We start from the raw sequence: 288,358 nt of genomic DNA, 5'->3' as shown, positions 1-288,358 counted from the left end.
GGTTCATTTGTGTGAAAACAAGGTCCAATCAGGCTGAAACGTTACAGGAAGGTAGAATCTATTGAGTTGTAAGTGATCTGAACGTTTCATGATGATAGCACTTTCCTAAGGGGGTCAAACCATGTCCCAAATGTCACCGGATCTGGTGTCAATTTAAAGAAGTAGTCCAGTTACACATTTGTGGGCTTATAACTTGGCTTCTGAATGTCCTAGAGAGATCAGGTTTGTTTTAGTGTACTCCAATCAACAGCCCCTACAACCACAAAAAGAAATGGAGTCATTAGCACTTATGGTTTGTAAATGGCACCCAGAATTATGTTGCACAAAGCACAATTTCACATCATTCTGGGTCCATTTGTGTGAAAACAAGGTCCAATCAGGCTGAAATGTTACAGGAAGGTAGAATCTATTGAGTGGTAAGTGATCTGAACGTTTCATGATGATAGCACTTTCCTAAGGGGGTCAAACCATGTCCCAAATGTCACCGGATCTGGTGTAAATTTAAAGAAGTTGTCCAGTTACACATTTGTGGGCTTATAACTTGGCTTCTGAATGTCCTGGAGCGATCAGGTTTGTTTTAGTGTACTCCAATCAACAGCCCCTACAACCACAAAAAGGAATGGAGTCATTAGCACTTATGGTTTTTAAATGGCACCCAGAATTATGTTGCCCGAAGCACAATTTCACATCATTCTGGGTTCATTTGTGTGAAAACAAGGTCCAATCATGCTGAAACGTTACAGGAAGGTAGAATCTATTGAGTTGTAAGTGATCTGAACGTTTCATGATGATAGCACTTTCCTAAGGGGGTCAAACCATGTCCCAAATGTCACCGGATCTGGTGTCAATTTAAAGAAGTAGTCCAGTTACACATTTGTGGGCTTATAACTTGGCTTCTGAATGTCCCAGAGAGGTCAGGTTTGTTTTAGTGTACTCCAATCAACAGCCCCTAAAACCACAAAAAGGAATGGAGACATTAGCACTTATGGTTTTTAAATGGCACCCAGAATTATGTTGCACGAAGCACAATTTCACATCATTCTGGGTTCATTTGTGTGAAAACAAGGTCCAATCAGGCTGAAACGTTACAGGAAGGTAGAATCTATTGAGTTGTAAGTGATCTGAACGTTTCATGATGATAGCACTTCTCTAAGGGGGTCAAACCATGTCCCAAAAGTCACCGGATCTGGTGTCAATTTAAAGAAGTAGTCCAGTTACACATTTGTGGGCTTATAACTTGGCTTCTGAATGTCCTAGAGAGATCAGGTTTGTTTTAGTGTACTCCAATCAACAGCCCCTACAACCACAAAAAGGAATGTAGTCATTAGCACTTATGGTTTGTAAATGGCACCCAGAATTATGTTGCACGAAGCGCTATTTCACATCATTCTGGGTCCATTTGTGTGAAAACAAGGTCCAATCAGGCTGAAATGTTAGAGGAAGGTAGAATCTATTGAGTTGTAAGTGATCTGAACGTTTCATGATGATAGCACTTTCCTAAGGGGGTCAAACCATGTCCCAAAGGTCACCGGATCTGGTGTAAATTTAAAGAAGTTGTCCAGTTACACATTTGTGGGCTTATAACTTGGCTTCTGAATGTCCTGGAGCGATCAGGTTTCTTTTATTGTACAATCAACAGCCCCTACAACCACAAAAAGGAATGGAGTCATTAGCACTTATGGTTTTTAAATGGCACCCAGAATTATGTTGCACGAAGCACAATTTCACATCATTCTGGGTTCATTTGTGTGAAAACAAGGTCCAAACAGGCTGAAACGTTACAGGAAGGTAGAATATATTGAGTTGTAAGTGATCTGAACGTTTCATGATGATAGCACTTTCCTAAGGGGATCAAACCATGTCCCAAAAGTCATCGGATCTGGTGTCACTTTAAAGAAGTAGTCCAGTTACACATTTGTGGGCTTATAACTTGGCTTCTGAATGTCCTAGAGAGGTCAGGTTTGTTTTAGTGTACTCCAATAAACAGCCCCTACAACCACAAAAAGGAATTGAGTCATTAGCACTTATGGTTTGTAAATGGCACCCAGAATTATGTTGCACGAAGCACAATTTCAAATCATTCTGGGTCCATTTGTGTGAAAACAAGGTCCAATCAGGCTGAAACGTTACAAGAAGGTAGAATCTATTGAGTTGTAAGTGATCTGAACGTTTCATGATGATCGCTCATTCCTATTGGGGGTCAAACCATGTCCCAAATGTCACCAGGCCTGGTGTCACTTTAAAGAAGTAGTCCAGTTACACCTTTGTGGGCTTATAACTTGGCTTCTGAATGTCCTAGAGAGGTCAGGTTTGTTTTCGTGTACTCCAATCAACAGCCCCTACAACCACAAAAAGGAATGGAGTCATTAGCACTTATGGTTTGTAAATGGCACCCAGAATTATGTTGCATGAAGCACAATTTCACATCATTCTGGGTTCATTTGTGTGAAAACAAGGTCCAATCATGCTGAAACGTTACAGGAAGGTAGAATCTATTGAGTTGTAAGTGATCTGAACGTTTCATGATGATAGCACTTTCCTAAGGGGGTCAAACCATGTCCCAAATGTCACCGGATCTGGTGTCAATTTAAAGAAGTAGTCCAGTTACACATTTGTGGGCTTATAACTTGGCTTCTGAATGTCCTAGAGAGGTCAGGTTTGTTTTAGTGTACTCCAATCAACAGCCCCTAAAACCACAAAAAGGAATGGAGACATTAGCACTTATGGTTTTTAAATGGCACCCAGAATTATGTTGCACGAAGCACAATTTCACATCATTCTGGGTTCATTTGTGTGAAAACAAGGTCCAATCAGGCTGAAACGTTACAGGAAGGTAGAATCTATTGAGTTGTAAGTGATCTGAACGTTTCATGATGATAGCACTTCTCTAAGGGGGTCAAACCATGTCCCAAAAGTCACCGGATCTGGTGTCAATTTAAAGAAGTAGTCCAGTTACACATTTGTGGGCTTATAACTTGGCTTCTGAATGTCCTAGAGAGATCAGGTTTGTTTTAGTGTACTCCAATCAACAGCCCCTACAACCACAAAAAGGAATGTAGTCATTAGCACTTATGGTTTGTAAATGGCACCCAGAATTATGTTGCACGAAGCGCTATTTCACATCATTCTGGGTCCATTTGTGTGAAAACAAGGTCCAATCAGGCTGAAATGTTAGAGGAAGGTAGAATCTATTGAGTTGTAAGTGATCTGAACGTTTCATGATGATAGCACTTTCCTAAGGGGGTCAAACCATGTCCCAAAGGTCACCGGATCTGGTGTAAATTTAAAGAAGTTGTCCAGTTACACATTTGTGGGCTTATAACTTGGCTTCTGAATGTCCTGGAGCGATCAGGTTTCTTTTATTGTACAATCAACAGCCCCTACAACCACAAAAAGGAATGGAGTCATTAGCACTTATGGTTTTTAAATGGCACCCAGAATTATGTTGCACGAAGCACAATTTCACATCATTCTGGGTTCATTTGTGTGAAAACAAGGTCCAAACAGGCTGAAACGTTACAGGAAGGTAGAATCTATTGAGTTGTAAGTGATCTGAACGTTTCATGATGATAGCACTTTCCTAAGGGGATCAAACCATGTCCCAAAAGTCACCGGATCTGGTGTCACTTTAAAGAAGTAGTCCAGTTACACATTTGTGGGCTTATAACTTGGCTTCTGAATGTCCTAGAGAGGTCAGGTTTGTTTTAGTGTACTCCAATAAACAGCTCCTACAACCAAAAAAAGGAATTGAGTCATTAGCACTTATGGTTTGTAAATGGCACCCAGAAATATGTTGCACGAAGCACAATTTCAAATCATTCTGGGTCCATTTGTGTGAAAACAAGGTCCAATCAGGCTGAAACGTTACAAGAAGGTAGAATCTATTGAGTTGTAAGTGATCTGAACGTTTCATGATGATCGCTCATTCCTATTGGGGGTCAAACCATGTCCCAAATGTCACCAGGCCTGGTGTCACTTTAAAGAAGTAGTCCAGTTACACCTTTGTGGGCTTATAACTTGGCTTCTGAATGTCCTAGAGAGGTCAGGTTTGTTTTCGTGTACTCCAATCAACAGCCCCTACAACCACAAAAAGGAATGGAGTCATTAGCACTTATGGTTTGTAAATGGCACCCAGAATTATGTTGCACGAAGCACAATTTCACATCATTCTGGGTCAATTTGTGTGAAAACAAGGTCCAATCAGGCTGAAACGTTACAGGAAGGTAGAATCTATTGAGTTGTAAGTGATCTGAACGTTTCATGATGATATCACTTTCCTAAGGGGGTCAAACCATGTCCCAAAGGTCACCGGATCTGGTGTCAATTTAAAGAAGTAGTCCAGTTACACATTTGTGGGCTTATAACTTGGCTTCTGAATAACCCTGAGAGATCAGGTTTGTTTTAGTATACTCCAATCAACAGCCCCTAAAACCACAAAAAGGAATGGAGTCATTAGCACTTATGGTTTTAAATGGCACCCAGAATTATGTTGCACGAAGCACAATTTCACATCATTCTGGGTTCATTTGTGTGAAAACAAGGTCCAATCAGGCTGAAACGTTACAGGAAGGTAGAGTCTATTGAGTTGTAAGTGATCTGAACGTTTCATGATGATAGCGCTTTCCTAAGGGGGTCAAACCATGTCCCAAAGGTCACTGGATCTCGTGTCAATTTAAAGAAGTAGTCCAGTTACACATTTGTGGGCTTATAACTTGGCTTCTGAATGTCCTAGAGAGGTCAGGTTTGTTTTAGTGTACTCCAATCAACAGCCCCTAAAACCACAAAAAGGAATGGAGACATTAGCACTTATGGTTTTTAAATGGCACCCAGAATTATGTTGCACGAAGCACAATTTCACATCATTCTGGGTTCATTTGTGTGAAAACAAGGTCCAATCAGGGTGAAACGTTAAACGAAGGTAGAATCTATTGAGTTGTAAGTGATCTGAACGTTTCATGATGATAGCACTTTCCTAAGGGGGTCAAACCATGTCCCAAAAGTCACCGGATCTGGTGTCACTTTAAAGAAGTAGTCCAGTTACACCTTTGTGGGCTTATAACTTGGCTTCTGAATGTCCTAGAGAGGTCAGGTTTGTTTTAGTGTACTCCAATAAACAGCCCCTACAACCACAAAAAGGAATGGAGTCATTAGCACTTATGGTTTGTAAATGGCACCCAGAATTATGTTGCACGAAGCACAATTTCACATCATTCTGGGTTCATTTGTGTGAAAACAAGGTCCAATCAGGCTGAAACGTTACAGGAAGGTAGAATCTATTGAGTTGTAAGTGATCTGAACGTTTAATGATGATAGCACTTTCCTAAGGGGGTCAAACCATGTCCCAAAAGTCACCGGATCTGGTGTCACTTTAAAGAAGTAGTCCAGTTACACATTTGTGGGCTTATAACTTGGCTTCTGAATGTCCTAGAGAGGTCAGGTTTGTTTTAGTGTACTCCAATAAACAGCCCCTACAACCACAAAAAGGAATGGAGTCATTAGCACTTATGGTTTGTAATTGGCACCCAGAATTATGTTGCACGAAGCACAATTTCACATCATTCTGGGTTCATTTGTGTGAAAACAAGGTCCAATCAGGCTGAAACGTTACAGGAAGGTAGAATCTATTGAGTTGTAAGTGATCTGAACGTTTCATGATGATAGCACTTTCCTAAGGGGGTCAAACCATGACCCAAATGTCACCGGATCTGGTGTCAATTTAAAGAAGTAGTCCAGTTACACATTTGTGGGCTTATAACTTGGCTTCTGAATGTCCTAGAGAGATCAGGTTTGTTTTAGTGTACTCCAATCAACAGCCCCTACAACCACAAAAAGGAATGGAGTCATTAGCACTTATGGTTTGTAAATGGCACCCAGAATTATGTTGCACGAAGCACAATTTCACATCATTCTGGGTCCATTTGTGTGAAAACAAGGTCCAATCAGGCTGAAATGTTACAGGAAGGTAGAATCTATTGAGTTGTAAGTGATCTGAACGTTTCATGATGATAGCACTTTCCTAAGGGGGTCAAACCATGTCCCAAATGTCACCGGATCTGGTGTAAATTTAAAGAAGTTGTCCAGTTACACATTTGTGGGCTTATAACTTGGCTTCTGAATGTCCTAGAGAGGTCAGGTTTGTTTTAGTGTACTCCAATCAACAGCCCCTAAAACCACAAAAAGGAATGGAGACATTAGCACTTATGGTTTTTAAATGGCACCCAGAATTATGTTGCACGAAGCACAATTTCACATCATTCTGGGTTCATTTGTGTGAAAACAAGGTCCAATCAGGCTGAAACGTCATAGGAAGGTAGAATCTATTGAGTTGTAAGTGATCTGAACGTTTCATGATGATAGCACTTTCCTAAGGGGGTCAAACCATGTCCCAAAAGTCACCGGATCTGGTGTCACTTTAAAGAAGTAGTCCAGTTACACCTTTGTGGGCTTATAACTTGGCTTCTGAATGTCCTAGAGAGGTCAGGTTTGTTTTAGTGTACTCCAATAAACAGCCCCTACAACCACAAAAAGGAATGGAGTCATTAGCACTTATGGTTTGTAAATGGCACCCAGAATTATGTTGCACGAAGCACAATTTCACATCATTCTGGGTTCATTTGTGTGAAAACAAGGTCCAATCAGGCTGAAACGTTACAGGAAGGTAGAATCTATTGAGTTGTAAGTGATCTGAACGTTTCATGATGATAGCACTTTCCTAAGGGGGTCAAACCATGTCCCAAAGGTCACCGGATCTGGTGTCAATTTAAAGAAGTAGTCCAGTTACACATTTGTGGGCTTATAACTTGGCTTCTGAATGTCCTAGAGAGATCAGGTTTGTTTTAGTGTACTCCAATCAACAGCCCCTACAACCACAAAAAGGAATGTAGTCATTAGCACTTATGGTTTGTAAATGGCACCCAGAATTATGTTGCACGAAGCGCTATTTCACATCATTCTTGGTCCATTTGTGTGAAAACAAGGTCCAATATGGCTGAAATGTTAGAGGAAGGTAGAATCTATTGAGTTGTAAGTGATCTGAACGTTTCATGATGATAGCACTTTCCTAAGGGGGTCAAACCATGTCCCAAAGGTCACCGGATCTGGTGTCACTTTAAAGAAGTAGTCCAGTTACACCTTTGTGGGCTTATAACTTGGCTTCTGAATGTCCTAGAGAGGTCAGGTTTGTTTTAGTGTACTCCAATAAACAGCCCCTACAACCACAAAAAGGAATGGAGTCATTAGCACTTATGGTTTGTAAATGGCACCCAGAATTATGTTGCACGAAGCACAATTTCACATCATTCTGGGTTCATTTGTGTGAAAACAAGGTCCAATCAGGCTGAAACGTTACAGGAAGGTAGAATCTATTGAGTTGTAAGTGATCTGAACGTTTCATGATGATAGCACTTTCCTAAGGGGGTCAAACCATGTCCCAAAGGTCACCGGATCTGGTGTCAATTTAAAGAAGTAGTCCAGTTACACATTTGTGGGCTTATAACTTGGCTTCTGAATGTCCTAGAGAGATCAGGTTTGTTTTAGTGTACTCCAATCAACAGCCCCTACAACCACAAAAAGGAATGTAGTCATTAGCACTTATGGTTTGTAAATGGCACCCAGAATTATGTTGCACGAAGCGCTATTTCACATCATTCTGGGTCCATTTGTGTGAAAACAAGGTCCAATATGGCTGAAATGTTAGAGGAAGGTAGAATCTATTGAGTTGTAAGTGATCTGAACGTTTCATGATGATAGCACTTTCCTAAGGGGGTCAAACCATGTCCCAAAGGTCACCGGATCTGGTGTAAATTTAAAGAAGTTGTCCAGTTACACATTTGTGGGCTTATAACTTGGCTTCTGAATGTCCTGGAGCGATCAGGTTTGTTTTATTGTACAATCAACAGCCCCTACAACCACAAAAAGGAATGGAGTCATTAGCACTTATGGTTTTTAAATGGCACCCAGAATTATGTTGCACGAAGCACAATTTCACATCATTCTGGGTTCATTTGTGTGAAAACAAGGTCCAAACAGGCTGAAACGTTACAGGAAGGTAGAATCTATTGAGTTGTAAGTGATCTGAACGTTTCATGATGATAGCACTTTCCTAAGGGGGTCAAACCATGTCCAAAAGGTCACCGGATCAGGTGACAATTTAAAGAAGTAGTCAAGTTACACATTTGTGGGCTTATAACTTGGCTTCTGAATGTCCTAGAGAGATCAGGTTTGTTTTAGTGTACTCCAATCAACAGCCCCTACAACCACAAAAAGGAATGGAGACATTAGCACTTATGGTTTTTAAATGGCACCCAGAATTATGTTGCACGAAGCACAATTTCACATCATTCTGGGTTCATTTGTGTGAAAACAAGGTCCAATCAGCCTGAAACGTTACAGGAAGGTAGAATCTATTGAGTTGTAAGTGATCTGAACGTTTCAAGATGATTGCACTTTCCTAAGGGGGTCAAACCATGTCCCAAATGTCACCGGATCTAGTGTCAATTTAAAGAAGTAGTCCAGTTACACATTTGTGGGCTTATAACTTGGCTTCTGAATGTCCTAGATTGATCAGGTTTGTTTTAGGGTACTCCAATCAACAGCCCCTACAACCACAAAAAGGAATGGAGTCATTAGCACTTATGGTTTTTAATTGGCACCCAGAATTATGTTGCACGAAGCACAATTTCACATCATTCTGGGTTCATTTGTGTGAAAACAAGGTCCAATCAGGCTGAAACGTTACAGGAAGGTAGAATCTATTGAGTTGTAAGTTATCTGAACGTTTCATGATGATAGCACTTTCCTAAGGGGGTCAAACCATGTCCCAAAGGTCACCGGATCTGGTGTCAATTTAAAGAAGTAGTCCAGTTACACATTTGTGGGCTTATAACTTGGCTTCTGAATATCCTAGAGAGATCAGGTTTGTTTTAATGTACTCCAATCAACAGCCCCTACAACCTCAAAAAGGAATGGAGTCATTAGCACTTATGGTTTGTAAATGGCACCCAGAATTATGTTGCACGAAGCACAATTTCACATCATTCTGGGTTCATTTGTGTGAAAACAAGGTCCAATCAGGCTGAAACGAATCTATTGAGTTGTAAGTGATCTGAACGTTTCATGATGATAGCACTTTCCTAAGGGGGTCAAACCATGTCCCAAAAGTCACCGGATCTGGTGTCACTTTAAAGAAGTAGTCCAGTTACACCTTTGTGGGCTTATAACTTGGCTTCTGAATGTCCTAGAGAGGTCAGGTTTGTTTTAGTGTACTCCAATAAACAGCCCCTACAACCACAAAAAGGAATGGAGTCATTAGCACTTATGGTTTGTAAATGGCACCCAGAATTATGTTGCACGAAGCACAATTTCACATCATTCTGGGTTCATTTGTGTGAAAACAAGGTCCAATCAGGCTGAAACGTTACAGGAAGGTAGAATCTATTGAGTTGTAAGTGATCTGAACGTTTCATGATGATAGCACTTTCCTAAGGGGGTCAAACCATGTCCCAAAGGTCACCGGATCTGGTGTCAATTTAAAGAAGTAGTCCAGTTACACATTTGTGGGCTTATAACTTGGCTTCTGAATGTCCCTGAGAGATCAGGTTTGTTTTAGTATACTCCAATCAACAGCCCCTAAAACCACAAAAAGGAATGGAGTCATTAGCACTTATGGTTTTTAAATGGCACCCAGAATTATGTTGCACGAAGCACAATTTCACATCATTCTGGGTTCATTTGTGTGAAAACAAGGTCCAATCAGGCTGAAACGTTACAGGAAGGTAGAGTCTATTGAGTTGTAAGTGATCTGAACGTTTCATGATGATAGCGCTTTCCTAAGGGGATCAAACCATGTCCCAAAGGTCACCGGATCTCGTGTCAATTTAAAGAAGTAGTCCAGTTACACATTTGTGGGCTTATAACTTGGCTTCTGAATGTCCTAGAGAGGTCAGGTTTGTTTTAGTGTACTCCAATCAACAGCCCCTAAAACCACAAAAAGGAATGGAGACATTAGCACTTATGGTTTTTAAATGGCACCCAGAATTATGTTGCACGAAGCACAATTTCACATCATTCTGGGTTCATTTGTGTGAAAACAAGGTCCAATCAGGGTGAAACGTTACAGGAAGGTAGAATCTATTGAGTTGTAAGTGATCTGAACGTTTCATGATGATAGCACTTTCCTAAGGGGGTCAAACCATGTCCCAAAAGTCACCGGATCTGGTGTCACTTTAAAGAAGTAGTCCAGTTACACCTTTGTGGGCTTATAACTTGGCTTCTGAATGTCCTAGAGAGGTCAGGTTTGTTTTAGTGTACTCCAATAAACAGCCCCTACAACCACAAAAAGGAATGGAGTCATTAGCACTTATGGTTTGTAAATGGCACCCAGAATTATGTTGCACGAAGCACAATTTCACATCATTCTGGGTTCATTTGTGTGAAAACAAGGTCCAATCAGGCTGAAACGTTACAGGAAGGTAGAATCTATTGAGTTGTAAGTGATCTGAACGTTTAATGATGATAGCACTTTCCTAAGGGGGTCAAACCATGTCCCAAAAGTCACCGGATCTGGTGTCACTTTAAAGAAGTAGTCCAGTTACACATTTGTGGGCTTATAACTTGGCTTCTGAATGTCCTAGAGAGGTCAGGTTTGTTTTAGTGTACTCCAATAAACAGCCCCTACAACCACAAAAAGGAATGGAGTCATTAGCACTTATGGTTTGTAATTGGCACCCAGAATTATGTTGCACGAAGCACAATTTCACATCATTCTGGGTTCATTTGTGTGAAAACAAGGTCCAATCAGGCTGAAACGTTACAGGAAGGTAGAATCTATTGAGTTGTAAGTGATCTGAACGTTTCATGATGATAGCACTTTCCTAAGGGGGTCAAACCATGACCCAAATGTCACCGGATCTGGTGTCAATTTAAAGAAGTATTCCAGTTACACATTTGTGGGCTTATAACTTGGCTTCTGAATGTCCTAGAGAGATCAGGTTTGTTTTAGTGTACTCCAATCAACAGCCCCTACAACCACAAAAAGGAATGGAGTCATTAGCACTTATGGTTTGTAAATGGCACCCAGAATTATGTTGCACGAAGCACAATTTCAAATCATTCTGGGTCCATTTGTGTGAAAACAAGGTCCAATCAGGCTGAAATGTTACAGGAAGGTAGAATCTATTGAGTTGTAAGTGATCTGAACGTTTCATGATGATAGCACTTTCCTAAGGGGGTCAAACCATGTCCCAAATGTCACCGGATCTGGTGTAAATTTAAAGAAGTTGTCCAGTTACACATTTGTTGGCTTATAACTTGGCTTCTGAATGTCCTAGAGAGGTTAGGTTTGTTTTAGTGTACTCCAATCAACAGCCCCTAAAACCACAAAAAGGAATGGAGACATTAGCACTTATGGTTTTTAAATGGCACCCAGAATTATGTTGCACGAAGCACAATTTCACATCATTCTGGGTTCATTTGTGTGAAAACAAGGTCCAATCAGGCTGAAACGTCACAGGAAGGTAGAATCTATTGAGTTGTAAGTGATCTGAACGTTTCATGATGATAGCACTTTCCTAAGGGGGTCAAACCATGTCCCAAAAGTCACCGGATCTGGTGTCACTTTAAAGAAGTAGTCCAGTTACACCTTTGTGGGCTTATAACTTGGCTTCTGAATGTCCTAGAGAGGTCAGGTTTGTTTTAGTGTACTCCAATAAACAGCCCCTACAACCACAAAAAAGGAATGGAGTCATTAGCACTTATGGTTTGTAAATGGCACCCAGAATTATGTTGCACGAAGCACAATTTCACATCATTCTGGGTTCATTTGTGTGAAAACAAGGTCCAATCAGGCTGAAACGTTACAGGAAGGTAGAATCTATTGAGTTGTAAGTGATCTGAACGTTTCATGATGATAGCACTTTCCTAAGGGGGTCAAACCATGTCCCAAAGGTCACCGGATCTGGTGTCAATTTAAAGAAGTAGTCCAGTTACACATTTGTGGGCTTATAACTTGGCTTCTGAATGTCCTAGAGAGATCAGGTTTGTTTTAGTGTACTCCAATCAACAGCCCCTACAACCACAAAAAGGAATGTAGTCATTAGCACTTATGGTTTGTAAATGGCACCCAGAATTATGTTGCACGAAGCGCTATTTCACATCATTCTGGGTCCATTTGTGTGAAAACAAGGTCCAATATGGCTGAAATGTTAGAGGAAGGTAGAATCTATTGAGTTGTAAGTGATCTGAACGTTTCATGATGATAGCACTTTCCTAAGGGGATCAAACCATGTCCCAAAGGTCACCGGATCTCGTGTCAATTTAAAGAAGTAGTCCAGTTACACATTTGTGGGCTTATAACTTGGCTTCTGAATGTCCTAGAGAGGTCAGGTTTGTTTTAGTGTACTCCAATCAACAGCCCCTAAAACCACAAAAAGGAATGGAGACATTAGCACTTATGGTTTTTAAATGGCACCCAGAATTATGTTGCACGAAGCACAATTTCACATCATTCTGGGTTCATTTGTGTGAAAACAAGGTCCAATCAGGGTGAAACGTTACAGGAAGGTAGAATCTATTGAGTTGTAAGTGATCTGAACGTTTCATGATGATAGCACTTTCCTAAGGGGGTCAAACCATGTCCCAAAAGTCACCGGATCTGGTGTCACTTTAAAGAAGTAGTCCAGTTACACCTTTGTGGGCTTATAACTTGGCTTCTGAATGTCCTAGAGAGGTCAGGTTTGTTTTAGTGTACTCCAATAAACAGCCCCTACAACCACAAAAAGGAATGGAGTCATTAGCACTTATGGTTTGTAAATGGCACCCAGAATTATGTTGCACGAAGCACAATTTCACATCATTCTGGGTTCATTTGTGTGAAAACAAGGTCCAATCAGGCTGAAACGTTACAGGAAGGTAGAATCTATTGAGTTGTAAGTGATCTGAACGTTTAATGATGATAGCACTTTCCTAAGGGGGTCAAACCATGTCCCAAAAGTCACCGGATCTGGTGTCACTTTAAAGAAGTAGTCCAGTTACACATTTGTGGGCTTATAACTTGGCTTCTGAATGTCCTAGAGAGGTCAGGTTTGTTTTAGTGTACTCCAATAAACAGCCCCTACAACCACAAAAAGGAATGGAGTCATTAGCACTTATGGTTTGTAATTGGCACCCAGAATTATGTTGCACGAAGCACAATTTCACATCATTCTGGGTTCATTTGTGTGAAAACAAGGTCCAATCAGGCTGAAACGTTACAGGAAGGTAGAATCTATTGAGTTGTAAGTGATCTGAACGTTTCATGATGATAGCACTTTCCTAAGGGGGTCAAACCATGACCCAAATGTCACCGGATCTGGTGTCAATTTAAAGAAGTATTCCAGTTACACATTTGTGGGCTTATAACTTGGCTTCTGAATGTCCTAGAGAGATCAGGTTTGTTTTAGTGTACTCCAATCAACAGCCCCTACAACCACAAAAAGGAATGGAGTCATTAGCACTTATGGTTTGTAAATGGCACCCAGAATTATGTTGCACGAAGCACAATTTCAAATCATTCTGGGTCCATTTGTGTGAAAACAAGGTCCAATCAGGCTGAAATGTTACAGGAAGGTAGAATCTATTGAGTTGTAAGTGATCTGAACGTTTCATGATGATAGCACTTTCCTAAGGGGGTCAAACCATGTCCCAAATGTCACCGGATCTGGTGTAAATTTAAAGAAGTTGTCCAGTTACACATTTGTTGGCTTATAACTTGGCTTCTGAATGTCCTAGAGAGGTTAGGTTTGTTTTAGTGTACTCCAATCAACAGCCCCTAAAACCACAAAAAGGAATGGAGACATTAGCACTTATGGTTTTTAAATGGCACCCAGAATTATGTTGCACGAAGCACAATTTCACATCATTCTGGGTTCATTTGTGTGAAAACAAGGTCCAATCAGGCTGAAACGTCACAGGAAGGTAGAATCTATTGAGTTGTAAGTGATCTGAACGTTTCATGATGATAGCACTTTCCTAAGGGGGTCAAACCATGTCCCAAAAGTCACCGGATCTGGTGTCACTTTAAAGAAGTAGTCCAGTTACACCTTTGTGGGCTTATAACTTGGCTTCTGAATGTCCTAGAGAGGTCAGGTTTGTTTTAGTGTACTCCAATAAACAGCCCCTACAACCACAAAAAAGGAATGGAGTCATTAGCACTTATGGTTTGTAAATGGCACCCAGAATTATGTTGCACGAAGCACAATTTCACATCATTCTGGGTTCATTTGTGTGAAAACAAGGTCCAATCAGGCTGAAACGTTACAGGAAGGTAGAATCTATTGAGTTGTAAGTGATCTGAACGTTTCATGATGATAGCACTTTCCTAAGGGGGTCAAACCATGTCCCAAAGGTCACCGGATCTGGTGTCAATTTAAAGAAGTAGTCCAGTTACACATTTGTGGGCTTATAACTTGGCTTCTGAATGTCCTAGAGAGATCAGGTTTGTTTTAGTGTACTCCAATCAACAGCCCCTACAACCACAAAAAGGAATGTAGTCATTAGCACTTATGGTTTGTAAATGGCACCCAGAATTATGTTGCACGAAGCGCTATTTCACATCATTCTGGGTCCATTTGTGTGAAAACAAGGTCCAATATGGCTGAAATGTTAGAGGAAGGTAGAATCTATTGAGTTGTAAGTGATCTGAACGTTTCATGATGATAGCACTTTCCTAAGGGGGTCAAACCATGTCCCAAAGGTCACCGGATCTGGTGTAAATTTAAAGAAGTTGTCCAGTTACACATTTGTGGGCTTATAACTTGGCTTCTGAATGTCCTGGAGCGATCAGGTTTGTTTTATTGTACAATCAACAGCCCCTACAACCACAAAAAGGAATGGAGTCATTAGCACTTATGGTTTTTAAATGGCACCCAGAATTATGTTGCACGAAGCACAATTTCACATCATTCTGGGTTCATTTGTGTGAAAACAAGGTCCAAACAGGCTGAAACGTTACAGGAAGGTAGAATCTATTGAGTTGTAAGTGATCTGAACGTTTCATGATGATAGCACTTTCCTAAGGGGGTCAAACCATGTCCAAAAGGTCACCGGATCAGGTGACAATTTAAAGAAGTAGTCAAGTTACACATTTGTGGGCTTATAACTTGGCTTCTGAATGTCCTAGAGAGATCAGGTTTGTTTTAGTGTACTCCAATCAACAGCCCCTACAACCACAAAAAGGAATGGAGACATTAGCACTTATGGTTTTTAAATGGCACCCAGAATTATGTTGCACGAAGCACAATTTCACATCATTCTGGGTTCATTTGTGTGAAAACAAGGTCCAATCAGCCTGAAACGTTACAGGAAGGTAGAATCTATTGAGTTGTAAGTGATCTGAACGTTTCAAGATGATTGCACTTTCCTAAGGGGGTCAAACCATGTCCCAAATGTCACCGGATCTAGTGTCAATTTAAAGAAGTAGTCCAGTTACACATTTGTGGGCTTATAACTTGGCTTCTGAATGTCCTAGATTGATCAGGTTTGTTTTAGGGTACTCCAATCAACAGCCCCTACAACCACAAAAAGGAATGGAGTCTTTAGCACTTATGGTTTTTAATTGGCACCCAGAATTATGTTGCACGAAGCACAATTTCACATCATTCTGGGTTCATTTGTGTGAAAACAAGGTCCAATCAGGCTGAAACGTTACAGGAAGGTAGAATCTATTGAGTTGTAAGTTATCTGAACGTTTCATGATGATAGCACTTTCCTAAGGGGGTCAAACCATGTCCCAAAGGTCACCGGATCTGGTGTCAATTTAAAGAAGTAGTCCAGTTACACATTTGTGGGCTTATAACTTGGCTTCTGAATATCCTAGAGAGATCAGGTTTGTTTTAATGTACTCCAATCAACAGCCCCTACAACCTCAAAAAGGAATGGAGTCATTAGCACTTATGGTTTGTAAATGGCACCCAGAATTATGTTGCACGAAGCACAATTTCACATCATTCTGGGTTCATTTGTGTGAAAACAAGGTCCAATCAGGCTGAAACGAATCTATTGAGTTGTAAGTGATCTGAACGTTTCATGATGATAGCACTTTCCTAAGGGGGTCAAACCATGTCCCAAAAGTCACCAGATCTGGTGTCACTTTAAAGAAGTAGTCCAGTTACACCTTTGTGGGCTTATAACTTGGCTTCTGAATGTCCTAGAGAGGTCAGGTTTGTTTTAGTGTACTCCAATAAACAGCCCCTACAACCACAAAAAGGAATGGAGTCATTAGCACTTATGGTTTGTAAATGGCACCCAGAATTATGTTGCACGAAGCACAATTTCACATCATTCTGGGTTCATTTGTGTGAAAACAAGGTCCAATCAGGCTGAAACGTTACAGGAAGGTAGAATCTATTGAGTTGTAAGTGATCTGAACGTTTCATGATGATAGCACTTTCCTAAGGGGGTCAAACCATGTCCCAAAAGTCACCGGATCTGGTGTCACTTTAAAGAAGTAGTCCAGTTACACATTTGTGGGCTTATAACTTGGCTTCTGAATGTCCTAGAGAGGTCAGGTTTGTTTTTGTGTACTCCAATAAACAGCCCCTACAACCACAAAAAGGAATGGAGTCATTAGCACTTATGGTTTGTAATTGGCACCCAGAATTATGTTGCACGAAGCACAATTTCACATCATTCTGGGTTCATTTGTGTGAAAACAAGGTCCAATCAGGCTGAAACGTTACAGGAAGGTAGAATCTATTGAGTTGTAAGTGATCTGAACGTTTCATGATGATAGCACTTTCCTAAGGGGGTCAAACCATGACCCAAATGTCACCGGATCTGGTGTCAATTTAAAGAAGTAGTCCAGTTACACATTTGTGGGCTTATAACTTGGCTTCTGAATGTCCTAGAGAGATCAGGTTTGTTTTAGTGTACTCCAATCAACAGCCCCTACAACCACAAAAAGGAATGGAGTCATTAGCACTTATGGTTTGTAAATGGCACCCAGAATTATGTTGCACGAAGAACAATTTCACATCATTCTGGGTCCATTTGTGTGAAAACAAGGTCCAATCAGGCTGAAATGTTACAGGAAGGTAGAATCTATTGAGTTGTAAGTGATCTGAACGTTTCATGATGATAGCACTTTCCTAAGGGGGTCAAACCATGTCCCAAAGGTCACCGGATCTGGTGTCAATTTAAAGAAGTAGTCCAGTTACACATTTGTGGGCTTATAACTTGGCTTCTGAATGTCCTAGAGAGGTCAGGTTTGTTTTAGTGTACTCCAATCAACAGCCCCTAAAACCACAAAAAGGAATGGAGACATTAGCACTTATGGTTTTTAAATGGCACCCAGAATTATGTTGCACGAAGCACAATTTCACATCATTCTGGGTTCATTTGTGTGAAAACAAGGTCCAATCAGGCTGAAACGTTACAGGAAGGTAGAATCTATTGAGTTGTAAGTGATCTGAACGTTTCATGATGATAGCACTTTCCTAAGGGGGTCAAACCATGTCCCAAAAGTCACCGGATCTGGTGTCACTTTAAAGAAGTAGTCCAGTTACACCTTTGTGGGCTTATAACTTGGCTTCTGAATGTCCTAGAGAGGTCAGGTTTGTTTTAGTGTACTCCAATAAATAGCCCCTACAACCACAAAAAGGAATGGAGTCATTAGCACTTATGGTTTGTAAATGGCACCCAGAATTATGTTGCACGAAGCACAATTTCACATCATTCTGGGTTCATTTGTGTGAAAACAAGGTCCAATCAGGCTGAAACGTTACAGGAAGGTAGAATCTATTGAGTTGTAAGTGATCTGAACGTTTCATGATGATAGCACTTTCCTAAGGGGGTCAAACCATGTCCCAAAGGTCACCGGATCTGGTGTCAATTTAAAGAAGTAGTCCAGTTACACATTTGTGGGCTTATAACTTGGCTTCTGAATGTCCTAGAGAGATCAGGTTTGTTTTAGTGTACTCCAATCAACAGCCCCTACAACCACAAAAAGGAATGTAGTCATTAGCACTTATGGTTTGTAAATGGCACCCAGAATTATGTTGCACGAAGCGCTATTTCACATCATTCTGGGTCCATTTGTGTGAAAACAAGGTCCAATATGGCTGAAATGTTAGAGGAAGGTAGAATCTATTGAGTTGTAAGTGATCTGAACGTTTCATGATGATAGCACTTTCCTAAGGGGGTCAAACCATGTCCCAAAGGTCACCGGATCTGGTGTAAATTTAAAGAAGTTGTCCAGTTACACATTTGTGGGCTTATAACTTGGCTTCTGAATGTCCTGGAGCGATCAGGTTTGTTTTATTGTACAATCAACAGCCCCTACAACCACAAAAAGGAATGGAGTCATTAGCACTTATGGTTTTTAATTGGCACCCAGAATTATGTTGCACGAAGCACAATTTCACATCATTCTGGGTTCATTTGTGTGAAAACAAGGTCCAATCAGGCTGAAACGTTACAGGAAGGTAGAATCTATTGAGTTGTAAGTGATCTGAACGTTTCATGATGATAGCACTTTCCTAAGGGGGTCAAACCATGTCCCAAAGGTCACCGGATCTGGTGTCAATTTAAAGAAGTAGTCCAGTTACACATTTGTGGGCTTATAACTTGGCTTCTGAATATCCTAGAGAGATCAGGTTTGTTTTAATGTACTCCAATCAACAGCCCCTACAACCACAAAAAGGAATGGAGTCATTAGCACTTATGGTTTGTAAATGGCACCCAGAATTATGTTGCACGAAGCACAATTTCACATCATTCTGGGTTCATTTGTGTGAAAACAAGGTCCAATCAGGCTGAAACGTTACAGGAAGGTAGAATCTACTGAGTTGTAAGTGATCTGAACGTTTTATGATGATAGCACTTTCCTAAGGGGGTCAAACCATGTCCCAAAGGTCACCGGATCTGGTGTCAATTTAAAGAAGTAGTCCAGTTACACCTTTGTGGGCTTATAACTTAACTTCTGAATGTCCTAGAGAGATCAGGTTTGTTTTAGTGTACTCCAATCAACAGCCCCTACAACCACAAAAAGGAATGGAGTCATTAGCACTTATGGTTTGTAAATGGCACCCAGAATTATGTTGCACGAAGCACAATTTCACATCATTCTGGGTTCATTTGTGTGAAAACAAGGTCCAATCAGGCTGAAACGTTACAGGAAGGTAGGATCTATTGAGTTGTAAGTGATCTGAACGTTTCATGATGATAGCACTTTCCTAAGGGGGTCAAACCATGTCCCAAAGGTCACCGGATCTGGTGTCACTTTAAAGAAGTAGTCCAGTTACACATTTGTGGGCTTATAACTTGGCTTCTGAATGTCCTAGAGAGATCAGGTTTGTTTTAGTATACTCCAATCAACAGCCCCTAAAACCACAAAAAGGAATGGAGTCATTAGCACTTATGGTTTTTAAATGGCACCCAGAATTATGTTGCACGAAGCACAATTTCACATCATTCTGGGTTCATTTGTGTGAAAACAAGGTCCAATCAGGCTGAAACGTTACAGGAAGGTAGAGTCTATTGAGTTGTAAGGGATCTGAACGTTTCATGATGATAGCGCTTTCCTAAGGGGGTCAAACCATGTCCCAAAGGTCACCGGATCTCGTGTCAATTTAAAGACGTAGTCCAGTTACACATTTGTGGGCTTATAACTTGGCTTCTGAATGTCCTAGAGAGGTCAGGTTTGTTTTAGTGTACTCCAATCAACAGCCCCTAAAACCACAAAAAGGAATGGAGACATTAGCACTTATGGTTTTTAAATGGCACCCAGAATTATGTTGCACGAAGCACAATTTCACATCATTCTGGGTTCATTTGTGTGAAAACAAGGTCCAATCAGGCTGAAACGTTACAGGAAGGTAGAATCTATTGAGTTGTAAGTGATCTGAACGTTTCATGATGATAGCACTTTCCTAAGGGGGTCAAACCATGTCCAAAAAGTCACCGGATCTGGTCTCACTTTAAAGAAGTAGTCCAGTTACACCTTTGTGGGCTTATAACTTGGCTTCTGAATGTCCTAGAGAGGTCAGGTTTGTTTTAGTGTACTCCAATAAACAGCCCCTACAACCACAAAAAGGAATGGAGTCATTAGCACTTATGGTTTGTAAATGGCACCCAGAATTATGTTGCACGAAGCACAATTTCACATCATTCTGGGTTCATTTGTGTGAAAACAAGGTCCAATCAGGCTGAAACGTTACAGGAAGGTAGAATCTACTGAGTTGTAAGTGATCTGAACGTTTTATGATGATAGCACTTTCCTAAGGGGGTCAAACCATGTCCCAAAGGTCACCGGATCTGGTGTCAATTTAAAGAAGTAGTCCAGTTACACCTTTGTGGGCTTATAACTTAACTTCTGAATGTCCTAGAGAGATCAGGTTTGTTTTAGTGTACTCCAATCAACAGCCCCTACAACCACAAAAAGGAATGGAGTCATTAGCACTTATGGTTTGTAAATGGCACCCAGAATTATGTTGCACGAAGCACAATTTCACATCATTCTGGGTTCATTTGTGTGAAAACAAGGTCCAATCAGGCTGAAACGTTACAGGAAGGTAGGATCTATTGAGTTGTAAGTGATCTGAACGTTTCATGATGATAGCACTTTCCTAAGGGGGTCAAACCATGTCCCAAAGGTCACCGGATCTGGTGTCACTTTAAAGAAGTAGTCCAGTTACACATTTGTGGGCTTATAACTTGGCTTCTGAATGTCCTAGAGAGATCAGGTTTGTTTTAGTATACTCCAATCAACAGCCCCTAAAACCACAAAAAGGAATGGAGTCATTAGCACTTATGGTTTTTAAATGGCACCCAGAATTATGTTGCACGAAGCACAATTTCACATCATTCTGGGTTCATTTGTGTGAAAACAAGGTCCAATCAGGCTGAAACGTTACAGGAAGGTAGAGTCTATTGAGTTGTAAGGGATCTGAACGTTTCATGATGATAGCGCTTTCCTAAGGGGGTCAAACCATGTCCCAAAGGTCACCGGATCTCGTGTCAATTTAAAGACGTAGTCCAGTTACACATTTGTGGGCTTATAACTTGGCTTCTGAATGTCCTAGAGAGGTCAGGTTTGTTTTAGTGTACTCCAATCAACAGCCCCTAAAACCACAAAAAGGAATGGAGACATTAGCACTTATGGTTTTTAAATGGCACCCAGAATTATGTTGCACGAAGCACAATTTCACAACATTCTGGGTTCATTTGTGTGAAAACAAGGTCCAATCAGGCTGAAACGTTACAGGAAGGTAGAATCTATTGAGTTGTAAGTGATCTGAACGTTTCATGATGATAGCACTTTCCTAAGGGGGTCAAACCATGTCCAAAAAGTCACCGGATCTGGTCTCACTTTAAAGAAGTAGTCCAGTTACACCTTTGTGGGCTTATAACTTGGCTTCTGAATGTCCTAGAGAGGTCAGGTTTGTTTTAGTGTACTCCAATAAACAGCCCCTACAACCACAAAAAGGAATGGAGTCATTAGCACTTATGGTTTGTAAATGGCACCCAGAATTATGTTGCACGAAGCACAATTTCACATCATTCTGGGTTCATTTGTGTGAAAACAAGGTCCAATCAGGCTGAAACGTTACAGGAAGGTAGAATCTATTGAGTTGTAAGTGATCAGAACGTTTCATGATGATAGCACTTTCCTAAGGGGGTCAAACCATGTCCCAAAAGTCACCGGATCTGGTGTCACTTTAAAGAAGTAGTCCAGTTACACATTTGTGGGCTTATAACTTGGTTTCTGAATGTCCTAGAGAGGTCAGGTTTGTTTTAGTGTACTCCAATAAACAGCCCCTACAACCACAAAAAGGAATGGAGTCATTAGCACTTATGGTTTGTAATTGGCACCCAGAATTATGTTGCACGAAGCACAATTTCACATCATTCTGGGTTCATTTGTGTGAAAACAAGGTCCAATCAGGCTGAAACGTTACAGGAAGGTAGAATCTATTGAGTTGTAAGTGATCTGAACGTTTCATGATGATAGCACTTTCCTAAGGGGGTCAAACCATGTCCCAAATGTCACCGGATCTGGTGTCAATTTAAAGAAGTAGTCCAGTTACACATTTGTGGGCTTATAACTTGGCTTCTGAATGTCCTAGAGAGGTCAGGTTTGTTTTAGTGTACTCCAATCAACAGCCCCTACAACCACAAAAAGGAATGGAGTCATTAGCACTTATGGTTTGTAAATGGCACCCAGAATTATGTTGCACGAAGCACAATTTCACATCATTCTGGGTTCATTTGTGTGAAAACAAGGTCCAATCAGGCTGAAACGTTACAGGAAGGTAGAATCTATTGAGTTGTAAGTGATCAGAACGTTTCATGATGATAGCACTTTCCTAAGGGGGTCAAACCATGTCCCAAAAGTCACCGGATCTGGTGTCACTTTAAAGAAGTAGTCCAGTTACACATTTGTGGGCTTATAACTTGGTTTCTGAATGTCCTAGAGAGGTCAGGTTTGTTTTAGTGTACTCCAATAAACAGCCCCTACAACCACAAAAAGGAATGGAGTCATTAGCACTTATGGTTTGTAATTGGCACCCAGAATTATGTTGCACGAAGCACAATTTCACATCATTCTGGGTTCATTTGTGTGAAAACAAGGTCCAATCAGGCTGAAACGTTACAGGAAGGTAGAATCTATTGAGTTGTAAGTGATCTGAACGTTTCATGATGATAGCACTTTCCTAAGGGGGTCAAACCATGTCCCAAATGTCACCGGATCTGGTGTCAATTTAAAGAAGTAGTCCAGTTACACATTTGTGGGCTTATAACTTGGCTTCTGAATGTCCTAGAGAGGTCAGGTTTGTTTTAGTGTACTCCAATCAACAGCCCCTACAACCACAAAAAGGAATGGAGTCATTAGCACTTATGGTTTGTAAATGGCACCCAGAATTATGTTGCACGAAGCACAATTTCACATCATTCTGGGTCCATTTGTGTGAAAACAAGGTCCAATCAGGCTGAAATGTTACAGGAAGGTAGAATCTATTGAGTTGTAAGTGATCTGAACGTTTCATGATGATAGCACTTTCCTAAGGGGGTCAAACCATGTCCCAAATGTCACCGGATCTGGTGTAAATTTAAAGAAGTTGTCCAGTTACACATTTGTGGGCTTATAACTTGGCTTCTGAATGTCCTGGAGCGATCAGGTTTGTTTTAGTGTACTCCAATCAACAGCCCCTACAACCACAAAAAGGAATGGAGTCATTAGCACTTATTGTTTTTAAATGGCACCCAGAATTATGTTGCCCGAAGCACAATTTCACATCATTCTGGGTTCATTTGTGTGAAAACAAGGTCCAGTCAGGCTGAAACGTTACAGGAAGGTAGAATCTATTGAGTTGTAAGTGATCTGAACGTTTCATGATGATAGCACTTCTCTAAGGGGGTCAAACCATGTCCCAAAAGTCACCGGATCTGGTGTCACTTTAAAGAAGTAGTCCAGTTACACCTTTGTGGGCTTATAACTTGGCTTCTGAATGTCCTAGAGAGGTCAGGTTTGTTTTAGTGTACTCCAATAAACAGCCCCTACAACCACAAAAATGAATGGAGTCATTAGCACTTGTGGTTTGTAAATGGCACCCAGAATTATGTTGCACGAAGCACAATTTCACATCATTCTGGGTTCATTTGTGTGAAAACAAGGTCCAATCAGGCTGAAACGTTACAGGAAGGTAGAATCTATTGAGTTGCAAGTGATCTGAACGTTTCATGATGATAGCACTTTCCTAAGGGGGTCAAACCATGTCCCAAAGGTCACCGGATCTGTTGTCAATTTAAAGAAGTAGTCCAGTTACACATTTGTGGGCTTATAACTTGGCTTCTGAATGTCCTAGAGAGATCAGGTTTGTTTTAGTGTACTCCAATCAACAGCCCCTACATCCACAAAAAGGAATGTAGTCATTAGCACTTATGGTTTGTAAATGGCACCCAGAATTATGTTGCACGAAGCGCTATTTCACATCATTCTGGGTCCATTTGTGTGAAAACAAGGTCCAATCAGGCTGAAATGTTAGAGGAAGGTAGAATCTATTGAGTTGTAAGTGATCTGAACGTTTCATGATGATAGCACTTTCCTAAGGGGGTCAAACCATGTTCCAAATGTCACCGGATCTGGTGTAAATTTAAAGAAGTTGTCCAGTTACACATTTGTGGGCTTATAACTTGCCTTCTGAATGTCCTGGAGCGATCAGGTTTGTTTTATTGTACAATCAACAGCCCCTAAAACCACAAAAAGGAATGGAGTCATTAGCACTTATGGTTTGTAAATGGCACCCAGAATTATGTTGCACGAAGCACAATTTCAAATCATTCTGGGTCCATTTGTGTGAAAACAAGGTCCAATCAGGCTGAAACGTTACAAGAAGGTAGAATCTATTGAGTTGTAAGTGATCTGAACGTTTCATGATGATCGCTCATTCCTATAGGGGGTCAAACCATGTCCCAAATGTCACCAGGCCTGGTGTCACTTTAAAGAAGTAGTCCAGTTACACATTTGTGGGCTTATAACTTGGCTTCTGAATGTCCTAGAGAGGTCAGGTTTGTTTTAGTGTACTCCAATAAACAGCCCCTACAACCACAATAAGGAATGGAGTCATTAGCACTTATGGTTTGTAAATGGCACCCAGAATTATGTTGCACGAAGCACAATTTCAAATCATTCTGGGTCCATTTGTGTGAAAACAAGGTCCAATCAGGCTGAAACGTTACAAGAAGGTAGAATCTATTGAGTTGTAAGTGATCTGAACGTTTCATGATGATCGCTCATTCCTATAGGGGGTCAAACCATGTCCCAAATGTCACCAGGCCTGGTGTCACTTTAAAGAAGTAGTCCAGTTACACCTTTGTGGGCTTATAACTTGGCTTCTGAATGTCCTAGAGAGGTCAGGTTTGTTTTCGTGTACTCCAATCAACAGCCCCTACAACCACAAAAAGGAATGGAGTCATTAGCACTTATGGTTTGTAAATGGCACCCAGAATTATGTTGCACGAAGCACAATTTCACATCATTCTGGGTCAATTTGTGTGAAAACAAGGTCCAATCAGGCTGAAACGTTACAGGAAGGTAGAATCTATTGAGTTGTAAGTGATCTGAACGTTTCATGATGATAGCACTTTCCTAAGGGGGTCAAACCATGTCCCAAAGGTCACCGGATCTGGTGTCAATTTAAAGAAGTAGTCCAGTTACACATTTGTGGGCTTATAACTTGGCTTCTGAATGTCCCTGAGAGATCAGGTTTGTTTTAGTATACTCCAATCAACAGCCCCTAAAACCACAAAAAGGAATGGAGTCATTAGCACTTATGGTTTTTAAATGGCACCCAGAATTATGTTGCACGAAGCACAATTTCACATCATTCTGGGTTCATTTGTGTGAAAACAAGGTCCAATCAGGCTGAAACGTTACAGGAAGGTAGAGTCTATTGAGTTGTAAGTGATCTGAATGTTTCATGATGATAGCGCTTTCCTAAGGGGGTCAAACCATGTCCCAAAGGTCACCGGATCTCGTGTCAATTTAAAGAAGTAGTCCAGTTACACATTTGTGGGCTTATAACTTGGCTTCTGAATGTCCTAGAGAGGTCAGGTTTGTTTTAGTGTACTCCAATCAACAGCCCCTAAAACCACAAAAAGGAATGGAGACATTAGCACTTATGGTTTTTAAATGGCACCCAGAATTATGTTGCACGAAGCACAATTTCACATCATTCAGGGTTCATTTGTGTGAAAACAAGGTCCAATCAGGGTGAAACGTTACAGGAAGGTAGAATCTATTGAGTTGTAAGTGATCTGAACGTTTCATGATGATAGCACTTTCCTAAGGGGGTCAAACCATGTCCCAAAAGTCACCGGATCTGGTGTCACTTTAAAGAAGTAGTCCAGTTACACCTTTGTGGGCTCATAACTTGGCTTCTGAATGTCCTAGAGAGATCAGGTTTGTTTTAGGGTACTCCAATCAACAGCCCCTACAACCACAAAAACGAATGGAGTCATTAGCACTTATGGTTTTTAATTGGCACCCAGAATTATGTTGCACGAAGCACAATTTCACATCATTCTGGGTTCATTTGTGTGAAAACAAGGTCCAATCAGGCTGAAACGTTACAGGAAGGTAGAATCTATTGAGTTGTAAGTGATCTGAACGTTTCATGATGATAGCACTTTCCTAAGGGGGTCAAACCATGTCCCAAAGGTCACCGGATCTGGTGTCAATTTAAAGAAGTAGTCCAGTTACACATTTGTGGGCTTATAACTTGGCTTCTGAATATCCTAGAGAGATCAGGTTTGTTTTAATGTACTCCAATCAACAGCCCCTACAACCACAAAAAGGAATGGAGTCATTAGCACTTATGGTTTGTAAATGGCACCCAGAATTATGTTGCACGAAGCACAATTTCACATCATTCTGGGTTCATTTGTGTGAAAACAAGGTCCAATCAGGCTGAAACGTTACAGGAAGGTAGAATCTACTGAGTTGTAAGTGATCTGAACGTTTTATGATGATAGCACTTTCCTAAGGGGGTCAAACCATGTCCCAAAGGTCACCGGATCTGGTGTCAATTTAAAGAAGTAGTCCAGTTACACCTTTGTGGGCTTATAACTTAACTTCTGAATGTCCTAGAGAGATCAGGTTTGTTTTAGTGTACTCCAATCAACAGCCCCTACAACCACAAAAAGGAATGGAGTCATTAGCACTTATGGTTTGTAAATGGCACCCAGAATTATGTTGCACGAAGCACAATTTCACATCATTCTGGGTTCATTTGTGTGAAAACAAGGTCCAATCAGGCTGAAACGTTACAGGAAGGTAGGATCTATTGAGTTGTAAGTGATCTGAACGTTTCATGATGATAGCACTTTCCTAAGGGGGTCAAACCATGTCCCAAATGTCACCGGATCTGGTGTCAATTTAAAGAAGTAGTCCAGTTACACATTTGTGGGCTTATAACTTGGCTTCTGAATGTCCTAGAGAGGTCAGGTTTGTTTTAGTGTACTCCAATCAACAGCCCCTACAACCACAAAAAGGAATGGAGTCATTAGCACTTATGGTTTGTAAATGGCACCCAGAATTATGTTGCACGAAGCACAATTTCACATCATTCTGGGTCCATTTGTGTGAAAACAAGGTCCAATCAGGCTGAAATGTTACAGGAAGGTAGAATCTATTGAGTTGTAAGTGATCTGAACGTTTCATGATGATAGCACTTTCCTAAGGGGGTCAAACCATGTCCCAAATGTCACCGGATCTGGTGTAAATTTAAAGAAATTGTCCAGTTACACATTTGTGGGCTTATAACTTGGCTTCTGAATGTCCTGGAGCGATCAGGTTTGTTTTAGTGTACTCCAATCAACAGCCCCTACAACCACAAAAAGGAATGGAGTCATTAGCACTTATTGTTTTTAAATGGCACCCAGAATTATGTTGCCCGAAGCACAATTTCACATCATTCTGGGTTCATTTGTGTGAAAACAAGGTCCAATCATGCTGAAACGTTACAGGAAGGTAGAATCTATTGAGTTGTAAGTGATCTGAACGTTTCATGATGATAGCACTTTCCTAAGGGGGTCAAACCATGTCCCAAATGTCACCGGATCTGGTGTCAATTTAAAGAAGTAGTCCAGTTACACATTTGTGGGCTTATAACTTGGCTTCTGAATGTCCTAGAGAGGTCAGGTTTGTTTTAGTGTACTCCAATCAACAGCCCCTAAAACCACAAAAAGGAATGGAGACATTAGCACTTATGGTTTTTAAATGGCACCCAGAATTATGTTGCACGAAGCACAATTTCACATCATTCTGGGTTCATTTGTGTGAAAACAAGGTCCAGTCAGGCTGAAACGTTACAGGAAGGTAGAATCTATTGAGTTGTAAGTGATCTGAACGTTTCATGATGATAGCACTTCTCTAAGGGGGTCAAACCATGTCCCAAAAGTCACCGGATCTGGTGTCATTTTAAAGAAGTAGTCCAGTTACACCTTTGTGGGCTTATAACTTGGCTTCTGAATGTCCTAGAGAGGTCAGGTTTGTTTTAGTGTACTCCAATAAACAGCCCCTACAACCACAAAAATGAATGGAGTCATTAGCACTTGTGGTTTGTAAATGGAACCCAGAATTATGTTGCACGAAGCACAATTTCACATCATTCTGGGTTCATTTGTGTGAAAACAAGGTCCAATCAGGCTGAAACGTTACAGGAAGGTAGAATCTATTGAGTTGCAAGTGATCTGAACGTTTCATGATGATAGCACTTTCCTAAGGGGGTCAAACCATGTCCCAAAGGTCACCGGATCTGGTGTCAATTTAAAGAAGTAGTCCAGTTACACATTTGTGGGCTTATAACTTGGCTTCTGAATGTCCTAGAGAGGTCAGGTTTGTTTTAGTGTACTCCAATAAACAGCCCCTACAACCACAATAAGGAATGGAGTCATTAGCACTTATGGTTTGTAAATGGCACCCAGAATTATGTTGCACGAAGCACAATTTCAAATCATTCTGGGTCCATTTGTGTGAAAACAAGGTCCAATCAGGCTGAAACGTTACAAGAAGGTAGAATCTATTGAGTTGTAAGTGATCTGAACGTTTCATGATGATCGCTCATTCCTATAGGGGGTCAAACCATGTCCCAAATGTCACCAGGCCTGGTGTCACTTTAAAGAAGTAGTCCAGTTACACCTTTGTGGGCTTATAACTTGGCTTCTGAATGTCCTAGAGAGGTCAGGTTTGTTTTCGTGTACTCCAATCAACAGCCCCTACAACCACAAAAAGGAATGGAGTCATTAGCACTTATGGTTTGTAAATGGCACCCAGAATTATGTTGCACGAAGCACAATTTCACATCATTCTGGGTCAATTTGTGTGAAAACAAGGTCCAATCAGGCTGAAACGTTACAGGAAGGTAGAATCTATTGAGTTGTAAGTGATCTGAACGTTTCATGATGATAGCACTTTCCTAAGGGGGTCAAACCATGTCCCAAAGGTCACCGGATCTGGTGTCAATTTAAAGAAGTAGTCCAGTTACACATTTGTGGGCTTATAACTTGGCTTCTGAATGTCCCTGAGAGATCAGGTTTGTTTTAGTATACTCCAATCAACAGCCCCTAAAACCACAAAAAGGAATGGAGTCATTAGCACTTATGGTTTTTAAATGGCACCCAGAATTATGTTGCACGAAGCACAATTTCACATCATTCTGGGTTCATTTGTGTGAAAACAAGGTCCAATCAGGCTGAAACGTTACAGGAAGGTAGAGTCTATTGAGTTGTAAGTGATCTGAACGTTTCATGATGATAGCGCTTTCCTAAGGGGGTCAAACCATGTCCCAAAGGTCACCGGATCTCGTGTCAATTTAAAGAAGTAGTCCAGTTACACATTTGTGGGCTTATAACTTGGCTTCTGAATGTCCTAGAGAGGTCAGGTTTGTTTTAGTGTACTCCAATCAACAGCCCCTAAAACCACAAAAAGGAATGGAGACATTAGCACTTATGGTTTTTAAATGGCACCCAGAATTATGTTGCACGAAGCACAATTTCACATCATTCAGGGTTCATTTGTGTGAAAACAAGGTCCAATCAGGGTGAAACGTTACAGGAAGGTAGAATCTATTGAGTTGTAAGTGATCTGAACGTTTCATGATGATAGCACTTTCCTAAGGGGGTCAAACCATGTCCCAAAAGTCACCGGATCTGGTGTCACTTTAAAGAAGTAGTCCAGTTACACCTTTGTGGGCTCATAACTTGGCTTCTGAATGTCCTAGAGAGGTCAGGTTTGTTTTAGTGTACTCCAATAAACAGCCCCTACAACCACAAAAAGGAATGGAGTCATTAGCACTTATGGTTTGTAAATGGCACCCAGAATTATGTTGCACGAAGCACAATTTCACATCATTCTGGGTTCATTTGTGTGAAAACAAGGTCCAATCAGGCTGAAACGTTACAGGAAGGTAGAATCTATTGAGTTGTAAGTGATCTGAACGTTTCATGATGATAGCACTTTCCTAAGGGGGTCAAACCATGTCCCAAAAGTCACCGGATCTGGTGTCACTTTAAAGTAGTCCAGTTACACATTTGTGGGCTTATAACTTGGCTTCTGAATGTCCTAGAGAGGTCAGGTTTGTTTTAGTGTACTCCAATAAACAGCCCCTACAACCACAAAAAGGAATGGAGTCATTAGCACTTATGGTTTGTAATGGGCACCCAGAATTATGTTGCACGAAGCACAATTTCACATCATTCTGGGTTCATTTGTGTGAAAACAAGGTCCAATCAGGCTGAAACGTTACAGGAAGGTAGAATCTATTGAGTTGTAAGTGATCTGAACGTTTCATGATGATAGCACTTTCCTAAGGGGGTCAAACCATGTCCCAAATGTCACCGGATCTGGTGTCAATTTAAAGTAGTCCAGTTACACATTTGTGGGCTTATAACTTGGCTTCTGAATGTCCTAGAGAGATCAGGTTTGTTTTAGTGTACTCCAATCAACAGCCCCTACAACCACAAAAAGGAATGGAGTCATTAGCACTTATGGTTTGTAAATGGCACCCAGAATTATGTTGCACGAAGCACAATTTCACATCATTCTGGATCCATTTGTGTGAAAACAAGGTCCAATCAGGCTGAAATGTTACAGGAAGGTAGAATCTATTGAGTTGTACGTGATCTGAACGTTTCATGATGATAGCACTTTCCTAAGGGGGTCAAACCATGTCCCAAATGTCACCGGATCTGGTGTAAATTTAAAGAAGTTGTCCAGTTACACATTTGTGGGCTTATAACTTGGCTTCTGAATGTCCTAGAGAGGTCAGGTTTGTTTTCGTGTACTCCAATCAACAGCCCCTACAACCACAAAAAGGAATGGAGTCATTAGCACTTATGGTTTGTAAATGGCACCCAGAATTATGTTGCACGAAGCACAATTTCACATCATTCTGGGTCAATTTGTGTGAAAACAAGGTCCAATCAGGCTGAAACGTTACAGGAAGGTAGAATCTATTGAGTTGTAAGTGATCTGAACGTTTCATGATGATAGCACTTTCCTAAGGGGGTCAAACCATGTCCCAAAGGTCACCGGATCTGGTGTCAATTTAAAGAAGTAGTCCAGTTACACATTTGTGGGCTTATAACTTGGCTTCTGAATGTCCCTGAGAGATCAGGTTTGTTTTAGTATACTCCAATCAACAGCCCCTAAAACCACAAAAAGGAATGGAGTCATTAGCACTTATGGTTTTTAAATGGCACCCAGAATTATGTTGCACGAAGCACAATTTCACATCATTCTGGGTTCATTTGTGTGAAAACAAGGTCCAATCAGGCTGAAACGTTACAGGAAGGTAGAGTCTATTGAGTTGTAAGTGATCTGAACGTTTCATGATGATAGCGCTTTCCTAAGGGGGTCAAACCATGTACCAAAGGTCACCGGATCTCGTGTCAATTTAAAGAAGTAGTCCAGTTACACATTTGTGGGCTTATAACTTGGCTTCTGAATGTCCTAGAGAGGTCAGGTTTGTTTTAGTGTACTCCAATCAACAGCCCCTAAAACCACAAAAAGGAATGGAGACATTAGCACTTATGGTTTTTAAATGGCACCCAGAATTATGTTGCACGAAGCACAATTTCACATCATTCAGGGTTCATTTGTGTGAAAACAAGGTCCAATCAGGGTGAAACGTTACAGGAAGGTAGAATCTATTGAGTTGTAAGTGATCTGAACGTTTCATGATGATAGCACTTTCCTAAGGGGGTCAAACCATGTCCCAAAAGTCACCGGATCTGGTGTCACTTTAAAGAAGTAGTCCAGTTACACCTTTGTGGGCTCATAACTTGGCTTCTGAATGTCCTAGAGAGGTCAGGTTTGTTTTAGTGTACTCCAATAAACAGCCCCTACAACCACAAAAAGGAATGGAGTCATTAGCACTTATGGTTTGTAAATGGCACCCAGAATTATGTTGCACGAAGCACAATTTCACATCATTCTGGGTTCATTTGTGTGAAAACAAGGTCCAATCAGGCTGAAACGTTACAGGAAGGTAGAATCTATTGAGTTGTAAGTGATCTGAACGTTTCATGATGATAGCACTTTCCTAAGGGGGTCAAACCATGTCCCAAAAGTCACCGGATCTGGTGTCACTTTAAAGTAGTCCAGTTACACATTTGTGGGCTTATAACTTGGCTTCTGAATGTCCTAGAGAGGTCAGGTTTGTTTTAGTGTACTCCAATAAACAGCCCCTACAACCACAAAAAGGAATGGAGTCATTAGCACTTATGGTTTGTAATGGGCACCCAGAATTATGTTGCACGAAGCACAATTTCACATCATTCTGGGTTCATTTGTGTGAAAACAAGGTCCAATCAGGCTGAAACGTTACAGGAAGGTAGAATCTATTGAGTTGTAAGTGATCTGAACGTTTCATGATGATAGCACTTTCCTAAGGGGGTCAAACCATGTCCCAAATGTCACCGGATCTGGTGTCAATTTAAAGTAGTCCAGTTACACATTTGTGGGCTTATAACTTGGCTTCTGAATGTCCTAGAGAGATCAGGTTTGTTTTAGTGTACTCCAATCAACAGCCCCTACAACCACAAAAAGGAATGGAGTCATTAGCACTTATGGTTTGTAAATGGCACCCAGAATTATGTTGCACGAAGCACAATTTCACATCATTCTGGATCCATTTGTGTGAAAACAAGGTCCAATCAGGCTGAAATGTTACAGGAAGGTAGAATCTATTGAGTTGTACGTGATCTGAACGTTTCATGATGATAGCACTTTCCTAAGGGGGTCAAACCATGTCCCAAATGTCACCGGATCTGGTGTAAATTTAAAGAAGTTGTCCAGTTACACATTTGTGGGCTTATAACTTGGCTTCTGAATGTCCTAGAGAGGTCAGGTTTGTTTTAGTGTACTCCAATCAACAGCCCCTAAAACCACAAAAAGGAATGGAGACATTAACACTTATGGTTTTTAAATGGCACCCAGAATTATGTTGCACGAAGCACAATTTCACATCATTCTGGGTTCATTTGTGTGAAAACAAGGTCCAATCAGGCTGAAACGTTACAGGAAGGTAGAATCTATTGAGTTGTAAGTGATCTGAACGTTTCATGATGATAGCACTTTCCTAAGGGGGTCAAACCATGTCCCAAAAGTCACCGGATTTGGTGTCACTTTAAAGAAGGTGTCCAGTTACACCTTTGTGGGCTTATAACTTGGCTTCTGAATGTCCTAGAGAGGTCAGGTTTGTTTTAGTGTACTCCAATAAACAGCCCCTACAACCACAAAAAGGAATGGAGTCATTAGCACTTATGGTTTGTAAATGGCACCCAGAATTATGTTGCACGAAGCACAATTTCACATCATTCTGGGTTCATTTGTGTGAAAACAAGGTCCAATCAGGCTGAAACGTTACAGGAAGGTAGAATCTATTGAGTTGTAAGTGATCTTAACGTTTCATGATGATAGCACTTTCCTAAGGGGGTCAACCATGTCCCAAAGGTCACCGGATCTGGTGTCAATTTAAAGAAGTAGTCCAGTTACACATTTGTGGGCTTATAACTTGGCTTCTGAATGTCCTAGAGAGATCAGGTTTGTTTTAGTGTACTCCAATCAACAGCCCCTACAACCACAAAAAGGAATGGAGTCATTAGCACTTATGGTTTTTAAATGGCACCCAGAATTATGTTGCACGAAGCACAATTTCACATCATTCTGGGTTCATTTGTGTGAAAACAAGGTCCAATCAGGCTGAAACGTTACAGGAAGGTAGAGTCTATTGAGTTGTAAGTGATCTGAACGTTTCATGATGATAGCGCTTTCCTAAGGGGGTCAAACCATGTCCCAAAGGTCACCGGATCTCATGTCAATTTAAAGAAGTAGTCCAGTTACACATTTGTGGGCTTATAACTTGGCTTCTGAATGTCCTAGAGAGGTCAGGTTTGTTTTAGTGTACTCCAATCAACAGCCCCTAAAACCACAAAAAGGAATGGAGACATTAGCACTTATGGTTTTTAAATGGCACCCAGAATTATGTTGCACGAAGCACAATTTCACATCATTCTGGGTTCATTTGTGTGAAAACAAGGTCCAAACAGGGTGAAACGTTACAGGAAGGTAGAATCTATTGAGTTGTAAGTGATCTGAACGTTTCATGATGATAGCACTTTCCTAAGGGGGTCAAACCATGTCCCAAAAGTCACCGGATCTGGTGTCACTTTAAAGAAGTAGTCCAGTTACACCTTTGTGGGCTTATAACTTGGCTTCTGAATGTCCTAGAGAGGTCAGGTTTGTTTTAGTGTACTCCAATAAACAGCCCCTACAACCACAAAAAGGGATGGAGTCATTAGCACTTATGGTTTGTAAATGGCACCCAGAATTATGTTGCACGAAGCACAATTTCACATCATTCTGGGTTCATTTGTGTGAAAACAAGGTCCAATCAGGCTGAAACGTTACAGGAAGGTAGAATCTATTGAGTTGTAAGTGATCTGAATGTTTCATGATGATAGCACTTTCCTAAGGGGGTCAAACCATGTCCCAAAAGTCACCGGATCTGGTGTCACTTTAAAGAAGTAGTCCAGTTACACATTTGTGGGCTTATAACTTGGCTTCTGAATGTCCTAGAGAGGTCAGGTTTGTTTTAGTTTACTCCAATAAACAGCCCCTACAACCACAAAAAGGAATGGAGTCATTAGCACTTATGGTTTGTAATTGGCACCCAGAATTATATTGCACGAAGCACAATTTCACATCATTCTGGGTTCATTTGTGTGAAAACAAGGTCCAATCAGGCTGAAACGTTACAGGAAGGTAGAATCTATTGAGTTGTAAGTGATCTGAACGATTCATGATGATAGCACTTTCCTAAGGGGGTCAAACCATGTCCCAAATGTCACCGGATCTGGTGTCAATTTAAAGAAGTAGTCCAGTTACACATTTGTGGGCTTATAACTTGGCTTCTGAATGTCCTAGAATGATCAGGTTTGTTTTAGTGTACTCCAATCAACAGCCCCTACAACCACAAAAAGGAATGGAGTCATTAGCACTTATGGTTTGTAAATGGCACCCAGAATTATGTTGCACGAAGCACAATTTCACATCATTCTGGGTCCATTTGTGTGAAAACAAGGTCCAATCAGGCTGAAATGTTACAGGAAGGTAGAATCTATTGAGTTGTAAGTGATCTGAACGTTTCATGATGATAGTACTTTCCTAAGGGGGTCAAACCATGTCCCAAATGTCACCGGATCTGGTGTAAATTTAAAGAAGTTGTCCAGTTACACATTTGTGGGCTTATAACTTGGCTTCTGAATGTCCTGGAGCGATCAGGTTTGTTTTAGTGTACTCCAATCAACAACCCCTACAACCACAAAAAGGAATGGAGTCATTAGCACTTATAGTTTTTAAATGGCACCCAGAATTATGTTGCCCGAAGCACAATTTCACATCATTCTGGGTTCATTTGTGTGAAAACAAGGTCCAATCATGCTGAAACGTTACAGGAAGGTAGAATCTATTGAGTTGTAAGTGATCTGAACGTTTCATGATGATAGCACTTTCCTAAGGGGGTCAAACCATGTCCCAAATGTCACCGGATCTGGTGTCAATTTAAAGAAGTAGTCCAGTTACACATTTGTGGGCTTATAACTTGGCTTCTGAATGTCCTAGAGAGGTCAGGTTTGTTTTAGTGTACTCCAATCAACAGCCCCTAAAACCACCAAAAAGGAATGGAGACATTAGCACTTATGGTTTTTAAATGGCACCCAGAATTATGTTGCACGAAGCACAATTTCACATCATTCTGGGTTCATTTGTGTGAAAACAAGGTCCAATCAGGCTGAAACGTTACAGGAAGGTAGAATCTATTGAGTTGTAAGTGATCTGAACGTTTCATGATGATAGCACTTTCCTAAGGGGGTCAAACCATGTCCCAAAAGTCACCGGATCTGGTGTCACTTTAAAGAAGTAGTCCAGTTACACCTTTGTGGGCTTATAACTTGGCTTCTGAATGTCCTAGAGAGGTCAGGTTTGTTTTAGTGTACTCCAATAAACAGCCCCTACAACCACAAAAAGGAATGGAGTCATTAGCACTTATGGTTTGTAAATGGCACCCAGAATTATGTTGCACGAAGCACAATTTCACATCATTCTGGGTTCATTTGTGTGAAAACAAGGTCCAATCAGGCTGAAACGTTACAGGAAGGTAGAATCTATTGAGTTGTAAGTGATCTGAACGTTTCATGATGATAGCACTTTCCTAAGGGGGTCAAACCATGTCCCAAAGGTCACCGGATCTGGTGTCAATTTAAAGAAGTAGTCCAGTTACACATTTGTGGGCTTATAACTTGGCTTCTGAATGTCCTAGAGAGATCAGGTTTGTTTTAGTGTACTCCAATCAACAGCCCCTACAACCACAAAAAGGAATGTAGTCATTAGCACTTATGGTTTGTAAATGGCACCCAGAATTATGTTGCACGAAGCGCTATTTCACATCATTCTGGGTCCATTTGTGTGAAAACAAGGTCCAATCAGGCTGAAATGTTAGAGGAAGGTAGAATCTATTGAGTTGTAAGTGATCTGAACGTTTCATGATGATAGCACTTTCCTATGGGGGTCAAACCATGTCCCAAAGGTCACCGGATCTGGTGTAAATTTAAAGAAGTTGTCCAGTTACACATTTGTGGGCTTATAACTTGGCTTCTGAATGTCCTGGAGCGATCAGGTTTGTTTTATTGTACAATCAACAGCCCCTACAACCACAAAAAGGAATGGAGTCATTAGCACTTATGGTTTTTAAATGGCACCCAGAATTATGTTGCACGAAGCACAATTTCACATCATTCTGGGTTCATTTGTGTGAAAACAAGGTCCAAACAGACTGAAACGTTACAGGAAGGTAGAATCTATTGAGTTGTAAGTGATCTGAACGTTTCATGATGATAGCACTTTCCTAAGGGGGTCAAACCATGTCCCAAAGGTCACCGGATCTGGTGACAATTTAAAGAAGTAGTCAAGTTACACATTTGTGGGCTTATAACTTGGCTTCTGAATGTCCTAGAGAGATCAGGTTTGTTTTAGTGTACTCCAATCAACAGCCCCTACAACCACAAAAAGGAATGGAGACATTAGCACTTATGGTTTTTAAATGGCACCCAGAATTATGTTGCACGAAGCACAATTTCACATCATTCTGGGTTCATTTGTGTGAAAACAAGGTCCAATCAGCCTGAAACGTTACAGGAAGGTAGAATCTATTGAGTTGTAAGTGATCTGAACGTTTCAAGATGATAGCACTTTCCTAAGGGGGTCAAACCATGTCCCAAAGGTCACCGGATCTAGTGTCAATTTAAAGAAGTAGTCCAGTTACACATTTGTGGGCTTATAACTTGGCTTCTGAATGTCCTAGATTGATCAGGTTTGTTTTAGGGTACTCCAATCAACAGCCCCTACAACCACAAAAAGGAATGGAGTCATTAGCACTTATGGTTTTTAATTGGCACCCAGAATTATGTTGCACGAAGCACAGTTTCACATCATTCTGGGTTCATTTGTGTGAAAACAAGGTCCAATCAGGCTGAAACGTTACAGGAAGGTATGATCTATTGAGTTGTAAGTGATCTGAACGTTTCATGATGATAGCAACTTTCCTAAGGGGGTCAAACCATGTCCCAAAGGTCACCGGATCTGGTGTCACTTTAAAGAAGTAGTCCAGTTACACATTTGTGGGCTTATAACTTGGCTTCTGAATGTCCTAGAGAGATCAGGTTTGTTTTAATGTACTCCAATCAACAGCCCCTACAACCACAAAAAGGAATGGAGTCATTAGCACTTATGGTTTGTAAATGGCACCCAGAATTATGTTGCATGAAGCACAATTTCACATCATTCTGGGTTCATTTGTGTGAAAACAAGGTCCAATCAGGCTGAAACGTTACAGGAAGGTAGAATCTATTGAGTTGTAAGTGATCTGAACGTTTCATGATGATAGCACTTTCCTAAGGGGGTCAAACCATGTTCCAAAGGTCACCAGATCTGGTGTCAATTTAAAGAAGTAGTCCAGTTACACATTTGTGGGCTTATAACTTGGCTTCTGAATGCCCTAGAGAGATCAGGTTTTTTTAAGTGTACTCCAATCAAAAGCCCCTACAACCACAAAAAGGAATGGAGTCATTAGCACTTATGGTTTGTAAATGGCACCCAGAATTATGTTGCACGAAGCACAATTTCACATCATTCTGGGTCCATTTGTGTGAAAACAAGGTCCAATCAGGCTGAAAGGTTACAGGAAGGTAGAATCTATTGAGTTGTAAGAGATCTGAACTTTTCATGATGATAGCACTTTCCTAAGGGGGTCAAACCATGTCCCAAAGGTCACCGGATCTGGTGTCAATTTAAAGAAGTAGTCCAGTTACACATTTGTGGGCTTATAACTTGGCTTCTGAATGTCCTAGAGAGGTCAGGTTTGTTTTCGTGTACTCCAATCAACAGCCCCTACAACCACAAAAAGGAATGGAGTCATTAGCACTTATGGTTTGAAAACGGCACCCAGAATTATGTTGCACGAAGCACAATTTCACATCATTCTGGGTCCATTTGTGTGAAAACAAGGTCCAATCAGGCTGAAACGTTACAGGAAGGTAAAATCTATTGAGTTGTAAGTGATCTGAAATTTTCATGATGATAGCACTTTCCTAAGGGGGTCAAACCATGTCCCAAAGGTCACCGGATCTGGTGTCAATTTAAAGACGTAGTCCAGTTACACATTTGTGGGCTTATAACTTGGCTTCTGAACGTCCTAGAGAGATCAGGTTTGTTTTAGAATACTCCAATCCACAGCCCCTACAACCACAAAAAGGAATGGAGTCATTAGCACTTATGGTTTTTAAATGGCACCCAGAATTATGTTGAACGAAGCACAATTTCACATCATTCTGGGTTCATTTGTGTGAAAACAAGGACCAATCAGGCTGAAACGTTACAGGAAGGTAGAATCTATTGAGTTGTAAGTGATCTGAACGTTTCATGATGATAGCACTTTCCTAAGGGGGTCAAACCATGTCCCAAAGGTCACCGGATCTGGTGTCAATTTAAAGTAGTCCAGTTACACATTTGTGGGCTTATAACATGGCTTCTGAATGTCCTAGAGAGATCAGGTTTGTTTTAATGTACTCCAATCAAAAGCCCATACAACCACAAAAAGGAATGGAGTCATTAGCACTTATGGATTGTAAATGGCACCCAGAATTATGTTGCACGAAGCACAATTTCACATCATTCTGGGTCCATTTGTGTGAAAACAAGGTCCCATCAGGCTGAAACGTTACAAGAAGGTAGAATCTATTGAGTTGTAAGTGATCTGAACGTTTCATGATGATAGCACTTTCCTAAGGGGGTCAAACCATGTCCCAAAAGTCACCGGATCTGGTGTCACTTTAAAGAAGTAGTCCAGTTACACCTTTGTGGGCTTATAACTTGGCTTCTGAATGTCCTAGAGAGGTCAGGTTTGTTTTAGTGTACTCCAATAAACAGCCCCTACAACCACAAAAAGGGATGGAGTCATTAGCACTTATGGTTTGTAAATGGCACCCAGAATTATGTTGCACGAAGCACAATTTCACATCATTCTGGGTTCATTTGTGTGAAAACAAGGTCCAATCAGGCTGAAACGTTACAGGAAGGTAGAATCTATTGAGTTGTAAGTGATCTGAATGTTTCATGATGATAGCACTTTCCTAAGGGGGTCAAACCATGTCCCAAAAGTCACCGGATCTGGTGTCACTTTAAAGAAGTAGTCCAGTTACACATTTGTGGGCTTATAACTTGGCTTCTGAATGTCCTAGAGAGGTCAGGTTTGTTTTAGTTTACTCCAATAAACAGCCCCTACAACCACAAAAAGGAATGGAGTCATTAGCACTTATGGTTTGTAATTGGCACCCAGAATTATATTGCACGAAGCACAATTTCACATCATTCTGGGTTCATTTGTGTGAAAACAAGGTCCAATCAGGCTGAAACGTTACAGGAAGGTAGAATCTATTGAGTTGTAAGTGATCTGAACGATTCATGATGATAGCACTTTCCTAAGGGGGTCAAACCATGTCCCAAATGTCACCGGATCTGGTGTCAATTTAAAGAAGTAGTCCAGTTACACATTTGTGGGCTTATAACTTGGCTTCTGAATGTCCTAGAATGATCAGGTTTGTTTTAGTGTACTCCAATCAACAGCCCCTACAACCACAAAAAGGAATGGAGTCATTAGCACTTATGGTTTGTAAATGGCACCCAGAATTATGTTGCACGAAGCACAATTTCACATCATTCTGGGTCCATTTGTGTGAAAACAAGGTCCAATCAGGCTGAAATGTTACAGGAAGGTAGAATCTATTGAGTTGTAAGTGATCTGAACGTTTCATGATGATAGCACTTTCCTAAGGGGGTCAAACCATGTCCCAAATGTCACCGGATCTGGTGTAAATTTAAAGAAGTTGTCCAGTTACACATTTGTGGGCTTATAACTTGGCTTCTGAATGTCCTGGAGCGATCAGGTTTGTTTTAGTGTACTCCAATCAACAACCCCTACAACCACAAAAAGGAATGGAGTCATTAGCACTTATAGTTTTTAAATGGCACCCAGAATTATGTTGCCCGAAGCACAATTTCACATCATTCTGGGTTCATTTGTGTGAAAACAAGGTCCAATCATGCTGAAACGTTACAGGAAGGTAGAATCTATTGAGTTGTAAGTGATCTGAACGTTTCATGATGATAGCACTTTCCTAAGGGGGTCAAACCATGTCCCAAATGTCACCGGATCTGGTGTCAATTTAAAGAAGTAGTCCAGTTACACATTTGTGGGCTTATAACTTGGCTTCTGAATGTCCTAGAGAGGTCAGGTTTGTTTTAGTGTACTCCAATCAACAGCCCCTAAAACCACCAAAAAGGAATGGAGACATTAGCACTTATGGTTTTTAAATGGCACCCAGAATTATGTTGCACGAAGCACAATTTCACATCATTCTGGGTTCATTTGTGTGAAAACAAGGTCCAATCAGGCTGAAACGTTACAGGAAGGTAGAATCTATTGAGTTGTAAGTGATCTGAACGTTTCATGATGATAGCACTTTCCTAAGGGGGTCAAACCATGTCCCAAAAGTCACCGGATCTGGTGTCACTTTAAAGAAGTAGTCCAGTTACACCTTTGTGGGCTTATAACTTGGCTTCTGAATGTCCTAGAGAGGTCAGGTTTGTTTTAGTGTACTCCAATAAAAAGCCCCTACAACCACAAAAAGGAATGGAGTCATTAGCACTTATGGTTTGTAAATGGCACCCAGAATTATGTTGCACGAAGCACAATTTCACATCATTCTGGGTTCATTTGTGTGAAAACAAGGTCCAATCAGGCTGAAACGTTACAGGAAGGTAGAATCTATTGAGTTGTAAGTGATCTGAACGTTTCATGATGATAGCACTTTCCTAAGGGGGTCAAACCATGTCCCAAAGGTCACCGGATCTGGTGTCAATTTAAAGAAGTAGTCCAGTTACACATTTGTGGGCTTATAACTTGGCTTCTGAATGTCCTAGAGAGATCAGGTTTGTTTTAGTGTACTCCAATCAACAGCCCCTACAACCACAAAAAGGAATGTAGTCATTAGCACTTATGGTTTGTAAATGGCACCCAGAATTATGTTGCACGAAGCGCTATTTCACATCATTCTGGGTCCATTTGTGTGAAAACAAGGTCCAATCAGGCTGAAATGTTAGAGGAAGGTAGAATCTATTGAGTTGTAAGTGATCTGAACGTTTCATGATGATAGCACTTTCCTATGGGGGTCAAACCATGTCCCAAAGGTCACCGGATCTGGTGTAAATTTAAAGAAGTTGTCCAGTTACACATTTGTGGGCTTATAACTTGGCTTCTGAATGTCCTGGAGCGATCAGGTTTGTTTTATTGTACAATCAACAGCCCCTACAACCACAAAAAGGAATGGAGTCATTAGCACTTATGGTTTTTAAATGGCACCCAGAATTATGTTGCACGAAGCACAATTTCACATCATTCTGGGTTCATTTGTGTGAAAACAAGGTCCAAACAGACTGAAACGTTACCGGAAGGTAGAATCTATTGAGTTGTAAGTGATCTGAACGTTTCATGATGATAGCACTTTCCTAAGGGGGTCAAACCATGTCCCAAAGGTCACCGGATCTGGTGACAATTTAAAGAAGTAGTCAAGTTACACATTTGTGGGCTTATAACTTGGCTTCTGAATGTCCTAGAGAGATCAGGTTTGTTTTAGTGTACTCCAATCAACAGCCCCTACAACCACAAAAAGGAATGGAGACATTAGCACTTATGGTTTTTAAATGGCACCCAGAATTATGTTGCACGAAGCACAATTTCACATCATTCTGGGTTCATTTGTGTGAAAACAAGGTCCAATCAGCCTGAAACGTTACAGGAAGGTAGAATCTATTGAGTTGTAAGTGATCTGAACGTTTCAAGATGATAGCACTTTCCTAAGGGGGTCAAACCATGTCCCAAAGGTCACCGGATCTAGTGTCAATTTAAAGAAGTAGTCCAGTTACACATTTGTGGGCTTATAACTTGGCTTCTGAATGTCCTAGATTGATCAGGTTTGTTTTAGGGTACTCCAATCAACAGCCCCTACAACCACAAAAAGGAATGGAGTCATTAGCACTTATGGTTTTTAATTGGCACCCAGAATTATGTTGCACGAAGCACAATTTCACATCATTCTGGGTTCATTTGTGTGAAAACAAGGTCCAATCAGGCTGAAACGTTACAGGAAGGTATGATCTATTGAGTTGTAAGTGATCTGAACGTTTCATGATGATAGCAACTTTCCTAAGGGGGTCAAACCATGTCCCAAAGGTCACCGGATCTGGTGTCACTTTAAAGAAGTAGTCCAGTTACACATTTGTGGGCTTATAACTTGGCTTCTGAATGTCCTAGAGAGGTCAGGTTTGTTTTAGTGTACTCCAATAAACAGCCCCTACAACCACAAAAAGGAATGGAGTCATTAGCACTTATGGTTTGTAAATGGCACCCAGAATTATGTTGCACGAAGCACAATTTCAAATCATTCTGGGTCCATTTGTGTGAAAACAAGGTCCAATCAGGCTGAAACGTTACAAGAAGGTAGAATCTATTGAGTTGTAAGTGATCTGAACGTTTCATGATGATCGGTCATTCCTATAGGGGGTCAAACCATGTCCCAAATGTCACCATGCCTGGTGTCACTTTAAAGAAGTAGTCCAGTTACACCTTTGTGGGCTTATAACTTGGCTTCTGAATGTCCTAGAGAGGTCAGGTTTGTTTTCGTGTACTCCAATCAACAGCCCCTACAACCACAAAAAGGAATGGAGTCATTAGCACTTATGGTTTGTAAATGGCACCCAGAATTATGTTGCACGAAGCACAATTTCACATCATTCTGGGTCCATTTGTGTGAAGACAAGGTCCAATCAGGCTGAAACGTTACAGGAAGGTAGAATCTATTGAGTTGTAAGTGATCTGAACGTTTCATGATGATAGCACTTTCCTAAGGGGGTCAAACCATGTCCCAAAGGTCACCGGATCTGGTGTCAATTTAAAGAAGTAGTCCAGTTACACATTTGTGGGCTCATAACTTGGCTTCTGAATGTCCCTGAGAGATCAGGTTTGTTTTAGTATACTCCAATCAACAGCCCCTACAACCACAAAAATGAATGGAGTCATTAGCACTTATGGTTTTTAAATGGCACCCAGAATTATGTTGCACGAAGCACAATTTCACATCATTCTGGGTTCATTTGTGTGAAAACAAGGTCCAATCAGGCTGAAACGTTACAGGAAGGTAGAGTCTATTGAGTTGTAAGTGATCTGAACGTTTCATGATGATAGCGCTTTCCTAAGGGGGTCAAACCATGTCCCAAAGGTCACCGGATCTCGTGTCAATTTAAAGAAGTAGTCCAGTTACACATTTGTGGGCTTATAACTTGGCTTCTGAATGTCCTAGAGTGATCAGGTTTGTTTTAGTGTACTCCAATCAAAAGCCCCTACAACCACAAAAAGGAATGGAGTCATTAGCACTTATGGTTTGTAAATGGCACCCAGAATTATGTTGCACGAAGCACAATTTCACATCATTCTGGGTCCATTTGTGTGAAAACAAGGTCCAATGAGGCTGAAACGTTACAGGAAGGTAGAATCTATTGATTTGTCTAGATCTGAACGTTTCATGATGATAGCACTTTCCTAAGGGGGTCAAACCATGTCCCAAAGGTCACCGGATCTGGTGTCAATTTAAAGAAGTAGTCCAGTTACACATTTGTGGGCTTATAACTTGGCTTCTGAATGTCCTAGAGAGATCAGGTTTGTTTTAATGTACTCCAATCAACAGCCCCTACAACCACAAAAAGGAATGGAGTCATTAGCACTTATGGTTTGTAAATGGCACCCAGAATTATGTTGCATGAAGCACAATTTCACATCATTCTGGGTCCATTTGTGTGAAAACAAGGTCCAATCAGGCTGAAACGTTACAGGAAGGTAGAATCTATTGAGTTGTAAGTGATCTGAACGTTTCATGATGATAGCACTTTCCTAAGGGGGTCAAACCATGTTCCAAAGGTCACCAGATCTGGTGTCAATTTAAAGAAGTAGTCCAGTTACACATTTGTGGGCTTATAACTTGGCTTCTGAATGCCCTAGAGAGATCAGGTTTTTTTAAGTGTACTCCAATCAAAAGCCCCTACAACCACAAAAAGGAATGGAGTCATTAGCACTTATGGTTTGTAAATGGCACCCAGAATTATGTTGCACGAAGCACAATTTCACATCATTCTGGGTCCATTTGTGTGAAAACAAGGTCCAATCAGGCTGAAAGGTTACAGGAAGGTAGAATCTATTGAGTTGTAAGAGATCTGAACTTTTCATGATTATAGCACTTTCCTAAGGGGGTCAAACCATGTCCCAAAGGTCACCGGATCTGGTGTCAATTTAAAGAAGTAGTCCAGTTACACATTTGTGGGCTTATAACTTGGCTTCTGAATGTCCTAGAGAGGTCAGGTTTGTTTTCGTGTACTCCAATCAACAGCCCCTACAACCACAAAAAGGAATGGAGTCATTAGCACTTATGGTTTGAAAACGGCACCCAGAATTATGTTGCACGAAGCACAATTTCACATCATTCTGGGTCCATTTGTGTGAAAACAAGGTCCAATCAGGCTGAAACGTTACAGGAAGGTAAAATCTATTGAGTTGTAAGTGATCTGAAATTTTCATGATGATAGCACTTTCCTAAGGGGGTCAAACCATGTCCCAAAGGTCACCGGATCTGGTGTCAATTTAAAGACGTAGTCCAGTTACACATTTGTGGGCTTATAACTTGGCTTCTGAACGTCCTAGAGAGATCAGGTTTGTTTAAGAATACTCCAATCCACAGCCCCTACAACCACAAAAAGGAATGGAGTCATTAGCACTTATGGTTTTTAAATGGCACCCAGAATTATGTTGAACGAAGCACAATTTCACATCATTCTGGGTTCATTTGTGTGAAAACAAGGACCAATCAGGCTGAAACGTTACAGGAAGGTAGAATCTATTGAGTTGTAAGTGATCTGAACGTTTCATGATGATAGCACTTTCCTAAGGGGGTCAAACCATGTCCCAAAGGTCACCGGATCTGGTGTCAATTTAAAGTAGTCCAGTTACACATTTGTGGGCTTATAACATGGCTTCTGAATGTCCTAGAGAGATCAGGTTTGTTTTAATGTACTCCAATCAAAAGCCCATACAACCACAAAAAGGAATGGAGTCATTAGCACTTATGGTTTGTAAATGGCACCCAGAATTATGTTGCACGAAGCACAATTTCACATCATTCTGGGTCCATTTGTGTGAAAACAAGGTCCCATCAGGCTGAAACGTTACAAGAAGGTAGAATCTATTGAGTTGTAAGAGATCTGAACTTTTCATGATGATCGCACATTCCTATAGGGGGTCAAACCATGTCCCAAAGGTCACCGGGCCTGGTGTCACTTTAAAGAAGTAGTCCAGTTACACCTTTGTGGGCTTATAACTTGGCTTCTGAATGTCCTAGAGAGGTCAGGTTTGTTTTAGTGTACTCCAATCAACAGCCCCTACAACCACAAAAAGGAATGGAGTCATTAGCACATATGGTTTGTAAATGGCACCCAGAATTATGTTGCACGAAGCACAATTTCACATCATTCTGGGTCCATTTGTGTGAAAACAAGGTCCAATCAGGCTGAAACGTTACAGGAAAGTAGAATCTATTGAGTTGTAAGTGATCTGAACGTTCCATGATGATAGCACTTTCCTAAGGGGGTCAAACCATGTCCCAAAGGTCACCGGATCTGGTGTCAATTTAAAGAAGTAGTCCAGTTACACATTTGTGGGCTTATAACTTGGCTTCTGAATGTCCTAGAGAGATCAGGTTTGTTTTAGTATACTCCAATCAACAGCCCCTACAACCACAAAAAGGAATGGAGTCATTAGCACTTATGGTTTGTAAATGGCACCCAGAATTTTGTTGCACGAAGCACAATTTCACATCATTCTGGGTCCATTTGTGTGAAAACAAGGTCCAATCAGGCTGAAACGTTACAAGAAGGTAGAATCTATTGAGTTGTAAGTGATCTGAATGTTTCATGATGATCGCACATTCCTATAGGGGGTCAAACCATGTCCCAAAGGTCACCGGGCCTGGTGTCACTTTAAAGAAGTAGTCCAGTTACACCTTTGTGGGCTTATAACTTGGCTTCTGAATGTCCTAGAGAGGTCAGGTTTGTTTTCGTGTACTCCAATCAACAGCCCCTACAACCACAAAAAGGAATGGAGTCATTAGCACTTATGGTTTGTAAATGGCACCCAGAATTATGTTGCACGAAGCACAATTTCACATCATTCTGGGTCCATTTGTGTGAAAACAAGGTCCAATCAGGCTGAAACGTTACAGGAAGGTAGAATCTATTGAGTTGTAAGTGATCTGAACGTTTCATGATGATAGCACTTTCCTAAGGGGGTCAAACCATGTCCCAAAGGTCACCGGATCTGGTGTCAATTTAAAGAAGTAGTCCAGTTACACCTTTGTGGGCTTATAACTTGGCTTCTGAATGTCCTAGAGAGGTCAGGTTTGTTTCCGTGTACTCCAATCAACAGCCCCTACAACCACAAAAAGGAATGGAGTCATTAGCACTTATGGTTTGTAAATGGCACCCAGAATTATGTTGCACGAAGCACAATTTCACATCATTCTGGGTCCATTTGTGTGAAAACAAGGTCCAATCAGGCTGAAACGTTACAGGAAGGTAGAATCTATTGAGTTGTAAGTGATCTGAACGTTTCATGATGATAGCACTTTCCTAAGGGGGTCAAACCATGTCCCAAAGGTCACCGGATCTGGTGTCAATTTAAAGAAGTAGTCCAGTTACACATTTGTGGGCTTATAACTTGGCTTCTGAACGTCCTAGAGAGATCAGGTTTGTTTTAGTATACTCCAATCAACAGCCCCTACCACCACAAAAAGGAATGGAGTCATTAGCACTTATGGTTTGTAAATGGCACCCAGAATTATGTTGCACGAAGCACAATTTCACATCATTCTGGGTTCATTTGTGTGAAAACAAGGTCCAATCAGGCTGAAACTTTACAGGAAGGTAGAATCTATTGAGTTGTAAGTGATCTGAACGTTTCATGATGATAGCACTTTCCTAAGGGGGTCAAACCATGTCCCAAATGTCACCATGCCTGGTGTCACTTCAAAGAAGTAGTCCAGTTACACCTTTGTGGGCTTATAACTTGGCTTCTGAATGTCCTAGAGAGGTCAGGTTTGTTTTCGTGTACTCCAATCAACAGCCCCTACAACCACAAAAAGGAATGGAGTCATTAGCACTTATGGTTTGTAAATGGCACCCAGAATTATGTTGCACGAAGCACAATTTCACATCATTCTGGGTCCATTTGTGTGAAGACAAGGTCCAATCAGGCTGAAACGTTACAGGAAGGTAGAATCTATTGAGTTGTAAGTGATCTGAACGTTTCATGATGATAGCACTTTCCTAAGGGGGTCAAACCATGTCCCAAAGGTCACCGGATCTGGTGTCAATTTAAAGAAGTAGTCCAGTTACACATTTGTGGGCTTATAACTTGGCTTCTGAATGTCCCTGAGAGATCAGGTTTGTTTTAGTATACTCCAATCAACAGCCCCTACAACCACAAAAAGGAATGGAGTCATTAGCACTTATGGTTTTTAAATGGCACCCAGAATTATGTTGCACGAAGCACAATTTCACATCATTCTGGGTTCATTTGTGTGAAAACAAGGTCCAATCAGGCTGAAACGTTACAGGAAGGTAGAGTCTATTGAGTTGTAAGTGATCTGAACGTTTCATGATGATAGCGCTTTCCTAAGGGGGTCAAACCATGTCCCAAAGGTCACCGGATCTCGTGTCAATTTAAAGAAGTAGTCCAGTTACACATTTGTGGGCTTATAACTTGGCTTCTGAATGTCCTAGAGTGATCAGGTTTGTTTTAGTGTACTCCAATCAAAAGCCCCTACAACCACAAAAAAGAATGGAGTCATTAGCACTTATGGTTTGTAAATGGCACCCAGAATTATGTTGCACGAAGCACAATTTCACATCATTCTGGGTCCATTTGTGTGAAAACAAGGTCCAATCAGGCTGAAACGTTACAGGAAGGTAGAATCTATTGATTTGTCTAGATCTGAACGTTTCATGATGATAGCACTTTCCTAAGGGGGTCAAACCATGTCCCAAAGGTCACCGGATCTGGTGTCAATTTAAAGAAGTAGTCCAGTTACACATTTGTGGGCTTATAACTTGGCTTCTGAATGTCCTAGAGAGATCAGGTTTGTTTTAATGTACTCCAATCAACAGCCCCTACAACCACAAAAAGGAATGGAGTCATTAGCACTTATGGTTTGTAAATGGCACCCAGAATTATGTTGCATGAAGCACAATTTCACATCATTCTGGGTTCATTTGTGTGAAAACAAGGTCCAATCAGGCTGAAACGTTACAGGAAGGTAGAATCTATTGAGTTGTAAGTGATCTGAACGTTTCATGATGATAGCACTTTCCTAAGGGGGTCAAACCATGTTCCAAAGGTCACCAGATCTGGTGTCAATTTAAAGAAGTAGTCCAGTTACACATTTGTGGGCTTATAACTTGGCTTCTGAATGCCCTAGAGAGATCAGGTTTTTTTTAGTGTACTCCAATCAAAAGCCCCTACAACCACAAAAAGGAATGGAGTCATTAGCACTTATGGTTTGTAAATGGCACCCAGAATTATGTTGCACGAAGCACAATTTCACATCATTCAGGGTTCATTTGTGTGAAAACAAGGTCCAATCAGGGTGAAACGTTACAGGAAGGTAGAATCTATTGAGTTGTAAGTGATCTGAACGTTTCATGATGATAGCACTTTCCTAAGGGGGTCAAACCATGTCCCAAAAGTCACCGGATCTGGTGTCACTTTAAAGAAGTAGTCCAGTTACACCTTTGTGGGCTCATAACTTGGCTTCTGAATGTCCTAGAGAGGTCAGGTTTGTTTTAGTGTACTCCAATAAACAGCCCCTACAACCACAAAAAGGAATGGAGTCATTAGCACTTATGGTTTGTAAATGGCACCCAGAATTATGTTGCACGAAGCACAATTTCACATCATTCTGGGTTCATTTGTGTGAAAACAAGGTCCAATCAGGCTGAAACGTTACAGGAAGGTAGAATCTATTGAGTTGTAAGTGATCTGAACGTTTCATGATGATAGCACTTTCCTAAGGGGGTCAAACCATGTCCCAAAAGTCACCGGATCTGGTGTCACTTTAAAGTAGTCCAGTTACACATTTGTGGGCTTATAACTTGGCTTCTGAATGTCCTAGAGAGGTCAGGTTTGTTTTAGTGTACTCCAATAAACAGCCCCTACAACCACAAAAAGGAATGGAGTCATTAGCACTTATGGTTTGTAATGGGCACCCAGAATTATGTTGCACGAAGCACAATTTCACATCATTCTGGGTTCATTTGTGTGAAAACAAGGTCCAATCAGGCTGAAACGTTACAGGAAGGTAGAATCTATTGAGTTGTAAGTGATCTGAACGTTTCATGATGATAGCACTTTCCTAAGGGGGTCAAACCATGTCCCAAATGTCACCGGATCTGGTGTCAATTTAAAATAGTCCAGTTACACATTTGTGGGCTTATAACTTGGCTTCTGAATGTCCTAGAGAGATCAGGTTTGTTTTAGTGTACTCCAATCAACAGCCCCTACAACCACAAAAAGGAATGGAGTCATTAGCACTTATGGTTTGTAAATGGCACCCAGAATTATGTTGCACGAAGCACAATTTCACATCATTCTGGGTTCATTTGTGTGAAAACAAGGTCCAATCAGGCTGAAACGTTACAGGAAGGTAGAATCTATTGAGTTGTAAGTGATCTTAACGTTTCATGATGATAGCACTTTCCTAAGGGGGTCAAACCATGTCCCAAAGGTCACCGGATCTGGTGTCAATTTAAAGAAGTAGTCCAGTTACACATTTGTGGGCTTATAACTTGGCTTCTGAATGTCCTAGAGAGATCAGGTTTGTTTTAGTGTACTCCAATCAACAGCCCCTACAACCACAAAAAGGAATGGAGTCATTAGCACTTATGGTTTTTAAATGGCACCCAGAATTATGTTGCACGAAGCACAATTTCACATCATTCTGGGTTCATTTGTGTGAAAACAAGGTCCAATCAGGCTGAAACGTTACAGGAAGGTAGAGTCTATTGAGTTGTAAGTGATCTGAATGTTTCATGATGATAGTGCTTTCCTAAGGGGGTCAAACCATGTCCCAAAGGTCACCGGATCTCGTGTCAATTTAAAGAAGTAGTCCAGTTACACATTTGTGGGCTTATAACTTGGCTTCTGAATGTCCTAGAGAGGTCAGGTTTGTTTTAGTGTACTCCAATCAACAGCCCCTAAAACCACAAAAAGGAATGGAGACATTAGCACTTATGGTTTTTAAATGGCACCCAGAATTATGTTGCACGAAGCACAATTTCACATCATTCTGGGTTCATTTGTGTGAAAACAAGGTCCAAACAGGGTGAAACGTTACAGGAAGGTAGAATCTATTGAGTTGTAAGTGATCTGAACGTTTCATGATGATAGCACTTTCCTAAGGGGGTCAAACCATGTCCCAAAAGTCACCGGATCTGGTGTCACTTTAAAGAAGTAGTCCAGTTACACCTTTGTGGGCTTATAACTTGGCTTCTGAATGTCCTAGAGAGGTCAGGTTTGTTTTAGTGTACTCCAATAAACAGCCCCTACAACCACAAAAAGGGATGGAGTCATTAGCACTTATGGTTTGTAAATGGCACCCAGAATTATGTTGCACGAAGCACAATTTCACATCATTCTGGGTTCATTTGTGTGAAAACAAGGTCCAATCAGGCTGAAACGTTACAGGAAGGTAGAATCTATTGAGTTGTAAGTGATCTGAATGTTTCATGATGATAGCACTTTCCTAAGGGGGTCAAACCATGTCCCAAAAGTCACCGGATCTGGTGTCACTTTAAAGAAGTAGTCCAGTTACACATTTGTGGGCTTATAACTTGGCTTCTGAATGTCCTAGAGAGGTCAGGTTTGTTTTAGTTTACTCCAATAAACAGCCCCTACAACCACAAAAAGGAATGGAGTCATTAGCACTTATGGTTTGTAATTGGCACCCAGAATTATGTTGCACGAAGCACAATTTCACATCATTCTGGGTTCATTTGTGTGAAAACAAGGTCCAATCAGGCTGAAACTTTACAGGAATGTAGAATCTATTGAGTTGTAAGTGATCTGAACGATTCATGATGATAGCACTTTCCTAAGGGGGTCAAACCATGTCCCAAATGTCACCGGATCTGGTGTCAATTTAAAGAAGTAGTCCAGTTACACATTTGTGGGCTTATAACTTGGCTTCTGAATGTCCTAGAATGATCAGGTTTGTTTTAGTGTACTCCAATCAACAGCCCCTACAACCACAAAAAGGAATGGAGTCATTAGCACTTATGGTTTGTAAATGGCACCCAGAATTATGTTGCACGAAGCACAATTTCACATCATTCTGGGTCCATTTGTGTGAAAACAAGGTCCAATCAGGCTGAAATGTTACAGGAAGGTAGAATCTATTGAGTTGTAAGTGATCTGAACGTTTCATGATGATAGCACTTTCCTAAGGGGGTCAAACCATGTCCCAAATGTCACCGGATCTGGTGTAAATTTAAAGAAGTTGTCCAGTTACACATTTGTGGGCTTATAACTTGGCTTCTGAATGTCCTGGAGCGATCAGGTTTGTTTTAGTGTACTCCAATCAACAACCCCTACAACCACAAAAAGGAATGGAGTCATTAGCACTTATAGTTTTTAAATGGCACCCAGAATTATGTTGCCCGAAGCACAATTTCACATCATTCTGGGTTCATTTGTGTGAAAACAAGGTCCAATCATGCTGAAACGTTACAGGAAGGTAGAATCTATTGAGTTGTAAGTGATCTGAACGTTTCATGATGATAGCACTTTCCTAAGGGGGTCAAACCATGTCCCAAATGTCACCGGATCTGGTGTCAATTTAAAGAAGTAGTCCAGTTACACATTTGCGGGCTTATAACTTGGCTTCTGAATGTCCTAGAGAGGTCAGGTTTGTTTTAGTGTACTCCAATCAACAGCCCCTAAAACCACCAAAAAGGAATGGAGACATTAGCACTTATGGTTTTTAAATGGCACCCAGAATTATGTTGCACGAAGCACAATTTCACATCTTTCTGGGTTCATTTGTGTGAAAACAAGGTCCAATCAGGCTGAAACGTTACAGGAAGGTAGAATCTATTGAGTTGTAAGTGATCTGAACGTTTCATGATGATAGCACTTTCCTAAGGGGGTCAAACCATGTCCCAAAAGTCACCGGATCTGGTGTCACTTTAAAGAAGTAGTCCAGTTACACCTTTGTGGGCTTATAACTTGGCTTCTGAATGTCCTAGAGAGGTCAGGTTTGTTTTAGTGTACTCCAATAAACAGCCCCTACAACCACAAAAAGGAATGGAGTCATTAGCACTTATGGTTTGTAAATGGCACCCAGAATTATGTTGCACGAAGCACAATTTCACATCATTCTGGGTTCATTTGTGTGAAAACAAGGTCCAATCAGGCTGAAACGTTACAGGAAGGTAGAATCTATTGAGTTGTAAGTGATCTGAACGTTTCATGATGATAGCACTTTCCTAAGGGGGTCAAACCATGTCCCAAAGGTCACCGGATCTGGTGTCAATTTAAAGAAGTAGTCCAGTTACACATTTGTGGGCTTATAACTTGGCTTCTGAATGTCCTAGAGGGATCAGGTTTGTTTTAGTGTACTCCAATCAACAGCCCCTACAACCACAAAAAGGAATGTAGTCATTAGCACTTATGGTTTGTAAATGGCACCCAGAATTATGTTGCACGAAGCGCTATTTCACATCATTCTGGGTCCATTTGTGTGAAAACAAGGTCCAATCAGGCTGAAATGTTAGAGGAAGGTAGAATCTATTGAGTTGTAAGTGATCTGAACGTTTCATGATGATAGCACTTTCCTATGGGGGTCAAACCATGTCCCAAAGGTCACCGGATCTGGTGTAAATTTAAAGAAGTTGTCCAGTTACACATTTGTGGGCTTATAACTTGGCTTCTGAATGTCCTGGAGCGATCAGGTTTGTTTTATTGTACAATCAACAGCCCCTACAACCACAAAAAGGAATGGAGTCATTAGCACTTATGGTTTTTAAATGGCACCCAGAATTATGTTGCACGAAGCACAATTTCACATCATTCTGGGTTCATTTGTGTGAAAACAAGGTCCAAACAGACTGAAACGTTACAGGAAGGTAGAATCTATTGAGTTGTAAGTGATCTGAACGTTTCATGATGATAGCACTTTCCTAAGGGGGTCAAACCATGTCCCAAAGGTCACCGGATCTGGTGACAATTTAAAGAAGTAGTCAAGTTACACATTTGTGGGCTTATAACTTGGCTTCTGAATGTCCTAGAGAGATCAGGTTTGTTTTAGTGTACTCCAATCAACAGCCCCTACAACCACAAAAAGGAATGGAGACATTAGCACTTATGGTTTTTAAATGGCACCCAGAATTATGTTGCACGAAGCACAATTTCACATCATTCTGGGTTCATTTGTGTGAAAACAAGGTCCAATCAGCCTGAAACGTTACAGGAAGGTAGAATCTATTGAGTTGTAAGTGATCTGAACGTTTCAAGATGATAGCACTTTCCTAAGGGGGTCAAACCATGTCCCAAAGGTCACCGGATCTAGTGTCAATTTAAAGAAGTAGTCCAGTTACACATTTGTGGGCTTATAACTTGGCTTCTGAATGTCCTAGATTGATCAGGTTTGTTTTAGGGTACTCCAATCAACAGCCCCTACAACCACAAAAAGGAATGGAGTCATTAGCACTTATGGTTTTTAATTGGCACCCAGAATTATGTTGCACGAAGCACAATTTCACATCATTCTGGGTTCATTTGTGTGAAAACAAGGTCCAATCAGGCTGAAACGTTACAGGAAGGTATGATCTATTGAGTTGTAAGTGATCTGAACGTTTCATGATGATAGCACTTTCCTAAGGGGGTCAAACCATGTCCCAAAGGTCACCGGATCTGGTGTCACTTTAAAGAAGTAGTCCAGTTACACATTTGTGGGCTTATAACTTGGCTTCTGAATGTCCTAGAGAGGTCAGGTTTGTTTTAGTGTACTCCAATAAACAGCCCCTACAACCACAAAAAGGAATGGAGTCATTAGCACTTATGGTTTGTAAATGGCACCCAGAATTATGTTGCACGAAGCACAATTTCAAATCATTCTGGGTCCATTTGTGTGAAAACAAGGTCCAATCAGGCTGAAACGTTACAAGAAGGTAGAATCTATTGAGTTGTAAGTGATCTGAACGTTTCATGATGATCGCTCATTCCTATAGGGGGTCAAACCATGTCCCAAATGTCACCATGCCTGGTGTCACTTTAAAGAAGTAGTCCAGTTACACCTTTGTGGGCTTATAACTTGGCTTCTGAATGTCCCAGAGAGGTCAGGTTTGTTTTCGTGTACTCCAATCAACAGCCCCTACAACCACAAAAAGGAATGGAGTCATTAGCACTTATGGTTTGTAAATGGCACCCAGAATTATGTTGCACGAAGCACAATTTCACATCATTCTGGGTCCATTTGTGTGAAGACAAGGTCCAATCAGGCTGAAACGTTACAGGAAGGTAGAATCTATTGAGTTGTAAGTGATCTGAACGTTTCATGATGATAGCACTTTCCTAAGGGGGTCAAACCATGTCCCAAAGGTCACCGGATCTGGTGTCAATTTAAAGAAGTAGTCCAGTTACACATTTGTGGGCTTATAACTTGGCTTCTGAATGTCCCTGAGAGATCAGGTTTGTTTTAGTATACTCCAATCAACAGCCCCTACAACCACAAAAAGGAATGGAGTCATTAGCACTTATGGTTTTTAAATGGCACCCAGAATTATGTTGCACGAAGCACAATTTCACATCATTCTGGGTTCATTTGTGTGAAAACAAGGTCCAATCAGGCTGAAACGTTACAGGAAGGTAGAGTCTATTGAGTTGTAAGTGATCTGAACGTTTCATGATGATAGCGCTTTCCTAAGGGGGTCAAACCATGTCCCAAAGGTCACCGGATCTCGTGTCAATTTAAAGAAGTAGTCCAGTTACACATTTGAGGGCTTATAACTTGGCTTCTGAATGTCCTAGAGTGATCAGGTTTGTTTTAGTGTACTCCAATCAAAAGCCCCTACAACCACAAAAAGGAATGGAGTCATTAGCACTTATGGTTTGTAAATGGCACCCAGAATTATGTTGCACGAAGCACAATTTCACATCATTCTGGGTCCATTTGTGTGAAAACAAGGTCCAATCAGGCTGAAACGTTACAGGAAGGTAGAATCTATTGATTTGTCTAGATCTGAACGTTTCATGATGATAGCACTTTCCTAAGGGGGTCAAACCATGTCCCAAAGGTCACCGGATCTGGTGTCAATTTAAAGAAGTAGTCCAGTTACACATTTGTGGGCTTATAACTTGGCTTCTGAATGTCCTAGAGAGATCAGGTTTGTTTTAGTGTACTCCAATCAACAGCCCCTACAACCACAAAAAGGAATGGAGTCATTAGCACTTATGGTTTGTAAATGGCACCCAGAATTATGTTGCATGAAGCACAATTTCACATCATTCTGGGTTCATTTGTGTGAAAACAAGGTCCAATCAGGCTGAAACGTTACAGGAAGGTAGAATCTATTGAGTTGTAAGTGATCTGAACGTTTCATGATGATAGCACTTTCCTAAGGGGGTCAAACCATGTTCCAAAGGTCACCAGATCTGGTGTCAATTTAAAGAAGTAGTCCAGTTACACATTTGTGGGCTTATAACTTGGCTTCTGAATGCCCTAGAGAGATCAGGTTTTTTTAAGTGTACTCCAATCAAAAGCCCCTACAACCACAAAAAGGAATGGAGTCATTAGCACTTATGGTTTGTAAATGGCACCCAGAATTATGTTGCACGAAGCACAATTTCACATCATTCTGGGTCCATTTGTGTGAAAACAAGGTCCAATCAGGCTGAAAGGTTACAGGAAGGTAGAATCTATTGAGTTGTAAGAGATCTGAACTTTTCATGATGATAGCACTTTCCTAAGGGGGTCAAACCATGTCCCAAAGGTCACCGGATCTGGTGTCAATTTAAAGAAGTAGTCCAGTTACACATTTGTGGGCTTATAACTTGGCTTCTGAATGTCCTAGAGAGGTCAGGTTTGTTTTCGTGTACTCCAATCAACAGCCCCTACAACCACAAAAAGGAATGGAGTCATTAGCACTTATGGTTTGAAAACGGCACCCAGAATTATGTTGCACGAAGCACAATTTCACATCATTCTGGGTCCATTTGTGTGAAAACAAGGTCCAATCAGGCTGAAACGTTACAGGAAGGTAAAATCTATTGAGTTGTAAGTGATCTGAACGTTTCATGATGATAGCACTTTCCTAAGGGGGTCAAACCATGTCCCAAAGGTCACCGGATCTGGTGTCAATTTAAAGACGTAGTCCAGTTACACATTTGTGGGCTTATAACTTGGCTTCTGAACGTCCTAGAGAGATCAGGTTTGTTTTAGAATACTCCAATCCACAGCCCCTACAACCACAAAAAGGAATGGAGTCATTAGCACTTATGGTTTTTAAATGGCACCCAGAATTATGTTGAACGAAGCACAATTTCACATCATTCTGGGTTCATTTGTGTGAAAACAAGGACCAATCAGGCTGAAACGTTACAGGAAGGTAGAATCTATTGAGTTGTAAGTGATCTGAACGTTTCATGATGATAGCACTTTCCTAAGGGGGTCAAACCATGTCCCAAAGGTCACCGGATCTGGTGTCAATTTAAAGTAGTCCAGTTACACATTTGTGGGCTTATAACATGGCTTCTGAATGTCCTAGAGAGATCAGGTTTGTTTTAATGTACTCCAATCAAAAGCCCATACAACCACAAAAAGGAATGGAGTCATTAGCACTTATGGTTTGTAAATGGCACCCAGAATTATGTTGCACGAAGCACAATTTCACATCATTCTGGGTCCATTTGTGTGAAAACAAGGTCCCATCAGGCTGAAACGTTACAAGAAGGTAGAATCTATTGAGTTGTAAGAGATCTGAACTTTTCATGATGATCGCACATTCCTATAGGGGGTCAAACCATGTCCCAAAGGTCACCGGGCCTGGTGTCACTTTAAAGAAGTAGTCCAGTTACACCTTTGTGGGCTTATAACTTGGCTTCTGAATGTCCTAGAGAGGTCAGGTTTGTTTTAGTGTACTCCAATCAACAGCCCCTACAACCACAAAAAGGAATGGGGTCATTAGCACTTATGGTTTGTAAATGGCACCCAGAATTATGTTGCACGAAGCACAATTTCACATCATTCTGGGTCCATTTGTGTGAAAACAAGGTCCAATCAGGCTGAAACGTTACAGGAAAGTAGAATCTATTGAGTTGTAAGTGATCTGAACGTTCCATGATGATAGCACTTTCCTAAGGGGGTCAAACCATGTCCCAAAGGTCACCGGATCTGGTGTCAATTTAAAGAAGTAGTCCAGTTACACATTTGTGGGCTTATAACTTGGCTTCTGAATGTCCTAGAGAGATCAGGTTTGTTTTAGTATACTCCAATCAACAGCCCCTACAACCACAAAAAGGAATGGAGTCATTAGCACTTATGGTTTGTAAATGGCACCCAGAATTTTGTTGCACGAAGCACAATTTCACATCATTCTGGGTCCATTTGTGTGAAAACAAGGTCCAATCAGGCTGAAACGTTACAAGAAGGTAGAATCTATTGAGTTGTAAGTGATCTGAATGTTTCATGATGATCGCACATTCCTATAGGGGGTCAAACCATGTCCCAAAGGTCACCGGGCCTGGTGTCACTTTAAAGAAGTAGTCCAGTTACACCTTTGTGGGCTTATAACTTGGCTTCTGAATGTCCTAGAGAGGTCAGGTTTGTTTTCGTGTACTCCAATCAACAGCCCCTACAACCACAAAAAGGAATGGAGTCATTAGCACTTATGGTTTGTAAATGGCACCCAGAATTATGTTGCACGAAGCACAATTTCACATCATTCTGGGTCCATTTGTGTGAAAACAAGGTCCAATCAGGCTGAAACGTTACAGGAAGGTAGAATCTATTGAGTTGTAAGTGATCTGAACGTTTCATGATGATAGCACTTTCCTAAGGGGGTCAAACCATGTCCCAAAGGTCACCGGATCTGGTGTCAATTTAAAGAAGTAGTCCAGTTACACCTTTGTGGGCTTATAACTTGGCTTCTGAATGTCCTAGAGAGGTCAGGTTTGTTTTCGTGTACTCCAATCAACAGCCCCTACAACCACAAAAAGGAATGGAGTCATTAGCACTTATGGTTTGTAAATGGCACCCAGAATTATGTTGCACGAAGCACAATTTCACATCATTCTGGGTCCATTTGTGTGAAAACAAGGTCCAATCAGGCTGAAACGTTACAGGAAGGTAGAATCTATTGAGTTGTAAGTGATCTGAACGTTTCATGATGATAGCACTTTCCTAAGGGGGTCAAACCATGTCCCAAAGGTCACCAGATCTGGTGTCAATTTAAAGAAGTAGTCCAGTTACACATTTGTGGGCTTATAACTTGGCTTCTGAACGTCCTAGAGAGATCAGGTTTGTTTTAGTATACTCCAATCAACAGCCCCTACCACCACAAAAAGGAATGGAGTCATTAGCACTTATGGTTTGTAAATGGCACCCAGAATTATGTTGCACGAAGCACAATTTCACATCATTCTGGGTTCATTTGTGTGAAAACAAGGTCCAATCAGGCTGAAACTTAACAGGAAGGTAGAATCTATTGAGTTGTAAGTGATCTGAACGTTTCATGATGATAGCACTTTCCTAAGGGGGTCAAACCATGTCCCAAATGTCACCATGCCTGGTGTCACTTTAAAGAAGTAGTCCAGTTACACCTTTGTGGGCTTATAACTTGGCTTCTGAATGTCCTAGAGAGGTCAGGTTTGTTTTCGTGTACTCCAATCAACAGCCCCTACAACCACAAAAAGGAATGGAGTCATTAGCACTTATGGTTTGTAAATGGCACCCAGAATTATGTTGCACGAAGCACAATTTCACATCATTCTGGGTCCATTTGTGTGAAGACAAGGTCCAATCAGGCTGAAACGTTACAGGAAGGTAGAATCTATTGAGTTGTAAGTGATCTGAACGTTTCATGATGATAGCACTTTCCTAAGGGGGTCAAACCATGTCCCAAAGGTCACCGGATCTGGTGTCAATTTAAAGAAGTAGTCCAGTTACACATTTGTGGGCTTATAACTTGGCTTCTGAATGTCCCTGAGAGATCAGGTTTGTTTTAGTATACTCCAATCAACAGCCCCTACAACCACAAAAAGGAATGGAGTCATTAGCACTTATGGTTTTTAAATGGCACCCAGAATTATGTTGCACGAAGCACAATTTCACATCATTCTGGGTTCATTTGTGTGAAAACAAGGTCCAATCAGGCTGAAACGTTACAGGAAGGTAGAGTCTATTGAGTTGTAAGTGATCTGAACGTTTCATGATGATAGCGCTTTCCTAAGGGGGTCAAACCATGTCCCAAAGGTCACCGGATCTCGTGTCATTTTAAAGAAGTAGTCCAGTTACACATTTGTGGGCTTATAACTTGGCTTCTGAATGTCCTAGAGTGATCAGGTTTGTTTTAGTGTACTCCAATCAAAAGCCCCTACAACCACAAAAAGGAATGGAGTCATTAGCACTTATGGTTTGTAAATGGCACCCAGAATTATGTTGCACGAAGCACAATTTCACATCATTCTGGGTCCATTTGTGTGAAAACAAGGTCCAATCAGGCTGAAACGTTACAGGAAGGTAGAATCTATTGATTTGTCTAGATCTGAACGTTTCATGATGATAGCACTTTCCTAAGGGGGTCAAACCATGTCCCAAAGGTCACCGGATCTGGTGTCAATTTAAAGAAGTAGTCCAGTTACACATTTGTGGGCTTATAACTTGGCTTCTGAATGTCCTAGAGAGATCAGGTTTGTTTTAATGTACTCCAATCAACAGGCCCTACAACCACAAAAAGGAATGGAGTCATTAGCACTTATGGTTTGTAAATGGCACCCAGAATTATGTTGCATGAAGCACAATTTCACATCATTCTGGGTTCATTTGTGTGAAAACAAGGTCCAATCAGGCTGAAACGTTACAGGAAGGTAGAATCTATTGAGTTGTAAGTGATCTGAACGTTTCATGATGATAGCACTTTCCTAAGGGGGTCAAACCATGTTCCAAAGGTCACCAGATCTGGTGTCAATTTAAAGAAGTAGTCCAGTTACACATTTGTGGGCTTATAACTTGGCTTCTGAATGCCCTAGAGAGATCAGGTTTTTTTTAGTGTACTCCAATCAAAAGCCCCTACAACCACAAAAAGGAATGGAGTCATTAGCACTTATGGTTTGTAAATGGCACCCAGAATTATGTTGCACGAAGCACAATTTCACATCATTCTGGGTCCATTTGTGTGAAAACAAGGTCCAATCAGGCTGAAAGGTTACAGGAAGGTAGAATCTATTGAGTTGTAAGAGATCTGAACTTTTCATGATGATAGCACTTTCCTAAGGGGGTCAAACCATGTCCCAAAGGTCACCGGATCTGGTGTCAATTTAAAGAAGTAGTCCAGTTACACATTTGTGGGCTTATAACTTGGCTTCTGAATGTCCTAGAGAGGTCAGGTTTGTTTTCGTGTACTCCAATCAACAGCCCCTACAACCACAAAAAGGAATGGAGTCATTAGCACTTATGGTTTGAAAATGGCACCCAGAATTATGTTGCACGAAGCACAATTTCACATCATTCTGGGTCCATTTGTGTGAAAACAAGGTCCAATCAGGCTGAAACGTTACAGGAAGGTAAAATCTATTGGGTTGTAAGTGATCTGAACGTTTCATGATGATAGCACTTTCCTAAGGGGGTCAAACCATGTCCCAAAGGTCACCGGATCTGGTGTCAATTTAAAGACGTAGTCCAGTTACACATTTGTGGGCTTATAACTTGGCTTCTGAACGTCCTAGAGAGATCAGGTTTGTTTTAGAATACTCCAATCCACAGCCCCTACAACCACAAAAAGGAATGGAGTCATTAGCACTTATGGTTTTTAAATGGCACCCAGAATTATGTTGAACGAAGCACAATTTCACATCATTCTGGGTTCATTTGTGTGAAAACAAGGACCAATCAGGCTGAAACGTTACAGGAAGGTAGAATCTATTGAGTTGTAAGTGATCTGAACGTTTCATGATGATAGCACTTTCCTAAGGGGGTCAAACCATGTCCCAAAGGTCACCGGATCTGGTGTCAATTTAAAGTAGTCCAGTTACACATTTGTGGGCTTATAACATGGCTTCTGAATGTCCTAGAGAGATCAGGTTTGTTTTAATGTACTCCAATCAAAAGCCCATACAACCACAAAAAGGAATGGAGTCATTAGCACTTATGGTTTGTAAATGGCACCCAGAATTATGTTGCACGAAGCACAATTTCACATCATTCTGGGTCCATTTGTGTGAAAACAAGGTCCAATCAGGCTGAAACGTTACAAGAAGGTAGAATCTATTGAGTTGTAAGAGATCTGAACTTTTCATGATGATCGCACATTCCTATAGGGGGTCAAACCATGTCCCAAAGGTCACCGGGCCTGGTGTCACTTTAAAGAAGTAGTCCAGTTACACCTTTGTGGGCTTATAACTTGGCTTCTGAATGTCCTAGAGAGGTCAGGTTTGTTTAGTGTACTCCAATCAACAGCCCCTACAACCACAAAAAGGAATGGAGTCATTAGCACTTATGGTTTGTAAATGGCACCCAGAATTATGTTGCACGAAGCACAATTTCACATCATTCTGGGTCCATTTGTGTGAAAACAAGGTCCAATCAGGCTGAAACGTTACAGGAAAGTAGAATCTATTGAGTTGTAAGTGATCTGAACGTTCCATGATGATAGCACTTTCCTAAGGGGGTCAAACCATGTCCCAAAGGTCACCGGATCTGGTGTCAATTTAAAGAAGTAGTCCAGTTACACATTTGTGGGCTTATAACTTGGCTTCTGAATGTCCTAGAGAGATCAGGTTTGTTTTAGTATACTCCAATCAACAGCCCCTACAACCACAAAAAGGAATGGAGTCATTAGCACTTATGGTTTGTAAATGGCACCCAGAATTTTGTTGCACGAAGCACAATTTCACATCATTCTGGGTCCATTTGTGTGAAAACAAGGTCCAATCAGGCTGAAACGTTACAAGAAGGTAGAATCTATTGAGTTGTAAGTGATCTGAATGTTTCATGATGATCGCACATTCCTATAGGGGGTCAAACCATGTCCCAAAGGTCACCGGGCCTGGTGTCACTTTAAAGAAGTAGTCCAGTTACACCTTTGTGGGCTTATAACTTGGCTTCTGAATGTCCTAGAGAGGTCAGGTTTGTTTTCGTGTACTCCAATCAACAGCCCCTACAACCACAAAAAGGAATGGAGTCATTAGCACTTATGGTTTGTAAATGGCACCCAGAATTATGTTGCACGAAGCACAATTTCACATCATTCTGGGTCCATTTGTGTGAAAACAAGGTCCAATCAGGCTGAAACGTTACAGGAAGGTAGAATCTATTGAGTTGTAAGTGATCTGAACGTTTCATGATGATAGCACTTTCCTAAGGGGGTCAAACCATGTCCCAAAGGTCACCGGATCTGGTGTCAATTTAAAGAAGTAGTCCAGTTACACCTTTGTGGGCGTATAACTTGGCTTCTGAATGTCCTAGAGAGGTCAGGTTTGTTTTCGTGTACTCCAATCAACAGCCCCTACAACCACAAAAAGGAATGGAGTCATTAGCACTTATGGTTTGTAAATGGCACCCAGAATTATGTTGCACGAAGCACAATTTCACATCATTCTGGGTCCATTTGTGTGAAAACAAGGTCCAATCAGGCTGAAACGTTACAGGAAGGTAGAATCTATTGAGTTGTAAGTGATCTGAACGTTTCATGATGATAGCACTTTCCTAAGGGGGTCAAACCATGTCCCAAAGGTCACCGGATCTGGTGTCAATTTAAAGAAGTAGTCCAGTTACACATTTGTGGGCTTATAACTTGGCTTCTGAACGTCCTAGAGAGATCAGGTTTGTTTTAGTATACTCCAATCAACAGCCCCTACCAGCACAAAAAGGAATGGAGTCATTAGCACTTATGGTTTGTAAATGGCACCCAGAATTATGTTGCACGAAGCACAATTTCACATCATTCTGGGTTCATTTGTGTGAAAACAAGGTCCAATCAGGCTGAAACTTTACAGGAAGGTAGAATCTATTGAGTTGTAAGTGATCTGAACGTTTCATGATGATAGCACTTTCCTAAGGGGGTCAAACCATGTCCCAAATGTCACCATGCCTGGTGTCACTTTAAAGAAGTAGTCCAGTTACACCTTTGTGGGCTTATAACTTGGCTTCTGAATGTCCTAGAGAGGTCAGGTTTGTTTTCGTGTACTCCAATCAACAGCCCCTACAACCACAAAAAGGAATGGAGTCATTAGCACTTATGGTTTGTAAATGGCACCCAGAATTATGTTGCACGAAGCACAATTTCACATCATTCTGGGTCCATTTGTGTGAAGACAAGGTCCAATCAGGCTGAAACGTTACAGGAAGGTAGAATCTATTGAGTTGTAAGTGATCTGAACGTTTCATGATGATAGCACTTTCCTAAGGGGGTCAAACCATGTCCCAAAGGTCACCGGATCTGGTGTCAATTTAAAGAAGTAGTCCAGTTACACATTTGTGGGCTTATAACTTGGCTTCTGAATGTCCCTGAGAGATCAGGTTTGTTTTAGTATACTCCAATCAACAGCCCCTACAACCACAAAAAGAAATGGAGTCATTAGCACTTATGGTTTTTAAATGGCACCCAGAATTATGTTGCACGAAGCACAATTTCACATCATTCTGGGTTCATTTGTGTGAAAACAAGGTCCAATCAGGCTGAAACGTTACAGGAAGGTAGAGTCTATTGAGTTGTAAGTGATCTGAACGTTTCATGATGATAGCGCTTTCCTAAGGGGGTCAAACCATGTCCCAAAGGTCACCGGATCTCGTGTCAATTTAAAGAAGTAGTCCAGTTACACATTTGTGGGCTTATAACTTGGCTTCTGAATGTCCTAGAGTGATCAGGTTTGTTTTAGTGTACTCCAATCAAAAGCCCCTACAACCACAAAAAGGAATGGAGTCATTAGCACTTATGGTTTGTAAATGGCACCCAGAATTATGTTGCACGAAGCACAATTTCACATCATTCTGGGTCCATTTGTGTGAAAACAAGGTCCAATCAGGCTGAAACGTTACAGGAAGGTAGAATCTATTGATTTGTCTAGATCTGAACGTTTCATGATGATAGCACTTTCCTAAGGGGGTCAAACCATGTCCCAAAGGTCACCGGATCTGGTGTCAATTTAAAGAAGTAGTCCAGTTACACATTTGTGGGCTTATAACTTGGCTTCTGAATGTCCTAGAGAGATCAGGTTTGTTTTAATGTACTCCAATCAACAGCCCCTACAACCACAAAAAGGAATGGAGTCATTAGCACTTATGGTTTGTAAATGGCACCCAGAATTATGTTGCATGAAGCACACTTTCACATCATTCTGGGTTCATTTGTGTGAAAACAAGGTCCAATCAGGCTGAAAGGTTACAGGAAGGTAGAATCTATTGAGTTGTAAGAGATCTGAACTTTTCATGATGATAGCACTTTCCTAAGGGGGTCAAACCATGTCCCAAAGGTCACCGGATCTGGTGTCAATTTAAAGAAGTAGTCCAGTTACACATTTGTGGGCTTATAACTTGGCTTCTGAATGTCCTAGAGAGGTCAGGTTTGTTTTCGTGTACTCCAATCAACAGCCCCTACAACCACAAAAAGGAATGGAGTCATTAGCACTTATGGTTTGAAAATGGCACCCAGAATTATGTTGCACGAAGCACAATTTCACATCATTCTGGGTCCATTTGTGTGAAAACAAGGTCCAATCAGGCTGAAACGTTACAGGAAGGTAAAATCTATTGAGTTGTAAGTGATCTGAACGTTTCATGATGATAGCACTTTCCTAAGGGGGTCAAACCATGTCCCAAAGGTCACCGGATCTGGTGTCAATTTAAAGACGTAGTCCAGTTACACATTTGTGGGCTTATAACTTGGCTTCTGAACGTCCTATAGAGATCAGGTTTGTTTTAGAATACTCCAATCCACAGCCCCTACAACCACAAAAAGGAATGGAGTCATTAGCACTTATGGTTTTTAAATGGCACCCAGAATTATGTTGAACGAAGCACAATTTCACATCATTCTGGGTTCATTTGTGTGAAAACAAGGACCAATCAGGCTGAAACGTTACAGGAAGGTAGAATCTATTGAGTTGTAAGTGATCTGAACGTTTCATGATGATAGCACTTTCCTGAGGGGGTCAAACCATGTCCCAAAGGTCACCGGATCTGGTGTCAATTTAAAGTAGTCCAGTTACACATTTGTGGGCTTATAACATGGCTTCTGAATGTCCTAGAGAGATCAGGTTTGTTTTAATGTACTCCAATCAAAAGCCCATACAACCACAAAAAGGAATGGAGTCATTAGCACTTATGGTTTGTAAATGGCACCCAGAATTATGTTGCACGAAGCACAATTTCACATCATTCTGGGTCCATTTGTGTGAAAACAAGGTCCAATCAGGCTGAAACGTTACAAGAAGGTAGAATCTATTGAGTTGTAAGAGATCTGAACTTTTCATGATGATCGCACATTCCTATAGGGGGTCAAACCATGTCCCAAAGGTCACCGGGCCTGGTGTCACTTTAAAGAAGTAGTCCAGTTACACCTTTGTGGGCTTATAACTTGGCTTCTGAATGTCCTAGAGAGGTCAGGTTTGTTTTAGTGTACTCCAATCAACAGCCCCTACAACCACAAAAAGGAATGGAGTCATTAGCACTTATGGTTTGTAAATGGCACCCAGAATTATGTTGCACGAAGCACAATTTCACATCATTCTGGGTCCATTTGTGTGAAAACAAGGTCCAATCAGGCTGAAACGTTACAGGAAAGTAGAATCTATTGAGTTGTAAGTGATCTGAACGTTCCATGATGATAGCACTTTCCTAAGGGGGTCAAACCATGTCCCAAAGGTCACCGGATCTGGTGTCAATTTAAAGAAGTAGTCCAGTTACACATTTGTGGGCTTATAACTTGGCTTCTGAATGTCCTAGAGAGATCAGGTTTGTTTTAGTATACTCCAATCAACAGCCCCTACAACCACAAAAAGGAATGGAGTCATTAGCACTTATGATTTGTAAATGGCACCCAGAATTTTGTTGCACGAAGCACAATTTCACATCATTCTGGGTCCATTTGTGTGAAAACAAGGTCCAATCAGGCTGAAACGTTACAAGAAGGTAGAATCTATTGAGTTGTAAGTGATCTGAATGTTTCATGATGATCGCACATTCCTATAGGGGGTCAAACCATGTCCCAAAGGTCACCGGGCCTGGTGTCACTTTAAAGAAGTAGTCCAGTTACACCTTTGTGGGCTTATAACTTGGCTTCTGAATGTCCTAGAGAGGTCAGGTTTGTTTTCGTGTACTCCAATCAACAGCCCCTACAACCACAAAAAGGAATGGAGTCATTAGCACTTATGGTTTGTAAATGGCACCCAGAATTATGTTGCACGAAGCACAATTTCACATCATTCTGGGTCCATTTGTGTGAAAACAAGGTCCAATCAGGCTGAAACGTTACAGGAAGGTAGAATCTATTGAGTTGTAAGTGATCTGAACGTTTCATGATGATAGCACTTTCCTAAGGGGGTCAAACCATGTCCCAAAGGTCACCGGATCTGGTGTCAATTTAAAGAAGTAGTCCAGTTACACCTTTGTGGGCTTATAACTTGGCTTCTGAATGTCCTAGAGAGGTCAGGTTTGTTTTCGTGTACTCCAATCAACAGCCCCTACAACCAAAAAAAGGAATGGAGTCATTAGCACTTATGGTTTGTAAATGGCACCCAGAATTATGTTGCACGAAGCACAATTTCACATCATTCTGGGTCCATTTGTGTGAAAACAAGGTCCAATCAGGCTGAAACGTTACAGGAAGGTAGAATCTATTGAGTTGTAAGTGATCTGAACGTTTCATGATGATAGCACTTTCCTAAGGGGGTCAAACCATGTCCCAAAGGTCACCGGATCTGGTGTCAATTTAAAGAAGTAGTCCAGTTACACATTTGTGGGCTTATAACTTGGCTTCTGAACGTCCTAGAGAGATCAGGTTTGTTTTAGTATACTCCAATCAACAGCCCCTACCACCACAAAAAGGAATGGAGTCATTAGCACTTATGGTTTGTAAATGGCACCCAGAATTATGTTGCACGAAGCACAATTTCACATCATTCTGGGTTCATTTGTGTGAAAACAAGGTCCAATCAGGCTGAAACTTTACAGGAAGGTAGAATCTATTGAGTTGTAAGTGATCTGAACGTTTCATGATGATAGCACTTTCCTAAGGGGGTCAAACCATGTCCCAAAGGTCACCGGATCTGGTGTCAATTTAAAGAAGTAGTCCAGTTACACATTTGTGGGCTTATAACTTGGCTTCTGAATGTCCCTGAGAGATCAGGTTTGTTTTAGTATACTCCAATCAACAGCCCCTACAACCACAAAAAGGAATGGAGTCATTAGCACTTATGGTTTTTAAATGGCACCCAGAATTATGTTGCACGAAGCACAATTTTACATCATTCTGGGTTCATTTGTGTGAAAACAAGGTCCAATCAGGCTGAAACGTTACAGGAAGGTAGAGTCTATTGAGTTGTAAGTGATCTGAACGTTTCATGATGATAGCGCTTTCCTAAGGGGGTCAAACCATGTCCCAAAGGTCACCGGATCTCGTGTCAATTTAAAGAAGTAGTCCAGTTACACATTTGTGGGCTTATAACTTGGCTTCTGAATGTCCTAGAGTGATCAGGTTTGTTTTAGTGTACTCCAATCAACAGCCCCTCTAACCACAAAAAGGAATGGAGTCATTAGCACTTATGGTTTTTAAATGGCACCCAGAATTATGTTGCACGAAGCACAATTTCACATCATTCTGGGTTCATTTGTGTGAAAACAAGGTCCAATCAGGCTGAAACGTTACAGGAAGGTAGAATCTATTGAGTTGTAAGTGATCTGAACGTTTCATGATGATAGCACTTTCCTAAGAGGGTCAAACCATGTCCCAAATGTCACCGGATCTGGTGTCAATTTAAAGAAGTAGTCCAGTTACACATTTGTGGGCTTATAACTTGGCTTCTGAATGTCCTAGAGAGATCAGGTTTGTTTTAGTGTACTCCAATCAACAGCCCCTACAACCACAAAAAGGAATGGAGTCATTAGCACTTATGGTTTGTAAATGGCACCCAGAATTATGTTGCACGAAGCACAATTTCACATCATTCTGGGTCCATTTGTGTGAAAACAAGGTCCAATCAGGCTGAAACGTTACAAGAAGGTAGAATCTATTGAGTTGTAAGTGATCTGAACGTTTCATGATGATCGCACATTCCTATAGGGGGTCAAACCATGTTCCAAAGGTCAACGGGCCTGGTGTCACTTTAAAGAAGTAGTCCAGTTACACATTTGAGGGCTTATAACTTGGCTTCTGAATGTCCTAGAGAGATCAGGTTTGTTTTAGTATACTCCAATCAACAGCCCCTACAACCACAAAAAGGAATGGAGTCATTAGCACTTATGGTTTGTAAATGGCACCCAGAATTATGTTGCACGAAGCACAATTTCACATCATTCTGGGTCCATTTGTGTGAAAACAAGGTCCAATCAGGCTGAAACGTTACAAGACGGTAGAATCTATTGAGTTGTAAGTGATCTGAACATTTCATGATGATCGCACATTCCTATAGGGGGTCAAACCATGTCCCAAAGGTCATCGGGCCTGGTGTCACTTTAAAGAAGTAGTCCAGTTACACCTTTGTGGGCTTATAACTTGGCTTCTGAATGTCCTAGAGAGGTCAGGTTTGTTTTCGTGTACTCCAATCAACAGCCCCTACAACCACAAAAAGGAATGGAGTCATTAGCACTTATGGTTTGTAAATGGCACCCAGAATTATGTTGCACGAAGCACAATTTCACATCATTCTGGGTCCATTTGTGTGAAAACAAGGTCCAATCAGGCTGAAACGTTACAGGAAGGTAGAATCTATTGAGTTGTAAATGATCTGAACGTTTCATGATGATAGCACTTTCCTAAGGGGGTCAAACCATGTCCCAAAGGTCACCGGATCTGGTGTCAATTTAAAGAAGTAGTCCAGTTACACATTTGTGGGCTTATAACTTGGCTTCTGAACGTCCTAGAGAGATCAGGTTTGTTTTAGTATACTCCAATCAACAGCCCCTACCACCACAAAAAGGAATGGAGTCATTAGCACTTATGGTTTTTAAATGGCACCCAGAATTATGTTGCACGAAGCACAATTTCACATCATTCTGGGTTCATTTGTGTGAAAACAAGGTCCAATCAGGCTGAAACTTTACAGGAAGGTAGAATCTATTGAGTTGTAAGTGATCTGAACGTTTCATGATGATAGCACTTTCCTAAGGGGGTCAAACCATGTCCCAAAGGTCACCGGATCTGGTGTCAATTTAAAGAAGTAGTCCAGTTACACATTAGTGGGCTTATAACTTGGCTTCTGAATGTCCCTGAGAGATCAGGTTTGTTTTAGTATACTCCAATCAACAGCCCCTACAACCACAAAAAGGAATGGAGTCATTAGCACTTATGGTTTTTAAATGGCACCCAGAATTATGTTGCACGAAGCACAATTTTACATCATTCTGGGTTCATTTGTGTGAAAACAAGGTCCAATCAGGCTGAAACATTACAGGAAGGTAGAGTCTATTGAGTTGTAAGTGATCTGAACGTTTCATGATGATAGCGCTTTCCTAAGGGGGTCAAACCATGTCCCAAAGGTCACCGGATCTCGTGTCAATTTAAAGAAGTAGTCCAGTTACACATTTGTGGGCTTATAACTTGGCTTCTGAATGTCCTAGAGTGATCAGGTTTGTTTTAGTGTACTCCAATCAACAGCCCCTCTAACCACAAAAAGGAATGGAGTCATTAGCACTTATGGTTTTTAAATGGCACCCAGAATTATGTTGCACGAAGCACAATTTCACATCATTCTGGGTTCATTTGTGTGAAAACAAGGTCCAATCAGGCTGAAACGTTACAGGAAGGTAGAATCTATTGAGTTGTAAGTGATCTGAACGTTTCATGATGATAGCACTTTCCTAAGAGGGTCAAACCATGTCCCAAATGTCACCGGATCTGGTGTCAATTTAAAGAAGTAGTCCAGTTACACATTTGTGGGCTTATAACTTGGCTTCTGAATGTCCTAGAGAGATCAGGTTTGTTTTAGTGTACTCCAATCAACAGCCCCTACAACCACAAAAAGGAATGGAGTCATTAGCACTTATGGTTTGTAAATGGCACCCAGAATTATGTTGCACGAAGCACAATTTCACATCATTCTGGGTCCATTTGTGTGAAAACAAGGTCCAATCAGGCTGAAACGTTACAGGAAGGTAAAATCTATTGGGTTGTAAGTGATCTGAACGTTTCATGATGATAGCACTTTCCTAAGGGGGTCAAACCATGTCCCAAAGGTCACCGGATCTGGTGTCAATTTAAAGACGTAGTCCAGTTACACATTTGTGGGCTTATAACTTGGCTTCTGAACGTCCTAGAGAGATCAGGTTTGTTTTAGAATACTCCAATCCACAGCCCCTACAACCACAAAAAGGAATGGAGTCATTAGCACTTATGGTTTTTAAATGGCACCCAGAATTATGTTGAACGAAGCACAATTTCACATCATTCTGGGTTCATTTGTGTGAAAACAAGGACCAATCAGGCTGAAACGTTACAGGAAGGTAGAATCTATTGAGTTGTAAGTGATCTGAACGTTTCATGATGATAGCACTTTCCTAGGGGGGTCAAACCATGTCCCAAAGGTCACCGGATCTGGTGTCAATTTAAAGTAGTCCAGTTACACATTTGTGGGCTTATAACATGGCTTCTGAATGTCCTAGAGAGATCAGGTTTGTTTTAATGTACTCCAATCAAAAGCCCATACAACCACAAAAAGGAATGGAGTCATTAGCACTTATGGTTTGTAAATGGCACCCAGAATTATGTTGCACGAAGCACAATTTCACATCATTCTGGGTCCATTTGTGTGAAAACAAGGTCCAATCAGGCTGAAACGTTACAAGAAGGTAGAATCTATTGAGTTGTAAGAGATCTGAACTTTTCATGATGATCGCACATTCCTATAGGGGGTCAAACCATGTCCCAAAGGTCACCGGGCCTGGTGTCACTTTAAAGAAGTAGTCCAGTTACACCTTTGTGGGCTTATAACTTGGCTTCTGAATGTCCTAGAGAGGTCAGGTTTGTTTAGTGTACTCCAATCAACAGCCCCTACAACCACAAAAAGGAATGGAGTCATTAGCACTTATGGTTTGTAAATGGCACCCAGAATTATGTTGCACGAAGCACAATTTCACATCATTCTGGGTCCATTTGTGTGAAAACAAGGTCCAATCAGGCTGAAACGTTACAGGAAAGTAGAATCTATTGAGTTGTAAGTGATCTGAACGTTCCATGATGATAGCACTTTCCTAAGGGGGTCAAACCATGTCCCAAAGGTCACCGGATCTGGTGTCAATTTAAAGAAGTAGTCCAGTTACACATTTGTGGGCTTATAACTTGGCTTCTGAATGTCCTAGAGAGATCAGGTTTGTTTTAGTATACTCCAATCAACAGCCCCTACAACCACAAAAAGGAATGGAGTCATTAGCACTTATGGTTTGTAAATGGCACCCAGAATTTTGTTGCACGAAGCACAATTTCACATCATTCTGGGTCCATTTGTGTGAAAACAAGGTCCAATCAGGCTGAAACGTTACAAGAAGGTAGAATCTATTGAGTTGTAAGTGATCTGAATGTTTCATGATGATCGCACATTCCTATAGGGGGTCAAACCATGTCCCAAAGGTCACCGGGCCTGGTGTCACTTTAAAGAAGTAGTCCAGTTACACCTTTGTGGGCTTATAACTTGGCTTCTGAATGTCCTAGAGAGGTCAGGTTTGTTTTCGTGTACTCCAATCAACAGCCCCTACAACCACAAAAAGGAATGGAGTCATTAGCACTTATGGTTTGTAAATGGCACCCAGAATTATGTTGCACGAAGCACAATTTCACATCATTCTGGGTCCATTTGTGTGAAAACAAGGTCCAATCAGGCTGAAACGTTACAGGAAGGTAGAATCTATTGAGTTGTAAGTGATCTGAACGTTTCATGATGATAGCACTTTCCTAAGGGGGTCAAACCGTGTCCCAAAGGTCACCGGATCTGGTGTCAATTTAAAGAAGTAGTCCAGTTACACCTTTGTGGGCTTATAACTTGGCTTCTGAATGCCCTAGAGAGGTCAGGTTTGTTTTCGTGTACTCCAATCAACAGCCCCTACAACCACAAAAAGGAATGGAGTCATTAGCACATATGGTTTGTAAATGGCACCCAGAATTATGTTGCACGAAGCACAATTTCACATCATTCTGGGTCCATTTGTGTGAAAACAAGGTCCAATCAGGCTGAAACGTTACAGGAAGGTAGAATCTATTGAGTTGTAAGTGATCTGAACGTTTCATGATGATAGCACTTTCCTAAGGGGGTCAAACCATGTCCCAAAGGTCACCGGATCTGGTGTCAATTTAAAGAAGTAGTCCAGTTACACATTTGTGGGCTTATAACTTGGCTTCTGAACGTCCTAGAGAGATCAGGTTTGTTTTAGTATACTCCAATCAACAGCCCCTACCAGCACAAAAAGGAATGGAGTCATTAGCACTTATGGTTTGTAAATGGCACCCAGAATTATGTTGCACGAAGCACAATTTCACATCATTATGGGTTCATTTGTGTGAAAACAAGGTCCAATCAGGCTGAAACTTTACAGGAAGGTAGAATCTATTGAGTTGTAAGTGATCTGAACGTTTCATGATGATAGCACTTTCCTAAGGGGGTCAAACCATGTCCCAAATGTCACCATGCCTGGTGTCACTTTAAAGAAGTAGTCCAGTTACACCTTTGTGGGCTTATAACTTGGCTTCTGAATGTCCTAGAGAGGTCAGGTTTGTTTTCGTGTACTCCAATCAACAGCCCCTACAACCACAAAAAGGAATGGAGTCATTAGCACTTATGGTTTGTAAATGGCACCCAGAATTATGTTGCACGAAGCACAATTTCACATCATTCTGGGTCCATTTGTGTGAAGACAAGGTCCAATCAGGCTGAAACGTTACAGGAAGGTAGAATCTATTGAGTTGTAAGTGATCTGAACGTTTCATGATGATAGCACTTTCCTAAGGGGGTCAAACCATGTCCCAAAGGTCACCGGATCTGGTGTCAATTTAAAGAAGTAGTCCAGTTACACATTTGTGGGCTTATAACTTGGCTTCTGAATGTCCCTGAGAGATCAGGTTTGTTTTAGTATACTCCAATCAACAGCCCCTACAACCACAAAAAGAAATGGAGTCATTAGCACTTATGGTTTTTAAATGGCACCCAGAATTATGTTGCACGAAGCACAATTTCACATCATTCTGGGTTCATTTGTGTGAAAACAAGGTCCAATCAGGCTGAAACGTTACAGGAAGGTAGAGTCTATTGAGTTGTAAGTGATCTGAACGTTTCATGATGATAGCGCTTTCCTAAGGGGGTCAAACCATGTCCCAAAGGTCACCGGATCTCGTGTCAATTTAAAGAAGTAGTCCAGTTACACATTTGTGGGCTTATAACTTGGCTTCTGAATGTCCTAGAGTGATCAGGTTTGTTTTAGTGTACTCCAATCAAAAGCCCCTACAACCACAAAAAGGAATGGAGTCATTAGCACTTATGGTTTGTAAATGGCACCCAGAATTATGTTGCACGAAGCACAATTTCACATCATTCTGGGTCCATTTGTGTGAAAACAAGGTCCAATCAGGCTGAAACGTTACAGGAAGGTAGAATCTATTGATTTGTCTAGATCTGAACGTTTCATGATGATAGCACTTTCCTAAGGGGGTCAAACCATGTCCCAAAGGTCACCGGATCTGGTGTCAATTTAAAGAAGTAGTCCAGTTACACATTTGTGGGCTTATAACTTGGCTTCTGAATGTCCTAGAGAGATCAGGTTTGTTTTAATGTACTCCAATCAACAGCCCCTACAACCACAAAAAGGAATGGAGTCATTAGCACTTATGGTTTGTAAATGGCACCCAGAATTATGTTGCATGAAGCACACTTTCACATCATTCTGGGTTCATTTGTGTGAAAACAAGGTCCAATCAGGCTGAAAGGTTACAGGAAGGTAGAATCTATTGAGTTGTAAGAGATCTGAACTTTTCATGATGATAGCACTTTCCTAAGGGGGTCAAACCATGTCCCAAAGGTCACCGGATCTGGTGTCAATTTAAAGAAGTAGTCCAGTTACACATTTGTGGGCTTATAACTTGGCTTCTGAATGTCCTAGAGAGGTCAGGTTTGTTTTCGTGTACTCCAAACAACAGCCCCTACAACCACAAAAAGGAATGGAGTCATTAGCACTTATGGTTTGAAAATGGCACCCAGAATTATGTTGCACGAAGCACAATTTCACATCATTCTGGGTCCATTTGTGTGAAAACAAGGTCCAATCAGGCTGAAACGTTACAGGAAGGTAAAATCTATTGAGTTGTAAGTGATCTGAACGTTTCATGATGATAGCACTTTCCTAAGGGGGTCAAACCATGTCCCAAAGGTCACCGGATCTGGTGTCAATTTAAAGACGTAGTCCAGTTACACATTTGTGGGCTTATAACTTGGCTTCTGAACGTCCTATAGAGATCAGGTTTGTTTTAGAATACTCCAATCCACAGCCCCTACAACCACAAAAAGGAATGGAGTCATTAGCACTTATGGTTTTTAAATGGCACCCAGAATTATGTTGAACGAAGCACAATTTCACATCATTCTGGGTTCATTTGTGTGAAAACAAGGACCAATCAGGCTGAAACGTTACAGGAAGGTAGAATCTATTGAGTTGTAAGTGATCTGAACGTTTCATGATGATAGCACTTTCCTGAGGGGGTCAAACCATGTCCCAAAGGTCACCGGATCTGGTGTCAATTTAAAGTAGTCCAGTTACACATTTGTGGGCTTATAACATGGCTTCTGAATGTCCTAGAGAGATCAGGTTTGTTTTAATGTACTCCAATCAAAAGCCCATACAACCACAAAAAGGAATGGAGTCATTAGCACTTATGGTTTGTAAATGGCACCCAGAATTATGTTGCACGAAGCACAATTTCACATCATTCTGGGTCCATTTGTGTGAAAACAAGGTCCAATCAGGCTGAAACGTTACAAGAAGGTAGAATCTATTGAGTTGTAAGAGATCTGAACTTTTCATGATGATCGCACATTCCTATAGGGGGTCAAACCATGTCCCAAAGGTCACCGGGCCTGGTGTCACTTTAAAGAAGTAGTCCAGTTACACCTTTGTGGGCTTATAACTTGGCTTCTGAATGTCCTAGAGAGGTCAGGTTTTTTTTAGTGTACTCCAATCAACAGCCCCTACAACCACAAAAAGGAATGGAGTCATTAGCACTTATGGTTTGTAAATGGCACCCAGAATTATGTTGCACGAAGCACAATTTCACATCATTCTGGGTCCATTTGTGTGAAAACAAGGTCCAATCAGGCTGAAACGTTACAGGAAAGTAGAATCTATTGAGTTGTAAGTGATCTGAACGTTCCATGATGATAGCACTTTCCTAAGGGGGTCAAACCATGTCCCAAAGGTCACCGGATCTGGTGTCAATTTAAAGAAGTAGTCCAGTTACACATTTGTGGGCTTATAACTTGGCTTCTGAATGTCCTAGAGAGATCAGGTTTGTTTTAGTATACTCCAATCAACAGCCCCTACAACCACAAAAAGGAATGGAGTCATTAGCACTTATGATTTGTAAATGGCACCCAGAATTTTGTTGCACGAAGCACAATTTCACATCATTCTGGGTCCATTTGTGTGAAAACAAGGTCCAATCAGGCTGAAACGTTACAAGAAGGTAGAATCTATTGAGTTGTAAGTGATCTGAATGTTTCATGATGATCGCACATTCCTATAGGGGGTCAAACCATGTCCCAAAGGTCACCGGGCCTGGTGTCACTTTAAAGAAGTAGTCCAGTTACACCTTTGTGGGCTTATAACTTGGCTTCTGAATGTCCTAGAGAGGTCAGGTTTGTTTTCGTGTACTCCAATCAACAGCCCCTACAACCACAAAAAGGAATGGAGTCATTAGCACTTATGGTTTGTAAATGGCACCCAGAATTATGTTGCACGAAGCACAATTTCACATCATTCTGGGTCCATTTGTGTGAAAACAAGGTCCAATCAGGCTGAAACGTTACAGGAAGGTAGAATCTATTGAGTTGTAAGTGATCTGAACGTTTCATGATGATAGCACTTTCCTAAGGGGGTCAAACCATGTCCCAAAGGTCACCGGATCTGGTGTCAATTTAAAGAAGTAGTCCAGTTACACCTTTGTGGGCTTATAACTTGGCTTCTGAATGTCCTAGAGAGGTCAGGTTTGTTTTCGTGTACTCCAATCAACAGCCCCTACAACCAAAAAAAGGAATGGAGTCATTAGCACTTATGGTTTGTAAATGGCACCCAGAATTATGTTGCACGAAGCACAATTTCACATCATTCTGGGTCCATTTGTGTGAAAACAAGGTCCAATCAGGCTGAAACGTTACAGGAAGGTAGAATCTATTGAGTTGTAAGTGATCTGAACGTTTCATGATGATAGCACTTTCCTAAGGGGGTCAAACCATGTCCCAAAGGTCACCGGATCTGGTGTCAATTTAAAGAAGTAGTCCAGTTACACATTTGTGGGCTTATAACTTGGCTTCTGAATGTCCTAGAGTGATCAGGTTTGTTTTAGTGTACTCCAATCAACAGCCCCTCTAACCACAAAAAGGAATGGAGTCATTAGCACTTATGGTTTTTAAATGGCACCCAGAATTATGTTGCACGAAGCACAATTTCACATCATTCTGGGTTCATTTGTGTGAAAACAAGGTCCAATCAGGCTGAAACGTTACAGGAAGGTAGAATCTATTGAGTTGTAAGTGATCTGAACGTTTCATGATGATAGCACTTTCCTAAGAGGGTCAAACCATGTCCCAAATGTCACCGGATCTGGTGTCAATTTAAAGAAGTAGTCCAGTTACACATTTGTGGGCTTATAACTTGGCTTCTGAATGTCCTAGAGAGATCAGGTTTGTTTTAGTGTACTCCAATCAACAGCCCCTACAACCACAAAAAGGAATGGAGTCATTAGCACTTATGGTTTGTAAATGGCACCCAGAATTATGTTGCACGAAGCACAATTTCACATCATTCTGGGTCCATTTGTGTGAAAACAAGGTCCAATCAGGCTGAAACGTTACAAGAAGGTAGAATCTATTGAGTTGTAAGTGATCTGAACGTTTCATGATGATCGCACATTCCTATAGGGGGTCAAACCATGTTCCAAAGGTCAACGGGCCTGGTGTCACTTTAAAGAAGTAGTCCAGTTACACATTTGAGGGCTTATAACTTGGCTTCTGAATGTCCTAGAGAGATCAGGTTTGTTTTAGTATACTCCAATCAACAGCCCCTACAACCACAAAAAGGAATGGAGTCATTAGCACTTATGGTTTGTAAATGGCACCCAGAATTATGTTGCACGAAGCACAATTTCACATCATTCTGGGTCCATTTGTGTGAAAACAAGGTCCAATCAGGCTGAAACGTTACAAGACGGTAGAATCTATTGAGTTGTAAGTGATCTGAACATTTCATGATGATCGCACATTCCTATAGGGGGTCAAACCATGTCCCAAAGGTCATCGGGCCTGGTGTCACTTTAAAGAAGAAGTCCAGGTACACCTTTGTGGGCTTATAACTTGGCTTCTGAATGTCCTAGAGAGGTCAGGTTTGTTTTCGTGTACTCCAATCAACAGCCCCTACAACCACAAAAAGGAATGGAGTCATTAGCACTTATGGTTTGTAAATGGCACCCAGAATTATGTTGCACGAAGCACAATTTCACATCATTCTGGGTCCATTTGTGTGAAAACAAGGTCCAATCAGGCTGAAACGTTACAGGAAGGTAGAATCTATTGAGTTGTAAATGATCTGAACGTTTCATGATGATAGCACTTTCCTAAGGGGGTCAAACCATGTCCCAAAGGTCACCGGATCTGGTGTCAATTTAAAGAAGTAGTCCAGTTACACATTTGTGGGCTTATAACTTGGCTTCTGAACGTCCTAGAGAGATCAGGTTTGTTTTAGTATACTCCAATCAACAGCCCCTACCACCACAAAAAGGAATGGAGTCATTAGCACTTATGGTTTGTAAATGGCACCCAGAATTATGTTGCACGAAGCACAATTTCACATCATTCTGGGTTCATTTGTGTGAAAACAAGGTCCAATCAGGCTGAAACTTTACAGGAAGGTAGAATCTATTGAGTTGTAAGTGATCTGAACGTTTCATGATGATAGCACTTTCCTAAGGGGGTCAAACCATGTCCCAAAGGTCACCGGATCTGGTGTCAATTTAAAGAAGTAGTCCAGTTACACATTAGTGGGCTTATAACTTGGCTTCTGAATGTCCCTGAGAGATCAGGTTTGTTTTAGTATACTCCAATCAACAGCCCCTACAACCACAAAAAGGAATGGAGTCATTAGCACTTATGGTTTTTAAATGGCACCCAGAATTATGTTGCACGAAGCACAATTTTACATCATTCTGGGTTCATTTGTGTGAAAACAAGGTCCAATCAGGCTGAAACATTACAGGAAGGTAGAGTCTATTGAGTTGTAAGTGATCTGAACGTTTCATGATGATAGCGCTTTCCTAAGGGGGTCAAACCATGTCCCAAAGGTCACCGGATCTCGTGTCAATTTAAAGAAGTAGTCCAGTTACACATTTGTGGGCTTATAACTTGGCTTCTGAATGTCCTAGAGTGATCAGGTTTGTTTTAGTGTACTCCAATCAACAGCCCCTCTAACCACAAAAAGGAATGGAGTCATTAGCACTTATGGTTTTTAAATGGCACCCAGAATTATGTTGCACGAAGCACAATTTCACATCATTCTGGGTTCATTTGTGTGAAAACAAGGTCCAATCAGGCTGAAACGTTACAGGAAGGTAGAATCTATTGAGTTGTAAGTGATCTGAACGTTTCATGATGATAGCACTTTCCTAAGAGGGTCAAACCATGTCCCAAATGTCACCGGATCTGGTGTCAATTTAAAGAAGTAGTCCAGTTACACATTTGTGGGCTTATAACTTGGCTTCTGAATGTCCTAGAGAGATCAGGTTTGTTTTAGTGTGCTCCAATCAACAGCCCCTACAACCACAAAAAGGAATGGAGTCATTAGCACTTATGGTTTGTAAATGGCACCCAGAATTATGTTGCACGAAGCACAATTTCACATCATTCTGGGTCCATTTGTGTGAAAACAAGGTCCAATCAGGCTGAAACGTTACAAGAAGGTAGAATCTATTGAGTTGTAAGTGATCTGAACGTTTCATGATGATCGCACATTCCTATAGGGGGTCAAACCATGTCCCAAAGGTCAACGGGCCTGGTGTCACTTTAAAGAAGTAGTCCAGTTACACATTTGAGGGCTTATAACTTGGCTTCTGAATGTCCTAGAGAGATCAGGTTTGTTTTAGTATACTCCAATCAACAGCCCCTACAACCACAAAAAGGAATGGAGTCATTAGCACTTATGGTTTGTAAATGGCACCCAGAATTATGTTGCACGAAGCACAATTTCACATCATTCTGGGTCCATTTGTGTGAAAACAAGGTCCAATCAGGCTGAAACGTTACAAGACGGTAGAATCTATTGAGTTGTAAGTGATCTGAACGTTTCATGATGATCGCACATTCCTATAGGGGGTCAAACCATGTCCCAAAGGTCATCGGGCCTGGTGTCACTTTAAAGAAGTAGTCCAGTTACACCTTTGTGGGCTTATAACTTGGCTTCTGAATGTCCTAGAGAGGTCAGGTTTGTTTTCGTGTACTCCAATCAACAGCCCCTACAACCACAAAAAGGAATGGAGTCATTAGCACTTATGGTTTGTAAATGGCACCCAGAATTATGTTGCACGAAGCACAATTTCACATCATTCTGGGTCCAATTGTGTGAAAACAAGGTCCAATCAGGCTGAAACGTTACAGGAAGGTAGAATCTATTGAGTTGTAAGTTATCTGAACGTTTCATGAAGATAGCACTTTCCTAAGGGGGTCAAACCATGTCCCAAATGTCACCGGATCTGGTGTCAATTTAAAGAAGTAGTCCAGTTACACATTTGTGGGCTTATAACTTGGCTTCTGAACGTCCTAGAGAGATCAGGTTTGTTTTAGTATACTCCAATCAACAGCCCCTACAACCACAAAAAGGAATGGAGTCATTAGCACTCATGGTTTTTAAATGGCACCCAGAATTATGTTGCACGAAGCACAATTTCACATCATTCTGGGTTCATTTGTGTGAAAACAAGGTCCAATCAGGCTGAAACGTTACAGGAAGGTAGAATCTATTGAGTTGTAAGTGATCTGAACGTTTCATGATGATAGCACTTTCCTAAGGGGGTCAAACCATGTCCCAAAGGTCACCGGATCTGGTGTCAATTTAAAGAAGTAGTCCAGTTACACATTTGTGGGCTTATAACTTGGCTTCTGAATGTCCTAGAGAGATCAGGTTTGTTTTAGTATACTCCAATCAACAGCCCCTACAACCACAAAAAGGAATGGAGTCATTAGCACTTATGGTTTGTAAATGGCACCCAGAATTATGTTGCACGAAGCACAATTTCACATCATTCTGGGTCCATTTGTGTGAAAACAAGGTCCAATCAGGCTGAAACGTTACAAGAAGGTAGAATCTATTGAGTTGTAAGTGATCTGAACGTTTCATGATGATCGCACATTCCTATAGGGGGTCAAACCATGTCCCAAATGTCACCGGGCCTGGTGTCACTTTAAAGAAGTAGTCCAGTTACACCTTTGTGGGCTTATAACTTGGCTTCTGAATGTACTAGAGAGGTCAGGTTTGTTTTCGTGTACTCCAATCAACAGCCCCTACAACCACAAAAAGGAATGGAGTCATTAGCACTTATGGTTTGTAAATGGCACCCAGAATTATGTTGCACGAAGCACAATTTCACATCATTCTGGGTCCATTTGTGTGAAAACAAGGTCCAATCAGGCTGAAACGTTACAAGAAGGTAGAATCTATTGAGTTGTAAGTGATCTGAACGTTTCATGATGATCGCACATTCCTATAGGGGGTCAAACCATGTCCCAAAGGTCAACGGGCCTGGTGTCACTTTAAAGAAGTAGTCCAGTTACACATTTGAGGGCTTATAACTTGGCTTCTGAATGTCCTAGAGAGATCAGGTTTGTTTTAGTATACTCCAATCAACAGCCCCTACAACCACAAAAAGGAATGGAGTCATTAGCACTTATGGTTTGTAAATGGCACCCAGAATTATGTTGCACGAAGCACAATTTCACATCATTCTGGGTCCATTTGTGTGAAAACAAGGTCCAATCAGGCTGAAACGTTACAAGACGGTAGAATCTATTGAGTTGTAAGTGATCTGAACGTTTCATGATGATCGCACATTCCTATAGGGGGTGAAACCATGTCCCAAAGGTCATCGGGCCTGGTGTCACTTTAAAGAAGTAGTCCAGTTACACCTTTGTGGGCTTATAACTTGGCTTCTGAATGTCCTAGAGAGGTCAGGTTTGTTTTCGTGTACTCCAATCAACAGCCCCTACAACCACAAAAAGGAATGGAGTCATTAGCACTTATGGTTTGTAAATGGCACCCAGAATTATGTTGCACGAAGCACAATTTCACATCATTCTGGGTCCATTTGTGTGAAAAAAAGGTCCAATCAGGCTGAAACGTTACAGGAAGGTAGAATCTATTGAGTTGTAAGTTATCTGAACGTTTCATGAAGATAGCACTTTCCTAAGGGGGTCAAACCATGTCCCAAATGTCACCGGATCTGGTGTCAATTTAAAGAAGTAGTCCAGTTACACATTTGTGGGCTTATAACTTGGCTTCTGAACGTCCTAGAGAGATCAGGTTTGTTTTAGTATACTCCAATCAACAGCCCCTACAACCACAAAAAGGAATGGAGTCATTAGCACTCATGGTTTTTAAATGGCACCCAGAATTATGTTGAACGAAGCACTATTTCACATCATTCTGGGTTCATTTGTGTGAAAACAAGGACCAATCAGGCTGAAACGTTACAGGAAGGTAGAATCTATTGAGTTGTAAGTGATCTGAACGTTTCATGATGATAGCACTTTCCTAAGGGGGTCAAACCATGTCCCAAAGGTCACCGGATGTGGTGTCAATTTAAAGTAGTCCAGGTACACATTTGTGGGCTTATAACTTGGCTTCTGAATGTCCTAGAGAGATCAGGTTTGTTTTAATGTACTCCAATCAACAGCCTGTACAACCACAAAAAGGAATGGAGTCATTAGCACTTATGGTTTGTAAATGGCACCCAGAATTATGTTGCACGAAGCACAATTTCACATCATTCTGGGTTCATTTGTGTGAAAACAAGGTCCAATCAGGCTGAAACGTTACAGGAAGGTAGAATCTATTGAGTTGTAAGTGATCTGAACGTTTCATGATGATAGCACTTTCCTAAGGGGGTCAAACCATGTCCCAAAGGTCACCGGATCTGGTGTCAATTTAAAGAAGTAGTCCAGTTACACATTTGTGGGCTTATAACTTGGCTTCTGAATGTCCTAGCGTGATCAGGTTTGTTTTAGTGTACTCCAATCAACAGCCCCTACAACCACAAAAAGGAATGGAGTCATTAGCACTTATGGTTTGTAAATTGCACCCAGAATTATGTTGCACGAAGCACAATTTCACATCATTCTGGGTCCATTTGTGTGAAAACAAGGTCCAATCAGGCTGAAACGTTACAAGAAGGTAGAATCTATTGAGTTGTAAGAGATCTGAACGTTTCATGATGATCGCACATTCCTATAGGGGGTCAAACCATGTCCCAAAGGTCACCGGGCCTGGTGTCACTTTAAAGAAGTAGTCCAGTTACACCTTTGTGGGCTTATAACTTGGCTTCTGAATGTCCTAGAGAGGTCAGGTTTGTTTTAGTGTACTCCAATCAACAGCCCCTACAACCACAAAAAGGAATGGAGTCATTAGCACTTATGTTTTGTAAATGGCACCCAGAATTATGTTGCACGAAGCACAATTTCACATCATTCTGGGTTCATTTGTGTGAAAACAAGGTCCAATCAGGCTGAAACGTTACAGGAAGGTAGAATCTATTGAGTTGTAAGTGATCTGAACGTTTCATGATGATAGCACTTTCCTAAGGGGGTCAAACCATGTCCCAAAGGTCACCGGATCTGGTGTCAATTTAAAGAAGTAGTCCAGTTACACATTTGTGGGCTTATAACTTGGCTTCTGAATGTCCTAGAGAGATCAGGTTTGTTTTAGTATACTCCAATCAACAGCCCCTACAACCACAAAAAGGAATGGAGTCATTAGCACTTATGGTTTGTAAATGGCACCCAGAATTATGTTGCACGAAGCACAATTTCACATCATTCTGGGTCCATTTGTGTGAAAACAAGGTCCAATCAGGCTGAAACGTTACAAGAAGGTAGAATCTATTGAGTTGTAAGTGATCTGAACGTTTCATGATGATCGCACATTCCTATAGGGGGTCAAACCATGTCCCAAATGTCACCGGGCCTGGTGTCACTTTAAAGAAGTAGTCCAGTTACACCTTTGTGGGCTTATAACTTGGCTTCTGAATGTCCTAGAGAGGTCAGGTTTGTTTTCGTGTACTCCAATCAACAGCCCCTACAACCACAAAAAAGAATGGAGTCATTAGCACTTATGGTTTGTAAATGACACCCAGAATTATGTTGCACGAAGCACAATTTCACATCATTCTTGGTCCATTTGTGTGAAAACAAGGTCCAATCAGGCTGAAACGTTACAGGAAGGTAGAATCTATTGAGTTGTAAGTGATCTGAACGTTTCATGATGATAGCACTTTCCTAAGGGGGTCAAACCATGTCCCAAAGGTCACCGGATCTGGTGTCAATTTAAAGAAGTAGTCCAGTTACACATTTGTGGGCTTATAACTTGGCTTCTGAATGTCCTAGAGAGACCAGGTTTGTTTTAGTATACTCCCATGAACAGCCCCTACAACCACAAAAAGGAATGGAGTCATCAGCACTTATGGTTTGTAAATGGCACCCAGAATTATGTTGCACGAAGCACAATTTCACATCATTCTGGGTTCATTTGTGTGAAAACAAGGTCCAATCGGGCCGAAACGTTACAGGAAGGTAGAATCTATTGAGTTGTAAGTGATCTGAACGTTTCATGATGATCGCACATTCCTATAGGGGGTCAAACCATGTCCCAAAGGTCACCGGGCCTGGTGTCACTTTAAAGAAGTAGTCCAGTTACACCTTTGTGGGCTTATAACTTGGCTTCTGAATGTCCTAGAGAGGTCAGGTTTGTTTTTGTGTACTCCAGTCAACAGCCCCTACAACCACAAAAAGGAATGGAGTCATTAGCACTTATGGTTTGTAAATGGCACCCAGAATTATGTTGCACGAAGCACAATTTCACATCATTCTGGGTCCATTTGTGTGAAAACAAGGTCCAATCAGGCTGAAACGTTACAGGAAGGTAGAATCTATTGAGTTGTAAGTTATCTGAACGTTTCATGATGATAGCACTTTCCTAAGGGGGTCAAACCATGTCCCAAAGGTCACCGGATCTGGTGTCAATTTAAAGAAGTAGTCCAGTTACACATTTGTGGGCTTATAACTTGGCTTCTGAACGTCCTAGAGAGATCAGGTTTGTTTTAGTATACTCCAATCAACAGCCCCTACAACCACAAAAAGGAATGGAGTCATTAGCACTCATGATTTTTAAATGGCAGCCAGAATTATGTTGAACGAAGCACTATTTCACATCATTCTGGGTTCATTTGTGTGAAAACAAGGACCAATCAGGCTGAAACGTTACAGGAAGGTAGAATCTATTGAGTTGTAATTGATCTGAATGTTTCATGATGATAGCACTTTCCTAAGGGGGTCAAACCATGTCCCAAAGGTCACCGGATGTGGTGTCAATTTAAAGTAGTCCAGTTACACATTTGTGGGCTTATAACTTGGCTTCTGAATGTCCTAGAGAGATCAGGTTTGTTTTAATGTACTCCAATCAACAGCCCCTACAACCACAAAAAGGAATGGAGTCATTATCACTTATGGTTTGTAAATGGCACCCAGAATTATGTTGCACGAAGCACAATTTCACATCATTCTGGGTTCATTTGTGTGAAAACAAGGTCCAATCAGGCTGAAACGTTACAGGAAGGTAGAATCTATTGAGTTGTAAGTGATCTGAACGTTTCATGATGATAGCACTTTCCTAAGGGGGTCAAACCATGTCCCAAAGGTCACCGGATCTGGTGTCAATTTAAAGAAGTAGTCCAGTTACACATTTGTGGGCTTATAACTTGGCTTCTGAATGTCCCTGAGAGATCAGGTTTGTTTTAGTATACTCCAATCAACAGCCCCTACAACCACAAAAAGGAATGGAGTCATTAGCACTTATGGTTTTTAAATGGCACCCAGAATTATGTTGCACGAAGCACAATTTCACATCATTCTGGGTTCATTTGTGTGAAAACAAGGTCCAATCAGGCTGAAACGTTACAGGAAGGTAGAGTCTATTGAGTTGTAAGTGATCTGAACATTTCATGATGATAGCGCTTTCCTAAGGGGGTCAAACCATGTCCCAAAGGTCACCGGATCTCGTGTCAATTTAAAGAAGTAGTCCAGTTACACATTTGTGGGCTTATAACTTGGCTTCTGAATGTCCTAGCGTGATCAGGTTTGTTTTAGTGTACTCCAATCAACAGCCCCTACAACCACAAAAAGGAATGGAGTCATTAGCACTTATGGTTTGTGAATTGCACCCAGAATTATGTTGCACGAAGCACAATTTCACATCATTCTGGGTCCATTTGTGTGAAAACAAGGTCCAATCAGGCTGAAACGTTACAAGAAGGTAGAATCTATTGAGTTGTAAGTGATCTGAACGTTTCATGATGATCGCACATTCCTATAGTGGGTCAAACCATGTCCCAAAGGTCACCGGGCCTGGTGTCACTTTAAAGAAGTAGTCCAGTTACACCTTTGTGGGCTTATAACTTGGCTTCTGAATGTCCTAGAGAGGTCAGGTTTGTTTTCGTGTACTCCAATCAACAGCCCCTACAACCACAAAAAGGAATGGAGTCATTAGCACTTATGGTTTGTAAATGGCACCCAGAATTATGTTGCACGAAGCACAATTTCACATCATTCTGGGTCCATTTGTGTGAAAACAAGGTCCAATCAGGCTGAAACGTTACAGGAAGGTAGATTCTATTGAGTTGTAAGTGATCTGAATTTTTCATGATGATAGCACTTTCCTAAGGGGGTCAAACCATGTCCCAAAGGTCACCGGATCTGGTGTCAATTTAAAGAAGTAGTCCAGTTACACATTTGTGGGCTTATAACTTGGCTTTTGAATGTCCTAGAGAGATCAGGTTTGTTTTAATGTACTCCAATCAACAGCCCCTACAACCACAAAAAGGAATGGAGTAATTAGCACTTATGATTTGTAAATGGCACCCAGAATTATGTTGCACGAAGCACAATTTCACATCATTCTGGGTTCATTTGTGTGAAAACAAGGTCCAATCAGGCTGAAACGTTACAGGAAGGTAGAATCTATTGAGTTGTAAGTGATCTGAACGTTTCATGATGATAGCACTTTCCTAAGGGAGTCAAACCATGTCCCAAATGTCACCGGATCTGTTGTCAATTTAAAGAAGTAGTCCAGTTACACCTTTGTGGGCTTATAACTTGGCTTCTGAATGTCCTAGAGAGGTCAGGTTTGTTTTAGTGTACTCCAATCAACAGCCCCTACAACCACAAAAAGGAATGGAGTCATTAGCACTTATGGTTTGTAAATGGCACCCAGAATTATGTTGCACGAAGCACAATTTCACATCATTCTGGGTCCATTTGTGTGAAAACAAGGTCCAATCAGGCTGAAACGTTACAAGAAGGTAGAATCTATTGAGTTGTAAGTGATCTGAACGTTTCATGATGATCGCACATTCCTATAGGGGGTCAAACCATGTCCCAAATGTCACCGGGCCTGGTGTCACTTTAAAGAAGTAGTCCAGTTACACCTTTGTGGGCTTATAACTTGGCTTCTGAATGTCCTAGAGAGGTCAGGTTTGTTTTCGTGTACTCCAATCAACAGCCCCTACAACCACAAAAAAGAATGGAGTCATTAGCACTTATGGTTTGTAAATGACACCCAGATTTATGTTGCACGAAGCACAATTTCACATCATTCTGGGTCCATTTGTGTGAAAACAAGGTCCAATCAGGCTGAAACGTTACAGGAAGGTAGAATCTATTGAGTTGTAAGTGATCTGAACGTTTCATGATGATAGCACTTTCCTAAGGGGGTCAAACCATGTCCCAAAGGTCACCGGATCTGGTGTCAATTTAAAGAAGTAGTCCAGTTACACATTTGTGGGCTTATAACTTGGCTTCTGAATGTCCTAGAGAGATCAGGTTTGTTTTAGTATACTCCCATGAACAGCCCCTACAACCACAAAAAGGAATGGAGTCATCAGCACTTATGGTTTGTAAATGGCACCCAGAATTATGTTGCACGAAGCACAATTTCACATCATTCTGGGTTCATTTGTGTGAAAACAAGGTCCAATCGGGCCGAAACGTTACAGGAAGGTAGAATCTATTGAGTTGTAAGTGATCTGAACGTTTCATGATGATCGCACATTCCTATAGGGGGTCAAACCATGTCCCAAAGGTCACCGGGCCTGGTGTCACTTTAAAGAAGTAGTCCAGTTACACCTTTGTGGGCTTATAACTTGGCTTCTGAATGTCCTAGAGAGGTCAGGTTTGTTTTAGTGTACTCCAATCAACAGCCCCTACAACCACAAAAAGGAATGGAGTCATTAGCACTTATGGTTTGTAAATGGCACCCAGAATTATGTTGCACGAAGCACAATTTCACATCATTCTGGGTTCATTTGTGTGAAAACAAGGTCCAATCAGGCTGAAACGTTACAGGAAGGTAGAATCTATTGAGTTGTAAGTGATCTGAACGTTTCATGATGATAGCACTTTCCTAAGGGGGTCAAACCATGTCCCAAAGGTCACCGGATCTGGTGTCAATTTAAAGAAGTAGTCCAGTTACACATTTGTGGGCTTATAACTTGGCTTCTGAATGTCCTAGAGAGATCAGGTTTGTTTAAGTATACTCCCATGAACAGCCCCTACAACCACAAAAAGGAATGGAGTCATCAGCACTTATGGTTTGTAAATGGCACCCAGAATTATGTTGCTCGAAGCACAATTTCACATCATTCTGGGTTCATTTGTGTGAAAACAAGGTCCAATCAGGCTGAAACGTTACAAGAAGGTAGAATCTATTGAGTTGTAAGTGATCTGAACGTTTCATGATGATCGCACATTCCTATAGGGGGTCAAACCATGTCCCAAAGGTCACCGGGCCTGGTGTCACTTTAAAGAAGTAGTCCAGTTACACCTTTGTGGGCTTATAACTTGGCTTCTGAATGTCCTAGAGAGGTCAGGTTTGTTTTCGTGTACTCCAATCAACAGCCCCTACAACCACAAAAAAGAATGGAGTGATTAGCACTTATGGTTTGTAAATGACACCCAGAATTATGTTGCACGAAGCACAATTTCACATCATTCTGGGTCCATTTGTGTGAAAACAAGGTCCAATCAGGCTGAAACGTTACAGGAAGGTAGAATCTATTGAGTTGTAAGTGATCTGAACGTTTCATGATGATAGCACTTTCCTAAGGGGGTCAAACCATGTCCCAAAGGTCACCGGATCTGGTGTCAATTTAAAGAAGTAGTCCAGTTACACATTTGTGGGCTTATAACTTGGCTTCTGAATGTCCTAGAGAGATCAGGTTTGTTTTAGTATACTCCCATGAACAGCCCCTACAACCACAAAAAGGAATGGAGTCATCAGCACTTATGGTTTGTAAATGGCACCCAGAATTATGTTGCACGAAGCACAATTTCACATCATTCTGGGTTCATTTGTGTGAAAACAAGGTCCAATCGGGCCGAAACGTTACAGGAAGGTAGAATCTATTGAGTTGTAAGTGATCTGAACGTTTCATGATGATCGCACATTCCTATAGGGGGTCAAACCATGTCCCAAAGGTCACCGGGCCTGGTGTCACTTTAAAGAAGTAGTCCAGTTACACCTTTGTGGGCTTATAACTTGGCTTCTGAATGTCCTAGAGAGGTCAGGTTTGTTTTAGTGTACTCCAATCAACAGCCCCTACAACCACAAAAAGGAATGGAGTCATTAGCACTTATGGTTTGTAAATGGCACCCAGAATTATGTTGCACGAAGCACAATTTCACATCATTCTGGGTTCATTTGTGTGAAAACAAGGTCCAATCAGGCTGAAACGTTACAGGAAGGTAGAATCTATTGAGTTGTAAGTGATCTGAACGTTTCATGATGATAGCACTTTCCTAAGGGGGTCAAACCATGTCCCAAAGGTCACCGGATCTGGTGTCAATTTAAAGAAGTAGTCCAGTTACACATGTGTGGGCTTATAACTTGGCTTCTGAATGTCCTAGAGAGATCAGGTTTGTTTTAGTATACTCCCATGAACAGCCCCTACAACCACAAAAAGGAATGGAGTCATCAGCACTTATGGTTTGTAAATGGCACCCAGAATTATGTTGCTCGAAGCACAATTTCACATCATTCTGGGTTCATTTGTGTGAAAACAAGGTCCAATCGGGCCGAAACGTTACAGGAAGGTAGAATCTATTGAGTTGTAAGTGATCTGAACGTTTCATGATGATAGCACTTTCCTAAGGGGGTCAAACCATGTCCCATAGGTCACCGGATCTGGTGTCAATTTAAAGAAGTAGTCCAGTTACACATTTGTGGGCTTATAACTTGGCTTCTGAATGTCCTAGAGAGATCAGGTTTGTTTTAGTGTACTCCAATCAAAAGCCCCTACAACCACAAAAAGAAATGGAGTCATTAGCACTTATGGTTTGTAAATGGCACCCAGAATTATGTTGCACGAAGCACAATTTCACATAATTCTGGGTCCATTTGTGTGAAAACAAGGTCCAATCAGGCTGAAACGTTACAGGAAGGTAGAATCTATTGAGTTGTAAGTGATCTGAACGTTTCATGATGATAGCACTTTCCTAAGGGGGTCAAACCATGTCCCAAAGGTCACCGGGCCTGGTGTCACTTTAAAGAAGTAGTCCAGTTACACCTTTGTGGGCTTATAACTTGGCTTCTGAATGTCCTAGAGAGGTCAGGTTTGTTTTCGTGTACTCCAATCAACAGCCCCTACAACCACAAAAAGGAATGGAGTCATTAGCACTTATGGTTTTTAAATGGCACCCAGAATAATGTTGAACGAAGCACAATTTCACATCATTCTGGGTTCATTTGTGTGAAAACAAGGTCCAATCAGGCTGAAATGTTACAGGAAGGTAGAATCTATTGAGTTGTAAGTGATCTGAACGTTTCATGATGATAGCACTTTCCTAAGGAGGTCAAACCATGTCCCAAAGGTCACCGGATCTGGTGTCAATTTAAAGTAGTCCAGTTACACATTTGTGGGCTTATAACTTGGCTTCTGAATGTCCTAGAGAGATCAGGTTTGTTTTAGTATACTCCAATCAACAGCCCCTACAACCACAAAAAGGAATGGAGTCATTAGCACTTATGGTTTGTAAATGGCACCCAGAATTATGTTGCACGAAGCACAATTTCACATCATTCTGGGTCCATTTGTGTGAAAACAAGGTCCAATCAGGCTGAAACGTTACAAGAAGGTAGAATCTATTGAGTTGTAAGTGATCTGAACGTTTCATGATGATCGCACATTCCTATAGGGGGTCAAACCAAGTCCCAAAGGTCACCGGGCCTGGTGTCACTTTAAAGAAGTAGTCCAGTTACACCTTTGTGGGCTTATAACTTGGCTTCTGAATGTCCTAGAGAGGTCAGGTTTGTTTTAGTATACTCCAATCAACAGCCCCTACAACCACAAAAAGGAATGGAGTCATTAGCACTTATGGTTTTTAAATGGCACCCAGAATTATGTTGCACGAAGCACAATTTCACATCATTCTGGGTTCATTTGTGTGAAAACAAGGTCCAATCAGGCTGAAACGTTACAGGAAGGTAGAGTCTATTGAGTTGTAAGTGATCTGAACATTTCATGATGATAGCGCTTTCCTAAGGGGGTCAAACCATGTCCCAAAGGTCACCGGATCTCGTGTCAATTTAAAGAATTAGTCCAGTTACACATTTGTGGGCTTATAACTTGGCTTCTGAATGTCCTAGCGTGATCAGGTTTGTTTTAGTGTACTCCAATCAACAGCCCCTACAACCACAAAAAGGAATGGAGTCATTAGCACTTATGGTTTGTAAATTGCACCCAGAATTATGTTGCATGAAGCACAATTTCACATCATTCTGGGTCCATTTGTGTGAAAACAAGGTCCAATCAGGCTGAAACGTTACAAGAAGGTAGAATCTATTGAGTTGTAAGTGATCTGAACGTTTCATGATGATCGCACATTCCTATAGGGGGTCAAACCATGTCCCAAAGGTCACCGGGCCTGGTGTCACTTTAAAGAAGTAGTTCAGTTACACCTTTGTGGGCTTATAACTTGGCTTCTGAATGTCCTAGAGAGGTCAGGTTTGTTTTCGTGTACTCCAATCAACAGCCCCTACAACCACAAAAAGGAATGGAGTCATTAGCACTTATGGTTTGTAAATGGCACCCAGAATTATGTTGCACGAAGCACAATTTCACATCATTCTGGGTCCATTTGTGTGAAAACAAGGTCAAATCAGGCTGAAACGTTACAGGAAGGTAGATTCTATTGAGTTGTAAGTGATCTGAATTTTTCATGATGATAGCACTTTCCTAAGGGGGTCAAACCATGTCCCAAAGGTCACCGGATCTGGTGTCAATTTAAAGAAGTAGTCCAGTTACACATTTGTGGGCTTATAACTTGGCTTTTGAATGTCCTAGAGAGATCCGGTTTGTTTTAATGTACTCCAATCAACAGCCCCTACAACCACAAAAAGGAATGGAGTCATTAGCACTTATGATTTGTAAATGGCACCCAGAATTATGTTGCACGAAGCACAATTTCACATCATTCTGGGTTCATTTGTGTGAAAACAAGGTCCAATCAGGCTGAAACGTTACAGGAAGGTAGAATCTATTGAGTTGTAAGTGATCTGAACGTTTCATGATGATAGCACTTTCCTAAGGGAGTCAAACCATGTCCCAAAGGTCACCGGATCTGTTGTCAATTTAAAGAAGTAGTCCAGTTACACATTTGTGGGCTTATAACTTGGCTTCTGAATGTCCTAGAGAGATCAGGTTTGTTTTAGTGTACTCCAATCAAAAGCCCCTACAACCACAAAAAGGAATGGAGTCATTAGCACTTATGGTTTGTAAATGGCACCCATAATTATGTTGCACGAAGCACAATTTCACATCATTCTGGGTCCATTTGTGTGAAAACAAGGTCCAATCAGGCTGAAACGTTACAAGAAGGTAGAATCTATTGAGTTGTAAGAGATCTGAACGTTTCATGATGATCGCACATTCCTATAGGGGGTCAAACCATGTCCCAAAGGTCACCGGGCCTGGTGTCACTTTAAAGAAGTAGTCCAGTTACACCTTTGTGGGCTTATAACTTGGCTTCTGAATGTCCTAGAGAGGTCAGGTTTGTTTTAGTGTACTCCAATCAACAGCCCCTACAACCACAAAAAGGAATGGAGTCATTAGCACTTATGTTTTGTAAATGGCACCCAGAATTATGTTGCACGAAGCACAATTTCACATCATTCTGGGTTCATTTGTGTGAAAACAAGGTCCAATCAGGCTGAAACGTTACAGGAAGGTAGAATCTATTGAGTTGTAAGTGATCTGAACGTTTCATGATGATAGCACTTTCCTAAGGGGGTCAAACCATGTCCCAAAGGTCACCGGATCTGGTGTCAATTTAAAGAAGTAGTCCAGTTACACATTTGTGGGCTTATAACTTGGCTTCTGAATGTCCTAGAGAGATCAGGTTTGTTTTAGTATACTCCAATCAACAGCCCCTACAACCACAAAAAGGAATGGAGTCATTAGCACTTATGGTTTGTAAATGGCACCCAGAATTATGTTGCACGAAGCACAATTTCACATCATTCTGGGTCCATTTGTGTGAAAACAAGGTCCAATCAGGCTGAAACGTTACAAGAAGGTAGAATCTATTGAGTTGTAAGTGATCTGAACGTTTCATGATGATCGCACATTCCTATAGGGGGTCAAACCATGTCCCAAATGTCACCGGGCCTGGTGTCACTTTAAAGAAGTAGTCCAGTTACACCTTTGTGGGCTTATAACTTGGCTTCTGAATGTCCTAGAGAGGTCAGGTTTGTTTTCGTGTACTCCAATCAACAGCCCCTACAACCACAAAAAGAATGGAGTCATTAGCACTTATGGTTTGTAAATGACACCCAGAATTATGTTGCACGAAGCACAATTTCACATCATTCTGGGTCCATTTGTGTGAAAACAAGGTCCAATCAGGCTGAAACGTTACAGGAAGGTAGAATCTATTGAGTTGTAAGTGATCTGAACGTTTCATGATGATAGCACTTTCCTAAGGGGGTCAAACCATGTCCCAAAGGTCACCGGATCTGGTGTCAATTTAAAGAAGTAGTCCAGTTACACATTTGTGGGCTTATAACTTGGCTTCTGAATGTCCTAGAGAGATCAGGTTTGTTTTAGTATACTCCCATGAACAGCCCCTACAACCACAAAAAGGAATGGAGTCATTAGCACTTATGGTTTTTAAATGGCACCCAGAATTATGTTGCACGAAGCACAATTTCACATCATTCTGGGTTCATTTGTGTGAAAACAAGGTCCAATCAGGCTGAAACGTTACAGGAAGGTAGAGTCTATTGAGTTGTAAGTGATCTGAACATTTCATGATGATAGCGCTTTCCTAAGGGGGTCAAACCATGTCCCAAAGGTCACCGGATCTCGTGTCAATTTAAAGAAGTAGTCCAGTTACACATTTGTGGGCTTATAACTTGGCTTCTGAATGTCCTAGCGTGATCAGGTTTGTTTTAGTGTACTCCAATCAACAGCCCCTACAACCACAAAAAGGAATGGAGTCATTAGCACTTATGGTTTGTAAATTGCACCCAGAATTATGTTGCACGAAGCACAATTTCACATCATTCTGGGTCCATTTGTGTGAAAACAAGGTCCAATCAGGCTGAAACGTTACAAGAAGGTAGAATCTATTGAGTTGTAAGTGATCTGAACGTTTCATGATGATCGCACATTCCTATAGGGGGTCAAACCATGTCCCAAAGGTCACCGGGCCTGGTGTCACTTTAAAGAAGTAGTCCAGTTACACCTTTGTGGGCTTATAACTTGGCTTCTGAATGTCCTAGAGAGGTCAGGTTTGTTTTCGTGTACTCCAATCAACAGCCCCTACAACCACAAAAAGGAATGGAGTCATTAGCACTTATGGTTTGTAAATGGCACCCAGAATTATGTTGCACGAAGCACAATTTCACATCATTCTGGGTCCATTTGTGTGAAAACAAGGTCCAATCAGGCTGAAACGTTACAGGAAGGTAGATTCTATTGAGTTGTAAGTGATCTGAATTTTTCATGATGATAGCACTTTCCTAAGGGGGTCAAACCATGTCCCAAAGGTCACCGGATCTGGTGTCAATTTAAAGAAGTAGTCCAGTTACACATTTGTGGGCTTATAACTTGGCTTTTGAATGTCCTAGAGAGATCCGGTTTGTTTTAATGTACTCCAATCAACAGCCCCTACAATCACAAAAAGGAATGGAGTCATTAGCACTTATGATTTGTAAATGGCACCCTGAATTATGTTGCACGAAGCACAATTTCACATCATTCTGGGTTCATTTGTGTGAAAACAAGGTCCAATCAGGCTGAAACGTTACAGGAAGGTAGAATCTATTGAGTTGTAAGTGATCTGAACGTTTCATGATGATAGCACTTTCCTAAGGGAGTCAAACCATGTCCCAAAGGTCACCAGATCTGTTGTCAATTTAAAGAAGTAGTCCAGTTACACATTTGTGGGCTTATAACTTGGCTTCTGAATGTCCTAGAGAGATCAGGTTTGTTTTAGTGTACTCCAATCAAAAGCCCCTACAACCACAAAAAGGAATGGAGTCATTAGCACTTATGGTTTGTAAATGGCACCCATAATTATGTTGCACGAAGCACAATTTCACATCATTCTGGGTCCATTTGTGTGAAAACAAGGTCCAATCAGGCTGAAACGTTACAAGAAGGTAGAATCTATTGAGTTGTAAGAGATCTGAACGTTTCATGATGATCGCACATTCCTATAGGGGGTCAAACCATGTCCCAAAGGTCACCGGGCCTGGTGTCACTTTAAAGAAGTAGTCCAGTTACACCTTTGTGGGCTTATAACTTGGCTTCTGAATGTCCTAGAGAGGTCAGGTTTGTTTTAGTGTACTCCAATCAACAGCCCCTACAACCACAAAAAGGAATGGAGTCATTAGCACTTATGTTTTGTAATTGGCACCCAGAATTATGTTGCACGAAGCACAATTTCACATCATTCTGGGTTCATTTGTGTGAAAACAAGGTCCAATCAGGCTGAAACGTTACAGGAAGGTAGAATCTATTGAGTTGTAAGTGATCTGAACGTTTCATGATGATAGCACTTTCCTAAGGGGGTCAAACCATGTCCCAAAGGTCACCGGATCTGGTGTCAATTTAAAGAAGTAGTCCAGTTACACATTTGTGGGCTTATAACTTGGCTTCTGAATGTCCTAGAGAGATCAGGTTTGTTTTAGTATACTCCAATCAACAGCCCCTACAACCACAAAAAGGAATGGAGTCATTAGCACTTATGGTTTGTAAATGGCACCCAGAATTATGTTGCACGAAGCACAATTTCACATCATTCTGGGTCCATTTGTGTGAAAACAAGGTCCAATCAGGCTGAAACGTTACAAGAAGGTAGAATCTATTGAGTTGTAAGTGATCTGAACGTTTCATGATGATCGCACATTCCTATAGGGGGTCAAACCATGTCCCAAATGTCACCGGGCCTGGTGTCACTTTAAAGAAGTAGTCCAGTTACACCTTTGTGGGCTTATAACTTGGCTTCTGAATGTCCTAGAGAGGTCAGGTTTGTTTTCGTGTACTCCAATCAACAGCCCCTACAACCACAAAAAGAATGGAGTCATTAGCACTTATGGTTTGTAAATGACACCCAGAATTATGTTGCACGAAGCACAATTTCACATCATTCTGGGTCCATTTGTGTGAAAACAAGGTCCAATCAGGCTGAAACGTTACAGGAAGGTAGAATCTATTGAGTTGTAAGTGATCTGAACGTTTCATGATGATAGCACTTTCCTAAGGGGGTCAAACCATGTCCCAAAGGTCACCGGATCTGGTGTCAATTTAAAGAAGTAGTCCAGTTACACATTTGTGGGCTTATAACTTGGCTTCTGAATGTCCTAGAGAGATCAGGTTTGTTTTAGTATACTCCCATGAACAGCCCCTACAACCACAAAAAGGAATGGAGTCATCAGCACTTATGGTTTGTAAATGGCACCCAGAATTATGTTGCACGAAGCACAATTTCACATCATTCTGGGTTCATTTGTCTGAAAACAAGGTCCAATCGGGCCGAAACGTTACAGGAAGGTAGAATCTATTGAGTTGTAAGTGATCTGAACGTTTCATGATGATCGCACATTCCTATAGGGGGTCAAACCATGTCCCAAAGGTCAACGGGCCTGGTGTCACTTTGAAGAAGTAGTCCAGTTACACCTTTGTGGGCTTATAACTTGGCTTCTGAATGTCCTAGAGAGGTCAGGTTTGTTTTAGTGTACTCCAATCAACAGCCCCTACAACCACAAAAAGGAATGGAGTCATTAGCACTTATGGTTTGTAAATGGCACCCAGAATTATGTTGCACGAAGCACAATTTCACATCATTCTGGGTTCATTTGTGTGAAAACAAGGTCCAATCAGGCTGAAACGTTACAGGAAGGTAGAATCTATTGAGTTGTAAGTGATCTGAACGTTTCATGATGATAGCACTTTCCTAAGGGGGTCAAACCATGTCCCAAAGGTCACCGGATCTGGTGTCAATTTAAAGAAGTAGTCCAGTTACACCTTTGTGGGCTTATAACTTGGCTTCTGAATGTCCTAGAGAGGTCAGGTTTGTTTTCGTGTACTCCAATCAACAGCCCCTACAACCACAAAAAAGAATGGAGTCATTAGCACTTATGGTTTGTAAATGACACCCAGAATTATGTTGCACGAAGCACAATTTCACATCATTCTGGGTCCATTTGTGTGAAAACAAGGTCCAATCAGGCTGAAACGTTACAGGAAGGTAGAATCTATTGAGTTGTAAGTGATCTGAACGTTTCATGATGATTGCACATTCCTATAGGGGGTCAAACCATGTCCCAAAGGTCACCGGGCCTGGTGTCACTTTAAAGAAGTAGTCCAGTTACACCTTTGTGGGCTTATAACTTGGCTTCTGAATGTCCTAGAGAGGTCAGGTTTGTTTTCGTGTACTCCAATCAACAACCCCTACAACCACAAAAAAGAATGGAGTCATTAGCACTTATATTTTGTAAATGACACCCAGAATTATGTTGCACGAAGCACAATTTCACATCATTCTGGGTCCATTTGTGTGAAAACAAGGTCCAATCAGGCTGAAACGTTACAGGAAGGTAGAATCTATTGAGTTGTAAGTGATCTGAACGTTTCATGATGATAGCACTTTCCTAAGGGGGTCAAACCAGGTCCCAAAGGTCACCGGATCTGGTGTCAATTTAAAGAAGTAGTCCAGTTACACATTTGTGGGCTTATAACTTGGCTTCTGAATGTCCTAGAGAGATCAGGTTTGTTTTAGTATACTCCCATGAACAGCCCCTACAACCAAAAAAAGGAATAGAGTCATCAGCACTTATGGTTTGTAAATGGCACCCAGAATTATGTTGCACGAAGCACAATTTCACATCATTCTGGGTTCATTTGTGTGAAAACAAGGTCCAATCGGGCCGAAACGTTACAGGAAGGTAGAATCTATTGAGTTGTAAGTGATCTGAATGTTTCATGATGATCGCACATTCCTATAGGGGGTCAAACCATGTCCCAAAGGTCACCGGGCCTGGTGTCACTTTAAAGAAGTAGTCCAGTTACACCTTTGTGGGCTTATAACTTGGCTTCTGAATGTCCTAGAGAGGTCAGGTTTGTTTTAGTGTACTCCAATCAACAGCCCCTACAACCACAAAAAGGAATGGAGTCATTAGCACTTATGGTTTGTAAATGGCACCCAGAATTATGTTGCACGAAGCACAATTTCACATCATTCTGGGTTCATTTGTGTGAAAACAAGGTCCAATCAGGCTGAAACGTTACAGGAAGGTAGAATCTATTGAGTTGTAAGTGATCTGAACATTTCATGATGATAGCACTTTCCTAAGGGGGTCAAACCATGTCCCAAAGGTCACCGGATCTGGTGTCAATTTAAAGAAGTAGTCCAGTTACACATTTGTGGGCTTATAACTTGGCTTCTGAATGTCCTAGAGAGATCAGGTTTGTTTTAGTATACTCCCATGAACAGCCCCTACAACCACAAAAAGGAATGGAGTCATCAGCACTTATGGTTTGTAAATGGCACCCAGAATTATGTTGCTCGAAGCACAATTTCACATCATTCTGGGTTCATTTGTGTGAAAACAAGGTCCAATCGGGCCGAAACGTTACAGGAAGGTAGAATCTATTGAGTTGTAAGTGATCTGAACGTTTCATGATGATAGCACTTTCCTAAGGGGGTCAAACCATGTCCCATAGGTCACCGGATCTGGTGTCAATTTAAAGAAGTAGTCCAGTTACACATTTGTGGTCTTATAACTTGGCTTCTGAATGTCCTAGAGAGATCAGGTTTGTTTTAGTGTACTCCAATCAAAAGCCCCTACAACCACAAAAAGAAATGGAGTCATTAGCACTTATGGTTTGTAAATGGCACCCAGAATTATGTTGCACGAAGCACAATTTCACATCATTCTGGGTCCATTTGTGTGAAAACAAGGTCCAATCAGGCTGAAATGTTACAAGAAGGTACAATCTATTGAGTTGTAAGAGATCTGAACGTTTCATGATGATCGCACATTCCTATAGGGGGTCAAACCATGTCCCAAAGGTCACCGGGCCTGGTGTCACTTTAAAGAAGTAGTCCAGTTACACCTTTGTGGGCTTATAACTTGGCTTCTGAATGTCCTAGAGAGGTCAGGTTTGTTTTAGTGTACTCCAATCAACAGCCCCTACAACCACAAAAAGGAATGGAGTCATTAGCACTTATGGTTTGTAAATGGCACCCAGAATTATGTTGCACGAAGCACAATTTCACATAATTCTGGGTCCATTTGTGTGAAAACAAGGTCCAATCAGGCTGAAATGTTACAGGAAGGTAGAATCTATTGAGTTGTAAGTGATCTGAACGTTTCATGATGATAGCACTTTCCTAAGGAGGTCAAACCATGTCCCAATGGTCACCGGATCTGGTGTCAATTTAAAGAAGTAGTCCAGTTACACATTTGTGGGCTTATAACTTGGCTTCTGAATGTCCTAGAGAGATCAGGTTTGTTTTAGTATACTCCAATCAACAGCCCCTACAACCACAAAAAGGAATGGAGTCATTAGCACTTATGGTTTGTAAATGGCACCCAGAATTATGTTGCACGAAGCACAATTTCACATCATTCTGGGTCCATTTGTGTGAAAACAAGGTCCAATCAGGCTGAAACGTTACAAGAAGGTAGAATCTATTGAGTTGTAAGTGATCTGAACGTTTCATGATGATCGCACATTCCTATAGGGGGTCAAACCAAGTCCCAAAGGTCACCGGGCCTGGTGTCACTTTAAAGAAGTAGTCCAGTTACACCTTTGTGGGCTTATAACTTGGCTTCTGAATGTCCTAGAGAGGTCAGGTTTGTTTTCGTGTACTCCAATCAACAGCCCCTACAACCACAAAAAGGAATGGAGTCATTAGCACTTATGGTTTGTAAATGGCACCCAGAATTATGTTGCACGAAGCACAATTTCACATCATTCTGGGTCCATTTGTGTGAAAACAAGGTCCAATCAGGCTGAAACGTTACAGGAAGGTAGAATCTATTGAGTTGTAAGTGATCTGAAGGTTTCATGATGATAGCACTTTCCTAAGGGGGTCAGCCCATGTCCCAAAGGTCACCGGATCTGGGGTCAATTTAAAGAAGTAGTCCAGTTACACATTTGTGGGCTTATAACTTGGCTTCTGAATGTCCTAGGGAGATCTGGTTTGCTTTAGTATACTCCAATCAACAGCCCCTACAACCACAAAAAGGAATGGAGTCATCAGCACTTATGGTTTGTAAATGGCACCCAGAATTATGTTGCACGAAGCACAATTTCACATCATTCTGGGTTCATTTGTGAGAAAACAAGGTCCAGTCGGGCCGAAACGTTACAGGAAGGTAGAATCTATTGAGTTGTAAGTGATCTGAACGTTTCATGATGATAGCACTTTCCTAAGGGGGTCAAACCATGTCCCATAGGTCACCGGATCTGGTGTCAATTAAAAGAAGTAGTCCAGTTACACATTTGTGGGCTTATAACTTGGCTTCTGAATGTCCTAGAGAGATCAGGTTTGTTTTAGTGTACTCCAATCAAAAGCCCCTACAACCACAAAAAGGAATGGAGTCATTAGCACTTATGGTTTGTAAATGGCACCCAGAATTATGTTGCACGAAGCACAATTTCACATCATTCTGGGTCCATTTGTGTGAAAAAAAGGTCCAATCAGGCTGAAACGTTACAAGAAGGTACAATCTATTGAGTTGTAAGAGATCTGAACGTTTCATGATGATCGCACATTCCTATAGGGGGTCAAACCATGTCCCAAAGGTCACCGGGCCTGGTGTCACTTTAAAGAAGTAGTCCAGTTACACCTTTGTGGGCTTATAACTTGGCTTCTGAATGTCCTAGAGAGGTCAGGTTTGTTTTAGTGTACTCCAATCAACAGCCCCTACAACCACAAAAAGGAATGGAGTCATTAGCACTTATGGTTTGTAAATGGCACCCAGAATTATGTTGCACGAAGCACAATTTCACATAATTCTGGGTCCATTTGTGTGAAAACAAGGTCCAGTCAGGCTGAAACGTTACAGGAAGGTAGAATCTATTGAGTTGTAAGTGATCTGAACGTTTCATGATGATAGCACTTTCCTAAGGTGGTCAAACCATGTCCCAAAGGTCACCGGATCTGGTGTCAATTTAAAGAAGTAGTCCAGTTACACATTTGTGGGCTTATAACTTGGCTTCTGAATGTCCCTGAGAGATCAGGTTTGTTTTAGTATACTCCAATCAACAGCCCCTACAACCACAAAAAGGAATGGAGTCATTAGCACTTATTGTTTTTAAATGGCACCCAGAATTATGTTGCACGAAGCACAATTTCACATCATTCTGGGTTCATTCGTGTGAAAACAAGGTCCAATCAGGCTGAAACGTTACAGGAAGGTAGAGTCTATTGAGTTGTAAGTGATCTGAACGTTTCATGATGATAGCGCTTTCCTAAGGGGGTCAAACCATGTCCCAAAGGTCACCGGATCTCGTGTCAATTTAAAGAAGTAGTCCAGTTACACATTTGTGGGCTTATAACTTGGCTTCTGAATGTCCTAGAGAGATCAGGTTTTTTTAAGTATACTCCAATCAACAGCCCCTACAACCACAAAAAGGAATGGAGTCATTAGCACTTATGGTTTTTAAATGGCACCCAGATTTATGTTGAACGAAGCACAATTTCACATCATTCTGGGTTCATTTGTGTGAAAACAAGGTCCAATCAGCCTGAATTGTTACAGGAAGGTAGAATCTATTGAGTTGTAAGTGATTTGAACGTTTCATGATGATAGCACTTTCCTAAGGGGGTCAAACCATGTCCCAAAGGTCACCGGATCTGGTGTCAATTTAAAGGAGTAGTCCAGTTACGCATTTGTGGGCTTATAACTAGGCTTCTGAATGTCCTAGAGAGATCAGGTTTGTTTTAATGTACTCCAATCAACAGCCCCTACAACCACAAAAAGGAATGGAGTCATCAGCACTTATGGTTTGTAAATGGAACCCAGAATTATGTTGCACGAAGCACAATTTCACATCATTCTGGGTTCAGTTGTGTGAAAACAAGGTCCAATCAGGCCGAAACGTTACAGGAAGGTAGAATCTATTGAGTTGTAAGTGATCTGAACGTTTCATGATAATAGCACTTTCCTAAGGGGGTCAAACCATGTCCCATAGGTCACCGGATCTGGTGTCAATTTAAAGAAGCAGTCCAGTTACACATTTGTGGGCTTATAACTTGGCTTCTGAATGTCCTAGAGAGATCAGGTTTGTTTTAGTGTACTCCAATCAAAAGCCCCTACAACCACAAAAAGGAATGGAGTCATTAGCACTTATGGTTTGTAAATGGCACCCAGAATTATGTTGCACGAAGCACAATTTCACATCATTCTGGGTCCATTTGTGTGAAAACAAGGTCCAATCAGGCTGAAACGTTACAAGAAGGTACAATCTATTGAGTTGTAAGAGATCTGAACGTTTCATGATGATCGCACATTCCTATAGGGGGTCAAACCATGTCCCAAAGGTCACCGGGCCTGGTGTCACTTTAAAGAAGTAGTCCAGTTACACCTTTGTGGGCTTATAACTTGGCTTCTGAATGTCCTAGAGAGGTCAGGTTTGTTTTAGTGTACTCCAATCAACAGCCCCTACAACCACAAAAAGGAATGGAGTCATTAGCACTTATGGTTTGTAAATGGCACCCAGAATTATGTTGCACGAAGTACAATTTCACATAATTCTGGGTCCATTTTTGTGAAAACAAGGTCCAATCAGGCTGAAACGTTACAGGAAGGTAGAATCGATTGAGTTGTAAGTGATCTGAACGTTTCATAATGATAGCACTTTCCTAAGGGGGTCAAACCATGTCCCAAAGGTCACCGGGCCTGGTGTCACTTTAAAGAAGTAGTCCAGTTACACCTTTGTGGGCTTATAACTTGGCTTCTGAATGTCCTAGAGAGGTCAGGTTTGTTTTCGTGTACTCCAATCAACAGCCCCTACAACCACAAAAAGGAATGGAGTCATTAGCACTTATGGTTTTTAAATGGCACCCAGAATTATGTTGAACGAAGCACAATTTCACATCATTCTGGGTTCATTTGTGTGAAAACAAGGTCCAATCAGGCTGAAACGTTACAGGAAGGTAGAATCTATGGAGTTGTAAGTGATCTGAACGTTTCATGATGATAGCACTTTCCTAAGGGGGTCAAACCATGTCCCAAAGGTCACCGGATCTGGTGTCAGTTTAAAGAAGTAGTCCAGTTACACATTTGTGGGCTTATAACTTGGCTTCTGAATGTCCTAGAGAGATCAGGTTTGTTTTAATGTACTCCAATCAACAGCCCCTACAACCACAAAATGGAATGGAGTCATTAACACTTATGGTTTGTAAATGGCACCCAGAATTATGTTGCACGAAGCACAATTTCACATCATTCTGGGTTCATTTGTGTGAAAACAAGGTCCAATCAGGCTGAAACGTTACAGGAAGGTAGAATCTATTGAGCTGTAAGTGATCTGAACGTTTCATGATGATAGCACTTTCCTAAGGGGGTCAAACCATGTCCCAAAGGTCACCGGATCTGGTGTCAATTTAAAGGAGTAGTCCAGTTACGCATTTGTGGGCTTATAACTAGGCTTCTGAATGTCCTAGAGAGATCAGGTTTGTTTTAATGTACTCCAATCAACAGCCCCTACAACCACAAAAAGGAATGGAGTCATCAGCACTTATGGTTTGTAAATGGAACCCAGAATTATGTTGCACGAAGCACAATTTCACATCATTCTGGGTTCAGTTGTGTGAAAACAAGGTCCAATCAGGCCGAAACGTTACAGGAAGGTAGAATCTATTGAGTTGTAAGTGATCTGAACGTTTCATGATAATAGCACTTTCCTAAGGGGGTCAAACCATGTCCCATAGGTCACCGGATCTGGTGTCAATTTAAAGAAGCAGTCCAGTTACACATTTGTGGGCTTATAACTTGGCTTCTGAATGTCCTAGAGAGATCAGGTTTGTTTTAGTGTACTCCAATCAAAAGCCCCTACAACCACAAAAAGGAATGGAGTCATTAGCACTTATGGTTTGTAAATGGCACCCAGAATTATGTTGCACGAAGCACAATTTCACATCATTCTGGGTCCATTTGTGTGAAAACAAGGTCCAATCAGGCTGAAACGTTACAAGAAGGTACAATCTATTGAGTTGTAAGAGATCTGAACGTTTCATGATGATCGCACATTCCTATAGGGGGTCAAACCATGTCCCAAAGGTCACCGGGCCTGGTGTCACTTTAAAGAAGTAGTCCAGTTACACCTTTGTGGGCTTATAACTTGGCTTCTGAATGTCCTAGAGAGGTCAGGTTTGTTTTAGTGTACTCCAATCAACAGCCCCTACAACCACAAAAAGGAATGGAGTCATTAGCACTTATGGTTTGTAAATGGCACCCAGAATTATGTTGCACGAAGTACAATTTCACATAATTCTGGGTCCATTTTTGTGAAAACAAGGTCCAATCAGGCTGAAACGTTACAGGAAGGTAGAATCGATTGAGTTGTAAGTGATCTGAACGTTTCATAATGATAGCACTTTCCTAAGGGGGTCAAACCATGTCCCAAAGGTCACCGGGCCTGGTGTCACTTTAAAGAAGTAGTCCAGTTACACCTTTGTGGGCTTATAACTTGGCTTCTGAATGTCCTAGAGAGGTCAGGTTTGTTTTCGTGTACTCCAATCAACAGCCCCTACAACCACAAAAAGGAATGGAGTCATTAGCACTTATGGTTTTTAAATGGCACCCAGAATTATGTTGAACGAAGCACAATTTCACATCATTCTGGGTTCATTTGTGTGAAAACAAGGTCCAATCAGGCTGAAACGTTACAGGAAGGTAGAATCTATTGAGTTGTAAGTGATCTGAACGTTTCATGATGATAGCACTTTCCTAAGGGGGTCAAACCATGTCCCAAAGGTCACCGGATCTGGTGTCAGTTTAAAGAAGTAGTCCAGTTACACATTTGTGGGCTTATAACTTGGCTTCTGAATGTCCTAGAGAGATCAGGTTTGTTTTAATGTACTCCAATCAACAGCCCCTACAACCACAAAATGGAATGGAGTCATTAACACTTATGGTTTGTAAATGGCACCCAGAATTATGTTGCACGAAGCACAATTTCACATCATTCTGGGTTCATTTGTGTGAAAACAAGGTCCAATCAGGCTGAAACGTTACAGGAAGGTAGAATCTATTGAGCTGTAAGTGATCTGAACGTTTCATGATGATAGCACTTTCCTAAGGGGGTCAAACCATGTCCCAAAGGTCACCGGATCTGGTGTAAATTTAAAGAAGTAGTCCAGTTACACATTTGTGGGCTTATAACTTGGCTTCTGAATGTCCTAGAGAGATCAGGTTTGTTTTAGTGTACTCCAATCAAAAGCCCCTACAACCACAAAAAGGACCGGAGTCATTAGCACTTATGGTTTGTAAATGGCACCCAGAATTATGTTGCACGAAGCACAATTTCACATCATTCTGGGTCCATTTGTGTGAAAACAAGGTCCAGTCGGGCCGAAACGTTACAGGAAGGTAGAATCTATTGAGTTGTAAGTGATCTGAACGTTTCATGATGATAGCACTTTCCTAAGGGGGTCAAACCATGTCCCATAGGTCACCGGATCTGGTGTCAATTTAAAGAAGTAGTCCAGTTACACATTTGCGGGCTTATAACTTGGCTTCTGAATGTCCTAGAGAGATCAGGTTTGTTTTAGTGTACTCCAATCAAAAGCCCCTACAACCACAAAAAGGAATGGAGTCATTAGCACTTATGGTTTGTAAATGGCACCCAGAATTATGTTGCACGAAGCACAATTTCACATCATTCTGGGTCCATTTGTGTGAAAACAAGGTCCAATCAGGCTGAAACGTTACAAGAAGGTACAATCTATTGAGTTGTAAGAGATCTGAACGTTTCATGATGATCGCACATTCCTACAGGGGGTCAAACCATGTCCCAAAGGTCACCGGGCCTGGTGTCACTTTAAAGAAGTAGTCCAGTTACACCTTTGTGGGCTTATAACTTGGCTTCTGAATGTCCTAGAGAGGTCAGGTTTGTTTGAGTGTACTCCAATCAACAGCCCCTACAACCACAAAAAGGAATGGAGTCATTAGCACTTATGGTTTGTAAATGGCACCCAGAATTATGTTGCACGAAGCACAATTTCACATAATTCTGGGTCCATTTGTGTTAAAACAAGGTCCAGTCAGGCTGAAACGTTACAGGAAGGTAGAATCTATTGAGTTGTAAGTGATCTGAACGTTTCATGATGATAGCACTTTCCTAAGGGGGTCAAACCATGTCCCAAAGGTCACCGTGCCTGGTGTCACTTTAAATAATTAGTCCAGTTACACCTTTGTGGGCTTATAACTTGGCTTCTGAATGTCCTAGAGAGGTCAGTTTTGTTTTCGTGTACTCCAATCAACAGCCCCTACAACCACAAAAAGGAATGGAGTCATTAGCACTTATGGTTTTTAAATGGCACCCAGAATTATGTTGAACGAAGCACAATTTCACATCATTCTGGGTTCATTTGTGTGAAAACAAGGTCCAATCAGGCTGAAACGTTACAGGAAGGTAGAATCTATTGAGTTGTAAGTGATCTGAGTGTTTCATGATGATAGCACTTTCCTAAGGGGGTCAAACCATGTCCCAAAGGTCACCGGATCTGGTGTCAATTTAAAGAAGTAGTCCAGTTACACATTTGTGGGCTTATAACTTGGCTTCTGAATGTCCTAGAGAGATCAGGTTTGTTTTAGTATACTCCAATCAAAAGCCCCTACAACCACAAAAAGGAATGGAGTCATTAGCACTTATGGTTTGTAAATGGCACCCAGAATTATGTTGCACGAAGCACAATTTCACATCATTCTGGGTCCATTTGTGTGAAAACAAGGTCCAATAAGGCTGAAACGTTACAGGAAGGTAGAATCTATTGAGTTGTAAGTGATCTGAACGTTTCATGATGATCGCACATTCCTATAGGGGGTCAAACCATGTCCCAAAGGTCACCGGGCCTGGTGTCACTTTAAAGAAGTAGTCCAGTTACACCTTTGTGGGCTTATAACTTGGCTTCTGAATGTCCTAGAGAGGTCAGGTTTGTTTTAGTGTACTCCAATCAACAGCCCCTACAACCACAAAAAGGAATGGAGTCATCAGCACTTATGGTTTGTAAATGGCACCCAGAATTATGTTGCAAGAAGCACAATTTCACATCATTCTGGGTTCATTTGTGTGAAAACAAGGTCCAATCAGGCTGAAACGTTACAGGAAGGTAGAATCTATTGAGTTGTAAGTGATCTGAACGTTTCATGATGATAGCACTTTCCTAAGGGGGTCAAACCATGTCCCAAAGGTCACCGGATCAGGTGTCAATTTAAAGAAGTAGTCCAGTTACACATTTGTGGGCTTATAACTTGGCTTCTGAATGTCCCTGAGAGATCAGGTTTGTTTTAGTATACTCCAATCAACAGCCCCTACAACCATAAAAAGGAATGGAGTCATTAGCACTTATTGTTTTTAAATGGCACCCAGAATTATGTTGCACGAAGCACAATTTCACATCATTCTGGGTTCATTCGTGTGAAAACAAGGTCCAATCAAGCTGAAACGTTACAGGAAGGTAGAGTCTATTGAGTTGTAAGTGATCTGAACGTTTCATGATGATAGCGCTTTCCTAAGGGGGTCAAACCATGTCCCAAAGGTCACCGGATCTCGTGTCAATTTAAAGAAGTAGTCCAGTTACACATTTCTGGGCTTATAACTTGGCTTCTGAATGTCCTAGAGAGATCAGGTTTTTTTAGTATACTCCAATCAACAGCCCCTACAACCACAAAAAGGAATGGAGTCATTAGCACTTATGGTTTTTAAATGGCACCCAGATTTATGTTGAACGAAGCACAATTTCACATCATTCTGGGTTCATTTGTGTGAAAACAAGTTCCAATCAGCCTGAATTGTTACAGGAAGGTAGAATCTATTGAGTTGTAAGTGATCTGAACGTTTCATGATGATAGCACTTTCCTAAGGGGGTCAAACCATGTCCCAAAGGTCACCGGATCTGGTGTCAATTTAAAGGAGTAGTCCAGTTACACATTTGTGGGCTTATAACTAGGCTTCTGAATGTCCTAGAGAGATCAGGTTTGTTTTAATGTACTCCAATCAACAGCCCCTACAACCCCAAAAAGGAATGGAGTCATCAGCACTTATGGTTTGTAAATGGAACCCAGAATTATGTTGCACGAAGCACAATTTCACATCATTCTGGGTTCATTTGTGTGAAAACAAGGTCCAATCAGGCCGAAACGTTACAAGAAGGTAGAATCTATTGAGTTGTAAGTGATCTGAACGTTTCATGATGATAGCACTTTCCTAAGGGGGTCAAACCATGTCCCATAGGTCACCGGATCTGGTGTCAATTTAAAGAAGTAGTCCAGTTACACATTTGTGGGCTTATAACTTGGCTTCTGAATGTCCTAGAGAGATCAGGTTTGTTTTAGTGTACTCCAATCAAAAGCCCCTACAACCACAAAAAGGGATGGAGTCATTAGCACTTATGGTTTGTAAATGGCACCCAGAATTATGTTGCACGAAGCACAATTTCACATCATTCTGGGTCCATTTGTGTGAAAACAAGGTCCAATCAGGCTGAAATGTTACAAGAAGGTACAATCTATTGAGTTGTAAGAGATCTGAACGTTTCATGATGATCGCACATTCCTATAGGGGGTCAAACCATGTCCCAAAGGTCACCGGGCCTGGTGTCACTTTAAAGAAGTAGTCCAGTTACACCTTTGTGGGCTTATAACTTGGCTTCTGAATGTCCTAGAGAGGTCAGGTTTGTTTTAGTGTACTCCAATCAACATCCCCTACAACCACAAAAAGGAATGGAGTCATTAGCACGTATGGTTTGTAAATGGCACCCAGAATTATGTTGCACGAAGTACAATTTCACATAATTCTGGGTCCAGTTGTGTGAAAACAAGGTCCAATCAGGCTGAAACGTTACAGGAAGGTAGAATCGATTGAGTTGTAAGTGATCTGAACGTTTCATGATGATAGCACTTTCCTAAGGGGGTCAAACCATGTCCCAAAGGTCACCGGGCCTGGTGTCACTTTAAAGAAGTAGTCCAGTTACACCTTTGTGGGCTGATAACTTGGCTTCTGAATGTCCTAGAGAGGTCAGGTTTGTTTTCGTGTACTCCAATCAACAGCCCCTACAACCACAAAAAGGAATGGAGTCATTAGCACTTATGGTTTTTAAATGGCACCCAGAATTATGTTGAACGAAGCACAATTTCACATCATTCTGGTTCATTTGTGTGAAAACAAGGTCCAATCAGGCTGAAACGTTACAGGAAGGTAGAATCTATTGAGTTGTAAGTGATCTGAACGTTTCATGATGATAGCACTTTCCTAAGGGGGTCAAACCATGTCCCAAAGGTCACCGGATCTGGTGTCAATTTAAAGAAGTAGTCCAGTTACACATTTGTGGGCTTATAACTTGGCTTCTGAATGTCCTAGAGAGATCAGGTTTGTTTTAATGTACTCCAATCAACAGCCCCTACAACCACAAAATGGAATGGAGTCATTAACACTTATGGTTTGTAAATGGCACCCAGAATTATGTTGCACGAAGCACAATTTCACATCATTCTGGGTTCATTTGTGTGAAAACAAGGTCCAATCAGGCTGAAACGTTACAGGAAGGTAGAATCTATTGAGCTGTAAGTGATCTGAACGTTTCATGATGATAGCACTTTCCTAAGGGGGTCAAACCATGTCCCAAAGGTCACCGGATCTGGTGTAAATTTAAAGAAGTAGTCCAGTTACACATTTGTGGGCTTATAACTTGGCTTCTGAATGTCCTAGAGAGATCAGGTTTGTTTTAGTGTACTCCAATCAAAAGCCCCTACAACCACAAAAAGGACCGGAGTCATTAGCACTTATGGTTTGTAAATGGCACCCAGAATTATGTTGCACGAAGCACAATTTCACATCATTCTGGGTCCATTTGTGTGAAAACAAGGTCCAATCAGGCTGAAACGTTACAAGAAGGTAGAATCTATTGAGTTGTAAGAGATCTGAACGTTTCATGATGATCGCACATTCCTATAGGGGGTCAAACCATGTCCCAAAGGTCACCGGGCCTGGTGTCACTTTAAAGAAGTAGTCCAGTTACACCTTTGTGGGCTTATAACTTGGCTTCTGAATGTCCTAGAGAGGTCAGGTTTGTTTTAGTGTACTCCAATCCACAGCCCCTACAACCACAAAAAGGAATGGAGTCATTAGCACTTATTGTCTTTAAATGGCACCCAGAATTATGTTGCACGAAGTACAATTTCACATCATTCTGGGTTCATTTGTGTGAAAACAAGGTCCAATCAGGCTGAAACGTTACAGGAAAGTAGAATCTGTTGAGTTGTAAGTGATCTGAACGTTTCATGATGATAGCGCTTTCCTAAGGGGGTCAAACCATGTCCCAAAGGTCACCGGATCTGGTGTCAATTTAAAGAAGTAGTCCAGTTACACATTTGTGGGCTTATAACTTGGCTTCTGAATGTCCTAGAGCGATCAGGTTTGTTTTAGTATACTCCAATCAACATCCCCTACAACCACAAAAAGGAATGGAGTCATTAGCACTTATGGTTTGTAAATGGCACCCAGAATTATGTTGCACGAAGTACAATTTCACATAATTCTGGGTCCAGTTTTGTGAAAACAAGGTCCAATCAGGCTGAAACGTTACAGGAAGGTAGAATCGATTGAGTTGTAAGTGATCTGAACGTTTCATGATGATAGCACTTTCCTAAGGGGGTCAAACCATGTCCCAAAGGTCACCGGGCCTGGTGTCACTTTAAAGAAGTAGTCCAGTTACACCTTTGTGGGCTTATAACTTGGCTTCTGAATGTCCTAGAGAGGTCAGGTTTGTTTTCGTGTACTCCAATCAACAGCCCCTACAACCACAAAAAGGAATGGAGTCATTAGCACTTATGGTTTTTAAATGGCACCCAGAATTATGTTGAACGAAGCACAATTTCACATCATTCTGGGTTCATTTGTGTGAAAACAAGGTCCAATCAGGCTGAAACGTTACAGGAAGGTAGAATCTATTGAGTTGTAAATGATCTGAACGTTTCATGATGATAGCACTTTCCTAAGGGGGTCAAACCATGTCCCAAAGGTCACCGGATCTGGTGTCAATTTAAAGAAGTAGTCCAGTTACACATTTGTGGGCTTATAACTTGGCTTCTGAATGTCCTAGAGAGATCAGGTTTGTTTTAATGTACTCCAATCAACAGCCCCTACAACCACAAAATGGAATGGAGTCATTAACACTTATGGTTTGTAAATGGCACCCAGAATTATGTTGCACGAAGCACAATTTCACATCATTCTGGGTTCATTTGTGTGAAAACAAGGTCCAATCAGGCTGAAACGTTACAGGAAGGTAGAATCTATTGAGCTGTAAGTGATCTGAACGTTTCATGATGATAGCACTTTCCTAAGGGGGTCAAACCATGTCCCAAAGGTCACCGGATCTGGTGTAAATTTAAAGAAGTAGTCCAGTTACACATTTGTGGGCTTATAACTTGGCTTCTGAATGTCCTAGAGAGATCAGGTTTGTTTTAGTGTACTCCAATCAAAAGCCCCTACAACCACAAAAAGGACCGGAGTCATTAGCACTTATGGTTTGTAAATGGCACCCAGAATTATGTTGCACGAAGCACAATTTCACATCATTCTGGGTCCATTTGTGTGAAAACAAGGTCCAATCAGGCTGAAACGTTACAAGAAGGTAGAATCTATTGAGTTGTAAGAGATCTGAACGTTTCATGATGATCGCACATTCCTATAGGGGGTCAAACCATGTCCCAAAGGTCACCGGGCCTGGTGTCACTTTAAAGAAGTAGTCCAGTTACACCTTTGTGGGCTTATAACTTGGCTTCTGAATGTCCTAGAGAGGTCAGGTTTGTTTTAGTGTACTCCAATCCACAGCCCCTACAACCACAAAAAGGAATGGAGTCATTAGCACTTATTGTCTTTAAATGGCACCCAGAATTATGTTGCACGAAGCACAATTTCACATCATTCTGGGTTCATTTGTGTGAAAACAAGGTCCAATCAGGCTGAAACGTTACAGGAAAGTAGAATCTGTTGAGTTGTAAGTGATCTGAACGTTTCATGATGATAGCGCTTTCCTAAGGGGGTCAAACCATGTCCCAAATGTCACCGGATCTGGTGTCAATTTAAAGAAGTAGTCCAGTTACACATTTGTGGGCTTATAACTTGGCTTCTGAATGTCCTAGAGCGATCAGGTTTGTTTTAGTGTACTCCAATCAACAACCCCTACAACCACAAAAAGGAATGGAGTCATTAGTACTTATGGTTTTTAAATGGCACCCAGAATTATGTTGCACGAAGCACAATTTCACATTATTCTGGGTTCATTTGTGTGAAAACAAGGTCCAATCAGGCTGAAACGTTACAGGAAGGTAGAATCTATTGAGTTGGAAGTGATCTGAACGTTTCAAGATGATAACACTTTCCTAAGGGGGTCAAACCATGTCCCAAAGGTCACCGGGCCTGGTGTCACTTTAAAGAAGTAGTCCAGTTACACCTTTGTGGGCTTATAACTTGGCTTCTGAATGTCCTATAGAGGTCAGGTTTGTTTTAGTGTACTCCAATCAACAGCCCCTACAACCACAAAAAGGAATGGAGTCATTAGCACTTATGGTTTGTAAATGGCACCCAGAATTATGTTGCACGAAGTACAATTTCACATAATTCTGGGTCCATTTGTGTGAAAACAAGGTCCAATCAGGCTGAAACGTTACAGGAAGGTAGAATCTATTGAGTTGTAAGTGATCTGAACGTTTCATGATGATAGCACTTTCCTAAGGGGGTCAAACCATGTCCCAAAGGTCACCGGGCCTGGTGTCACTTTAAATAAGTAGTCCAGTTACACCTTTGTGGGCTTATAACTTGGCTTCTGAATGTCCTAGAGAGGTCAGGTTTGTTTTTGTGTACTCCAATCAACAGCCCCTACAACCACAAAAAGGAATGGAGTCATTAGCACTTATGGTTTTTAAATGGCACCCAGAATTATGTTGAACGAAGCACAATTTCACATCATTCTGGGTTCATTTGTGTGAAAACAAGGTCCAATCAGGCTGAAACGTTACAAGAAGGTAGAATCTATTGAGTTGTAAGAGATCTGAACGTTTCATGATGATCGCACATTCCTATAGGGGGTCAAACCATGTCCCAAAGGTCACCGGGCCTAGTGTCACTTTAAAGAAGTAGTCCAGTTACACCTTTGTGGGCTTATAACTTGGCTTCTGAATGTCCTAGAGAGGTCAGGTTTGTTTTAGTGTACTCCAATCAACAGCCCCTACAACCACAAAAAGGAATGGAGTCATTAGCACTTATTGTCTTTAAATGGCACCCAGAATTATGTTGCACGAAGCACAATTTCACATCATTCTGGGTTCATTTGTGTGAAAACAAGGACCAATCAGGCTGAAACGTTACAGGAAAGTAGAATCTGTTGAGTTGTAAGTGATATGAACGTTTCATGATGATAGCGCTTTCCTAAGGGGGTCAAACCATGTCCGAAAGGTCACCGGATCTGGTGTCAATTTAAAGAAGTAGTCCAGTTACACATTTGTGGGCTTATAACTTGGCTTCTGAATGTCCTAGAGCGATCAGGTTTGTTTTAGTGTACTCCAATCAACAGCCCCTACAACCACAAAAAGGAATGGAGTCATTAGTACTTATGGTTTTTAAATGGCACCCAGAATTATGTTGCACGAAGCACAATTTCACATCATTCTGGGTTCATTTGTGTGAAAACAAGGTCCAATCAGGCTGAAACGTTACAGGAAGGTAGAATCTATTGAGTTGGAAGTGATCTGAACGTTTCATGATGATAGCACTTTCCTAAGGGGGTCAAACCATGTCCCAAAGTTCACCGGATCTGGTGTCAATTTAAAGAAGTAGTCCAGTTACACATTTGTGGGCTTATAACTTGGCTTCTGAATGTCCTAGAGAGATCAGGTTTGTTTTAGTGTACTCCAATCAACAGCCCCTACAACCACAAAAAGGAATGGAGTCATTAGCACTTATGGTTTGTAAATGGCACCCAGAATTATGTTGCACGAAGCACAATTTCACATCATTCTGGGTTCATTTGTGTGAAAACAAGGTCAAATCAGGCTGAAACGTTACAAGAAGGTAGAATCTATTGAGTTGTAAGTGATCTGAACGTTTCAAGATAATCGCACATTCCTATAGGGGGTCAAACCATGTCCCAAAGGTCACCGGGCCTGGTGTCACCTTAAAGAAGTAGTCCAGTTATACCTTTGTGGGCTTATAACTTGGCTTCTGAATGTCCTATAGAGGTCAGGTTTGTTTTAGTGTACTCCAATAAACAGCCCCTACAACCACAAAAAGGAATGGAGTCATTAGCACTTATGGTTTGTAAATTGCACCCAGAATTATGTTGCACGAAGCACAATTTCACATTAGTCTGGGTCCATTTGTGTGAAAACAAGGTCCAATCAGGCTGAAACGTTACAGGAAGGTAGAATCTATTGAGTTGTAAGTGATTTGAACGTTTCAAGATGATAGCACTTTCCTAAGGGGGTCAAACCATGTCCTAAAGGTCACCGGATCTGGTGTCAATTTAAAGAGGTAGTCCAGTTACACATTTGTGGGCTTATAACTTGGCTTCTGAATGTCCTAGAGAGATCAGGTTTAATTTAGTATGCTCCAATCAACAGCCCCTACAACCACAAAAAGGAATGGAGTCATTAGCACTTATGGTTTGTAAATGGCACCCAGAATTTTGTTGCACGAAGCACAATTTCATTTCATTCTGGGTCCATTTGTGTGAAAACAACGTCCAATCAGGCTGAAACGTTACAGGAAGGTAGAATCTATTGAGTTGTAAGTGATCTGAACGTTTCATGATGATAGAACTTTCCTAAGGGGGTCAAACCATGTCCCAAAGGTCACCGGATCTGGTGTCAATTTAAAGAAGTAGTCCAGTTACACATTTGTGGGCTTATAACTTGGCTTCTGAATGTCCTAGAAAGATCAGGTTTGTTTTAATGTACTCCAATCAACAGCCCCTACAATCACAAAAAGGAATGGAGTCATTAGCACTTATGGTTTGTAAATGGCACCCAGAATTATGTTGCACGAAGCACAATTTCACATCATTCTGGGTCCATTTGTGTGAAAACAAGGTCCAATCAGGCTGAAACGCTACAAGAAGGTAGAATCTATTGAGTTGTAAGTGATCTGAACGTTTCAAGATGATCGCACATTCCTATAGGGGGTAAAAACATGTCCCAAAGGTCACCGGGCCTGGTGTCACTTTAAAGTAGTCCAGTTACACCTTTGTGGGCTTCTAACTTGGCTTCTGAATGTCCTAGAGAGATCAGGTTTGTTTTAATGTACTCCAATCAACAGCCCCTACAACCACCAAAAGGAATGGAGTCATTAGCACTTATGGTTTGTAAATGGCACCCAGAATTATGTTAAACGAAGCACAATTTCACTTCATTCTGGGTCCATTTGTGTGAAAACAAGGCCCAATCAGGCTGAAACGTTACAGGAAGGTAGAATCTATTGAGTTGTATGTGATCTGAACGTTTCATGATGATAGCACTTTCCTAAGGGGGTCAAACCATGTCCCAAAGGTCACCGGATCTGGTGACAATTTAAAGAAGTAGTCCAGTTACACCTTTGTGGGCTTATAACTTGGCTTCTGAATGTCCTAGAGAGATCAGGTTTGTTTTAGTGTACTCCAATCAACAGCCCCTACAACCACAAAAAGGAATGGAGTCATTATCCCTTATGGTTTTTAAATGGCACCCAGAATTATGTTGCACGAAGCACAATTTCACATCATTCTGGGTTCATTTGTGTGAAAACAAGGTCAAATCAGGCTGAAACGTTACAAGAAGGTAGAATCTATTGAGTTGTAAGTGATCTGAACGTTTCAAGATGATCGCACATTCCTATAGGGGGTCAAACCATGTCCCAAAGGTCACCGGGCCTGGTGTCACTTTAAAGAAGTAGTCCAGTTATACCTTTGTGGGCTTATAACTTGGCTTCTGAATGTCCTATAGAGGTCAGGTTTGTTTTAGTGTATTCCAATAAACAGCCCCTACAACCACAAAAAGGAATGGAGTCATTAGCACTTATGGTTTGTAAATTGCACCCAGAATTATGTTGCACGAAGCACAATTTCACAGTAGTCTGGGTCCATTTGTGTGAAAACAAGGTCCAATCAGGCTGAAACGTTACAGGAAGGTAGAATCTATTGAGTTGTAAGTGATCTGAACGTTTCAAGATGATAGCACTTTCCTAAGGGGGTCAAACCATGTCCTAAAGGTCACCGGATCTGGTGTCAATTTAAAGAGGTAGTCCAGTTACACATTTGTGGGCTTATAACTTGGCTTCTGAATGTCCTAGAGAGATCAGGTTTGTTTTAGTATACTCCAATCAACAGCCCCTACAACCACAAAAAGGAATGGAGTCATTAGCACTTATGGTTTGTAAATGGCACCCAGAATTTTGTTGCACGAAGCACAATTTCATTTCATTCTGGGTCCATTTGTGTGAAAACAACGTCCAATCAGGCTGAAACGTTACAGGAAGGTAGAATCTATTGAGTTGTAAGTGATCTGAACGTTTCATGATGATAGCACTTTCCTAAGGGGGTCAAACCATGTCCCAAAGGTCACCGGATCTGGTGTCAATTTAAAGAAGTAGTCCAGTTACACATTTGTGGGCTTATAACTTGGCTTCTGAATGTCCTAGAAAGATCAGGTTTGTTTTAATGTACTCCAATCAACAGCCCCTACAATCACAAAAAGGAATGGAGTCATTAGCACTTATGGTTTGTAAATGGCACCCAGAATTATGTTGCACGAAGCACAATTTCACATCATTCTGGGTCCATTTGTGTGAAAACAAGGTCCAATCAGGCTGAAACGCTACAAGAATGTAGAATCTATTGAGTTGTAAGTGATCTGAACGTTTCAAGATGATCGCACATTCCTATAGGGGGTAAAAACATGTCCCAAAGGTCACCGGGCCTGGTGTCACTTTAAAGTAGTCCAGTTACACCTTTGTGGGCTTATAACTTGGCTTCTGAATGTCCTAGAGAGGTTAGGTTTGTTGTAGTGTACTCAATTCAACAGCCCCTACAACCACAAAAAGGAATGGAGTCATTAGCACTTATGGTTTGTAAATGGCACCCAGAATTATGTTGCACGAAGCACAATTTCACATCATTCTGGGTCCATTTGTGTGAAAACATGGTCCAATCAGGCTGAAACGCTACAAGAAGGTAGAATCTATTGAGTTGTAAGTGATCTGAACGTTTCAAGATGATGGCACATTCCTATAGGGGGTAAAACCATGTCCCAAAGGTCACCGGGCCTGGTGTCACTTTAAAGAAGTAGTCCAGTTACACCTTTGTGGGCTTATAACTTGGCTTCTGAATGTCCTAGAGAGGTTAGGTTTGTTTTAGTGTACTCCAATCAAAAGCCCCTACAACCACAAAAAGGAATGGAGTCATTAGCACTTATGGTTTGTAAATGGCACCCAGAATTATGTTGCACGAAGCACAATTTCACATCATTCTGGGTTCATTTGTGTGAAAAAAAGGTCCAATCAGGCTGAAACGTTACAGGAAGGTAGAATGTATTGAGTTGTAAGTGATCTGAAGGTTTCATGATGATAGCACTTTCCTAAGGGGGTCAAACCATGTCCCAAAGGTCACCGGATCTGGTGTCAGTTTAAAGAAGTAGTCCAGTTACACATTTGTGGGCTTATAACTTGGCTTCTGAATGTCCTAGAGAGATCAGGTTTGTTTTAATGTACTCCAATCAACAGCCCCTACAACCACAAAAAGGAATGGAGTCATTAGCACTTATGGTTTGTAAATGTCACCCAGAATTATGTTGCACGAAGCACAATTTCACTTCATTCTGGGTCCATTTGTGTGAAAACAAGGTCCAATCAGGCTGAAACGTAACAGGAAGGTAGAATCTATTGAGTTGTAAGTAATCTGAACGTTTCATGATGATAGCACTTTCCTATAGGGGGTCAAACCATGTCCCAAAGGTCACCGGATCTGGTGTCAGTTTAAAGAAGTAGTCCAGTTACACTTTTGTGGGCTTCTAACTTGGCTTCTGAATGTCCTAGAGAGATCAGGTTTGTTTTAATGTACTCCAATCAACAGCCCCTACAACCACAAAAAGGAATGGAGTCATTATCCCTTATGGTTTTTAAATGGCACCCAGAATTATGTTGCACGAAGCACAATTTCACATCATTCTGGGTTCATTTGTGTGAAAACAAGGTCCAATCAGGCTGAAACGCTACAAGAAGGTAGAATCTATTGAGTTGTAAGTGATCTGAACGTTTCAAGATGATCACACATTCCTATAGGGGGTAAAACCATGTCCCAAAGGTCACCGGGCCTGGTGTCACTTTAAAGAAGTAGTCCAGTTACACCTTTGTGGGCTTATAACTTGGCTTCTGAATGTCCTAGAGAGGTTAGGTATGTTTTAGTGTACTCCAATCAAAAGCCCCTACAACCACAAAACGGAATGGAGTCATTAGCACTTGTGGTTTTTAAATGGCACCCAGAATTATGTTGCACGAAGCACAATTTCACATCATTCTGGGTTCATTTGTGTGAAAACAAGGTTCAATCAGGCTGAAACGTTACAGGAAGGTAGAATCTATTGAGTTGTAAGTGATCTGAACGTTTCATGATGATAGCACTTTCCTAAGGGGGTCAAACCATGTCCCAAAGGTCACCGGATCTGGTGTCAAATTAAAGAGGTAGTCCAGTTACACATTTGTGGGCTTATAACTTGGCTTCTGAATGTCCTAGAGAGGTTAGGTTTGTTTTAGTGTACTCAAATCAAAAGCCCCTACAACCACAAAAAGGAATGGAGTCATTATCACTTATGGTTTGTAAATGGCACCCAGAATTATGTTGCACGAAGCACAATTTCACATCATTCTGGGTTCATTTGTGTGAAAACAAGGTCCAATCAGGCTGAAACGTTACAGGAAGGTAGAATCTATTGAGTTGTAAGTGATCTGAACATTTCATGATGATAGCACTTTCCTAAGGGGGTCAGACCATGTCCCAAAGGTCACCGGATCTGGTGTCAATTTAAAGAAGTAGTCCAGTTACACATTTGTGGGCTTATAACTTGGCTTCTGAATATCCAAGAGAGATCAGGTTTGTTTTAATGTGCTCCAATCAACAGCCCCTACAACCACAAAAAGGAATGGAGTCATTAGCACTTATGGTTTGTAAATGGCACCCAGAATTATGTTGCACGAAGCACAATTTCACATCATTCTGGGTCCATTTGTGTGAAAACAAGGCTGAAACGCTACAAGAAGGTAGAATCTATTGAGTTGTAAGTGATCTGAACGTTTCATGATGATAGCACTTTCCTAAGGGGGTCAAACCATGTCCCAAAGGTCACCGGATCTGGTGTCAATTTAAAGAAGTAGTCCAGTTACACATTTGTGGGCTTATAACTTGGCTTCTGAATGTCCTAGAGAGATCAGGTTTGTTTTAATGTACTCCAATCAACAGCCCCTACAACCACAAAAAGGAATGGAGTCATTAGCACTTATGGTTTGTAAATGGCACCCAGAATTATGTTGCACGAAGCACAATTTCACATCATTCTGGGTCCATTTGTGTGAAAACAAGGTGCAATCAGGCTTAAATGCTACAAGAAGGTAGAATCTATTGAGTTGTAAGGGATCTGAACGTTTCATGATGACAGCACTTTCCTAAGGGGGTCAAACCATGTCCCAAAGGTCACCGGATCTGGTGTCAATTTAAAGAAGTAGTCGAGTTACACATTTGTGGGCTTATAACTTGGCTTCTGAATGTCCTGGAGATATCAGGTTTGTTTTAGTGTACTCCAATCAACATCCCCTACAACCTCAAAAAGGAATGGAGTCATTAGCACTTATGGTTTTTAAATGGCACCCAGAATTATGCTGCACTAAGCACAATTTCACATCATTCTGGGTTCATTTGTGTGAAAACAAGGTCCAATCAGGCTGAAACATTACAGAAAGGTAGAATCTATTGAGTTGTAAGTGATCTGAACGTTTCATGATGATAGCACTTTCCTAAGGGGGTCAAACCATGTCCCAAAGGTCACCGGATCTGGTGTCAATTTAAAGAAGTAGTCCAGTTACACATTTGTGGGCTTATAACTTGGCTTCTGAATGACCTAGAGAGATCAGGTTTGTTTTAGTGTACTCCAATCAACAGCCCCTACAACCTCAAAAAGGAATGGAGTCATTAGCACTTATGGTTTTTAAATGGCACCCAGAATTATGTTGCACGAAGCACAATTTCACATCATTCTGGGTTCATTTGTGTGAAAACAAGGTCCAATCAGGCTGAAATGTTACAGGAAGGTAGAATCTATTGAGTTGTAAGTGATCTGAACGTTTCATGATGATAGCACTTTCCTAAGGGGGTCAAACCATGTCCCAAAGGTCACCGGATCTGGTGTCAATTTAAAGAAGTAGTCCAGTTACACATTTGTGGCTTTATAACTTGGCTTCTGAATGTCCTAGAGAGATCAGGTTTGTTTTAGTGTACTCCAATCAACAGCCCCTACAACCAGAAAAAGGAATGGAGTCATTAGGACTTAAGGTTTGTAAATGGCACCCAGAATTATGTTGCACGAAGCACAATTTCACATCATTCTGGGTCCATTTGTGTGAAAACAAGGTCCAATCAGGCTGAAACGTTACAGGAAGGTAGAATCTATTGAGTTGTAAGTGATCTGAACGTTTCATGCTGATAGCACTTTCCTAAGGGGGTCAAACCATGTCCCAAATGTCACCGGGCCTGGTGTCACTTTAAAGAAGTAGTCCAGTTACACCTTTGTGGGCTTATAACTTGGCTTCTGAATGTCCTAGAGAGGTTAGGTTTGTTTTAGTGTACTCAAATCAAAAGCCCCTACAACCACAAAAAGGAATGGAGTCATTATCACTTATGGTTTGTAAATGGCACCCAGAATTATGTTGCACGAAGCACAATTTCACATCATTCTGGGTTCATTTGCGTGAAAACAAGGTCCAATCAGGCTGAAACGTTACAGGAAGGTAGAATCTATTGAGTTGTAAGTGATCTGAACGTTTCATGATGATAACACTTTCCTAAGGGGGTCAAACCATGTCCCAAAGGTCACCGGATCTGGTGTCAATTTAAAGAAGTAGTCCAGTTACACATTTGTGGGCTTATAACTTGGCTTCTGAATGTCCTAGAGAGATCAGGTTTGTTTTAATGTACTCCAATCAACAGCCCCTACAACCACAAAAAGGAATGGAGTCATTAGCACTTATGGTTTGTAAATGGCACCCAGAATTATGTTGCACGAAGCACAATTTCACATCATTCTGGGTCCATTTGTGTGAAAACAAGGTGCAATCAGGCTGAAATGCTACAAGAAGGTAGAATCTATTGAGTTGTAAGGGATCTGAACGTTTCATGATGATAGCACTTTCATAAGGGGGTCAAACCATGTCCCAAAGGTCACCGGATCTGGTGTCAATTTAAAGAAGTAGTCCAGTTACACATTTGTGGGCTTATAACTTGGCTTCTGAATGTCCTAGAGAGATCAGGTTTGTTTTAGTGTACTCCAATCAACATCCCCTACAACCTCAAAAAGGAATGGAGTCATTAGCACTTATGGTTTTTAAATGGCACCCAGAATTATGCTGCACTAAGCACAATTTCACATCATTCTGGGTTCATTTGTGTGAAAACAAGGTCCAATCAGGCTGAAACATTACAGGAAGGTAGAATCTATTGAGTTGTAAGTGATCTGAACGTTTCATGATGATAGCACTTTCCTAAGGGGGTCAAACCATGTCCCAAAGGTCACCGGATCTGGTGTCAATTTAAAGAAGTAGTCCAGTTACACATTTGTGGGCTTATAACTTGGCTTCTGAATGTCCTAGAGAGATCAGGTTTGTTTTAGTGTACTCCAATCAACAGCCCCTACAACCTCAAAAAGGAATGGAGTCATTAGCACTTATGGTTTTTAAATGGCACCCAGAATTATGTTGCACGAAGCACAATTTCACATCATTCTGGGTTAATTTGTGTGAAAACAAGGTCCAATCAGGCTGAAATGTTACAGGAAGGTAGAATCTATTGAGTTGTAAGTGATCTGAACGTTTCACAATGATAGCACTTTCCTAAGGGGGTCAAACCATGTCCCAAAGGTCACCGGATCTGGTGTCAATTTAAAGAAGTAGTCCAGTTACACATTTGTGGGCTTATAACTTGGCTTCTGAATGTCCTAGAGAGATCAGGTTTGTTTTAGTGTACTCCAATCAACAGCCCCTACAACCACAAAAAGGAATGGAGTCATTAGGACTTAAGGTTTATAAATGGCACCCAGAATTATGTTGCACGAAGCACAATTTCACATCATTCTGGGTCCATTTGTGTGAAAACAAGGTCCAATCAGGCTGAAATGTTACAGGAAGGTAGAATCTATTGAGTTGTAAGTGATCTGAACGTTTCATGCTGATAGCACTTTCCTAAGGGGGTCAAACCATGTCCCAAATGTCACCGGGCCTGGTGTCACTTTAAAGAAGTAGTCCAGTTACACCTTTGTGGGCTTATAACTTGGCTTCTGAATGTCCTAGAGAGGTTAGGTTTGTTTTAGTGTACTCAAATCAAAAGCCCCTACAACCACAAAAAGGAATGGAGTCATTATCACTTTTGGTTTGTAAATGGCACCCAGAATTATGTTGCACGAAGCACAATTTCACATCATTCTGGGTTCATTTGTGTGAAAACAAGGTCCAATCAGGCTGAAACGTTACAGGAAGGTAGAATCTATTGAGTTGTAATTGATCTGAACGTTTCATGATGATAGCACTTTCCTAAAGGGGTCAAACCATGTCCCAAAGGTCACCGGATCTGGTGTCAATTTAAAGAAGTAGTCCAGTTACACATTTGTGGGCTTATAACTTGGCTTCTGAATGTCCTAGAGAGATCAGGTTTGTTTTAATGTGCTCCAATCAACAGCCCCTACAACCACAAAAAGGAATGGAGTCATTAGCACTTATGGTTTGTAAATGGCACCCAGAATTATGTTGCACGAAGCACAATTTCCTCCTCCTTGAACCGTCACCTTATCGTGGTGGAGGAGTTTGAGTGCCCTAATGATCCTAGGAGCTATGTTGTCTGGGGCACTTAGTGCCCCTGGTAGGGTCTCCCATGACAAATTGGTCTTAGGTGAAGGGTGAGACAAAGAATGGTTCGAAGGATCTTTCATGGCGGTTAAAATGAAGAGTCGGAGTACCCGGCCCGGAGGGTTACCGGGGTCCCACCCTGGAGCCAGGCCTGGGGTTGGGGCCCGTGAGCGAGCGCCTGGTGGCCGGGCTTTCGCCCATGGGGCCCGGCCGGGCCCAGCCCGAACCGGATACATGGGCTCGTCCAACTGTGGACCCACCACCCGCAGGAGGAACATGAAGGGTCCGGTGCAATGCGAATCGTGTGGCAGACCAAGGCGGGAGCCTTGGCGGTCCAATCCCCGGACAAGAAAACTAGTTTTTGGGACATGGAACGTCACCTCGCTGGCGGGGAAGGAGCCGGAGCTTGTGGCAGAGGTTGAGCGGTACCGGCTAGATATAGTCGGACTCACCTCGACACATTGCATTGGCTCTGGAACCCGAGACCTGGAGAGGGGTTGGACACTCTACTTTGCTGGAGTTGCTCCGGGTGAGAGGCGGAGGGCTGGGGTTGGCTTTTTGTTAGCTCCGAGACTCTCTGCCTGTGTGTTGGGGTTTACCCCGGGGGACAAGAGGGTAGCTTCCTTGCGCCTTCGGGTCGGGGAACGGGTCCTGACTGTTGTTTGTGCTTATGGGCCAAATATCAGTTCAGAGTACCCACCCTTTTTGGAGTCCCTGGGACGAGTGCTAGATAGTGCTCCATCAGGGGACTCCATTGTCCTGCTGGGGGACTTCAATGCTCACGTGGGCAATGACAGCTTGACCTGGAGGGGTGTGATTGGGAGGAACGGCCCACCTAATCTGAACTCGAGCGGTGTTTTGTTATTGGACTTCTGTGCAAGCCGCAGTTTGGCCATAACGAACACCATGTTCGAACATAAGGATGCCCACCGGTACACTTGGTACCAGGGCAGCCTAGGTCACAGGTCGATGATAGATTTTGTAGTCGTATCATCTGACCTGCGGCCGTATGTTTTGGACACCCGAGTGAAGAGAGGGGCGGAGCTGTCAACTGATCACCACCTGGTGGTGAGTTGGATCAGATGGCAAGGGAACATGCCGCGTAGACCTGGCAGACCCAAACGCATAGTGAGGGTCTGCTGGGAACGCCTGGCAGAAGAACCTGTCAAGACGGTCTTCAACTCCCACCTCCGGCAGAGCTTTGACCACGTCCCGAGAGCAGTGGGGGACATTGAGTCCGAGTGGGCCTTGTTCCACTCTGCGATTGTCGAGGCGGCTGTTGCTAGCTGTGGCCGTAAGGTGGCCGGTGCCAGTCGTGGTGGCAACCCCCGTACCCGCTGGTGGACACCAGAGGTTCGGGGAGCCGTCAGGCTGAAGAAGGAGGCCTACAGGGCGTGGCTGGTCTGTGGGTCTCCGGAGGCAGCAGACAGGTACCGGATAGCCAAGCGGGGTGCAGCAGTGGCAGTTGCCGAGGCAAAATCTCGGGCGTGGGAGGAGTTTGGTGAGGCCATGGAGAAAGACTATCGATCGGCTCCAAAGAGGTTCTGGCAAACTGTCCGGCGCCTCAGGAGAGGAAGGCAGCAACTCGCTCACACTGTTTACAGTGGGGATGGGGAGCTGCTGACGTCAACTGAGGCTATAGTCGGACGGTGGAAGGAATACTTTGAGGAGCTCCTCAATCCCACCAATGCGCATTCCGAGGAGGAACCAGAGCTGGGAGGCCTGGGGATGGACTGTCCGATCTCGGGGGCAGAAGTTGCTGAGGTAGTCAAACAACTACACAGCGGCGGAGCCCCGGGGGCGGATGAGGTTCGTCCTGGGTATCTCAAGGCTATGGATGTTGTAGGGCTGTCATGGTTGACACGTCTCTACAACATTGCGTGGTCATCGGGGGCAGTTCCTAGGGAGTGGCAGACCGGGGTGGTGGTCCCCATCTTTAAGAAGGGTGACCTGAGGGTGTGTTCCAACTATAGGGGGATCACACTCCTCAGCCTCCCTGGAAAGGTCTACGCCAAGGTACTGGAGAGGAGGGTCCGATCGATAGTTGAATCTCAGATAGAGGAGGAGCAATGTGGTTTTCGTCCTGGCCGTGGAACTGTGGACCAGCTCTATACCCTTGCAAGGGTGATGGAGGGGGCATGGGAGTTTGCCCAACCAATCCACATGTGTTTTGTGGATTTGGAGAAGGCTTATGACCGTGTCCCCAGGGGCACCCTGTGGGGGACGCTCCAGGAGTATGGGGTGGGTGGCTTTCTGTTAAGGGCCATTCAGTCCCTTTACCAGAGGAGCGTGAGTTTGGTCCGCATAGCCGGTAGTAAGTCGGACCTGTTCCCAGTGAGGGTTGGACTCCGCCAGGGCTGCCCTTTGTCACCGGTTCTGTTCATCACTTTTATGGACAGAATTTCTAGACGCAGCCGTGGTGTGGAGTGTGTCGAGTTTGGTGGCAGGAGAATCTCGTCTCTGCTTTTTGCGGATGATGTGGTCCTCCTAGCTTCATCCAGCTCTGACCTTCAGCTCTTGCTGGGTAGGTTCGCGGCCGAATGTGAAGCGGCTGGGATGAGGATCAGCACCTCCAAATCTGAGACCATGGTTCTCGACCGGAAAAGGGTGGCTTGCCACCTCCGGGTCGGGGGAGAGGTCCTACCTCAAGTGGAGGAGTTTAAGTATCTCGGGGTCTTGTTCACGAGTGAGGGTAGGAGGGATCGGGAGATCGACAGGCGGATTGGTTCGGCGTCTGCAGTGATGCGGACGCTGAGCCGATCTGTCGTGGGGAAGAGGGAGCTGAGCCAGAAAGCCAGGCTCTCGATTTACCGGTCGATCTACGTCCCAATCCTCACCTATGGTCATGAGCTTTGGGTAATGACCGAAAGAACGAGATCGCGGATACAAGCGGCCGAAATGAGTTTCCTCCGTAGGGTGGCCGGGCTCAGCCTTAGAGATAGGGTGAGGAGCTCGGACATTCGGGAGGGACTCGGAGTAGAACCGCTGCTCCTCCGGATCGAAAGGAGCCAGTTGAGGTGGTTTGGGCATCTGGTCAGGATGCCTCCTGGACGCCTCCCCGGGGAGGTGTTTCGGGCATGTCCTGCCGGCAGAAGGCCCCCGGGTCGACCCAGGACACGTTGGAGAGGTTACATCTCCAATCTGGTCCGGGAACGCCTTGGGGTCCTGCCGGAGGAGCTGGTGGACAAGGCCGGGGAGAGGACGGCCTGGAGCTCCCTAGTTGGGATGCTGCCCCCGCGACCCGGACCCGGATAAGCGGAGGAAGACGAGACGAGACGACGAGACGAGAAGCACAATTTCACATCATTCTGGGTCCATTTGTGTGAAAACAAGGTCCAATCAGGCTGAAACGTTACAGGAAGGTAGAATCTATTGAGTTGTAAGTGATCTGAACGTTTCATGCTGATAGCACTTTCCTAAGGGGGTCAAACCATGTCCCAAATGTCACCGGATCTGGTGTCACTTTAAAGAAGTAGTCCAGTTACACCTTTGTGGGCTTATAACTTGGCTTCTGAATGTCCTAGAGAGATCAGGTTTGTTTTAGTGTACTCCAATCAACAGCCCCTACAACCACAAAAAGGAATGGAGTCATTAGGACTTAAGGTTTGTAAATGGCACCCAGAATTATGTTGCACGAAGCACAATTTCACATCATTCTGGGTCCATTTGTGTGAAAACAAGGTCCAATCAGGCGGAAACGTTACAGGAAGGTAGAATCTATTGAGTTGTAAGTGATCTGAACGTTTCATGCTGATAGCACTTTCCTAAGGGAGTCAAAACCTTGTCCCAAATGTCACCGGGCCTGGTGTCACTTTAAAGAAGTAGTCCAGTTACACCTTTGTGGGCTTATAACTTGGCTTCTGAATGTCCTAGAGAGGTTAGGTTTGTTTTAGTGTACTCAAATCAAAAGCCCCTACAACCACAAAAAGGAATGGAGTCATTATCACTTATGGTTTTTAAATGGCACCCAGAATTATGTTGCACGAAGCACAATTTCACATCATTCTGGGTTCATTTGTGTGAAAACAAGGTCCAATCAGGCTGAAACGTTACAGGAAGGTAGAATCTATTGAGTTGTAAGTGATCTGAACGTTTCATGATGATAGCACTTTCCTAAGGGGGTCAACCCATGTCCCAAAGGTCACCAGATCTGGTGTCAATTTAAAGAAGTAGTCCATTTACACATTTGTGGGCTTATAACTTGGCTTCTGAATGTCCTAGAGAGATCAGGTTTGTTTTAGTGTACTCAAATCAAAAGCCCCTACAACCACAAAAAGGAATGGAGTCATTATCACTTATGGTTTGTAAATGGCACCCAGAATTATGTTGCACGAAGCACAATTTCACATCATTCTGGGTTCATTTGTGTGAAAACAAGGTCCAATCAGGCTGAAACGTTACAGGAAGGTAGAATCTATTGAGTTGTAAGTGATCTGAACATTTCATGCTGATAGCACTTTCCTAAGGGGGTCAAACCATGTCCCAAAGGTCACCGGGCCTGGTGTCACTTTAAAGAAGTAGTCCAGTTACACCTTTGTGGCCTTATAACTTGGCTTCTGAATGTCCTAGAGAGGTTAGGTTTGTTTTAGTGTACTCAAATCAAAAGCCCCTACAACCACAAAAAGGAATGGAGTCATTATCACTTATGGTTTGTAAATGGCACCCAGAATTATGTTGCACGAAGCACAATTTCACATCATTCTGGGTTCATTTGCGTGAAAACAAGGTCCAATCAGGCTGAAACGTTACAGGAAGGTAGAATCTATTGAGTTGTAAGTGATCTGAACGTTTCATGATGATAACACTTTCCTAAGGGGGTCAAACCATGTCCCAAAGGTCACCGGATCTGGTGTCAATTTAAAGAAGTAGTCCAGTTACACATTTGTGGGCTTATAACTTGGCTTCTGAATGTCCTAGAGAGATCAGGTTTGTTTTAATGTGCTCCAATCAACAGCCCCTACAACCACAAAAAGGAATGGAGTCATTAGCACTAATGGTTTGTAAATGGCACCCAGAATTATGTTGCACGAAGCACAATTTCACATCATTCTGGGTCCATTTGTGTGAAAACAAGGTGCAATCAGGCTGAAATGCTACAAGAAGGTAGAATCTATTGAGTTGTAAGGGATCTGAACGTTTCATGATGATAGCACTTTCCTAAGGGGGTTAAACCATGTCCCAAAGGTCACCGGATCTGGTGTCAATTTAAAGAAGTAGTCCAGTTACACATTTGTGGGCTTATAACTTGGCTTCTGAATGTCCTAGAGAGATCAGGTTTGTTTTAATGTACTCCAATCAACAGCCCCTACAACCACAAAAAGGAATGGAGTCATTAGCACTTATGGTTTGTAAATGGCACCCAGAATTATGTTGCACGAAGCACAATTTCACATCATTCTGGGTCCATTTGTGTGAAAACAAGGTGCAATCAGGCTGAAATGCTACAAGAAGGTAGAATCTATTGAGTTGTAAGGGATCTGAACGTTTCATGATGATAGCACTTTCATAAGGGGGTCAAACCATGTCCCAAAGGTCACCGGATCTGGTGTCAATTTAAAGAAGTAGTCCAGTTACACATTTGTGGGCTTATAACTTGGCTTCTGAATGTCCTAGAGAGATCAGGTTTGTTTTAGTGTACTCCAATCAACATCCCCTACAACCTCAAAAAGGAATGGAGTCATTAGCACTTATGGTTTTTAAATGCCACCCAGAATTATGCTGCACTAAGCACAATTTCACATCATTCTGGGTTCATTTGTGTGAAAACAAGGTCCAATCAGGCTGAAACATTACAGGAAGGTAGAATCTATTGAGTTGTAAGTGATCTGAACGTTTCATGATGATAGCACTTTCCTAAGGGGGTCAAACCATGTCCCAAAGGTCACCGGATCTGGTGTCAATTTAAAGAAGTAGTCCAGTTACACATTTGTGGGCTTATAACTTGGCTTCTGAATGTCCTAGAGAGATCAGGTTTGTTTTAGTGTACTCCAATCAACAGCCCCTACAACCTCAAAAAGGAATGGAGTCATTAGCACTTATGGTTTTTAAATGGCACCCAGAATTATGTTGCACGAAGCACAATTTCACATCATTCTGGGTTAATTTGTGTGAAAACAAGGTCCAATCAGGCTGAAATGTTACAGGAAGGTAGAATCTATTGAGTTGTAAGTGATCTGAACGTTTCATGATGATAGCACTTTCCTAAGGGGGTCAAACCATGTCCCAAAGGTCACCGGATCTGGTGTCAATTTAAAGAAGTAGTCCAGTTACACATTTGTGGGCTTATAACTTGGCTTCTGAATGTCCTAGAGAGATCAGGTTTGTTTTAGTGTACTCCAATCAACAGCCCCTACAACCACAAAAAGGAATGGAGTCATTAGGACTTAAGGTTCATAAATGGCACCCAGAATTATGTTGCACGAAGCACAATTTCACATCATTCTGGGTCCATTTGTGTGAAAACAAGGTCCAATCAGGCTGAAATGTTACAGGAAGGTAGAATCTATTGAGTTGTAAGTGATCTGAACGTTTCATGCTGATAGCACTTTCCTAAGGGGGTCAAACCATGTCCCAAATGTCACCGGGCCTGGTGTCACTTTAAAGAAGTAGTCCAGTTACACCTTTGTGGGCTTATAACTTGGCTTCTGAATGTCCTAGAGAGGTTAGGTTTGTTTTAGTGTACTCAAATCAAAAGCCCCTACAACCACAAAAATGAATGGAGTCATTATCACTTATGGTTTGTAAATGGCACCCAGAATTATGTTGCACGAAGCACAATTTCACATCATTCTGGGTTCATTTGTGTGAAAACAAGGTCCAATCAGGCTGAAACGTTACAGGAAGGTAGAATCTATTGAGTTGTAATTGATCTGAACGTTTCATGATGATAGCACTTTCCTAAAGGGGTCAAACCATGTCCCAAAGGTCACCGGATCTGGTGTCAATTTAAAGAAGTAGTCCAGTTACACATTTGTGGGCTTATAACTTGGCTTCTGAATGTCCTAGAGAGATCAGGTTTGTTTTAGTGTACTCCAATCAACAGCCCCTACAACCACAAAAAGGAATGGAGTCATTAGGACTTAAGGTTTATAAATGGCACCCAGAATTATGTTGCACGAAGCACAATTTCACATCATTCTGGGTCCATTTGTGTGAAAACAAGGTCCAATCAGGCTGAAATGTTACAGGAAGGTAGAATCTATTGAGTTGTAAGTGATCTGAACGTTTCATGCTGATAGCACTTTCCTAAGGGGGTCAAACCATGTCCCAAATGTCACCGGGCCTGGTGTCACTTTAAAGAAGTAGTCCAGTTACACCTTTGTGGGCTTATAACTTGGCTTCTGAATGTCCTAGAGAGGTTAGGTTTGTTTTAGTGTACTCAAATCAAAAGCCCCTACAACCACAAAAATGAATGGAGTCATTATCACTTATGGTTTGTAAATGGCACCCAGAATTATGTTGCACGAAGCACAATTTCACATCATTCTGGGTTCATTTGTGTGAAAACAAGGTCCAATCAGGCTGAAACGTTACAGGAAGGTAGAATCTATTGAGTTGTAATTGATCTGAACGTTTCATGATGATAGCACTTTCCTAAAGGGGTCAAACCATGTCCCAAAGGTCACCGGATCTGGTGTCAATTTAAAGAAGTAGTCCAGTTACACATTTGTGGGCTTATAACTTGGCTTCTGAATGTCCTAGAGAGATCAGGTTTGTTTTAATGTGCTCCAATCAACAGCCCCTACAACCACAAAAAGGAATGGAGTCATTAGCACTTATGGTTTGTAAATCGCACCCAGAATTATGTTGCACGAAGCACAATTTCACATCATTCTGGGTCCATTTGTGTGAAAACAAGGTCCAATCAGGCTGAAACGTTACAGGAAGGTAGAATCTATTGAGTTGTAAGTGATCTGAACGTTTCATGCTGATAGCACTTTCCTAAGGGGGTCAAACCATGTCCCAAATGTCACCGGATCTGGTGTCACTTTAAAGAAGTAGTCCAGTTACACCTTTGTGGGCTTATAACTTGGCTTCTGAATGTCCTAGAGAGATCAGGTTTGTTTTAGTGTACTCCAATCAACAGCCCCTACAACCACAAAAAGGAATGGAGTCATTAGGACTTAAGGTTTGTAAATGGCACCCAGAATTATGTTGCACGAAGCACAATTTCACATCATTCTGGGTCCATTTGTGTGAAAACAAGGTCCAATCAGGCGGAAACGTTACAGGAAGGTAGAATCTATTGAGTTGTAAGTGATCTGAACGTTTCATGCTGATAGCACTTTCCTAAGGGGGTCAACCCATGTCCCAAAGGTCACCAGATCTGGTGTCAATTTAAAGAAGTAGTCCATTTACACATTTGTGGGCTTATAACTTGGCTTCTTAATGTCCTAGAGAGATCAGGTTTGTTTTAGTGTACTCAAATCAAAAGCCCCTACAACCACAAAAAAGGAATGGAGTCATTATCACTTATGGTTTGTAAATGGCACCCAGAATTATGTTGCACGAAGCACAATTTCACATCATTCTGGGTTCATTTGTGTGAAAACAAGGTCCAATCAGGCTGAAACGTTACAGGAAGGTAGAATCTATTGAGTTGTAAGTGATATGAACGTTTCATGATGATAGCACTTTCCTAAGGGGGTCAACCCATGTCCCAAAGGTCACCGGATCTGGTGTCAATTTAAAGAAGTAGTCCAGTTACACATTTGTGGGCTTATAACTTGGCTTCTGAATGTCCTAGAGAGATCAGGTTTGTTTTAATGTGCTCCATTCAACAGCCCCTACAACCACAAAAAGGAATAGAGTCATTAGAACTTATGGTTTGTAAATGGCACCCAGAATTATGTTGCACGAAGCACAATTTCACATCATTCTGGGTTCATTTGTGTGAAAACAAGGTCCAATCAGGCTGAAACGTTACAGGAAGGTAGAATCTATTGAGTTGTAAGTGATCTGAACGTTTCATGATGATAGCACTTTCCTAAGGGGGTCAACCCATGTCCCAAAGGTCACCGGATCTGGTGTCAATTTAAAGAAGTAGTCCAGTTACACATTTGTGGGCTTATAACTTGGCTTCTGAATGTCCTAGAGAGATCAGGTTTGTTTTAGTGTACTCAAATCAAAAGCCCCTACAACCACAAAAAGGAATGGAGTCATTATCACTTATGGTTTGTAAATGGCACCCAGAATTATGTTGCACGAAGCACAATTTCACATCATTCTGGGTTCATTTGTGTGAAAACAAGGTCCAATCAGGCTGAAACGTTACAGGAAGGTAGAATCTATTGAGTTGTAAGTGATCTGAACGTTTCATGATGATAGCACTTTTCTAAGGGGGTCAACCCATGTCCCAAAGGTCACCGGATCTGGTGTCAATTTAAAGAAGTAGTCCAGTTACACATTTGTGGGCTTATAACTTGGCTTCTGAATGTCCTAGAGAGATCAGGTTTGTTTTAATGTGCTCCAATCAACAGCCCCTACAACCACAAAAAGGAATGGAGTCATTAGCACTTATGGTTTGTAAATGGCACCCAGAATTATGTTGCACGAAGCACAATTTCACATCATTCTGGGTCCATTTGTGTGAAAACAAGGTGCAATCAGGCTGAAATGGTACAAGAAGGTAGAATCTATTGAGTTGTAAGGGATCTGAACGTTTCATGATGATAGCACTTTCCTAAGGGGGTCAAACCATGTCCCAAAGGTCACCGGATCTGGTGTCAATTTAAAGTAGTCCAGTTACACATTTGTGGGCTTATAACTTGGCTTCTGAATGTCCTAGAGAGATCAGGTTTGTTTTAGTGTACTCCAATCAAAAGCCCCTACAACCTCAAAAAGGAATGGAGTCATTAGCACTTATGGTTTTTAAATGGCACCCAGAATTATGTTGCACGAAGCACAATTTCACATCATTCTGGGTTCATTTGTGTGAAAACAAGGTCCAATCAGGCTGAAATGTTACAGGAAGGTAGAATCTATTGAGTTGTAAGTGATCTGAACGTTTCATGATGATAGCACTTTCCTAAGGGGGTCAAACCATGTCCCAAAGGTCACCGGATCTGGTGTCAATTTAAAGAAGTAATCCAGTTACACATTTGTGGGTTTATAACTTGGCTTCTGAATGTCCTAGAGAGATCAGGTTTGTTTTAGTGTACTCCAATCAACAGCCCCTACAACCACAAAAAGGAATGGAGTCATTAGGACTTAAGGTTTGTAAATGGCACCCACAATTATGTTGCACGAAGCACAATTTCACATCATTCTGGGTCCATTTGTGTGAAAACAAGGTCCAATCAGGCTGAAACGTTACAGGAAGGTCGAATCTATTGAGTTGTAAGTGATCTGAACGTTTCATGCTGATAGCACTTTCCTAAGGGGGTCAAACCATGTCCCAAATGTCACCGGGCCTGGTGTCACATTAAAGAAGTAGTCCAGTTACACCTTTGTGGGCTTATAACTTGGCTTCTGAATGTCCTAGAGAGGTTAGGTTTGTTTTAGTGTACTCAAATCAAAAGCCCCTACAACCACAAAAAGGAATGGAGTCATTATCACTTATGGTTTGTAAATGGCACCCAGAATTATGTTGCACGAAGCACAATTTCACATCATTCTGGGTTCATTTGCGTGAAAACAAGGTCCAATCAGGCTGAAACGTTACAGGAAGGTAGAATCTATTGAGTTGTAAGTGATCTGAACGTTTCATGATGAAAGCACTTTCCTAAGGGGGTCAAACCATGTCCCAAAGGTCACCGGATCTGGTGTCAATTTAAAGAAGTAGTCCAGTTACACATTTGTGGGCTTATAACTTGGCTTCTGAATGTCCTAGAGAGATCAGGTTTGTTTTAATGTGCTCCAATCAACAGCCCCTACAACCACAAAAAGGAATGGAGTCATTAGCACTTATGGTTTGTAAATGGCACCCAGAATTATGTTGCACGAAGCACAATTTCACATCATTCTGGGTCCATTTGTGTGAAAACAAGGTGCAATCAGGCTGAAATGCTACAAGAAGGTAGAATCTATTGAGTTGTAAGGGATCTGAACGTTTCATGATGATAGCACTTTCATAAGGGGGTCAAACCATGTCCCAAAGGTCACCGGATCTGGTGTCAATTTAAAGAAGTAGTCCAGTTACACATTTGTGGGCTTATAACTTGGCTTCTGAATGTCCTAGAGAGATCAGGTTTGTTTTAGTGTACTCCAATCAACATCCCCTACAACCTCAAAATGGAATGGAGTCATTAGCACTTATGGTTTTTAAATGGCACCCAGAATTATGCTGCACTAAGCACAATTTCACATCATTCTGGGTTCATTTGTGTGAAAACAAGGTCCAATCAGGCTGAAACATTACAGAAGGTAGAATCTATTGAGTTGTAAGTGATCGGAACGTTTCATGATGATAGCACTTTCCTAAGGGGGTCAAACCATGTCCCAAAGGTCACCGGATCTGGTGTCAATTTAAAGAAGTAGTCCAGTTACACATTTGTGGGCTTATAACTTGGCTTCTGAATGTCCTAGAGAGATCAGGTTTGTTTTAGTGTACTCCAATCAGCATCCCCTACAACCACAAAAAGGAATGGAGTCATTAGCACTTATGGTTTGTAAATGGCACCCAGAATTATGTTGCACGAAGCACAATTTCACATCATTCTGGGTCCATTTGTGTGAAAACAAGGTGCAATCAGGCTGAAATGGTACAAGAAGGTAGAATCTATTGAGTTGTAAGGGATCTGAACGTTTCATGATGATAGCACTTTCCTAAGGGGGTCAAACTATGTCCCAAAGGTCACCGGATCTGGTGTCAATTTTAAGTAGTCCAGTTACACATTTGTGGGCTTATAACTTGGCTTCTGAATGTCCTAGAGAGATCAGGTTTGTTTTAGTGTACTCCAATCAACAGCCCCTACAACCTCAAAAAGGAATGGAGTCATTAGCACTTATGGTTTTTAAATGGCACCCAGAATTATGTTGCACGAAGCACAATTTCACATCATTCTGGGTTCATTTGTGTGAAAACAAGGTCCAATCAGGCTGAAATGTTACAGGAAGATAGAATCTATTGAGTTGTAATTGATCTGAACGTTTCATGATGATAGCACTTTCCTAAAGGGGTCAAACCATGTCCCAAAGGTCACCGGATCTGGTGTCAATTTAAAGAAGTAGTCCAGTTACACATTTGTGGGCTTATAACTTGGCTTCTGAATGTCCTAGAGAGATCAGGTTTGTTTTAATGTGCTCCAATCAACAGCCCCTACAACCACAAAAAGGAATGGAGTCATTAGCACTTATGGTTTGTAAATGGCACCCAGAATTATGTTGCACGAAGCACAATTTCACATCATTCTGGGTCCATTTGTGTGAAAACAAGGTCCAATCAGGCTGAAACGTTACAGGAAGGTAGAATCTATTGAGTTGTAAGTGATCTGAACGTTTCATGCTGATAGCACTTTCCTAAGGGGGTCAAACCATGTCCCAAATGTCACCGGATCTGGTGTCACTTTAAAGAAGTAGTCCAGTTACACCTTTGTGGGCTTATAACTTGGCTTCTGAATGTCCTAGAGAGATCAGGTTTGTTTTAGTGTACTCCAATCAACAGCCCCTACAACCACAAAAAGGAATGGAGTCATTAGGACTTAAGGTTTGTAAATGGCACCCAGAATTATGTTGCACGAAGCACAATTTCACATCATTCTGGGTCCATTTGTGTGAAAACAAGGTCCAATCAGGCGGAAACGTTACAGGAAGGTAGAATCTATTGAGTTGTAAGTGATCTGAACGTTTCATGCTGATAGCACTTTCCTAAGGGGGTCAAACCATGTCCCAAATGTCACCGGGCCTGGTGTCACTTTAAAGAAGTAGTCCAGTTACACCTTTGTGGGCTTATAACTTGGCTTCTGAATGTCCTAGAGAGGTTAGGTTTGTTTTAGTGTACTCAAATCAAAAGCCCCTACAACCACAAAAAGGAATGGAGTCATTATCACTTATGGTTTTTAAATGGCACCCAGAATTATGTTGCACGAAGCACAATTTCACATCATTCTGGGTTCATTTGTGTGAAAACAAGGTCCAATCAGGCTGAAACGTTACAGGAAGGTAGAATCTATTGAGTTGTAAGTGATCTGAACGTTTCATGATGATAGCACTTTCCTAAGGGGGTCAACCCATGTCCCAAAGGTCACCGGATCTGGTGTCAATTTAAAGAAGTAGTCCATTTACACATTTGTGGGCTTATAACTTGGCTTCTGAATGTCCTAGAGAGATCAGGTTTGTTTTAGTGTACTCAAATCAAAAGCCCCTACAACCACAAAAAGGAATGGAGTCATTATCACTTATGGTTTGTAAATGGCACCCAAAATTATGTTGCACGAAGCACAATTTCACATCATTCTGGGTTCATTTGTGTGAAAACAAGGTCCAATCAGGCTGAAACGTTACAGGAAGGTAGAATCTATTGAGTTGTAAGTGATCTGAACGTTTCATGATGATAGCACTTTCCTAAGGGGGTCAACCCATGTCCCAAAGGTCACCGGATCTGGTGTCAATTTAAAGAAGTAGTCCAGTTACACCTTTGTGGGCTTATAACTTGGCTTCTGAATGTCCTAGAGAGATCAGGTTTGTTTTAGTGTACTCCAATCAAAAGCCCCTACAACCTCAAAAAGGAATGGAGTCATTAGCACTTATGGTTTTTAAATGGCACCCAGAATTATGTTGCACGAAGCACAATTTCACATCATTCTGGGTTCATTTGTGTGAAAACAAGGTCCAATCAGGCTGAAATGTTACAGGAAGGTAGAATCTATTGAGTTGTAAGTGATCTGAACGTTTCATGATGATAGCACTTTCCTAAGGGGGTCAAACCATGTCCCAAAGGTCACCGGATCTGGTGTCAATTTAAAGAAGTAGTCCAGTTACACATTTGTGGGTTTATAACTTGGCTTCTGAATGTCCTAGAGAGATCAGGTTTGTTTTAGTGTACTCCAATCAACAGCCCCTACAACCACAAAAAGGAATGGAGTCATTAGGACTTAAGGTTTGTAAATGGCACCCACAATTATGTTGCACGAAGCACAATTTCACATCATTCTGGGTCCATTTGTGTGAAAACAAGGTCAAATCAGGCTGAAACGTTACAGGAAGGTAGAATCTATTGAGTTGTAAGTGATCTGAACGTTTCATGCTGATAGCACTTTCCTAAGGGGGTCAAACCATGTCCCAAATGTCACCGGGCCTGGTGTCACTTTAAAGAAGTAGTCCAGTTACACCTTTTTGGGCTTATAACTTGGCTTCTGAATGTCCTAGAGAGGTTAGGTTTGTTTTAGTGTACTCAAATCAAAAGCCCCTACAACCACAATAAGGAATGGAGTCATTATCACTTATGGTTTGTAAATGGCACCCAGAATTATGTTGCACGAAGCACAATTTCACATCATTCTGGGTTCATCTGCGTGAAAACAAGGTCCAATCAGGCTGAAACGTTACAGGAAGGTAGAATCTATTGAGTTGTAAGTGATCTGAACGTTTCATGATGAAAGCACTTTCCTAAGGGGGTCAAACCATGTCCCAAAGGTCACCGGATCTGGTGTCAATTTAAAGAAGTAGTCCAGTTACACATTTGTGGGCTTATAACTTGGCTTCTGAATGTCCTAGAGAGATCAGGTTTGTTTTAATGTGCTCCAATCAACAGCCCCTACAACCACAAAAAGGAATGGAGTCATTAGCACTTATGGTTTGTAAATGGCACCCAGAATTATGTTGCACGAAGCACAATTTCACATCATTCTGGGTCCATTTATGTGAAAACAAGGTGCAATCAGGCTGAAATGCTACAAGAAGGTAGAATCTATTGAGTTGTAAGGGATCTGAACGTTTCATGATGATAGCACTTTCCTAAGGGGGTCAAACCATGTCCCAAAGTTCACCGGATCTGGTGTCAATTTAAAGAAGTAGTCCAGTTACACATTTGTGGGCTTATAACTTGGCTTCTGAATGTCCTAGAGAGATCAGGTTTGTTTTAATGTACTCCAATCAACAGCCCCTACAACCACAAAAAGGAATGGAGTCATTAGCACTTATGGTTTGTAAATGGCACCCAGAATTATGTTGCACGAAGCACAATTTCACATCATTCTGGGTCCTTTTGTGTGAAAACAAGGTGCAATCAGGCTGAAATGCTACAAGAAGTTAGAATCTATTGAGTTGTAAGGGATCTGAACGTTTCATGATGATAGCACTTTCATAAGGGGGTCAAACCATGTCCCAAAGGTCACCGGATCTGGTGTCAATTTAAAGAAGTAGTCCAGTTACACATTTGTGGGCTTATAACTTGGCTTCTGAATGTCCTAGAGAGATCAGGTTTGTTTTAGTGTACTCCAATCAACATCCCCTACAACCTCAAAATGGAATGGAGTCATTAGCACTTATGGTTTTTAAATGGCACCCAGAATTATGCTGCACTAAGCACAATTTCACATCATTCTGGGTTCATTTGTGTGAAAACAAGGTCCAATCAGGCTGAAACATTACAGGAAGGTAGAATCTATTGAGTTGTAAGTGATCGGAACGTTTCATGATGATAGCACTTTCCTAAGGGGGTCAAACCATGTCCCAAAGGTCACCGGATCTGGTGTCAATTTAAAGAAGTAGTCCAGTTACACATTTGTGGGCTTATAACTTGGCTTCTGAATGTCCTAGAGAGATCAGGTTTGTTTTAGTGTACTCCAATCAACATCCCCTACAACCACAAAAAGGAATGGAGTCATTAGCACTTATGGTTTGTAAATGGCACCCAGAATTATGTTGCACGAAGCACAATTTCACATCATTCTGGGTCCATTTGTGTGAAAACAAGGTGCAATCAGGCTGAAATGGTACAAGAAGGTAGAATCTATTGAGTTGTAAGGGATCTGAACGTTTCATGATGATAGCACTTTCCTAAGGGGGTCAAACTATGTCCCAAAGGTCACCGGATCTGGTGTCAATTTAAAGTAGTCCAGTTACACATTTGTGGGCTTATAACTTGGCTTCTGAATGTCCTAGAGAGATCAGGTTTGTTTTAGTGTACTCCAATCAACAGCCCCTACAACCACAAAAAGGAATGGAGTCATTAGCACTTATGGTTTTTAAATGGCACCCAGAATTATGTTGCACGAAGCACAATTTCACATCATTCTGGGTTCATTTGTGTGAAAACAAGGTCCAATCAGGCTGAAATGTTACAGGAAGGTAGAATCTATTGAGTTGTAAGTGATCTGAACGTTTCATGATGATAGCACTTTCCTAAGGGGGTCAAACCAGGTCCCAAAGGTCACCGGATCTGGTGTCAATTTAAAGAAGTAGTCCAGTTACACATTTGTGGGTTTATAACTTGGCTTCTGAATGTCCTAGAGAGATCAGGTTTGTTTTAGTGTACTCCAATCAACAGCCCCTACAACCACAAAAAGGAATGGAGTCATTAGGACTTAAGGTTTGTAAATGGCACCCAGAATTATGTTGCACGAAGCACAATTTTACATCATTCTGGGTCCATTTGTGTGAAAACAAGGTCCAATCAGGCTGAAACGTTACAGGAAGGTAGAATCTATTGAGTTGTAAGTGATCTGAACGTGTCATGCTGATAGCACTTTCCTAAGGGGGTCAAACCATGTCCCAAATGTCACCGGGCCTGGTGTCACTTTAAAGAAGTAGTCCAGTTACACCTTTGTGGGCTTATAACTTGGCTTCTGAATGTCCTAGAGAGGTTAGGTTTGTTTTAGTGAACTCAAATCAAAAGTCCCTACAACCACAAAAAGGAATGGAGTCATTATCACTTATGGTTTGTAAATGGCACCCAGAATTATGTTGCACGAAGCACAATTTCACATCATTCTGGGTTCATTTGCGTGAAAACAAGGTCCAATCAGGCTGAAACGTTACAGGAAGGTAGAATCTATTGAGTTGTAAGTGATCTGAACGTTTCATGATGATAGCACTTTCCTAAGGGGGTCAAACCATGTCCCAAAGGTCACCGGATCTGGTGTCAATTTAAAGAAGTAGTCCAGTTACACATTTGTGGGCTTATAACTTGGCTTCTGAATGTCCTAGAGAGATCAGGTTTGTTTTAATGTGCTCCAATAACAGCCCCTATAACCACAAAAAGGAATGGAGTCATTAGCACTTATGGTTTGTAAATGGCACCCAGAATTATGTTGCACGAAGCACAATTTCACATCATTCTGGGTCCATTTGTGTGAAAACAAGGTGCAATCAGGCTGAAATGCTACAAGAAGGTAGAATCTATTGACTTGTAAGGGATCTGAACGTTTCATGATGATAGCACTTTCCTAAGGGGGTCAAACCATGTCCCAAAGGTCACCGGATCTGGTGTCAATTTAAAGAAGTAGTCCAGTTACATATTTGTGGGCTTATAACTTGGCTTCTGAATGTCCTAGAGAGATCAGGTTTGTTTTAATGTACTCCAATCAACAGCCCCTACAACCACAAAAAGGAATGGAGTCATTAGCACTTATGGTTTGTAAATGGCACCCAGAATTATGTTGCACGAAGCACAATTTCACATCATTCCGGGTCCATTTGTGTGAAAACAAGGTGCAATCAGGCTGAAATGCTACAAGAAGGTAGAATCTATTGAGTTGTAAGGGATCTGAACGTTTCATGATGATAGCACTTTCCTAAGGGGGTCAAACCATGTCCCAAAGGTCACCGGATCTGGTGTCAATTTAAAGAAGTAGTCCAGTTACACATTTGTGGGCTTATAACTTGGCTTCTGAATGTCCTAGAGAGATCAGGTTTGTTTTAGTGTACTCCAATCAACAGCCCCTACAACCTCAAAAAGGAATGGAGTCATTAGCACTTATGGTTTTTAAATGGCACCCAGAATTATGTTGCACGAAGCACAATTTCACATCATTCTGGTTTCATTTGTGTGAAAACAAGGTCCAATCAGGCTGAAATGTTACAGGAAGGTAGAATCTATTGAGTTGTAAGTGATCTGAACGTTTCATGATGATAGCACTTTCCTAAGGGGGTCAAACCATGTCCCAAAGGTCACCGGATCTGGTGTCAATTTAAAGAAGTAGTCCAGTTACACATTTGTGGGCTTATAACTTGGCTTCTGAATGTCCTAGAGAGATCAGGTTTGTTTTAGTGTACTCCAATCAACAGCCCCTACAACCACAAAAAGGAATGGAGTCATTAGGACTTAAGGTTTGTAAATGGCACCCAGAATTATGTTGCACGAAGCACAATTTCACATCATTCTGGGTCCATTTGTGTGAAAACAAGGTCCAATCAGGCTGAAACGTTACAGGAAGGTAGAATCTATTGAGTAGTAAGTGATCTGAATGTTTCATGCTGATAGCACTTTCCTAAGGGGGTCAAACCATGTCCCAAATGTCACCTGGCCTGGTGTCACTTTAAAGAAGTAGTCCAGTTACACCTTTGTGGGCTTATAACTTGGCTTCTGAATGTCCTAGAGAGGTTAGGTTTGTTTTAGTGTACTCAAAGCAAAAGCCCCTACAACCACAAAAAGGAATGGAGTCATTAGGACTTAAGGTTTGTAAATGGCACCCAGAATTATGTTGCACGAAGCACAATTTCACATCATTCTGGGTCCATTTGTGTGAAAACAAGGTCCAATCAGGCTGAAACGTTACAGGAAGGTAGAATCTATTGAGTAGTAAGTGATCTGAACGTTTCATGCTGATAGCACTTTCCTAAGGGGGTCAAACCATGTCCCAAATGTCACCTGGCCTGGTGTCACTTTAAAGAAGTAGTCCAGTTACACCTTTGTGGGCTTATAACTTGGCTTCTGAATGTCCTAGAGAGGTTAGGTTTGTTTTAGTGTACTCAAAGCAAAAGCCCCTACAACCACAAAAAGGAATGGAGTCATTATCACTTATGGTTTGTAAATGGCACCCAGAATTATGTTGCACGAAGCACAATTTCACATCATTCTGGGTTCATTTGTGTGAAAACAAGGTCCAATCAGGCTGAAACGTTACAGGAAGGTAGAATCTATTGAGTTGTAAGTGATCTGAACGTTTCATGATGATAGCACTTTCCTAAGGGGGTCAAACCATGTCCCAAAGGTCACCGGATCTGGTGTCAATTTAAAGAAGTAGTCCAGTTACACATTTGTGGGCTTATAACTTGGCTTCTGAATGTCCTAGAGAGATCAGGTTTGTTTTAATGTGCTCCAATCAACAGCCCCTACAACCACAAAAAGGAATGGAGTCATTAGGACTTAAGGTTTGTAAATGGCACCCAGAATTATGTTGCACGAAGCACAATTTCACATCATTCTGGGTCCATTTGTGTGAAAACAAGGTCCAATCAGGCTGAAACGTTACAGGAAGGTAGAATCTATTGAGTTGTAAGTGATCTGAACGTTTCATGCTGATAGCACTTTCCTAAGGGGGTCAAACCATGTCCCAAATGTCACCGGGCCTGGTGTCACTTTAAAGAAGTAGTCCAGTTACACCTTTGTGGGCTTATAACTTGGCTTCTGAATGTCCTAGAGAGATCAGGTTTGTTTTAGTGTACTCCAATCAACAGCCCCTACAACCACAAAAAGGAATGGAGTCATTAGGACTTAAGGTTTGTAAATGGCACCCAGAATTATGTTGCACGAAGCACAATTTCACATCATTCTGGGTCCATTTGTGTGAAAACAAGGTCCAATCAGGCTGAAACGTTACAGGAAGGTAGAATCTATTGAGTTGTAAGTGATCTGAACGTTTCATGATGATAGCACTTTCCTAAGGGGGTCAAACCATGTCCCAAAGGTCACTGGATCTGGGTTCAATTTAAAGAAGTAGTCCAGTTACACATTTGTGGGCTTATAACTTGGCTTCTGAATGTCCTAGAGAGAACAGGTTTGTTTTAATGTGCTCCAATCAACAGCCCCTACAACCACAAAAAGGAATGGAGTCATTAGCACTTATGGTTTGTAAATGGCACCCAGAATTATGTTGCACGAAGCACAATTTCACATCATTCTGGGTCCATTTGTGTGAAAACAAGGTGCAATCAGGCTGAAATGCTACAAGAAGGTAGAATCTATTGAGTTGTAAGGGATCTGAACGTTTCATGATGATAGCACTTTCCTAAGGGGTCAAACCATGTCCCAAAGGTCACCGGATCTGGTGTCAATTTAAAGTAGGCCAGTTACACATTTGTGGGCTTATAACTTGGCTTCTGAATGTCCTAGAGAGATCAGGTTTGTTTTAGTGTACTCCAATCAACATCCCCTACAACCTCAAAAAGGAATGGAGTCATTAGCACTTATGGTTTGTAAATGGCACCCAGAATTATGTTGCACGAAGCACAATTTCACATCATTCTGGGTCCATTTGTGTGAAAACAAGGTGCAATCAGGCTGAAATGCTACAAGAAGGTAGAATCTATTGAGTTGTAAGGGATCTGAACGTTTCATGATGATAGCACTTTCCTAAGGGGGTCAAACCATGTCCCAAAGGTCACCGGATCTGGTGTCAATTTAAAGTAGTCCAGTTACACATTTGTGGGCTTATAACTTGGCTTCTGAATGTCCTAGAGAGATCAGGTTTGTTTTAGTGTACTCCAATCAACATCCCCTACAACCTCAAAAAGGAATGGAGTCATTAGCACTTATGGTTTTTAAATGGCACCCAGAATTATGCTGCACTAAGCACAATTTCACATCATTCTGGGTTCATTTGTGTGAAAACAAGGTCCAATCAGGCTGAAACATTACAGGAAGGTAGAATCTATTGAGTTGTAAGTGATCTGAACGTTTCATGATGATAGCACTTTCCTAAGGGGGTCAAACCATGTCCCAAAGGTCACCGGATCTGGTGTCAATTTAAAGAAGTAGTCCAGTTACACATTTGTGGGCTTATAACTTGGCTTCTGAATGTCCTAGAGAGATCAGGTTTGTTTTAGTGTACTCCAATCAACAGCCCCTACAACCTCAAAAAGGAATGGAGTCATTAGCACTTATGGTTTTTAAATGGCACCCAGAATTATGTTGCACGAAGCACAATTTCACATCATTCTGGGTTCATTTGTGTGAAAACAAGGTCCAATCAGGCTGAAATGTTACAGGAAGGTAGAATCTATTGAGTTGTAATTGATCTGAACGTTTCATGATGATAGCACTTTCCTAAAGGGGTCAAACCATGTCCCAAAGGTCACCGGATCTGGTGTCAATTTAAAGAAGTAGTCCAGTTACACATTTGTGGGCTTATAACTTGGCTTCTGAATGTCCTAGAGAGATCAGGTTTGTTTTAATGTGCTCCAATCAACAGCCCCTACAACCACAAAAAGGAATGGAGTCATTAGCACTTATGGTTTGTAAATGGCACCCAGAATTATGTTGCACGAAGCACAATTTCACATCATTCTGGGTCCATTTGTGTGAAAACAAGGTCCAATCAGGCTGAAACGTTACAGGAAGGTAGAATCTATTGAGTTGTAAGTGATCTGAACGTTTCATGCTGATAGCACTTTCCTAAGGGGGTCAAACCATGTCCCAAATGTCACCGGATCTGGTGTCACTTTAAAGAAGTAGTCCAGTTACACCTTTGTGGGCTTATAACTTGGCTTCTGAATGTCCTAGAGAGATCAGGTTTGTTTTAGTGTACTCCAATCAAAAGCCCCTACAACCTCAAAAAGGAATGGAGTCATTAGCACTTATGGTTTTTAAATGGCACCCAGAATTATGTTGCACGAAGCACAATTTCACATCATTCTGGGTTCATTTGTGTGAAAACAAGGTCCAATCAGGCTGAAATGTTACAGGAAGGTAGAATCTATTGAGTTGTAAGTGATCTGAACGTTTCATGATGAAAGCACTTTCCTAAGGCGGTCAAACCATGTCCCAAAGGTCACCGGATCTGGTGTCAATTTAAAGAAGTAGTCCAGTTACACATTTGTGGGCTTATAACTTGGCTTCTGAATGTCCTAGAGAGATCAGGTTTGTTTTAATGTGCTCCAATCAACAGCCCCTACAACCACAAAAAGGAATGGAGTCATTAGCACTTATGGTTTGTAAATGGCACCCAGAATTATGTTGCACGAAGCACAATTTCACATCATTCTGGGTCCATTTGTGTGAAAACAAGGTGCAATCAGGCTGAAATGCTACAAGAAGGTAGAATCTATTGAGTTGTAAGGGATCTGAACGTTTCATGATGATAGCACTTTCCTAAGGGGGTCAAACCATGTCCCAAAGGTCACCGGATCTGGTGTCAATTTAAAGAAGTAGTCCAGTTACACATTTGTGGGCTTATAACTTGGCTTCTGAATGTCCTAGAGAGATCAGGTTTGTTTTAATGTACTCCAATCAACAGCCCCTACAACCACAAAAAGGACTGGAGTCATTAGCACTTATGGTTTGTAAATGGCACCCAGAATTATGTTGCACGAAGCACAATTTCACATCATTCTGGGTCCATTTGTGTGAAAACAAGGTGCAATCAGGCTGAAATGCTACAAGAAGGTAGAATCTATTGAGTTGTAAGGGATCTGAACGTTTCATGATGATAGCACTTTCATAAGGGGGTCAAACCATGTCCCAAAGGTCACCGGATCTGGTGTCAATTTAAAGAAGTAGTCCAGTTACACATTTGTGGGCTTATAACTTGGCTTCTGAATGTCCTAGAGAGATCAGGTTTGTTTTAGTGTACTCCAATCAACATCCCCTACAACCTCAAAATGGAATGGAGTCATTAGCACTTATGGTTTTTAAATGGCACCCAGAATTATGCTGCACTAAGCACAATTTCACATCATTCTGGGTTCATTTGTGTGAAAACAAGGTCCAATCAGGCTGAAACATTACAGGAAGGTAGAATCTATTGAGTTGTAAGTGATCGGAACGTTTCATGATGATAGCACTTTCCTAAGGGGGTCAAACCATGTCCCAAAGGTCACCGGATCTGGTGTCAATTTAAAGAAGTAGTCCAGTTACACATTTGTGGGCTTATAACTTGGCTTCTGAATGTCCTAGAGAGATCAGGTTTGTTTTAGTGTACTCCAATCAACATCCCCTACAACCACAAAAAGGAATGGAGTCATTAGCACTTATGGTTTGTAAATGGCACCCAGAATTATGTTGCACGAAGCACAATTTCACATCATTCTGGGTCCATTTGTGTGAAAACAAGGTGCAATCAGGCTGAAATGGTACAAGAAGGTAGAATCTATTGAGTTGTAAGGGATCTGAACGTTTCATGATGATAGCACTTTCCTAAGGGGGTCAAACTATGTCCCAAAGGTCACCGGATCTGGTGTCAATTTAAAGTAGTCCAGTTACACATTTGTGGGCTTATAACTTGGCTTCTGAATGTCCTAGAGAGATCAGGTTTGTTTTAGTGTACTCCAATCAACAGCCCCTACAACCTCAAAAAGGAATGGAGTCATTAGCACTTATGGTTTTTAAATGGCACCCAGAATTATGTTGCACGAAGCACAATTTCACATCATTCTGGGTTCATTTGTGTGAAAACAAGGTCCAATCAGGCTGAAATGTTACAGGAAGGTAGAATCTATTGAGTTGTAAGTGATCTGAACGTTTCATGATGATAGCACTTTCCTAAGGGGGTCAAACGATGTCCCAAAGGTCACCGGATCTGGTGTCAATTTAAAGAAGTAGTCCAGTTACACATTTGTGGGTTTATAACTTGGCTTGTGAATGTCCTAGAGAGATCAGGTTTGTTTTAGTGTACTCCAATCAACAGCCCCTACAACCACAAAAAGGAATGGAGTCATTAGGACTTAAGGTTTGTAAATGGCACCCAGAATTATGTTGCACGAAGCACAATTTCACATCATTCTGGGTTCATTTGCGTGAAAACAAGGTCCAATCAGGCTGAAACGTTACAGGAAGGTAGAATCTATTGAGTTGTAAGTGATCTGAACGTTTCATGATGATAGCACTTTCCTAAGGGGGTCAAACCATGTCCCAAAGGTCACCGGATCTGGTGTCAATTTAAAGATGTAGTCCAGTTACACATTTGTGGGCTTATAACTTGGCTTCTGAATGTCCTAGAGAGATCAGGTTTGTTTTAATGTGCTCCAATCAACAGCCCCTACAACCACAAAAAGGAATGGAGTCATTAGCACTTATGGTTTGTAAATGGCACCCAGAATTATGTTGCACGAAGCACAATTTCACATCATTCTGGGTCCATTTGTGTGAAAACAAGGTGCAATCAGGCTGAAATGCTACAAGAAGGTAGAATCTATTGACTTGTAAGGGATCTGAACGTTTCATGATGATAGCACTTTCCTAAGGGGGTCAAACCATGTCCCAAAGGTCACCGGATCTGGTGTCAATTTAAAGAAGTAGTCCAGTTACATATTTGTGGGCTTATAACTTGGCTTCTGAATGTCCTAGAGAGATCAGGTTTGTTTTAATGTACTCCAATCAACAGCCCCTACAACCACAAAAAGGAATGGAGTCATTAGCACTTATGGTTTTTAAATGGCACCCAGAATTATGCTGCACTAAGCACAATTTCACATCATTCTGGGTTCATTTGTGTGAAAACAAGGTCCAATCAGGCTGAAACATTACAGGAAGGTAGAATCTATTGAGTTGTAAGTGATCTGAACGTTTCATGATGATAGCACTTTCCTAAGGGGGTCAAACCATGTCCCAAAGGTCACCGGATCTGGGGTCAATTTAAAGAAGTAGTCCAGTTACACATTTGTGGGCTTATAACTTGGCTTCTGAATGTCCTAGAGAGATCAGGTTTGTTTTAGTGTACTCCAATCAACAGCCCCTACAACCTCAAAAAGGAATGGAGTCATTAGCACTTATGGTTTTTAAATGGCACCCAGAATTATGTTGCACGAAGCACAATTTCACATCATTCTGGTTTCATTTGTGTGAAAACAAGGTCCAATCAGGCTGAAATGTTACAGGAAGGTAGAATCTATTGAGTTGTAAGTGATCTGAACGTTTCATGATGATAGCACTTTCCTAAGGGGGTCAAACCATGTCCCAAAGGTCACCGGATCTGGTGTCAATTTAAAGAAGTAGTCCAGTTACACATTTGTGGGCTTATAACTTGGCTTCTGAATGTCCTAGAGAGATCAGGTTTGTTTTAGTGTACTCCAATCTACAGCCCCTACAACCACAAAAAGGAATGGAGTCATTAGGACTTAAGGTTTGTAAATGGCACCCAGAATTATGTTGCACGAAGCACAATTTCACATCATTCTGGGTCCATTTGTGTGAAAACAAGGTCCAATCAGGCTGAAACGTTACAGGAAGGTAGAATCTATTGAGTTGTAAGTGATCTGAACGTTTCATGCTGATAGCACTTTCCTAAGGGGGTCAAACCATGTCCCAAATGTCACCGGGCCTGGTGTCACTTTAAAGAAGTAGTCCAGTTACACCTTTGTGGGCTTATAACTTGGCTTCTGAATGTCCTAGAGAGGTTAGGTTTGTTTTAGTGTACTCAAATCAAAAGCCCCTACAACCACAAAAAGGAATTGAGTCATTATCACTTATGGTTTGTAAATGGCACCCAGAATTATGTTGCACGAAGCACAATTTCACATCATTCTGGGTTCATTTGTGTGAAAACAAGGTCCAATCAGGCTGAAACGTTACAGGAAGGTAGAATCTATTGAGTTGTAAGTGATCTGAACGTTTCATGATGATAGCACTTTCCTAAGGGGGTCAAACCATGTCCCAAAGGTCACCGGATCTGGTGTCAATTTAAAGAAGTAGTCCAGTTACACATTTGTGGGCTTATAACTTGGCTTCTGAATGTCCTAGAGAGATCAGGTTTGTTTTAGTGTACTCCAATCAACAGCCCCTACAACCACAAAAAGGAATGGAGTCATTAGGACTTAAGGTTTGTAAATGGCACCCAGAATTATGTTGCACGAAGCACAATTTCACATCATTCTGGGTCCATTTGTGTGAAAACAAGGCCCAATCAGGCTGAAACGTTACAGGAAGGTAGAATCTATTGAGTTGTAAGTGATCTGAACGTTTCATGATGATAGCACTTTCCTAAGGGGGTCAACCCATGTCCCAAAGGTCACCGGATCTGGTGTCAATTTAAAGAAGTAGTCCAGTTACACATTTGTGGGCTTATAACTTGGCTTCTGAATGTCCTAGAGAGAACAGGTTTGTTTTAAAGTGCTCCAATCAACAGCCCCTACAACCACAAAAAGGAATGGAGTCATTAGCACTTATGGTTTGTAAATGGCACCCAGAATTATGTTGCACGAAGCACAATTTCACATCATTGTGGGTCCATTTGTGTGAAAACAAGGTGCAATCAGGCTGAAATGCTACAAGAAGGTAGAATCTATTGAGTTGTAAGGGATCTGAACGTTTCATGATGATAGCACTTTCCTAAGGGGTCAAACCATGTCCCAAAGGTCACCGGATCTGGTGTCAATTTAAAGTAGTCCAGTTACACATTTGTGGGCTTATAACTTGGCTTCTGAATGTCCTAGAGAGATCAGGTTTGTTTTAGTGTACTCCAATCAACATCCCCTACAACCTCAAAAAGGAATGGAGTCATTAGCACTTATGGTTTGTAAATGGCACCCAGAATTATGTTGCACGAAGCACAATTTCACATCATTCTGGGTTCATTTGTTTGAAAACAAGGTCCAATCAGGCTGAAACGTTACAGGAAGGTAGAATCTATTGAGTTGTAAGTGATCTGAACGTTTCATGATGATAGCACTTTCCTAAGGGGGTCAACCCATGTCCCAAAGGTCACCGGATCTGGTGTCAATTTAAAGAAGTAGTCCAGTTACACATTTGTGGGCTTATAACTTGGCTTCTGAATGTCCTAGAGAGAACAGGTTTGTTTTAATGTGCTCCAATCAACAGCCCCTACAACCACAAAAATGAATGGAGTCATTAGCACTTATGGTTTGTAAATGGCACCCAGAATTATGTTGCACGAAGCACAATTTCACATCATTCTGGGTCCATTTGTGTGAAAACAAGGTGCAATCAGGCTGAAATGCTACAAGAAGGTAGAATCTATTGAGTTGTAAGGGATCTGAACGTTTCATGATGATAGCACTTTCCTAAGGGGGTTAAACCATGTCCCAAAGGTCACCGGATCTGGTGTCAATTTAAAGTAGTCCAGTTACACATTTGTGGGCTTATAACTTGGCTTCTGAATGTCCTAGAGAGATCAGGTTTGTTTTAGTGTACTCCAATCAACATCCCCTACAACCTCAAAAAGGAATGGAGTCATTAGCACTTATGGTTTTTAAATGGCACCCAGAATTATGCTGCACTAAGCACAATTTCACATCATTCTGGGTTCATTTGTGTGAAAACAAGGTCCAATCAGGCTGAAACATTACAGGAAGGTAGAATCTATTGAGTTGTAAGTGATATGAACGTTTCATGATGATAGCACTTTCCTAAGGGGGTCAAACCATGTCCCAAAGGTCACCGGATCTGGTGTCAATTTAAAGAAGTAGTCCAGTTACACCTTTGTGGGCTTATAACTTGGCCTCTGAATGTCCTAGAGAGATCAGGTTTGTTTTAGTGTACTCCAATCAACAGCCCCTACAACCTCAAAAAGGAATGGAGTCATTAGCACTTATGGTTTTTAAATGGCACCCAGAATTATGTTGCACGAAGCACAATTTCACACCATTCTGGGTTCATTTGTGTGAAAACAAGGTCCAATCAGGCTGAAATGTTACAGGAAGGTAGAATCTATTGAGTTGTAAGTGATCTGAACGTTTCATGATGATAGCACTTTCCTAAGGGGGTCAAACCATGTCCCAAAGGTCACCGGATCTGGTGTCAATTTAAAGAAGTAGTCCAGTTACACCTTTGTGGGCTTATAACTTGGCTTCTGAATGTCCTAGAGAGATCAGGTTTGTTTTAGTATAATCCAATAGACAGCCCCTACAACCACAAAAAGGAATGAAGTCATTAGCCCTCATGGTTTTTAAATGGCACCCAGAATTATGTTGCACAAAGCACAATTTCACATCATTCTGGGTTCATTTGTGTGAAAACAAGGTCCAATCAGGCTGAAATGTTACAGGAAGGTAGAATCTATTGAGTTGAAAGTGATCTGAACGTTTCATGATGATAGCACTTTCCTAAGGGGGTCAAACCATGTCCCAAAGGTCACTGGATCTGGTGTCAATTTAAAGAAGTAGTCCAGTTACACCTTTGTGGGCTTATAACTTGGCTTCTGAATGTCCTAGAGAGATCAGGTTTGTTTTAGTATACTCCAATCAACAGCCCCTACAACCACAAAAAGGAATGGAGTCATTAGCACTTATGGTTTGTAAATGGCACCCAGAATTATGTTGCACGAAGCACAATTTCACATCATTCTGGGTTCATTTGTGTGAAAACAAGGTCCAATTTGGCTGAAACGTTACAGGAAGGTAGAATCTATTGAGTTGTAAGTGATCTGAACGTTTCATGATGATAGCACTTTCCTAAGGGGGTCAAACCATGTCCCAAAGGTCACCGGATCTGGTGTCAATTTAAAGAAGTAGTCCAGTTACACCTTTGTGGGCTTATAACTTGGCTTCTGAATGTCCTAGAGAGATCAGGTTTTTTTAGTATACTCCAATCAACAGCCCCTACAACCACAAAAAGGAATGGAGTCATTAGCACTTATGGTTTTTAAATGGCACCCAGAATTATGTTGCACGAAGCACAATTTCACATCATTCTGGTTTCATTTGTGTGAAAACAAGGTCCAATCAGGCTGAAACGTTACAGGAAGGTAGAATCTATTGAGTTGTAAGTGATTTGAACGTTATAAGATGATCGCTTATTCCTATAGAGCTCCGGACCCCACGTGACTCTCAGTTAGTGGACGCCATTTTGGCATGCAAAAAAGGTAAACAAACACGGATGTAACCATGAACATGAATGGGATCCGCTTGGATTTTACTTCGCCGGAGTTTACTTCACACTTTAAAACTGAAGAAATCGTTTTATATAGGCAGAAATTAAATAGACTAAACATCTCCGACCCTTACCGTGCCCCTGGGATACTTTTTAAAAACGCCAGAAGATGTCAGAGCGGACTTCTTACCGGCACAACACCGGACCTGACCGGGGAACCCCTTGGGATTCCCCCGGCCGGAGGAGCTGGGGAGAAGGTCTGGGACTCTCGACTCTACTGCCCGCTCCGACCCCAGAAGCTGTCGGAGCAGGCTTCTTACCGGCACAACACCGGACCTGACCGGGGAACCCCTTGGGATTTACCTGGAGGAGCTGGCTCCGGCGGCTGGGGAGAGGGAAGTCACGCTACTGCCCCCGCAACCCGACTCCGGATACGCGGATGAAAATGGATGGATGGACGGACAAATAACAGATTTACACATAAGTAGTCTCGGTGTGTGATCTGACAATTGATCAACCATTGCTTAAAAATTAAATACAGCTTAGCCGGTTAATTGCTGTGATCATAAAACACGTAAACGGCAGCACGCAGAACTCACGAGGCAACGTTTTACGTGACATTTACTTGTTGCTATGAGTAATAAGACAGAAAAAGCCACGATAAAATAAGTTTAGGAAGCCCACTAATAATCGTAATAAAAGCATTTAAAATAAATACCACACACAGTTGAGGAAACGTTGGTTTAAGTACCTGATATGAAGTGGTCGCTGCATAAGTGAAAACCTTTACTCTCGGGATCCCACAGTTTCATTTTCGCCCGGTCACTAGCGCGTTTTATTACAATGATCCAACGTTTGCGGCGCTCCGGATCTTGGGGAATCCTGTAGAAGGCTCATTCCTTATGTCGTCCGTGTCTGTTCTGCATCCTGGGGCACAACAGGAATCTACCATAGTTCCCGTTTGATTGAGTTTTCTGACAATAACAAATAGTCCAGCTGCAGGCTTCTGCATGCCAATATGGCGCCGTTTCGATTTGAACTGTTGCATGCCGGGAGATGTGACGTCAACTCCCGGAGCTCTGTAGGGGGTCAAACCATGTCCCAAAGGTCACCGGGCCTGGTGTCACTTTAAAGAAGCAGTCCAGTTACAACTTTGTGGGCTTATAACTTGGCTTCTGAATGTCCTAGAGAGGTTAGGTTTGTTTTAGTGTTCTCCAATCACCAGCCCCTACAACCACAAAAAGGAATGGAGTCATTAGCACTTATGGTTTGTAAATGGCACCCAGAATTATGTTGCACGAAGCACAATTTCACATTATTCTGGGTTCATTTGTGTGAAAACAAGGTCCAATCAGGCTGAAACGTTACAGGAAGGTAGAATCTATTGAGTTGTAAGTGATCTGAACGTTTCATGCTGATAGCACTTTCCTAAGGGGGTCAAACCATGTCCCAAATGTCACCGGGCCTGGTGTCACTTTAAAGAAGTAGTCCAGTTACACCTTTGTGGGCTTATAACTTGGCTTCTGAATGTCCTAGAGAGGTTAGGTTTGTTTTAGTGTACTCAAAGCAAAAGCCCCTACAACCACAAAAAGGAATGGAGTCATTATCACTTATGGTTTGTAAATGGCACCCAGAATTATGTTGCACGAAGCACAATTTCACATCATGCTGGGTTCATTTGTGTGAAAACAAGGTCCAATCAGGCTGAAACGTTACAGGAAGGTAGAATCTATTGAGTTGTAAGTGATCTGAACGTTTCATGATGATAGCACTTTCCTAAGGGGGTCAAACCATGTCCCAAAGGTCACCGGATCTGGTGTCAATTTAAAGAAGTAGTCCAGTTACACATTTGTGGGCTTATAACTTGGCTTCTGAATGTCCTAGAGAGATCAGGTTTGTTTTAATGTGCTCCAATCAACAGCCCCTACAACCACAAAAAGGAATGGAGTCATTAGGACTTAAGGTTTGTAAATGGCACCCAGAATTATGTTGCACGAAGCACAATTTCACATCATTCTGGGTCCATTTGTGTGAAAACAAGGTCCAATCAGGCTGAAACGTTACAGGAAGGTAGAATCTATTGAGTTGTAAGTGATCTGAACGTTTCATGCTGATAGCACTTTCCTAAGGGGGTCAAACCATGTCCCAAATGTCACCGGGCCTGGTGTCACTTTAAAGAAGTAGTCCAGTTACACCTTTGTGGGCTTATAACTTGGCTTCTGAATGTCCTAGAGAGGTTAGGTTTGTTTTAGTGTACTCAAATCAAAAGCCCCTACAACCACAAAAAGGAATGGAGTCATTATCACTTATGGTTTGTAAATGGCACCCAGAATTATGTTGCACGAAGCACAATTTCACATCATTCTGGGTTCATTTGTGTGAAAACAAGGTCCAATCAGGCTGAAACGTTACAGGAAGGTAGAATCTATTGAGTTGTAAGTGATCTGAACGTTTCATGATGATAGCACTTTCCTAAGGGGGTCAAACCATGTCCCAAAGGTCACCGGATCTGGTGTCAATTTAAAGAAGTAGTCCAGTTACACATTTGTGGGCTTATAACTTGGCTTCTGAATGTCCTAGAGAGATCAGGTTTGTTTTAGTGTACTCCAATCAACAGCCCCTACAACCACAAAAAGGAATGGAGTCATTAGGACTTAAGGTTTGTAAATGGCACCCAGAATTATGTTGCACGAAGCACAATTTCACATCATTCTGGGTCCATTTGTGTGAAAACAAGGCCCAATCAGGCTGAAACGTTACAGGAAGGTAGAATCTATTGAGTTGTAAGTGATCTGAACGTTTCATGATGATAGCACTTTCCTAAGGGGGTCAACCCATGTCCCAAAGGTCACCGGATCTGGTGTCAATTTAAAGAAGTTGTCCAGTTACACATTTGTGGGCTTATAACTTGGCTTCTGAATGTCCTAGAGAGAACAGGTTTGTTTTAATGTGCTCCATCAACAGCCCCTACAACCACAAAAAGGAATGGAGTCATTAGCACTTATGGTTTGTAAATGGCACCCAGAATTATGTTGCACGAAGCACAATTTCACATCATTCTGGGTCCATTTGTGTGAAAACAAGGTGCAATCAGGCTGAAATGCTACAAGAAGGTAGAATCTATTGAGTTGTAAGGGATCTGAACGTTTCATGATGATAGCACTTTCCTAAGGGGTCAAACCATGTCCCAAAGGTCACCGGATCTGGTGTCAATTTAAAGTAGTCCAGTTACACATTTGTGGGCTTATAACTTGGCTTCTGAATGTCCTAGAGAGATCAGGTTTGTTTTAGTGTACTCCAATCAACATCCCCTACAACCTCAAAAAGGAATGGAGTCATTAGCACTTATGGTTTGTAAATGGCACCCAGAATTATGTTGCACGAAGCACAATTTCACATCATTCTGGGTTCATTTGTTTGAAAACAAGGTCCAATAAGGCTGAAACGTTACAGGAAGGTAGAATCTATTGAGTTGTAAGTGATCTGAACGTTTCATGATGATAGCACTTTCCTAAGGGGGTCAACCCATGTCCCAAAGGTCACCGGATCCGGTGTCAATTTAAAGAAGTAGTCCAGTTACACATTTGTGGGCTTATAACTTGGCTTCTGAATGTCCTAGAGAGAACAGGTTTGTTTTAATGTGCTCCAATCAACAGCCCCTACAACCACAAAAATGAATGGAGTCATTAGCACTTATGGTTTGTAAATGGCACCCAGAATTATGTTGCACGAAGCACAATTTCACATCATTCTGGGTCCATTTGTGTGAAAACAAGGTGCAATCAGGCTGAAATGCTACAAGAAGGTAGAATCTATTGAGTTGTAAGGGATCTGAACGTTTCATGATGATAGCACTTTCCTAAGGGGGTTAAACCATGTCCCAAAGGTCACCGGATCTGGTGTCAATTTAAAGTAGTCCAGTTACACATTTGTGGGCTTATAACTTGGCTTCTGAATGTCCTAGAGAGATCAGGTTTGTTTTAGTGTACTCCAATCAACATCCCCTACAACCTCAAAAAGGAATGGAGTCATTAGCACTTATGGTTTTTAAATGGCACCCAGAATTATGCTGCACTAAGCACAATTTCACATCATTCTGGGTTCATTTGTGTGAAAACAAGGTCCAATCAGGCTGAAACATTACAGGAAGGTAGAATCTATTGAGTTGTAAGTGATATGAACGTTTCATGATGATAGCACTTTCCTAAGGGGGTCAAACCATGTCCCAAAGGTCACCGGATCTGGTGTCAATTTAAAGAAGTAGTCCAGTTACACCTTTGTGGGCTTATAACTTGGCCTCTGAATGTCCTAGAGAGATCAGGTTTGTTTTAGTGTACTCCAATCAACAGCCCCTACAACCTCAAAAAGGAATGGAGTCATTAGCACTTATGGTTTTTAAATGGCACCCAGAATTATGTTGCACGAAGCACAATTTCACATCATTCTGGGTTCATTTGTGTGAAAACAAGGTCCAATCAGGCTGAAATGTTACAGGAAGGTAGAATCTATTGAGTTGTAAGTGCTCTGAACGTTTCATGATGATAGCACTTTCCTAAGGGGGTCAAACCATGTCCCAAAGGTCACCGGATCTGGTGTCAATTTAAAGAAGATGTCCAGTTACACCTTTGTGGGCTTATAACTTGGCTTCTGAATGTCCTAGAGAGATCAGGTTTGTTTTAGTATAATCCAATAGACAGCCCCTACAACCACAAAAAGGAATGAAGTCATTAGCCCTCATGGTTTTTAAATGGCACCCAGAATTATGTTGCACAAAGCACAATTTCACATCATTCTGGGTTCATTTGTGTGAAAACAAGGTCCAATCAGGCTGAAATGTTACAGGAAGGTAGAATCTATTGAGTTGTAAGTGATCTGAACGTTTCATGATGATAGCACTTTCCTAAGGGGGTCAAACCATGTCCCAAAGGTCACTGGATCTGGTGTCAATTTAAAGAAGTAGTCCAGTTACACCTTTGTGGGCTTATAACTTGGCTTCTGAATGTCCTAGAGAGATCAGGTTTGTTTTAGTATACTCCAATCAACAGCCCCTACAACCACAAAAAGGAATGGAGTCATTAGCACTTATGGTTTGTAAATGGCACCCAGAATTATGTTGCACGAAGCACAATTTCACATCATTCTGGGTTCATTTGTGTGAAAACAAGGTCCAATTTGGCTGAAACGTTACAGGAAGGTAGAATCTATTGAGTTGTAAGTGATCTGAACGTTTCATGATGATAGCACTTTCCTAAGGGGGTCAAACCATGTCCCAAAGGTCACCGGATCTGGTGTCAATTTAAAGAAGTAGTCCAGTTACACCTTTGTGGGCTTATAACTTGGCTTCTGAATGTCCTAGAGAGATCAGGTTTTTTTAGTATACTCCAATCAACAGCCCCTACAACCACAAAAAGGAATGGAGTCATTAGCACTTATGGTTTTTAAATGGCACCCAGAATTATGTTGCACGAAGCACAATTTCACATCATTCTGGTTTCATTTGTGTGAAAACAAGGTCCAATCAGGCTGAAACGTTACAGGAAGGTAGAATCTATTGAGTTGTAAGTGATTTGAACGTTTCAAGATGATCGCACATTCCTATAGAGCTCCGGACCCCACGTGACTCTCAGTTAGTGGACGCCATTTTGGCATGCAAAAAAGGTAAACAAACACGGATGTAACCATGAACATGAATGGGATCCGCTTGGATTTTACTTCGCCGGAGTTTACTTCACACTTTAAAACTGAAGAAATCGTTTTATATAGGCAGAAATTAAATAGACTAAACATCTCCGACCCTTACCGTGCCCCTGGGATACTTTTTAAAAACGCCAGAAGATGTCAGATCGGACTTCTTACCGGCACAACACCGGACCTGACCGGGGAACCCCTTGGGATTCCCCCGGCCGGAGGAGCTGGGGAGAAGGTCTGGGACTCTCGACTCTACTGCCCGCTCCGACCCCAGAAGCTGTCGGAGCAGGCTTCTTACCGGCACAACACCGGACCTGACCGGGGAACCCCTTGGGATTTACCTGGAGGAGCTGGCTCCGGCGGCTGGGGAGAGGGAAGTCACGCTACTGCCCCCGCAACCCGACTCCGGATACGCGGATGAAAATGGATGGATGGACGGACAAATAACAGATTTACACATAAGTAGTCTCGGTGTGTGATCTGACAATTGATTAACCATTGCTTAAAAATTAAATACAGCTTAGCCGGTTAATTGCTGTGATCATAAAACACGTAAACGGCAGCACGCAGAACTCACGAGGCAACGTTTTACGTGACATTTACTTGTTGCTATGAGTAATAAGACAGAAAAAGCCACGATAAAATAAGTTTAGGAAGCCCACTAATAATCGTAATAAAAGCATTTAAAATAAATACCACACACAGTTGAGGAAACGTTGGTTTAAGTACCTGATATGAAGTGGTCGCTGCATAAGTGAAAACCTTTACTCTCGGGATCCCACAGTTTCATTTTCGCCCGGTCACTAGCGCGTTTTATTACAATGATCCAACGTTTGCGGCGCTCCGGATCTTGGGGAATCCTGTAGAAGGCTCATTCCTTATGTCGTCCGTGTCTGTTCTGCATCCTGGGGCACAACAGGAATCTACCATAGTTCCCGTTTGATTGAGTTTTCTGACAATAACAAATAGTCCAGCTGCAGGCTTCTGCATGCCAATATGGCGCCGTTTCGATTTGAACTGTTGCATGCCGGGAGATGTGACGTCAACTCCCGGAGCTCTGTAGGGGGTCAAACCATGTCCCAAAGGTCACCGGGCCTGGTGTCACTTTAAAGAAGCAGTCCAGTTACAACTTTGTGGGCTTATAACTTGGCTTCTGAATGTCCTAGAGAGGTTAGGTTTGTTTTAGTGTTCTCCAATCACCAGCCCCTACAACCACAAAAAGGAATGGAGTCATTAGCACTTATGGTTTGTAAATGGCACCCAGAATTATGTTGCACGAAGCACAATTTCACATTATTCTGGGTTCATTTGTGTGAAAACAAGGTCCAATCAGGCTGAAACGTTACAGGAAGGTAGAATCTATTGAGTTGTAAGTGATCTGAACGTTTCATGATGATAGCACTTTCCTAAGGGGGTCAAACCATGTCCCAAAGGTCACCGGATCTGGTGTCAATTTAAAGAAGTAGTCCAGTTACACATTTGTGGGCTTATAACTTGGCTTCTGAATGTCCTAGAGAGATCAGGTTTGTTTTAATGTACTCCAATCAACAGCTCCTACAACCACAAAAAGGAATGGAGTCATTAGCACTTATGGTTTGTAAATGGCACCCAAAATTATGTTGCACGAAGCACACATTCACATCATTCTGGGTTCATTTGTGTGAAAACAAGGTCCAATCAGGCTGAAACGTTACAGGAAGGTAGAATCTACTGAGTTGTAAGTGATCTGAACGTTTCATGATGATAGCACTTTCCTAAGGGGGTCAAACCATGTCCCAAAGGTCACCGGATCTGGTGTCAATTTAAAGAAGTAGTCCAGTTACACATTTGTGGGTTTATAACTTGGCTTGTGAATGTCCTAGAGAGATCAGGTTTGTTTTAGTGTACTCCAATCAACAGCCCCTACAACCGCAAAAAGGAATGGAGTCATTAGGACTTAAGGTTTGTAAATGGCACCCAGAATTATGTTGCACGAAGCACAATTTCACATCATTCTGGGTCCATTTGTGTGAAAACAAGGTCCAATCAGGCTGAAACGTTACAGGAAGGTAGAATCTATTGAGTTGTAAGTGATCTGAACGTGTCATGCTGATAGCACTTTCCTAAGGGGGTCAAACCATGTCCCAAATGTCACCGGGCCTGGTGTCACTTTAAAGAAGTAGTCCAGTTACACCTTTGTGGGCTTATAACTTGGCTTCTGAATGTCCTAGAGAGGTTAGGTTTGTTTTAGTGAACTCAAATCAAAAGTCCCTACAACCACAAAAAGGAATGGAGTCATTATCACTTATGGTTTGTAAATGGCACCCAGAATTATGTTGCACGAAGCACAATTTCACATCATTCTGGGTTCATTTGCGTGAAAACAAGGTCCAATCAGGCTGAAACGTTACAGGAAGGTAGAATCTATTGAGTTGTAAGTGATCTGAACGTTTCATGATGATAGCACTTTCCTAAGGGGGTCAAACCATGTCCCAAAGGTCACCGGATCTGGTGTCAATTTAAAGAAGTAGTCCAGTTACACATTTGTGGGCTTATAACTTGGCTTCTGAATGTCCTAGAGAGATCAGGTTTGTTTTAATGTGCTCCAATCAACAGCCCCTACAACCACAAAAAGGAATGGAGTCATTAGCACTTATGGTTTGTAAATGGCACCCAGAATTATGTTGCACGAAGCACAATTTCACATCATTCTGGGTCCATTTGTGTGAAAACAAGGTGCAATCAGGCTGAAATGCTACAAGAAGGTAGAATCTATTGACTTGTAAGGGATCTGAACGTTTCATGATGATAGCACTTTCCTAAGGGGGTCAAACCATGTCCCAAAGGTCACCGGATCTGGTGTCAATTTAAAGAAGTAGTCCAGTTACATATTTGTGGGCTTATAACTTGGCTTCTGAATGTCCTAGAGAGATCAGGTTTGTTTTAATGTACTCCAATCAACAGCCCCTACAACCACAAAAAGGAATGGAGTCATTAGCACTTATGGTTTCTAAATGGCACCCAGAATTATGTTGCACGAAGCACAATTTCACATCATTCCGGGTCCATTTGTGTGAAAACAAGGTGCAATCAGGCTGAAATGCTACAAGAAGGTAGAATCTATTGAGTTGTAAGGGATCCGAACGTTTCATGATGATAGCACTTTCATAAGGGGGTCAAACCATGTCCCAAAGGTCACCGGATCTGGTGTCAATTTAAAGAAGTAGTCCAGTTACACATTTGTGGGCTTATAACTTGGCTTCTGAATGTCCTAGAGGGATCAGGTTTGTTTTAGTGTACTCCAATCAACATCCCCTACAACCTCAAAATGGAATGGAGTCATTAGCACTTATGGTTTTTAAATGGCACCCAGAATTATGCTGCACTAAGCACAATTTCACATCATTCTGGGTTCATTTGTGTGAAAACAAGGTCCAATCAGGCTGAAACATTACAGGAAGGTAGAATCTATTGAGTTGTAAGTGATCTGAACGTTTCATGATGATAGCACTTTCCTAAGGGGGTCAAACCATGTCCCAAAGGTCACCGGATCTGGGGTCAATTTAAAGAAGTAGTCCAGTTACACATTTGTGGGCTTATAACTTGGCTTCTGAATGTCCTAGAGAGATCAGGTTTGTTTTAGTGTACTCCAATCAACAGCCCCTACAACCTCAAAAAGGAATGGAGTCATTAGCACTTATGGTTTTTAAATGGCACCCAGAATTATGTTGCACGAAGCACAATTTCACATCATTCTGGTTTCATTTGTGTGAAAACAAGGTCCAATCAGGCTGAAATGTTACAGGAAGGTAGAATCTATTGAGTTGTAAGTGATCTGAACGTTTCATGATGATAGCACTTTCCTAAGGGTGTCAAACCATGTCCCAAAGGTCACCGGATCTGGTGTCAATTTAAAGAAGTAGTCCAGTTACACATTTGTGGGCTTATAACTTGGCTTCTGAATGTCCTAGAGAGATCAGGTTTGTTTTAGTGTACTCCAATCAACAGCCCCTACAACCACAAAAAGGAATGGAGTCATTAGGACTTAAGGTTTGTAAATGGCACCCAGAATTATGTTGCACGAAGCACAATTTCACATCATTCTGGGTCCATTTGTGTGAAAACAAGGTCCAATCAGGCTGAAACGTTACAGGAAGGTAGAATCTATTGAGTTGTAAGTGATCTGAACGTTTCATGCTGATAGCACTTTCCTAAGGGGGTCAAACCATGTCCCAAATGTCACCGGGCCTGGTGTCACTTTAAAGAAGTAGTCCAGTTACACCTTTGTGGGCTTATAACTTGGCTTCTGAATGTCCTAGAGAGGTTAGGTTTGTTTTAGTGTACTCAAAGCAAAAGCCCCTACAACGACAAAAAGGAATGGAGTCATTATCACTTATGGTTTGTAAATGGCACCCAGAATTATGTTGCACGAAGCACAATTTCACATCATTCTGGGTTCATTTGTGTGAAAACAAGGTCCAATCAGGCTGAAACGTTACAGGAAGGTAGAATCTATTGAGTTGTAAGTGATCTGAACGTTTCATGATGATAGCACTTTCCTAAGGGGGTCAAACCATGTCCCAAAGGTCACCGGATCTGGTGTCAATTTAAAGAAGTAGTCCAGTTACACATTTGTGGGCTTATAACTTGGCTTCTGAATGTCCTAGAGAGATCAGGTTTGTTTTAATGTGCTCCAATCAACAGCCCCTACAACCACAAAAAGGAATGGAGTCATTAGGACTTAAGGTTTGTAAATGGCACCCAGAATTATGTTGCACGAAGCACAATTTCACATCATTCTGGGTCCATTTGTGTGAAAACAAGGTCCAATCAGGCTGAAACGTTACAGGAAGGTAGAATCTATTGAGTTGTAAGTGATCTGAACGTTTCATGCTGATAGCACTTTCCTAAGGGGGTCAAACCATGTCCCAAATGTCACCGGGCCTGGTGTCACTTTAAAGAAGTAGTCCAGTTACACCTTTGTGGGCTTATAACTTGGCTTCTGAATGTCCTAGAGAGGTTAGGTTTGTTTTAGTGTACTCAAATCAAAAGCCCCTACAACCACAAAAAGGAATGGAGTCATTATCACTTATGGTTTGTAAATGGCACCCAGAATTATGTTGCACGAAGCACAATTTCACATCATTCTGGGTTCATTTGTGTGAAAACAAGGTCCAATCAGGCTGAAACGTTACAGGAAGGTAGAATCTACTGAGTTGTAAGTGATCTGAACGTTTCATGATGATAGCACTTTCCTAAGGGGGTCAAACCATGTCCCAAAGGTCACCGGATCTGGTGTCAATTTAAAGAAGTAGTCCAGTTACACATTTGTGGGTTTATAACTTGGCTTGTGAATGTCCTAGAGAGATCAGGTTTGTTTTAGTGTACTCCAATCAACAGCCCCTACAACCGCAAAAAGGAATGGAGTCATTAGGACTTAAGGTTTGTAAATGGCACCCAGAATTATGTTGCACGAAGCACAATTTCACATCATTCTGGGTCCATTTGTGTGAAAACAAGGTCCAATCAGGCTGAAACGTTACAGGAAGGTAGAATCTATTGAGTTGTAAGTGATCTGAACGTGTCATGCTGATAGCACTTTCCTAAGGGGGTCAAACCATGTCCCAAATGTCACCGGGCCTGGTGTCACTTTAAAGAAGTAGTCCAGTTACACCTTTGTGGGCTTATAACTTGGCTTCTGAATGTCCTAGAGAGGTTAGGTTTGTTTTAGTGAACTCAAATCAAAAGTCCCTACAACCACAAAAAGGAATGGAGTCATTATCACTTATGGTTTGTAAATGGCACCCAGAATTATGTTGCACGAAGCACAATTTCACATCATTCTGGGTTCATTTGCGTGAAAACAAGGTCCAATCAGGCTGAAACGTTACAGGAAGGTAGAATCTATTGAGTTGTAAGTGATCTGAACGTTTCATGATGATAGCACTTTCCTAAGGGGGTCAAACCATGTCCCAAAGGTCACCGGATCTGGTGTCAATTTAAAGAAGTAGTCCAGTTACACATTTGTGGGCTTATAACTTGGCTTCTGAATGTCCTAGAGAGATCAGGTTTGTTTTAATGTGCTCCAATCAACAGCCCCTACAACCACAAAAAGGAATGGAGTCATTAGCACTTATGGTTTGTAAATGGCACCCAGAATTATGTTGCACGAAGCACAATTTCACATCATTCTGGGTCCATTTGTGTGAAAACAAGGTGCAATCAGGCTGAAATGCTACAAGAAGGTAGAATCTATTGACTTGTAAGGGATCTGAACGTTTCATGATGATAGCACTTTCCTAAGGGGGTCAAACCATGTCCCAAAGGTCACCGGATCTGGTGTCAATTTAAAGAAGTAGTCCAGTTACATATTTGTGGGCTTATAACTTGGCTTCTGAATGTCCTAGAGAGATCAGGTTTGTTTTAATGTACTCCAATCAACAGCCCCTACAACCACAAAAAGGAATGGAGTCATTAGCACTTATGGTTTCTAAATGGCACCCAGAATTATGTTGCACGAAGCACAATTTCACATCATTCCGGGTCCATTTGTGTGAAAACAAGGTGCAATCAGGCTGAAATGCTACAAGAAGGTAGAATCTATTGAGTTGTAAGGGATCCGAACGTTTCATGATGATAGCACTTTCATAAGGGGGTCAAACCATGTCCCAAAGGTCACCGGATCTGGTGTCAATTTAAAGAAGTAGTCCAGTTACACATTTGTGGGCTTATAACTTGGCTTCTGAATGTCCTAGAGGGATCAGGTTTGTTTTAGTGTACTCCAATCAACATCCCCTACAACCTCAAAATGGAATGGAGTCATTAGCACTTATGGTTTTTAAATGGCACCCAGAATTATGCTGCACTAAGCACAATTTCACATCATTCTGGGTTCATTTGTGTGAAAACAAGGTCCAATCAGGCTGAAACATTACAGGAAGGTAGAATCTATTGAGTTGTAAGTGATCTGAACGTTTCATGATGATAGCACTTTCCTAAGGGGGTCAAACCATGTCCCAAAGGTCACCGGATCTGGGGTCAATTTAAAGAAGTAGTCCAGTTACACATTTGTGGGCTTATAACTTGGCTTCTGAATGTCCTAGAGAGATCAGGTTTGTTTTAGTGTACTCCAATCAACAGCCCCTACAACCTCAAAAAGGAATGGAGTCATTAGCACTTATGGTTTTTAAATGGCACCCAGAATTATGTTGCACGAAGCACAATTTCACATCATTCTGGTTTCATTTGTGTGAAAACAAGGTCCAATCAGGCTGAAATGTTACAGGAAGGTAGAATCTATTGAGTTGTAAGTGATCTGAACGTTTCATGATGATAGCACTTTCCTAAGGGTGTCAAACCATGTCCCAAAGGTCACCGGATCTGGTGTCAATTTAAAGAAGTAGTCCAGTTACACATTTGTGGGCTTATAACTTGGCTTCTGAATGTCCTAGAGAGATCAGGTTTGTTTTAGTGTACTCCAATCAACAGCCCCTACAACCACAAAAAGGAATGGAGTCATTAGGACTTAAGGTTTGTAAATGGCACCCAGAATTATGTTGCACGAAGCACAATTTCACATCATTCTGGGTCCATTTGTGTGAAAACAAGGTCCAATCAGGCTGAAACGTTACAGGAAGGTAGAATCTATTGAGTTGTAAGTGATCTGAACGTTTCATGCTGATAGCACTTTCCTAAGGGGGTCAAACCATGTCCCAAATGTCACCGGGCCTGGTGTCACTTTAAAGAAGTAGTCCAGTTACACCTTTGTGGGCTTATAACTTGGCTTCTGAATGTCCTAGAGAGGTTAGGTTTGTTTTAGTGTACTCAAAGCAAAAGCCCCTACAACGACAAAAAGGAATGGAGTCATTATCACTTATGGTTTGTAAATGGCACCCAGAATTATGTTGCACGAAGCACAATTTCACATCATTCTGGGTTCATTTGTGTGAAAACAAGGTCCAATCAGGCTGAAACGTTACAGGAAGGTAGAATCTATTGAGTTGTAAGTGATCTGAACGTTTCATGATGATAGCACTTTCCTAAGGGGGTCAAACCATGTCCCAAAGGTCACCGGATCTGGTGTCAATTTAAAGAAGTAGTCCAGTTACACATTTGTGGGCTTATAACTTGGCTTCTGAATGTCCTAGAGAGATCAGGTTTGTTTTAATGTGCTCCAATCAACAGCCCCTACAACCACAAAAAGGAATGGAGTCATTAGGACTTAAGGTTTGTAAATGGCACCCAGAATTATGTTGCACGAAGCACAATTTCACATCATTCTGGGTCCATTTGTGTGAAAACAAGGTCCAATCAGGCTGAAACGTTACAGGAAGGTAGAATCTATTGAGTTGTAAGTGATCTGAACGTTTCATGCTGATAGCACTTTCCTAAGGGGGTCAAACCATGTCCCAAATGTCACCGGGCCTGGTGTCACTTTAAAGAAGTAGTCCAGTTACACCTTTGTGGGCTTATAACTTGGCTTCTGAATGTCCTAGAGAGGTTAGGTTTGTTTTAGTGTACTCAAATCAAAAGCCCCTACAACCACAAAAAGGAATGGAGTCATTATCACTTATGGTTTGTAAATGGCACCCAGAATTATGTTGCACGAAGCACAATTTCACATCATTCTGGGTTCATTTGTGTGAAAACAAGGTCCAATCAGGCTGAAACGTTACAGGAAGGTAGAATCTATTGAGTTGTAAGTGATCTGAACGTTTCATGATGATAGCACTTTCCTAAGGGGGTCAAACCATGTCCCAAAGGTCACCGGATCTGGTGTCAATTTAAAGAAGTAGTCCAGTTACACATTTGTGGGCTTATAACTTGGCTTCTGAATGTCCTAGAGAGATCAGGTTTGTTTTAGTGTACTCCAATCAACAGCCCCTACAACCACAAAAAGGAATGGAGTCATTAGGACTTAAGGTTTGTAAATGGCACCCAGAATTATGTTGCACGAAGCACAATTTCACATCATTCTGGGTCCATTTGTGTGAAAACAAGGCCCAATCAGGCTGAAACGTTACAGGAAGGTAGAATCTATTGAGTTGTAAGTGATCTGAACGTTTCATGATGATAGCACTTTCCTAAGGGGGTCAACCCATGTCCCAAAGGTCACCGGATCTGGTGTCAATTTAAAGAAGTAGTCCAGTTACACATTTGTGGGCTTATAACTTGGCTTCTGAATGTCCTAGAGAGAACAGGTTTGTTTTAATGTGCTCCAATCAACAGCCCCTACAACCACAAAAAGGAATGGAGTCATTAGCACTTATGGTTTGTAAATGGCACCCAGAATTATGTTGCACGAAGCACAATTTCACATCATTCTGGGTCCATTTGTGTGAAAACAAGGTGCAATCAGGCTGAAATGCTACAAGAAGGTAGAATCTGTTGAGTTGTAAGGGATCTGAACGTTTCATGATGATAGCACTTTCCTAAGGGGTCAAACCATGTCCCAAAGGTCACCGGATCTGGTGTCAATTTAAAGTAGTCCAGTTACACATTTGTGGGCTTATAACTTGGCTTCTGAATGTCCTAGAGAGATCAGGTTTGTTTTAGTGTACTCCAATCAACATCCCCTACAACCTCAAAAAGGAATGGAGTCATTAGCACTTATGGTTTGTAAATGGCACCCAGAATTATGTTGCACGAAGCACAATTTCACATCATTCTGGGTTCATTTGTTTGAAAACAAGGTCCAATCAGGCTGAAACGTTACAGGAAGGTAGAATCTATTGAGTTGTAAGTGATCTGAACGTTTCATGATGATAGCACTTTCCTAAGGGGGTCAACCCATGTCCCAAAGGTCACCGGATCTGGTGTCAATTTAAAGAAGTAGTCCAGTTACACATTTGTGGGCTTATAACTTGGCTTCTGAATGTCCTAGAGAGAACAGGTTTGTTTTAATGTGCTCCAATCAACAGCCCCTACAACCACAAAAATGAATGGAGTCATTAGCACTTATGGTTTGTAAATGGCACCCAGAATTATGTTGCACGAAGCACAATTTCACATCATTCTGGGTCCATTTGTGTGAAAACAAGGTGCAATCAGGCTGAAATGCTACAAGAAGGTAGAATCTATTGAGTTGTAAGGGATCTGAACGTTTCATGATGATAGCACTTTCCTAAGGGGGTTAAACCATGTCCCAAAGGTCACCGGATCTGGTGTCAATTTAAAGTAGTCCAGTTACACATTTGTGGGCTTATAACTTGGCTTCTGAATGTCCTAGAGAGATCAGGTTTGTTTTAGTGTACTCCAATCAACATCCCCTACAACCTCAAAAAGGAATGGAGTCATTAGCACTTATGGTTTTTAAATGGCACCCAGAATTATGCTGCACTAAGCACAATTTCACATCATTCTGGGTTCATTTGTGTGAAAACAAGGTCCAATCAGGCTGAAACATTACAGGAAGGTAGAATCTATTGAGTTGGAAGTGATCTGAACGTTTCATGATGATAGCACTTTCCTAAGGGGGTCAAACCATGTCCCAAAGGTCACCGGATCTGGTGTCAATTTAAAGAAGTAGTCCAGTTACACCTTTGTGGGCTTATAACTTGGCCTCTGAATGTCCTAGAGAGATCAGGTTTGTTTTAGTGTACTCCAATCAACAGCCCCTACAACCTCAAAAAGGAATGGAGTCATTAGCACTTATGGTTTTTAAATGGCACCCAGAATTATGTTGCACGAAGCACAATTTCACATCATTCTGGGTTCATTTGTGTGAAAACAAGGTCCAATCAGGCTGAAATGTTACAGGAAGGTAGAATCTATTGAGTTGTAAGTGATCTGAACGTTTCATGATGATAGCACTTTCCTAAGGGGGTCAAACCATGTCCCAAAGGTCACCGGATCTGGTGTCAATTTAAAGAAGTAGTCCAGTTACACCTTTGTGGGCTTATAACTTGGCTTCTGAATGTCCTAGAGAGATCAGGTTTGTTTTAGTATAATCCAATAGACAGCCCCTACAACCACAAAAAGGAATGAAGTCATTAGCCCTCATGGTTTTTAAATGGCACCCAGAATTATGTTGCACAAAGCACAATTTCACATCATTCTGGGTTCATTTGTGTGAAAACAAGGTCCAATCAGGCTGAAATGTTACAGGAAGGTAGAATCTATTGAGTTGTAAGTGATCTGAACGTTTCATGATGATAGCACTTTCCTAAGGGGGTCAAACCATGTCCCAAAGGTCACTGGATCTGGTGTCAATTTAAAGAAGTAGTCCAGTTACACCTTTGTGGGCTTATAACTTGGCTTCTGAATGTCCTAGAGAGATCAGGTTTGTTTTAGTATACTCCAATCAACAGCCCCTACAACCACAAAAAGGAATGGAGTCATTAGCACTTATGGTTTGTAAATGGCACCCAGAATTATGTTGCACGAAGCACAATTTCACATCATTCTGGGTTCATTTGTGTGAAAACAAGGTCCAATTTGGCTGAAACGTTACAGGAAGGTAGAATCTATTGAGTTGTAAGTGATCTGAACGTTTCATGATGATAGCACTTTCCTAAGGGGGTCAAACCATGTCCCAAAGGTCACCGGATCTGGTGTCAATTTAAAGAAGTAGTCCAGTTACACCTTTGTGGGCTTATAACTTGGCTTCTGAATGTCCTAGAGAGATCAGGTTTTTTTAGTATACTCCAATCAACAGCCCCTACAACCACAAAAAGGAATGGAGTCATTAGCACTTATGGTTTTTAAATGGCACCCAGAATTATGTTGCACGAAGCACAATTTCACATCATTCTGGTTTCATTTGTGTGAAAACAAGGTCCAATCAGGCTGAAACGTTACAGGAAGGTAGAATCTATTGAGTTGTAAGTGATTTGAACGTTTCAAGATGATCGCACATTCCTATAGAGCTCCGGACCCCACGTGACTCTCAGTTAGTGGACGCCATTTTGGCATGCAAAAAAGGTAAACAAACACGGATGTAACCATGAACATGAATGGGATCCGCTTGGATTTTACTTCGCCGGAGTTTACTTCACACTTTAAAACTGAAGAAATCGTTTTATATAGGCAGAAATTAAATAGACTAAACATCTCCGACCCTTACCGTGCCCCTGGGATACTTTTTAAAAACGCCAGAAGATGTCAGAGCGGACTTCTTACCGGCACAACACCGGACCTGACCGGGGAACCCCTTGGGATTCCCCCGGCCGGAGGAGCTGGGGAGAAGGTCTGGGACTCTCGACTCTACTGCCCGCTCTGACCCCAGAAGCTGTCGGAGCAGGCTTCTTACCGGCACAACACCGGACATGACCGGGGAACCCCTTGGGATTTACCTGGAGGAGCTGGCTCCGGCGGCTGGGGAGAGGGAAGTCACGCTACTGCCCCCGCAACCCGACTCCGGATACGCGGATGAAAATGGATGGATGGACGGACAAATAACAGATTTACACATAAGTAGTCTCGGTGTGTGATCTGACAATTGATCAACCATTGCTTAAAAATTAAATACAGCTTAGCCGGTTAATTGCTGTGATCATAAAACACGTAAACGGCAGCACGCAGAACTCACGAGGCAACGTTTTACGTGACATTTACTTGTTGCTATGAGTAATAAGACAGAAAAAGCCACGATAAAATAAGTTTAGGAAGCCCACTAATAATCGTAATAAAAGCATTTAAAATAAATACCACACACAGTTGAGGAAACGTTGGTTTAAGTACCTGATATGAAGTGGTCGCTGCATAAGTGAAAACCTTTACTCTCGGGATCCCACAGTTTCATTTTCGCCCGGTCACTAGCGCGTTTTATTACAATGATCCAACGTTTGCGGCGCTCCGGATCTTGGGGAATCCTGTAGAAGGCTCATTCCTTATGTCGTCCGTGTCTGTTCTGCATCCTGGGGCACAACAGGAATCTACCATAGTTCCCGTTTGATTGAGTTTTCTGACAATAACAAATAGTCCAGCTGCAGGCTTCTGCATGCCAATATGGCGCCGTTTCGATTTGAACTGTTGCATGCCGGGAGATGTGACGTCAACTCCCGGAGCTCTGTAGGGGGTCAAACCATGTCCCAAAGGTCACCGGGCCTGGTGTCACTTTAAAGAAGCAGTCCAGTTACAACTTTGTAGGCTTATAACTTGGCTTCTGAATGTCCTAGAGAGGTTAGGTTTGTTTTAGTGTTCTCCAATCACCAGCCCCTACAACCACAAAAAGGAATGGAGTCATTAGCACTTATGGTTTGTAAATGGCACCCAGAATTATGTTGCACGAAGCACAATTTCACATTATTCTGGGTTCATTTGTGTGAAAACAAGGTCCAATCAGGCTGAAACGTTACAGGAAGGTAGAATCTATTGAGTTGTAAGTGATCTGAACGTTTCATGATGATAGCACTTTCCTAAGGGGGTCAAACCATGTCCCAAAGGTCACCGGATCTGGTGTCAATTTAAAGAAGTAGTCCAGTTACACATTTGTGGGCTTATAACTTGGCTTCTGAATGTCCTAGAGAGATCAGGTTTGTTTTAATGTACTCCAATCAACAGCTCCTACAACCACAAAAAGGAATGGAGTCATTAGCACTTATGGTTTGTAAATGGCACCCAAAATTATGTTGCACGAAGCACACATTCACATCATTCTGGGTTCATTTGTGTGAAAACAAGGTCCAATCAGGCTGAAACGTTACAGGAAGGTAGAATCTACTGAGTTGTAAGTGATCTGAACGTTTCATGATGATAGCACTTTCCTAAGGGGGTCAAACCATGTCCCAAAGGTCACCGGATCTGGTGTCAATTTAAAGAAGTAGTCCAGTTACACATTTGTGGGCTTATAACTTGGCTTCTGAATGTCCTAGAGAGATCAGGTTTGTTTTAGTGTACTCCAATCAACAGCCCCTACAACCACAAAAAGGAATGGAGTAATTAGCACTTATGCTTTGAAAATGGCACCCAGAATTATGTTGCACGAAGCACAATTTCACATCATTCTGGGTCCATTTGTGTGAAAACAAGGTCCAATCAGGCTGAAACGCTACAAGAAGGTAGAATCTATTGAGTTGTATGTGATCTGAACGTTTCAAGATGATCGCACATTCCTATAGGGGGTAAAACCATGTCCCAAAGGTCACCGGGCCTGGTGTCACTTTAAAGAAGTAGTCCAGTTACACCTTTGTGGGCTTATAACTTGGCTGCTGAATGTCCTAGAGAGGTTAGGTTTGTTTTAGTGTACTCCAATCAACAGCCACTACAACCACAAAAAGGAATGGAGTCATTAGCACTTATGGTTTGTAAATGGCACCCAGAATTATGTTGCACAAAGCACAATTTCACATCATTCTGGGTTCATTTGTGTGAAAACAAGGTCCAATCAGGCTGAAACGTTACAGGAAGGTAGAATCTATTGAGTTGTAAGTGATCTGAACGTTTCATGATGATAGCACTTTCCTAAGGGGGTCAAACCATGTCCCAAAGGTCACCGGATCTGGTGTCACTTTAAAGAAGTAGTCCAGTTACACATTTGTGGGCTTATAACTTGGCTTCTGAATGTCCTAGAGAGGTCAGGTTTGTTTTAGTGTACTCCAGTAAACAGCCCCTACAACCACAAAAAGGAATGGAGTCATTAGCACTTATGGTTTGTAAATGGCACCCAGAATTATGTTGCACGAAGCACAATTTCACATCATTCTGGGTCCGTTTGTGTGAAAACAAGGTCCAATCAGGCTGAAACGTTACAAGAAGGTAGAATCTATTGAGTTGTAAGTGATCTGAACGTTTCATGATGATCGCACATTCCTATAGGGGGTCAAACCATGTCCAAAAGGTCACCGGGCCTGGTGTCACTTTAAAGAAGTAGTCCAGTTACACCTTTGAGGGCTTATCACTTGGCTTCTGAATGTCCTAGAGAGGTCAGGTTTGTTTTAGTGTACTCCAATCAACAGCCCCTACAACCACAAAAAGGAATGGAGTCATTAGCACTTATGGTTTGTAAATGGCACCCATAATTATGTTGCACGAAGCACAATTTCACATCATTCTGGGTCCATTTGTGTGAAAACAAGGTCCAATCAGGCATAAGCGTTACAGGAAGATAGAATCTATTGAGTTGTAAGTGATCTGAACGTTTCATGATGATAGCACTTTCCTAAGGGGGTCAAACCATGTCCCAAAGGTCACCGGGCCTGGTGTCACTTTAAAGAAGTAGTCTTATAACTTGGCTTCTGAATGTCCTAGAGAGGTCAGGTTTGTTTTAGTGTACTCCAATCAATAGCCCCTACAACCACAAAAAGGAATGGAGTCATTAGCACTTATGGTTTGTAAATGGCACCCAGAATTATGTTGCACAAAGCACAATTTCACATCATTCTGGGTCCATTTGTGTGAAAACAAGGTCCAATCAGGCTGAAACGTTACAGGAAGGTAGAATCTAATGAGTTGTAAGTGATCTGAACGTTTCATGATGATAGCACTTTCCTAAGGGGGTCAAACCATGTCCCAAAGGTCACCGGATCTGGTGTCAATTTAAAGAAGTAGTCCAGTTACACATTTTGGCTTATAACTTGGCTTCTGAATGTCCTAGAGAGGTCAGGTTTGTTTTAGTGTACTCCAATAAACAGCCCCTACAACCACAAAAAGGAATGGAGTCATTAGCACTTATGGTTTGTAAATGGCACCCAGAATTATGTTGCACGAAGCACAATTTCACATCATTCTGGGTCCGTTTGTGTGAAAACAAGGTCCAATCAGGCTGAAACGTTACAAGAAGGTAGAATCTATTGAGTTGTAAGTGATCTGAACGTTTCATGATGATCGCACATTCCTATAGGGGGTCAAACCATGTCCAAAAGGTCACCTGGCCTGGTGTCACTTTAAAGAAGTAGTCCAGTTACACCTTTGGGGGCTTATAACTTGGCTTCTGAATGTCCTAGTGAGGTCAGGTTTGTTTTAGTGTACTCCAATAGACAGCCCCTACAACCACAAAAAGGAATGGAGTCATTAGCACTTATGGTTTGTAAATGGCACCCATAATTATGTTGCACGAAGCACAATTTCACATCATTCTGGGTCCATTTGTGTGAAAACAAGGTCCAATCAGGCTGAAGCGTTACAGGAAGATAGAATCTATTGAGTTGTAAGTGATCTGAACGTTTCATGATGATAGCACTTTCCTAAGGGGGTCAAACCATGTCCCAAAGGTCACCGGACCTGGTGTCACTTTAAAGAAGTAGTCCAGTTACACCTTTGTGGGCATATAACTTGGCTTCTGAATGTCCTAGAGAGGTCAGGTTTTTTTTAGTGTACTCCAATCAATAGCCCCTACAACCACAAAAAGGAATGGAGTCATTAGCACTTATGGTTTGTAAATGGCACCCAGAATTATGTTGCACAAAGCACAATTTCACATCATTCTGGGTCCATTTGTGTGAAAACAAGGTCCAATCAGGCTGAAACGTTACAGGAAGGTAGAATCTATTGAGTTGTAAGTGATCTGAACGTTTCATGATGATAGCACTTTCCTAAGGGGGTCAAACCATGTCCCAAAGGTCACCGGATCTGGTGTCAATTTAAAGAAGTAGTCCAGTTACACATTTGTGGGCTTATAACTCGGCTTCTGAATGTCCTAGAGAGATCAGGTTTGTTTTAGTATACTCCAATCAACAGCCCCTACAACCACAAAAAGGAATGGAGTCATTAGCACTTATGGTTTTTAAATGGCACCCAGAATTATGTTGAACGAAGCACAATTTCACATCATTCTGGGTTCATTTGTGTGAAAACAAGGTCCAATCAGGCTGAAACGTTACAGGAAGGTAGAATCTATTGAGTTGTAAGTGATCTGAACGTTTCATGATGATAGCACTTTCCTAAGGGGGTCAAACCATGTCCCAAAGGTCACCCGATCTGGTGTCAATTTAAAGAAGTAGTCCTGTTACACATTTGTGGGCTTATAACTTGGCTTCTGAATGTCCTAGAGAGATCAGGTTTGGTTTAATGTACTCCAACCAACAGCCCCTACAACCACAAAAAGGAATGGAGTCATTAGCACTTATGGTTTGTAAATGGCACCCAGAATTATGTTGCACGAAGCACAATTTCACATCATTCTGGGTCCGTTTGTGTGAAAACAAGGTCCAATCAGGCTGAAACGTTACAAGAAGGTAGAATCTATTGAGTTGTAAGTGATCTGAACGTTTCATGATGATCGCACATTCCTATAGGGGGTCAAACCATGTCCAAAAGGTCACCGGGCCTGGTGTCACTTTTAAGAAGTAGTCCAGTTACACCTTTGAGGGCTTATAACTTGGCTTCTGAATGTCCTAGAGAGGTCAGGTTTGTTTTAGTGTACTCCAATCAACAGCCCCTACAACCACAAAAAGGAATGGAGTCATTAGCACTTATGGTTTGTAAATGGCACCCATAATTATGTTGCACGAAGCACAATTTCACATCATTCTGGGTCCATTTGTGTGAAAACAAGGTCCAATCAGGCTGAAGCGTTACAGGAAGATAGAATCTATTTAGTTGTAAGTGATCTGAACGTTTCATGATGATAGCACTTTCCTAAGGGGGTCAAACCATGTCCCAAAGGTCACCGGGCCTGGTGTCACTTTAAAGAAGTAGTCCAGTTACACCTTTGTGGGCTTATAACTTGGCTTCTGAATGTGCTAGAGAGGTCAGGTTTGTTTTAGTGTACTCCAATCAATAGCCCCTACAACCACAAAAAGGAATAGAGTCATTAGCACTTATGGTTTGTAAATGGCACCCAGAATTATGTTGCACAAAGCACAATTTCACATCATTCTGGGTCCATTTGTGTGAAAACAAGGTCCAATCAGGCTGAAACGTTACAGGAAGGTTGAATCTATTGAGTTGTAAGTGATCTGAACGTTTCATGATGATAGCACTTTCCTAAGGGGGTCAAACCATGTCCCAAAGGTCACCGGATCTGGTGTCAATTTAAAGAAGTAGTCCAGTTACACATTTGTGGGCTTATAACTCGGCTTCTGAATGTCCTAGAGAGATCAGGTTTGTTTTAGTATACTCCAATCAACAGCCCCTACAACCACAAAAAGGAATGGAGTCATTAGCACTTATGGTTTTTAAATGGCACCCAGAATTATGTTGAACGAAGCACAATTTCACATCATTCTGGGTTCATTTGTGTGAAAACAAGGTCCAATCAGGCTGAAACGTTACAGGAAGGTAGAATCTATTGAGTTGTAAGTGATCTGAACGTTTCATGATGATAGCACTTTCCTAAGGGGGTCAAACCATGTCCCAAAGGTCACCGGATCTCGTGTCAATTTAAAGAAGTAGTCCAGTTATACATTTGTGGGCTTATAACTTGGCTTCTGAATGTCCTAGAGAGATCAGGTTTGTTTTAATGTACTCCAATCAACAGCCCCTACAACCACAAAAAGGAATGGAGTCATTAGCACTTATGGTTTGTAAATGGCACCCAGAATTATGTTGCACGAAGCACAATTTCACATCATTCTGGTTTCATTTGTGTGAAAACAAGGTCCAATCAGGCTGAAACGTTACAGGAAGGTAGAATCTATTGAGTTGTAATTGATCTGAATGTTTCATGATGATAGCACTTTCTTAAGGGGGTCAAACCATGTCCCAAAGGTCACCGGATCTGGTGTCAATTTAATGAAGTAGTCCAGTTACACATTTGTGGGCTTATAACTTGGCTTCTGAATGTCCTAGAGAGATCAGGTTTGTTTTAGTGTACTCCAATCAACAGCCCCTACAACCACAAAAAGGAATGGAGTCATTAGCACTTATGGTTTGTAAATGGCACCCAGAATTATGTTGCACGAAGCAAAAATTTCACATCATTCTGGGTCCATTTGTGTGAAAACAAGGTCCAATCAGGCTGAAACGTTACAGGAAGGTAGAATCTATTGAGTTGTAAGTGATCTGACCGTTTCATGATGATAGCACTTTCCTAAGGGGGTCAAACCATGTCCCAAAGGTCACAGGATCTGGTGTCAATTTAAAGAAGTAGTCCAGTTACACATTTGTGGGCTTATAACTTGGCTTCTGAATGTCCTAGAGAGATCAGGTTTGTTTTAATGTACTCCAATCAACAGCCCCTACAACCACAAAAAGGAATGGAGTCATTAGCACTTATGGTTTGTAAATGGCACCCAGAATTATGTTGCACGAAGCACAATTTCACATCATTCTGGGTCCATTTGTGTGAATACAAGGTCCAATCAGGCTGAAACGTTACAGGAAGGTAGAATCTATTGAGTTGTAAGTGATCTGAACGTTTCATGATGATAGCACTTTCCTAAGGGGGTCAAACCATGTCCCAAAGGTCACCGGATCTGGTGTCAATTTAAAGAAGTAGTCCAGTTACACATTTGTGGGCTTATAACTTGGCTTCTGAATGTCCTAGAGAGATCAGGTTTGTTTTAGTATACTCCAATCAACAGCCCCTACAACCACAAAAAGGAATGGAGTCATAAGCACTTATGGTTTTTAAATGGCACCCAGAATTATGTTGAACGAAGCACAATTTCACATCATTCTGGGTTCATTTGTGTGAAAACAAGGTCCAATCAGGCTAAAACGTTACAGGAAGGTAGAATCTATTGAGTTGTAAGTGATCTGAACGTTTCATGATGATAGCACTTTCCTAAGGGGGTCAACCCATGTCCCAAAGGTCACCGGATCTGGTGTCAATTTAAAGAAGTAGTCCAGTTACACATTTGTGGGCTTATAACTTGGCTTCTGAATGTCCTAGAGAGATCAGGTTTGTTTTAGTGTACTCCAATCAACAGCCCCTACAACCACAAAAAGGAATGGAGTCATTAGCACTTATGGTTTGTAAATGGCACCCAGAATTATGTTGCACGAAGCACAATTTCACTTCATTCTGGGTCCATTTGTGTGAAAACAAGGTCCAATCAGGCTGAAACGTTACAGGAAGGTAGAATCTGTAGAGTTGTAAGTGATCTGAACGTTTCATGATGATAGCACTTTCCTAAGGGGGTCAAACCATGTCCCAAAGGTCACCGGATCTGGTGTCAATTTAAAGAAGTAGTCCAGTTACACATTTGTGGGCTTATAACTTGGCTTCTGAATGTCCTAGAGAGATCAGGTTTGTTTTAGTATACTCCAATCAACAGCCCCTACAACCACAAAAAGGAATGGAGTCATTAGCACTTATGGTTTTTAAATGGCACCCAGAATTATGTTGAACGAAGCACAATTTCACATCATTCTGGGTTCATTTGTGTGAAAACAAGGTCCAATCAGGCTGAAACATTACAGGAAGGTAGAATCTATTGAGTTGTAAGTGATCTGAACGTTTCATGATGATAGCACTTTCCTAAGGGGGTCAAACCATGTCCCAAAGGTCACCGGATCTCGTGTCAATTTAAAGAAGTAAACCAGTTACACATTTGTGGGCTTATAACTTGGCTTCTGAATGTCCTAGAGAGATCAGGTTTGTTATAATGTACTCCAATCAACAGCCCCTACAACCACAAAAAGGAATGGAGTCATTAGCACTTATGGTTTGTAAATGGCACCCAGAATTATGTTGCACGAAGCACAATTTCACATCATTCTGGGTTCATTTGTGTGAAAACAAGGTCCAATCAGGCTGAAACGTTACAGGAAGGTAGAATCTATTGAGTTGTAATTGATCTGAACGTTTCATGATGATAGCACTTTCCTAAGGGGGTCAAACCATGTCCCAAAGGTCACCGGATCTGTTGTCAATTTAAAGAAGTAGTCCAGTTACACATTTGTGGGCTTATAACTTGGCTTCTGAATGTCCTAGAGAGATCAGGTTTGTTTTAGTGTACTCCAATCAACAGCCCCTACAACCACAAAAAGGAATGGAGTGATTAGCACTTATGGTTTGTAAATGGCACCCAGCATTATGTTGCACGAAGCACAATTTCACTTCATTCTGGGTCCATTTGTGTGAAAACAAGGTCCAATCAGGCTGAAACGTTACAGGAAGGTAGAATCTATTGAGTTGTAAGTGATCTGAACGTTTCATGATGATAGCCCTTTCCTAAGGGGGTCAAACCATGTCCCAAAGGTCACCGGATCTGGTGTCAATTTAAAGAAGTAGTTCAGTTACACATTTGTGGGCTTATAACTTGGCTTCTGAATGTCCTAGAGAGGTCAGGTTTGTTTTAGTGTACTCCAATCAACAGCCCCTACAACCACAAAAAGGAATGGAGTCATTAGCACTTATGGTTTGTAAATGGCACCCAGAATTATGTTGCACGAAGCACAATTTCACATCATTCTGGGTCCATTTGTGTGAAAACAAGGTCCAATCAGGCTGAAACGTTACAGGAAGGTAGAATCTATTGAGTTGTAAGTGATCTGACCGTTTCATGATGACAGCACTTTCCTAAGGGGGTCAAACCATGTCCCAAAGGTCACCGGATCTGGTGTCAATTTAAAGAAGTAGTCCAGTTACACATTTGTGGGCTTATAACTTGGCTTCTGAATGTCCTAGAGAGATCAGGTTTGTTTTAGTGTACTCCAATCAACAGCCCCTACAACCACAAAAAGGAATGGAGTAATTAGCACTTATGCTTTGTAAATGGCACCCAGAATTATGTTGCACGAAGCACAATTTCACATCATTCTGGGTCCATTTGTGTGAAAACAAGGTCCAATCAGGCTGAAACGCTACAAGAAGGTAGAATCTATTGAGTTGTATGTGATCTGAACGTTTCAAGATGATCGCACATTCCTATAGGGGGTAAAACCATGTCCCAAAGGTCACCGGATCTGGTGTCACTTTAAAGAAGTAGTCCAGTTACACATTTGTGGGCTTATAACTTGGCTTCTGAATGTCCTAGAGAGGTCAGGCTTGTTTTAGTGTACTCCAATAAACAGCCCCTACAATCACAAAAAGGAATGGAGTCATTAGCACTTATGGTTTGTAAATGGCACCCAGAATTATGTTGCACGAAGCACAATTTCACATCATTCTGGGTCCGTTTGTGTGAAAACAAGGTCCAATCAGGCTGAAACGTTACAAGAAGGTAGAATCTATTGAGTTGTAAGTGATCTAAACGTTTCATGATGATCGTACATTCCTATAGGGGGTCAAACCATGTCCCAAAGGTCACCGGGCCTGGTGTCACTTTAAAGAAGTAGTCCATTTACACCTTTGTGGGCTTATAACTTGGCTTCTGAATGTCCTAGAGAGGTCAGGTTTGTTTTAGTGTACTCCAATCAACAGCCCCTACAACCACAAAAAGGAATGGAGTCATTAGCACTTATGGTTTGTAAATGGCACCCAGAATTTTGTTGCACGAAGCACAATTTCACATCATTCTGGGTCCATTTGTGTGAAAACAAGGTCCAATCAGGCTGAAGCGTTACAGGAAGATAGAATCTATTGAGTTGTAAGTGATCTGAACGTTTCATGATGATAGCACATTCCTAAGGGGGTCAAACCATGTCCCAAAGGTCACCGGGCCTGGTGTCACTTTAAAGAAGTAGTCCAGTTACACCTTTGTGGGCTTATAACTTGGCTTCTGAATGTCCTAGAGAGATCAGGTTTGTTTTAGTATACTCCAATCAACAGCCCCTACAACCACAAAAAGGAATGGAGTCATTAGCACTTATGGTTTTTAAATGGCACCCAGAATTATGTTGAACGAAGCACAATTTCACATCATTCTGGGTTCATTTGTGTGAAAACAAGGTCCAATCAGGCTGAAACGTTACAGGAAGGTAGAATCTATTGAGTTGTAAGTGATCTGAACGTTTCATGATGATAGCACTTTCCTAAGGGGGTCAAACCATGTCCCAAAGGTCACCGGATCTCGTGTCAATTTAAAGAAGTAGTCCAGTTATACATTTGTGGGCTTATAACTTGGCTTCTGAATGTCCTAGAGAGATCAGGTTTGTTTTAATGTACTCCAATCAACAGCCCCTACAACCACAAAAAGGAATGGAGTCATTAGCACTTATGGTTTGTAAATGGCACCCAGAATTATGTTGCACGAAGCACAATTTCACATCATTCTGGGTCCGTTTGTGTGAAAACAAGGTCCAATCAGGCTGAAACGTTACAGGAAGGTAGAATCTATTGAGTTGTAAGTGATCTGAACGTTTCATGATGATCGCACATTCCTATAGGGGGTCAAACCATGTCCAAAAGGTCACCGGGCCTGGTGTCACTTTAAAGAAGTAGTCCAGTTACACCTTTGAGGGCTTATAACTTGGCTTCTGAATGTCCTAGAGAGGTCAGGTTTGTTTTAGTGTACTCCAATCAACAGCCCCTACAACCACAAAAAGGAATGGAGTCATTAGCACTTATGGTTTGTAAATGGCACCCATAATTATGTTGCACGAAGCACAATTTCACATCATTCTGGGTCCATTTGTGTGAAAACAAGGTCCAATCAGGCTGAAGCGTTACAGGAAGATAGAATCTATTGAGTTGTAAGTGATCTGAACGTTTCATGATGATAGCACTTTCCTAAGGGGGTCAAACCATGTCCCAAAGGTCACCGGGCCTGGTGTCACTTTAAAGAAGTAGTCCAGTTACACCTTTGTGGGCTTATAACTTGGCTTCTGAATGTCCTAGAGAGGTCAGGTTTGTTTTAGTGTACTCCAATCAATAGCCCCTACAACCACAAAAAGGAATAGAGTCATTAGCACTTATGGTTTGTAAATGGCACCCAGAATTATGTTGCACAAAGCACAATTTCACATCATTCTGGGTCCATTTGTGTGAAAACAAGGTCCAATCAGGCTGAAACGTTACAGGAAGGTAGAATCTATTGAGTTGTAAGTGATCTGAACGTTTCATGATGATAGCACTTTCCTAAGGGGGTCAAACCATGTCCCAAAGGTCACCGGATCTGGTGTCAATTTAAAGAAGTAGTCCAGTTACACATTTGTGGGCTTATAACTCGGCTTCTGAATGTCCTAGAGAGATCAGGTTTGTTTTAGTATACTCCAATCAACAGCCCCTACAACCACAAAAAGGAATGGAGTCATTAGCACTTTTGGTTTTTAAATGGCACCCAAAATTATGTTGAACGAAGCACAATTTCACATCATTCTGGGTCCATTTGTGTGAAAACAAGGTCCAATCAGGCTGAAACGTTACAGGAAGTTAGAATCTATTGAGTTGTAAGTGATCTGACCGTTTCATGATGATAGCACTTTCCTAAGGGGGTCAAACCATGTCCCAAAGGTCACAGGATCTGGTGTCAATTTAAAGAAGTAGTCCAGTTACACATTTGTGGGCTTATAACTTGGCTTCTGATTGTCCTAGAGAGATCAGGTTTGTTTTAATGTACTCCAATCAACAGCCCCTACAACCACAAAAAGGAATGGAGTCATTAGCACTTATGGTTTGTAAATGGCACCCAGAATTATGTTGCACGAAGCACAATTTCACATCATTCTGGGTCCATTTGTGTGAATACAAGGTCCAATCAGGCTGAAACGTTACAGGAAGGTAGAATCTATTGAGTTGTAAGTGATCTGAACGTTTCATGATGATAGCACTTTCCTAAGGGGGTCAAACCATGTCCCAAAGGTCACCGGATCTGGTGTCAATTTAAAGAAGTAGTCCAGTTACACATTTGTGGGCTTATAACTTGGCTTCTGAATGTCCTAGAGAGATCAGGTTTGTTTTAGTATACTCCAATCAACAGCCCCTACAACCACAAAAAGGAATGGAGTCATAAGCACTTATGGTTTTTAAATGGCACCCAGAATTATAATGAACGAAGCACAATTTCACATCATTCTGGGTTCATTTGTGTGAAAACAAGGTCCAATCAGGCTAAAACGTTACAGGAAGGTAGAATCTATTGAGTTGTAAGTGATCTGAACGTTTCATGATGATAGCACTTTCCTAAGGGGGTCAAACCATGTCCCAAAGGTCACCGGATCTGGTGTCAATTTAAAGAAGTAGTCCAGTTACACATTTGTGGGCTTATAACTTGGCTTCTGAATGTCCTAGAGAGATCAGGTTTGTTTTAGTGTACTCCAATCAACAGCCCCTACAACCACAAAAAGGAATGGAGTCATTAGCACTTATGGTTTGTAAATGGCACCCAGAATTATGTTGCACGAAGCACAATTTCACTTCATTCTGGGTCCATTTGTGTGAAAACAAGGTCCAATCAGGCTGAAACGTTACAGGAAGGTAGAATCTATTGAGTTGTAAGTGATCTGAACGTTTCATGATGATAGCACTTTCCTAAGGGGGTCAAACCATGTCCCAAAGGTCACCGGATCTGGTGTCAATTTAAAGAAGTAGTCCAGTTACACATTTGTGGGCTTATAACTTGGCTTCTGAATGTCCTAGAGAGATCAGGTTTGTTTTAGTGTACTCCAATCAACAGCCCCTACAACCACAAAAAGGAATGGAGTCATTAGCACTTATGGTTTGTAAATGGCACCCAGAATTATGTTGCACGAAGCACAATTTCACTTCATTCTGGGTCCATTTGTGTGAAAACAAGGTCCAATCAGGCTGAAACGTTACAGGAAGGTAGAATCTATTGAATTGTAAGTGATCTGAACGTTTCATGATGATAGCACTTTCCTAAGGGGGTCAAACCATGTCCCAAAGGTCACCGGATCTGGTGTCAATTTAAAGAAGTAGTCCAGTTACACATTTGTGGGCTTATAACTTGGCTTCTGAATGTCCTAGAGAGATCAGGTTTGTTTTAGTATACTCCAATCAACAGCCCCTACAACCACAAAAAGGAATGGAGTCATAAGCACTTATGGTTTTTAAATGGCACCCAGAATTATAATGAACGAAGCACAATTTCACATCATTCTGGGTTCATTTGTGTGAAAACAAGGTCCAATCAGGCTAAAACGTTACAGGAAGGTAGAATCTATTGAGTTGTAAGTGATCTGAACGTTTCATGATGATAGCACTTTCCTAAGGGGGTCAAACCATGTCCCAAAGGTCACCGGATCTGGTGTCAATTTAAAGAAGTAGTCCAGTTACACATTTGTGGGCTTATAACTTGGCTTCTGAATGTCCTAGAGAGATCAGGTTTGTTTTAGTGTACTCCAATCAACAGCCCCTACAACCACAAAAAGGAATGGAGTCATTAGCACTTATGGTTTGTAAATGGCACCCAGAATTATGTTGCACGAAGCACAATTTCACTTCATTCTGGGTCCATTTGTGTGAAAACAAGGTCCAATCAGGCTGAAACGTTACAGGAAGGTAGAATCTGTAGAGTTGTAAGTGATCTGAACGTTTCATGATGATAGCACTTTCCTAAGGGGGTCAAACCATGTCCCAAAGGTCACCGGATCTGGTGTCAATTTAAAGAAGTAGTCCAGATACACATTTGTGGGCTTATAACTTGGCTTCTGAATGTCCTAGAGAGATCAGGTTTGTTTTAGTATACTCCAATCAACAGCCCCTACAACCACAAAAAGGAATGGAGTCATTAGCACTTATGGTTTTTAAATGGCACCCAGAATTATGTTGAACGAAGCACAATTTCACATCATTCTGGGTTCATTTGTGTGAAAACAAGGTCCAATCAGGCTGAAACGTTACAGGAAGGTAGAATCTATTGAGTTGTAAGTGATCTGAACGTTTCATGATGATAGCACTTTCCTAAGGGGGTCAAACCATGTCCCAAAGGTCACCGGATCTCGTGTCAATTTAAAGAAGTAGTCCAGTTACACATTTGTGGGCTTATAACTTGGCTTCTGAATGTCCTAGAGAGATCAGGTTTGTTATAATGTACTCCAATCAACAGCCCCTACAACCACAAAAAGGAATGGAGTCATTAGCACTTATGGTTTGTAAATGGCACCCAGAATTATGTTGCACGAAGCACAATTTCACATCATTCTGGGTTCATTTGTGTGAAGACAAGGTCCAATCAGGCTGAAACGTTACAGGAAGGTAGAATCTATTGAGTTGTAATTGATCTGAACGTTTCATGATGATAGCACTTTCCTAAGGGGGTCAAACCATGTCCCAAAGGTCACCGGATCTGTTGTCAATTTAAAGAAGTAGTCCAGTTACACATTTGTGGGCTTATAACTTGGCTTCTGAATGTCCTAGAGAGATCAGGTTTGTTTTAGTGTACTCCAATCAACAGCCCCTACAACCACAAAAAGGAATGGAGTGATTAGCACTTATGGTTTGTAAATGGCACCCAGCATTATGTTGCACGAAGCACAATTTCACTTCATTCTGGGTCCATTTGTGTGAAAACAAGGTCCAATCAGGCTGAAACGTTACAGGAAGGTAGAATCTATTGAGTTGTAAGTGATCTGACCGTTTCATGATGACAGCACTTTCCTAAGGGGGTCAAACCATGTCCCAAAGGTCACCGGATCTGGTGTCAATTTAAAGAAGTAGTCCAGTTACACATTTGTGGGCTTATAACTTGGCTTCTGAATGTCCTAGAGAGATCAGGTTTGTTTTAGTGTACTCCAATCAACAGCCCCTACAACCACAAAAAGGAATGGAGTAATTAGCACTTATGCTTTGTAAATGGCACCCAGAATTATGTTGCACGAAGCACAAGTTCACATCATTCTGGGTCCATTTGTGTGAAAACAAGGTCCAATCAGGCTGAAACGCTACAAGAAGGTAGAATCTATTGAGTTGTATGTGATCTGAACGTTTCAAGATGATCGCACATTCCTATAGGGGGTAAAACCATGTCCCAAAGGTCACCGGATCTGGTGTCACTTTAAAGAAGTAGTCCAGTTACACATTTGTGGGCTTATAACTTGGCTTCTGAATGTCCTAGAGAGGTCAGGCTTGTTTTAGTGTACTCCAATAAACAGCCCCTACAATCACAAAAAGGAATGGAGTCATTAGCACTTATGGTTTGTAAATGGCACCCAGAATTATGTTGCACGAAGCACAATTTCACATCATTCTGGGTCCGTTTGTGTGAAAACAAGGTCCAATCAGGCTGAAACGTTACAAGAAGGTAGAATCTATTGAGTTGTAAGTGATCTAAACGTTTCATGATGATCGTACATTCCTATAGGGGGTCAAACCATGTCCCAAAGGTCACCGGGCCTGGTGTCACTTTAAAGAAGTAGTCCATTTACACCTTTGTGGGCTTATAACTTGGCTTCTGAATGTCCTAGAGAGGTCAGGTTTGTTTTAGTGTACTCCAATCAACAGCCCCTACAACCACAAAAAGGAATGGAGTCATTAGCACTTATGGTTTGTAAATGGCACCCAGAATTTTGTTGCACGAAGCACAATTTCACATCATTCTGGGTCCATTTGTGTGAAAACAAGGTCCAATCAGGCTGAAGCGTTACAGGAAGATAGAATCTATTGAGTTGTAAGTGATCTGAACGTTTCATGATGATAGCACTTTCCTAAGGGGGTCAAACCATGTCCCAAAGGTCACCGGGCCTGGTGTCACTTTAAAGAAGTAGTCCAGTTACACCTTTGTGGGCTTATAACTTGGCTTCTGAATGTCCTAGAGAGGTCAGGTTTGTTTTAGTGTACTCCAATCAACAGCCCCTACAACCACAAAAAGGAATGGAGTCATTAGCACTTATGGTTTGTAAATGGCACCCAGAATTATGTTGCACGAAGCACAATTTCACTTCATTCTGGGTCCATTTGTGTGAAAACAAGGTCCAATCAGGCTGAAACGTTACAGGAAGGTAGAATCTGTAGAGTTGTAAGTGATCTGAACGTTTCATGATGATAGCACTTTCCTAAGGGGGTCAAACCATGTCCCAAAGGTCACCGGATCTGGTGTCAATTTAAAGAAGTAGTCCAGTTACACATTTGTGGGCTTATAACTTGGCTTCTGAATGTCCTAGAGAGATCAGGTTTGTTTTAGTATACTCCAATCAACAGCCCCTACAACCACAAAAAGGAATGGAGTCATTAGCACATATGGTTTGTAAATGGCACCCAGAATTATGTTGCACGAAGCACAATTTCACATCATTCTGGGTTCATTTGTGTGAAAACAAGGTCCAATCAGGCTGAAACGTTACAGGAAGGTAGAATCTATTGAGATGTAATTGATCTGAACGTTTCATGATGATAGCACTTTCCTAAGGGGGTCAAACCATGTCCCAAAGGTCACCGGATCTGTTGTCAATTTAAAGAAGTAGTCCAGTTACACATTTGTGGGCTTATAACTTGGCTTCTGAATGTCCTAGAGAGATCAGGTTTGTTTTAGTGTACTCCAATCAACAGCCCCTACAACCACAAAAAGGAATGGAGTGATTAGCACTTATGGTTTGTAAATGGCACCCAGCATTATGTTGCACGAAGCACAATTTCACTTCATTCTGGGTCCATTTGTGTGAAAACAAGGTCCAATCAGGCTGAAACGTTACAGGAAGGTAGAATCTATTGAGTTGTAAGTGATCTGAACGTTTCATGATGATAGCACATTCCTATAGGGGGTCAAACCATGTCCCAAAGGTCACCGGGCCTGGTGTCACTTTAAAGAAGTAGTCCATTTACACCTTTGTGGGCTTATAACTTGGCTTCTGAATGTCCTAGAGAGGTCAGGTTTGTTTTAGTGTACTCCAATCAACAGCCCCTACAACCACAAAAAGGAATGGAGTCATTAGCACTTATGGTTTGTAAATGGCACCCAGAATTATGTTGCACGAAGCACAATTTCACATCATTCTGGGTCCATTTGTGTGAAAACAAGGTCCAATCAGGCTGAAACGTTACAGGAAGGTAGAATCTATTGAGTTGTAAGTGATCTGACCGTTTCATGATGACAGCACTTTCCTAAGGGGGTCAAACCATGTCCCAAAGGTCACCGGATCTGGTGTCAATTTAAAGAAGTAGTCCAGTTACACATTTGTGGGCTTATAACTTGGCTTCTGAATGTCCTAGAGAGATCAGGTTTGTTTTAGTGTACTCCAATCAACAGCCCCTACAACCACAAAAAGGAATGGAGTAATTAGCACTTATGCTTTGTAAATGGCACCCAGAATTATGTTGCACGAAGCACAATTTCACATCATTCTGGGTCCATTTATGTGAAAACAAGGTCCAATCAGGCTGAAACGCTACAAGAAGGTAGAATCTATTGAGTTGTATGTGATCTGAACGTTTCAAGATGATCGCACATTCCTATAGGGGGTAAAACCATGTCCCAAAGGTCACCGGATCTGGTGTCACTTTAAAGAAGTAGTCCAGTTACACATTTGTGGGCTTATAACTTGGCTTCTGAATGTCCTAGAGAGGTCAGGTTTGTTTTAGTGTACTCCAATAAACAGCCCCTACAACCACAAAAAGGAATGGAGTCATTAGCACTTATGGTTTGTAAATGGCACCCAGAATTATGTTGCACGAAGCACAATTTCACATCATTCTGGGTCCGTTTGTGTGAAAACAAGGTCCAATCAGGCTGAAACGTTACAAGAAGGTAGAATCTATTGAGTTGTAAGTGATCTAAACGTTTCATGATGATCGCACATTCCTATAGGGGGTCAAACCATGTCCCAAAGGTCACCGGGCCTGGTGTCACTTTAAAGAAGTAGTCCATTTACACCTTTGTGGGCTTATAACTTGGCTTCTGAATGTCCTAGAGAGGTCAGGTTTGTTTTAGTGTACTCCAATCAACAGCCCCTACAACCACAAAAAGGAATGGAGTCATTAGCACTTATGGTTTGTAAATGGCACCCAGAATTTTGTTGCACGAAGCACAATTTCACATCATTCTGGGTCCATTTGTGTGAAAACAAGGTCCAATCAGGCTGAAGCGTTACAGGAAGATAGAATCTATTGAGTTGTAAGTGATCTGAACGTTTCATGATGATAGCACTTTCCTAAGGGGGTCAAACCATGTCCCAAAGGTCACCGGATCTGGTGTCATTTTAAAGAAGTAGTCCAGTTACACATTTGTGGGCTTATAACTTGGCTTCTGAATGTCCTAGAGAGATCAGGTTTGTTTTAGTATACTCCAATCAACAGCCCCTACAACCACAAAAAGGAATGGAGTCATTAGCACTTATGGTTTTTAAATGGCACCCAGAATTATGTTGAACGAAGCACAATTTCACATCATTCTGGGTTCATTTGTGTGAAAACAAGGTCCAATCAGGCTGAAACGTTACAGGAAGGTAGAATCTATTGAGTTGTAAGTGATCTGAACGTTTCATGATGATAGCACTTTCCTAAGGGGGTCAAACCATGTCCCAAAGGTCACCGGATCTCGTGTCAATTTAAAGTAGTCCAGTTACACATTTGTGGGCTTATAACTTGGCTTCTGCATGTCCTAGAGAGATCAGGTTTGTTTTAATGTACTCCAGTCAACAGCCCCTACAACCACAAAAAGGAATGGAGTCATTAGCACTTATGGTTTGTAAATGGCACCCAGAATTATTTTGCACGAAGCACAATTTCACTTCATTCTGGGTCCATTTGTGTGAAAACAAGGTCCAATCAGGCTGAAACGTTACAGAAAGGTAGAATCTATTGAGTTGTAAGTGATCTGAACGTTTCATGATGATAGCACTTTCCTAAGGGGGTCAAACCATGTCCCAAAGGTCACCGGATCTGGTGTCAATTTAAAGAAGTAGTCCAGTTACACATTTGTGGGCTTATAACTTGGCTTCTGAATGTCCTAGAGAGGTCAGGTTTGTTTTAGTGTACTCCAATCAACAGCCCCTACAACCACAAAAAGGAATGGAGTCATTAGCACTTATGGTTTGTAAATGGCACCCATAATTATGTTGCACGAAGCACAATTTCACATCATTCTGGGTCCATTTGTGTGAAAACAAGGTCCAATCAGGCTGAAGCGTTACAGGAAGATAGAATCTATTGAGTTGTAAGTGATCTGAACGTTTCATGATGATAGCACTTTCCTAAGGGGGTCAAACCATGTCCCAAAGGTCACCAGGCCTGGTGTCACTTTAAAGAAGTAGTCCAGTTACACCTTTGTGGGCTTATAACTTGGCTTCTGAATGTCCTAGAGAGGTCAGGTTTGTTTTAGTGTACTCCAATCAATAGCCCCTACAACCACAAAAAGGAATAGAGTCATTAGCACTTATGGTTTGTAAATGGCACCCAGAATTATGTTGCACAAAGCACAATTTCACATCATTCTGGGTCCATTTGTGTGAAAACAAGGTCCAATCAGGCTGAAACGTTACAGGAAGGTAGAATCTATTGAGTTGTAAGTGATCTGAACGTTTCATGATGATAGCACTTTCCTAAGGGGGTCAAACCATGTCCCAAAGGTCACCGGATCTGGTGTCAATTTAAAGAAGTAGTCCAGTTACACATTTGTGGGCTTATAACTCGGTTTCTGAATGTCCTAGAGAGATCAGGTTTGTTTTAGTATACTCCAATCAACAGCCCCTACAACCACAAAAAGGAATGGAGTCATTAGCACTTATGGTTTTTAAATGGCACCCAGAATTATGTTGAACGAAGCACAATTTCACATCATTCTGGGTTCATTTGTGTGAAAACAAGGTCCAATCAGGCTGAAACGTTACAGGAAGGTAGAATCTATTGAGTTGTAAGTGATCTGAATGTTTCATGATGATAGCACTTTCTTAAGGGGGTCAAACCATGTCCCAAAGGTCACCGGATCTGGTGTCAATTTAAAGAAGTAGTCCAGTTACACATTTGTGGGCTTATAACTTGGCTTCTGAATGTCCTAGAGAGATCAGGTTTGTTTTAGTGTACTCCAATCAACAGCCCCTACAACCACAAAAAGGAATGGAGTCATTAGCACTTATGGTTTGTAAATGGCACCCAGAATTATGTTGCACGAAGCACAATTTCACATCATTCTGGGTCCATTTGTGTGAAAACAAGGTCCAATCAGGCTGAAACGCTACAAGAAGGTAGAATCTATTGAGTTGTATGTGATATGAACGTTTCAAGATGATCGCACATTCCTATAGGGGGTAAAACCATGTCCCAAAGGTCACCGGATCTGGTGTCACTTTAAAGAAGTAGTCCAGTTACACATTTGTGGGCTTATAACTTGGCTTCTGAATGTCCTAGAGAGGTCAGGTTTGTTTTAGTGTACTCCAATAAACAGCCCCTACAACCACAAAAAGGAATGGAGTCATTAGCACTTATGGTTTGTAAATGGCACCCAGAATTATGTTGCACGAAGCACAATTTCACATCATTCTGGGTCCGTTTGTGTGAAAACAAGGTCCAATCAGGCTGAAACGTTACAAGAAGGTAGAATCTATTGAGTTGTAAGTGATCTAAACGTTTCATGATGATCGCACATTCCTATAGGGGGTCAAACCATGTCCCAAAGGTCACCGGGCCTGGTGTCACTTTAAAGAAGTAGTCCATTTACACCTTTGTGGGCTTATAACTTGGCTTCTGAATGTCCTAGAGAGGTCAGGTTTGTTTTAGTGTACTCCAATCAACAGCCCCTACAACCACAAAAAGGAATGGAGTCATTAGCACTTATGGTTTGTAAATGGCACCCAGAATTTTGTTGCACGAAGCACAATTTCACATCATTCTGGGTCCATTTGTGTGAAAACAAGGTCCAATCAGGCTGAAGCGTTACAGGAAGATAGAATCTATTGAGTTGTAAGTGATCTGAACGTTTCATGATGATAGCACTTTCCTAAGGGGGTCAAACCATGTCCCAAAGGTCACCGGGCCTGGTGTCACTTTAAAGAAGTAGTCCAGTTACACATTTGTGGGCTTATAACTTGGCTTCTGAATGTCCTAGAGAGATCAGGTTTGTTTTAGTATACTCCAATCAACAGCCCCTACAACCACAAAAAGGAATGGAGTCATTAGCACTTATGGTTTTTAAATGGCACCCAGAATTATGTTGAACGAAGCACAATTTCACATCATTCTGGGTTCATTTGTGTGAAAACAAGGTCCAATCAGGCTGAAACGTTACAGGAAGGTAGAATCTATTGAGTTGTAAGTGATCTGAACGTTTCATGATGATAGCACTTTCCTAAGGGGGTCAAACCATGTCCCAAAGGTCACCGGATCTCGTGTCAATTTAAAGAAGTAGTCCAGTTACACATTTGTGGGCTTATAACTTGGCTTCTGCATGTCCTAGAGAGATCAGGTTTGTTTTAATGTACTCCAGTCAACAGCCCCTACAACCACAAAAAGGAATGGAGTCATTAGCACTTATGGTTTGTAAATGGCACCCAGAATTATGTTGCACGAAGCACAATTTCACTTCATTCTGGGTCCATTTGTGTGAAAACAAGGTCCAATCAGGCTGAAACGTTACAGGAAGGTAGAATCTATTGAGTTGTAAGTGATCTGAACGTTTCATGATGATAGCACTTTCCTAAGGGGGTCAAACCATGTCCCAAAGGTCACCGGATCTGGTGTCAATTTAAAGAAGTAGTCCAGTGTAGCGTTATGGATTTATGCTCTTTTATGAAAGAGAAACCATGCTACGTATTAATTCGGAATATTAATTTTAATAAATCAATAACCAAATTTTATATTGTTCAGAAGACTCAAAGGTTGTTTTCATCCATAAACTGCCGATAATATCTGAGTGTCTGTGTTTCAGTTCAATGAGGAAACCAGTTTGACGTTTAAAAGTTTTAATTCTTCAAATTAAACTAATGATTTCGAAATTGACAAACAGGAAATGCAATCAACATTGGTAACTTTGTGGGACAATCTCTTTAACAGTTGATATGCTGTTCTGGCTCAAATAGACCTTCTGATGAATTTATGAAGATTGGGAATGTTGTGATGGTGAGAGTGATATGAGATGGGATGGATGCGTGCATCTGATTTTGCTTCAGGAAGAAACAGGTGTCTGAGTGAAAAGTGATGGTTTGAATAAACTTAGGCTTTTAGTTGGAAAAGATGCATCAAAACGCTAAACACCGTGTTCTGTCTCACCGAATTCTTGTGGACCCTCTTTCGGATCCGGGCCGTGGAGGATGTTGTGGTTCATCCGGATGACACCGACGGCTGACAGGAGACGAGGTGTCGAGCGGACCCGGTCCAGAGTTGCCCTCGGTACACGTTGATGGTAAAGCGTTTTGTCGACGCGCTTTCTTAAGTTAATTCACTCAGAAATCAAAAGACTCAGTAATGAGTCTGCGTTAGAAGTTGCGATTCAGCTATTCTGCCTGGCTTGGCAGAAACAGCGTGAAAGGGGGGAAAGAACGAGCCAGCCGGCTCTGCCCCCCCCCTTTTGTTTTCAGGTCTGTTCTCTCTCGTTGTCCAACAAGAACTGAATCAAAAGACTGAAAAATTACCAAAAACCTTTCTCTTCTCAAAGCAAACGTGCGTCATCAAATGTGTCTGGAGTTTACTGTGAGCAGGTGTGTGTGGATGTGTGTGAATGTTTGTGCTTGAGTGTGTGTGAAGGTCAGTAACAAACATTCTCAACATTATTTAAGAATGGATTCATTAAACCATTATAATTACCCCAAAGCTAAATAGTCATTCATTTGATTAATCACATTTATAATGAGCAAAATGATAATGGTTACTTTAACATTAAAATCAAGAAAAAGAAGTTTAAACTTTATGTTTTGACTTGGTCTGGGTACAACTCATGTAAACACATCTTCTGGTAGACTGCAGGTGGCAGATGTTATGGTTTCCTCCCAGACTCGCTGGCGTTCAGGTCTTAATCTGTGGGTGAAAGTTCTCAGCGACCCAGCTTTGACACAGCTGAGTCCAACACCACCATTGTGACAGAAAACCCATATTTCCTCACGTTACACCAGTTACACATTTGTGGGCTTATAACTTGGCTTCTGAATGTCCTAGAGAGGTCAGGTTTGTTTTAGTGTACTCCAATCAACAGCCCCTACAACCACAAAAAGGAATGGAGTCATTAGCACTTATGGTTTGTAAATGGCACCCATAATTATGTTGCACGAAGCACAATTTCACATCATTCTGGGTCCATTTGTGTGAAAACAAGGTCCAATCAGGCTGAAGCGTTACAGGAAGATAGAATCTATTGAGTTGTAAGTGATCTGAACGTTTCATGATGATAGCACTTTCCTAAGGGGGTCAAACCATGTCCCAAAGGTCACCGGGCCTGGTGTCACTTTAAAGAAGTAGTCCAGTTACACCTTTGTGGGCTTATAACTTGGCTTCTGAATGTCCTAGAGAGGTCAGGTTTGTTTTAGTGTACTCCAATCAATAGCCCCTACAACCACAAAAAGGAATAGAGTCATTAGCACTTATGGTTTGTAAATGGCACCCAGAATTATGTTGCACAAAGCACAATTTCACATCATTCTGGGTCCATTTGTGTGAAAACAAGGTCCAATCAGGCTGAAACGTTACAGGAAGGTAGAATCTATTGAGTTGTAAGTGATCTGAACGTTTCATGATGATAGCACTTTCCTAAGGGGGTCAAACCATGTCCCAAAGGTAACCGGATCTGGTGTCAATTTAAAGAAGTAGTCCAGTTACACATTTGTGGGCTTATAACTCGGCTTCTGAATGTCCTAGAGAGATCAGGTTTGTTTTAGTATACTCCAATCAACAGCCCCTACAACCACAAAAAGGAATGGAGTCATTAGCACTTATGGTTTTTAAATGGCACCCAGAATTATGTTGAACGAAGCACAATTTCACATCATTCTGGGTCCATTTGTGTGAAAACAAGGTCCAATCAGGCTGAAACGTTACAGGAAGGTAGAATCTATTGAGTTGTAAGTGATCTGAACGTTTCATGATGATAGCACTTTCCTAAGGGGGTCAAACCATGTCCCAAAGGTCACCGGATCTGGTGTCAATTTAAAGAAGTAGTCCAGTTACACATTTGTGGGCTTATAACTCGGCTTCTGAATGTCCTAGAGAGATCAGGTTTGTTTTAGTATAGTCCAATCAACAGCCCCTACAACCACAAAAAGGAATGGAGTCATTAGCACTTATGGTTTTTAAATGGCACCCAGAATTATGTTGAACGAAGCACAATTTCACATCATTCTGGGTTCATTTGTGTGAAAACAAGGTCCAATCAGGCTGAAACGTTACAGGAAGGTAGAATCTATTGAGTTGTAAGTGATCTGAACGTTTCATGATGATAGCACTTTCCTAAGGGGGTCAAACCATGTCCCAAAGGTCACCGGATCTCGTGTCAATTTAAAGAAGTAGTCCAGTTACACATTTGTGGGCTTATAACTTGGCTTCTGCATGTCCTAGAGAGATCAGGTTTGTTTTAATGTACTCCAGTCAACAGCCCCTACAACCACAAAAAGGAATGGAGTCATTAGCACTTATGGTTTGTAAATGGCACCCAGAATTATGTTGCACGAAGCACAATTTCACTTCATTCTGGGTCCATTTGTGTGAAAACAAGGTCCAATCAGGCTGAAACGTTACAGGAAGGTAGAATCTATTGAGTTGTAAGTGATCTGAACGTTTCATGATGATAGCACTTTCCTAAGGGGGTCAAACCATGTCCCAAAGGTCACCGGATCTGGTGTCAATTTAAAGAAGTAGTCCAGTGTAGCGTTATGGATTTATGCTCTTTTATGAAAGAGAAACCATGCTACGTATTAATTCGGAATATTAATTTTAATAAATCAATAACCAAATTTTATATTGTTCAGAAGACTCAAAGGTTGTTTTCATCCATAAACTGCCGATAATATCTGAGTGTCTGTGTTTCAGTTCAATGAGGAAACCAGTTTGACGTTTAAAAGTTTTAATTCTTCAAATTAAACTAATGATTTCGAAATTGACAAACAGGAAATGCAATCAACATTGGTAACTTTGTGGGACAATCTCTTTAACAGTTGATATGCTGTTCTGGCTCAAATAGACCTTCTGATGAATTTATGAAGATTGGGAATGTTGTGATGGTGAGAGTGATATGAGATGGGATGGATGCGTGCATCTGATTTTGCTTCAGGAAGAAACAGGTGTCTGAGTGAAAAGTGATGGTTTGAATAAACTTAGGCTTTTAGTTGGAAAAGATGCATCAAAACGCTAAACACCGTGTTCTGTCTCACCGAATTCTTGTGGACCCTCTTTCGGATCCGGGCCGTGGAGGATGTTGTGGTTCATCCGGATGACACCGACGGCTGACAGGAGACGAGGTGTCGAGCGGACCCGGTCCAGAGTTGCCCTCGGTACACGTTGATGGTAAAGCGTTTTGTCGACGCGCTTTCTTAAGTTAATTCACTCAGAAATCAAAAGACTCAGTAATGAGTCTGCGTTAGAAGTTGCGATTCAGCTATTCTGCCTGGCTTGGCAGAAACAGCGTGAAAGGGGGGAAAGAACGAGCCAGCCGGCTCTGCCCCCCCCCTTTTGTTTTCAGGTCTGTTCTCTCTCGTTGTCCAACAAGAACTGAATCAAAAGACTGAAAAATTACCAAAAACCTTTCTCTTCTCAAAGCAAACGTGCGTCATCAAATGTGTCTGGAGTTTACTGTGAGCAGGTGTGTGTGGATGTGTGTGAATGTTTGTGCTTGAGTGTGTGTGAAGGTCAGTAACAAACATTCTCAACATTATTTAAGAATGGATTCATTAAACCATTATAATTACCCCAAAGCTAAATAGTCATTCATTTGATTAATCACATTTATAATGAGCAAAATGATAATGGTTACTTTAACATTAAAATCAAGAAAAAGAAGTTTAAACTTTATGTTTTGACTTGGTCTGGGTACAACTCATGTAAACACATCTTCTGGTAGACTGCAGGTGGCAGATGTTATGGTTTCCTCCCAGACTCGCTGGCGTTCAGGTCTTAATCTGTGGGTGAAAGTTCTCAGCGACCCAGCTTTGACACAGCTGAGTCCAACACCACCATTGTGACAGAAAACCCATATTTCCTCACGTTACACCAGTTACACATTTGTGGGCTTATAACTTGGCTTCTGAATGTCCTAGAGAGGTCAGGTTTGTTTTAGTGTACTCCAATCAACAGCCCCTACAACCACAAAAAGGAATGGAGTCATTAGCACTTATGGTTTGTAAATGGCACCCATAATTATGTTGCACGAAGCACAATTTCACATCATTCTGGGTCCATTTGTGTGAAAACAAGGTCCAATCAGGCTGAAGCGTTACAGGAAGATAGAATCTATTGAGTTGTAAGTGATCTGAACGTTTCATGATGATAGCACTTTCCTAAGGGGGTCAAACCATGTCCCAAAGGTCACCGGGCCTGGTGTCACTTTAAAGAAGTAGTCCAGTTACACCTTTGTGGGCTTATAACTTGGCTTCTGAATGTCCTAGAGAGGTCAGGTTTGTTTTAGTGTACTCCAATCAATAGCCCCTACAACCACAAAAAGGAATAGAGTCATTAGCACTTATGGTTTGTAAATGGCACCCAGAATTATGTTGCACAAAGCACAATTTCACATCATTCTGGGTCCATTTGTGTGAAAACAAGGTCCAATCAGGCTGAAACGTTACAGGAAGGTAGAATCTATTGAGTTGTAAGTGATCTGAACGTTTCATGATGATAGCACTTTCCTAAGGGGGTCAAACCATGTCCCAAAGGTAACCGGATCTGGTGTCAATTTAAAGAAGTAGTCCAGTTACACATTTGTGGGCTTATAACTCGGCTTCTGAATGTCCTAGAGAGATCAGGTTTGTTTTAGTATACTCCAATCAACAGCCCCTACAACCACAAAAAGGAATGGAGTCATTAGCACTTATGGTTTTTAAATGGCACCCAGAATTATGTTGAACGAAGCACAATTTCACATCATTCTGGGTCCATTTGTGTGAAAACAAGGTCCAATCAGGCTGAAACGTTACAGGAAGGTAGAATCTATTGAGTTGTAAGTGATCTGAACGTTTCATGATGATAGCACTTTCCTAAGGGGGTCAAACCATGTCCCAAAGGTCACCGGATCTGGTGTCAATTTAAAGAAGTAGTCCAGTTACACATTTGTGGGCTTATAACTCGGCTTCTGAATGTCCTAGAGAGATCAGGTTTGTTTTAGTATAGTCCAATCAACAGCCCCTACAACCACAAAAAGGAATGGAGTCATTAGCACTTATGGTTTTTAAATGGCACCCAGAATTATGTTGAACGAAGCACAATTTCACATCATTCTGGGTTCATTTGTGTGAAAACAAGGTCCAATCAGGCTGAAACGTTACAGGAAGGTAGAATCTATTGAGTTGTAAGTGATCTGAACGTTTCATGATGATAGCACTTTCCTAAGGGGGTCAAACCATGTCCCAAAGGTCACCGGATCTCGTGTCAATTTAAATAAGTAGTCCAGTTACACATTTGTGGGCTTATAACTTGGCTTCTGAATGTCCTAGAGAGATCAGGTTTGTTTTAATGTACTCCAATCAACAGCCCCTACAACCACAAAAAGGAATGGAGTCATTAGCACTTACGGTTTGTAAATGGCACCCAGAATTATGTTGCACGAAGCACAATTTCACATCATTCTGGTTTCATTTGTGTGAAAACAAGGTCCAATCAGGCTGAAACGTTACAGGAAGGTAGAATCTATTGAGTTGTAATTGATCTGAATGTTTCATGATGATAGCACTTTCTTAAGGGGGTCAAACCATGTCCCAAAGGTCACCGGATCTGGTGTCAATTTAAAGAAGTAGTCCAGTTACACATTTGTGGGCTTATAACTTGGCTTCTGAATGTCCTAGAGAGATCAGGTTTGTTTTAGTGTACTCCAATCAACAGCCCCTACAACCACAAAAAGGAATGGAGTCATTAGCACTTATGGTTTGTAAATGGCACCCAGAATTATGTTGCACGAAGCACAATTTCACATCATTCTGGGTCCATTTGTGTGAAAACAAGGTCCAATCAGGCTGAAACGTTACAGGAAGGTAGAATCTATTGAGTTGTAAGTGATCTGACCGTTTCATGATGATAGCACTTTCCTAAGGGGGTCAAACCATGTCCCAAAGGTCACAGGATCTGGTGTCAATTTAAAGAAGTAGTCCAGTTACACATTTGTGGGCTTATAACTTGGCTTCTGAATGTCCTAGAGAGATCAGGTTTGTTTTAATGTACTCCAATCAACAGCCCCTACAACCACAAAAAGGAATGGAGTCATTAGCACTTATGGTTTGTAAATGGCACCCAGAATTATGTTGCACGAAGCACAATTTCACATCATTCTGGGTCCATTTGTGTGAAAACAAGGTCCAATCAGGCTGAAACGTTACAGGAAGGTAGAATCTATTGAGTTGTAAGTGATCTGAACGTTTCATGATGATAGCACTTTCCTAAGGGGGTCAAACCATGTCCCAAAGGTCACCGGATCTGGTGTCAATTTAAAGAAGTAGTCCAGTTACACATTTGTGGGCTTATAACTTGGCTTCTGAATGTCCTAGAGAGATCAGGTTTGTTTTAGTGTACTCCAATCAACAGCCCCTACAACCACAAAAAGGAATGGAGTCATTAGCACTTATGGTTTGTAAATGGCACCCAGAATTATGTTGCACGAAGCACAATTTCACATCATTCTGGGTCCATTTGTGTGAAAACAAGGTCCAATCAGGCTGAAACGTTACAGGAAGGTATAATCTATTGAGTTGTAAGTGATCTGAACATTTCATGATGATAGCCCTTTCCTAAGGCGGTCAAACCATGTCCCAAAGGTCACCGGATCTGGTGTCATTTTAAAGAAGTAGTCCAGTTACACATTTGTGGGCTTATAACTTGGCTTCTGAATGTCCTAGAGAGATCAGGTTTGTTTTAGTATACTCCAATCAACAGCCCCTACAACCACAAAAAGGAATGGAGTCATTAGCACTTATGGTTTTTAAATGGCACCCAGAATTATGTTGAACGAAGCACAATTTCACATCATTCTGGGTTCATTTGTGTGAAAACAAGGTCCAATCAGGCTGAAACGTTACAGGAAGGTAGAATCTATTGAGTTGTAAGTGATCTGAACGTTTCATGATGATAGCACTTTCCTAAGGGGGTCAAACCATGTCCCAAAGGTCACCGGATCTCGTGTCAATTTAAAGAAGTAGTCCAGTTACACATTTGTGGGCTTATAACTTGGCTTCTGCATGTCCTAGAGAGATCAGGTTTGTTTTAATGTACTCCAGTCAACAGCCCCTACAACCACAAAAAGGAATGGAGTCATTAGCACTTATGGTTTGTAAATGGCACCCAGAATTATGTTGCACGAAGCACAATTTCACTTCATTCTGGGTCCATTTGTGTGAAAACAAGGTCCAATCAGGCTGAAACGTTACAGGAAGGTAGAATCTATTGAGTTGTAAGTGATCTGAACGTTTCGTGATGATAGCACTTTCCTAAGGGGGTCAAACCATGTCCCAAAGGTCACCGGATCTGGTGTCAATTTAAAGAAGTAGTCCAGTTACACATTTGTGGGCTTATAACTTGGCTTCTGAATGTCCTAGAGAGGTCAGGTTTGTTTTAGTGTACTCCAATCAACAGCCCCTACAACCACAAAAAGGAATGGAGTCATTAGCACTTATGGTTTGTAAATGGCACCCATAATTATGTTGCACGAAGCACAATTTCACATCATTCTGGGTCCATTTGTGTGAAAACAAGGTCCAATCAGGCTGAAGCGTTACAGGAAGATAGAATCTATTGAGTTGTAAGTGATCTGAACGTTTCATGATGATAGCACTTTCCTAAGGGGGTCAAACCATGTCCCAAAGGTCACCGGGCCTGGTGTCACTTTAAAGAAGTAGTCCAGTTACACCTTTGTGGGCTTATAACTTGGCTTCTGAATGTCCTAGAGAGGTCAGGTTTGTTTTAGTGTACTCCAATCAATAGCCCCTACAACCACAAAAAGGAATAGAGTCATTAGCACTTATGGTTTGTAAATGGCACCCAGAATTATGTTGCACAAAGCACAATTTCACATCATTCTGGGTCCATTTGTGTGAAAACAAGGTCCAATCAGGCTGAAACGTTACAGGAAGGTAGAATCTATTGAGTTGTAAGTGATCTGAACGTTTCATGATGATAGCACTTTCCTAAGGGGGTCAAACCATGTCCCAAAGGTCACCGGATCTGGTGTCAATTTAAAGAAGTAGTCCAGTTACACATTTGTGGGCTTATAACTCGGCTTCTGAATGTCCTAGAGAGATCAGGTTTGTTTTAGTATACTCCAATCAACAGCCCCTACAACCACAAAAAGGAATGGAGTCATTAGCACTTATGGTTTTTAAATGGCACCCAGAATTATGTTGAACGAAGCACAATTTCACATCATTCTGGGTTCATTTGTGTGAAAACAAGGTCCAATCAGGCTGAAACGTTACAGGAAGGTAGAATCTATTGAGTTGTAAGTGATCTGAACGTTTCATGATGATAGCACTTTCCTAAGGGGGTCAAACCATGTCCCAAAGGTCACCGGATCTCGTGTCAATTTAAAGAAGTAGTCCAGTTACACATTTGTGGGCTTATAACTTGGCTTCTGCATGTCCTAGAGAGATCAGGTTTGTTTTAATGTACTCCAGTCAACAGCCCCTACAACCACAAAAAGGAATGGAGTCATTAGCACTTATGGTTTGTAAATGGCACCCAGAATTATGTTGCACGAAGCACAATTTCACTTCATTCTGGGTCCATTTGTGTGAAAACAAGGTCCAATCAGGCTGAAACGTTACAGGAAGGTAGAATCTATTGAGTTGTAAGTGATCTGAACGTTTCATGATGATAGCACTTTCCTAAGGGGGTCAAACCATGTCCCAAAGGTCACCGGATCTGGTGTCAATTTAAAGAAGTAGTCCAGTTACACATTTGTGGGCTTATAACTTGGCTTCTGAATGTCCTAGCGAGGTCAGGTTTGTTTTAGTGTACTCCAATCAACAGCCCCTACAACCACAAAAAGGAATGGAGTCATTAGCACTTATGGTTTGTAAATGGCACCCATAATTATGTTGCACGAAGCACAATTTCACATCATTCTGGGTCCATTTGTGTGAAAACAAGGTCCAATCAGGCTGAAGCGTTACAGGAAGATAGAATCTATTGAGTTGTAAGTGATCTGAACGTTTCATGATGATAGCACTTTCCTAAGGGGGTCAAACCATGTCCCAAAGGTCACCGGGCCTGGTGTCACTTTAAAGAAGTAGTCCAGTTACACCTTTGTGGGCTTATAACTCGGCTTCTGAATGTCCTAGAGAGATCAGGTTTGTTTTAGTATACTCCAATCAACAGCCCCTACAACCACAAAAAGGAATGGAGTCATTAGCACTTATGGTTTTTAAATGGCACCCAGAATTATGTTGAACGAAGCACAATTTCACATCATTCTGGGTTCATTTGTGTGAAAACAAGGTCCAATCAGGCTGAAACGTTACAGGAAGGTAGAATCTATTGAGTTGTAAGTGATCTGAACGTTTCATGATGATAGCACTTTCCTAAGGGGGTCAAACCATGTCCCAAAGGTCACCGGATCTCGTGTCAATTTAAAGAAGTAGTCCAGTTATACATTTGTGGGCTTATAACTTGGCTTCTGAATGTCCTAGAGAGATCAGGTTTGTTTTAATGTACTCCAATCAACAGCCCCTACAACCACAAAAAGGAATGGAGTCATTAGCACTTATGGTTTGTAAATGGCACCCAGAATTATGTTGCACGAAGCACAATTTCACATCATTCTGGTTTCATTTGTGTGAAAACAAGGTCCAATCAGGCTGAAACGTTACAGGAAGGTAGAATCTATTGAGTTGTAATTGATCTGAATGTTTCATGATGATAGCACTTTCTTAAGGGGGTCAAACCATGTCCCAAAGGTCACCGGATCTGGTGTCAATTTAAAGAAGTAGTCCAGTTAGACATTTGTGGGCTTATAACTTGGCTTCTGAATGTCCTAGAGAGATCAGGTTTGTTTTAGTGTACTCCAATCAACAGCCCCTACAACCACAAAAAGGAATGGAGTCATTAGCACTTATGGTTTGTAAATGGCACCCAGAATTATGTTGCACGAAGCACAATTTCACATCATTCTGGGTCCATTTGTGTGAAAACAAGGTCCAATCAGGCTGAAACGCTACAAGAAGGTAGAATCTATTGAGTTGTATGTGATCTGAACGTTTCAAGATGATCGCACATTCCTATAGGGGGTAAAACCATGTCCCAAAGGTCACCGGATCTGGTGTCACTTTAAAGAAGTAGTCCAGTTACACATTTGTGGGCTTATAACTTGGCTTCTGAATGTCCTAGAGAGGTCAGGTTTGTTTTAGTGTACTCCAATAAACAGCCCCTACAACCACAAAAAGGAATGGAGTCATTAGCACTTATGGTTTGTAAATGGCACCCAGAATTATGTTGCACGAAGCACAATTTCACATCATTCTGGGTCCGTTTGTGTGAAAACAAGGTCCAATCAGGCTGAAACGTTACAAGAAGGTAGAATCTATTGAGTTGTAAGTGATCTAAACGTTTCATGATGATCGCACATTCCTATAGGGGGTCAAACCATGTCCCAAAGGTCACCGGGCCTGGTGTCACTTTAAAGAAGTAGTCCATTTACACCTTTGTGGGCTTATAACTTGGCTTCTGAATGTCCTAGAGAGGTCAGGTTTGTTTTAGTGTACTCCAATCAACAGCCCCTACAACCACAAAAAGGAATGGAGTCATTAGCACTTATGGTTTTTAAATGGCACCCAGAATTTTGTTGCACGAAGCACAATTTCACATCATTCTGGGTCCATTTGTGTGAAAACAAGGTCCAATCAGGCTGAAGCGTTACAGGAAGATAGAATCTATTGAGTTGTAAGTGATCTGAACGTTTCATGATGATAGCACTTTCCTAAGGGGGTCAAACCATGTCCCAAAGGTCACCGGGCCTGGTGTCACTTTAAAGAAGTAGTCCAGTTACACATTTGTGAGCTTATAACTTGGCTTCTGAATGTCCTAGAGAGATCAGGTTTGTTTTAGTATACTCCAATCAACAGCCCCTACAACCACAAAAAGGAATGGAGTCATTAGCACTTATGGTTTTTAAATGGCACCCAGAATTATGTTGAACGAAGCACAATTTCACATCATTCTGGGTTCATTTGTGTGAAAACAAGGTCCAATCAGGCTGAAACGTTACAGGAAGGTAGAATCTATTGAGTTGTAAGTGATCTGAACGTTTCATGATGATAGCACTTTCCTAAGGGGGTCAAACCATGTCCCAAAGGTCACCGGATCTGGTGTCAATTTAAAGAAGTAGTCCAGTTACACATTTGTGGGCTTATAACTTGGCTTCTGCATGTCCTAGAGAGATCAGGTTTGTTTTAATGTACTCCAGTCAACAGCCCCTACAACCACAAAAAGGAATGGAGTCATTAGCACTTATGGTTTGTAAATGGCACCCAGAATTATGTTGCACGAAGCACAATTTCACTTCATTCTGGGTCCATTTGTGTGAAAACAAGGTCCAATCAGGCTGAAACGTTACAGGAAGGTAGAATCTATTGAGTTGTAAGTGATCTGAACGTTTCATGATGATAGCACTTTCCTAAGGGGGTCAAACCATGTCCCAAAGGTCACCGGATCTGGTGTCAATTTAAAGAAGTAGTCCAGTTACACATTTGTGGGCTTATAACTTGGCTTCTGAATGTCCTAGAGAGGTCAGGTTTGTTTTAGTGTACTCCAATCAACAGCCCCTACAACCACAAAAAGGAATGGAGTCATTAGCACTTATGGTTTGTAAATGGCACCCATAATTATGTTGCACGAAGCACAATTTCACATCATTCTGGGTCCATTTGTGTGAAAACAAGGTCCAATCAGGCTGAAGCGTTACAGGAAGATAGAATCTATTGAGTTGTAAGTGATCTGAACGTTTCATGATGATAGCACTTTCCTAAGGGGATCAAACCATGTCCCAAAGGTCACCGGGCCTGGTGTCACTTTAAAGAAGTAGTCCAGTTACACCTTTGTGGGCTTATAACTTGGCTTCTGAATGTCCTAGAGAGGTCAGGTTTGTTTTAGTGTACTCCAATCAATAGCCCCTACAACCACAAAAAGGAATAGAGTCATTAGCACTTATGGTTTGTAAATGGCACCCAGAATTATGTTGCACAAAGCACAATTTCACATCATTCTGGGTCCATTTGTGTGAAAACAAGGTCCAATCAGGCTGAAACGTTACAGGAAGGTAGAATCTATTGAGCTGTAAGTGATCTGAACGTTTCATGATGATAGCACTTTCCTAAGGGGGTCAAACCATGTCCCAAACGTCACCGGATCTGGTGTCAATTTAAAGAAGTAGTCCAGTTACACATTTGTGGGCTTATAACTCGGCTTCTGAATGTCCTAGAGAGATCAGGTTTGTTTTAGTATACTCCAATCAACAGCCCCTACAACCACAAAAAGGAATGGAGTCATTAGCACTTATGGTTTTTAAATGGCACCCAGAATTATGTTGAACGAAGCACAATTTCACATCATTCTGGGTTCATTTGTGTGAAAACAAGGTCCAATCAGGCTGAAACGTTACAGGAAGGTAGAATCTATTGAGTTGTAAGTGATCTGAACGTTTCATGATGATAGCACTTTCCTAAGGGGGTCAAACCATGTCCCAAAGGTCACCGGATCTCGTGTCAATTTAAAGTAGTCCAGTTATACATTTGTGGGCTTATAACTTGGCTTCTGAATGTCCTAGAGAGATCAGGTTTGTTTTAATGTACTCCAATCAACAGCCCCCACAACCACAAAAAGGAATGGAGTCATTAGCACTTATGGTTTGTAAATGGCACCCAGAATTATGTTGCACGAAGCACAATTTCACATCATTCTGGTTTCATTTGTGTGAAAACAAGGTCCAATCAGGCTGAAACGTTACAGGAAGGTAGAATCTATTGAGTTGTAATTGATCTGAATGTTTCATGATGATAGCACTTTCTTAAGGGGGTCAAACCATGTCCCAAAGGTCACCGGATCTGGTGTCAATTTAAAGAAGTAGTCCAGTTACACATTTGTGGGCTTATAACTTGGCTTCTGAATGTCCTAGAGAGATCAGGTTTGTTTTAGTGTACTCCAATCAACAGCCCCTACAACCACAAAAAGGAATGGAGTCATTAGCACTTATGGTTTGTAAATGGCACCCAGAATTATGTTGCACGAAGCACAATTTCACATCATTCTGGGTCCATTTGTGTGAAAACAAGGTCCAATCAGGCTGAAACGTTACAGGAAGGTAGAATCTATTGAGTTGTAAGTGATCTGACCGTTTCATGATGATAGCACTTTCCTAAGGGGGTCAAACCATGTCCCAAAGGTCACAGGATCTGGTGTCAATTTAAAGAAGTAGTCCAGTTACACATTTGTGGGCTTATAACTTGGCTTCTGAATGTCCTAGAGAGATCAGGTTTGTTTTAATGTACTCCAATCAACAGCCCCTACAACCACAAAAAGGAATGGAGTCATTAGCACTTATGGTTTGTAAATGGCACCCAGAATTATGTTGCACGAAGCACAATTTCACATCATTCTGGGTCCATTTGTGTGAATACAAGGTCCAATCAGGCTGAAACGTTACAGGAAGGTAGAATCTATTGAGTTGTAAGTGATCTGAACGTTTCATGATGATAGCACTTTCCTAAGGGGGTCAAACCATGTCCCAAAGGTCACCGGATCTGGTGTCAATTTAAAGAAGTAGTCCAGTTACACATTTGTGGGCTTATAACTTGGCTTCTGAATGTCCTAGAGAGATCAGGTTTGTTTTAGTATACTCCAATCAACAGCCCCTACAACCACAAAAAGGAATGGAGTCATTAGCACTTATGGTTTTTAAATGGCACCCAGAATTATGTTGAACGAAGCACAATTTCACATCATTCTGGGTTCATTTGTGTGAAAACAAGGTCCAATCAGGCTGAAACGTTACAGGAAGGTAGAATCTATTGAGTTGTAAGTGATCTGAACGTTTCATGATGATAGCACTTTCCTAAGGGGGTCAAACCATGTCCCAAAGGTCACCGGATCTGGTGTCAATTTAAAGAAGTAGTCCAGTTACACATTTGTGGGCTTATAACTTGGCTTCTGAATGTCCTAGAGAGATCAGGTTTGTTTTAGTGTACTCCAATCAACAGCCCCTACAACCACAAAAAGGAATGGAGTCATTAGCACTTATGGTTTGTAAATGGCACCCAGAATTATGTTGCACGAAGCACAATTTCACTTCATTCTGGGTCCATTTGTGTGAAAACAAGGTCCAATCAGGCTGAAACGTTACAGGAAGGTAGAATCTATAGAGTTGTAAGTGATCTGAACGTTTCATGATGATAGCACTTTCCTAAGGGGGTCAAACCATGTCCCAAAGGTCACCGGATCTGGTGTCAATTTAAAGAAGTAGTCCAGTTACACATTTGTGGGCTTATAACTTGGCTTCTGAATGTCCTAGAGAGATCAGGTTTATTTAGTATACTCCAATCAACAGCCCCTACAACCACAAAAAGGAATGGAGTCATTAGCACTTATGATTTTTAAATGGCACCCAGAATTATGTTGAACGAAGCACAATTTCACATCATTCTGGGTTCATTTGTGTGAAAACAAGGTCCAATCAGGCTGAAACATTACAGGAAGGTAGAATCTATTGAGTTGTAAGTGATCTGAACGTTTCATGATGATAGCACTTTCCTAAGGGGGTCAAACCATGTCCCAAAGGTCACCGGATCTCGTTTCAATTTAAAGAAGTAGTCCAGTTACACATTTGTGGGCTTATAACTTGGCTTCTGATTGTCCTAGAGAGATCAGGTTTGTTTTAGTGTACTCCAATCAACAGCCCCTACAACCACAAAAAGGAATGGAGTCATTAGCACTTATGGTTTGTAAATGGCACCCAGAATTATGTAACACGAAGCACAATTTCACTTCATTCTGGGTCCATTTGTGTGAAAACAAGGTCCAATCAGGCTGAAACGTTACAGGAAGGTAGAATCTATTGAGTTGTAAGTGATCTGAACGTTTCATGATGATAGCACTTTCCTAAGGGGGTCAAACCATGTCCCAAAGGTCACCGGATCTGGTGTCAATTTAAAGAAGTAGTCCAGTTACACATTTGTGGGCTTATAACTTGGCTTCTGAATGTCCTAGAGAGATCAGGTTTGTTTTATTATACTCCAATCAACAGCCCCTACAACCACAAAAAGGAATGGAGTCATTAGCACTTATGGTTTTTAAATGGCACCCAGAATTATGTTGAACGAAGCACAATTTCACTTCATTCTGGGTCCATTTGTGTGAAAACAAGGTCCAATCAGGCTGAAACGTTACAGGAAGGTAGAATCTATTGAGTTGTAAGTGATCTGAACGTTTCATGATGATAGCAGTTTCCTAAGGGGGTCAAACCATGTCCCAAAGGTCACCGGATCTGGTGTCAATTTAAAGAAGCAGTCCAGTTACACATTTGTGGGCTTATAACTTGGCTTCTGAATGTCCTAGAGAGGTCAGGTTTGTTTTAGTGTACTCCAATCAACAGCCCCTACAACCACAAAAAGGAATGGAGTCATTAGCACTTATGGTTTGTAAATGGCACCCAGAATTATTTTGCACGAAGTACAATTTCACATCATTCTGGGTCCATTTGTGTGAAAACAAGGTCCAATCAGGCTGAAACGTTACAGGAAGGTAGAATCTATTGAGTTGTAAGTGATCTGTCCGTTTCATGATGATAGCACTTTCCTAAGGGGGTCAAACCATGTCCCAAAGGTCACCGGATCTGGTGTCAATTTAAAGAAGTAGTCCAGTTACACATTTGTGGGCTTATAACTTGGCTTCTGAATGTCCTAGAGAGACCAGGTTTGTTTTAATGTACTCCAATCAACAGCCCCTACAACCACAAAAAGGAATTGAGTCATTAGCACTTATGGTTTGTAAATGGCACCCAGAATTATGTTGCACGAAGCACAATTTCACATCATTCTGGGTCCATTTGTGTGAAAACAAGGTCCAATCAGGCTGAAACGTTACAGGAAGGTAGAATCTATTGAGTTGTAAGTGATCTGAACGTTTCATGATGATAGCACTTTCCTAAGGGGGTCAAACCATGTCCCAAAGGTCACCGGATCTGGTGTCAATTTAAAGAAGTAGTCCAGTTACACATTTGTGGGCTTATAACTTGGCTTCTGAATGTCCTAGAGAGATCAGGTTTGTTTTAGTATACTCCAATCAACAGCCCCTACAACCACAAAAAGGAATGGAGTCATTAGCACTTATGGTTTTTAAATGGCACCCAGAATTATGTTGAACGAAGCACAATTTCACATCATTCTGGGTTCATTTGTGTGAAAACAAGGTCCAATTAGGCTGAAACGTTACAGGAAGGTAGAATCTATTGAGTTGTAAGTGATCTGAACGTTTCATGATGATAGCACTTTCCTAAGGGGGTCAAACCATGTCCCAAAGGTCACCGGATCTCGTGTCAATTTAAAGAAGTAGTCCAGTTACACATTTGTGGGCTTATAACTTGGCTTCTGAATGTCCTAGAGAGATCAGGTTTGTTTTAGTGTACTCCAATAAACAGCCCCTACAACCACAAAAAGGAATGGAGTCATTAGCACTTATGGTTTGTAAATGGCACCCAGAATTATGTTGCACGAAGCACAATTTCACATCACTCTGGGTCCATTTGTGTGAAAACAAGGTCCAATCAGGCTGAATCGTTACAGGAAGGTAGAATCTATTGAGTTGTAAGTGATCTGAACGTTTCATGATGATAGCACTTTCCTAAGGGGGTCAAACCATGTCCCAAAGGTCACCGGATCTGGTGTCAGTTTAAAGAAGTAGTCCAGTTACACATTTGTGGGCTTATAACTTGGCTTCTGAATGTCCTAGAGAGATCAGGTTTGTTTTAATGTACTCCGATCAACAGCCCCTACAAACACAAAAAGGAATGGAGTCATTAGCACTTATGGTTTGTAAATGGCACCCAGAATTATGTTGCACGAAGCACAATTTCACATCATTCTGGGTCCATTTGTGTGAAAATAAGGTCCAATCAGGCTGAAACGTTACAGGAAGGTACAATCTATTGAGTTGTAAGTGATCTGAACGTTTCATGATGATAGCACTTTCCTAAGGGGGTCAAACCATGTCCCAAAGGTCACCGGATCTGGTGTCAATTTAAAGAAGTAGTCCAGTTACACATTTGTGGGCTTATAACTTGGCTTCTGAATGTCCTAGAGAGATCAGGTTTGTTTTAATGTACTCCAATCAACAGCCCCTACAACCACAAAAAGGAATGGAGTCATTAGCACTTATGGTTTGTAAATGGCACCCAGAATTATGTTGCACGAAGCACAATTTCACATCATTCTGGGTCCATTTGTGTGAATACAAGGTCCAATAAGGCTGAAACGTTACAGGAAGGTAGAATCTATTGAGTTGTAAGTGATCTGAATGTTTCATGATGATAGCACTTTCCTAAGGGGGTCAAACCATGTCCCAAAGGTCACCGGATCTGGTGTAAATTTAAAGAAGTAGTCCAGTTACACATTTGTGGGCTTATAACTTGGCTTCTGAATGTCCTAGAGAGATCAGGTTTGTTTTAGTATACTCCAATCAACAGCCCCTACAACCACAAAAAGGAATGGAGTCATTAGCACTTATGGTTTTTAAATGGCACCCAGAATTATGTTGAACGAAGCACAACTTCACATCATTCTGGGTTCATTTGTGTGAAAACAAGGTCCAATCAGGCTGAAACGTTACAGGAAGGTAGAATCTATTGAGTTGTAAGTGATCTGAACGTTTCATGATGATAGCACTTTCCTAAGGGGGTCAAACCATGTCCCAAAGGTCACCGGATCTGGTGTCAATTTAAAAAAGTAGTCCAGTTACACATTTGTGGGCTTATAACTTGGCTTCTGAATGTCCTAGAGAGATCAGGTTTGTTTTAGTGTACTCCAATCAACAGCACCTACAACCACAAAAAGGAATGGAGTCATTAGCACTTATGGTTTGTAAATGGCACCCAGAATTATGTTGCACGAAGCACAATTTCACTTCATTCTGGGTCCATTTGTGTGAAAACAAGGTCCAATCAGGCTGAAACGTTACAGGAAGGTAGAATCTATTGAGTTGTAAGTGATCTGAACGTTTCATGATGATAGCACTTTCCTAAGGGGGTCAAACCATGTCCCAAAGGTCACCGGATCTGGTGTCAATTTAAAGAAGTAGTCCAGTTACACATTTGTGGGCTTATAACTTGGCTTCTGAATGTCCGAGAGACATCAGGTTTGTTTTAGTATACTCCAATCAACAGCCCCTACAACCACAAAAAGGAATGGAGTCATTAGCACTTATGGTTTATAAATGGCAACCAGAATTATGTTGAACGAAGCACAATTTCACATCATTCTGGGTTCATTTGTGTGAAAACAAGGTCCAATCAGGCTGAAACGTTACAGGAAGGTAGAATCTATTGAGTTGTAAGTGATCTGAACGTTTCATGATGATAGCACTTTCCTAAGGGGGTCAAACCATGTCCCAAAGGTCACCGGATCTGGTGTCAATTTAAAGAAGTAGTCCAGTTACACATTTGTGGGCTTATAACTTGGCTTCTGAATGTCCTAGAGAGATCAGGTTTGTTTTAATGTACTCCAATCAACAGCCCCTACAACCACAAAAAGGAATGGAGTCATTAGCACTTATGGTTTGTAAATGGCACCCAGAATTATGTTGCACGAAGCACAATTTCACATCATTCTGGGTTCATTTGTGTGAAAACAAGGTCCAATCAGGCTGAAACGTTACAGGAAAATAGAATCTATTGAGTTGTAAGTGATCTGAACGTTTCAAGATGATAGCACTTTCCTAAGGGGGTCAAACCATGTCCCAAAGGTCACCGGATCTGGTGTCAATTTAAAGAAGTAGTCCAGTTACACATTTGTGGGCTTATAACTTGGCTTCTGAATGTCCTAGAGAGATCAGGTTTGTTTTAGTATATTCCAATCAACAGCCCCTAAAACCACAAAAAGGAATGGAGTCATTAGCACTTATGGTTTTTAAATGGCACCCAGAATTATGTTGAACGAAGCACAATTTCACATCATTCTGGGTTCATTTGTTGGAAAACAAGGTCCAATCAGGCTGAAATGTTACAGGAAGGTAGAATCTATTGAGTTGTAAGTGATCTGAACGTTTCATGATGATAGCACTTTCCTAAGGGGGTCAAACCATGTCCCAAAGGTCACCGGATCTGGTGTCAATTTAAAGAAGTAGTCCAGTTACACATTTGTGGGCTTATAACTTTGCTTCTGAATGTCCTAGAGAGATCAGGTTTGTTTTAGTGTACTCCAATCAACAGCCCCTACAACCACAAAAAGGAATGGAGTCATTAGCACTTATGGTTTGTAAATGGCACCCAGAATTATGTTGCACGAAGCACAATTTCACTTCATTCTGGGTCCATTTGTGTGAAAACAAGGTCCAATCAGGCTGAAACGTCACAGGAAGGTAGAATCTATTGAGTTGTAAGTGATCTGAACGTTTCATGATGATAGCACTTTCCTAAGGGGGTCAAACCATGTCCCAAAGGTCACCGGATCTGGTGTCAATTTAAAGAAGTAGTCCAGTTACACATTTGTGGGCTTATAACTTGGCTTCTGAATGTTCTAGAGAGATCAGGTTTGTTTTATTATACTCCAATCAACAGCCCCTACAACCACAAAAAGGAATGGAGTCATTAGCACTTATGGTTTTTAAATGGCACCCAGAATTATGTTGAACGAATCACAATTTCACATCATTCTGGGTCCATTTGTGTGAAAACAAGGTCCAATCAGGCTGAAACGTTACAGAAAGATAGAATCTATTGAGTTGAAAGTGATCTGAACGTTTCATGATGATAGCACTTTCCTAAGGGGGTCAAACCATGTCCCAAAGGTCATCGGATCTCGTGTCAATTTAAAGAAGTAGTCCAGTTACACATTTGTGGGCTTATAACTTGGCTTCTGAATGTCCTAGAGAGATCAGGTTTGTTTTAATGTACTCCAATCAACAGCCCCTACAACCACAAAAAGGAATGGAGTCATTAGCACTTATGGTTTGTAAATGGCACCCAGAATTATGTTGCACGAAGCACAATTTCACATCATTCTGGGTTCATTTGTGTGAAAACAAGGTCCAATCAGGCTGAAACGTTACAGGAAGGTAGAATCTATTGAGTTGTAATTGATCTGAACGTTTCATGATGATAGCACTTTCCTAAGGGGGTCAAACCATGTCCCAAAGGTCACTGGATCTGGTGTCAATTTAAAGAAGTAGTCCAGTTACACATTTGTGGGCTTATAACTTGGCTTCTGAATGTCCTAGAGAGATCAGGTTTGTTTTAGTGTACTCCAATCAACAGCCCCTACAACCACAAAAAGGAATGGAGTCATTAGCACTTATGGTTTGTAAATGGCACCCAGAATTATGTTGCACGAAGCACAATTTCACATCATTCTGGGTCCATTTGTGTGAAAACAAGGTCCAATCAGGCTGAAACGTTACAGGAAGGTAGAATCTATTGAGTTGTAAGTGATCTGACCGTTTCATGATGATAGCACTTTCCTAAGGGGGTCAAACCATGTCCCAAAGGTCACCGGATCTGGTGTCAATTTAAAGAAGTAGTCCAGTTACACATTTGTGGGCTTATAACTTGGCTTCTGAATGTCCTAGAGAGATCAGGTTTGTTTTAATGTACTCAAATCAACAGCCCCTACAACCACAAAAAGGAATGGAGTCATTAGCACTTATGGTTTTTAAATGGCACCCAGAATTATGTTGAACGAAGCACAATTTCACATCATTCTGGGTTCATTTGTGTGAAAACAAGGTCCAATCAGGCTGAAACGTTACAGGAAGGTAGAATCTATTGAGTTGTAAGTGATCTGAACGTGTCATGATGATAGCACTTTCCTAAGGGGGTCAAACCATGTCCCAAAAGTCACCGGATCTGGTGTCAATTTAAAGAAGTAGTCCAGTTACACATTTGTGGGCTTATAACTTGGTTTCTGAATGTCCTAGAGAGATCAGGTTTGTTTTAGTGTACTCCAATCAACAGCCCCTACAACCACAAAAAGGAATGGAGTCATTAGCACTTATGGTTTGTAAATGGCACCCAGAATTATGTTGCACGAAGCACAATTTCTCTTCATTCTGGGTCCATTTGTGTGAAAACAAGGTCCAATCAGGCTAAAAACGTTACAGGAAGGTAGAATCTATTGAGTTGTAAGTGATCTGAACGTTTCATGATGATAGCACTTTCCTAAGGGGGTCAAACCATGTCCCAAAGGTCACCGGATCTGGTGTCAATTTAAAGAAGTAGTCCAGTTACACATTTGTGGGCTTATAACTTGGCTTCTGAATGTCCTAGAGAGGTCAGGTTTGTTTTAGTGTACTCCAATAAACAGCCCCTACAACCACAAAAAGGAATGGAGTCATTAGCACTTATGGTTTGTAAATGGCACCCAGAATTATGTTGCACGAAGCACAATTTCACATCATTCTGGGTCCATTTGTGTGAAAACAAGGTCCAATCAGGCTGAAACGTTACAGGAAGGTAGAATCTATTGAGTTGTAAGTGATCTCAACGTTTCACGATGATAGCACTTTCCTAAGGGGGTCAAACCATGTCCCAAAGGTCACCGGATCTGGTGTCAATTTAAAGAAGTAGTCCAGTTACACATTTGTGGGCTTATAACTTGGCTTCTGAATGTCCTAGAGAGATCAGGTTTGTTTTAATGTACTCCAATCAACAGCCCCTACAACCACAAAAAGGAATGGAGTCATTAGCACTTATGGTTGGTAAATGGCACCCAGAATTATGTTGCACGAAGCATACTTTCACATCATTCTGGGTCCATTTGTGTGAAAACAAGGTCCAATCAGGCTGAAACGCTAAAAGAAGGTAGAATCTATTGAGTTGTAAGTGATCTGAACGTTTCAAGATGATCGCACATTCCTATAGGGGGTAAAACCATGTCCCAAAGGTCACCGGGCCTGGTGTCACTTTAAAGAAGTAGTCCAGTTACACCTTTGTGGGCTTATAACTTGGCTTCTGAATGTCCTAGAGAGGTTAGGTTTGTTTTAGTGTACTCCAATCAAAAGCCCCTACAACCACAAAAAGGAATGGAGTCATTAGCACTTATGGTTTTTAAATGGCACCCAGAATTATGTTGCACGAAGCACAATTTCACATCATTCTGGGTCCATTTGTGTGAAAACAAGGTCCAATCAGGCTGAATCGTTACAGGAAGGTAGAATCTATTGAGTTGTAGGTGATCTGAACGTTTCACGATGATAGCACTTTCCTAAGGGGGTCAAACCATGTCCCAAAGTTCACCGGATCTGGTGTCAATTTAAAGAAGTAGTCCAGTTACACATTTGTGGGCTTATAACGTGGCTTCAGAATGTCCTAGAGCGATCAGGTTTTTTTAGTGTACTCCAATCAACAGCCCCTACGACCACAAAAAGGAGTGGAGTCATTAGCACTTATGGTTTTTAAATGGCACCCAGAATTATGTTGCACGAAGCACAATTTCACATCATTCTGGGTTCATTTGTGTGAAAACAAGGTCCAGTCAGGCTGAAACGTTACAGGAAGGTAGAATCTATTGAGTTGTAAGTGATCTGAATGTTTCATGATGATAGCACTTTCCTAAGGGGGTCAAACCATGTCCCAAAGGTCACCGGATCTGGTGTCAATTTAAAGAAGTAGTCCAGTTACACATTTGTGGGCTTATAACTTGGCTTCTGAATGTCCTAGAGCGATCAGGTTTGTTTTAGTGTACTCCAATCAACAGCCCCTACAACCACAAAAAGGAATGGAGTCATTAGCACTTATGGTTTTTAAATGGCACCCAGAATTATGTTGCACGAAGCACAATTTCACATCATTCTGGGTTCATTTGTGTGAAAACAAGGTCCAATCAGGCTGAAACGTTACAGGAAGGTAGAATCTATTGAGTTGTAAGTGATCTGAACGTTTCACGATGATTGCACTTTCCTAAGGGGGTCAAACCATGTCCCAAAGTTCACCGGATCTGGTGTCAATTTAAAGAAGTAGTCCAGTTACACATTTGTGGTCTTATAACGTGGCTTCTGAATGTCCTAGAGCGATCAGGTTTTTTTTAGTGTACTCCAATCAACAGCCCCTACGACCACAAAAAGGAATGGAGTCATTAGCAGTTATGGTTTTTAAATGGCACCCAGAATTATGTTGCACGAAGCACAATTTCACATCATTCTGGGTTCATTTGTGTGAAAACAAGGTCCAGTCAGGCTGAAACGTTACAGGAAGGTAGAATCTATTGAGTTGTAAGTGATCTGAACGTTTCATGATGATAGCACTTTCCTAAGGGGGTCAAACCATGTCCCAAAGGTCACCGGATCTGGTGTCACTTTAAAGAAGTAGTCCAGTTACACATTTGTGGGCTTATAACTTGGCTTCTGAATGTCCTAGAGAGGTCAGGTTTGTTTTAGTGTACTCCAATCAACAGCTCCTACAACCACAAAAAGGAATTGAGTCATTAGCACTTATGGTTTGTAAATGGCACCCAGTATTATGTTGCACGAAGCACAATTTCACATCATTCTGGGTCAATTTGTGTGAAAACAAGGTCCAATCAGGCTGAAATGTTACAAGAAGGTAGAATCTATTGAGTTGTAAGTGATCTGAACGTTTCATGATGATCGCACATTCCTATAGGGGGTCAAACCATGTCCCAAAGGTCACCGGGCCTGGTGTCACTTTAAAGAAGTAGTCCAGTTACACCTTTGTGGGCTTATAACTTGGCTTCTGAATGTCCTAGAGAGGTCAGGTTTGTTTTAGTGTACTCCAATCAACAGCCCCTACAACCACAAAAAGGAATGGAGTCATTAGCACTTCTGGTTTGAAAATGCCACCCAGAATTATGTTGCACGAAGCACAATTTCACATCATTCTGGGTCCATTTGTGTGAAAACAAGGTCCAGTCAGGCTGAAACGTTACAGGAAGGTAGAATCTTTTGAGTTGTAAATGATCTGAACGTTTCATGATGATAGCACTTTCCTAAGGGGGTCAAACCATGTCCCAAAGGTCACCGGATCTGGTGTCAATTTAAAGAAGTAGTCCAGTTACACATTTGTGGGCTTATAACTTGGCTTCTGAATGTCCTAGAGAGATCAGGTTTGTTTTAGTATACTCCAATCAACAGTCCCTACAACCACAAAAAGGAATGGAGTCATTAGCACTTATGGTTTTTAAATGGCACCCAGAATTATGTTGCACGAAGCACAATTTCACATCATTCTGGGTTCATTTGTGTGAAAACAAGGTCCAATCAGGCTGAAACATTACAGGAAGGTAGAATCTATTGAATTGTAAGTGATCTGAACGTTTCATGATGATAGCGCTTTTCTAAGAGGGTCAAACCATGTCCCAAAGGTCACCGGATCTGGTGTCAATTTAAAGAAGCAGTCCAATTACACATTTGTGGGCTTATAACTTGGCTTCTGAATGTCCTAGAGCGATCAGGTTTGTTTTAGTGTACTCCAATCAACAGCCCCTACAACCACAAAAAGGAATGGAGTCATTAGCACTTATGGTTTGTAAATGGCACCCAGAATTATGTTGCACGAAGCACAATTTCACATCATTCTGGGTTCATTTGTGTGAAAACAAGGTCCAATCAGGCTGAAACGTTACAGGAAGGTAGATTCATTTGAGTTGTAAGTGATCTGAACGTTTCAAGATGATCGCACATTCCTATAGGGGGTAAAACCATGTCCCAAAGGTCACCAGATCAGGTGTCAATTTAAAGAAGTAGTCCAGTTACACATTTGTGGGCTTATAACTTGGCTTCTGAATGTCCTAGAGCGATCAGGTTTGTTTTAGTGTACTCCAATCAACAGCCCCTACAACCACAAAAAGGAATGGAGTCATTAGCACTTATGGTTTTTAAATGGCACCCAGAATTATGTTGCACGAAGCACAATTTCACATAATTCTGGGTTCATTTGTGTGAAAACAAGGTCCAATCAGGCTGAAACGTTACAGGAAGGTAGAATCTATTGAGTTGTAAGTGATCTGAACGTTTCACGATGATTGCACTTTCCTAAGGGGGTCAAACCATGTCCCAAAGTTCACCGGATCTGGTGTCAATTTAAAGAAGTAGTCCAGTTACACATTTGTGGGCTTATAACTTGGCTTCTGAATGTCCTAGAGAGGTCAGGTTTGTTTTAGTGTACTCCAATCAACAGCCCCTACAACCACAAAAAGGAATTGAGTCATTAGCACTTCTGGTTTGAAAATGCCACCCAGAATTATGTTGCACGAAGCACAATTTCACATCATTCTGGGTCCATTTGTGTGAAAACAAGGTCCAGTCAGGCTGAAACGTTACAGGAAGGTAGAATCTATTGAGTTGTAAATGATCTGAACGTTTCATGATGATAGCACTTTCCTAAGGGGGTCAAACCATGTCCCAAAGGTCACCGGATCTGGTGTCAATTTAAAGAAGTAGTCCAGTTACACATTTGTGGGCTTATAACTTGGCTTCTGAATGTCCTAGAGAGATCAGGTTTGTTTTAGTATACTCCAATCAACAGTCCCTACAACCACAAAAAGGAATGGAGTCATTAGCACTTATGGTTTTTAAATGGCACCCAGAATTATGTTGCACGAAGCACAATTTCACATCATTCTGGGTTCATTTGTGTGAAAACAAGGTCCAATCAGGCTGAAACATTACAGGAAGGTAGAATCTATTGAATTGTAAGTGATCTGAACGTTTCATGATGATAGCGCTTTTCTAAGGGGGTCAAACCATGTCCCAAAAGTCACCGGATCTGGTGTCAATTTAAAGAAGCAGTCCAGTTACACATTTGTGGGCTTATAACTTGGCTTCTGAATGTCCTAGAGCGATCAGGTTTGTTTTAGTGTACTCCAATCAACAGCCCCTACAACCACAAAAAGGAATGGAGTCATTAGCACTTATGGTTTGTAAATGGCACCCAGAATTATGTTGCACGAAGCACAATTTCACATCATTCTGGGTTCATTTGTGTGAAAACAAGGTCCAATCAGGCTGAAACGTTACAGGAAGGTAGAATCTATTGAGTTGTAAGTGATCTGAACGTTTCATGATGATAGCACTTTCCTAAGGGGGTCAAACCATGTCCCAAAGGTCACCGGATCTGGTGTCAATTTAAAGAAGTAGTCCAGTTACACATTTGTGGACTTATAACTTGGCTTCTGAATGTCCTAGAGAGATCAGGTTTGTTTTAGTGTACTCCAATCAACAGCCCCTACAACCACAAAAAGGAATGGAGTCATTAGCACTTATGGTTTTTAAATGGCACCCAGAATTATGTTGCACGAAGCACAATTTCACATAATTCTGGGTTTATTTGTGTGAAAACAAGGTCCAATCAGGCTGAAACGTTACAGGAAGGTAGAATCTATTGAGTTGTAAGTGATCTGAACGTTTCACGATGATAGCACTTTCCTAAGGGGGTCAAACCATGTCCCAAAGTTCACCGGATCTGGTGTCAATTTAAAGAAGTAGTCTAGTTACACATTTGTGGTCTTATAACGTGGCTTCTGAATGTCCCAGAGCGATCAGGTTTTTTTTAGTGTACTCCAATCAACAGCCCCTACGACCACAGAAAGGAATGGAGTCATTAGCAGTTATGGTTTTTAAATGGCACCCAGAATTATGTTGCACGAAGCACAATTTGACATCATTCTGGGTTCATTTGTGTGAAAACAAGGTCCAGTCAGGCTGAAACGTTACAGGAAGGTAGAATCTATTGAGTTGTAAGTGATCTGAATGTTTCATGATGATAGCACTTTCCTAAGGGGGTCAAACCATGTCCCAAAGGTCACCGGATCTGGTGTCAATTTAAAGAAGTAGTCCAGTAACACATTTGTGGGCTTATAACTTGGCTTCTGAATGTCCTAGAGAGATCAGGTTTGTTTTAATGTACTCCAATCAACAAGCCCCTACAACCACAAAAAGGAATGGAGTCATTAGCACTTATGGTTTGTAAATGGCACCCAGAATTATGTTGCACGAAGCACAATTTCACATCATTCTGGGTTCATTTGTGTGAAAACAAGGTCCAATGCGGCTGAAACGTTACAGGAAGGTAGAATCTATTGAGTTGTAAGTGATCTGAACGTTTCATGATGATAGCACTTTCCTAAGGGGGTCAAACCATGTCCCAAAGGTCACCGGATCTGGTGTCACTTTAAAGAAGTAGTCCAGTTACACATTTGTGGGCTTATAACTTGGCTTCTGAATGTCCTAGAGAGGTCAGGTTTGTTTTAGTGTACTCCAATCAACAGCCCCTCCAACCAAAAAAAGGAATGGAGTCATTAGCACTTATGGTTTGTAAATGGCACCCCGTATTATGTTGCACGAAGCACAATTTCACATCATTCTGGGTCCATTTGTGTGAAAACAAGGTCCAATCAGGCTGAAATGTTACAAGAAGGTAGAATCTATTGAGTTGTAAGTGATCTGAACGTTTCATGATGATCGCACATTCCTATAGGGGGTCAAACCATGTCCCAAAGGTCACCAGGCCTGGTGTCACTTTAAAGAAGTAGTCCAGTTACACCTTTGTGGGCTTATTACTTGGCTTCTGAATGTCCTAGAGAGGTCAGGTTTGTTTTAGTGTACTCCAATCAACAGCCCCTACAACCACAAAAAGGAATGGAGTCATTAGCACTTCTGGTTTGTAAATGGCACCCAGAATTATGTTGCACGAAGCACAATTTCACATCATTCTGGGTCCATTTGTGTGAAAACAAGGTCCAGTCAGGCTGAAACGTTACAGGAAGGTAGAATCTATTGAGTTGTAAATGATCTGAACGTTTCATGATGATAGCACTTTCCTAAGGGGGTCAAACCATGTCCCAAAGGTCACCGGATCTGGTGTCAATTTAAAGAAGTAGTCCAGTTACACATTTGTGGGCTTATAACTTGGCTTCTGAATGTCCTAGAGAGATCAGGTTTGTTTTAGTATACTCCAATCAACAGTCCCTACAACCACAAAAAGGAATGGAGTCATTAGCACTTCTGGTTTGTAAATGGCACCCAGAATTATGTTGCACGAAGCACAATTTCACATCATTCTGGGTCCATTTGTGTGAAAACAAGGTCCAGTCAGGCTGAAACGTTACAGGAAGGTAGAATCTATTGAGTTGTAAATGATCTGAACGTTTCATGATGATAGCACTTTCCTAAGGGGGTCAAACCATGTCCCAAAGGTCACCGGATCTGGTGTCAATTTAAAGAAGTAGTCCAGTTACACATTTGTGGGCTTATAACTTGGCTTCTGAATGTCCTAGAGAGATCAGGTTTGTTTTAGTATACTCCAATCAACAGTCCCTACAACCACAAAAAGGAATGGAGTCATTAGCACTTATGGTTTTTAAATGGCACCCAGAATTATGTTGCACGAAGCACAATTTCACATCATTCTGGGTTCATTTGTGTGAAAACAAGGTCCAATCAGTCTGAAACATTACAGGAAGGTAGAATCTATTGAGTTGTAAGTGATCTGAACGTTTCATGATGATAGTGCTTTTCTAAGGGGGTCAAACCATGTCCCAAAGGTCACCGGATCTGGTGTCAATTTAAAGAAGCAGTCCAGTTACACATTTGTGGGCTTATAACTTGGCTTCTGAATGTCCTAGAGCGATCAGGTTTGTTTTAGTGTACTCCAATCAACAGCCCCTACAACCACAAAAAGGAATGGAGTCATTAGCACTTATGGTTTGTAAATGGCACCCAGAATTATGTTGCACGAAGCACAATTTCACATCATTCTGGGTCCATTTGTGTGAAAACAAGGTCCAATCAGGCTGAAATGTTACAAGAAGGTAGAATCTATTGAGTTGTAAGTGATCTGAACGTTTCATGATGATCGCACATTCCTATAGGGGGTCAAACCATGTCCCAAAGGTCACCGGGCCTGGTGTCACTTTAAAGAAGTAGTCCAGTTACACCTTTGTGGGCTTATAACTTGGCTTCTGAATGTCCTAGAGAGATCAGGTTTGTTTTAGTATACTCCAATCAACAGTCCCTACAACCACAAAAAGGAATGGAGTCATTAGCACTTATGGTTTTTAAATGGCACCCAGAATTATGTTGCACGAAGCACAATTTCACATCATTCTGGGTTCATTTGTGTGAAAACAAGGTCCAATGCGGCTGAAACGTTACAGGAAGGTAGAATCTATTGAGTTGTAAGTGATCTGAACGTTTCATGATGATAGCACTTTCCTAAGGGGGTCAAACCATGTCCCAAAGGTCACCGGATCTGGTGTCACTTTAAAGAAGTAGTCCAGTTACACATTTGTGGGCTTATAACTTGGCTTCTGAATGTCCTAGAGAGGTCAGGTTTGTTTTAGTGTACTCCAATCAACAGCCCCTCCAACCACAAAAAGGAATGGAGTCATTAGCACTTATGGTTTGTAAATGGCACCCCGTATTATGTTGCACGAAGCACAATTTCACATCATTCTGGGTCCATTTGTGTGAAAACAAGGTCCAATCAGGCTGAAATGTTACAAGAAGGTAGAATCTATTGAGTTGTAAGTGATCTGAACGTTTCATGATGATCGCACATTCCTATAGGGGGTCAAACCATGTCCCAAAGGTCACCGGGCCTGGTGTCACTTTAAAGAAGTAGTCCAGTTACACCTTTGTGGGCTTATTACTTGGCTTCTGAATGTCCTAGAGAGGTCAGGTTTGTTTTAGTGTACTCCAATCAACAGCCCCTACAACCACAAAAAGGAATGGAGTCATTAGCACTTCTGGTTTGTAAATGGCACCCAGAATTATGTTGCACGAAGCACAATTTCACATCATTCTGGGTCCATTTGTGTGAAAACAAGGTCCAGTCAGGCTGAAACGTTACAGGAAGGTAGAATCTATTGAGTTGTAAATGATCTGAACGTTTCATGATGATAGCACTTTCCTAAGGGGGTCAAACCATGTCCCAAAGGTCACCGGATCTGGTGTCAATTTAAAGAAGTAGTCCAGTTACACATTTGTGGGCTTATAACTTGGCTTCTGAATGTCCTAGAGAGATCAGGTTTGTTTTAGTATACTCCAATCAACAGTCCCTACAACCACAAAAAGGAATGGAGTCATTAGCACTTATGGTTTTTAAATGGCACCCAGAATTATGTTGCACGAAGCACAATTTCACATCATTCTGGGTTCATTTGTGTGAAAACAAGGTCCAATCAGGCTGAAACATTACAGGAAGGTAGAATCTATTGAGTTGTAAGTGATCTGAACGTTTCATGATGATAGCGCTTTTCTAAGGGGGTCAAACCATGTCCCAAAGGTCACCGGATCTGGTGTCAATTTAAAGAAGCAGTCCAGTTACACATTTGTGGGCTTATAACTTGGCTTCTGAATGTCCTAGAGCGATCAGGTTTGTTTTAGTGTACTCCAATCAACAGCCCCTACAACCACAAAAAGGAATGGAGTCATTAGCACTTATGGTTTGTAAATGGCACCCAGAATTATGTTGCACGAAGCACAATTTCACATCATTCTGGGTCCATTTGTGTGAAAACAAGGTCCAATCAGGCTGAAATGTTACAAGAAGGTAGAATCTATTGAGTTGTAAGTGATCTGAACGTTTCATGATGATTGCACATTCCTATAGGGGGTCAAACCATGTCCCAAAGGTCACCGGGCCTGGTGTCACTTTAAAGAAGTAGTCCAGTTACACCTTTGTGGGCTTATTACTTGGCTTCTGAATGTCCTAGAGAGGTCAGGTTTGTTTTAGTGTACTCCAATCAACAGCCCCTACAACCACAAAAAGGAATGGAGTCATTAGCACTTCTGGTTTGTAAATGGCACCCAGAATTATGTTGCACGAAGCACAATTTCACATCATTCTGGGTCCATTTGTGTGAAAACAAGGTCCAGTCAGGCTGAAACGTTACAGGAAGGTAGAATCTATTGAGTTGTAAATGATCTGAACGTTTCATGATGATAGCACTTTCCTAAGGGGGTCAAAATATGTCCCAAAGGTCACCGGATCTGGTGTCAATTTAAAGAAGTAGTCCAGTTACACATTTGTGGGCTTATAACTTGGCTTCTGAATGTCCTAGAGAGATCAGGTTTGTTTTAGTATACTCCAATCAACAGTCCCTACAACCACAAAAAGGAATGGAGTCATTAGCACTTATGGTTTTTAAATGGCACCCAGAATTATGTTGCACGAAGCACAATTTCACATCATTCTGGGTTCATTTGTGTGAAAACAAGGTCCAATCAGGCTGAAACATTACAGGAAGGTAGAATCTATTGAGTTGTAAGTGATCTGAACATTTCATGATGATAGCGCTTTTCTAAGGGGGTCAAACCATGTCCCAAAGGTCACCGGATCTGGTGTCAATTTAAAGAAGCAGTCCAGTTACACATTTGTGGGCTTATAACTTGGCTTCTGAATGTCCTAGAGCGATCAGGTTTGTTTTAGTGTACTCCAATCAACAGCCCCTACAACCACAAAAAGGAATGGAGTCATTAGCACTTATGGTTTGTAAATGGCACCCAGAATTATGTTGCACGAAGCACAATTTCACATCATTCTGGGTCCATTTGTGTGAAAACAAGGTCCAATCAGGCTGAAACGTTACTAGAAGGTAGAATCTATTGAGTTGTAAGTGATCTAAACGTTTCATGATGATCGCACATTCCTATAGGGGGTCAAACCATGTCCCAAAGGTCATCGGGCCTGGTGTCACTTTAAAGAAGTAGTCCAGTTACACCTTTGTGGGCTTATAACTTGGCTTCTGAATGTCCTAGAGAGGTCAGGTTTGTTTTAGTGTACTCCAATCAACAGCCCCTACAACCACAAAAAGGAATGGAGTCATTAGCACTTATGGTTTGTAAATGGCACCCAGAATTATGTTGCACGAAGCACAATTTCACATCATTCTGGGTCCATTTGTGTGAAAACAAGGTCCAATCAGGCTGAATCGTTACAGGAAGGTAGAATCTATTGAGTTGTAAGTGATCTGAACGTTTCATGATGATAGCACTTTCCTAAGGGGGTCAAACCATGTCCCAAAGGTCACCGGATCTGGTGTCAATTTAAAGAAGTAGTCCAGTTACACATTTGTGGGCTTATAACTTGGCTTCTGAATGTCCTAGAGAGATCAGGTTTGTTTTAGTGTACTCCAATCAAAAGCCCCTACAACCACAAAAAGGAATGGAGTCATTAGCACTTATGGTTTGTAAATGGCACCCAGAATTATGTTGCACGAAGCACAATTTCACATCATTCTGGGTCCATTTGTGTGAAAACAAGGTCCAATCAGGCTGAATCGTTACAGGAAGGTAGAATCTATTGAGTTGTAAGTGATCTGAACGTTTCATGATGATAGCACTTTCCTAAGGGGGTCAAACCATGTCCCAAAGGTCACCGGATCTGGTGTCAATTTAAAGAAGTAGTCCAGTTACACATTTGTGGGCTTATAACTTGGCTTCTGAATGTCCTAGAGAGATCAGGTTTGTTTTAGTGTACTCCAATCAAAAGCCCCTACAACCACAAAAAGGAATGGAGTCATTAGCACTTATGGTTTGTAAATGGCACCCAGAATTATGTTGCACGAAGCACAATTTCACATCATTCTGGGTCCATTTGTGTGAAAACAAGGTCCAATCAGGCTGAAACGCTACAAGAAGGTAGAATCTATTGAGTTGTAAGTGATCTGAACATTTCAAGATGATCGCACATTCCTATAGGGGGTAAAACCATGTCCCAAAGGTCACCGGGTCTGGTGTCACTTTAAAGAAGTAGTCCAGTTACACATTTGTGGGCTTATAACTTGGCTTCTGAATGTCCTAGAGAGGTTAGGTTTGTTTTAGTGTACTCCAATCAACAGCCCCTACAACCACAAAAAGGAATGGAGTCATTAGCACTTATGGTTTGTAAATGGCACCCAGATTTATGTTGCACGAAGAACAATTTCACATCATTCTGGGTTCCTTTGTGTGAAAACAAGGTCCAATCAGGCTGAAACGTTACAGGAAGGTAGAATCTATTGAGTTGTAAGTGATCTGAACGTTTCATGATGATAGCACTTTCCTAAGGGGGTCAAACCATGTCCCAAAGGTCACCGGATCTGGTGTCACTTTAAAGAAGTAGTCCAGTTACACATTTGTGGGCTTAGAACTTGGCTTCTGAATGTCCTAGAGAGATCAGGTTTGTTTTAGTGTACTCCAATCAAAAGCCCCTACAACCACAAAAAGGAATGGAGTCATTAGAACTTATGGTTTGTAAATGGCACCCAGAATTATGTTGCACGAAGCACAATTTCACATCATTCTGGGTCCATTTGTGTGAAAACAAGGTCCAATCAGGCTGAAACGCTACAAGAAGGTAGAATCTATTGAGTTGTAAGTGATCTGAACGTTTCAAGATGATCGCACATTCCTATAGGGGGTAAAACCATGTCCCAAAGGTCACCGGGCCTGGTGTCAATTTAAAGAAGTAGTCCAGTTACACATTTGTGGGCTTATAACTTGGCTTCTGAATGTCCTAGAGAGGTTAGGTTTGTTTTAGTGTACTCCAATCAACAGCCCCTACAACCACAAAAAGGAATGGAGTCATTAGCACTTATGGTTTGTAAATGGCACCCAGAATTATGTTGCACGAAGCACAATTTCACATCATTCTGGGTCCATTTGTGTGAAAACAAGGTCCAATCAGGCTGAAATGTTACAAGAAGGTAGAATCTATTGAGTTGTAAGTGATCTGAACGTTTCATGATGATCGCACATTCCTATAGGGGGTCAAACCATGTCCCAAAGGTCACCGGGCCTGGTGTCACTTTAAAGAAGTAGTCCAGTTACACCTTTGTGGGCTTATTACTTGGCTTCTGAATGTCCTAGAGAGGTCAGGTTTGTTTTAGTGTACTCCAATCAACAGCCCCTACAACCACAAAAAGGAATGGAGTCATTAGCACTTCTGGTTTGTAAATGGCACCCAGAATTATGTTGCACGAAGCACAATTTCACATCATTCTGGGTCCATTTGTGTGAAAACAAGGTCCAGTCAGGCTGAAACGTTACAGGAAGGTAGAATCTATTGAGTTGTAAATGATCTGAACGTTTCATGATGATAGCACTTTCCTAAGGGGGTCAAACCATGTCCCAAAGGTCACCGGATCTGGTGTCAATTTAAAGAAGTAGTCCAGTTACACATTTGTGGGCTTATAACTTGGCTTCTGAATGTCCTAGAGAGATCAGGTTTGTTTTAGTATACTCCAATCAACAGTCCCTACAACCACAAAAAGGAATGGGGTCATTAGCACTTATGGTTTTTAAATGGCACCCAGAATTATGTTGCACGAAGCACAATTTCACATCATTCTGGGTTCATTTGTGTGAAAACAAGGTCCAATCAGGCTGAAACATTACAGGAAGGTAGAATCTATTGAGTTGTAAGTGATCTGAACGTTTCATGATGATAGCACTTTTCTAAGGGGGTCAAACCATGTCCCAAAGGTCACCGGATCTGGTGTCAATTTAAAGAAGCAGTCCAGTTACACATTTGTGGGCTTATAACTTGGCTTCTGAATGTCCTAGAGCGATCAGGTTTGTTTTAGTGTACTCCAATCAACAGCCCCTACAACCACAAAAAGGAATGGAGTCATTAGCACTTATGGTTTGTAAATGGCACCCAGAATTATGTTGCACGAAGCACAATTTCACATCATTCTGGGTCCATTTGTGTGAAAACAAGGTCCAATCAGGCTGAAATGTTACAAGAAGGTAGAATCTATTGAGTTGTAAGTGATCTGAACGTTTCATGATGATTGCACATTCCTATAGGGGGTCAAACCATGTCCCAAAGGTCAACGGGCCTGGTGTCACTTTAAAGAAGTAGTCCAGTTACACCTTTGTGGGCTTATTACTTGGCTTCTGAATGTCCTAGAGAGGTCAGGTTTGTTTTAGTGTACTCCAATCAACAGCCCCTACAACCACAAAAAGGAATGGAGTCATTAGCACTTCTGGTTTGTAAATGGCACCCAGAATTATGTTGCACGAAGCACAATTTCACATCATTCTGGGTCCATTTGTGTGAAAACAAGGTCCAGTCAGGCTGAAACGTTACAGGAAGGTAGAATCTATTGAGTTGTAAATGATCTGAACGTTTCATGATGATAGCACTTTCCTAAGGGGGTCAAACCATGTCCCAAAGGTCACCGGATCTGGTGTCAATTTAAAGAAGTAGTCCAGTTACACATTTGTGGGCTTATAACTTGGCTTCTGAATGTCCTAGAGAGATCAGGTTTGTTTTAGTGTACTCCAATCAAAAGCCCCTACAACCACAAAAAGGAATGGAGTCATTAGCACTTATGGTTTGTAAATGGCACCCAGAATTATGTTGCACGAAGCACAATTTCACATCATTCTGCGTCCATTTGTGTGAAAACAAGGTCCAATCAGGCTGAAACGCTACAAGAAGGTAGAATCTATTGAGTTGTAAGTGATCTGAACATTTCAAGATGATCGCACATTCCTATAGGGGGTAAAACCATGTCCCAAAGGTCACCGGGTCTGGTGTCACTTTAAAGAAGTAGTCCAGTTACACATTTGTGGGCTTATAACTTGGCTTCTGAATGTCCTAGAGAGGTTAGGTTTGTTTTAGTGTACTCCAATCAACAGCCCCTACAACCACAAAAAGGAATGGAGTCATTAGCACTTATGGTTTGTAAATGGCACCCAGATTTATGTTGCACGAAGAACAATTTCACATCATTCTGGGTTCATTTATGTGAAAACAAGGTCCAATCAGGCTGAAACGTTACAGGAAGGTAGAATCTATTGAGTTGTAAGTGATCTGAACGTTTCATGATGATAGCACTTTCCTAAGGGGGTCAAACCATGTCCTAAAGGTCACCGGATCTGGTGTCACTTTAAAGAAGTAGTCCAGTTACACATTTGTGGGCTTATAACTTGGCTTCTGAATGTCCTAGAGAGATCAGGTTTGTTTTAGTGTACTCCAATCAAAAGCCCCTACAACCACAAAAAGGAATGGAGTCATTAGAACTTATGGTTTGTAAATGGCACCCAGAATTATGTTGCACGAAGCACAATTTCACATCATTCTGGGTCCATTTGTGTGAAAACAAGGTCCAATCAGGCTGAAACGCTACAAGAAGGTAGAATCTATTGAGTTGTAAGTGATCTGAACGTTTCAAGATGATCGCACATTCCTATAGGGGGTAAAACCATGTCCCAAAGGTCACCGGGCCTGGTGTCAATTTAAAGAAGTAGTCCAGTTACACATTTGTGGGCTTATAACTTGGCTTCTGAATGTCCTAGAGAGGTTAGGTTTGTTTTAGTGTACTCCAATCAACAGCCCCTACAACCACAAAAAGGAATGGAGTCATTAGCACTTATGGTTTGTAAATGGCACCCAGAATTATGTTGCACGAAGCACAATTTCACATCATTCTGGGTCCATTTGTGTGAAAACAAGGTCCAATCAGGCTGAAATGTTACAAGAAGGTAGAATCTATTGAGTTGTAAGTGATCTGAACGTTTCATGATGATCGCACATTCCTATAGGGGGTCAAACCATGTCCCAAAGGTCACCGGGCCTGGTGTCACTTTAAAGAAGTAGTCCAGTTACACCTTTGTGGGCTTATTACTTGGCTTCTGAATGTCCTAGAGAGGTCATGTTTGTTTTAGTGTACTCCAATCAACAGCCCCTACAACCACAAAAAGGAATGGAGTCATTAGCACTTCTGGTTTGTAAATGGCACCCAGAATTATGTTGCACGAAGCACAATTTCACATCATTCTGGGTCCATTTGTGTGAAAACAAGGTCCAGTCAGGCTGAAACGTTACAGGAAGGTAGAATCTATTGAGTTGTAAATGATCTGAACGTTTCATGATGATAGCACTTTCCTAAGGGGGTCAAACCATGTCCCAAAGGTCACCGGATCTGGTGTCAATTTAAAGAAGTAGTCCAGTTACACATTTGTGGGCTTATAACTTGGCTTCTGAATGTCCTAGAGAGATCAGGTTTGTTTTAGTATACTCCAATCAACAGTCCCTACAACCACAAAAAGGAATGGAGTCATTAGCACTTATGGTTTTTAAATGGCACCCAGAATTATGTTGCACGAAGCACAATTTCACATCATTCTGGGTTCATTTGTGTGAAAACAAGGTCCAATCAGGCTGAAACATTACAGGAAGGTAGAATCTATTGAGTTGTAAGTGATCTGAACGTTTCATGATGATAGCGCTTTTCTAAGGGGGTCAAACCATGTCCCAAAGGTCACCGGATCTGGTGTCAATTTAAAGAAGCAGTCCAGTTACACATTTGTGGGCTTATAACTTGGCTTCTGAATGTCCTAGAGCGATCAGGTTTGTTTTAGTGTACTCCAATCAACAGCCCCTACAACCACAAAAAGGAATGGAGTCATTAGCACTTCTGGTTTGTAAATGGCACCCAGAATTATGTTGCACGAAGCACAATTTCACATCATTCTGGGTCCATTTGTGTGAAAACAAGGTCCAGTCAGGCTGAAACGTTACAGGAAGGTAGAATCTATTGAGTTGTAAATGATCTGAACGTTTCATGATGATAGCACTTTCCTAAGGGGGTCAAACCATGTCCCAAAGGTCACCGGATCTGGTGTCAATTTAAAGAAGTAGTCCAGTTACACATTTGTGGGCTTATAACTTGGCTTCTGAATGTCCTAGAGAGATCAGGTTTGTTTTAGTATACTCCAATCAACAGTCCCTACAACCACAAAAAGGAATGGAGTCATTAGCACTTATGGTTTTTAAATGGCACCCAGAATTATGTTGCACGAAGCACAATTTCACATCATTCTGGGTCCATTTGTGTGAAAACAAGGTCCAATCAGGCTGAAACGCTACAAGAAGGTAGAATCTATTGAGTTGTAAGTGATCTGAACGTTTCAAGATGATCGCACATTCCTATAGGGGGTAAAACCATGTCCCAAAGGTCACCGGGCCTGGTGTCAATTTAAAGAAGTAGTCCAGTTACACATTTGTGGGCTTATAACTTGGCTTCTGAATGTCCTAGAGAGGTTAGGTTTGTTTTAGTGTACTCCAATCAACAGCCCCTACAACCACAAAAAGGAATGGAGTCATTAGCACTTATGGTTTGTAAATGGCACCCAGAATTATGTTGCACGAAGCACAATTTCACATCATTCTGGGTCCATTTGTGTGAAAACAAGGTCCAATCAGGCTGAAATGTTACAAGAAGGTAGAATCTATTGAGTTGTAAGTGATCTGAACGTTTCATGATGATCGCACATTCCTATAGGGGGTCAAACCATGTCCCAAAGGTCACCGGGCCTGGTGTCACTTTAAAGAAGTAGTCCAGTTACACCTTTGTGGGCTTATTACTTGGCTTCTGAATGTCCTAGAGAGGTCAGGTTTGTTTTAGTGTACTCCAATCAACAGCCCCTACAACCACAAAAAGGAATGGAGTCATTAGCACTTCTGGTTTGTAAATGGCACCCAGAATTATGTTGCACGAAGCACAATTTCACATCATTCTGGGTCCATTTGTGTGAAAACAAGGTCCAGTCAGGCTGAAACGTTACAGGAAGGTAGAATCTATTGAGTTGTAAATGATCTGAACGTTTCATGATGATAGCACTTTCCTAAGGGGGTCAAACCATGTCCCAAAGGTCACCGGATCTGGTGTCAATTTAAAGAAGTAGTCCAGTTACACATTTGTGGGCTTATAACTTGGCTTCTGAATGTCCTAGAGAGATCAGGTTTGTTTTAGTATACTCCAATCAACAGTCCCTACAACCACAAAAAGGAATGGAGTCATTAGCACTTATGGTTTTTAAATGGCACCCAGAATTATGTTGCACGAAGCACAATTTCACATCATTCTGGGTTCATTTGTGTGAAAACAAGGTCCAATCAGGCTGAAACATTACAGGAAGGTAGAATCTATTGAGTTGTAAGTGATCTGAACGTTTCATGATGATAGCGCTTTTCTAAGGGGGTCAAACCATGTCCCAAAGGTCACCGGATCTGGTGTCAATTTAAAGAAGCAGTCCAGTTACACATTTGTGGGCTTATAACTTGGCTTCTGAATGTCCTAGAGCGATCAGGTTTGTTTTAGTGTACTCCAATCAACAGCCCCTACAACCACAAAAAGGAATGGAGTCATTAGCACTTATGGTTTGTAAATGGCACCCAGAATTATGTTGCACGAAGCACAATTTCACATCATTCTGGGTCCATTTGTGTGAAAACAAGGTCCAATCAGGCTGAAATGTTACAAGAAGGTAGAATCTATTGAGTTGTAAGTGATCTGAACGTTTCATGATGATCGCACATTCCTATAGGGGGTCAAACCATGTCCCAAAGGTCACCGGGCCTGGTGTCACTTTAAAGAAGTAGTCCAGTTACACCTTTGTGGGCTTATTACTTGGCTTCTGAATGTCCTAGAGAGGTCAGGTTTGTTTTAGTGTACTCCAATCAACAGCCCCTACAACCACAAAAAGGAATGGAGTCATTAGCACTTCTGGTTTGTAAATGGCACCCAGAATTATGTTGCACGAAGCACAATTTCACATCATTCTGGGTCCATTTGTGTGAAAACAAGGTCCAGTCAGGCTGAAACGTTACAGGAAGGTAGAATCTATTGAGTTGTAAATGATCTGAACGTTTCATGATGATAGCACTTTCCTAAGGGGGTCAAACCATGTCCCAAAGGTCACCGGATCTGGTGTCAATTTAAAGAAGTAGTCCAGTTACACATTTGTGGGCTTATAACTTGGCTTCTGAATGTCCTAGAGAGATCAGGTTTGTTTTAGTATACTCCAATCAACAGTCCCTACAACCACAAAAAGGAATGGAGTCATTAGCACTTATGGTTTTTAAATGGCACCCAGAATTATGTTGCACGAAGCACAATTTCACATCATTCTGGGTTCATTTGTGTGAAAACAAGGTCCAATCAGGCTGAAACATTACAGGAAGGTAGAATCTATTGAGTTGTAAGTGATCTGAACGTTTCATGATGATAGCGCTTTTCTAAGGGGGTCAAACCATGTCCCAAAGGTCACCGGATCTGGTGTCAATTTAAAGAAGCAGTCCAGTTACACATTTGTGGGCTTATAACTTGGCTTCTGAATGTCCTAGAGCGATCAGGTTTGTTTTAGTGTACTCCAATCAACAGCCCCTACAACCACAAAAAGGAATGGAGTCATTAGCACTTATGGTTTGTAAATGGCACCCAGAATTATGTTGCACGAAGCACAATTTCACATCATTCTGGGTCCATTTGTGTGAAAACAAGGTCCAATCAGGCTGAAATGTTACAAGAAGGTAGAATCTATTGAGTTGTAAGTGATCTGAACGTTTCATGATGATTGCACATTCCTATAGGTGGTCAAACCATGTCCCAAAGGTCAACGGGCCTGGTGTCACTTTAAAGAAGTAGTCCAGTTACACCTTTGTGGGCTTATTACTCGGCTTCTGAATGTCCTAGAGAGGTCAGGTTTGTTTTAGTGTACTCCAATCAACAGCCCCTACAACCACAAAAAGGAATGGAGTCATTAGCACTTCTGGTTTGTAAATGGCACCCAGAATTATGTTGCACGAAGCACAATTTCACATCATTCTGGGTCCATTTGTGTGAAAACAAGGTCCAGTCAGGCTGAAACGTTACAGGAAGGTAGAATCTATTGAGTTGTAAATGATCTGAACGTTTCATGATGATAGCACTTTCCTAAGGGGGTCAAACCATGTCCCAAAGGTCACCGGATCTGGTGTCAATTTAAAGAAGTAGTCCAGTTACACATTTGTGGGCTTATAACTTGGCTTCTGAATGTCCTAGAGAGATCAGGTTTGTTTTAGTATACTCCAATCAACATTCCCTACAACCACAAAAAGGAATGGAGTCATTAGCACTTATGGTTTTTAAATGGCACCCAGAATTATGTTGCACGAAGCACAATTTCACATCATTCTGGGTTCATTTGTGTGAAAACAAGGTCCAATCAGGCTGAAACATTACAGGAAGGTAGAATCTATTGAGTTGTAAGTGATCTGAACATTTCATGATGATAGCGCTTTTCTAAGGGGGTCAAACCATGTCCCAAAAGTCACCGGATCTGGTGTCAATTTAAAGAAGCAGTCCAGTTACACATTTGTGGGCTTATAACTTGGCTTCTGAATGTCCTAGAGCGATCAGGTTTGTTTTAGTGTACTCCAATCAACAGCCCCTACAACCACAAAAAGTAATGGAGTCATTAGCACTTATGGTTTGTAAATGGCACCCAGAATTATGTTGCACGAAGCACAATTTCACATCATTCTGGGTCCATTTGTGTGAAAACAAGGTCCAATCAGGCTGAAACGTTACAAGAAGGTAGAATCTATTGAGTTGTAAGTGATCTGAACGTTTCATGATGATCGCACATTCCTATAGGGGGTCAAATCATGTCCCAAAGGTCATCGGGCCTGGTGTCACTTTAAAGAAGTAGTCCAGTTACACCTTTGTGGGCTTATAACTTGGCTTCTGAATGTCCTAGAGAGGTCAGGTTTGTTTTAGTGTACTCCAATCAACAGCCCCTACAACCACAAAAAGGAATGGAGTCATTAGCACTTATGGTTTGTAAATGGCACCCAGAATTATGTTGCACGAAGCACAATTTCACATCATTCTGGGTCCATTTGTGTGAAAACAAGGTCCAATCAGGCTGAATCGTTACAGGAAGGTAGAATCTATTGAGTTGTAAGTGATCTGAACGTTTCATGATGATAGCACTTTCCTAAGGGGGTCAAACCATGTCCCAAAGGTCACCGGATCTGGTGTCAAATTAAAGAAGTAGTCCAGTTACACATTTGTGGGCTTATAACTTGGCTTCTGAATGTCCTAGAGAGATCAGGTTTGTTTTAGTGTACTCCAATCAAAAGCCCCTACAACCACAAAAAGGAATGGAGTCATTAGCACTTATGGTTTGTAAATGGCACCCAGAATTATGTTGCACGAAGCACAATTTCACATCATTCTGGGTCCATTTGTGTGAAAACAAGGTCCAATCAGGCTGAATCGTTACAGGAAGGTAGAATCTATTGAGTTGTAAGTGATCTGAACGTTTCATGATGATAGCACTTTCCTAAGGGGGTCAAACCATGTCCCAAAGGTCACCGGATCTGGTGTCAATTTAAAGAAGTAGTCCAGTTACACATTTGTGGGCTTATAACTTGGCTTCTGAATGTCCTAGAGAGATCAGGTTTGTTTTAGTGTACTCCAATCAAAAGCCCCTACAACCACAAAAAGGAATGGAGTCATTAGCACTTATGGTTTGTAAATGGCACCCAGAATTATGTTGCACGAAGCACAATTTCACATCATTCTGGGTCCATTTGTGTGAAAACAAGGTCCAATCAGGCTGAAACGCTACAAGAAGGTAGAATCTATTGAGTTGTAAGTGATCTGAACATTTCAAGATTATCGCACATTCCTATAGGGGGTAAAACCATGTCCCAAAGGTCACCGGGTCTGGTGTCACTTTAAAGAAGTAGTCCAGTTACACATTTGTGGGCTTATAACTTGGCTTCTGAATGTCCTAGAGAGGTTAGGTTTGTTTTAGTGTACTCCAATCAACAGCCCCTACAACCACAAAAAGGAATGGAGTCATTAGCACTTATGGTTTGTAAATGGCACCCAGAATTATGTTGCACGAAGAACAATTTCACATCATTCTGGGTTCATTTGTGTGAAAACAAGGTCCAATCAGGCTGAAACGTTACAGGAAGTTAGAATCTATTGAGTTGTAAGTGATCTGAACGTTTCATGATGATAGCACTTTCCTAAGGGGGTCAAACCATGTCCCAAAGGTCACCGGATCTGGTGTCACTTTAAAGAAGTAGTCCAGTTACACATTTGTGGGCTTATAACTTGGCTTCTGAATGTCCTAGAGAGATCAGGTTTGTTTTAGTGTACTCCAATCAAAAGCCCCTACAACCACAAAAAGGAATGGAGTCATTAGAACTTATGGTTTGTAAATGGCACCCAGAATTATGTTGCACGAAGCACAATTTCACATCATTCTGGGTCCATTTGTGTGAAAACAAGGTCCAATCAGGCTGAAACGCTACAAGAAGGTAGAATCTATTGAGTTGTAAGTGATCTGAACGTTTCAAGATGATCGCACATTCCTATAGGGGGTAAAACCATGTCCCAAAGGTCACCGGGCCTGGTGTCAATTTAAAGTAGTAGTCCAGTTACACATTTGTGGGCTTATAACTTGGCTTCTGAATGTCCTAGAGAGGTTAGGTTTGTTTTAGTGTACTCCAATCAACAGCCCCTACAACCACAAAAAGGAATGGAGTCATTAGCACTTATGGTTTGTAAATGGCACCCAGAATTATGTTGCACGAAGCACAATTTCACATCATTCTGGGTCCATTTGTGTGAAAACAAGGTCCAATCAGGCTGAAACGTTACAAGAAGGTAGAATCTATTGAGTTGTAAGTGATCTGAACGTTTCATGATGATCGCACATTCCTATAGGGGGTCAAACCATGTCCCAAAGGTCACCGGGCCTGGTGTCACTTTAAAGAAGTAGTCCAGTTACACCTTTGTGGGCTTATAACTTGGCTTCTGAATATCCTAGAAAGGTCAGGTTTGTTTTAGTGTACTCCAATAAACAGCCCCTACAACAACAAAAAGGAATGGAATCATTAGCACTTATGGTTTGTAAATGGCACCCAGAATTATGTTGCACGAAGCACAATTTCACATCATTCTGGGTCCATTTGTGTGAAAACAAGGTCCAATCAGGTTGAAACGTTACAGGAAGGTAGAATGTATTGAGTTGTAAGTGATCAGAATGTTTCATGATGATAGCACTTTCCTAAGGGGGTCAAACCATGTCCCAAAGGTCACCGGATCTGGTGTAAATTTAAAGAAGTAGTCCAGTTACACATTTGTGGGCTTATAACTTGGCTTCTGAATGTCCTAGAGAGATCAGGTTTGTTTTAGTATACTCCAATCAACAGCCCCTACAACCACAAAAAGGAATGGAGTCATTAGCACTTATGGTTTTTAAATGGCACCCAGAATTATGTTGCACGAAGCACAATTTCACATCATTCTGGGTTCATTTGTGTGAAAACAAGGTCCAATCAGGCTGAAACGTTACAGGAAGGTAGGATCTATTGAGTTGTAAGTGATCTGAACGTTTCATGATGATAGCGCTTTCCTAAGGGGGTCAAACCATGTCCCAAAGGTCACCGGATCTGGTGTCAATTTAAAGAAGTAGTCCAGTTACACATTTGTGGGCTTATAACTTGGCTTCTGAATGTCCTAGAGCGATCAGGTTTGTTTTAGTGTACTCCAATCAACAGCCCCTACAACCACAAAAAGGAATGGAGTCATTAGCACTTATGGTTTTTAAATGGCACCCAGAATTATGTTGCACGAAGCACAATTTGACATCATTCTGGGTTCATTTGTGTGAAAACAATGTCCAATCAGGCTGAAACGTTACAGGAAGGTAGAATCTATTGAGTTGTAAGTGATCTGAACGTTTCACAATGATAGCACTTTCCTAAGGGGGTCAAACCATGTCCCAAAGTTCACCGGATCTGGTGTCAATTTAAAGAAGTAGTCCAGTTACACATTTGTGGGCTTATAACTTGGCTTCTGAATGTCCTAGAGAGATCAGGTTTGTTTTAATGTACTCCAATCAACAAGCCCCTACAACCACAAAAAGGAATGGAGTCATTAGCACTTATGGTTTGTAAATGGCACCCAGAATTATGTTGCACAAAGCACAATTTCACATCATTCTGGGTTCATTTGTGTGAAAACAAGGTCCAATCAGGCTGAAACGTTACAGGAAGGTAGAATCTATTGAGTTGTAAGTGATCTGAACGTTTCATGATGATAGCACTTTTCCTAAGGGGGTCAAACCATGTCCCAAAGGTAACCGGATCTGGTGTCACTTTAAAGAAGTAGTCCAGTTACACATTTGTGGGCTTTTAACTTGGCTTCTGAATGTCCTAGAGAGGTCAGGTTTGTTTTAGTGTACTCCAATCAACAGCCCCTACAACCACAAAAAGGAATGGAGTAATTAGCACTTATGGTTTGTAAATGGCACCCAGTATTATGTTGCACGAAGCACAATTTCACATCATTCTGGGTCCATTTGTGTGAAAACAAGGTCCAATCAGGCTGAAATGTTACAAGAAGGTAGAATCTATTGAGTTGTAAGTGATCTGAACGTTTCATGATGATCGCACATTCCTATAGGGGGTCAAACCATGTCCCAAAGGTCACCGGGCCTGGTGTCAATTTAAAGAAGTAGTCCAGTTACACCTTTGTGGGCTTATAACTTGGCTTCTGAATGTCCTAGAGAGGTCAGGTTTGTTTTAGTGTACTCCAATCAACAGCCCCTACAACCACAAAAAGGAATGGAGTCATTAGCATTTATGGTTTGTAAATGGCACCCAGAATTATGTTGCACGAAGCACAATTTCACATCATTCTGGGTTCATTTGTGTGAAAACAAGGTCCAATCAGGCTGAAACGTTACAGGAAGGTAGATTCATTTGAGTTGTAAGTGATCTGAACGTTTCAAGATGATCGCACATTCCTATAGGGGGTAAAACCATGTCCCAAAGGTCACCGGATCTGGTGTCAATTTAAAGAAGTAGTCCAGTTACACATTTGTGGGCTTATAACTTGGCTTCTGAATGTCCTAGAGCGATCAGGTTTGTTTTAGTGTACTCCAATCAACAGCCCCTACAACCACAAAAAGGAATGGAGTCATTAGCACTTATGGTTTTTAAATGGCACCCAGAATTATGTTGCACGAAGCACAATTTCACATCATTCTGGGTTCATTTGTGTGAAAACAAGGTCCAATCAGGCTGAAACGTTACAGGAAGGTAGAATCTATTGAGTTGTAAGTGATCTGAACGTTTCACGATGATTGCACTTTCCTAAGGGGGTCAAACCATGTCCCAAAGTTCACCGGATCTGGTGTCAATTTAAAGAAGTAGTCCAGTTACACATTTGTGGTCTTATAACGTGGCTTCTGAATGTCCTAGAGCGATCAGGTTTTTTTTTAGTGTACTCCAATCAACAGCCCCTATGACCACAAAAAGGAATGGAGTCATTAGCACTTATGGTTTTTAAATGGCACCCAGAATTATGTTGCACGAAGCACAATTTCACATCATTCTGGGTTCATTTGTGTGAAAACAAGGTCCAGTCAGGCTGAAACGTTACAGGAAGGTAGAATCTATTGAGTTGTAAGTGATCTGAATGTTTCATGATGATAGCACTTTCCTAAGGGGGTCAAACCATGTCCCAAAGGTCACCGGATCTGGTGTCAATTTAAAGAAGTAGTCCAGTTACACATTTGTGGGCTTATGACTTGGCTTCTGAATGTCCTAGAGAGATCAGGTTTGTTTTAATGTACTCCAATCAACAAGCCCCTACAACCACAAAAAGGAATGGAGTCATTAGCACTTATGGTTTGTAAATGGCACCCAGAATTATGTTGCACGAAGCACAATTTCACATCATTCTGGGTTCATTTGTGTGAAAACAAGGTCCAATCAGGCTGAAACGTTACAGGAAGGTAGAATCTATTGAGTTGTAAGTGATCTGAACGTTTCATGATGATAGCACTTTCCTAAGGGGGTCAAACCATGTCCCAAAGGTCACCGGATCTGGTGTCACTTTAAAGAAGTAGTCCAGTTACACATTTGTGGGCTTATAACTTGGCTTCTGAATGTCCTAGAGAGGTCAGGTTTGTTTTAGTGTACTCCAATCAACAGCCCCTACAACCACAAAAAGGAATGGAGTCATTAGCACTTATGGTTTGTAAATGGCACCCCGTATTATGTTGCACGAAGCACAATTTCACATCATTCTGGGTCCATTTGTGTGAAAACAAGGTCCAATCAGGCTGAAATGTTACAAGAAGGTAGAATCTATTGAGTTGTAAGTGATCTGAACGTTTCATGATGATCGCACATTCCTATAGGGGGTCAAACCATGTCCCAAAGGTCACCGGGCCTGGTGTCACTTTAAAGAAGTAGTCCAGTTACACCTTTGTGGGCTTATTACTTGGCTTCTGAATGCCCTAGAGAGGTCAGGTTTGTTTTAGTGTACTCCAATCAACAGCCCCTACAACCACAAAAAGGAATGGAGTCATTAGCACTTCTGGTTTGTAAATGGCACCCAGAATTATGTTGCACGAAGCACAATTTCACATCATTCTGGGTCCATTTGTGTGAAAACAAGGTCCAGTCAGGCTGAAACGTTACAGGAAGGTAGAATCTATTGAGTTGTAAATGATCTGAACGTTTCATGATGATAGGACTTTCCTAAGGGGGTCAAACCATGTCCCAAAGGTCACCGGATCTGGTGTCAATTTAAAGAAGTAGTCCAGATACACATTTGTGGGCTTATAACTTGGCTTCTGAATGTCCTAGAGAGATCAGGTTTGTTTTAGTATACTCCAATCAACAGTCCCTACAACCACAAAAAGGAATGGAGTCATTAGCACTTATGGTTTTTAAATGGCACCCAGAATTATGTTGCACGAAGCACAATTTCACATCATTCTGGGTTCATTTGTGTGAAAACAAGGTCCAATCAGGCTGAAACATTACAGGAAGGTAGAATCTATTGAGTTGTAAGTGATCTGAACGTTTCATGATGATAGCGCTTTTCTAAGGGGGTCAAACCATGTCCCAAAGGTCACCGGATCTGGTGTCAATTTAAAGAAGTAGTCCAGTTACACATTTGTGGGCTTAAACTTGGCTTCTGAATGTCCTAGAGCGATCAGGTTTGTTTTAGTGTACTCCAATCAACAGCCCCTACAACCACAAAAAGGAATGGAGTCATTAGCACTTATGGTTTGTAAATGGCACCCAGAATTATGTTGCACGAAGCACAATTTCACATCATTCTGGGTCCATTTGTGTGAAAACAAGGTCCAATCAGGCTGAAACGTTACAAGAAGGTAGAATCTATTGAGTTGTAAGTGATCTGAACGTTTCATGATGATCGCACATTCCTATAGGGGGTCAAACCATGTCCCAAAGGTCACCGGGCCTGGTGTCACTTTAAAGAAGTAGTCCAGTTACACCTTTGTGGGCTTATAACTTGGCTTCTGAATGTCCTAGAGAGGTCAGGTTTGTTTTAGTGTACTCCAATCAACAGCCCCTACAACCACAAAAAGGAATGGAGTCATTAGCACTTATGGTTTGTAAATGGCACCCAGAATTATGTTGCACGAAGCACAATTTCACATCATTCTGGGTCAATTTGTGTGAAAACAAGGTCCAATCAGGCTGAAACGTTACAGGAAGGTAGAATCTATTGAGTTGTAAGTGATCTGAACGTTTCATGATGATAGCACTTTCCTAAGGGGGTCAAACCATGTCCCAAAGGTCACCGGATCTGGTGTCAATTTAAAGAAGTAGTCCAGTTACACCTTTGTGGGCTTATAACTTGGCTTCTGAATGTCCTAGAGAGATCAGGTTTGTTTTAGTGTACTCCAATCAAAAGCCCCTACAACCACAAAAAGGAAGGGAGTCATTAGCACTTATGGTTTGTAAATGGCACCCAGAATTATGTTGCACGAAGCACAATTTCACATCATTCTGGGTCCATTTGTGTGAAAACAAGGTCCAATCAGGCTGAAACGCTACAAGAAGGTAGAATCTATTGAGTTGTAAGTGATCTGAACATTTCAAGATGATCGCACATTCCTATAGGGGGTAAAACCATGTCCCAAAGGTCACCGGGCCTGGTGTCACTTTAAAGAAGTAGTCCAGTTATACATTTGTGGGCTTATAACTTGGCTTCTGAATGTCCTAGAGAGGTTAGGTTTGTTTTAGTGTACTCCAATCAACAGCCCCTACAACCACAAAAAGGAATGGAGTCATTAGCACTTATGGTTTGTAAATGGCACCCAGAATTATGTTGCACGAAGAACAATTTCACATCATTCTGGGTTCATTTGTGTGAAAACAAGGTCCAATCAGGCTGAAACGTTACAGGAAGGTAGAATCTATTGAATTGTAAGTGATCTGAACGTTTCATGATGATAGCACTTTCCTAAGGGGGTCAAACCATTTCCCAAAGGTCACCGGATCTGGTGTCACTTTAAAGAAGTAGTCCAGTTACACATTTGTGGGCTTATAACTTGGCTTCTGAATGTCCTAGAGAGATCAGGTTTGTTTTAGTGTACTCCAATCAAAAGCCCCTACAACCACAAAAAGGAATGGAGTCATTAGAACTTATGGTTTGTAAATGGCACCCAGAATTATGTTGCACGAAGCACAATTTCACATCATTCTGGGTCCATTTGTGTGAAAACAAGGTCCAATCAGGCTGAAACGCTACAAGAAGGTAGAATCTATTGAGTTGTAAGTGATCTGAACGTTTCAAGATGATCGCACATTCCTATAGGGGGTAAAACCATGTCCCAAAGGTCACCGGGCCTGGTGTCAATTTAAAGAAGTAGTCCAGTTACACATTTGTGGGCTTATAACTTGGCTTCTGAATGTCCTAGAGAGGTTAGGTTTGTTTTAGTGTACTCCAATCAACAGCCCCTACAACCACAAAAAGGAATGGAGTCATTAGCACTTATGGTTTGTAAATGGCACCCAGAATTATGTTGCACGAAGCACAATTTCACATCATTCTGGGTCCATTTGTGTGAAAACAAGGTCCAATCAGGCTGAAACGTTACAAGAAGGTAGAATCTATTGAGTTGTAAGTGATCTGAACGTTTCATGATGATCGCACATTCCTATAGGGGGTCAAACCATGTCCCAAAGGTCACCGGGCCTGGTGTCACTTTAAAGAAGTAGTCCAGTTACACCTTTGTGGGCTTATAACTTGGCTTCTGAATGTCCTAGAGAGGTCAGGTTTGTTTTAGTGTACTCCAATCAACAGCCCCTACAACCACAAAAAGGAATGGAGTCATTAGCACTTATGGTTTGTAAATGGCACCCAGAATTATGTTGCACGAAGCACAATTTCACATCATTCTGGGTCAATTTGTGTGAAAACAAGGTCCAATCAGGCTGAAACGTTACAGGAAGGTAGAATCTATTGAGTTGTAAGTGATCTGAACGTTTCATGATGATAGCACTTTCCTAAGGGGGTCAAACCATGTCCCAAAGGTCACCGGATCTGGTGTCAATTTAAAGAAGTAGTCCAGTTACACCTTTGTGGGCTTATAACTTGGCTTCTGAATGTCCTAGAGAGATCAGGTTTGTTTTAGTGTACTCCAATCAAAAGCCCCTACAACCACAAAAAGGAAGGGAGTCATTAGCACTTATGGTTTGTAAATGGCACCCAGAATTATGTTGCACGAAGCACAATTTCACATCATTCTGGGTCCATTTGTGTGAAAACAAGGTCCAATCAGGCTGAAACGCTACAAGAAGGTAGAATCTATTGAGTTGTAAGTGATCTGAACATTTCAAGATGATCGCACATTCCTATAGGGGGTAAAACCATGTCCCAAAGGTCACCGGGCCTGGTGTCACTTTAAAGAAGTAGTCCAGTTACACATTTGTGGGCTTATAACTTGGCTTCTGAATGTCCTAGAGAGGTTAGGTTTGTTTTAGTGTACTCCAATCAACAGCCCCTACAACCACAAAAAGGAATGGAGTCATTAGCACTTATGGTTTGTAAATGGCACCCAGAATTATGTTGCACGAAGAACAATTTCACATCATTCTGGGTTCATTTGTGTGAAAACAAGGTCCAATCAGGCTGAAACGTTACAGGAAGGTAGAATCTATTGAATTGTAAGTGATCTGAACGTTTCATGATGATAGCACTTTCCTAAGGGGGTCAAACCATTTCCCAAAGGTCACCGGATCTGGTGTCACTTTAAAGAAGTAGTCCAGTTACACATTTGTGGGCTTATAACTTGGCTTCTGAATGTCCTAGAGAGATCAGGTTTGTTTTAGTGTACTCCAATCAAAAGCCCCTACAACCACAAAAAGGAATGGAGTCATTAGAACTTATGGTTTGTAAATGGCACCCAGAATTATGTTGCACGAAGCACAATTTCACATCATTCTGGGTCCATTTGTGTGAAAACAAGGTCCAATCAGGCTGAAACGCTACAAGAAGGTAGAATCTATTGAGTTGTAAGTGATCTGAACGTTTCAAGATGATCGCACATTCCTATAGGGGGTAAAACCATGTCCCAAAGGTCACCGGGCCTGGTGTCAATTTAAAGAAGTAGTCCAGTTACACATTTGTGGGCTTATAACTTGGCTTCTGAATGTCCTAGAGAGGTTAGGTTTGTTTTAGTGTACTCCAATCAACAGCCCCTACAACCACAAAAAGGAATGGAGTCATTAGCACTTATGGTTTGTAAATGGCACCCAGAATTATGTTGCACGAAGCACAATTTCACATCATTCTGGGTCCATTTGTGTGAAAACAAGGTCCAATCAGGCTGAAACGTTACAAGAAGGTAGAATCTATTGAGTTGTAAGTGATCTGAACGTTTCATGATGATCGCACATTCCTATAGGGGGTCAAACCATGTCCCAAAGGTCACCGGGCCTGGTGTCACTTTAAAGAAGTAGTCCAGTTACACCTTTGTGGGCTTATAACTTGGCTTCTGAATATCCTAGAGAGGTCAGGTTTGTTTTAGTGTACTCCAATAAACAGCCCCTACAACAACAAAAAGGAATGGAATCATTAGCACTTATGGTTTGTAAATGGCACCCAGAATTATGTTGCACAAAGCACAATTTCACATCATTCTGGGTCCATTTGTGTGAAAACAAGGTCCAATCAGGCTGAAACGTTACAGGAAGGTAGAATCTATTGAGTTGTAAGTGATCAGAATGTTTCATGATGATAGCACTTTCCTAAGGGGGTCAAACCATGTCCCAAAGGTCACCGGATCTGGTGTCAATTTAAAGAAGTAGTCCAGTTACACATTTGTGGGCTTATAACTTGGCTTCTGAATGTCCTAGAGAGATCAGGTTTGTTTTAGTATACTCCAATCAACAGCCCCTACAACCACAAAAAGGAATGGAGTCATTAGCACTTATGGTTTTTAAATGGCACCCAGAATTATGTTGCACGAAGCACAATTTCACATCATTCTGGGTTCATTTGTGTGAAAACAAGGTCCAATCAGGCTGAAACGTTACAGGAAGGTAGGATCTATTGAGTTGTAAGTGATCTGAACGTTTCATGATGATAGCGCTTTCCTAAGGGGGTCAAACCATGTCCCAAAGGTCACCGGATCTGGTGTCAATTTAAAGAAGTAGTCCAGTTACACATTTGTGGGCTTATAACTTGGCTTCTGAATGTCCTAGAGCGATCAGGTTTGTTTTAGTGTACTCCAATCAACAGCCCCTACAACCACAAAAAGGAATGGAGTAATTAGCACTTATGGTTTTTAAATGGCACCCAGAATTATGTTGCACGAAGCACAATTTGACATCATTCTGGGTTCATTTGTGTGAAAACAATGTCCAATCAGGCTGAAACGTTACAGGAAGGTAGAATCTATTGAGTTGTAAGTGATCTGAACGTTTCACGATGATAACACTTTCCTAAGGGGGTCAAACCATGTCCCAAAGTTCACCGGATCTGGTGTCAATTTAAAGAAGTAGTCCAGTTACACATTTGTGGGCTTATAACTTGGCTTCTGAATGTCCTAGAGAGATCAGGTTTGTTTTAATGTACTCCAATCAACAAGCCCCTACAACCACAAAAAGGAATGGAGTCATTAGCACTTATGGTTTGTAAATGGCACCCAGAATTATGTTGCACGAAGCACAATTTCACATCATTCTGGGTTCATTTGTGTGAAAACAAGGTCCAATCGGGCTGAAACGTTACAAGAAGGTAGAATCTATTGAGTTGTAAGTGATCTGAACGTTTCATGATGATCGCACATTCCTATAGGGGGTCAAACCATGTCCCAAAGGTCACCGGGCCTGGTGTCACTTTAAAGAAGTAGTCCAGTTACACCTTTGTGGGCTTATAACTTGGCTTCTGAATGTCCTAGAGAGGTCAGGTTTGTTTTAGTGTACTCCAATCAACAGCCCCTACAACCACAAAAAGGAATGGAGTCATTAGCACTTATGGTTTGTAAATGGCACCCAGAATTATGTTGCACGAAGCACAATTTCACATCATTCTGGGTCAATTTGTGTGAAAACAAGGTCCAATCAGGCTGAAACGTTACAGGAAGGTAGAATCTATTGAGTTGTAAGTGATCTGAACGTTTCATGATGATAGCACTTTCCTAAGGGGGTCAAACCATGTCCCAAAGGTCACCGGATCTGGTGTCAATTTAAAGAAGTAGTCCAGTTACACCTTTGTGGGCTTATAACTTGGCTTCTGAATGTCCTAGAGAGATCAGGTTTGTTTTAGTGTACTCCAATCAAAAGCCCCTACAACCACAAAAAGGAAGGGAGTCATTAGCACTTATGGTTTGTAAATGGCACCCAGAATTATGTTGCACGAAGCACAATTTCACATCATTCTGGGTCCATTTGTGTGAAAACAAGGTCCAATCAGGCTGAAACGCTACAAGAAGGTAGAATCTATTGAGTTGTAAGTGATCTGAACATTTCAAGATGATCGCACATTCCTATAGGGGGTAAAACCATGTCCCAAAGGTCACCGGGCCTGGTGTCACTTTAAAGAAGTAGTCCAGTTACACATTTGTGGGCTTATAACTTGGCTTCTGAATGTCCTAGAGAGGTTAGGTTTGTTTTAGTGTACTCCAATCAACAGCCCCTACAACCACAAAAAGGAATGGAGTCATTAGCACTTATGGTTTGTAAATGGCACCCAGAATTATGTTGCACGAAGAACAATTTCACATCATTCTGGGTTCATTTGTGTGAAAACAAGGTCCAATCAGGCTGAAACGTTACAGGAAGGTAGAATCTATTGAATTGTAAGTGATCTGAACGTTTCATGATGATAGCACTTTCCTAAGGGGGTCAAACCATTTCCCAAAGGTCACCGGATCTGGTGTCACTTTAAAGAAGTAGTCCAGTTACACATTTGTGGGCTTATAACTTGGCTTCTGAATGTCCTAGAGAGATCAGGTTTGTTTTAGTGTACTCCAATCAAAAGCCCCTACAACCACAAAAAAGGAATGGAGTCATTAGAACTTATGGTTTGTAAATGGCACCCAGAATTATGTTGCACGAAGCACAATTTCACATCATTCTGGGTCCATTTGTGTGAAAACAAGGTCCAATCAGGCTGAAACGCTACAAGAAGGTAGAATCTATTGAGTTGTAAGTGATCTGAACGTTTCAAGATGATCGCACATTCCTATAGGGGGTAAAACCATGTCCCAAAGGTCACCGGGCCTGGTGTCAATTTAAAGAAGTAGTCCAGTTACACATTTGTGGGCTTATAACTTGGCTTCTGAATGTCCTAGAGAGGTTAGGTTTGTTTTAGTGTACTCCAATCAACAGCCCCTACAACCACAAAAAGGAATGGAGTCATTAGCACTTATGGTTTGTAAATGGCACCCAGAATTATGTTGCACGAAGCACAATTTCACATCATTCTGGGTCCATTTGTGTGAAAACAAGGTCCAATCAGGCTGAAACGTTACAAGAAGGTAGAATCTATTGAGTTGTAAGTGATCTGAACGTTTCATGATGATCGCACATTCCTATAGGGGGTCAAACCATGTCCCAAAGGTCACCGGGCCTGGTGTCACTTTAAAGAAGTAGTCCAGTTACACCTTTGTGGGCTTATAACTTGGCTTCTGAATATCCTAGAGAGGTCAGGTTTGTTTTAGTGTACTCCAATAAACAGCCCCTACAACAACAAAAAGGAATGGAATCATTAGCACTTATGGTTTGTAAATGGCACCCAGAATTATGTTGCACAAAGCACAATTTCACATCATTCTGGGTCCATTTGTGTGAAAACAAGGTCCAATCAGGCTGAAACGTTACAGGAAGGTAGAATCTATTGAGTTGTAAGTGATCAGAATGTTTCATGATGATAGCACTTTCCTAAGGGGGTCAAACCATGTCCCAAAGGTCACCGGATCTGGTGTCAATTTAAAGAAGTAGTCCAGTTACACATTTGTGGGCTTATAACTTGGCTTCTGAATGTCCTAGAGAGATCAGGTTTGTTTTAGTATACTCCAATCAACAGCCCCTACAACCACAAAAAGGAATGGAGTCATTAGCACTTATGGTTTTTAAATGGCACCCAGAATTATGTTGCACGAAGCACAATTTCACATCATTCTGGGTTCATTTGTGTGAAAACAAGGTCCAATCAGGCTGAAACGTTACAGGAAGGTAGGATCTATTGAGTTGTAAGTGATCTGAACGTTTCATGATGATAGCGCTTTCCTAAGGGGGTCAAACCATGTCCCAAAGGTCACCGGATCTGGTGTCAATTTAAAGAAGTAGTCCAGTTACACATTTGTGGGCTTATAACTTGGCTTCTGAATGTCCTAGAGCGATCAGGTTTGTTTTAGTGTACTCCAATCAACAGCCCCTACAACCACAAAAAGGAATGGAGTCATTAGCACTTATGGTTTTTAAATGGCACCCAGAATTATGTTGCACGAAGCACAATTTGACATCATTCTGGGTTCATTTGTGTGAAAACAATGTCCAATCAGGCTGAAACGTTACAGGAAGGTAGAATCTATTGAGTTGTAAGTGATCTGAACGTTTCACGATGATAACACTTTCCTAAGGGGGTCAAACCATGTCCCAAAGTTCACCGGATCTGGTGTCAATTTAAAGAAGTAGTCCAGTTACACATTTGTGGGCTTATAACTTGGCTTCTGAATGTCCTAGAGAGATCAGGTTTGTTTTAATGTACTCCAATCAACAAGCCCCTACAACCACAAAAAGGAATGGAGTCATTAGCACTTATGGTTTGTAAATGGCACCCAGAATTATGTTGCACGAAGCACAATTTCACATCATTCTGGGTTCATTTGTGTGAAAACAAGGTCCAATCGGGCTGAAACGTTACAGGAAGGTAGAATCTATTGAGTTGTAAGTGATCTGAACGTTTCATGATGATAGCACTTTCCTAAGGGGGTCAAACCATGTCCCAAAGGTCACCGGATCTGGTGTCACTTTAAAGAAGTAGTCCAGTTACACATTTGTGGGCTTTTAACTTGGCTTCTGAATGTCCTAGAGAGGTCAGGTTTGTTTTAGTGTACTCCAATCAACAGCCCCTACAACCACAAAAAGGAATGGAGTCATTAGCACTTATGGTTTGTAAATGGCACCCAGTATTATGTTGCACGAAGCACAATTTCAAATCATTCTGGGTCCATTTGTGTGAAAACAAGGTCCAATCAGGCTGAAATGTTACAAGAAGGTAGAATCTATTGAGTTGTAAGTGATCTGAACGTTTCATGATGATCGCACATTCCTATAGGGGGTCAAACCATGTCCCAAAGGTCACCGGGCCTGGTGTCAATTTAAAGAAGTAGTCCAGTTACACCTTTGTGGGCTTATAACTTGGCTTCTGAATGTCCTAGAGAGGTCAGGTTTGTTTTAGTGTACTCCAATCAACAGCCCCTACAACCACAAAAAGGAATGGAGTCATTAGCACTTATGGTTTGTAAATGGCACCCAGAATTATGTTGCACGAAGCACAATTTCACATCATTCTGGGTCCATTTGTGTGAAAACAAGGTCCAATCAGGCTGAAACGTTACAGGAAGGTAGAATCTATTGAGTTGTAAATGATCTGAACGTTTCATGATGATAGCACTTTCCTAAGGGGGTCAAACCATGTCCCAAAGGTCACCGGATCTGGTGTCAATTTAAAGAAGTAGTCCAGTTACACATTTGTGGGCTTATAACTTGGCTTCTGAATGTCCTAGAGAGATCAGGTTTGTTTTAGTATACTCCAATCAACAGCCCCTACAACCACAAACAGGAATGGAGTCATTAGCACTTATGGTTTTTAAATGGCACCCAGAATTATGTTGCACGAAGCCCAATTTCACATCATTCTGGGTTCATTTGTGTGAAAACAAGGTCCAATCAGGCTGAAACATTACAGGAAGGTAGAATCTATTGAGTTGTAAGTGATCTTGTTGCGAGTCCCCACATGCCAAAGACAGTGGCAAGTACGGGGTCAAAACGTGAGCCACACTGGACTGGCTTGTGCGAGCAAAATCAGCCAGCCGACAGGAGCTGTGCTGCAGGTCAAAAAACTGTGGTCAGAAACAAGGGTCACACAAGGGTCAGGAGACTGACCCAACCTCTTTGCCCCATCCCTGGCTTGGAAAGATGGGATTGGAGGAGAACAGAGTGAAGACAAGCCCATCAGATCCAGAAGCCCTCTCGGGAACATTGGAGAGAAACTGAAGAGTGCTGCAAAAGATGATGTAATGACCTGTGTTAAGAAGAATGCTGCATGTAGTGAAAATGACACCAAATGTTTTGTGTTGAGCTACAAAGTGTGTATCTGGTAAATGACCCCATGACCTTAAGCTGGTCCAGGAAGGGTATATAAGAACAGCTCTGAACAGCAGAGAGAGATTGAGAGATTCGACAGCAGTTGGGGCAGAGGACAGAGAGGAGGGCAGATGGGGAGGGGTCATCCCCCGTCCAAACCTGGATGGGGGATGACAGAGAGAGAGACTAGAAGAGTTCTTGGGGAGATTCTGAGAAGACAAGAGCTGGTGTAAACTAACTGTTATTTAATCATTTTGAACTAATTCCTCCATGGGGGATAGCAGTTGTTTTTCACTTTACCCATTTTTGTATTTTGATTTTGTAATAAACCTTTTTTGAAAAAGAAACATAATCCTGATTCTTTCAGGTTTTCTCTAAAGCTTCACGTTTGGGGCCCTGGCCATAATTGCACAGAGGTAAGCTTATCGATGATCGGTCTCTGAATTATCGGGACTTACTTTACAGTTTATAACAGAATAATATAAAGAAACCTTAAGATAAGGGAAGTTTTAACTTTCCCCTCCTTGCGAGTAACGAGTTGTCTTAAGGGCGATAAAAGCAGAATATTCGAGGTTATTTTGGCTCTGATTGCAGGTTGAAAAAGTCTCTAATCAGCTGGAAGGTTGGATTAATAAATAAATTGATAAACTTATGATAGCCTGATCAACTAGCATAAATCATTTTATAGTTACCAACCTCCCACATAAGCTGTTAGAGGCGCAATTAATTCCGGGTAATCCAAACAATTGCTGAGAGGCTTGGCTTGCCTCCAGACTTCTCTCTAGTATCTTAACCAAAAGGTAACGAGTTTAAAAGAAGTGTAGTACTCTGGGGCTGGCTATTCGTACAAGTCATTTCACCTTTAAAATAAAAGACAAGATTCTAATTAGATGGTCCAATCCAGGATCTAGTACAATTATACTCGCCGACATCCCCTCGAACCCTGATGGTCTCATAAGTTCTAACGGAACTGGGTTTTAAAGGAACCGGTAAATGGGACGGGCACGTGACAATCTGAACGTTTCATAATGATAGCGCTTTCCTAAGGGGGTTAAACCATGTCCCAAAGGTCACCGGATCTGGTGTCAATTTAAAGAAGCAGTCCAGTTACACATTTGTGGGCTTATAACTTGGCTTCTGAAAGTCCTAGAGCGATCAGGTTTGTTTTAGTGTACTCCAATCAACAGCCCCTACAACCACAAAAAGGAATGGAGTCATTAGCACTTATGGTTTGTAAATGGCACCCAGAATTATGTTGCACGAAGCACAATTTCACATCAATCTGGGTCCATTTGTGTGAAAACAAGGTCGAATCAGGCTGAAACGTTACAAGAAGGTAGAATCTATTGAGTTGTAAGTGATCTGAACGTTTCATGATGATTGCACATTCCTATAGGGGGTCAAACCATGTCCCAAAGGTCACCGGATCTGGTGTCACTTTAAAGAAGTAGTCCAGTTACACATTTGTGGGCTTATAACTTGGCTTCTGAATGTCCTAGAGAGGTCAGGTTTGTTTTAGTGTACTCCAATCAACAGCCCCTACAACCACAAAAAGGAATGGAGTCATTAGCACTTATGGTTTGTAAATGGCACCCAGAATTATGTTGCACGAAGCACAATTTCACATCATTCTGGGTCCATTTGTGTGAAAACAAGGTCCAATCAGGCTGAATCGTTACAGGAAGGTAGAATCTATTGAGTTGTAAGTGATCTGAACGTTTCATGATGATAGCACTTTCCTAAGGGGGTCAAACCATGTCCCAAAGGTCACCGGATCTGGTGTCAATTTAAAGAAGTAGTCCAGTTACACATTTGTGGGCTTATAACTTGGCTTCTGAATGTCCTAGAGAGATCAGGTTTGTTTTAGTGTTCTACAATCAAAAGCCCCTACAACCACAAAAAGGAATGGAGTCATTAGCACTTATGGTTTGTAAATGGCACCCAGAATTATGTTGCACGAAGCACAATTTCACATCATTCTGGGTCCATTTGTGTGAAAACAAGATCCAATCAGGCTGAATCGTTACAGGAAGGTAGAATATATTGAGTTGTAAGTGATCTGAACGTTTCATGATGATAGCACTTTCCTAAGGGGGTCAAACCATGTCCCAAAGGTCACCGGATCTGGTGTCAATTTAAAGAAGTTGTCCAGTTACACATTTGTGGGCTTATAACTTGGCTTCTGAATGTCCTAGAGAGATCAGGTTTGTTTTAGTGTACTCCAATCAAAAGCCCCTACAACCACAAAAAGGATTGGAGTCATTAGCACTTATGGTTTGTAAATGGCACCCAGAATTATGTTGCACGAAGCACAATTTCACATAATTCTGGGTCCATTTGTGTGAAAACAAGGTCCAATCAGGCTGAAACGCTACAAGAAGGTAGAATCTATTGAGTTGTAAGTGATCTGAACATTTCAAGATGATCGCACATTCCTATAGGGGGTAAAACCATGTCCCAAAGGTCACCGGGCCTGGTGTCACTTTAAAGAAGTAGTCCAGTTACACATTTGTGGGCTTATAACTTGGCTTCTGAATGTCCTAGAGAGGTTAGGTTTGTTTTAGTGTACTCCAATCAACAGCCCCTACAACCACAAAAAGGAATGGAGTCATTAGCACTTATGGTTTGTAAATGACACCCAGAATTATGTTGCACGAAGAACAATTTCACATCATTCTGGGTTCATTTGTGTGAAAACAAGGTCCAATCAGGCTGAAACGTTACAGGAAGGTAGAATCTATTGAGTTGTAAGTGATCTGAACGTTTCATGATGATAGCACTTTCCTAAGGGGGTCAAACCATGTCCCAAAGGTCACCGGATCTGGTGTCACTTTAAAGAAGTAGTCCAGTTACACATTTGTGGGCTTATAACTTGGCTTCTGAATGTCCTAGAGAGATCAGGTTTGTTTTAGTGTACTCCAATCAACAGCCCCTACAACCACAAAAAGGAATGGAGTCATTAGCACTTATGGTTTGTAAATGGCACCCAGAATTATGTTGCACGAAGCACAATTTCACATCATTTTGGGTCCATTTGTGTGAAAACAAGGTCCAATCAGGCTGAAATGTTACAAGAAGGTAGAATCTATTGAGTTGTAAGTGATCTGAACGTTTCATGATGATCGCACATTCCAATAGGGGGTCAAACCATGTCCCAAAGGTCACCGGGACTGGTGTCACTTTAAAGAAGTAGTCCAGTTACACATTTGTGGGCTTATAACTTGGCTTCTGAATGTCCTAGAGAGGTTAGGTTTGTTTTAGTGTACTCCAATCAACAGCCCCTACAACCACAAAAAGGAATGGAGTCATTAGCACTTATGGTTTGTAAATGGCACCCAGAATTATGTTGCAAGAAGAACAATTTCACATCATTCTGGGTTCATTTGTGTGAAAACAAGGTCCAATCAGGCTGAAATGTTACAGGAAGGTAGAATCTATTGAGTTGTAAGTGATCTGAACGTTTCATGATGATAGCACTTTCCTAAGGGGGTCAAACCATGTCCCAAAGGTCACCGGATCTGGTGTCACTTTAAAGAAGTAGTCCAGTTACACATTTGTGGGCTTATAACTTGGCTTCTGAATGTCCTAGAGAGGTCAGGTTTGTTTTAGTGTACTCCAATCAACAGCCCCTACAACCACAAAAAGGAATGGAGTCATTAGCACTTATGGTTTGTAAATGGCACCCAGAATTATGTTGCACAAAGCACAATTTCACATCATTCTGGGTCCATTTGTGTGAAAACAAGGTCCAATCAGGCTGAAACGCTACAAGAAGGTAGAATCTATTGAGTTGTAAGTGATCTGAACATTTCAAGATGATCGCACATTCCTATAGGGGGTAAAACCATGTCCCAAAGGTCACCGGGCCTGGTGTCACTTTAAAGAAGTAGTCCAGTTACACATTTGTGGGCTTATAACTTGGCTTCTGAATGTCCTAGAGAGGTTAGGTTTGTTTCAGTGTACTCCAATCAACAGCCCCTACAACCACAAAAAGGAATGGAGTCATTAGCACTTATGGTTTGTAAATGGCACCCAGAATTATGTTGCACGAAGCACAATTTCACATCATTCTGGGTCCATTTGTGTGAAAACAAGGTCCAATCAGGCTGAAACGTTACAGGAAGATAGAATCTATTGAGTTGTAAGTGATCTGAACGTTTCATGATGATAGCACTTTCCTAAGGGGGTCAAACCATGTCCCAAAGGTCACCGGATCTGGTGTCAATTTAAAGAAGTAGTCCAGTTACACATTTGTGGGCTTATAACTTGGCTTCTGAATGTCCTAGAGAGATCAGGTTTGTTTTAGTATACTCCAATCAACAGCCCCTACAACCACAAAAAGGAATGGAGTCATTAGCACTTATGGTTTTTAAATGGCACCCAGAATTATGTTGGACGAAGCACAATTTCACATCATTCTGGGTTCATTTGTGTGAAAACAAGGTCCAATCAGGCTGAAACGTTACAGGAAGGTAGAATCTATTGAGTTGTAAGTGATCTGAACGTTTCACGATGATAGCACTTTCCTAAGGGGGTCAAACCATGTCCCAAAATTCACCGGATCTGGTGTCAATTTAAAGAAGTAGTCCAGTTACACATTTGTGGGCTTATAACTTGGCTTCTGAATGTCCTAGAGAGATCAGGTTTGTTTTAGTGTACTCCAATCAACAGCCCCTACAACCACAAAAAGGAATGGAGTCATTAGCACTTATGGTTTGTAAATGGCACCCAGAATTATGTTGCACGAAGCACAATTTCACATCATTCTGGGTTCATTTGTGTGAAAACAAGGTCCAATCAGGCTGAAACGTTACAAGAAGGTAGAATCTATTGAGTTGTAAGTGATCTGAACGTTTCATGAGTATCGCACATTCCTATAGGGGGTCAAACCATGTCCCAAAGGTCACCGGGCCTGGTGTCACTTTAAAGAAGTAGTCCAGTTACACCTTTTTGGGCTTATAACTTGGCTTCTGAATGTCCTAGAGAGATCAGGTTTGTTTTAGTATACTCCAATCAACAGCCCCTACAACCACAAAAAGGAATGGAGTCATTAGCACTTATGGTTTTTAAATGGCACCCAGAATTATGTTGCACGAAGCACAATTTCACATCATTCTGGGTTCATTTGTGTGAAAACAAGGTCCAATCAGGCTGAAACGTTACAGGAAGGTAGAATCTATTGAGTTGTAAGTGATCTGAACGTTTCACGATGATAGCACTTTCCTAAGGGGGTCAAACCATGTCCCAAAGGTCACCGGATCTGGTGTCAATTTAAAGAAGTAGTCCAGTTACACATTTGTGGGCTTATAACTTGGCTTCTGAATGTCCTAGAGAGATCAGGTTTGTTTTAATGTACTCCAATCAACAGCCCCTACAACCACAAAAAGGAATGGAGTCATTAGCACTTATGGTTTGTAAATGGCACCCAGAATTATGTTGCACGAAGCACAATTTCACATCATTCTGGGTCCATTTGTGTGAAAACAAGGTCCAATCAGGCTGAAACGCTACAAGAAGGTAGAATCTATTGAGTTGTAAGTGATCTGAACGTTTCAAGATGATCGCACATTCCTATAGGGGGTAAAACCATGTCCCAAAGGTCACCGGGCCTGGTGTCAATTTAAAGAAGTAGTCCAGTTACACATTTGTGGGCTTATAACTTGGCTTCTGAATGTCCTAGAGAGGTCAGGTTTGTTTTAGTGTACTCCAATCAACAGCCCCTACAACCACAAAAAGGAATGGAGTCGTTAGCACTTATGGTTTATAAATGGCACCCAGAAATATGTTGCACGAAGCAGAATTTCACATCATTCTGGGTCCATTTGTGTGAAAACAAGGTCCAATCAGGCTGAAACGTTACAAGAAGGTAGAATCTATTGAGTTGTAAGTGATCTGAACGTTTCATGATGATCGCACATTCCTATAGGGGGTCAAACCATGTCCCAAAGGTCACCGGGCCTGGTGTCACTTTAAAGATGTAGTCCAGTTACACCTTTGTGGGCTTATAACTTGGCTTCTGAATGTCCTAGAGAGGTCAGATTTGTTTTAGTGTACTCCAATAAACAGCCCCTACAACAACAAAAAGGAATGGAGTCATTAGCACTTATGGTTTTTAAATGGCACCCAGAATTATGTTGCACGAAGCACAATTTCACATCATTCTGGGTTCATTTGTGTGAAAACAAGGTCCAATCAGGCTGAAACGTTACAGGAAGGTAGGATCTATTGAGTTGTAAGTGATCTGAACGTTTCATGATGATAGCGTTTACCTAAGGGGGTCAAACCATGTCCCAAAGGTCACCGGATCTGGTGTCAATTTAAAGAAGTAGTCCAGTTACACATTTGTGGGCTTATAACTTGGCTTCTGAATGTCCTAGAGCGATCAGGTTTGTTTTAGTGTACTCCAATCAACAGCCCCTACAACCACAAAAAGGAATGGAGTCATTAGCACTTATGGTTTTTAAATGGCACCCAGAATTATGTTGCACGAAGCACAATTTCACATCATTCTGGGTTCATTTGTGTGAAAACAAGGTCCAATCAGGCTGAAACGTTACAGGAAGGTAGAATCTATTGAGTTGTAATTGATCTGAACGTTTCACGATGATAGCACTTTCCTAAGGGGGTCAAACCATGTCCCAAAAATCACCGGATCTGGTGTCAATTTAAAGAAGTAGTCCAGTTACACATTTGTGGGCTTATAACGTGGCTTCAGAATGCCCTACAGCGATCAGGTTTTTTTTAGTGTACTCCAATCAACAGCCCCTACGACCACAAAAAGGAATGGAGTCATTAGCACTTATGGTTTATAAATGGCACCCAGAATTATGTTGCACGAAGCAGAATTTCACATCATTCTGGGTCCATTTGTGTGAAAACAAGGTCCAATCAGGCTGAAACGTTACAAGAAGGTAGAATCTATTGAGTTGTAAGTGATCTGAACGTTTCATGATGATCGCACATTCCTATAGGGGGTCAAACCATGTCCCAAAGGTCACCGGGCCTTGTGTCACTTTAAAGATGTAGTCCAGTTACACCTTTGTGGGCTTATAACTTGGCTTCTGAATGTCCTAGAGAGGTCAGATTTGTTTTAGTGTACTCCAATAAACAGCCCCTACAACAACAAAAAGGAATGGAGTCATTAGCACTTATGGTTTTTAAATGGCACCCAGAATTATGTTGCACGAAGCACAATTTCACATCATTCTGGGTTCATTTGTGTGAAAACAAGGTCCAATCAGGCTGAAACGTTACAGGAAGGTAGGATCTATTGAGTTGTAAGTGATCTGAACGTTTCATGATGATAGCGTTTACCTAAGGGGGTCAAACCATGTCCCAAAGGTCACCGGATCTGGTGTCAATTTAAAGAAGTAGTCCAGTTACACATTTGTGGGCTTATAACTTGGCTTCTGAATGTCCTAGAGCGATCAGGTTTGTTTTAGTGTACTCCAATCAACAGCCCCTACAACCACAAAAAGGAATGGAGTCATTAGCACTTATGGTTTTTAAATGGCACCCAGAATTATGTTGCACGAAGCACAATTTCACATCATTCTGGGTTCATTTGTGTGAAAACAAGGTCCAATCAGGCTGAAACGTTACAGGAAGGTAGAATCTATTGAGTTGTAATTGATCTGAACGTTTCACGATGATAGCACTTTCCTAAGGGGGTCAAACCATGTCCCAAAAATCACCGGATCTGGTGTCAATTTAAAGAAGTAGTCCAGTTACACATTTGTGGGCTTATAACGTGGCTTCAGAATGTCCTAGAGCGATCAGGTTTTTTTTAGTGTACTCCAATCAACAGCCCCTACGACCACAAAAAGGAATGGAGTCATTAGCACTTATGGTTTTTAAATGGCACCCAGAATTATGTTGCACGAAGCACAATTTCACATCATTCTGGGTTCATTTGTGTGAAAACAAGGTCCAGTCAGGCTGAAACGTTACAGGAAGGTAGAATCTATTGAGTTGTAAGTGATCTGAATGTTTCATGATGATAGTACTTTCCTAAGGGGGTCAAACCATGTCCCAAAGGTCACCGGATCTGGTGTCACTTTAAAGAAGTAGTCCAGTTACACCTTTGTGGGCTTATAACTTGGCTTCTGAATGTCCTAGAGAGATCAGGTTTGTTTTAGTGTACTCCAATCAACAGCCCCTACAACCACAAAAAGGAATGGAGTCATTAGCACTTATGGTTTGTAAATGGCACCCAGAATTATGTTGCACGAAGCACAATTTCACATCATTCTGGGTCCATTTGTGTGAAAACAAGGTCCAATCAGGCTGAATCGTTACAGGAAGGTAGAATCTATTGAGTTGTAAGTGATCTGAACGTTTCATGATGATAGCACTTTCCTAAGGGGGTCAAACCATGTCCCAAAGGTCACCGGATCTGGTGTCAATTTAAAGAAGTAGTCCAGTTACACATTTGTGGGCTTATAACTTGGCTTCTGAATGTCCTAGAGAGATCAGGTTTGTTTTAGTGTTCTACAATCAAAAGCCCCTACAACCACAAAAAGGAATGGAGTCATTAGCACTTATGGTTTGTAAATGGCACCCAGAATTATGTTGCACGAAGCACAATTTCACATCATTCTGGGTCCATTTGTGTGAAAACAAGATCCAATCAGGCTGAATCGTTACAGGAAGGTAGAATCTATTGAGTTGTAAGTGATCTGAACGTTTCATGATGATAGCTCTTTCCTAAGGGGGTCAAACCATGTCCCAAAGGTCACCGGATCTGGTGTCAATTTAAAGAAGTAGTCCAGTTACACATTTGTGGGCTTATAACTTGGCTTCTGAATGTCCTAGAGAGATCAGGTTTTTTTTAGTGTACTCCAATCAAAAGCCCCTACAACCACAAAAAGGATTGGAGTCATTAGCACTTATGGTTTGTAAATGGCACCCAGAATTATGTTGCACGAAGCACAATTTCACATAATTCTGGGTCCATTTGTGTGAAAACAAGGTCCAATCAGGCTGAAATGTTACAAGAAGGTAGAATCTATTGAGTTGTAAGTGATCTGAACGTTTCATGATGATCGCACATTCCAATAGGGGGTCAAACCATGTCCCAAATGTCACCGGGCCTGGTGTCACTTTAAAGAAGTAGTCCAGTTACACATTTGTGGGCTTATAACTTGGCTTCTGAATGTCCTAGAGAGGTTAGGTTTGTTTTAGTGTACTCCAATCAACAGCCCCTACAACCACAAAAAGGAATGGAGTCATTAGCACTTATGGTTTGTAAATGGCACCCAGAATTATGTTGCACGAAGAACAATTTCACATCATTCTGGGTTCATTTGTGTGAAAACAAGGTCCAATCAGGCTGAAACGTTACAGGAAGGTAGAATCTATTGAGTTGTAAGTGATCTGAACGTTTCACGATGATAGCACTTTCCTAAGGGGGTCAAACCATGTCCCAAAATTCACCGGATCTGGTGTCAATTTAAAGAAGTAGTCCAGTTACACATTTGTGGGCTTATAACTTGGCTTCTGAATGTCCTAGAGAGATCAGGTTTGTTTTAGTGTACTCCAATCAACAGCCCCTACAACCACAAAAAGGAATGGAGTCATTAGCACTTATGGTTTGTAAATGGCACCCAGAATTATGTTGCACGAAGCACAATTTCACATCATTCTGGGTTCATTTGTGTGAAAACAAGGTCCAATCAGGCTGAAACGTTACAAGAAGGTAGAATCTATTGAGTTGTAAGTGATCTGAACGTTTCATGAGTATCGCACATTCCTATAGGGGGTCAAACCATGTCCCAAAGGTCACCGGGCCTGGTGTCACTTTAAAGAAGTAGTCCAGTTACACCTTTTTGGGCTTATAACTTGGCTTCTGAATGTCCTAGAGAGATCAGGTTTGTTTTAGTATACTCCAATCAACAGCCCCTACAACCACAAAAAGGAATGGAGTCATTAGCACTTATGGTTTTTAAATGGCACCCAGAATTATGTTGCACGAAGCACAATTTCACATCATTCTGGGTTCATTTGTGTGAAAACAAGGTCCAATCAGGCTGAAACGTTACAGGAAGGTAGAATCTATTGAGTTGTAAGTGATCTGAACGTTTCACGATGATAGCACTTTCCTAAGGGGGTCAAACCATGTCCCAAAGGTCACCGGATCTGGCGTCAATTTAAAGAAGTAGTCCAGTTACACATTTGTGGGCTTATAACTTGTCTTCTGAATGTCCTAGAGAGATCAGGTTTGTTTTAATGTACTCCAATCAACAGCCCCTACAACCACAAAAAGGAATGGAGTCATTAGCACTTATGGTTTGTAAATGGCACCCAGAATTATGTTGCACGAAGCACAATTTCACATCATTCTGGGTCCATTTGTGTGAAAACAAGGTCCAATCAGGCTGAAACGCTACAAGAAGGTAGAATCTATTGAGTTGTAAGTGATCTGAACGTTTCAAGATGATCGCACATTCCTATAGGGGGTAAAACCATGTCCCAAAGGTCACCGGGCCTGGTGTCAATTTAAAGAAGTAGTCCAGTTACACATTTGTGGGCTTATAACTTGGCTTCTGAATGTCCTAGAGAGGTCAGGTTTGTTTTAGTGTACTCCAATCAACAGCCCCTACAACCACAAAAAGGAATGGAGTCGTTAGCACTTATGGTTTATAAATGGCACCCAGAATTATGTTGCACGAAGCAGAATTTCACATCATTCTGGGTCCATTTGTGTGAAAACAAGGTCCAATCAGGCTGAAACGTTACAAGAAGGTAGAATCTATTGAGTTGTAAGTGATCTGAACGTTTCATGATGATCGCACATTCCTATAGGGGGTCAAACCATGTCCCAAAGGTCACCGGGCCTGGTGTCACTTTAAAGATGTAGTCCAGTTACACCTTTGTGGGCTTATAACTTGGCTTCTGAATGTCCTAGAGAGGTCAGATTTGTTTTAGTGTACTCCAATAAACAGCCCCTACAACAACAAAAAGGAATGGAGTCATTAGCACTTATGGTTTTTAAATGGCACCCAGAATTATGTTGCACGAAGCACAATTTCACATCATTCTGGGTTCATTTGTGTGAAAACAAGGTCCAATCAGGCTGAAACGTTACAGGAAGGTAGGATCTATTGAGTTGTAAGTGATCTGAACGTTTCATGATGATAGCGTTTACCTAAGGGGGTCAAACCATGTCCCAAAGGTCACCGGATCTGGTGTCAATTTAAAGAAGTAGTCCAGTTACACATTTGTGGGCTTATAACTTGGCTTCTGAATGTCCTAGAGCGATCAGGTTTGTTTTAGTGTACTCCAATCAACAGCCCCTACAACCACAAAAAGGAATGGAGTCATTAGCACTTATGGTTTTTAAATGGCACCCAGAATTATGTTGCACGAAGCACAATTTCACATCATTCTGGGTTCATTTGTGTGAAAACAAGGTCCAATCAGGCTGAAACGTTACAGGAAGGTAGAATCTATTGAGTTGTAATTGATCTGAACGTTTCACGATGATAGCACTTTCCTAAGGGGGTCAAACCATGTCCCAAAAATCACCGGATCTGGTGTCAATTTAAAGAAGTAGTCCAGTTACACATTTGTGGGCTTATAACGTGGCTTCAGAATGCCCTACAGCGATCAGGTTTTTTTTAGTGTACTCCAATCAACAGCCCCTACGACCACAAAAAGGAATGGAGTCATTAGCACTTATGGTTTATAAATGGCACCCAGAATTATGTTGCACGAAGCAGAATTTCACATCATTCTGGGTCCATTTGTGTGAAAACAAGGTCCAATCAGGCTGAAACGTTACAAGAAGGTAGAATCTATTGAGTTGTAAGTGATCTGAACGTTTCATGATGATCGCACATTCCTATAGGGGGTCAAACCATGTCCCAAAGGTCACCGGGCCTGGTGTCACTTTAAAGATGTAGTCCAGTTACACCTTTGTGGGCTTATAACTTGGCTTCTGAATGTCCTAGAGAGGTCAGATTTGTTTTAGTGTACTCCAATAAACAGCCCCTACAACAACAAAAAGGAATGGAGTCATTAGCACTTATGGTTTTTAAATGGCACCCAGAATTATGTTGCACGAAGCACAATTTCACATCATTCTGGGTTCATTTGTGTGAAAACAAGGTCCAATCAGGCTGAAACGTTACAGGAAGGTAGGATCTATTGAGTTGTAAGTGATCTGAACGTTTCATGATGATAGCGTTTACCTAAGGGGGTCAAACCATGTCCCAAAGGTCACCGGATCTGGTGTCAATTTAAAGAAGTAGTCCAGTTACACATTTGTGGGCTTATAACTTGGCTTCTGAATGTCCTAGAGCGATCAGGTTTGTTTTAGTGTACTCCAATCAACAGCCCCTACAACCACAAAAAGGAATGGAGTCATTAGCACTTATGGTTTTTAAATGGCACCCAGAATTATGTTGCACGAAGCACAATTTCACATCATTCTGGGTTCATTTGTGTGAAAACAAGGTCCAATCAGGCTGAAACGTTACAGGAAGGTAGAATCTATTGAGTTGTAATTGATCTGAACGTTTCACGATGATAGCACTTTCCTAAGGGGGTCAAACCATGTCCCAAAAATCACCGGATCTGGTGTCAATTTAAAGAAGTAGTCCAGTTACACATTTGTGGGCTTATAACGTGGCTTCAGAATGTCCTAGAGCGATCAGGTTTTTTTTAGTGTACTCCAATCAACAGCCCCTACGACCACAAAAAGGAATGGAGTCATTAGCACTTATGGTTTTTAAATGGCACCCAGAATTATGTTGCACGAAGCACAATTTCACATCATTCTGGGTTCATTTGTGTGAAAACAAGGTCCAGTCAGGCTGAAACGTTACAGGAAGGTAGAATCTATTGAGTTGTAAGTGATCTGAATGTTTCATGATGATAGTACTTTCCTAAGGGGGTCAAACCATGTCCCAAAGGTCACCGGATCTGGTGTCACTTTAAAGAAGTAGTCCAGTTACACCTTTGTGGGCTTATAACTTGGCTTCTGAATGTCCTAGAGAGATCAGGTTTGTTTTAGTGTACTCCAATCAACAGCCCCTACAACCACAAAAAGGAATGGAGTCATTAGCACTTATGGTTTGTAAATGGCACCCAGAATTATGTTGCACGAAGCACAATTTCACATCATTCTGGGTCCATTTGTGTGAAAACAAGGTCCAATCAGGCTGAATCGTTACAGGAAGGTAGAATCTATTGAGTTGTAAGTGATCTGAACGTTTCATGATGATAGCACTTTCCTAAGGGGGTCAAACCATGTCCCAAAGGTCACCGGATCTGGTGTCAATTTAAAGAAGTAGTCCAGTTACACATTTGTGGGCTTATAACTTGGCTTCTGAATGTCCTAGAGAGATCAGGTTTGTTTTAGTGTTCTACAATCAAAAGCCCCTACAACCACAAAAAGGAATGGAGTCATTAGCACTTATGGTTTGTAAATGGCACCCAGAATTATGTTGCACGAAGCACAATTTCACATCATTCTGGGTCCATTTGTGTGAAAACAAGATCCAATCAGGCTGAATCGTTACAGGAAGGTAGAATCTATTGAGTTGTAAGTGATCTGAACGTTTCATGATGATAGCTCTTTCCTAAGGGGGTCAAACCATGTCCCAAAGGTCACCGGATCTGGTGTCAATTTAAAGAAGTAGTCCAGTTACACATTTGTGGGCTTATAACTTGGCTTCTGAATGTCCTAGAGAGATCAGGTTTTTTTTAGTGTACTCCAATCAAAAGCCCCTACAACCACAAAAAGGATTGGAGTCATTAGCACTTATGGTTTGTAAATGGCACCCAGAATTATGTTGCACGAAGCACAATTTCACATAATTCTGGGTCCATTTGTGTGAAAACAAGGTCCAATCAGGCTGAAATGTTACAAGAAGGTAGAATCTATTGAGTTGTAAGTGATCTGAACGTTTCATGATGATCGCACATTCCAATAGGGGGTCAAACCATGTCCCAAATGTCACCGGGCCTGGTGTCACTTTAAAGAAGTAGTCCAGTTACACATTTGTGGGCTTATAACTTGGCTTCTGAATGTCCTAGAGAGGTTAGGTTTGTTTTAGTGTACTCCAATCAACAGCCCCTACAACCACAAAAAGGAATGGAGTCATTAGCACTTATGGTTTGTAAATGGCACCCAGAATTATGTTGCACGAAGAACAATTTCACATCATTCTGGGTTCATTTGTGTGAAAACAAGGTCCAATCAGGCTGAAACGTTACAGGAAGGTAGAAACTATTGAGTTGTAAGTGATCTGAACGTTTCATGATGATAGCACTTTCCTAAGGGGGTCAAACCATGTCCCAAAGGTCACCGGATCTGGTGTCACTTTAAAGAAGTAGTCCAGTTACACATTTGTGGGCTTATAACTTGGCTTCTGAATGTCCTAGAGAGGTCAGGTTTGTTTTAGTGTACTCCAATCAACAGCCCCTACAACCACAAAAAGGAATGGAGTCATTAGCACTTATGGTTTGTAAATGGCACCCAGAATTATGTTGCACGAAGAACAATTTCACATCATTCTGGGTTCATTTGTGTGAAAACAAGGTCCAATCAGGCTGAAACGTTACAGGAAGGTAGAATCTATTGAGTTGTAAGTGATCTGAACATTTCAAGATGATCGCACATTCCTATAGGGGGTAAAACCATGTCCCAAAGGTCACCGGGCCTGGTGTCACTTTAAAGAAGTAGTCCAGTTACACATTTGTGGGCTTATAACTTGGCTTCTGAATGTCCTAGAGAGGTCAGGTTTGTTTTAGTGTACTCCAATCAACAGCCCCTACAACCACAAAAAGGAATGGAGTCATTAGCACTTATGGTTTGTAAATGGCACCCAGAATTATGTTGCACGAAGCACAATTTCACATCATTCTGGGTCCATTTGTGTGAAAACAAGGTCCAATCAGGCTGAAACGTTACAGGAAGGTAGAATCTATTGAGTTGTAAGTGATCTGAACATTTCATGATGATAGCACTTTCCTAAGGGGGTCAAACCATGTCCCAAAGGTCACCGGATCTGGTGTCATTTTAAAGTAGTCCAGTTACACATTTGTGGGCTTATAACTTGGCTTCTGAATGTCCTAGAGAGGTTAGGTTTGTTTTAGTGTACTCCAATCAACAGCCCCTACAACCACAAAAAGGAATGGAGTCATTAGCACTTATGGTTTGTAAATGACACCCAGAATTATGTTGCACGAAGAACAATTTCACATCATTCTGGGTTCATTTGTGTGAAAACAAGGTCCAATCAGGCTGAAACGTTACAGGAAGGTAGAATCTATTGAGTTGTAAGTGATCTGAACGTTTCATGATGATAGCACTTTCCTAAGGGGGTCAAACCATGTCCCAAAGGTCACCGGATCTGGTGTCACTTTAAAGAAGTAGTCCAGTTACACATTTGTGGGCTTATAACTTGGCTTCTGAATGTCCTAGAGAGATCAGGTTTGTTTTAGTGTACTCCAATCAACAGCCCCTACAACCACAAAAAGGAATGGAGTCATTAGCACTTATGGTTTGTAAATGGCACCCAGAATTATGTTGCACGAAGCACAATTTCACATCATTTTGGGTCCATTTGTGTGAAAACAAGGTCCAATCAGGCTGAAATGTTACAAGAAGGTAGAATCTATTGAGTTGTAAGTGATCTGAACGTTTCATGATGATCGCACATTCCAATAGGGGGTCAAACCATGTCCCAAAGGTCACCGGGCCTGGTGTCACTTTAAAGAAGTAGTCCAGTTACACATTTGTGGGCTTATAACTTGGCTTCTGAATGTCCTAGAGAGGTTAGGTTTGTTTTAGTGTACTCCAATCAACAGCCCCTACAACCACAAAAAGGAATGGAGTCATTAGCACTTATGGTTTGTAAATGGCACCCAGAATTATGTTGCACGAAGCACAATTTCACATCATTCTGGGTTCATTTGTGTGAAAACAAGGTCCAATCAGGCTGAAACGTTACAGGAAGGTAGAATCTATTGAGTTGTAAGTGATCTGAACATTTCATGATGATAGCACTTTCCTAAGGGGGTCAAACCATGTCCCAAAGGTCACCGGATCTGGTGTCATTTTAAAGTAGTCCAGTTACACATTTGTGGGCTTATAACTTGGCTTCTGAATGTCCTAGAGAGGTTAGGTTTGTTTTAGTGTACTCCAATCAACAGCCCCTACAACCACAAAAAGGAATGGAGTCATTAGCACTTATGGTTTGTAAATGACACCCAGAATTATGTTGCACGAAGAACAATTTCACATCATTCTGGGTTCATTTGTGTGAAAACAAGGTCCAATCAGGCTGAAACGTTACAGGAAGGTAGAATCTATTGAGTTGTAAGTGATCTGAACGTTTCATGATGATAGCACTTTCCTAAGGGGGTCAAACCATGTCCCAAAGGTCACCGGATCTGGTGTCACTTTAAAGAAGTAGTCCAGTTACACATTTGTGGGCTTATAACTTGGCTTCTGAATGTCCTAGAGAGATCAGGTTTGTTTTAGTGTACTCCAATCAACAGCCCCTACAACCACAAAAAGGAATGGAGTCATTAGCACTTATGGTTTGTAAATGGCACCCAGAATTATGTTGCACGAAGCACAATTTCACATCATTTTGGGTCCATTTGTGTGAAAACAAGGTCCAATCAGGCTGAAATGTTACAAGAAGGTAGAATCTATTGAGTTGTAAGTGATCTGAACGTTTCATGATGATCGCACATTCCAATAGGGGGTCAAACCATGTCCCAAAGGTCACCGGGCCTGGTGTCACTTTAAAGAAGTAGTCCAGTTACACATTTGTGGGCTTATAACTTGGCTTCTGAATGTCCTAGAGAGGTTAGGTTTGTTTTAGTGTACTCCAATCAACAGCCCCTACAACCACAAAAAGGAATGGAGTCATTAGCACTTATGGTTTGTAAATGGCACCCAGAATTATGTTGCACGAAGCACAATTTCACATCATTCTGGGTTCATTTGTGTGAAAACAAGGTCCAATCAGGCTGAAACGTTACAGGAAGGTAGAAACTATTGAGTTGTAAGTGATCTGAACGTTTCATGATGATAGCACTTTCCTAAGGGGGTCAAACCATGTCCCAAAGGTCACCGGATCTGGTGTCACTTTAAAGAAGTAGTCCAGTTACACATTTGTGGTCTTATAACTTGGCTTCTGAATGTCCTAGAGAGGTCAGGTTTGTTTTAGTGTACTCCAATCAACAGCCCCTACAACCACAAAAAGGAATGGAGTCATTAGCACTTATGGTTTGTAAATGGCACCCAGAATTATGTTGCACAAAGCACAATTTCACATCATTCTGGGTCCATTTGTGTGAAAACAAGGTCCAATCAGGCTGAAACGCTACAAGAAGGTAGAATCTATTGAGTTGTAAGTGATCTGAACATTTCAAGATGATCGCACATTCCTATAGGGGGTAAAACCATGTCACAAAGGTCACCGGGCCTGGTGTCACTTTAAAGAAGTAGTCCAGTTACACATTTGAGGGCTTATAACTTGGCTTCTGAATGTCCTAGAGAGGTTAGGTTTGTTTCAGTGTACTCCAATCAACAGCCCCTACAACCACAAAAAGGAATGGAGTCATTAGCACTTATGGTTTGTAAATGGCACCCAGAATTATGTTGCACGAAGCACAATTTCACATCATTCTGGGTCCATTTGTGTGAAAACAAGGTCCAATCAGGCTGAAACGTTACAGGAAGATAGAATCTATTGAGTTGTAAGTGATCTGAACGTTTCATGATGATAGCACTTTCCTAAGGGGGTCAAACCATGTCCCAAAGGTCACCGGATCTGGTGTCAATTTAAAGAAGTAGTCCAGTTACACATTTGTGGGCTTATAACTTGGCTTCTGAATGTCCTAGAGAGATCAGGTTTGTTTTAGTATACTCCAATCAACAGCCCCTACAACCACAAAAAGGAATGGAGTCATTAGCACTTATGGTTTTTAAATGGCACCCAGAATTATGTTGGACGAAGCACAATTTCACATCATTCTGGGTTCATTTGTGTGAAAACAAGGTCCAATCAGGCTGAAACGTTACAGGAAGGTAGAATCTATTGAGTTGTAAGTGATCTGAACGTTTCACGATGATAGCACTTTCCTAAGGGGGTCAAACCATGTCCCAAAATTCACCGGATCTGGTGTCAATTTAAAGAAGTAGTCCAGTTACACATTTGTGGGCTTATAACTTGGCTTCTGAATGTCCTAGAGAGATCAGGTTTGTTTTAGTGTACTCCAATCAACAGCCCCTACAACCACAAAAAGGAATGGAGTCATTAGCACTTATGGTTTGTAAATGGCACCCAGAATTATGTTGCACGAAGCACAATTTCACATCATTCTGGGTTCATTTGTGTGAAAACAAGGTCCAATCAGGCTGAAACGTTACAAGAAGGTAGAATCTATTGAGTTGTAAGTGATCTGAACGTTTCATGATGATCGCACATTCCTATAGGGGGTCAAACCATGTCCCAAAGGTCACCGGGCCTGGTGTCACTTTAAAGAAGTAGTCCAGTTACACCTTTTTGGGCTTATAACTTGGCTTCTGAATGTCCTAGAGAGATCAGGTTTGTTTTAGTATACTCCAATCAACAGCCCCTACAACCACAAAAAGGAATGGAGTCATTAGCACTTATGGTTTTTAAATGGCACCCAGAATTATGTTGCACGAAGCACAATTTCACATCATTCTGGGTTCATTTGTGTGAAAACAAGGTCCAATCAGGCTGAAACGTTACAGGAAGGTAGAATCTATTGAGTTGTAAGTGATCTGAACGTTTCACGATGATAGCACTTTCCTAAGGGGGTCAAACCATGTCCCAAAGTTCACCGGATCTGGTGTCAATTTAAAGAAGTAGTCCAGTTACACATTTGTGGGCTTATAACTTGGCTTCTGAATGTCCTAGAGAGATCAGGTTTGTTTTAGTGTACTCCAATCAACAGCCCCTACAACCACAAAAAGGAATGGAGTCATTAGCACTTATGGTTTTTAAATGGCACCCAGAATTATGTTGCACGAAGCACAATTTCACATCATTCTGGGTTCATTTGTGTAAAAACAAGGTCCAATCAGGCTGAAACGTTATAGGAAGGTAGAATCTATTGAGTTGTAAGTGATCTGAACGTTTCATGATGATAGCACTTTCCTAAGGGGGTCAAACCATGTCCCAAAGGTCACCGGATCTGGTGTCAATTTAAAGAAGTAGTCCAGTTACACATTTGTGGGCTTATAACTTGGCTTCTGAATGTCCTAGAGAGATCAGGTTTGTTTTAATGTACTCCAATCAACAGCCCCTACAACCACAAAAAGGAATGGAGTCATTAGCACTTATGGTTTGTAAATGGCACCCAGAATTATGTTGCACGAAGCACAATTTCACATCATTCTGGGTCCATTTGTGTGAAAACAAGGTCCAATCAGGCTAAAACGCTACAAGAAGGTAGAATCTATTGAGTTGTAAGTGATCTGAACGTTTCAAGATGATCGCACATTCCTATAGGGGGTAAAACCATGTCCCAAAGGTCACCGGGCCTGGTGTCAATTTAAAGAAGTAGTCCAGTTACACATTTGTGGGCTTATAACTTGGCTTCTGAATGTCCTAGAGAGGTCAGGTTTGTTTTAGTGTACTCCAATCAACAGCCCCTACAACCACAAAAAGGAATGGAGTCGTTAGCACTTACGGTTTATAAATGGCACCCAGAATTATGTTGCACGAAGCACAATTTCACATCATTCTGGGTCCATTTGTGTGAAAACAAGGTCCAATCAGGCTGAAACGTTACAAGAAGGTAGAATCTATTGAGTTGTAAGTGATCTGAACGTTTCATGATGATCGCACATTCCTATAGGGGGTCAAACCATGTCCCAAAGGTCACCGGGCCTGGTGTCACTTTAAAGATGTAGTCCAGTTATACCTTTGTGGGCTTATAACTTGGCTTCTGAATGTCCTAGAGAGGTCAGATTTGTTTTAGTGTACTCCAATAAACAGCCCCTACAACAACAAAAAGGAATGGAGTCATTAGCACTTATGGTTTTTAAATGGCACCCAGAATTATGTTGCACGAAGCACAATTTCACATCATTCTGGGTTCATTTGTGTGAAAACAAGGTCCAATCAGGCTGAAACGTTACAGGAAGGTAGGATCTATTGAGTTGTAAGTGATCTGAACGTTTTATGATGATAGCGTTTACCTAAGGGGGTCAAACCATGTCCCAAAGGTCACCGGATCTGGTGTCAATTTAAAGAAGTAGTCCAGTTACACATTTGTGGGCTTATAACTTGGCTTCTGAATGTCCTAGAGCGATCAGGTTTGTTTTAGTGTACTCCAATCAACAGCCCCTACAACCACAAAAAGGAATGGAGTCATTAGCACTTATGGTTTTTAAATGGCACCCAGAATTATGTTGCACGAAGCACAATTTCACATCATTCTGGGTTCATTTGTGTGAAAACAAGGTCCAATCAGGCTGAAACGTTACAGGAAGGTAGAATCTATTGAGTTGTAATTGATCTGAACGTTTCAAGATGATAGCACTTTCCTAAGGGGGTCAAACCATGTCCCAAAGTTCACCGGATCTGGTGTCAATTTAAAGAAGTAGTCCAGTTACACATTTGTGGGCTTATAACGTGGCTTCAGAATGTCCTAGAGTGATCAGGTTTTTTTTAGTGTACTCCAATCAACAGCCCCTACGACCACAAAAAGGAATGGAGTCATTAGCACTTATGGTTTTTAAATGGCACCCAGAATTATGTTGCACGAAGCACAATTTCACATCATTCTGGGTTCATTTGTGTGAAAACAAGGTCCAGTCAGGCTGAAACGTTACAGGAAGGTAGAATCTATTGAGTTGTAAGTGATCTGAATGTTTCATGATGATAGCACTTTCCTAAGGGGGTCAAACCATGTCCCAAAGGTCACCGGATCTGGTGTCAATTTAAAGAAGTAGTCCAGTTACACATTTGTGGGCTTATAACTTGGCTTCTGAATGTCCTAGAGAGATCAGGTTTGTTTTAATGTACTCCAATCAACAAGCCCCTACAACCACAAAAAGGAATGGAGTCATTAGCACTTATGGTTTGTAAATGGCACCCAGAATTATGTTGCACGAAGCACAATTTCACATCATTCTGGGTTCATTTGTGTGAAAACAAGGTCCAATCAGGCTGAAACGTTACAGGAAGGTAGAATCTATTGAGTTGTAAGTGATCTGAACGTTTCATGATGATAGCGCTTTTCTAAGGGGGTCAAACCATGTCCCAAAGGTCACCGGATCTGGTGTCACTTTAAAGTAGTAGTCCAGTTACACATTTGTGGGCTTATAACTTGGCTTCTGAATGTCCTAGAGAGGTCAGGTTTGTTTTAGTGTACTCCAATCAACAGCCCCTACAACCACAAAAAGGAATGGAGTCATTAGCACTTATGGTTTGTAAATGGCACCCAGTATTATGTTGCACGAAGCACAATTTCACATCATTCTGGGTCCATTTGTGTGAAAACAAGGTCCAATCAGGCTGAAATGTTACAAGAAGGTAGAATCTATTGAGTTGTAAGTGATCTGAACGTTTCATGATGATCGCACATTCCTATAGGGAGTCAAACCATGTCCCAAAGGTCACCGGGCCTGGTGTCACTTTAAAGAAGTAGTCCAGTTACACCTTTGTGGGCTTATAACTTGACTTCTGAATGTCCTAGAGAGGTCAGGTTTGTTTTAGTGTACTCCAATCAACAGCCCCTACAACCACAAAAAGGAATGGAGTCATTAGCACTTCTGGTTTGTAAATGGCACCCAGAATTATGTTGCACGAAGCACAATTTCACATCATTCTGGGTCCATTTGTGTGAAAACAAGGTCCAGTCAGGCTGAAACGTTACAGGAAGGTAGAATCTATTGAGTTGTAAATGATCTGAACGTTTCATGTTGATAGCACTTTCCTAAGGGGGTCAAACCATGTCCCAAAGGTCACCGGATCTGGTGTCAATTTAAAGAAGTAGTCCAGTTACACATTTGTGGGCTTATAACTTGGCTTCTGAATGTCCTAGAGAGATCAGGTTTGTTTTAGTATACTCCAATCAACAGTCCCTACAACCACAAAAAGGAATGGAGTCATTAGCACTTATGGTTTTTAAATGGCACCCAGAATTATGTTGCACGAAGCACAATTTCACATCATTCTGGGTTCATTTGTGTGAAAACAAGGTCCAATCAGGCTGAAACATTACAGGAAGGTAGAATCTATTGAATTGTAAGTGATCTGAACGTTTCATGATGATAGCGCTTTTCTAAGGGGGTCAAACCATGTCCCAAAGGTCACCGGATCTGCTGTCAATTTAAAGAAGAAGTCCAGTTACACATTTGTGGGCTTATAACTTGGCTTCTGAATGTCCTAGAGCGATCAGGTTTGTTTTAGTGTACTCCAATCAACAGCCCCTACAACCACAAAAAGAAAATGGAGTCATTAGCACTTATGGTTTGTAAATGGCACCCAGAATTATGTTGCACGAAGCACAATTTCACATCATTCTGGGTTCATTTGTGTGAAAACAAGGTCCAATCAGGCTGAAACGTTACAGGAAGGTAGATTCTATTGAGTTGTAAGTGATCTGAACGTTTCAAGATGATCGCACATTCCTATAGGGGGTAAAACCATGTCCCAAAGGTCACCGGATCTGGTGTCAATTTAAAGAAGTAGTCCAGTTACACATTTGTGGGCTTATAACTTGGCTTCTGAATGTCCTAGAGCGATCAGGTTTGTTTTAGTGTACTCCAATCAACAGCCCCTACAACCACAAAAAGGAATGGAGTCGTTAGCACTTATGGTTTTTAAATGGCACCCAGAATTATGTTGCACGAAGCACAATTTCACATCATTCTGGGTTCATTTGTGTGAAAACAAGGTCCAGTCAGGCTGAAACGTTACAGGAAGGTAGAATCTATTGAGTTGTAAGTGATCTGAATGTTTCATGATGATAGCACTTTCCTAAGGGGGTCAAACCATGTCCCAAAGGTCACCGGATCTGGTGTCAATTTAAAGAAGTAGTCCAGTTACACATTTGTGGGCTTATAACTTGGCTTCTGAATGTCCTAGAGAGATCAGGTTTGTTTTAATGTACTCCAATCAACAAGCCCCTACAACCACAAAAAGGAATGGAGTCATTAGCACTTATGGTTTGTAAATGGCACCCAGAATTATGTTGCACGAAGCACAATTTCACATCATTCTGGGTTCATTTGTGTGAAAACAAGGTCCAATCAGGCTGAAATGTTACAGGAAGGTAGAATCTATTGAGTTGTAAGTGATCTGAACGTTTCATGATGATCGCACATTCCTATAGGGGGTCAAACCATGTCCCAAAGGTCACCGGGCCTGGTGTCACTTTAAAGAAGTAGTCCAGTTACACCTTTGTGGGCTTATTACTTGGCTTCTGAATGTCCTAGAGAGGTCAGGTTTGTTTTAGTGTACTCCAATCAACAGCCCCTACAACCACAAAAAGGAATGGAGTCATTAGCACTTATGGTTTGTAAATGGCACCCAGTATTATGTTGCACGAAGCACAATTTCACATCATTCTGGGTCCATTTGTGTGAAAACAAGGTCCAATCAGGCTGAAATGTTACAAGAAGGTAGAATCTATTGAGTTGTAAGTGATCTGAACGTTTCATGATGATCGCACATTCCTATAGGGGGTCAAACCATGTCCCAAAGGTCACCGGGCCTGGTGTCACTTTAAAGAAGTAGTCCAGTTACACCTTTGTGGGCTTATAACTTGACTTCTGAATGTCCTAGAGAGGTCAGGTTTGTTTTAGTGTACTCCAATCAACAGCCCCTACAACCACAAAAAGGAATGGAGTCATTAGCACTTCTGGTTTGTAAATGGCACCCAGAATTATGTTGCACGAAGCACAATTTCACATCATTCTGGGTCCATTTGTGTGAAAACAAGGTCCAGTCAGGCTGAAACGTTACAGGAAGGTAGAATCTATTGAGTTGTAAATGATCTGAACGTTTCATGATGATAGCACTTTCCTAAGGGGGTCAAACCATGTCCCAAAGGTCACCGGATCTGGTGTCAATTTAAAGAAGTAGTCCAGTTACACATTTGTGGGCTTATAACTTGGCTTCTGAATGTCCTAGAGAGATCAGGTTTGTTTTAGTATACTCCAATCAACAGTCCCTACAACCACAAAAAGGAATGGAGTCATTAGCACTTATGGTTTTTAAATGGCACCCAGAATTATGTTGCACGAAGCACAATTTCACATCATTCTGGGTTCATTTGTGTGAAAACAAGGTCCAATCAGGCTGAAACATTACAGGAAGGTAGAATCTATTGAATTGTAAGTGATCTGAACGTTTCATGATGATAGCGCTTTTCTAAGGGGGTCAAACCATGTCCCAAAGGTCACCGGATCTGCTGTCAATTTAAAGAAGCAGTCCAGTTACACATTTGTGGGCTTATAACTTGGCTTCTGAATGTCCTAGAGCGATCAGGTTTGTTTTAGTGTACTCCAATCAACAGCCCCTACAACCACAAAAAGAAAATGGAGTCATTAGCACTTATGGTTTGTAAATGGCACCCAGAATTATGTTGCACGAAGCACAATTTCACATCATTCTGGGTTCATTTGTGTGAAAACAAGGTCCAATCAGGCTGAAACGTTACAGGAAGGTAGATTCTATTGAGTTGTAAGTGATCTGAACGTTTCAAGATGATCGCACATTGCTATAGGGGGTAAAACCATGTCCCAAAGGTCACCGGATCTGGTGTCAATTTAAAGAAGTAGTCCAGTTACACATTTGTGGGCTTATAACTTGGCTTCTGAATGTCCTAGAGCGATCAGGTTTGTTTTAGTGTACTCCAATCAACAGCCCCTACAACCACAAAAAGGAATGGAGTCATTAGCACTTATGGTTTTTAAATGGCACCCAGAATTATGTTGCACGAAGCACAATTTCACATCATTCTGGGTTCATTTGTGTGAAAACAAGGTCCAGTCAGGCTGAAACGTTACAGGAAGGTAGAATCTATTGAGTTGTAAGTGATCTGAATGTTTCATGATGATAGCACTTTCCTAAGGGGGTCAAACCATGTCCCAAAGGTCACCGGATCTGGTGTCAATTTAAAGAAGTAGTCCAGTTACACATTTGTGGGCTTATAACTTGGCTTCTGAATGTCCTAGAGCGATCAGGTTTGTTTTAGTGTACTCCAATCAACAGCCCCTACAACCACAAAAAGGAATGGAGTCATTAGCACTTATGGTTTTTAAATGGCACCCAGAATTATGTTGCACGAAGCACAATTTGACATCATTCTGGGTTCATTTGTGTGAAAACAATGTCCAATCAGGCTGAAACGTTACAGGAAGGTAGAATCTATTGAGTTGTAAGTGATCTGAACGTTTCATGATGATAGCACTTTCCTAAGGGGGTCAAACCATGTCCCAAAGGTCACCGGATCTGGTGTCACTTTAAAGAAGTAGTCCAGTTACACATTTGTGGGCTTACAACTTGGCTTCTGAATGTCCTAGAGAGGTCAGGTTTGTTTTAGTGTACTCCAATCAACAGCCCCTACAACCACAATAAGGAATGGAGTCATTAGCACTTATGGTTTGTAAATGGCACCCAGTATTATGTTGCACGAAGCACAATTTCACATCATTCTGGGTCCATTTGTGTGAAAACAAGGTCCAATCAGGCTGAAATGTTACAAGAAGGTAGAATCTATTGAGTTGTAAGTGATCTGAACGTTTCATGATGATCGCACATTCCTATAGGGGGTCAAACCATGTCCCAAAGGTCACCGGGCCTGGTGTCAATTTAAAGAAGTAGTCCAGTTACACCTTTGTGGGCTTATAACTTGGCTTCTGAATGTCCTAGAGAGGTCAGGTTTGTTTTAGTGTACTCCAATCAACAGCCCCTACAACCACAATAAGGAATGGAGTCATTAGCACTTATGGTTTGTAAATGGCACCCAGAATTATGTTGCAGGAAGCACAATTTCACATCATTCTGGGTCCATTTGTGTGAAAACAAGGTCCAATCAGGCTGAAACGTTACAGGAAGGTAGAATCTATTGAGTTGTAAATGATCTGAACGTTTCATGATTCGCTTTCCCACCGCCGCTGGAGACTGACGTTAGCCCAGCTTCCGGGCTTGTGCTGCCCGTCGGTTTACCGCTGCCCCGGAGACCGTGGAAAAAGAAGCGGGGGAAACGAGGCGGCTTCTTTGTTCAGCTCCGAAGGATCCGGCGTGGCGAAGCCATATCGGAGCGCTGCTCCGTGACTGTGATGTCCCGGATCCATCGGCATCTCAATCGACTCGAGCTGATCTCGCTGCTACCGGGAGGACATGGAGCTGAATGTTACATGGATGTGTCTGAGGTGTGGATGACCGGCCAGTTGGGAGCTCACGGAGCTGAGAGCTGCGCGAGTGCGTGGGATGTGGGGATGATTCTCCAGCTGGGAGCTCACGGAGCCAAGCGCTGTATGCGTGCTTCGGAACCGAGGATGATCCGGCGGCCGACCGCTGCTGACCAGCTTGCGGCACACAATCGGGGGAGATGTGGAGATCGCCTAATCACATCAGATTACTGCGTATGGGGAAAGGAGCGGTGCTTTCGGAGTTCCCCTGATGCTCGAGGTGGGTGCTTGGTGCCTGCTGTTTCTATGGGTTCCACCGGGTTGCCCTCCCGCTCTCGTTTTCGCCGCTCTCGTTTTGGACGGCACAATCAGCGGGGAATAAATCTGGCCAACCTACAGTATATTGCAAGATTTGATGGAGCCGGACTTTCTCTTCCATCGGGAAAGCAGTCGACTCGCTTTGCACTGATCAACGCCAGATCGGTTGGAAATAAAACTTTTATTCTGAAGGAATTCTTCCTGAACAATAGCTTGTCTGTTCTATGCGCCACTGAATCATGGTTAACCCCTGGAGATTCAGCTGCTATTGTTGAAATGTTACCTCCTGGATGCTCCTTCATTAACATTCCAAGAGCACAGCGCCGGGGCGGAGGTCTATTGACTATATTCAAATCAGATCTTGTCTGCACACCGATTACCCATCAATCAACTCCATTGTCTTTTGAATTAAGTTTGTTTGAATTGGGACGTTCCCCTCCATTGTTATGTGCACTCATTTACCGTCCACCACCCTATAACAAGGATTTTCTTAATGAATTTGCAAACTTCCTGGCAGACGTCTCCTGCAGATATGGAAAAATACTCTTGCTGGGTGATTTTAATATTCATGTCTGCTGTCCTGACAAACCTTTGGTAAAGGATTTCTTAGATCTTATTGACTCATTTAGCATGTCCCAACGTGTTAATGGACCCACTCATGGTCATACACACACACTAGACCTGATTTTTTGTCATGGGCTGCATATTAGTGATCTTGGCATTCTACCTGCAACTTTTTCTGATCACTCACCAGTTGTGTTTAATATGAACTTAGACTCTGCCTCTCGTGTTGAGTGTTTCCGTCCCAGCTTCTCTCGAACAATCAGACCCGATACTGCTGCACATTTTGCTGCTATTCTTGCTTTGAATTCAGCTCCATTTCAATCTACTGATGAATTTACTGTTGTTGAGGGATTACTTCATGCGCTTGATTCATCCTGTCTGGCTGCTTTGGATATTGTCGCTCCATTAAAATCAAGGCGAAATACATCCCGACCTGACCCATGGCTGAACGAGCAAACTCGTTCCATGAGACAACATGCCAGAAGACTGGAACGTAAATGGATAAAAGACAGGCTTACTGTATCCTTTTAATCCATGAGAGAGGCGTGGTCTCAGTACCAAAGAGCAGTCAGAGGCGCAAGAAATCGATTTTTTGCAAGCATCGTAACGGCTAATTCTAATAATCAAGGTGTGTTATATAAAACTATGAATGCAGTGCTTTCACCAGTTACAAAACTATTTTCCTCTGCGTCTGCTGACTTGTGTAACCAAATCCTGCAGTTTTTCTTAAATAAGATTAGTGTAATCAGAGCTCAGATTCACCAAACCAACCATGTTCCTGATTCAGTCATTCCCCCTCATGTGCAACTTCAAAGCTTTCAGCCCATCTCTCTGCCCTATCTAGAAAAAACTGTTGCTGCCATGAAACCGTCTGGCTCCCCAGAAGATGTTATCCCACCTCGTCTCCTGAAAGAGGTTTTTCCTTTCATTAGCCATAATGTGCTAGACATCTTAAATAGTAGCTTGACATTGGCTGAAGTTCCTTCGGCCTTTAAACACGCCGTTCTTCAGCCAATCTTGAAAAGACCTGGTCTCGACCCTACTGATTACTCTAATCTCCGACCAATTTCCAAATTACCGTTTTTATCTAAGGTCCTTGAGAAAATAGTGTATGAACAGATGCTGACACATCTAAATGACAATCAGGTAATGGACATTTTTCAGTCTGGTTTCAGAAAACAGCACAGCACTGAAACTGCTCATGTTCGGGTGTTTAATGACATTTTTCTCGCTTTAGATTCAGGTTTCCATGTGGTTCTGCTACTTTTGGATCTATCAGCAGCATTTGACACGATCGATCATAACATCTTGATCACCAGACTTCAGACTTGGGCTGGCATTTCTGGTTCAGCCCTAGATTGGTTCAGGTCATACTTTTATAACAGGTCCGCTAGAGTCATGTTGGATGGCTGTTCATCCGAGTCACAACCACTCCGTTGGGGTGTCCCACAAGGTTCAATACTCGGCCCGTTACTATTTAACCTCTATATACTGCCCTTAGGAGCCATTTTCAGAAGGCACGCTGTCTCATACCATCTTTACGCTGATGACTGTCAGATCTACTTTTCATTCAAGCCAACTCAATCAATGCAAGTTCTGTCTGATTGTATCGATAATGATAAGCTTTGGCTTGCTGATAACTTCCTCCATCTGAATGACTCCAAAACAGAAGTAATCGTTTTTAATCCTCACAGCATCCCGGCTACTCATCAACCTGACCTCAACTATCTCTCACCTAATGTCTCCACTGTAATTTCCAACCTTGGAGTTAAAATAGACCAGGCTCTGAAGATGGATGCTCAGGTCAATAACACAGTTAAATCATGTTTTTACCACCTCAGGCGTATCTCTAAACTTAAGCACATCCTGAGTGTCCGTCTTCTCAAATCAGTAGTCCACACTTTCATCACTTCACGGCTGGATTACTCCAACTCCTGCTTATACGGCATCAGTAAAGCAGCTCAATCTAGACTTCAGCTAGTCCAGAATTCAGCAGCTAGGTTCCTGACTGGAGTTGACAGAAGACAGCACATTACACCAATTCTAAAATCTCTCCACTGGTTGCCCGTTCATCTCAGGATCAATTTCAAAATCATGCTTCTCACTTATAAATCCCTGAACAGTCAAGCTCCTCCATATCTGTGTCAACTCGTCCATTACTACAATCCGCCTCGTGCTCTCAGGTCTGAAGATAAGCTCCTCCTAGCTCTTCCAAACGCACGTCTGAAAAGCCGTGGAGAAAGGGCTTTCTCTGTCTGTGCTCCCAAGCTGTGGAATGCATTACCACTACTAGTGAGGCAAGCACCAACAATTAGCATTTTTAAATCTCGCATGAAAACTCACTACTTCAACCTTGCATATAATACATAATCATGGACCACTTTCAACATCTGCATTCTTTCTACAATAGAATGCACTATAATTAACATCTGTATTACTGTGGTTCTTTCATATGTTTTTATCTGTTGTTTCACATTCCTTTTGTGTTTTTAGTGTTTTACGACTGTTAGTTCTAGTATTTTCTTGTTTTCATTTTTTCTTATAAACTATGCTTTAAATGTCATTCTGAACATGTTAATTAACTGTAATCTTTTAATGTACAGCGCCTTGTCTGGTTGTAATGCCATGTTGAATGCACTTTATAAATAAAATGGTATGGTATGGTATGGTATGATGATAGCACTTTCCTAAGGGGGTCAAACCATGTCCCAAAGGTCACCGGATCTGGTGTCAATTTAAAGAAGTAGTCCAGTTACACATTTGTGGGCTTATAACTTGGCTTCTGAATGTCCTAGAGAGATCAGGTTTGTTTTAGTATACTCCAATCAACAGCCCCTACAACCACAAAAAGGAATGGAGTCATTAGCACTTATGGTTTTTAAATGGCACCCAGAATTATGTTGCACGAAGCCCAATTTCACATCATTCTGGGTTCATTTGTGTGAAAACAAGGTCCAATCAGGCTGAAACATTACAGGAAGGTAGAATCTATTGAGTTGTAAGTGATCTTGTTGCGAGTCCCCACATGCCAAAGACAGTGGCAAGTACGGGGTCAAAAGGTGAGCCACACTGGACTGGCTTGTGCGAGCAAAATCAGCCAGCCGACAGGAGCTGTGCTGCAGGTCAAAAAACTGTGGTCAGAAACAAGGGTCACACAAGGGTCAGGAGACTGACCCAACCTCTTTGCCCCACCCCTGGCTTGGAAAGATGGGATTGGAGGAGAACAGAGTGAAGACAAGCCCATCAGATCCAGAAGCCCTCTCGGGAACATTGGAGAGAAACTGAAGAATGCTGCAAAAGATGATGTAATGACCTGTGTTAAGAAGAATGCTGCATGTAGTGAAAATGACACCAAATGTTTTGTGTTGAGCTACAAAGTGTGTATCTGGTAAATGACCCCATGACCTTAAGCTGGTCCAGGAAGGGTATATAAGAACAGCTCTGAACAGCAGAGAGAGATTGAGAGATTCGACAGCAGTTGGGGCAGAGGACAGAGAGGAGAGCAGATGGGGAGGGGTCATCCCCCGTCCAAACCTGGATGGGGGATGACAGAGAGAGAGACTAGAATAGTTCTTGGGGAGATTCTGAGAAGACAAGAGCTGGTGTAAACTAACTCTTATTTAATCATTTTGAACTAATTCCTCCGTGGGGGATAGCAGTTGTTTTTCACTTTACCCATTTTTGTATTTTGATTTTGTAATAAACCTTTTTTGAAAAAGAAACATAATCCTAATTCTTTCAGGTTTTCTCTAAAGCTTCACGTTTGGGGCCCTGGCCATAATTGCACAGAGGTAAGCTTATCGATGATCGGTCTCTGAATTATCGGGACTTACTTTACAGTTTATAACAGAATAATATAAAGAAACCTTAAGATAAGGGAAGTTTTAACTTTCCCCTCCTTGCGAGTAACGAGTTGTCTTAAGGGCGATAAAAGCAGAATATTCGAGGTTATTTTGGCTCTGATTGCAGGTTGAAAAAGTCTCTAATCAGCTGGAAGGTTGGATTAATAAATAAATTGATAAACTTATGATAGCCTGATCAACTAGCATAAATCATTTTATAGTTACCAACCTTCCACATAAGCTGTTAGAGGCGCAATTAATTCTGGGTAATCCAAACAATTGCTGAGAGGCTTGGCTTGCCTCCAGACTTCTCTCTAGTATCTTAACCAAAAGGTAACGAGTTTAAAAGAAGTGTAGTACTCTGGGGCTGGCTATTCGTGCAAGTCATTTCACCTTTAAAATAAAAGACAAGATTCTAATTAGATGGTCCAATCCAGGATCTAGTACAATTATACTCGCCGACATCCCCTCGAACCCTGATGGATGCACCGTCTCATAAGTTCTAACGGAACTGGGTTTTAAAGGAACCGGTAAATGGGACGGGCACGCGACATGGCGCACCAATGTGGGGCTACAGAGCGAAGGTTCAAATATTAGATACCGGACTATTCGACGTAGAACTATGTCTTTTAGGCTGATAAAAGCTTACGCAACATGGACCGGATAAGCTTATAACCCTGGAGTGAAAACCGCACCAATTTCTCGAAAAGGAAAGAAATTTGGGAGAACGGAAGATTAACTCAAAGAGGTGTAAAGAAATCACGGCTTTCCGACGTAAGAAAAGCCAAGGATAAAAGCTAGGCAAAAAATAAAAAGGAATAAATAGTAAGAATAAAGAATAAGACGTGAAAACGAATAAAAATAAAATAAATAATAAAAAAGAGAAACTTTCAACCAGCCATGGCAGATAGATCTTTAACGGTAAAACCGGAAAATGTTCTCCTTAATGTGAGATTTGTCACCGGAGAAATAGCGACATTTCAAGGTGAACCACAAAGCGTTTTGGCAATATCCTGTAACCGGAGCTTTCAGAACGAGGCCGGAACGGCTCAAGCCGCAGCGGAGCGCTGTCCGAATGCTGAAACTCAAGTAAAGAATAATCATGTATTTCCGTAGTGATTCTAGCAGAACAACAAAATGATCCCGTTTTTAATCAGATAGCGTGGTGTTGTTGGGAAAATCCAGCGAAACTCCCCACGGGCGAGCAATATGAGATCCTTCTGGGATTGCATTAAGCATAACGTAAGTGGTCCCTTCATAATAAAAGACGTAACTGGGAACGTGGTTTTAACTGACACTGGTTTGCGCGTTCACCCTCATCAAGTTATAAAATAACTCTGAAAAATAAAAGTAATTAATTGAAAAAAATAAAAAATAAATAAATAAAATAATTTTTTTTTAATTGATTACTTGATTAAAGGTCATGGCTGGGCCAAAATCTAGTGAAGAAATGACTTGTAAGATCCCAGGTGCTACGGGCCTAATTTTGCTAACGAAGGGGGATTCTGTTAAAGATTGTAAAGTGGCTATGTTTCCGGGCTTCATAGAATCTGCAAATGTGTATCGTTACGCGCAATGGGGAGGCTAGAAGCCGGGAACATGTATAATGTGTGAACCTCTGTGCTTAAGGGCTCCGTGAGGGGAGAAACCGTGCCGCCTGTAAAGGACGGACTTATTACTGGGAGCATTGGAACTCTGCTCCAATTAAACTTTGTTTTTAGAGGATCTGCTTGAAACAAGCACCTAGCTTCCGCTCTCGGCAGCCTGCAGATATGAGAAGCCACAGCTGAACAGAGAAAAAGCACTCAGTCAGCTGAACAACAACAGACAAGCAGGATGTGGTGACATCACCCCTCCCCCTACTAGTTCTGTTGAGAAGGGAGAGTCCTGAACTAACAGCTCCGTATGATTCTGACCTGACAGACAGCTACACTAATAAGGCGTAAGCATTTTTAACCTTGCCACATTTGGTGTTGTTGGCAGGATCCATGTAGTACTGTCAAGTAGGTCCGTGGATGTGAAGTTTGTGGCACCCTGCGCGGGAGTACGAGGACGCGCTTGTGGAAAGAGGGGGGAAGGTGTGACAGTGTGAGCGTTCTGTCACAATGTCTTGATTGATGATGCGCCCTGGCCAGTTGGCTAAGGAGATGTCCCTTTGGCTGAGTGGTTAGAGCGTATGACTCCCACCCCGGAGGTCTCGGGATCGAATCCTGCCCGGGCCCTCATTAATCCACCTTGCCATATTTTATAGTTTTTAGCGTAAGCTTCCCACCAGCAGCTGCTAGCAGAGTTAGCTTGTTGCTGTTCAGGTGTGTGAGGAGAATATTTGAAGCTCTGCAGTAAAAAATGTCTTCAGTCTGGAGGGAGAGAGTCTCTGCTTGAAGGAGGAGACTGAGATGTTCCAACCAGCAGCTCAGCTGACCAGATGGCAGCAGAAACTGGTGGAGAAGCAGGAACCCAGATCTGAACCCTCATGAACAAACATCTGGTTCTTCAGAGACTGAAGTGAGTGATGATGATGATGATGATGATGATGGTGTGTATCTGGACTCTGAGCTAGTCAGACTCTGGGTCTGAGACTGGAGATGAAGATGATCCAGAGGAGGAGGCAGCCCCACCCCCAAAGAAGGCTGTTGCAGTCCCCTGGCTAGATTTTTCTCGCATGGGGGATGTTGCGAGTCCCCACATGCCAAAGACAGTGGCAAGTACGGGGTCAAAACGTGAGCCACACTGGACTGGCTTGTGCGAGCAAAATCAGCCAGCCGACAGGAGCTGTGCTGCAGGTCAAAAAACTGTGGTCAGAAACAAGGGTCACACAAGGGTCAGGAGACTGACCCAACCTCTTTGCCCCACCCCTGGCTTGGAAAGATGGGATTGGAGGAGAACAGAGTGAAGACAAGCCCATCAGATCCAGAAGCCCTCTCGGGAACATTGGAGAGAAACTGAAGAATGCTGCAAAAGATGATGTAATGACCTGTGTTAAGAAGAATGCTGCATGTAGTGAAAATGACACCAAATGTTTTGTGTTGAGCTACAAAGTGTGTATCTGGTAAATGACCCCATGACCTTAAGCTGGTCCAGGAAGGGTATATAAGAACAGCTCTGAACAGCAGAGAGAGATTGAGAGATTCGACAGCAGTTGGGGCAGAGGACAGAGAGGAGGGATGATGGGGAGGGGTCATCCCCCGTCCAAACCTGGATGGGGGATGACAGAGAGAGAGACTAGAAGAGTTCTTGGGGAGATTCTGAGAAGACAAGAGCTGGTGTAAACTAACTCTTATTTAATCATTTTGAACTAATTCCTCCATGGGGGATAGCAGTTGTTTTTCACTTTACCCATTTTTGTATTTTGATTTTGTAATAAACCTTTTTTGAAAAAGAAACATAATCCTGATTCTTTCAGGTTTTCTCTAAAGCTTCACGTTTGGGGCCCTGGCCATAATTGCACAGAGGTAAGCTTATCGATGATCAGTCTCTGAATTATCGGGACTTACTTTACAGTTTATAACAGAATAATATAAAGAAACCTTAAGATAAGGGAAGTTTTAACTTTCCCCTCCTTGCGAGTAACGAGTTGTCTTAAGGGCGATAAAAGCAGAATATTCGAGGTTATTTTGGCTCTGATTGCAGGTTGAAAAAGTCTCTAATCAGCTGGTAGGTTGGATTAATAAATAAATTGATAAACTTATGATAGCCTGATCAACTAGCATAAATCATTTTATAGTTACCAACCTCCCACATAAGCTGTTAGAGGCGCAATTAATTCCGGGTAATCCAAACAATTGCTGAGAGGCTTGGCTTGCCTCCAGACTTCTCTCTAGTATCTTAACCAAAAGGTAACGAGTTTAAAAGAAGTGTAGTACTCTGGGGCTGGCTATTCGTACAAGTCATTTCACCTTTAAAATAAAAGACAAGATTCTAATTAGATGGTCCAATCCAGAATCTAGTACAATTATACTCGCCGACATCCCCTCGAACCCTGATGGTCTCATAAGTTCTAACGGAACTGGGTTTTAAAGGAACCGGTAAATGGGATGGGCACGTGACAATCTGAATGTTTCATGATGATAGCGCTTTCCTAAGGGGGTCAAACCATGTCCCAAAGGTCACCGGATCTGGTGTCAATTTAAAGAAGCAGTCCAGTTACACATTTGTGGGCTTATAACTTGGCTTCTGAATGTCCTAGAGCGATCAGGTTTGTTTTAGTGTACTCCAATCAACAGCCCCTACAACCACAAAAAGGAATGGAGTCATTAGCACTTATGGTTTGTAAATGGCACCAAGAATTATGTTGCACGAAGCACAATTTCACATCATTCTGGGTCCATTTGTGTGAAAACAAGGTCCAATCAGGCTGAAACGTTACAAGAAGGTAGAATCTATTGAGTTGTAAGTGATCTGAACGTTTCATGATGATCGCACATTCCTATAGGGGGTCAAACCATGTCCCAAAGGTCACCAGGCCTGGTGTCACTTCAAAGAAGTAGTCCAGTTACACCTTTGTGGGCTTATAACTTGGCTTCTGAATGTCCTAGAGAGGTCAGGTTTGTTTTAGTGTACTCCAATCAACAGCCCCTACAACCACAAAAAGGAATGGAGTCATTAGCACTTATGGTTTGTAAATGGCACCCAGAATTATGTTGCACGAAGCACAATTTCACATCATTCTGGGTCCATTTGTGTGAAAACAAGGTCCAATCAGGCTGAAACGTTACAGGAAGGTAGAATCTATTGAGTTGTAAGTGATCTGAACATTTCATGATGATAGCACTTTCCTAAGGGGGTCAAACCATGTCCCAAAGGTCACCGGATCTGGTGTCATTTTAAAGAAGTAGTCCAGTTACACATTTGTGGGCTTATAACTTGGCTTCTGAATGTCCTAGAGAGATCAGGTTTGTTTTAGTGTACTCCAATCAACAGCCCCTACAACCACAAAAAGGAATGGAGTCATTAGCACTTACGGTTTGTAAATGGCACCCAGAATTATTTTGCACGAAGCACAATTTCACATCATTCTGGGTCCATTTGTGTGAAAACAAGGTCCAATCAGGCTGAAACGTTACAGGAAGGTAGAATCTATTGAGTTGTAAGTGATCTGACCGTTTCATGATGATAGCACTTTCCTAAGGGGGTCAAACCATGTCCCAAAGGTCACAGGATCTGGTGTCAATTTAAAGAAGTAGTCCAGTTACACATTTGTGGGCTTATAACTTGGCTTCTGAATGTCCTAGAGAGATCAGGTTTGTTTTAATGTACTCCAATCAACAGCCCCTACAACCACAAAAAGGAATGGAGTCATTAGCACTTATGGTTTGTAAATGGCACCCAGAATTATGCTGCACGAAGCACAATTTCACATCATTCTGGGTCCATTTGTGTGAATACAAGGTCCAATCAGGCTGAAACGTTACAGGAAGGTAGAATCTATTGAGTTGTAAGTGATCTGAACGTTTCATGATGATAGCACTTTCCTAAGGGGGTCAAACCATGTCCCAAAGGTCACCGGATCTGGTGTCAATTTAAAGAAGTAGTCCAGTTACACATTTGTGGGCTTATAACTTGGCTTCTGAATGTCCTAGAGAGATCAGGTTTGTTTTAGTATACTCCAATCAACAGCCCCTACAACCACAAAAAGGAATGGAGTCATTAGCACTTATGGTTTTTAAATGGCACCCAGAATTATGTTGAACGAAGCACAATTTCACATCATTCTGGGTTCATTTGTGTGAAAACAAGGTCCAATCAGGCTGAAACGTTACAGGAAGGTAGAATCTATTGAGTTGTAAGTGATCTGAACGTTTCATGATGATAGCACTTTCCTAAGGGTGTCAAACCATGTCCCAAAGGTCACCGGATCTG

The sequence above is a fragment of the Nothobranchius furzeri genome, chromosome 14, assembly GCF_043380555.1.
Source record: "Nothobranchius furzeri strain GRZ-AD chromosome 14, NfurGRZ-RIMD1, whole genome shotgun sequence".
Lineage (NCBI taxonomy): Eukaryota > Metazoa > Chordata > Actinopteri > Cyprinodontiformes > Nothobranchiidae > Nothobranchius > Nothobranchius furzeri.
The sequence above is the reverse complement of the archived record's forward strand: the minus strand, read 5'-3'. Positions refer to the sequence as shown.